The following is a 288,358-nucleotide window of genomic DNA, read 5'->3' on the forward strand; positions in this document are numbered from 1 at the left end:
TAAGGCATTAAGAAAAACATTCTGCAAACAATGAGTGCTCGTGGTAATTGTCCCTCCCCTGTGCCCCAGTTCTTGCCAAAAGCAACATTTCAATGGCTATGGGGGGTGGAGGTTGAAAGCAAATGAGTGAGCAAGCAAATGCTGGCTTTCACACATCAGTGACTGGCTACGCCCTGACCACATCCAAGGAGGTTCAAGGTGAGGGAGTCAAGCTCTCAGGCTGCTCCTCACTGAGTTTTACAGTTGCAGTGTCTGAAATATTGCGGTTCAAGTATGGAAATCTGTGTCGGAAGCATTCAGAATGTCCAGTCAAAGGGTAAGAAAAAGGGTCATACAGCCTTAAAGTGAAGTATAATTTAGATCAGCAGCTCTTCCATCGGCTGTTGAATTCCACCTTCGTGTCACGTGCCGCATCTACTCATTCCTCAGCCTGTCCTAGTGTTAGGGAGAGGCCTGTGTGAAAACAATTTCGTGTTAGGAAAAAGAAAAAAAAAAAAAAAAAAAAAGAAAAGGTGTGTTTTTTACATGAGAAAAGCCTTCTTGTACCATTTATCTCCATTGTTTTCCAGCACTAGGTCCTGCAGTGGATCCTGCTGTGACATGTTTCCAGCTGCAAAAGGAATCAAAAGATTTAGGGTTGAGTTCCCTCCTGATTCTGGAACATGTTCCACTGTGCAATCTTTTGTAATATCTCTCTTCAATAAAAGCACTAATGCTCTCCAAGAGGCCTCCCCCTTTCACTTTCCTCATAAGAGGTGATGACAGGCTCCCAGCCCAATTGTCTGCACACATCCTTAACTGCATGAGCCAGAGATTTAGCTACCTTTCCTGGTTCTGACACTAACCTGTACACTGGTCCAGGGCAAACCATTTAATCTTTACCCCACCCAGGCAAAATGTCCATAGAAAACCCTTCTTGCTAGTACTGGACAAGCAGCATTAGTGCTGCTGGGAGATGGCTGTAAACTGAGGGGCTTTCAGCTGCCTTTGGGACTCTGCTCCTAGGAAAGGAGACCTGCCTAAGCCAAAGCTCATTTTGCTAATTCTGAGGCAGCTGAATCCATTCTGTAAAAGCACACTTGGTAGTGTCAAGGTCCTGCCTTTGAACGTGTTTCTCCAGCTGTAAAATGTGGATAGAAACACTGAGCAAGCTCAGTAAAGGTCTGCTGAGATTTAAGTTATGTTGGCATTCGCCTCCTCAGTGTTAGTAGAACTGGCAAACACTAGGAGAAAGCAGGAGGGTTTCTACTTTTCTTTGAATCGTATGGTAAATCTCCACAGCCCTGAGAACAGAGCTTGTCATTTCCAACAAGCACACAAGTGGGTTTAGGTGCTGGTCCGGGGGGGTGGTGGTCAGGTGGGGGTCGGGGGCTGTGTGTGTGATGACATGGTAAATAAGCAGTGCATCCAGAATCTCTTTGCCACCCTCCAGATTTTCTTCTCCTCTTCAGTAGTGGTTTGTACAGCAAAGAACAATTTTGTGGCTCTTCTTCAAGACCATTAACTCAATATAAAAATATCAGCACTGTTTTTATTATCAGAAAAAAAGACCTCAGAGCTGAGTTTTTGTGAGCAATGCTTGGTTCATTATACAATGACTCAGACTAGGTTTTGTGGTGGAGGATTCAGCTTTTCCTTAGTGGTAGGATCAAGATGTTCTGTTTCCATGATAATCTACCTTTCATCTCTCTCATGTTGCAAAATTCATTTCTACCTTGATCCTACACAAATGTCTTAGTTTCTTGCCTTTGTTATTGTAAATTATTTACTTTAGAAATGCTGAATCATGACACTGAGGTTAGAGAAAATTGCACTTGTATTTAAAGTCAGAATTGTTCCCACAACTTCAGAAGATCCCTGGACTATTATTTTTGTGTGTCCTTACATTTTATGGTTCAAAAAAGTTCAAGTGGCACTCAGTTTGGCCCCCCTCATAGAGGTCCAAACCTGAACCTTTTACCCTGGAGATATTTAATTTTAGCAAATGATGCCTCCCCAACGCTATGCGGGGGGAATCATGCCTGTGTATCAGCAGGAGAGCTGCATGCCCAGTGACAGGACTGCCTTCCTTCCTTCAGCTCTCTTCAAAGCCTGGGTGGTAGAGCACTGGTGGGTCCTGGGGGCAGCTGTGTGGGCTCCCGTTTCTGTGAATGGTGTGGCACCTGAACAGAGGCAGCCTGCAATTCAGAGAAGTGCTCCAGAGTTTGTGTGAACACCTGAAGATTATGTTAACACCTTGGGTCTGCAGAGACTGGGCTAGAATTCTTCTGAAGAAAAAGATGATCGTAGTTCCTGGTTTTAATTTGAACAGAAATACAGGGAAAAGGAGCCAGAGCTCCAGCCCCAGGCATGCACTGCAGCCCATCAAGCAGCCTGAAAATACATCCCAGTGTGATGCCATGGCTTGGTTATTACCCAGCTGCAACCTGGCCCACAAGTGCCAGGGCCACATCTTGCCTCTCCATAGGCTGCGTTCCACTGGCTGAATCACAGCTGCTGTGAGCAGACATGCACTGCTTGCCCATCCTCGAGCAGCACACAGCTACCAAGGCTCCCTCCACAGTGGTCACAAATTGCACTGGACTTGTTTGTGTGTCACTGGGCTGCAGTGGATGTGAGTGCTGGGACAGGCTGCTGTGTGGTGTGTGGTGTGTGCTGCCTGCCGTACTGCACTGAGTGGCTGCCAGCAGCTAAGAACCAGTCTGACCCAGTATCCCTTTTCCCCCCATTTTTAATAGGTTTTTATGAATGCAAGGAGGAGATGCAGGAGAGTGGGTAGAAGACAGTGTGCATAATTTTCAATTTTCTTTTCATTATTCTTTAAAGCTATAATTCACACATTCCTGCGTTACATACACTCACAGGTGTCTTGTTTTACCACCCTGTGCATTTTCTATAGGGTTACTGCAACACCAGCACCACTTGGAGAGTAAACTCTGATGGGATACAACCAGTGGGGTGGGGTCAGTGGCCTGGGGCTGGCATGCAGGGCTCCTGCCCTCTCTTTTCCCAGTCTGTTGGTCACCCACTGCCTCTACCAGCGGCCGCCACCTCCGCTCCACTGAGCACCGGCCGGCATGCCGAGAGCCGGACAGGGGCCACCTCGTTAGTTATTTAATGAGTAAACAAACCATTCCTCCAGCGTTCTCCAGCATCATTCAGCCTGAGCCAGAAAGCCAGCCTGGCAGAAAAGCATCTCTTGTTCTGGCTCCCCTCTGCAGCAGCTGATGAGGGGCTTCTCTCTCCTTGCTGCCACACAAGCAAACCCACTGTGTACATAGCACACGGGACCACCCGTGCCAATGACTTTTTCCAGAGGCCAGCTCAATCTGCATCAGTTAATCCGTGTTTTCTGTGCATTAGACCTCAAGTTCTTTTATATTCCCACTGATAATTGAATTCTCCATTTTAATGGCTCTCATCTTCTGTAGATGTCAGCAGTGCTCTGTAACTGTGGATTATTTAAGCCTCAGCACATCTTTAAGGCAGGTTTAATACCCTCTATTTACAGAAGGGCTGGGTGAGGCCAGGCAGCAGTCAGAGGGTACGTGCCAAACTGCACCATGGCCAGGGATAAAGCCCCATTTTCCTCTGTTTCTGAAATGGGATGTTGTCTGTTTAATCTAGGCAACTCTGTCAAAGGATAGGGTTTCCCATCAGGAGGGTGTGATGGTTTCTGTGCATGTGAGAGCCCAAGCCAAAGTCCAAACTGAAGTGCTTTTGGCTTTTCCAGTGTCAAAGTAACTATTTTACCTGTTGTTGCCCTGCATTTTACAACCCTTCACATCCTGTGTGACCTCACAGCTTCATGGATGGACTCAGGAAGTGCTAGCCTGCTTACAGGCACAGGTATAGGGCAGCCACTATTTCAGTTCAGGCTGGGAGGAAAGGTGGTGGAGTAGAGAGCTGTGGGGGGTTGTAGGACAGCAGGAACATCACTCATTTTCTTTTCTCCCAGGCTTTATCAGGATGCCACGAAGGCACTTGATGCTTGCTCCTGCTTCATGCGTGAGGCTCTGCCACCCTGTGCAGGAGTCACATGGGTGCTGTCCCCGCCAGCTCAGAGGCAGCGCTGCAGGCAGGCAGACCTCCCTTGCCCTGCCACCCACTCTCCGGAGGGGTGGAGAGGGCAGAATTGTGTGCTGGAGAGTGGAAACAATGCAGGACTTGGGGGAGAGCACAGGACGCATGAAGCAGGAACGTTTGGGTCGCGTGTTAGCATTAGAAACCTGCCAGAAATGGGACAAATGCAGGAGTGCAATTAGTGACCTGTATTCCTGGCTGTTTCCAGGGAGCGTTCATTCCCCCTTCCCAGCTGTGCTGGGGTGGAGGTGAATTTGCAGTGCAGCGGGAGCACTAACAAGTTAATGTTTAACATTATTATTACCTCATCTTCCAGAGGCTCCTTCTAAACATAACAATTGACGACAGGCTCCTGATAGTTCGGAGAAGACCGACCTCAGCCCTAAGACTATGATGAATATGATTTCCCTTCCCCCTCTGTTTTGATTTTCTGCTCTGTTACTCCAGAGCATTGGCTGGCCATGACCCCTGGCTGCTTTTTCTGTAATTACCAGCTCCTGCCAGATTTACTGTGGAAGTTAATGTCTGTTCCAGCCAAGTCAGCCTCACTGTTATATTGTACGAGACAGTAACCCCTTCAGTACAGGCAGAGCTCTGGTGAAGCAAAACAAAGAGTCAGAAACCAGGCTTCTTGAGGCTCTGGGGAAAGTTTCATGAGCTTGACAAGGGTGCTGCATTAACAGGAGCACTTTCATTGTGCAATCTTCCTCGGGGTCTTTCAAGTCCTTTGGAGCACGAGGGGTGCTCGGTGTGGAAACAAGAAGAAAGCAACTGGTACAAGAGTTTACTCTGACAAACTCTCAGGATTTGCTCTCAGTCCGCTATGCGCCTCTGGGCCATTTCTTCAGAGCCTGTGCATGGTCTGGTGGGACTTGCTTTAATAAATTACCATTCTGGACATTTACCCTTAAAACTGGAAGGATTTCTTTCAGATGTTGTTTTTGTAAGCATTTTTTTACATGCTCAAACAAAGCACGCTAAAAAGGGCAAGATTCAGGCTCAGATGGCTGTCCAGCAGATGCACAGGTCTCAGCTTTGGTCCAGCCATCAGAAACAGCTGGTTCTGCACCGACACGTTCTGCCTGGCTGATCAGAGCAGCTCCCAGGCTGCACTCACTGCAACGGTGTGCAAGTGCAAGAGCATTTTATATGTCTGTGGAAGGTGAAACAAAATTGAAACACAGTCAGGGGCTAAATGTGGTTAAAATACAGTCGAGATTCTGATAGAAATTATATTCAGCTATGTCTGGAATAATTCCATCTAAGCCATTGGAGCTGTGGAGTGCAAATCCTGTGCCATGAGGTCATGGGGAAATTAGATGAGTAGCCTTCATACAGGGTGCACCGCAGGAACAAGAAGTGGCCACCACAGTAGTGAGCAACATCAGAAACTTCTGCTCCAGACACAGCTGGGAGATAATAATGAGGAATCAAAGAGATCACAAGTACCAGTCTGTAAACATGACCTGTTACTGTGGAGGGGAACACGCTAAGAATAGACCAAGTAGACTCGAGTAATGCGTTTGCAACAAATTCTGCTCTAGGGCTCCCATATTTTTGTTTAAGACTTTGCAGACAGATGCACAGCATGTGTGTGTCCTGTTATTCTTTGCATTTTAAACTGACATTTAGATATTGGGGCAGTATGCACATATTAGGTCTATGTATTGGACTTACTGGGGTGACTCCTGGACACCTGTCTGCAACCCTGAGATATGCTGCAGCACAGCAAGGGGCCTTTGACCTGCTGGTCCAACCAAATATTCAGAAAACCATGAGAAATCTATGAAGCTTAAAGAAAACTATCCTAAAATATCCAACTGGAGATATTTATCCATAGAAAAAGAGAACACATCTGAAAATGTGTATGTATGGGCATCCCTAGTCTTCACCACAATTTGAATCTGTGGTTCATGGCAGATAGCCCGTTCTTGAGGGCAAAACAGCACTCTCTTCTTCACCAACACCATCAGAGCCAGCTTTTGGGTTTGTGGGGCTCTGAGTGGGACTGGGCACGAGAGCTGCTTGGAAGGAGAGGCTCTCTGCTTATTCCCACTGTGGAAGCCAGGACTGGAGCCATGCCAGGACAGTGGGGCTGGAAGTAGCAGTTTGATATGTGGGGACTCACAGAACCCAGCTTTCGGGTAAAAGACCAGCGGTGACTACAGACACAGCTGAGGTACAAAGGGCCACTGGCTATCTGCATCCAGAATTGACAGGAGCTCACCTGCACTGCTGTCCCGATGGCTGGGTCAGTGTGGGTCCTGGGCTCTCCTGGGCTGGCTGCCTTGCTGCACTGATGGAGAACAGGAAGGGAAGGTCTACACCCTGGTGATGCTGGCAAAACACAAACAAGAGTAAATGCAGAGAATCCCCGTCAGAAACATTGGGGAGATGAAAGTCATCTGCAGCACCCTGGCCACGAATTCTTAACCAGAACCAGGAGGAGGCTCACTCACCAACCCCCCAGGCTTAGTGAGGACAGTGAAGGGGACCCTGCACGGGCCTCTCAGTGATGAAACAGACCTTCTCAAATCTTTTCTAGCCTGTGAAACAACCCAGTGGCCTGTCACGCGACGAGGGGACGTGTCTGGCAGGCTGGCCCTGCGAGATGCAGGGTCTGTGGCAGGAGGCCACGGCGTCCTGGCTGCCCGCCAGCCCGTGAGGCTCTCCTCCTCCAGCAACCTGCCAATCTGCCGCCCCTGGACGTGCTGTTGGGGAGCGGAGAGCAGCCTGGCCCCATGCTGTGCTCAGGCGTGAGGTATTTATTATCCCAGCAGTGAGAAGGTGGGAGTTGGATCTGTGAGCAAGGCAGGGATTGGCTCTGCCCTTGGCACAGAGGATGCCTGAACTGGGGACAGGACGGTGCTGCAGGAGCCATGGATAGCACTGCGGATGGAGGTATCTGTCTTCTCAAAGTACTCCAATGTGCACAGGTGACCGTTGTGAGTTGGCTAAAATAACCTTAGTAATCCAATCTACTGTACTGACAGCATTGCCCTCTCCCTTCGCTGCTTGAGGACATCTCAGCTTAGTTCCCAGGAGATTGCCCCACAGCTCCTGCCCTTGTGCCCCAGGCTGGCAAGATCTGTAGCACTGCCTGCACCATGCTACATGCTGTGTGCTGGACACACTCAGGCACATTTGCCTGCCCTCTGGATGCCACCAGAGGTTTTGGGGAGCACCCCAGGCTGCCACTGTGGGAGGCTGTGCAGGCACAAAGAGAGGCCATCAGTGTCTCTGGATGAATTGTGAATGGGGTCGTCCTCCCTCCCGTCTCCCAGCTGATGCAGAAGCCCTGCATAGATGTGTATTGCACCGAGTTGTTTCGAGGCACACTTGTGAAGCACCCCACAGGGTGTCAGGGGACACCAGGGCAGGGCTCACATCACGTCTGGTGCAGCTCGCTGGGTACCTGCCCTTGGCTGCGCTTGTACCCACACTGCTGAGAGGAAGGAAGATCTTGTTCCTGCATCAGGGACTGCTGTGCTGTGCTGTGCTGGACTTTGAAGGCAGGGAGCACTGCAGGGTGCTGTCCACCTTGTGAGGGAAAGGGGCTATTGCTTCTGTCCTTCATCCCTTCACCCTTTGGTATGAGGTACATTGCTGGAATGTACACGTGGGAATCTTTCAGGTATTTCCATGTGAGGAATAGCACAGGATAGATAAACTTGTTACAGGCCATTTGCAACATCTTCACTTTACCAGTGCAGAGTTTGAGTCTCCAACAGCTGCAGCCTGGCATCCTCTTGGGTACTCAATTTCAAACCTTCAGCTTCACAATACTGAGAGAGCTGGATTGGCAAAAAAATGAGTTAGACTTTCTTGATCTTATATCACTCTCTATCTGATTTTTAAAATATATTTTCAACCAATATTGAATTGTGAAATATATTGTCTTCTTAAGTGCATCTTCTTAAATGTCTTCAGGTGCAAGTAAACATGACAGGAAGCCCTTGAACAAGGCCAGGAGTGGGAGGTGGTTCTGTCAGCTCCATTTATGATGTTGACTGGGATTTTCTTAATTTGTTGAGTTTGATTGCAGTTTTCTTCCCATTTTGGGATGGGTACATGTTTTGTTTGAGTAACTATTTACAGCCTAGGATAAGAGCTTTCTGTGTCTGTAAATTAATGGTATAGATGGGCAATTTGTCAGTTTGAAGCACTGAAGAATTACACCTACACTGCTGCGCTGATACATACAAATACCTATATGCAGACTGTTTATTGTTTATTATTGGCAATTACACATACTGGAAAGCCTGTGTTGCAAAACCCTCCCTGTCATAAACACACTCGACTATCTGGTCATCAAACTGGGGTTTTTTTCTTGTCGGGTTGGAGGCTGACACCAAACTCAGCAACAGAACAAAAGCCTGGTCAGAGGAAAGAGGGTTTGCTGTGTACGAAGTGAGTTTTGATTCATTCCCAAGCTCAGATGTTGCTTTGGGAAATATATTCTCTTCAGGCCTCTCGCTGTGACTCTATAAACAGAGGCAGCAACGGGCATTTGGAGGCACTAAAAGTGATTTAAATGATCCAGCCTGGGACTTTTGCCAAGCAGCACCTCCTTCTGTTTGCTGCGGGGGCTTTTCTGCTCTCCCCCTTGCTGGTGGGTTGGTTGTTGTTTTTTGGTTGTGTTTTTTTTCCTTCTTCCGTGCAAAATTTTTTGAGGCTATCCTTTGAGACAATCTCTTTCTCCTAAAAGAAGAAGAAGAAAAAAAGCTTGCTTCTCCAGATGGACAGCTGCTCCCTGCTCCTTTTGATGTTGCTTTTATCTGCCAGGCCAGTGCTCTCTCACCCTCTCCCCTCCCCCGGAGGCAGTTTCCATGGGGGTCTCAGGGGAGCTTTGTCTCTCACATGTGTTTAAAGAGAAATGTGGAGCTGACACAAAGGCTCCACAGCTCGACCTTTCGCCCTCTGGAGTTATGAGGGCCATAAAGCTCGAGTCCCTGGTAACAGCGCCGATGACCAGGGCAGTTCTGGACGCAGACAGAGCTTTTTTGGCAGAAAATTGTTTAACTAAAAATAGTTCTAGGAAGGAAAATAAAAGGTTGTGCAAACTAAGCAATGTCTTTTATTGCCTTATTTGGTGTCGCTGGTAATAACATGAATTTCTTTGGTATGGCCAGAGGCAGATGGCTTCACTGCATTTAGTGCCAATTTTGAAATGCATGGGGCACAGATAAAAAGTGACACTTGCCGGGCTGCTGGGGACCAAGCCTGTGCTCGCTGGCCTGCAGATGCAAGGGGTGAATGAAGGCTGCTCTGCCGCAGCACCTGATGCCCAGCAGAGCTCAGTGGAGGCCCTGGCTGAGCCCAAACCTCCAAGCATCGAGGCTTTCTCTACCAGGTAATGGGAGTCCTGCGGGAGAGGAGGAACCTCAGAGTCCAGCCAAGGGCTGAGGAGCTGCCAAGCCAGTCAACGAGCAACTTTAGCCTCAAGTGTCACTTGAAAGTATTTGAAGGCCTTGGCTCCAGAGCAGATGAAGGGACTGATTTTCCCTTACTGCTCACTCCAGGTGTGCAGCCTGGGAGGCTCCCACCATGATCTGAGTCATTAGTAGTGCCATCTTGCTCTTGTTTTTACTTCCTATTTGGCCTGGCTAGCAGCACATGTTGGATCCAGGTGCTCCAGAGTTGATGCAAAAGGTTCACTAGTATTTGCTTTCCTGCTGAAGCTCTTGCCTTTGCCTAAAATGGGCCAGATATGGAATGAATGGGAGAAAAAGTCCCTATGCATGAGTTATATCAAGTGGAGAAGCTTGGAAGCTCACAGGTGAATGACTTGCTCAGGACAGCTGGAGCCTAATGACAAAGCTGCTCTTCTCAGAGTTGCTGAACACCAGGAGAGAAATTCAGAGGTGGATCCTTAATCCCTTAAGGGAAATTCTAATGCTTGAATGTGAAAAAGGGTTTGTGACAATGAAGTCCCATTGCCCCAGTTTTCTCTCCTCAAAGTCAAACTTGCTGCAGTGTGGCCTTTTAGGCAGGGGCTTGACAGTGTGCATGAAGATGGAGAAGGAGTTTCAAAATGTTTATGGAATCTAAATATTCTGAGAAAATGCCTCATTCTCTTTTGGTAGCAGGTTGTTTGGGAGCAGCGGCCACCTGCTACATATGCATGTGTGGGGTGTATCAGCTTGATGGAGTCCTTATCAAGACTTAGGGCTATGGCAGTAATAAGACATTTCCCAGGAATCTTTCCTAAAACTTTTGTTCCTCTAAACCAGATAAAGTGGGCGTCACTTGCTGTGCAACAGAGGGATAGGCTTTTCCTACCCACAAAAAATTCAAGAGGCTTTTATTTTAGGTTAAATAAAACAAAGCCAAGAAAGAGGGGGGAAGGAGGGAAACCAAGTCTCCAAAAGAAGGAAAAACTTCAGTGATTTATGCAGAGACATTTTGTGTTTTTAACCTAAATACAGCTACTGTTAGAGCAGATAGGGAGAATTTTTCCACCTAAAGGTACACACAAAAAACAAAGACAGCATCTCTTCCACTTGCATGATCTCTCACCCTTGTAGTTTTTTGCTTGAAATGAGTAGCTTTGTGTGTCAACATAAGTAAAACTCCCTGTGCAACCATGCACCAACAACTACATGCAGTAATTCTTCATGTAGCTACATTTGTCTGCCTGTCTTGTATGATAAGGTGCACATAGGCACTATCATATTTCTACCTATAAATCTCCTTTTCTTTTCAGAAAGTTGTAAACCTAAAGATAACAGCACACACTCTCTTAAAAGCAAGGTTGACATTGAAATCCTTGGCTTAAAAATGTTGCCTGCGGGAAAAAAAGTCTCCATCAGTCCAAAGGCAGCAGATTTGGCTCATGTGCCAATTGTCACCCTCCCACCACACCACGGGGAGCATGCTGGGGGAAGGAATGGTGCAGAAAAGGAGTGTGAAGGGCAAGCAGTCCTTCGACTCTGGCAATCCTTCAGTGGTATACGAGCCTTGAGGGGATCACATGATGGGAACAGAGCAAAACAACCATCTAGCTCCTCTAAATCACATCACCTTGTGGAATCAGTGAACACAATCTCTTCCCTCCCATATATCACCCTCACACCAGACAGATCTCAAACGCAGAGGAGAATTTGGAGCACTTCTGCTCCAAAGCATGCGTCTGTGGTTAATAACAGATGATCCTAATCACTGCTTCTAGAGCCCAGGGCTGGCTGATAACTCTCTCTTCTGACTACTGACCCCCATAATCATCTCATTCCTGAGAGGGAGCAGATATTGTGAATGATGGGTTTTAGCAATTGGGACAAAAATAGTCCTCCTTTTGCTCAAGGAATTCAGATAGCAAACTAAGGGAGAAGCAAAGAGGCTGAACAGCCTCGCTACAGGGCAGGGAAAGATCTTCATCATGTATCTGGATCTGTCACAGGTTTGCTCTCAGTGACCTTAGGCAAATTAGTCTCACAGCCTCATCTTCTTCCTCTGGAAAAATCAAGATAATAATAGACAGCAACTCCAGAATGGCACTATGAGGATACATCATTAATTGGTATATTTATAATAAGTGTTGAATTTTTCCAGAGATATTATATTAATAGCTGAGAAACACACTTTGCTGAACTCACTTCTTCCTTCAGAGCGTGGTTTCAGTGCTTCTGCAGCAGTCCTTGAGGCTGCAGTGCCACTGAAGGGCAGCTTTACCAGCTCTCCACTTACTCTTTAAAACCTCTGTGCAGGCAGCAGCAGTCACAGATGCAGCTGCAAGAAGAAACCACACACCACACTTGTGCAGGTGCATGTGGGCCCCAGTGGGGAAGAATATTAACTATTTCCTGGTAATAGGGACACAGAGGTCCTTCACATGGCTCAAATAATCTCAGCAAAGCTCCAGGACACGGCCCATGTGGGAAGCTGCTATCCAAATGAATACACGACTGTGCTTAACAGATCCTAGCTTACTTAACTGCTGAATGTATTCTGGATTCTCTTTCAAATTCAGCTATGTTTGTGCACTGTGCCCCGTATCTTCAATGTGGCAGGGAAAGCTTTCATCCTATGACTTCCATTAGTGTTAGTTTAAAGCTCAATTTCTGGAAGGTTTAGTTGATATTTACCCCAGTATTTCAAAACCAGATCCATTTTGTGCAGCAAGCTAATCAGGTTATTTGCATCTCTCCTTGACAAAAAGTTGCAGCAGGATCATTCTTCGTTACCACTAGGTACCTGGGAACTAGAAGAAAAGATTATAATTGATGCTTTTTAAGAATAGTTTTCTCTCTTTGGATGAAAATTGTTTAGTTATATTCTTCTAATATGCTCTTTAATTCTAATTATTGTATAAAATGGAAACTGCATGCTTATTTGCAAAAGTAACTAGGCAAGTTTCCCTTTTCTGAAAAGACTGAAGTGAGGATGAGGCCTCCACTATGAATGTAAGCAGCTACATTTTAAAATAATTTTTCTATGAAATTGCTTCCAGTTATCTGGTTTGCTAGAATATTAAGATGCAAATCTAGGCAAAGTAGATTTTTTATATACACGAAATATCTGTGAACCTATTAGGATAGGCTGAGCTGAAGCTGCTAGAGGAGATAATGATGTTCTGCTGAAACACAGCAATGCTTCAGCGAACCCTGATGATGACAATACATCGAAACAACAACATGTGGCGTTGCAATCCACCCACACATCATCATGCATCACATCAAAAATGTCACAACATGCTGATGGTAAAGTTTCTTTTCTAAAATCTAAAAGCTGTCAGTTCTACCTGCAATGCTCACAACAATCTGTCCCTTTTCATTTCATGTCTTGCTGGTTTCAAGTGTACCCAGGATCTTTCTAGAGATAGCGATGGTGGATGTCTCACAGCATTTAAAAATGGGATTCAGAAAAATACTTAGCTATCCAATTTTCTGCTCTTACAGAGCCCCACCTGAACAGCAGGAGGCTGTAAAATGAGGCAGGAAGTTTAGCAAGAAAGAAGTCTGGCACCAGATTTCCATGCCATCTTGCTTTCAAGCCAGTGGTCTCTGTCTTTCAATTCTACTTGAAATACAGCTTCTTCAGGTGTTTAAGTGCAAATGCCTTTGCACTTAAAAATGTTTGAAAGCTGAGATTTGGCATGAATTTCAGAAAAGGATTTAGGGGTGTAATCATTGCTATTATGGCAGAAATGGGATTGTATCTTCCATCTATGCCATCATAACAAAATAGTTTAATTTTTTTTATTTTATTTTATATTTTTTTTTTAATTTGCTTCCTTGTCTGTTTGTCTCCTTATCTGATAAATAAGACAGCACATTTTTCACAACCACCTTCTACCAACATTCACATTCCACAACTGGTGGAGCTAAAGATGAAAGATTTTAGGAAAAAAGATGCTGGAATGGATCAGGCTAAATCCAAAGAGGGCCTGCCTGCATTAAGGTTGGGATCTGGATGGAGTTTTGGTTTCTATACCCTAAATTTTGATAGGGTGTAGATAACATTGATAACCTCAGTTATGCTTAACTCTGCAATAACTGCTTTCAACAGGTGTTTCAACTCATAACATCCATAGAAAAATCCTATTTAAGCACTCTTACTGTGCTTACTTGCACTTCAGTGTTTGCAGGCCAGAGAACTGTGACTTCTACTCCATACTGACAGTAATGGAAGTCCAGACACAAAACATTTCTTTTCTCTGCCATTCCCTCCTTTTCCCTGTTGGGCTGGATGATGATGCTTGCTGGTTTTTGTTGGGGATTTTCCCTCCCCAAAGCAACACATGATTGATGATGATGATGATGATGATAAACCTGTGTTTTCACACCAAAGCTTGGCAGTTGTGAGCCATCCCAGAATATACATTAGATACCACAAAGGAATTGACAGTCTTAAACATGGTTGAGTCCATTGGGACTTCTTCCATCCTAACCAAGGAGAGAGCTCTCATTTCATATTTTTAAGCTATTGCGGAGCTGGACATAATTCCCTTCTGAAGGTTTAAAATTCACATTTCCCAGCTCCCTAGAAAGTGTGACAATGATCAGAGGAGGGACTGGGGTGGGACATTTCTTCTCTTGGAGGTCTTCAGCTTGGAAGGGGAAGAAAATTGGATATGTCAGAGAGAAAAAGGGTGGTTATGGTTATGATGCCTACTGGCCAGGACACACACTAGCCAGAGCCTTGGCCTCCCTGCCCCGCTCAGGGTTGCTTGTGCATTTTGCATTTTGCACTAGGCAGCTATTGTATGAAGTTCCTAAACATCCCTGAGATCAGCATGTGCAGCCCAGGATGTCCCTTGCCATCTGACAGCTATACTCTTTCCTTTTGGCCCAACTAATATCTAATCCTTTCCTAAAGCTGGCTTTCCCACAAGAGAGTTCAGTAGTCCTCCAGATTTCCTGTCTGGTGGCCAGAGTACTGTAAGCAGCTGTGGCATTGTGGAGGGTAGGAAAGGGCAATAGCAAGGCTCCACTGCATTTCACACCTCTGGCCAGTCACACCTGCAGAGATACCACGCACATGCACTACACGATGTGACAGTGGCCATGTAACTGACTGTGTCCTACATATTTCCCACTGCACTTCGATCTGAGTTGTGTCTGTCCCTGCCTCCTAGAAGGTATGAACCTCCTCCGGGTCCTGGTTTCTGCTCAATGGGACTGAAAATTAGGTATCACACAGCCTAGCCCTGCAGTGACAAAGTTTCTCTTTTTGGACTCGGAAAGTATAGTGTGTGAGTGAAGCCCAATCATATTTTAGTGCCATTCAGCCCTCAGTTTTTTAGGTGATACTGTTTGCAATGATTTGCAGTGATTTAGTTAGGGCAGTGATATTTTGTTATGGGCACTCCCACCCACTGGCCCCTGAGCTGAGCATGCAGGTTTTACGCTGCAAAGGAAAGAAGCAGTTCCTCAGCAGAAAGGGCTTTGGATGGCTATTGTGTACAGACAGATTTAGAAAAAGGGAAGAGTCTTATTGACCCCTTTACTGATCAATAGAGCCACTGTTTCCTGAAGAATGGCATGGCATACATATGAAAAACAAAACAAAACAAACCCCATAGCGTATTAAAAACGTATAAAAATAGATGTGACGCAGTGTATGGACTTCTTAGCAAAAGGACTTTGGGTTTGGGAACTTCCTGTGCAGACACATGCTGCATCTTCTCCTTGTTCATACAGCAGGGGAAATGAAAGACGAGAACCACTAAGGGTGGGAATTAAGACTATTTTCATTTCCTCTTTCTTGTTTGTTACTTGGTCTTTCTCTAGAAAAAGAAAAAAAGGCCAAAAACAACCTGACAACAAAAAACCCAGCTGCACCTGGGGTTTTACATAAATGTTCTCTTGCACTTCACCTCCTGGCAGCACTGAACTCCAGCAAAATGCGGTGCGCTCTCTCTTTAAGAGAGATTGCTCCCTGCCCAGCTGTTGACTTGCCTGAAGGTGAGACCTCTGCTTAAATTCATGGCTCCAGCTGTCAAAAGCAAAGAAAAGCAGCTTTTCCTTGGCGGCTCTCTGCTTTGGGTAGAATTTGACATCTTCCTCAGTCAGCAGAATTTAATCAGCATCAAGTGCCCACAGCCACTCAGCTCCACCACTGCTGGGGCTGGGACTGGGGAACCAGACCTGCGAAGGAGAAGAGGGGGAGAGTCCTCAACACAGCAGGCAAAGACACAGGCACAATCACACATTTCTATGGGAAATCCAAAGCTTGCCACTGTCTAGGGAGAGCCTCATTATCCTATTTGACTTAAGAGTTGCTGTTATCATGCAGTAGCCTTACCCTGCTCAGAGTCTGCTGTGTCCTCTTGAGCAGTTGAGAGCAGTAAATGGAGTGAGTTATTGACAGCTAACAATGATACTGATTTCCAAAGTAAAGCTGGTGAAATGGGCTTAGGGATATGGTTTCCCAGACCTGAGTGGACAAGTAAAGCCAAGGGAGCAACTCCTGATATCGTTATGCCTTGCTTGCCTTCCTCCTGGTGAAAAGACCACCTTAAGTTATTGTCATATAGATGCCAACAAACTAAATGACCCAGCACATGTCAGAAAACTGTCAGGCTGAGTGCCTAACCTATAAAGCCCAGCATCTGATTCATTCAAGAACCTCAGATGATCAGATCAGACCGGTGTGTGCACACATAGGCGCACTCAGACTTGCCCGACGCACTACAGCAGGAGGGCATTTGCTTTTTCTTGCCACTGTCACCTGCTTGCTGCAACCAAGGCCCCAAATCCTGCAGAGAGAAACACAGTGAGGACAGATCAGAATAAGGTGAGGGGAGGGCATGGCTGCTCCCAGTCCAGGCCCTGTGCTGATGTGTGTTTTGGGACTACATTGCATTGTTAATGGGAGCCAGCCTGGCTGCCCTAACTCTCATTCCTCCCACCTGGAATACTGCATCCAGCTCTGCATCTTCAGCACTAGAAGGATACAGACCTGTTGAAATGGATCCAGAGGAGGGTTCTGAAAATGTTCAGAGGGCTGAAGCACCTCCCCTGTGAGGAAAGGCTGAGAGAGTTGGGATTGTTCAGCCTGCAGAAGGCTCTGGGGAGAGCTTACTGTGGCTTTCCAGTAACTAAAGGGAGCTCCAGGAGACATGGAGAGGGACTTTGAACAAGAGCATGTAGTGATAGAACAAGGGGGATTTGCTTTAAGCTGAAAGAGGGTAGGTTTAGGTTATATATGAAGAAGAAACTCTAAGCTGTGAGGGTGTTGAGAGACTGGAATAGATTGCCCAGAGAAATTGTTCATGCCGCATCTCTGGAAGTGTTCAAGGCCAGGTTAAATGGCACTTGGAGCAACTTGATCTAGTGGAAGGCGTCCCTGCCCATGGCAGAAGGCTTGGGACAAGATGGTCTTTAAGGCCCCTTCCAAAACAAACCACTCTATGATGCTGGGGGACTCGCTTAGAGCAAGACAATAGCTGTTACAGCCAAAGTGTGCATGGGGTGCTTTGTCAAGGGGACCTTGCATTAGAGCTTACCTATTTAGAATAACCAATTCACAGTAAAAGTTGTCTGTGTATTTTCAACATTCAAATTCCAGGCATCCTTATACATGTAGTTAATTTTCTAGCACCTGCAGCTATTACCCATTTCCTGTCAATATCATCATGCCCATTGAGGAGAGGAAGGACATGGGTTGTTCAGAGGTTCGTGTTTTTTTAATGTTTACCCCTTCCACCTGTTTGATATTAGCCTGCAAAATGGCCCGGAGTTAAAGCAAAGGAGGCGGCTGCCGGGAGCAAACAGGAAATGAAGCAATACCCAAGGTAAGGCAGGCAAAGGCAGCAGAGAAACAAGCCTTGGGGATATTAACTGGTGAATATCCACATGCCCCTAAGCAGAGGGGTGACTTAGCTCTCCTCAGACCCAACTTGTGTATCAGAGGGACACTAGAGACTGGGATGGCCTTAGCTAGGAAAGCAGTGAGAAAGAAGAGGATGGGTGAGGGGGGACATGCTGTGAATGCAGGTGGGAGTGCAGGTAAAGGCTTGCTGCTCAGGGAGTGGGGGAGAGCTCGCAGGTGCATTGCAGGCCAGCAGCTTGACAGTGATCAATGCAGAGCTCCGCCTGTGAACTGTGTACTCTTGCAGCCCGTAGCCATGAATGTGGTGGGGTTTTTTCCCCCTCTTCCTTTGTATTTGGGGAATGAACTTCATAAAACCTGCATTCATCGTTTCTGCTCAGCCACATGACAAACTTCTACTGAACTGTGTCCTGGAGGGGTGATGCAGCCACAATAACAAGATCCCTCCTGCTCCAGTCATTAAGAACACTGCATTTCTCATGTCACAGAGCTGGGGGAGGGGGCCGAGAGCAGCGAGGCAGCGAATAAGGCTGAGGATACTGTTTCAATATGAAAGAGACCATTAACCCAGTGCATTTACCTACAGAACTCACCGTATGCCCTATCAAAAGACATACTTTTAATCTTATCATAATATCCCTCATCTTTCTCAACCTTTGCTTTGCAAAAAACATGTTGCTGATAAGCAAACTTACAATCTTGGTCCCCCTTCTTAAACCTCTTTAAAACTTTGCAGTGCTAAAAGGCACAGTGCTGTTCTTGTGTAGTGTCTGGAGCCTCTTCTTCTCCTCAAATGATATTGCTTGTATAGAGCAGCTAACTAAACACATCTGTTGAATGTAATTTGAATGCTGCATGTTTGCTCTATATGTATAATCTCCTATATTACTTGGAAAAAATGTGCCTAATTATTTTTTTCTTGGGGACAATGATATTATTTGTGAAGGTGGTTTCCTAGTGTCAGCAAAGTTCATTAAGCGGTCAAATACTGTTTGTAATTTTTTTAGTAAAATTTTGTTATTGATTAATGATGTAGATGTGTATGATTAATTTTTTTAATAGTTCTTCCCTGCCTCCTGTAACTAGAAGAGGTGATATGCTCATTCACAAGTAGATCCTCAGTTATCATTCACTATAATGCAGTTTCTGGAAGGAGATGAACTGTGACAAGCTTTGTGTCTGTAGGATTAGCTGCTGTACAGCACTCTGCTTGTGGGAAATAGGCCAACTAATAACGCTGAATTACAGAATAGATGGAAATGACTGAAACATATTTTCTTTTGGGATCAGAAATATTTTGCTAGAAGTCTTAGAACTTTCATTAAATTTAGTGACAGCAACTGGCATGGACTATTTTAAAAAGTACATATTCAGCAAATGTCTGCTGAGAACTTTTCTCTACCAGCTCCATTTTATCTGTTTTCTAAAAAAAGGTTCTATAGACTCTGACACAGCCAAATTACTGCGGCATGCAAAAATACCAGTGTTAGCTGAACCCTGGTAATTGTACAAACATGTGCTTTTAGCTGGGGCAAACACAGGATAAATGACATTAACACTTCTCTTGGGTATAGACTAAACATACTTCTCCTCTCAGGAGGAGGCCTGATTGAAGGTCCAGCAGAGCAGCCTGGCTAATGGGCAGTAACTATCAAAGCTTAGCCCGAAGATGTGTCCCTGATGTGAAGCCCAGCTCCAAGGACCTTCCCTCCTGCCACCTGACCTGGTGAGTAGAGAGGGAAAGTGTATTATAAGTGTTATTTAATTTGCGTTACTGTGATACTTAAGAGCTCTGGTTTGAATTAAGGACTTTGTTGTGTTAGGCTCTGTTTGAACACACATACAAACATGACACTGTCCTCAAGGGCTGCCGGCCTTACACAAACACACGTGAAAGTCAGGTATGGTTTCCTGCTGAGGTTGAGCTTTGTCTTCCTTAACGCCTTGTGCTGTGCCAAGCATGCTGTCAGTTGTTGCAGGCCCTCCATATCTCAGAGCCCACACCTCAGCCTGCTCCTGGCTGAATTGCTAACTGGATGGGTGCCTGTGTTTGTGTAGTATGCAGTAGGGTACCCAGAGAGACATTTGAGGCCAAATGGGACAGACCTCCTGTTTTAAGGGTAGCTGCAAAAAAAGGCCTCAAGTACTGCAGTTCTGAGTGGGAAGAGCTTGAACTGGCTGAGCATGGAAAACAAGCACCTAGCTTGTTTGCCAGGAGCAGGCAGAGCTGATCTGGCGTGGGCAATACTACGAGACCTCTTGGGAGTGCTGCATGCTTGATACATGCAGGATGACTAAAGGGCTGCAGGGCTTGTCGTCCCATGGGAAGTATCTCTCCATCAACTCTGAGGCAATCTGTTAAAAATCAACAAAACTGTCTTTGGCAGCAGCAATTAAAGCAGGACCAGTGAGAAGCAGTTAGTTTACCCTGTGAGAAATGTGTATTTACTTTGCCTGTAGGATGTTCATAGGACTTCTGGCTTTAGTGGAAGTATCATAGAATGTTAAGGGTTGGAAGTGACCTTAAAGATCATCTAGTCCCAACCCCCACCTTCCATGGGTAGGGACACCTCTCACTAGACCAGGATGCTCAAGGCCTTAGAAATCCTACCTCGTTCCCTAAAACTTTCTCAATAAAGGTGAGTTATAAGGAACATGTGTCTGTCAAAGCAGCGATCATTCCTCTACCCTATGAAGAAGGAGTTCCTGAGAAGGAACTGGATAAAAACATGTTTGGGTAATACCCAGTGTTCAGTGGCCTATAGTGACAGACTCAGAGTGGTGTGCATCCAAATGGTTCTTGGATTTATCATTTTCTAAAAGTAAGCAAAGACCTCTCTGTGCAGTCATCTTGTAATTTCCCCTCTTTCTCTCAACATTAAAGATCTGACTAGATTACTCCTCAAAAATCTAGACTCATAGAATATGCTGAGTTAAAAGGGACCCACTAGAATCATCAAAGTTCAATTCCTGGACCTGTGCATGGCACTCTAAGAGTCACACCATGTGCCTGAGGGCATTATCCAAATGCCTCTTGAACTCTGTCAGGCTGGTGCCGTGACCACTTCTCTGGGGAGCCCGTTTCAGTGGCCAAACACCCTCTGGGTGAAGCACCTTTTCCTAATATCCAACCTAAACGTCCCCTGACACAGTTTCAGGCCACTCCCTTGTGTCCTGTCACTGGTCCCCAGAGGGAAGAGATCAGTGTCTGCCCCTCCAATTCTCCTGATGAGAAAGCTGCAGGCAGCTATTAAGTCTCCCCTCAGTCTCCTGCTGGATGCAGACCAAAGGATCCCACCCACTACTTTTCTGGTTTCCCCCTCTAGACTCTTAACCATCTTTGTCCAAAGCCCTCCTCCGGATATTCTCTAAGAGCTTTATATCTTTTTCATACTGTGGCTCTCAGAACTGCCCCCAGCACTCGAGGTGAGGCTGCCCCAGTGCAGCGCACAGCAGGACGATCCCCTCCCTTGCCCGGCTGTGATGCTGTGCCTGATGTCCCCCAGGACAGGGCTGGCCCTCCTGGCTGCCAGGGCACTGCTGACTCAAGTTCAACTTGCCCTTGACCAGGAGCCCCAGGTCCCTTTCCACAGCATTGCTCTCAAGTGTCTTGTTACCCAGTATGTATGTGCACCCAGGTTTGTCCTGTAACAGCTGCGGAATCTGGCACCTGTCTTTGTTGAACTTAATTAGAAAACCTATTTAGAAAAGCTATATTGCTTTTTAGAGATAGCCAGTCAATTTGGTTGTGTTCAAGATCTGCAGAGTGCCCATCTGGACAAAGTTCATCAATATGGCTACAGCATCATTTACATGTAAGTTGTATGTGATGTGCTGCTTGCATCTACTGTGCCTTGTGGGTTAAACAAGTTATGTGGGCAGACTGATTCCAGGAAAGTATTTACATATCAAAAGAGGTAAGAATTCTCAAAACTGGTATAAGCTTAATAAACAAGCATCCTCAGCTGTTGTTCAAGATGGTTTGGTTTTGCTCAGGAGGAAGGATGCAATGCAGTCAAGGTGTTGTGGTCTGACTGATAAACCAGTTCTGGTCAAGATGGGGCACAGAGCCTACACCACTTAGCTAACCACACAGAAGTGAAGCAACTTGCCTTTTCTTTAATGTATTGCACTCTAGCTCACTCCTGTGATCAGTCACTCCCCAATAAAAATACACATTTTTAGTCTTGTAGACAAAATGTATAAACGTTTGACCCCTGGAAATATGATATACAGCTAGACACAGCCCTTGAAAAACCTGGAGTATGTATGTGCATTATAAATTTCCCCTATCTCACAGGACCAGCATGGTAGAAAAGAAGATAATCAGTTGTCTCTGTTCGTCTCCCTCTCCACCCCGCTCCCTCACGCCCTTGCACTCCCCCTCCCTTTTACTGCGGGATGTGCCAGCACTTGTCTTGGCAAAAGCCAGGATCTTAAAACTGAAGAAAACGCCAGTGTGTTTGTGACTAGCTCAGCCTTTACCAGGCCTCTTGTCCTCCTGCCCCACAAGCAGAGTATGTGGTGGTGGGTGATGGGAGATGCAAGAGAGGAGCACAGGATCCCCTTGCAAGCACACGGTTAATGCTTTCATAAATCAGGGAATGGGAAGTGTGTGTAAATGCATGTGTCCCGCTGGCAGAGCATGGCAGCTGCCACAAGCTATGGGAGAGTTAGGAGGATACTACCATCCAGCTTGATCTTGGTCTGTAGTTTCAGTGGTGAAGTCAAATGAACAAGAGCTTTATGGGCAGTGATAAGGACCTGGGTCCTTCTCTGGACTCAGGGCAGGTAACATCAGCTGGTGGCTGTGTGATTTCCACCCTCCACTACATTGCACACAGCTACCAGTTGTTTGTTCTCCCAGTCCAGGAAATCTTTGGCATTGCTAGAAAGATTGCCTGCAAATCTTACCACCATCACCACTTTTGGTAGTGGCCATTTTGTGACATAGACAACTTCCCATTTGGAGTTGCAAAGCAGCTCATTTTCCAGAGAAGCTACCAACAAAAAGTTGGGTGTTGCTCCTTCAGCCATATTCAGTCTGGTCTGAATTTCAACCAGGAACCAAGATATGACAGCTTCCCGTTCTCAGCAGTACCTCATAGTGTCCTGCCCTGATCATTAAAGATTAAATCACCCTGTGAGTAAAGATGCATGTTCATCTTAATTTATATGCATGTGCAAAGTGCATGCCAGGACCTGGGATGCAAAAGGTCTGGTGGGACCTTATGTATCGTAATATGTTAATAAGTTGTGAAGCTCCATCCTAAACTTCCTCTCTCTACTTCTCCCTTCTTAAATTTAATAGAAATTTTTCATCTAAGCTTGTTCCCCCAAGATGGTCATTATTTCATATACCATCTTGTTCTTGTGTTACGGTCATGATTTAGTATAAATGACTAATTCTCTCTCCCCATTGTTTTCTTTCTGACATATTTAAGTAATCCTGTCCCTGCTCATCCATTCTTGTTTTGTTTCTTTCAGATCAGTTTCTTTTACAGTCTTCTAGGACAGTTTTCATTTTCCTGATCATCGGGGGTTGTGGTTTATTCTTTTCGTAAATATGGGTGACAAGGGCTGTGTGCATTGTTCTGGAGGAAGTATTGATACTGCCTTACACAATGGTGGTAAATGTTTTTCTAATCAACTGAAGTATCTTGTCTAATATATCCTCTGACTGTGTTTACCTCTTCCATGGCTGTGTCACACTGGTGGCTCAGTTATCCTTTAATGGATGAATAAATTTTGGTCTCTGTTCACTACTGTTTCTTACAAATACTTTGTCCCTGTCTTTGCAGCAGGAGCTCCTGCTGCCTAGGTGTGTGACCTTCTATGCTGTGAATTTCTGAAGTCATCACATTTTTTCCTGGTATTCTACTTGTCCTCTCTGTTGATACGCCATCTCACCTTCAGTAAATTTCAGTAGCACACTGTTATTATTAATTTAATGTCTCCGGCAGCCCTGCTCAAGACAAATAATAAATAACATCTCCTTAACTTTTGTCTTATGCTGTTCCTGCTGGGAATCTCATCCTTAAAGTTATAACACAAAACCTCTGTTGCAACTCCTTTTCATCAATGGCAGAAACTAAGCATGTGCCTTTGCCCATCTATTTCTGCTCTTCTCCAATGTGAGAAAGGCAGGAGGAAAGCAGGCCTCTTAACCATGCAGCAGAGAACAGAAGTCTGCCACGATATGATCAGCCCTGAGCAGACCTGGGGGTGGGATCCCTAGAAGTATTTGGCAAAGCAGTGGCATACCTATGGAGGGGGACAGAAAAGGATTTCTGCTACTTGTACAGTTTTCCCAAATATGCTTTGGGAGCCACTGTGGAGGCACATTTTACTGGGGTTCTGCAACACATAGCTATGGCCTTTACTCCACGCACAGAGAGGCTAGAAGAAAACAAAAACTGTCTCGAGTTTGTGTGGCAGTTCGTCTTCAGTCTGGTCAGTTCCATGGGGGAAGTCTCAGGCCTTTGAGTGCAGCCTTTCCAAACACTGAGAACAAACCCTAAGCATCTGTAAAAACCACAGAGTGTACAGTTAATACACCCAGATGTACTGTCAGCTCCACAGCACTGCACTGGAGTGGATAGAGTGTGTAAATCTTGGAAAGGTTAAAGCTGAGAGACCAGTGATATGCATAAAGACTCATGTTCCTTCCAGGAGAAGGAGGAGGGGGGTGAGGTGTTATCATTCTCCATTAATCACTTACATCTCCAACCTGCCTAAATCCTCTGAAAAGAACCAGCAAAGAAAACACCAGCTGCTGTAGCTCCTACTTTTTCCTCTGTAACCACCAGTCTCCCTCCCTCCTCCCTGCCTTCCCCAGACTGTTTATTTTTACTGCTCGTGAATCAGCCAGGAACTTGCTCCCTGCAACAGGATCAGCTGAGAACAAGCTGCAGATTGAATGTTCCCTGAAATCCTGGGTTTGTTTTGTAGCTTAGGACCAGGAGCAAAACAGTGGAGAAAAGGAGAGAAAGTGATACCTGTCTTCTTCCTCACCCAGAGACTTTCATTCTGCAGAGAGTGGGACTTTCCCAACTTGCTCTTCGAATGCACCACAGCTTTCATTAGAGATTCTGAGCTTGCTAAGTTTATGAAAGTCACTTAAACTGTGGGGGCATTGGGTAGGAACCATTGTTTTATACAGGTGTGCCTAAGTCCTACAGCAGCCCGCTGCACCGGAACACCCCACCACACCACAAGCAGCCAACAGCCAACACTCTCTTTGGACACGGCTGTGCTGGGATGTGAGACCTGCCCTGTATTGCGTAGCAAAAAGATTCACCTTCCAAGCTTGACTGCACCATGACTACCCCAGCTCTGACATTAGTGCCTCAGCTTGCACCAGAGGCAGGGAAGTCCCTATGTTAGTGAGGTCACTGCCCTGCTTAGTGAAAGCCATCCTGGGTGACAGCCAGGTACATGACTGGGGTAGCGAAGAATGGCAAGTGCTGATAAAGAAGTGACTGATAGGGAGGAAAGAGCTGAGACAGAGGGAAACAAGAGCAGAAAATTGAAGGAAAAAAGGAACTGAAACACCCCCCCTAAAAAAATTTTTGTGGGAAAGGAGAAAAAGAAAAGGTAAAATCATTCTTGGCAGAATGAGTGTCTTCCTTAGCCAGGACGCGGTTGTGTCTCTGGTGCCTCTCTGAACCCACACTGTCTAACCACACACCCATGAGTGTAAGACCTGTATTCTCCTGCCACACTGCAGTCCTGGTCCCTAGGAGGATCACACTACTGATCTACAAGCCGATGAATTTGGGGAATCAGTTTGGAGTCCCGTCCTCCACAGAGCAAAAAAACAAGGAAATGCTTATTTACAGAGCTCCCCAAAATATTAGCTTTCTCCAGACTCTTGTGTTCAAACAGTCCAAAGGCCACCCTGACATTTACCATCCAACAAATCATGTCATCGTATTTAAATCCAGCATTTCAATTTGTACACCTCTGAAAGGCACGAAGGCATTCCCTTGTCACCACGTGGAATGGAAACGCACTCGACTTGTGCCAAGGGATGCGTCCCCCCCATGCAGCACCACCACGGCATGCACCAGAGGTTGAGCTGTCACTTGGGCTCTGGCCTGGTGCAGAGCTGCTAATCTCACACTGAAGAGGCTGTTTGCTGGCCAAGACTCCTCTGCCAAAAGATAACTTTATAATACTGATAATCAGGTGCCCTGTGATGATAAAATGTCTGTTGCTTGCCCCTGTATGAGGAGTTTCTTGCTGATATGCTGCTTATTACAGCAAACTATGTTAATTACGGAAAAGGCAGTCTTTTTCTGAAAAGAAGCAACAAAATCTTGGCCTAGAAGTGGAGAAAGTGCAATTAATTAATTTGTTTCTGAGTTTAACCTCTAGACATAATAGATTTTATAGCGTGGCAATATATTGTAATTACAGGATGGAGCAAGCCTATACTGTAGCTTGTATTTGAGTGTGTAATGAGGAGTGAAAGATTGATGTTCAGTGTGGTCAGATGACTAATATACTGTTAAGAGCTGAACTGGTCGAGCAGGCGTAACAGGCACCCGAGATAGCATTTGACGTCTTGCTGAATAATGACGTTGTTTCCTATGTTAATTATCTTCCTCTAACCTGATAATTAACTTGTCCTAAGAGTACTGAGTGCAATGCAACATGGAAGACAGTGTTGCTCCATGGGTAGCTGGTGTCATGCCACTGCTCATCCCTGTGGTCTTTATTCTCCCTCAAGAACACTAGGGGATTTTCCCGGACTGCACACATGGATATATATAAACACATGTGACAGATGACAGATGCCTTCTGAGAAATTGCGTTAATGATACTCTTCGGTCTTGCCTGGGAAAACAATGAAAGGAAAGACGAAGGTGAGAGAACACCTTACCTTGATTGCAAAATAACATTAGGTAAACCTTTAGCATAGACAAAGTCACTTTCATCCTAGGATTTGTCGGGGCTTATTTTTGTGTCAAACATATCCTTTTTGTAATGTTATTCATAAAGACCTGGAGTACTCTTCTTCCAATGGAGTTCAGTGGGGTTTTAGCTCTCCTGCTGTCTTCAGATGATGATATAATAATGTTGGGTCATTATAAGGTTTAAGCATGATAGGTGCCCTGCATTTACTGTGTCTCACTGGCTGAGTTCTCTGTAAAACTTCTCTGTGTGCTTGGCAGATTAAGTCCTGGAGATTTTATTGCCTTTTTACTGGCTTTATAACCCAATCATAACTTCTCTGGAAAAAAAAAAAAAAAAAAAAAAAAAAAAAAAAAAAAAAAAAAAAAAAAAAAATCCCTCACCAAAACCAACAGGTGGGGTTGAGGTTTCACTGCAAAAACAAACAGATAAACAAAAGTTTCAACAAAATTAATTCTTTGGTAAGGAGGTTTCTGGCACAGTATTCTGTAAACTTAGCGCAGTACTTGCACGCTGTATCTTCAAGCGATGTCACTCCTGAGCTTTGAAAGCTGTAGGGCTCAGTTGTCACAGAATTGTTTAAGGCTACAGGCAATAACAAAGGAAGTGCATTTGTAATATCTGCATGGCTTCTGATAATTTCCTTGTCAGGACTGCATTTAATGCTCTGTGAGCTTGATTGGCAATGTCTAGGTTACCTGCTCCTGCAAGCAGGCGTGACTCACCTAGGATTTCTATAGCCTGAGCACTAACAAAGAGCCTGTGACTTCCAGTCTGCCTGGGGCTCCTCTCTGCTGCCCTGTGTGCCTTTGAAGAAAACATGTATTCAGAAACAGAAGGCGAGGCAGAAATAAAGGGACAGGAGAGCAACAAACCCTGGTTACGGTTTGGGCACCTGTGCTTCCTGTTTCTGAGTGGCTCCACTCACAGTTACAATGCCTAGATTCTGCTTTACAGAGGTACCCCCTGCAACCCTTAATCTCAGAAGAAGCCAGTAAGTGAGGCAGGATTTGGATATGGAGAGACATCACCAGAACCAAACTATGTCAGGGTAGCCAGGGATGTTGCATGAGTGTGTAGGTAGTAGGAGGCAAGTAGGAGAGTAAAAGCACTCCATGAGCTGATAAGAGTGGATTAAAGATTTGGCACTGAGCAAACACTAGAGAAGAAGGACATGTTTCAGAAAGGCAGAATGAGAAATCACAGCCAGTGCTGTTTCTGCCCTAATGAACTGACCACTGCTGGAAATGGTTATCTCAGGATGGTGTTGAAAACCATCTGCTATGATGGACGAGATGTTTTAGGTGTTGTAAGAAGGCACGAGTGACGCTTGCTGACACTGAAGCTCCAGAAGCACTGCACATGATTCTCATTTTCTCTCTCACAGGCGGCAGAAAAAAAGGCACAAATTAGTAATATCCAGCCTGCTGTTTCAGACTCACCTACATGGGATCCAGGCTGTTTATATGGCAGAGGTACCTTCAAGCCCTTGTCACCTCAGCCTCGAGCATCTCTGCCTCCTCTCCTGCGCTGCCATCCACCAGCTGGGGTTGGGTGTGTGAGGTGGGGGTGTCCGGAGCAGAGGGGGAAGACAGGCGGACAGCTCATGTAGAAAATAGCTCTGCAATGCCTAGATCCTGCAGTTTTTTTCTTTCCCCCTATTGTTAAGTGGCATTGAGCACCAGCAAAACAGGAAACTACTTCCTCCAGCCGCTGACCCAGCGAACCCAGGGCAGCTGCTGGCTGTGCAGAGTGGCCTCCCCACGCCACCGTGTTCCTAGAAAGTGTCGGGACATTTGGAGGAGTGTTTAAGGAAGAGCAAAATGTACCACTAAGTCTTGAATAAGTAGGTATGCTTGGAAGCTCTTACAAGAAGGGAATCATATTGGAAATATCTGGTGGTAACAGTTAAAATGCTGTTTTTCCAAAATTAGGGCTTAAGGAAGTGAGAGCTATGATGTCTAAGCCAGTCTCTGTCACCTCACTCATCTGGTAACTAACTTGACTGGGGGGTTTTTTGTGATGTGCAGATCTTGTATCGGACATCATTACTTGAGCTATGAAGAAACTATTGTTTTACAGGCACCGCAGTTTTTGTTGTGATCCCTAAGCCTCAGAAGTCCAGCCAAGTCTCGCTTTGCTGAGCATCCTCAACAGAGGCAGGAAATAGTGCTGGTGAGGTGGTAGGTGACCCTTTTCTTCCTGAGAGAGCAACACCCCATGGTATCAAGAGAATACATGCTGCTGAGGTTTCTGTCCTTCTGATGAGACTGCAAATGGAGGATAGCAATGACATTGTGACTTCCTTTCTCATTACACATCCCCAGGTGATCTCTGATATCAAGGACAATGTTATCCTCCCTGGTGATGTTCTGCTGACCTAAAACTCCCATTAATTTGTTTTGGTTTAGTTTTTCAATATGTTGTGATATTCTTCATTTGATCTTTTAAAAACTCACATAGTTAAAAAAATTCCTGTAACGTCACTGGGAATGTCTGGTGGAAATTTTTCACAAGTGCATTTCTGTCTTTCTGAAAGTAGGACACATCGATGTGAAAGAAATGATGCTCAACCTAATCTCTGTCACCTCATTACTCTTGAGCTCCAACTTAATTACCTCCCTGATGCTTTGTACAGCTCTTAACCAGACATTTTGTGTCTACTTAAAAATCTGCCATACTAAATGAAGTGATGACTAGATATACTCTTACGGCTGGAAAGAGGAGATGTGAGGTTTGGTAAACATGATTTCTAGAGCACCCAGAAGGTGCATCATATTATACAGGCTTGATCCTGCACTTGTGGAGTTCACAGATGACTTACAAAGACCCACTGAAACTGTGCTGAGAACTTATGCCACAAATGGTGCCACACTCACGGCCACGCAGTCCCTAGCTGATGTCTGTGTGTGCAGTGCAGTGTCACTCACCAGCAGTGGTGGCAGCAGCCACAGGCAGAGGACTGAGAGGAGGGGACAAGTGGGACCGCTCACCTCGCAGGTGCACTCCTTCAGAACAGACTGTTCTTACACTTTGCTCTGCTCTACTCACAGCTGAAAGTCACTGGGACCAATCAAAACACAGGGTGGATGTTCAAATTGCATCTCTCTCCTTTTTTATCTGACCATTTTTCTCCAGTGTTTTGCATTGGATTTGGAGGTATGTGAGATTGTCTTTTGCTTGCTCCATCCTTCAAGCTAAACACATGATGACATGTTGCTTCTTGTCCCTAGGCCCTTCCTCACACCTTGGGAGTTAAATGAATTGGCTCTTTAATTTCATGTCCTCAGAAGCGTGTCAGGCACTACAGCATTATTCATGGAATCAGTACATACATGTCATTCCAAGGTCTCCTTAGAGAGCACAGGTGACACCATCATTTGTACAGGTGAACAACTCTGCATCTTTTCTTCCAGCCGTTTCCCCCCCCTTTTTTTGTGAGATGGGGGCTTGTCACAAAACCACTTCAAACATGTGTGAGACACTTAATAATATGGTAAATACACATCCCTTATCTTCCTTGACAGGGAAACTTTCTAAAGTCTGGATGGTACTTCAAAACCATGCAGGCCTTTTCCAACAAACAATCTTTTTGTGTCTCACTCAGATAGGCTTCGATTTGCACTACAATAGTAATGTGGTGCATTAGAGTTTTAAGAAATGTATCCACATCTCTTTCCTGTCTCCCTCACAAAATACAAATCACCGTTAACATCACTATTACCCAATCAAAGTCAATGTCTGTTGAACTCAACTTACACTTAACCTATCTTGAAACTCATTATGTGTAAATATGACATGACACTAAATAGAACAGGAGAGATTCACTAAAATGAACAGAAATGCTTAGGGAGGAGCTCAGGGTAAATGAATTTGTCCCTATGACATAAAGAACCTCTTTCTTGAGGAGATCTTCTCTTTGGAAGTTTGCCTTCTCATCAGGAGAAGATTCTCACTCAGCAGCTTTCTGGTGGCATGTGGTCTCAGAAAGACCTTTCTAAAATGCCTCATTTAATTCTCTGTTGGAATCTATAAGGTATTCAGAATCTTTCTCTTTTTCACAGTTACCAGCTGATGAGGTGAATAACACTGCTTTGTGCCTCTGTATCTATCTTGATCAACAGGTCTCTGATCACTGTCCTCTTGCATGTCCTTTATTTCTTTTCACAAGGGCCACTTACAAAGAAGGTTAAGACCCAAAATCAGGACTGACATTCACCTGTACAAATGTAACCAACTGATTGCTTTGTTGGAAATCCACCCAATAACAGAAAAAAAGAATAACTGTTCCTTCCTCTTGTAAAGACTTTTCTTCTTTACTCCCCTGGCACAGGGCTTAGGGATGTTTTGGTAGCTATTCCAGGGTTAATAGTCCATCTGCCCAACCAGCCTCTGTTAAATGTTGGCTCTAGAAGGCTTTTCCTTTGCCTATTAATCTCAGATCTGGTGAGACCAGTAAGGCTACGAGGTGTGCATCTCTGTTTATACAGTGCTAATGATAGACTTGTAAAGGGGGGAGGCTGTTACTAGGCCTTTCCTCTAACACTGACTCTTTTTCCTGGGCATAGTTATACTTTGACGTGATATTCTTGAGCTTACAGATCAAAGAGAATTACCAGAATGATCCACTTGTGAAATGTGGGCCATTATGTTATTAACTCATCTTGAGCACTGTGGTGAGCAAACAGTAATTTACAGTATGTTATTGCATTTCTGCTCACTGTAGTGTGCAGCAGCTGAATATGTGTGTGTGCTAGTCCATAACGAGTAGTAATTTTTGCTGGCTAATTCAAATAGATCTTTGCCAACCTCTACTAAGGTTGATCAAGAATTTAATTTACTTCTAATAGTTTTGTTTTTCTGCTTCCTGCTCCTCCCACCACATTTAGGAGAGACAATTTCACCTTCTCCTTTTCTCTTCAGTACATGCTTGCTTCCAGGAAAACTTCGAAGCTCAGCAACAGCCTCCTCCCGTTCTCTGCCAGATTTCCTTCAGGATTTAATGATTCAGGTGGCTTCATTTGCTAAATTTTTGCCAAAAAAAAAAAAAAAAAAAAAAAAAAAAAAAGAAAGAAAAAAAAGTACTAGTTCTCCACTGACACCATATAATAAAGTTGAGCAAACAGGAGGGCTGGTAGGAGACTTATTTTTATTGCATGGCCCTGGTCACATGACAGATCAGGTTACAAAATACTAATACCCCTGCCAACTCTCAGGATCCACCAATTCCTCTTGCTACTGTTTTAATCCAACCTGCCTTTTCTTTTCTTTTCTTTCCTTTTTTTTTTTTTTTTTTTTTTTTTGAGGGCATGGGGTGAGGGGAAAGACATCTGACTGGGGCAGGAGATATACTCGCTTTTCACTCTATCATGATTGGGAGTATCCCTTTAGCTCCTTCAGTGTTTGTTCAGCACTTTTTCGCCAGCTGAATAGCTTATTCCCTCGGAGTGTTGGCAGCCTTTGGCAAAAGTAAAGCAATGTCAGCATTCCCCTGTTCCATTTATTTTTTGGAAAGGAATCGTTAAAAATGTTCCATTTTCACCTTGTTTGCAAGATGTGATTAAGGCTTCTCCCCCAATTAAATTGTGACATTCTGGCTTGAAAAACAACTTCAAGATTGGGAAGATAAGCTAACACACATGCACAGATTTAAAAAAAAAAAAAAAAAAAAAAAAAAAAAAAAAAAAAAAAAATCCTCCTTCTTTCTTGTGGAAAGAAATTCAGCGGTTCAGTGGAGCCACTTCTTTTATTAGCAGTGAGACAAATATATTTTCCAAAAAATTGCTGATAAAACAACAGATTTGAAAAACAAAAAATTCATACAATTCTCTGGAGTTCTTCACGGCAGTTTCCTCTTTGTCCCTTCTTCCAGCATACAGCAGAACCAGAGCTTTAGTGTCACAGATTTCTGCAAGGAATCTCTCTGGGGAGGTGGATGCCCGTATCTTTGTGCAGTCTCTGATGTGGCACCTACACTGCTACTGACACCTCAGCTACACCAAGATGGGCACCACTACGGCCGTGGTGTCCTGAAGGTACACCTCGGTGAGAGGCAGCGCCTAAGAGAGCAGGAGATTAAGGGGAAAAAAACCTCTGTGGTGTCCCTTCCCACAGGCATTGATGCTTTTTGTTGTGTCAAAGGTTTAAGAGGATAACTACACATAACGTTTCTCCACTTTTATAATGAAGAGCTGTGGCACAGAGAAGTTAGGAGAGCGGTTCATGGCAACACAAGACTTCTCCACTGAAGTCAACAGTCAGAATTCAGGTGAGAGTTGTAGTCCCTGTGTTTCAGCTACAGGACCACCCATCTTCTCTTTTGGCAAGCATGAGTGGAAATGTACTTCTGCCTTCCAGTGCCTGTGACCGTGGGAGTTTCCAAGGGGGAGTATGTTGCAATTGTTTTAGTTTTTCCATTTCTGCTCTTCTTTCACAAGTTGCCTATAAAAACCTGCAACACTCTTACATTGTCCACGTTCAGGGCTCTCTTGAAAACACAACCCTACTCTTGATTTCCGACAAAATTACCTCTTGTAGTCAGGAGTATGTTATGACTTCACCAGCCACCAGGCAGGGGTAGAAAAAGTACGTGTCAGCAATGACTCCATGCATCCACCCATCTTCGTTTGCTGTGCCCACTGACTGCAAGCTGGGAGGGGCAGGGGCCATCACTTACTACACTTCTACAGGCCTGTCAGTACTTCCAGCCACAGCACTGATGGAGTCCCCTTAGAATTCCTGTTTTCAGGACGCTTCAATAACACGTATTCCTCCTCTTTTATGAGATTTTTAATGCCATGAGAAACAATGGAATTTATTTCACTGGAGTCTGCAAACAGTACAAGTGCAAAAGCATCAGGAGGATGATACCATCCACGATGTGGGAAAAGTAGTGCCGAATCTTTACACTTCCCTTGACTCGAACATAATAGAGTTACCTTAATTACCTGGTAGATTTTCATAAACCATGGCCGTGTTGCAATGACCTGGTTCTTGGGTATTTGTTTCCTTGTTCTTTCGGCAGCTTCATTTCTGTGTGTGCAATCACAGCACCCTCTACTGCTTCCCGCTGAACCTGCAAAAGGACCACGGGTAATCGTGGACTCTAAGGACTTTTGGAGTGACTATAGGCTTTCTCATCGTCACGTGTTGCTTCATATACGAAACAACACCCCACTATGAGAATAATAATGCAAGACGGTATTTCAGTTTTGTCTAGAACGTAGACCAGAGCCCATAAATGAGCAGTATGAATTCCTCAAGGACTCAAGCACCTATCAGCCCGAGAGCAGTTTTTCCTTTTAATCTGTAAGGCGTTATCTTCCACTTTTGTTAAGTCCGTGGAGGAAAAAATAGATCTATTTTCCCAGTGATAAGCACGAAAAGGCACTAGGCCATGCGCTACTTCTGTGTGCTCCTGCACCGACTGTCACGGGCCTGACAGAAAACTCCCGCACCCCTCAGGAGCTTCAAGTGTCAGCACCCCGCCAGGCGCAGGTTTCCTTCGGCTGTTTTTGCACAAATCCAGGGGTCGGGTTCCTTCAGTCTCAAATCCTGCCCTTCACCGCCAGCCACGCTCAGCGGGGCCCTTTGAACCAGAGCCGCCACTGGGGGCGACGGGCCGGTCCCAGGTGAAGCCCGTGAGCGACTCCCGGTAGCCGGGCACGGACACCACGGCACCCGGGCCAGGGAACGCGGTCTCCAGGCCCCGGGTCCGGGCGGGGCCCTGGAATCGCGCGGGGCCGGGCTCGGAGCGGGCGGGGCCCTGGAATCGCGCGGGGCCGGGCTCGGAGCGGGCGGGGCCCTGGAATCGCGCAGGGCCGGGCTCGGGGAGGGCGGGGCCCTGGAATCGCGCAGGGCCGGGCTCGGGGAGGGCGGGGCCCTGGAATCGCGCAGGGCCGGGCTCGGTGCGGGCGGGGCCCTGGAATCGCGCAGGGCCGGGCTCGGGGAGGGCGGGGCCCTGGAATCGCGCAGGGCCGGGCTCGGTGCGGGCGGGGCCCTGGAATCGCGCAGGGCCGGGCGCGGAGCGGGCGGGGCCCTGGAATCGCGCAGGGCCGGGCGCGGAGCGGGCGGGGCCCTGGAATCGCGCAGGGCCGGGCGAGGAGAGGGCGGGGCCGCCGCGGCCCCTCCCACCCCGGGGCGCTGACGTGGCGCTGTCCCCGCGCTGCGCGTGCGCACGCGGCCCTTCCGGAGCGGAGCAGGATGGTGCTGCTGGAGAGCGAGCAGGTACGGGGCCGCGGCCCGCCGGGAATGAAGCGAGCCCCGTGTGCCGCCGCGGAGGGAGCGAGAGGGGGAAAGAGGAAGAGAGAGGGGCCCGCAAATACCCGCGGCGACGCTGGGCCCGCGCCGGCCCCGGCGGCGTGGGAGCCACTGCGGGGGAGGGCAGCGGGGCGGGCGCCGCGGTCCCCGGGGGCTCTGTCTCGGCGAGGCAGAAGCGCCACGGGAGGTCCGGGGGGCTCAGAGCTCGTGTTCGCAGTCAGAACCGCGGGCCGGGCCGCCCCCCGCTGGGACTCGGTGTCCTGCAGCTTGAGCCGAGTTCCTCTTTCCTCGGTGCTGCCTTCCGCGGGTGGGAGAGCCCGGGCCGGGCCGGGGAGAAGAGCTCGGAGCTCGTGTGGCGGCTGCCAGCCACGGGCGCGTCTCTTTCTCTTGCAGTTCCTGACGGAGCTTACCAGGCTCTTCCAAAAGTGCAGGACTTCCGGGAGCGTTTTCATAACGCTGAAGAAATGTAAGTTTTGAGTCTGTTACTGGATTAAAGAGGTGTACTGACCTTTGTCACCAGGTATTTTAAGCGATACGGTTGTAATCCAGGGTATCTGAAGACAGGAGCGGCCATAGGGACAAACCCTATGGAGCATTGGTGGTACCACTATTACTATTAGTTCCACAACTATTAGCTATAGGACTAATAGTCGTAGTACTATTATTACTAATAACCTTTGGGTAAGACTGAATTTCAAAGTGCAGGAAATACTGTGACTTTCTGATTGGTAAAGAGTGAGTGAAACTGGTTAGTTTTCTGTAAAAGGAGAGTTCTGATGTTTTTGTTCACGTTCCTCTGGTTCCCGGCTAGCTGACACTACTGAAGAGACCATGTATCGAGGCAGGAGGCGGCAGGGTGATGAGCATTTAAAGCATGCTACTGCTTGAGCAGGCGGGGCATACAGCACCTTTGGGGGAGGATTTACTTCATTTTTTCTGACAGATATAGTTCACAGAACAGATCCTTCTGGGGTTCTAGAGTAAGAGCAATTTGGCAGCAGTGTTAGTTTAGTTGGCCTGAAATTCCAAGGTGTTTTACAGATAAACATATCTGTAACATGATAAAAACATGAGCAGTTTTTAACATTCCATATAAGAAGGCATCTGTTGATTTTAATGAAATAAGAATAAAAGTTCGTTTTCAATACAGATGATGGCCGAACAAAACCAGTTCCACGTAAAGGCCACGTAGAAAGTTTTGAACCAGCAGACAATAAGTGTCTCCTGAGAGCAACTGATGGAAAGAAGAAGATTAGCACAGTGGTAAGTGACAACTTTTAAGTTAGAAAGGTTAGTGGCTCTGTGTATTTTTGATTTAATGCTCCATATTTTAAGTGAAACTTGAGAAAATGTTAACTGAAAGTTGAAAACCTGATGTGTTTACTTTGAATGGCGGAGTGGAAAGGGCTGTAGCTGACTTTAGCTCTGCTCTGTGATATGACACAAGGGAAAATGTTACTTCGAGAAATAATTGAGAATCCGAGCTGCAGGATTTTTATGGCCCCACAAGTGACCAAACCTTTCTTTGAGTGCTCTCTTCACATTCTTCCCATTTTTAAATGTGTGACTTAGGGATGAATGGCCTGCAGAGGGTTTTGTTAATCAAGGAGTGTTTTCAGTTTTCTAAATCAGTTAAGTCCTATGACATACCAGTACAGTACACTGACCACTGAGCATGGCAAGTTGATCCAACTGCTGCTAAAAAAGACCAGATGGTAACAACTGGTGGGTAACCGTGTACTGATACTTGGTCTGTAATAGAATCCAGAGTTTTCATGGTTAACCTCCAGTATTACTTTTGTAGGTGAGCTCAAAGGAAGTGAATAAATTCCAGATGGTAAGTTTTGTATGTCTTTTATCCTTATTTTCTATAAGTTGTAGAAGTGGTCTGTTGGAAGCATTGGACAGCTGTGAACAGGTTGATTCTGAGCTGAACTGCCACAGAAACTAACTCAGACTACCCATTTATCTTAATCTGTTTTTTAAAAATTCTGTTTTTATCTAACCTGGTACATTGGTTCAGAAACAGTATTTTCCTGGTGCAGGGTGTAAGAACATGATTCTCTGGGAAAAGGCAGATAATTGGCCGTTATTAATACATAAAATGTTGCCTCTTGCTATTGTCATTTAAGTATTTGGGGTTCTTTTAAACGGTTCTGATTGTTCTTTCAGGCATATTCAAATTTGCTAAGAGCCAACATGGATGGCTTGAAGAAGAAAGACAAGAAAAGCAAGGCCAAGAAGAGTAAAGCAACACAGTGATGGGACAGTGTGCTACCATCACTATAATAGACTTGACCCTTGCTCAAAGCAAAGTCCATTTCTTTTTGAGTTACCACTTGTCTTTGGCTTTCCTTCCAGCAGGATACTGGGATGTGATCAGTTCTTTTGTTAAAACTGAGAGCAGAGGTGCTTTCTTTGGGTTATTGTGTGGCAGGAGTATGTACAGTATTATACTGAAATAGCTTTATACTCAGCTATTTTGTACTTACACCACTGTTTACTCTGCAGTGTAAAACCTGTCTGGGGGCTTGTACAGGGTGAAGAGAAATGCACCGTGCCAGAAGCAAAACAGGACTGGAGCAGGAGCCTCAGTAGTTACAGGGAAAGCAGGTGCCAACATATTATCAGGAACAGCTGCTTTCCTGTTTCTGTCTGAGAGTCATGTCTACATGATGCAGTGCAGATATCCCCAAGGCAACCAGCACAGTGCTCGAGTTCTTGCAGAGCCTTCACTCTTCACTCACAGCCTCCAGCTGTTCTGACCTGGGCTCAGCTCAGGGTGCGGAGGGTAGGACTGCATCATGTTCCCTTCAGACATGGCTTAAAAATGCTTATGTCACCTAAGCTTTTTTTTTTTTTTTTTTTTAAAAACATCATCCTTCAGTATATTCAGGGATCTGAATTTTCCTTCCTTCATATGAGCAGATGTAAAAAGTAAATATGTAATTTCTCCTATTAAACATAATGAGAAATGGATTGGGTGTAATGACTGATGTGACTTGTCTTGGTGAATTGCTAGGAATGGCAGTGTTACCTATGCCTTTAGGATTGTCTGATGCTGCTGCTTTGGGCATTGCTGTTAGAACCTTCATAGTTCTCAGAAGTTTTTTGGTTTGTCTTTCAAGTTACCTCTACCTGTTTTAACTTTGCCACCTTTTCTAGGAGAAAGGGTAGAAAAAGTAGGTGTTTATTAATGTAATGAGCCTGCAAATGGCAATCATTTGAGTTAGAAAAAGAAAGAGGTGTAAGTTATTTAGACAAAAGGTACCAAGTGGGGAGGGAGGGTAAACACCAGTGTATTTCCAGAACTCCTTAACATTTCTATGTATTCATCCAGTGTCTTAATGTGAAATATAATCCATAGTTAACTATGGCTGCTGTTAATCATAGTTTCTCAGTTTCATTCTTCCTGATGGGGTTGTGTTACAGTCTAGCTTCAAGAAGGTAATTATAATACTTCCATTATTACTATGACTTTAACTTCAAACTTCATCTGACAACTTGGGTAAAGAAAGTTAGTTCAAAACTTTGGTAATGCCTCAGGCACATGCAGGTTACTATTTCTCTTTAAAGTCTTTGGTTTAAGTTCTGCATGTCTGAAACAAGTGTTTTCTTTTATCAGGTCTTCATCTTGCCAAAGCTGCTGCTTGATTCCAATGCAAAAATACAGACAGGAAAAGCACATGCAGCCAGGCTTGTAACAACTCTCACCCTGAAATCTACTGTTATTTTATACATAAATTAAAACAGCAGGTTAAAAAACCCAACCAAAAATGACACACAAAAGGCTTGTAAGGAGTATTTCAATAAGGCTCAGCAGTTTTTATTACATAAAAACTCCTCAGAAATGTTTAGCAAATTGTTTTAAAGGTAATTCGTTCTTTCATAATTCTAGAACTGACATTTCTTGTTCCAGAACTACTCTTGCATAAAAGGCAATCTGAAAATATTTTTAAAAAAAATTTACATCTGTACAGCTGATTTGTGTAGCATAAGGGGCAAGAACTACATGATACCTATCTGTGGCTATAGTCAGACTTGCTCCTTAATTGCCTATAAAACAATTACTTCCACATTTTGAAAGCATTTCATTTTGTATTTGTCATGGTTTAGGAATGTCATTCTCCACTTTAGTGCTCCAGTTGAATCCATGTGCCACTCAGTACCCCCTCCCCCTGCCAGTGGCTGGAGAGGAGAACTGAGAAGCACAGAAGTTAAAGAGCACATGTTGAGGTAAGAATTCGCTGTAATCAGCAATGGGATAAGAAAACAGGGTACAGGAAAGGTGAACGTGTCCACAGAAACAACACGACCCAACTGCTCCCTCTGCTACACTGTGCCCACCTGGAAGGGACCTGGAAGAGCCCCAGCAGTGGTGTGAGGTGGTGCAGATCAACCTCTGCATCCTGGCCATGCCTCCTCCTAGCTACAGCAAATACTAACCCTGTCCTGGCCTGAACCAGGACAATATTATACATGAAATGCAATCTGGACAGAGTAAAAGGCAGTAGTTGCCTGTGTTGCATTATTACAGGTTTTTGAAGTTCCTTTTGACAAAACACTGTTGTCCATCTCTCCATCCCATAAACGATGCTTAAAGTACTAAAACAAAACCTTGTATTCATCTCGGTAACTGTACAGGATAAGTGCAGGAACCCTGCAGAGGGAAGGAAAAAAAGAATTTTAAAAATCTGAAACTGTAGGTTTGAATGCTACAATTCCTGTGACAAATCCTCACAATAAGATAACAGCAAAGTTTAAGTAGAAAATCAGTAAGTTTTTGTTTATTTGACTGTGATTAGAATTTTCCCCTCATCCTTTTCCCATTCATCTTGCCTGTTCAGTTTTCACTTCAGTGATCTGAAGGTTTATGGCTAAGTAGTGCTCAGGCCCCAAATGCAATAGAAGGATAGTCAGGCACTGTACTACGTTCATACCCAGCACTGTATGGAGTATTGGGTTCTGTCACTCACAGCCTTCCAAGCCCCATGAAAAAAAAAAAAAATCTTCACTTGCTATGTAGCTGTTTTATTAAACAAATTTTGGTGCATCTAAGAAAAATGCATCAAAGAGTAGTACCTTCAAGTGGAACAAAGGTTTTAAGAAAAGGAAAATTAAATTAAACCCATAATTAGGCATAAATACCCAGGTCTCAAGTGGACCAGTACATACAACATTTGACAATTTGAGGTTTAAAACTGGACATACTGGATATGTCCAGACTATCTGTATCAGACTTGCCAGCATCCAACAGGGAGGCTATGAGTTGAACATAAAACATTTTTATGCTTACAAAACAGAAACTGTATCTGTTGGGAGAGCATCAGTCATGTTTGCACAAAATGGGGCACTCGCCTCCCTGTGCCTGACTGCCATCATATTATTTCAAAGCAGGAGGAATTAAATGTGCTCATGTGTTACCCTGGTTTTTCTGAGTTTCTTTATTAGCCTTTTGATTTTCATAAATGGAGTCAGATCTTTTAGTTACTGTAGAATATTAGAGCAGTTTTTCTACCTTTCCCACGGAAGTAATATAGACAAATCCTTTGTTTTTCATTCTCTGTCCTTTGTTTGCATATTTCTAACCTGAAAACAATTGTAACTGACAATTGGTCTGGCCACTGAAGCTGAGGGGTGGAAACCCCAAAAAGCCAATCTTCTGCTAGACCCACAAATGTATAAAAAGCAAAAGAATAAAAAAAGGGGCTCTCTCCTCTCCGCTCTTTCAGCTGGGAGCTGGATCAGAAGAACCTCTGCGAAAATCTCTTGTCTGCGTGTGATTGCTTTGTGTGTCTTGGTGACACTCACGGAGTTTTAAAAGACAATCCCTCCCATTAGAAAAGAGAGCATTTATGTAGCAGTATAGATGTGTATATTATACATGTATATTTACATATATAGAAGTATATGTACTATGTATAGCAGGGTGCCTGACTGTACAGAGTTGTCTGCTATTCATTTTTCTTAATACAGCAGCGAGATAAAAGTGGCAATACATTCTAGAGCTTCTTGAAAAGACTTAGAAAAATGAAGAATTTTCATAGCCAAGAATTTACATTTTATCAGTAAATGAGGGTTAGTGACCAGTCCTATAGGTTTGAAGGAACTGTACACATTTCCTGAGTTTCCTTTTGACTCAGAGCGAGGGGAAAGTGGAAGACAGGAGCATCTTATCTTCTAGTTTGAATACAGAAAAAATTGAGGCAACTTATGTGTAAGAGCTTAACAAATTTACCTCTTTTCCATTTTGAGACTGTAAATTTCATCACAAATTGCTTGTAAATATGACGATCTCTGCTTGGGCCATCGTGACATCAGCTGTCTCACAGTAGCATCAAAGGCTTGTCTATCTCCATCAAGCTAAGAAAAAAAATTGTCAAGGAACTATGGTAGTCTTACATTCTTTGTGAAGGAAATACTTCTCCCAGTAGGATGCAGCCTTCTGAATACTGTGTAATGTCAATGGGCTTTAATTAAACAGCTTTCAAACATGATGAATATCAACAACATGTGCAACTTATTTTTTTAAGAAAATATGTTAATATAGTGATCAGTTTCTTAACACATTTCAGTGCTAAAAAGACATAAGCAATGGAAAGGGCTGTTGTCAGCTTGGCAGTGCTGGAGAGAATACAGTAACTGTGATGTAATGGTGATCAAAAGTGAATTATGCAAGTGTGCACATGAATTCAATTTTTTTTTAAAGTAAAAGGTGATAAACTGCCTCCATAATTTGTACAGACTAGATGAGCTAAGTATTTTGAAAATATTTTGAAATGTTTCACTGGGTTTTGATTACCAGACAAGCACTACTTCAGAGCAGAAGGTAAAAGGTTGCAAAGTACTAAATGCACTTCCAGTAGGATGCCATTCTTGAGTTTGGGTTTTTTAGGGGATGGAGAGGCATCCATCTCTCTCTTAAGCTAGTGCTGTCATTGGAACAAAGAAGAAAGCTTTGTCTTTGGTGTTGTCATCTTTCATACACTATTAACCAGTTCCTGAGTTGTTAAAGGTGTTGATATAATATGCATCCCCTTTATATCTTGGCTTCACTAAGGGATGTTTCAGCTACTGTACTTGAAACAATTGCCTCTGTATTTTGGGTTCTCCTTCATTAGGAGCTTCAAGGAACACCTTTGTTGAAAATGCTATTAATACTTATTGGTTTCTGGAAAAGAGCAGTTAAGATTTAATTTTAGGTAAGTATTCTTGGGGGAAAAACCTCAGAGCTCTGGATTAGGACTTCCTAATGCTGTCTTGTGTAACCTGGACATTTGTCAGAAAGTTTTTTCTCAGTCAAGCTCCCTGGGTAAGAAATTCCTTTTAAGTTTTAAACCTAATTCAAACTTGAAAGAGAAATCTAGAATGGGTGAATTTTACACTTCATTTCATTTGGAACAGAATTTATCATCTATTGTGTTCAGATACAGTTCTAACAACAATACTTAATTGCTTACCTCTAATGATAAGAAGTGTATCACAGTTGCTTTTGGCAGATCAACCTATAAAAATACCAAGAAATCATAACTTAACAGTTCTCTGTTACCAGTTTGCCAACTAGAGATGAGCTATACTGAAGGGAGTCAGACTCTTTGATTTCCAGAGAAGCACTTATGCTGCTAAAACTGGCAACTTAGTTTAAAATGATTGGAACCTTTTTAACTATTCATGACAGATTCCATTATGGAAAGTTGCACGTAGGTGCAGGCAAATAGGCAGTTTTGTTTCCTGAAAAGCATACACCATTTTAAAGTCCTTTATGACATGGTCAGTGAAGTCTAAAAGCTATATACAAACAAGAGCTATAGTGGCTTAAATGGAAGTGCAAATCTAGCAGGAACAAGATTGGCTTAAATTGAAGTGCAAATCTAGCAGGAACAAGTTATTACATCTCCCACATCAGTTGGTGTAATTACAGCTTAAGAGCTTACAACTAAAGGCTTGTTAAATTTTATTCCATGCAACTGTCCCATACACACAATTTGAGATACTTTGCAAGTATCAGAGAAACAGACCAGGGGTCTTATTTAACCAGAAGTTTGATTCATTTGGGTATCACTGAAGTGAAGCAATTGGCAGTAGTTTGTTCCAGACAGGAACGGCATCATCCACTGCAATTAAGAATTTCAAATTAATTTAGGCTTTTGCCAAATACTTACTGCTAAAATCTCAATCTCGCTTGTTTTCTGTTGCAGGCTAGAAATAAATGTCTGAAGTCTTGTTTGTACCTGGGAACAAAATACGGGCAAAAGTAAAATACACTGCTTGTGTGACACACGTCGGGAACACCAATTTCATATTGCATAAATGAGAACAAAAGAGGCTGCTTCTAATAAGACGTAGAAGTACATCATATTTAAACAAATGTTTAATACAATTTTCAGTAAAAAAATTCACAATAATCCTCAATGAGCAGAGAAGAAGGAGAGTGGGGCTGAGACATGCTAAAGCAGACAGAACAGTGTGGATGAAAACTGCCCTCTGTTTCTGGGTGTTAGATGACTTTCAGAGGAATGTAAGAATCTATGACTAGATGCAGTGAATCACCTCCAGCTAAAGGAGGATGGCTTTTGAAAGCCAAGCCAAAATATGGGCCATGCCTTATACCACCTTTTTTCAGAGCAAGCCAGTGGTCCTGCAAAGGCAGCAATTTACAAATGTAGTTGCAGACTTGCATGATTGTTGTCTTTTGTACTTTGGAGATATTACATATTCAAAACCTGAAAACAGTAAGTTTGTTTAGCTCAGAGAGTAACATCCACTTCTTTCTTTGGGTTCTGAGAACTGTTAATTGGGAATATTTTTTTGTTGCACATCCAAGTTTGGACTAAAAAGGGGATAAGATTACAGTTCTGTTTTACCCTGTATTCTAAATATCTTGAGGCTGATAATGCTAAACAAGAACACTCTGACATTTGTTTCTAGCATTACTGAATGTTTTCTACATTATTATAGTATCATGTTTTAGGCAAGATTGTAGGGGTCTTTGGTTACTGTTTCGGTTTGGGGTTTTTTGTGTGTTTTTTAAAATCCACAGTTTTTTCTTAGGCCTTTAGTTTGAGACAATGTAAGGAAATAAAATACATAAAGTATCTTTTACAAACATAGTACAAGTTAAAAGTATGATGAACTTGCACCTTTGTGCTGGTTTTGTCTGGGATAGAGTTAGCTTTCCTCACAGTGGCTGGTATGGGGCAATACTTCAGATTTTTGCTGAACACAGGATTGATAAAAGATGTTTTTGTTACTGCTGAGCAGTTAATCACTGATCAAGGTAAGTAAGGAAGCAATAGCTGGTACAGGACTATTAGCCACAGATGTAGGGATCAAACACTATTGTACTGAAGCTGAAAGAATTCTGCAACATCTTCCCCCACTGCTGCATAGACTACTTTAAAAAATATGTAACTTGTTTGATAACACACAGGGCCAAGGCCTTTTCTGCTTTTCCTGTGGCCACACTGGTGAGGAAGCTGGGGGTGCACGGGAGGCTGGGAGGGGACACAGCCAGGGCAGGTGACCCCAACCGACCAAAGGGACATTCCAGCCCATGGGACATCATGCTCAGTGTATAAAGTTGGGGGAAGAAGGAGGAATGGGGGGATATTTGGAGTGATGGTGTTTGTCTTCTCAAATCACCATTACAGATGATGGGGCCCTGCTCTCCTGGTGATGGCTGAACACCTGCCTGCCCATGGGAAGCACTGAATTCATTCCTTGTTTTGCTTTGCTGGTGTGCACAGCTTTTGCTTTCCCTGTTAAACTGTCTTTGTCTCAGTCCAGGGGTTTTCTGGATTTTTCCCTTTGCATTCTCTCCCTGATCCACTGGTGGGGGAGTGAACGAGCAGCTGCACGGGGCTTGGCTGATGGCTGGGATTAAACCACGACAACCTTTAACACACTTCAATATTTAGGGAGGATTAAAATGGAAAGGGAAGTTCCAGAACCACAGTTCCTAGAAAAATAAGATTTCTAATATGAATACACAATGATAGCTGAGCCACGATGTCACAGATAATCCCTAACATCCAAACTGTTAAAATGGGTGGTCTTTGCCTTCAACCATTTGTTTTGTTCCTAGTCTATTTTATGACTAAAGAACAAAGAGGATTAAGTCAGGTGATAATGGAAGTATGAATTCTACCATTCCTTAACTTCTAAGGATCACTTCTGAATACTTATTTGATGTGTGTGTACCTGAATTTCTTGACGACGCCTGGCACTGGCAGATAATTTTTCAGGAGCTATAACACTAACGTTAGGCACTGCAAGAGTTCCATGTGATTCAAACACACCTAAAATGCAAACACATAATTTTTGTTTATAGTATTTCTTTATAGAACAAGTATCAAGAAACAGAAAATTCACAAATATTAATAAGGTAAATCAGTGTGGTACAGGGATTAAAGAGCTGCTGAAAACCTCCAAAATCTGACAGGATAATGAGACATGCCCATAAACTCTCAAACACTCACGACTTTGAAGGACAGGTTGTTAAGACTAAGAAATTTGGTATTTTACATCACCATTCTCTGAAACTCAGCAAAAGTTCCAAGTGACTTGCATAATTTTACAAAGGAATGCTGTGTGCCCAAGATCAAAAAAAAAGAAAAGCCATTACAAATATGAGGTGACTATTTAATGCTCCGTCCCACAGCAGAATCACTGACAAAATGAATAAACCACAGCTTCCCCAAATAACAATAATTAAAATATGAAATGGCTTATTTAGAAATCCAAATTTCCACTTCTGGTAGTCACACACACACACAAATCCCCCAAAGTTAAACATGGCCTCTCTCCCTTCCTATTATGCAAAATTGTGTGTGTGTGTGTGTGTGTGTGAAGTATTTCTTTAAAAATTACCACCACCACCCACTGTATCAGTGCTCAATAAAACAAGTATCAAAAATGCCAAACTTTAGCCACACAGTAAGCACTTAATATTATTCTTTATATACAAACTTATTAGAATAAGGAATGCAAATTCATAGCAAGAAATGTAAAGGCATTTTCATTTGGGAAAAAATGTTGATTTTTTTGGTAAGTCAATGTAAACAGGTCTCAATACTCCATCGCAGGACAAGTTATTTTTCATCACGATGACATTTAAATTTCTCCTCAGCTAAGAGAAAATTGTGCTTTTTGGCCTTCCCAGCCTCTTGGATTACTGCATGAATGAATGCTCATATGGAGAATATTCTGTCCATTGGTCTGAGCACTTAGCTTGGAGAAAAAATTAGCTTTAAATCACTTGGAACAATATCTGCAATTAAGAGGCCGTGCCTCTAATCAGAGCTCTGCTATAAAATATTTTCTTACTTTGCCTTTGGTATTATTTTCCTACAAAAGAGATTCTGAGCAGAAAGAGGAACAGTTTGTATGTTCTGTAACTAGATATTAAATACCTGAAAGATTAGTAAATGATCCTTTTTGATTTGGTATTGAAAGATTATCTGTGGTTTCTCTGAAAATATACAAAGACAGTTAAGGACTTAACAGATACACAATTATAAAGAAATACTGTAATAAGACAGTAGTTTCAGATTATCATAGATACTTAAACTTAGTTCCAACAGATAAAGAAGTCTGCAGATACTCCCCAGCACACATTTATTATTCATGAAGCAATTCTATTCAGGAATTGACAGGAAACCATAGAAAATTACATTAAAAGATCAGGTCTAGAAGCAGTGCTCCCTATGGATACAAAAAATGTCCTCCCTATCTTGCAAGAGTGATTTATATCCTAATACAAAAAAAACATTGTGAGAGTATTCTCTCTAAATTATTAATTTAATCTGTTTCTCACAGGTTTCTGTGACATAATACTAAAGTATAAAAGCAGTATTTATACTTAAGAGCACACATATTCAAAGAAGTCTTCAATAATTATTTTGGATACCTTTACTTTCCACATTCAGGAATTCATTAAAAGAGAAATTTGCCAGCGCTATTACAATCAGCTATTGCATTTCTCTGTTTAGTGGTACCATGCAAGGGTCTTTCTATTCTGTTTTCAGGATTTAGAAAAAGGGTAACTTTTGAAAGAATGATTTTCCTTCACATCTTCTAGCAGCTCTGTCACAAAGAATCAGGTTAGTTGCAAAGTTAAATATTAATACTGGCTGAGGCCAGAAAAAGGACAATAAGAGGTGAGTAGCAGTAAACATCAACTGTTTTCATAAACAGTTTGATTTCAGCATTTCTGAGCTTAATTATTTCCTTTATTGTTAAGCCTGGTCAGAAAAACTGGATGGCAAATCTGTTAAGTTTCTGAATTCTGCTTTGTGTGACTAATGCATGTCTATTCCTGCTGTCAATGCACACATACATATGTACACACATATATCTAGAAGCATGTATAATCACAGACTTACAGGGGGCTGTATGTAAGTAACAGCAGTACTGCATGAGCACACAGGAATGACTAGCCTCTCCTGTAGTTTCTGTACTGACTTCCACTGGTGACAATAAATAGTAATTTCAATGAAGACAGGATGAAGGGGTTTTCCTGTGAACCCCAAGTCTTTGCCAGATGTTACTTGTGCCACCAGAGCATACAGAAATGCAAACAGTTACACCTTCATTTCACGGTCCCAGTACTGCCTCAGAATGAAAGGGATTTGCTGCTTTAATTCTTTGATTACACAGTACACAAATGCAATGGACTTCTGCTCAGTAACAGGGACTTGCAGGCAGGCAGCCAAACACCACTGCTGATCTAGCAGCTTTGAGAAAAAGCTGTGTGGCCTTTTAATTCATGACGCACTATGGATGTGTGAATGTAGCAGCAGCTAGGGAAATCAGTTTCTTTCCTAATCTCTATACAATTCGACAACAAAGCCTTTTGCTTTCTTTTCCCCTCAAAAGAAATTCAGCAATTTCTTTACCAAATAAAATTAAGGTTTAACTGAGCATATGCAAACATACAGTAGTCACTTCAGATTTTGACTATTCACGTTATTGACACATTATGCTACTTACCTACTACATCTTTCATCACCAATTTTCATTTTCAGTTTCTGGACCAGGTGGTCTACTAAGTCGGATTCTAAAATCCTTTTCTCCGTCTGCCTGTCTTTCTCAAAGGATTTCACCTATGATGTAGTTCAATGGTTCTTAACACTGTTGATTCTTAAAATGGCATACAAATAAAACTTATCAAACTTAATCAAAACCAAACTGTTTCACCCATTAAAGGTGAAAGAGTCAAAGGTAGGAAGCTATTACCATTACCAATCAATCACTGCCAATTAAATCTTCGATTAGAAATTTTTTCACCCAACTACTAATTTATTTGGCATTCCCAAAGCATAAACTAGCTCGACTCCCTGCATTTAATATGTGATAATTAAGTTCTAAACAGAATGGTTTATAATTGTAAATACCATATTATTAATATTTTTAGTTAAGCAATTATATTAGAATAAGGCTTGCCTTTCAATTTGCAGGAGTTAAATCAAACATTCAAAACTTAGGAATCTGCACCATCTTTATTGCAAGAGCTTAATCAGTCACAACACCATTCACCTCACTAACATCTTTCTTGGTTTTGCTTCAATAAAGCCGTATTTAAAAGAACCCTCTATAATAGGCTTGTGGAAGACTGAAATATCACATTGTCATCATCAAGACGTACTTATTCTTGTGATTGCTGTTACAGTAACAGAGTGAATAAGAAGTGAAAAATACATATTTTAGTAAGGCACAGTGGCTGTCCTTGCCATATGCTGTCAAATGGTTAGTATTTTTTTCGGTCAAAGAATAAATCTTAATTCAAAAAATAATGATCTTTTCTCTCATGATCCAGAGTATTTTAAAACTTTTAACTTCAAAAAACCAAAGGTACCAGAACCACAAGCTGCAGGGTACAGAAGAAGTACAGAGTGCATTCATGTGGTGACACAGTCCAGTCTTTGCATCCTAATCTGAGTTTACAGAGGTGAAGAGTGTGGTTCTGACTGTCTGTTGCAACTACACAATTATTTTTAGATTTACATTTTAGTTGTATTCGTTTTGTAACATGAAAAGGTACCAACTGCAAAGATCACTAAGTCACTTAAATAATTTTGTAGATTTAAAGAAATCAGAGACAAGAGAAACCTTTTTCCATGTTAAACCATCGATGGCACTGTCAAGCAGTGTTTGCACTAGTTTTTGGACTTTCCTAGAGGGAAGGAGGTCTGTGAATGAGAGTGTTATGCAGGGATAAAAAAATGTTTAAAATGTTGAAATTCTTCAGTATAACATTTCTACAACTTAACAACCAAAACTGTATTGACCTCAACTCCACTTAAGTATAATTTATATTGTATTAATATTGACCTTAAAAAAAACCAACCTAGAACAAGAGAGTACAAATCTGAAACACCATAAAGTGTCCTCTGGTCCCATGCTTACCTTCACATGACTTCCTTCTTTCTCTGACACCAGAGCCACATACGTAATCCCAGAGCATCTGCAGTATTCCTGCAGCTCTTCCTGTGACTAAAGTGTGAACAAAAGAAGGGGAATGAGACATTAATTTGACAATTATAAAATGACCAATTAAGTTATCAGAGTCGCCTGTCTGTAATTAGAGTAACTTGACATGCAACAGTCACATGGCTTCAGAGAGAGAAAAGCTTTATTAACAACTTGAGCAGATGAAACTTCATTATGCATATATTTATCCACCCAATGCTGGCTAAAATTGAAATCAATGTCTACTCTTAGGTAGAGAGAATGCCTAGGCCCTGCAGCCCAAGTTCCCACATAGACGGGCTACCTGTACCTGGAAGTGCAGAGTATAAGGAACTGTAAAAATGCACAATGTCAATGCAGTCACACCACCCTGCTGCCTGCAGCTTTCAGTCCTGCACTGCTGGAGGTCTGCCACAAAAGCTGACTCCAGCTGGGTGCCCGTAAAACCAAGGCTATGCTGACTTACTCAGCACTGGACTGCAGGACAGCATTAGACAGAGGCAAGAACTACCCAAATCTTCATTCCTTATGAAACAAACAAACCCGAACTAAGAAACTCCAGCCTAGGTGATCGCAGGAAAAGTATACAACCTGGATTTTTTTTTCAGTTCCAAGGGATTGAAACTTGGAAACGTTATGGCAAAAAATTACAAAAAAGTCAGACAATGAACTGAATGAGCCTTAACCTTCCTGCCCTGAAGCACATGATATGGAAGGGGCAACTGCAGAGTCTCTCTTGTTAGTCATGAACTGGGACACTTGAAGGTGGAACAGACTCAAGATCATTAAGTAAGTGCCACCACCTCTAAAAGGGACTTCAGTGTTGCCATGTAGCTCACTACAATCCAGTGAAGCAGCTCTGTTTGGTTTCAGCTGGACATAAAAGGGCACAACTCAGCTTGCCACTCTCTCTTCCCCTCCTACTACACATCTCTTCAAGGACTATATAGGGACCCATCTAGTAGCTTGGTTTGCTAAATTGTATTTCTAACAGTAGAATAATTTCAATATTCCCTCTGTACCTGAGTGTCTTCGGCCATCTGGCTATTTAAAAATTGATGCTACTGTTCTGTACTTGATGTACCCCCTATTAAGTATTAAATTTATTAATAGGATGGATCTTTTGTCACACTTGAAAATACTCAGGAAGAATGCTGCACAGCCAGTGAGACTTTCTTGACATTATTGTATCTGAATAGCACCCCACATGCTCAGTATTATGATTCTGTACCCCCATAAAAAGAGAAAGACACCCCCCAAAAATATGGTTTCAGTCTGCACTAATCTCAGAGAACAATACACTTAACACATGGAAATAAAACTTCTACCTGGGACCAGTCATACATTATTTCGGCTGGAATTCCTGCAGTCCAGAATTTCTGAACAATGTTGATAGCTCTACCCATTGACATCTGACCAGCACTTACAACCAGCAGGTCACACGAGCTGACAGAAACCTGAAGGGAAAGTAAAATCAAGGAGACAATATTAGTCACAAGACCACCTTTCCCCCTTCATAAGGCAGTTAAAGTAACAAAGATGGACAAACATTTGTCAAAATGCATCAAGCTAAAAACCAAAAAAGGGGTTAGATCCACCTCTTTTGAGAGTTATAATCCACCTAAGCCTGTCTGAAAGTCACTGAAGCTCTAGCTTCGATTCAAAGCACCTCCACAGCCTCAGCTTGCCAAGTATCCCTGCCTACTCTGTTCCTGCCTTCCCACTCTCCTTGGCAATGTTAATTTATTGTTATGGAGAAAAGATAATAAAATACTCATTTCACAACCAAGTGAACATGTGTGACGCTGTACAAAGTAGTCAATATTTTTAAAGTTTCTTTTCAGCTCTATCTTCTATACTTTGATAAAGGGAGAAGTAGTTGGGGAAAAAACCCACTAAATACCTACAGTTGTACTTTTCCCTCTGAAAGAATACACAGGCTGAGAAAAATATCCCATTTAAATTGAAAATAAAATGGTGAAACAAAAGAAAAAAAGAAGCCTGAAAATCCTGTCTTCCCTTAATTTTCATTTAAAAAATAGTTCTATGTAGAGAAACATAAAAGGAAACAGGTTATTTTGATGTCTGCCTTCTATTTCAGTATGGCATTATTTTGGAACACATCTGAACATCTTATTTTTTGTCCATCTCTAGCTACAATTAGGTTATTGAACTGTCAGAAGTAAGCAAATTCCCCACTTCCCACAAAAAGTGACTTACAGAATCCTCCACACTGGAAACAGCAGCAGTTATTTTATCTATAGCTATGCTGACTCCAACAGCTGAAGGAACTGGTCCTACTGTCTGTGGCCCTCTAAACTGAGGAATCTCAAAACAAGAAAAAAACAAAATGGAAGATCAGACAGTTATCTTAGCAAAATGTCATTTTTATCATGGGTTAAAAAAAATTTCCAAATTTACTAGAAGAGATGAGCACATACCAGATGATCATATCTGCCTCCTGCAGCAAGAATTTCAGGCACAGTTCTTTGTCTTCTTTTTATGTATGCTATAAACTGAAAGATAATACCGTTGTGCTGCTGTATTTTGTAAACTAGTCCCAGATTTATAGAGATCTGTAAAATAAAAATGAAGTTGTGCACATATATAATTAATTTCCTGTTAGCGACATGAATTTAAAACACTGTTTTCACATAAGGAAGCCATATGGAAACATTCCTTATCTCCAAAAATTTAAAATACAGTGAAAAATAAGAAAATGGTGCTTTAATCTTACATTTAAACATACCAAGAAAGCTGTAGCACCAAACCCAAAGAGCAAGCTCCAGGGAAGGTGGAGGCCTTTAGCAGTCATTAGATTTCTAAATTTTTTAAATAATTACAGTTTGTTTCAAAATTCATTAAAACCCCTCTTTTGTGCCCTAAGTAATACCTCCAGTCTTGGTTGGGGAAAGAAAAAAAGTCTGAGCATCATTAGACAGAAGCTAAGCCAGAGAGTCCTGACTGGATGAGGTCTTATTTTTAAAATGCATCTTCAATTTAAAAAAAAAAAAAAAAAAAAAAAAAGGAAGAAGTAACAATGCCAGTACTATTATTGCCACCAAAAGACACTTGCATGTGCTTTTTCTATTGTAAAATATCTTTATTTCCTGGCATATTACAAGGCCCAGCAGTCTGTAATTCCATTAATTTATTAGCACAGCATTTTACAAACCTGAAGTTTTATTCCCAGTTGCTTTAATAGCCCAATGATTTCCTCTAAATCCTTCATGCCATGCTTCATCAGCTGAGTGACACCTGGCTTTTGTTTTATCATTGTGTTTAGAAATGGAAATACATTACTTGCTTCGCCCTTCTGCTCAATGAATTTGTAGAGTCGAGAAAGCTAAAAACAACAACAACAAAATTATAGCCATACATAGCAACACAGAAAACATTCATAATAGGTCACATCTAAAAAAAAAGAAAAATATCTGACTTTATATTTATGGGAGAAGGACATCTGCCTTTTTAGTTGGTTTTGTTTAGCAGGCTGTTTTTACCTGTGGTGGAGTTGAAGAAAAGAAGAGACAGACGCAAGTCTCAAACTATCCAGAAGTTAAATTCACATATGCACATTCAACATTTACAGAGAAGTGGTTTTTTAAGCTTCTCACAGTTTTCTTTATTAAATATCTCTCTAAAGTATTCCATTTACCCTTTATTAGTTTCCACAGCCTGCAAAACATGTTTAAAGAGCAGGCCGCAATAGTGACTCCCAGAGAAAAAGAGTACAAAGCCAGACCACTTGCAAACAGATGGACCATTCTGAACAGCACATATAACAGGTTATTTTTCTTACTCTGATTAATTAAATTACAAAGAAAATATTACTGACTTATGGCAAATTACAGGGAAACTAGCACTGAATTAAGATCACTTACACTAGCTGATGTGAGAGAAAGATTACAGAACTTGGCTTCTACTTCTCTTTTAGTTAGCTTTTCAGTCTACAAGAAAAACAGATTAAAACAGCATTTGGTTGTGTTTAATGCACTACTGTAATTATTCAAATTAATTTCACCTATATTCTGTGCTTATAAAATAGAAAAGACCTAACTTTTAAAATATTAAATATTTTAAATTACATTTAGATATTAAAATACATTTTAAATTTAATTTATAAAATGTTTTTATTGACTAGCCTTGTCAAGACCAGTTCTTTATTATACAGGTGAATAATTCTCTCATAAATACACATTCAAGAATCATCTTGAATCGTCCCAATCCATAAGTACCAAAAAAGTAATTAATCTACATTTACAGCCCAAAGATAACCAGCCTTTTTACGTATCAAGGGTACACTCCTGGTCATTTTCAGAGACAGCTCCACGAAATAGAATACTCTACAGTGATGATTACAGAGGTTAGGTTAATAACTAATACCTTACCACAGCATCATAGAGAATGATGTAGACTTGATTGAGTTTGTCCTCTGGAATCCCACAGTGCAGAAGTATAGCTTTCAGTAAGGCAGTGTGGTTCAGATAAATGCTGTAATTTCTTTCCTAGCAAAGCATTAAAAATAAGAAGAATGAAAAAAACAAGTTTTACTTGAATTCTGTTTTCTTAAAAAAACCCCCAATGCCCATAAAACAAAGAAACTTCCTAAACATTTAATAATAGCTCAAAATTAACTTCAAACCTCTTCCTTCACTACCTTACCTTTCATCTCTAACTAAAGAATGGCAAGTCTTGTCCCATTCTACGGTAATCACTTGTCTGACAGAAGAAAGACATTATTACAGTGGTACTGTAATGGATTCAGTTAATATTTCCTTTGCACATAAACCTATGCTTCGTTTTAAGTTTACCTAAGAAACACATTTTTTATGACAGTGTTCTATAAGTTACTATAGATTAGATGTGAAAATAGTTCTGTACTGATTAAAGTTAAAGGAAGTATCCTTTTACAACACATCAAAATAAATAATTAGTTAAAATACAATTTTAGGTGAAAAAGATAGAAAAGGGATGCTTAGAGAATCTACCTGTAGCACTGAAAACTCTTGAATGATTTCTGAAATTGCATAAATTGCTTCTGCTATAGGCAAAAAGCTATTTCCAGTAGATGTAATGATGTCAAATGCACATTCTAGGAGTTCTTTGGGATGACAGCGGTCTAACTTCCGAGGTCTGAAAACTCGCTCTATACAGTATCTAAAGGAAACATTGAAGAATGAATCAGCCTCTTCAAAAGTCACTGTCAAAGCATGGTATCAGTGCAAAGCATCACCTCTATCTCTCTTACCTTTTCAAGTTTGCTATGTTATTTCTAGCTACAAATCTTGCAAAAGGAATCTGAAAAACAGAATACATGAAAATTGTTGAAACAAAACAGTCGGTCTGACTGAGCTCTGCAACTAGAGATGAATTACACTGTGTAGTTATACTTTTACGTGTAATATAATGCCTAAAACACCTGACATAGCCATTAAACTAACCATCCTTGCTGTAAGTTTTAAATAAAACCATTATTTTCACCTATGTTTAAAAAAAAATAAACGCTGTCTCTTCAACATGCAGTCAGGGCTCCAGCTGTCAGGAGTTCAGAACTCAGGAGAACAAGAACAGACACTGAAAGACACACTACTTCAGCAGTCAAAAGAGGTGTAAGCCTAAACCAAATTCCACCACAGCACCCTCCAAACCCTCTGCAAGCTTTGCCTGCAGAGATGATGCTACTTACTCTGAGGTCGTAAGGAAGCATTACCAGCATCCCACTGTGATCCATGAAATATGAGGCTTCATTATGTTCATACAGTTTTTTATTTCTGGGCATTAGCAGTGGTGTATGCAGCTTGATAGCTCCTACACAAAACCAGAAAGCTCTATTATGCCTCATTTCAGATGTTAACATCTGTTTTTTACAGGTTTATAAACAACCTTGCAGGCCATAAGTTTAAAAATTTACATTAAATGTCCTTAATAGACTTGCCTCTTCCATATTTAAAGAAAGAATTTCAAAGTTTGTTTTATGCCTATGTTGCATGCTTCTTGGGCTCAGTAGGGAGGCCACAGAAGAGAGAACTGCCAATTCCACAGCCCAGCAGAATCCTGACCTTGCCCTCTCTCTTTAAACGGCACTTTTTACAAAAGCAGGCGTACAAAACAGATAAACTGCAGTTACCAGCAGCAAGTACTGCTTTGGTCTAGAGGCACTTCCATATAGAACAAATTTTGTTCAGACATGTTGTATCCTCTGTCTCAAAAACATACTTGAAGTGTTTTTGTTTCATTTTAAAACCTCATGAATACCTTTTTTTTTTCCTGGCTATATTTTGCAACCATCTACCTGCATGATTCCAATCTTCATTGAAACCTTCCTATTAATAATACCACTTATTACTGAAAAATAGTTTCCTGTTTTAGTATTTGATTGAGATTCACTAGAGAATTTATAGAAGATTAACTGAATTAGATTTCAACATAAATTTTTAAATGAGGAAAAAAGTGCCCCAGATAGAAAGAAATTTTTCTAGCCATTACAGATGTCAGACACAATTTAATGGAAAAAAATAAATATCCAATCCCCATTTTTTTTCCAAAAGCAAGAAAACATGTCAGTCTCTAGAATGCTGACACACACTTTCCCAAATCTGCCAAGCTTTAAGGACTAGGGGGAAGGTAGTAAGACTGTCCTTGATTTTGCATTTCTCAGTTTCTCACTCTTTTGCATTGCCAGATTTTGACCATGCTTAATCAGATTATGATTTACTTGGAAAACTCAATTTCTATTTCAAAATTCTCTATTTTTATATAAAATAGTATAATGAACACATTAAGACAGCACAACTTGTAACATTTCAAGTGTGACAGTGACTGCATAAATTTTCTTCTCAAAATATAATTTTAAGTGAACACTATTATTAATGACTGGATAGATTCCTGGAAAGGAAAACAAAAGACTATTAAATATCATGGCATCAGCTTTGGCCCAGGAAGTTCCTGACCAGCAAAGCATTGCCAAGAATACATCACCGGAAGTACCACTACGTGCTTGCCTTGTTTCCATGCTCTCCCTTATGCTTTTCCCATTCTGACTCTTCAGAGAGAGGTTACTGTGCTACATGCTGATCTCCCACTACAGAGCTACCCTTCTATTCAGATCCAGATTTTGCGTAACAGTCTCTGCCTCTAAAACCTCATACAGATTTATCAGAACAACCATGTACATTCAAAGATATAATTAAGATTTTCACTCTTCTTTCTGTAGAAAATGTAAATCATTCAGATTTGATGTTAGTAGCTCTTACTGGAATGACAAAACAACAGAAGAAAATATCATAACTTTAAATGATCAACTACTGAACATGTTTTCTGATTTCTCTTATAGCAGTAAATCCATTCTTTTAAATCCATTCAATCACAAAAAAGGAAATTAATTACTTTTGTAAACACACCCACCGTGTCTTTTAAATATCCGGCTGACAATCTCACATACATGCTGCTGTATCTTGGCTGCCCAAATAGAAAAACTACCCTGAAACCATCACAAATAAAAAGTACATATATAATTCACGTGTGATGAACACTCCATGTAGGCAATCATTCCATGTAATATAGGCAATAAACATTCTGCTATCTCATCCCACTACAAAAAACGGCAATGCTTACATAATAAAAAAGTAACTACAGCTCTGAGAAGCGTTATTGTGCTGTGTCACCTTGAATTCCTTTAGATTTAGAAAGATTCAAGAGCTGATAAACTAAGAACAATCACACCAATTAGAAACAGAAGAAAATATCCAGGGGCAACACTTTCTGCTGACAACCAGTCAACCATTAATTTGACAGGAATTCAGAGTAAAGAAAGTAATCATCTGAACATAAGCTTAACACTTTAGCTGCTACAATCAAACACTGCTGGTTTCTTCACTGAAGAATGAATAAAAGGCTCAAATGGCTATTCAAACCCACACAGCAGACACAGCACTTTTAAATAGGAACCAGTGTGAAGGTGAATCATGAGATAATGCAATTCACTCAGGACTGCTACAGGTTTACCCACAGAAGCACATTTTTAAAAACTTCAACACAGGGAAAGCCAAACCCACACGTCCCCTGAACAGCTACAAACCTTCAGCATATCACTGTCATAAGTATAGTCAATTGCTGGAGAGATACGCTGTGCAAATATCTGACTCATCATAGTGCGGTAGGCCTTTCCATCCACGTTTGCTAAGGTATGGTGGAGGACTTCATGGAGTTCAGACTCTTCCATCTGCGGTGGTGGAAGATGTTCACTTTTTAACAGCTCCACAGCTGTCGGTCGTGCTGCAGGATCATGGTTCAGGAGCCACGTAATAACCAGTCTCTACAAATTAAATCAACATTTTACAGATTAGAAACATTTTCTAAGTTAACAGCATTTGCAACAAACTTGGCAGTCATATCAATTCAATAACAAACTATGAGGCTCTACAGGGGAAAAACCAGCAGAATCTGAATCTTTTGGATGGACATTATTTGCTTACCAAATTATGAATATCTTTTATTATCATCTGAAAAAGTTTACTAAACCACACAAATTATGAGAAATGTGCCTCCTGGGATGACAAAATATGTAGTATCCTTTTTCTTTGTTGTTCCATGGTGTGCTAGCTCTGGAATCTCTTTTTTAACAAAGTGAAGGTAAAGCAGAACTGCATGCATGAAATCAAAGATTTGAGAGGCACAAGTATTAGAGCGGGGGAATCCTCCTGGCACATTTCAGCAAAATGCACAAGACAGAAATGTTTTTATGGTACTAGTAATGTACAGATTACTGTTTTACAAGCATAACACACTGAAATTTAATACTAATGTTCAACAAAAGAGTTGATTAGCACAAGGAGAAAGCCACCTAGATGGTCCAGAAAAGATTACACTCTTCCTTATCACTTCATTACCCCACCATGGAGGCTTCCAGAAGAACTCTTGGCAGCTCTGTCAAGTTTGGAGCAGCCAACTGAGCTTGCACATCTCTTTCTATTGTGCAACACATATTTCCTTCAAAAAGTTTAAGTAAAACGTTAAACAACTGAGCTGCCATTTCTCTGAGCATAAAAACTCAAAACTGTCTCTCAGAGCTTAAAAGATGTGCCAGTGAACTCTAAATTTCTTTATGACTGTGCTCTGAGAACTTTGTCGGTAAATATATTTCCATGTCAAGTTAGAGCATTATTTTGAGATTTTCTTACTTTGTTCTGATATCATGTAACAAGAACTTGGCAGAGAATACTAGATGGGGAATTAAGTGGGAAATTAAGGGGCAAAACCAATAATCAATGTTTTCTGAGAAGGAATACCTAATAGTTAAAATATCTTCAAATTACCTGCTTTGCATGCTTGACTTCATCAAAGTCCTTAGGAAATACAATCGCAGGCTAACAAAACAAAAAAATAAATCCACATTTGAATTTTAGTAAGCAGTCCAGATTGCTCAGATTACTCTAATTTTTAAGTTCTACATATTAAACAGAGAAACTAAGCCTTTCCATTGCCCATGAAAAAAATAAACAAAAAAAACCTCCAAACAAACAAACCAAACCTCCACATGGCATGTTTAATTTGAAGAGCTAAAAGGGAAAAGAATGCTTTGATGTTGTTTTGTACAACAGAAGTACAACCCATAATCACAAGCATTTACCAAATACAAATATAAACTGATCCTGAGAAAGGCCCAACAGGCCTAAACACAGGTATCCTGAAGAGATGATTCCTTTATCTGACATGTAAAAAATCAATTTCACAGACAGCACACTGACTGGTATTGATGGCAATACCATTAGAATACATGGTGCATTAAAAGAATATCAGTGCACCAGCTCCAATTGTATTTTTCACTTTTTGTACGTTTTATAAACCTTGTTTTTAAGCACTCCCTATGGCAACATTTTTTGCTATATTTTGCACCCTTTTGCTTCTCTTAACAAACGATTCGATGCATAGAATTAGTATGTTTCATATCTGTGTACTTACCAGCCTTAGCTGACCGAGAACAAAGATCCTTTCTGATGCAGTATTCATAGGATGGTAGCACATTTCAAAGAATATTATACCTAAGCTGAACAGGTCCACTTTCTAAAGAAGAAAAAAATGAAAACTTGAGTGTGGTACCTATCAATTCTCTGAAGATGAAAATAGCAGAGGAAAAGAAGGAAAAAAAAAAAAAAATCAAACCCACAACAAATATTTATGTTAAATATCACAGTATCAAAGCTGGAGAGAAAGCTGTTGGTTTTCTTTTTTCTTCTGTGTCTTTTTGTGCATTTTTATTATTATTTGTTCTTTAAGGTTTTTTTTGTTAGAAGACACAATCCATTAAGATTTGGTAGACTTCAAAGCCCTTCTATCATCACAGCACTGCTATGACATAAATGGTGGTTTGCACTTGAGTTGTGGTCAGCAGCTTATCACTGAAGTGAGGAGTGGATGTTCACGAGGGGTCGGTGCTGGGACTGGCACTGTTGAACATCTTTGTCGGTGACACGGACATTGGGACTGAGAGCAGCCTCAGCAAGTTTGCTGGTGGCACTGAGCTCTGTGGTGCAGCTGACACGCCGGAGGGAAGGGATGCCATCAAAAGGGATCTTGACAGGGTGGACAGGAGAGACTGTGTGAACCTCATGAAGTTCAACGAGGCCAAGTGCAAGGTCCTGCACAACGGTTGCGGTAATCCCAAGCACAAATACAGGCCGGGCGGAGAATACATTGAGAGCAGCCCTGAGAAGAACCTGGAGGTGCTGGGTGACAAGATTCTCAAAATGATCAGCGCACTCACAGCCCAGAGAGCCAAGCATCCTGTGCTGCATCAAAAGCAATGTGACCAACAGGTTGAGAGAGGTGATTCTCCCAATCTACTCCACTCTCATGATATTCCACCTGGAGTGCTGCATCCAGCTCAGGGGCCCCCAACACAAGGAGAACACGGATCTGCTAGAGCAAGTCCACAGAGCAAGTCCAGAGGAGGGCCACAAAGATCACTGAAGGAATGAAGCACCTCTAACACAAGGAAAGGCTGAGAGAGTTGGAATTGTTTCGCCTGGAGAGAAGACTCCATGGAGACCTTAGATCAGCCTTTCAGTACCTCAAGGGGGCTACAAGAATGCCAGAGAGGGAGTTTTTACAAGGCAAATGAGTGACAGGGCAAGGGATAATGGCTTTAAAATAAAAGAGGCTAGGTTTAGACTGGATACTAGAAAGAAATTCTTTACTGTGAGGGTGGTACAGGTTGCCTGGAGAAATTGTGAATTCCTGGAAGTGTTCAAGGCCAGGCTGGATGGGGCTTGAAGCAGCCTGGTCTAGTGGAAGGCGTCCCTGTCCATGGCAAGATGCTGGAACTGGATAAGCCCTGCAGTCCCTTTCAACCTAAAACATTGTCTAATTCTATGACTCCCACTTTGAAAACGTTTCATTGCTTTAAAATTCAGTTTGTCTCTGCATATAAACAGGATTCTCTTTGATGGAAAAACTATACCCTCACAGTCTAGAAATCCAGAACAGCAATATACACTATATTACCTTAACTAAAAGCTGTAAGATTTCTATCCTATTCTGTTACAAAGGTCCTCCACGATTACATGCTTTCAACTTGAAGTTGGTTGCTTCTAGTCATGATCAAGCAGGCAGAAAAATTGACTTGCCCACATCCTTCTAACCCTTGGTTTCCTCTTGAAGCAATGTTTAATTCCCCTGATTAGCACAGGAGTCAACCACATTCTGTTCCACACTGAATTCATCTTTGTCAAGGAGGAATGACCCTGGTCCATCTTAGATTCCATGCTACCTTTTCATCAAGTCTACTCCAATCATACCTGATTGTATGTAGATTTAGTGCTTCCTTGGACCTCTGGGCTGACGTACAGTGCAGTGCCAACCATCCCTGTCAAGTTACCTATGTGGCAAAAGGTGAGAACACCAGTTTCAAGAAAGCGGGAGAGAAATGCAGCATTCACTTCAAGAAAAAACTCATTCACATTCTCTTTCTTCTAGGTGGGAGTGCAGTCCTTACTGAGAGAGACCCAGCCAAGAATACTTTGACAAACAGACAGTTCTTACCTGCACGTGTCAAGTATCTGTGTCCATCTGTAGCAGCTAAACCTATCTATTGCTTTGCAGATTTGTAGTAGGTCAGCACACAAGTAAATTGCACTGCCATTACATTTGTCTTTAAACATACCATGTACTAAAGTTCCCTCAGAACACCATATTGAGACTAACAAAACCCAAACTGACCAACCAAGGACACTGAAGTCTTGAAATTGTCCTACATAGGTAAGAGAACACAAGAGCAGATGGAACAGATATAGAGGCTCTCTACACACCTCACCATGAGGAAAGCACTGATTTATGGCAGAAGGCTAGCAGAGGAAGCAAATTAATTCTTAGGTAAGAGGCAAAAGTGCCAGATTATAACATAGCTACCCAACTTCATGGCTGGGGGAGTCCCACCCCTGGCCTTAATAAAGAGAAATTTTATTGTCAAAGAACAAATGGAAGTTCTAACAGCGTATAGAAGAGCACAGAATATAAATGCTTGCTTAAGATAATTTAGAACAAGTTGCAATGTAAACTAACCTGATGGGTCAGACACAGCAGAACCATCCGAGAGATTTTCCTCTTGTTTAGAGACTACCTGAAATCAGCAAAACAGTCATATTGTAAATGACACATGAAATGCTTCTGTTAGCTGTTCTTGTCACATGGGTTGACAGTGCATGGTTTAATTTTAGAACCTTAGAAATTTAAAGTAAGTCTTTTCAATATATAAACATTGTGGTCATTTAACTTATGTTTTATTTTTATTTTTCAAGTAATTATATCACTAGATTCAAGGGTTTTTTTCATTCACTTCAAGCTGTACTTACTGCATTTGCTGGATAATCTGTAGCTAAACCAAAATCACCAATTTTGACGTGATCATCTGAATCTAAAAAAATGTTCACAGGTTTCAAGTCTCTGTGGATCATTCCCTGTTACAGGAGCAGAATTAAAAAAAAAAAAAAAAAGACCCACAGAATATTAAACAATAAACACATTTCAAAATAGAAGTCTTTATAATAGACTGAAAAATTGTATTACATACTTTACAGTGGGAAATCTACTGCATTAAGTCATTGAAGATCAGTCTTGAAGACAAACTATAGTTGGTAGCCCAGAAGCTAGAAACAAGTTTCAGTGCTACCAGATACCTAACAGAATGTTTTAAAAAGACAGTCAAATTTTTATGACTAATGCATAAAATCTGCAGTGGTTCATTATAAAATTCATATCCATATGAATTTTTATGATAAAGAACAATGAACCCAAGAACAGACTAATAATGGAAAGGGCAAAGAGAGGAAACTTGCTAACAAATGTCCCAAAATGAATATGAAGAAACCCAAAGAGAAAGAGGTGAGACACAAATATTATGTACAGGTCATAACTATCATATTTACTAACCTTTTCATGGATGTAAGCTAACCCATCCAAAATTTCTCGGAAAAGCCTCCAAAGCCGACTGGTATCTTCATATAACCCCTGGTCAATAGTGTCCCTTAATGTGCTCTTTTCACAATACTCCATCTTCAGTTGTGCATACACAAGGGACAGAGGGAAGAATGAACGGTTTTGTTAAGAGAAGAGACTATCAGAAACTTGTATCTGTACACATATTACTGCCCAGGCTCAGAAGCAAACAGTATCACCAAAAAATTCAGCTGTCTGGAATTCTCCTGAGACCTGTCTTTTAGCTACAAACATGCATTCACTTCTGGGTCCTACCTCATTTTCTGGGACAACGGTATGAGCCTGCAGAGCAGGATATTCTCTAACACAAACATTAACAAAGTGAAACCAGCCAAGCCATAATATGTGATAAAGCCAAACCACAAAGAATGTCTGGCTTTATTGCACTTGGCATCTTAGCTGCTTTTGTTATGAATATATACAACACGTACAAACAAGCTTATTAAAATCTAATTCCATCTACCTGTAACTTCCTTCCAGACAAGCTCTAGCATTAAGTGCATTATAAAAAATTGCACATCACCACAGAATAGTTAGCTATGATAATACAGCAATAAATAGTTTCTGGGAGAAGTTGACTAACTCCTAACACAAAGGAGGTGTCAGTAGAATGGCCTGAAGTTGCAACTCTTGCAGAGTTTCATTGTGTGCCTACTGTTAGAGCCATACAATGGATTTACAGATTGCTGAATTCTATGAAAATAAAGTGCATATACAATACTGTGCTTTTGAAGAGAATGAGGAAGTTTTCACATCTGTGAAAGACAACTTCCCCTCTGGAATTTAGCATGGTAGACTTCAACTCCACATTGGGAATTAACACCATAACCAAACTGAGGAACACCAGCTACAGTGTTGGGGACTGGGATGGATATTCACAACAAATAAGCAAAAGGCAAAAGAATGCTTTGAAAGCCATGGACTCAAAGGTTGGCTGGTTGGGTTGTTCTATGATTAGATCAGGAATTGCCAACTTCTACTTCTACATGAGCAACACCAGTTATCCCATTACACACTGTGTTCTCTCCAGGCACAAATACAGAGCCTTGGAAGGCATAACAAACCTGCACTGTGCCCTCCACCAGCCAAGCCTTCAGAAAACCAGTCTGTTGCAAAAACTGCACCAAACTTACTTGTTTGCATTTTTAAAGGTCATTACTTCTCTCGTGAAAACCAGCAACTAGTCTCTGCAGGCTGAATTAAACAGCACCCTTTTATGTGAACACACAATATTTGTACCTGAATATACAGATAATGCACTGTCTGAATGACTGGTGTCCTGTCTTCTCCTCCATGGCTATTCTTTTCATTGTCTTCTTCATTCTTTATTACAATAAAAGTACAGAACAGTTAGCTATGGGAAGCTGTGCAGACCTTTTAATTATATATACAACTACTTTTTAATGGCTGGAATATATTGGTGAGAACTCAGCGTCTCTGGATAGGTTTGAAAAATAGCAAGATAATACAATGACATTTTTGTAATACCATTGTGTCTAATAAACTAGAAAAACAGGTGAGACCAACTCTCAAAGTGAAACTAAGCACCATTTTGTCATCAATAGACACTGAAGGAAAATAATTCTGGGAGAACTGGATGAATCCTAAATCTCAACATTTGAAAACTAGAAGATAGAAAGCTTGATTGATAAATAATGCAACCCCCACCTTCCACAACAATTTTGGTAGGGTGTGCATACATATGTAGATGTATAATGAGAAAAGAATGCATTACCATATTATTAAATTATATACTGAAAACTTTTTCATGCCAATGTACATTATAACCGAAATAAGAAGGAGCTGCAGCTTTAAATAAAAACATGTTACAGATCATCAGGATTGGCAATGACACACTGTAGATGCTGTAGAAGAGTGTGCATCAGCTTTCCAGTGACACAGTGCACTGACTGTCCACAGCAAATGCTAGGCCACAATCTTAAAATCAACTAAAACCATAGTCATTATACTGACTTTCCCTCTCTTTCAGACTGGGAGCAATATGTATCTTGTCTGCTTTAAAAGGTGGCTATGAGCAGATATATTAGTTAAAAGCATCTAAAGGCAGTATAGAATTTCAACGCTGAGAGGTGTAAGGCCATATAATCCACTGACTAACTGTTAAATCATAAACACACTGAAGTGTTAAGCCTGCAATAACCTGGGTCATGACTAAAAAAATCCTCATATTTAGCTCAATAAACACTTTAGGAAACAGAATCCAGATTAGCTGCATCATACTGATTTCTACAGGATGCAGGTCACAATGGCACAACACTCACTCTAACAGATGTATAAGGTTATGTTTCTGTACTTACAGCAGAAGCAAAATAAAACTTCCCAACTGACCTGTTTACTTGTCAAAGACTATTTTATTATATTTTCATTTTCACTAACTTTATCTTTACACTTACTGGAGAATGACCTTTACTATTTTCATCTTCATTATCAAAAATTATTTCGCTTTCAGAATCTGTGGTTGGCCTGTTTAAAAACACAGAAAGAAAAAAAATCTCAAAAGTTCTGCATACCAAGAAATATTTACTAAAGAATTTGGAGATTATTTTTGGGGAGGAAAAAAAAAAATCTAACCTTCTGCTGAAGACTTCCTACATACTTTAAACAAAAAAAGCAAAACAAAACAATATCCAGAAAAGCATCCTGCTTGCAAAGAAACACTTCTTTTGATAGTCCAGTTGTAAAAGGGAAGTTATATATTCACATCAATAAAATTCAGTATATAGCTAATAAACAAAACTGAGATCATTTTATTTACTTGCTTATATAAAAAAAAAAAAATCACAGAGAACCACACCATACACAGAGGAAGGTATGGAATACACTGATAAAAACCAAAACAAAAAAGGGTAAGTTTGATTTTTTTCAAGACTTGTAGTATTTTTGTTATTTATTAAAAAACTTTACTCTCAAGGCTGGAAAAGACAAACACATGGTAAACAGTCATACATTCTGGCACAAATAAGCAGCCTTAAGAAGCCTACACCAAAAAATTTTCCATGCAGATTAACAATCCTTAGCTAGAAAATTTCCTCTTCCTGACTATCTGACTGCTGGAAAATACACTGGTTGTCAATAAGGGGACAGAATAAAAATGCAGTGGACTACTTCTGACAAAAGAAACAAGAACGATAAGACACAGACTCGGAAAAACGAACTCTTGCTCACAACCCCTACAGTGCCAATACTGAAGCCTACTTACAAAATCGAATGCGAGAACACGCCATCACCATCGTCATCGTCATCACTGGACTCCTGATCAGCTCCACTGAATTTGTTGCTGGAGGATCTTTCACATGAAGTACTCCACTCAACTGAACTTGTCAAACATGGAGGAGGAGCATTAGTTTCCACATCACTTGTCTCCTCAGTGGAAAGGATGAGGAGACCAGCTTTGGGGGGCATTCTCCTCTCTTCAGTTGTTTCAGATGTTGACACAATGGGAACAGGACTTTCATGTTTTTCTATCCAAGCATTGTAATATCTCACAATATTCTCATGGTTCAAGCGGGAAAGTAACGTTACTTCCCCCTTAATCCTCCGAAATTGCTTGCTGGTAGGGTTTATGCGAATACGTTTCACAGCATAATAGCAACCATCAAGCTTATTTCTCACCTGCAAAATTCAAATTAATCTAAAGTGAAACGCTTACAAATGTCTTACCGAGCAGAGCCAGAAAAATAATTTCACGAAACAGGAAGTCTTCCTTTCACCTGGAAAATTACTACAATTCAAATGCAAGGTTCCCCATACTGATAGGCTTTCTCCTCAATCTCCCAGCAACCTCTTGCAAAAAAACTTTTCAGACTATTCAGTTAGAGATAAAAACCTCAACACAGGCACAGCACACTAGCAGACAGTAAATGAAACCAAGCAAACATTGAATATATTGTTCTGCTTCAGAGAAAACAAACATATCCTCAAAAAGGTTTCCGCAGAGGAAACAATTTTTATACCGTACCTTGATGACTGCTCCAAAGGCCCCTTTACCAAGTAATTTTAGCTCTTCAAACTCATTGTAGTATCGTGAAAATTGTCTCTGTGTTTCTGTGAAGAACGAAGCACTGGATATCCGACTGCTGGGTACAACTGTCTCCATGCAATCTAAACCTGTTGAATCTGCAATGAAGACAAAGTTTCCATCACTGGCAATATGGGGATAAGGCACTAGGGACTGTCAAATAAGGAGCAAGACAGAGATAAAACCTAAAAAACTTCAAGTGCAACTAAATCCTAAAATAGAAAAGTGCTCTGCTGTGTAAAGTTCTAGCACAAGCATAAATCTTAATACAGTTTTTAATTACTAATGTGAATTATGCTGGACAAAGGAATGATTTTAACAAGAACATAAGAAGGAAAGAAGTCTCATTGGAACACCATTTTCCACGCACAAAGTTAAGTCTACATTTACACCATGCAGGAGGTGGATGAGTTTACAGCTTTCTTTAAAAGCATAAGCTGCTTCTACAGAACAAAAAACAGTAGTCAGTCCACCCCAGCCAGTCTTGGACACAGAAATTAAAGATCACACTACCTTTTAAGTCAGTTAATGTAACACACTTGTACAGTCTTGTGAAGCTGTAGCATAGTTCAGTTTTTCTAAGTTCAGGCATGTAGTCCACTTACTTAGCAGAATACAGGAAGAACCAAGTTCCTTACCATCTAGATTTTCTTCAGCTACAGGTATTTTTATTCGTGGAACGTTTATAAAACTGTGTTGTAGCAACTGCTGAGGAGTCCACCTTTCTTTATCTTCCAAGCAAACACACCTGTTAGCAAACCAGAGAGAACTATTTCAACTATTCTGACATAAATATTACAATCTTATTCTTACCATATTCAGAAATAATTACCTCCATCATTCAGATGGTAATCAGAAGCAAAGAGACTAAATGGCTTATTCACAGTGATATATACAGTTGGTGGCAGAGGAAAGAAAAAGAGAGCACCCAACCTGCTCTCCCAAATCCCAGATTAGCAGTCTTGAGCCATGATATCAACCTCTTCTATAAAAATTACAACTAGCAACACAGGAGGACTTATCTACTCTTTAAAAAACTGTTAAAATCTTAAAAAAAAAAAAAAAATCAAAGACAAAAATATACAGGAATGTGACAAACATACTTTTCTAGAAAGTCTTGAAAGTCAGCAGGTAAATTGGTAGGAACAACAACTGGGAATTCCTTGGTTACTTGGCCCTGGCTGAGTGAAAGCAGAAGCAAGCCCAGACGCCATACATCTCCTTTTTTTCCAGGTTTGTTGGGAAGACCATCCTCACTAAAACGAACCTTGGTTTGCTCAAAAACATCAGCTTTGCAGATGTCAGCTAAGCGCTTGGAAATGCTGTAGTCTGTGACCTTGATGTTTCCTTCAGCGTCTAGCAGGATGCTGGAAGCACAAAGGACCTTGTGCACTACTGAATTATTGTGCAGGTAGTCGAGAGCTGACAAGATCTGGATCACATAATGGCGCAACTGCTCAACTGGAACTGGAGTCTCTTTGTGTAAGTATGCAGAAAGGCTGCAACCACTTATGTGCTCCACTAAAATATCCACCACAATTGAGTCGTCCCGTTCTTTGAGGTTCATACATTTGTAATGTACTATGTTTGGATGACTTAGCTTCGTCAGTGAGCTGAACTCTGTTTCTGCTCCCTGAAGCTGGTAGAAAAACACAACAAAACATGCATTTTGTCGTATCTTGGAACACACTACTAATAAAATATGTAACACAAACAAAATTCTTATAAAATATGCGACATCCTCATATTTTTCTAAAAAGGAATTATTGCGCACTGGGGAAAGTACAGCTTTGATTTTTAACAGGTAAGCTTGATTGCCTCTTTCTTCAGATTTTCAGTATTTTATTAGTTTATTTATGCATACTTGCAAACACACTTTCTTGCATTTGTATTATTGTAAAGGAATTCCTGAATACCCCAATACACTCATCTTCTTTCATGCAGATACTCTAAAAGATTAGCATTTTCAAGTTCATTACTACCCTCTCAAGTTTAATATTAACTAGCAGCTTAAAGAAAAACACTGAACCTCACTAAAACAAATTGAACCTCACCTAATCTTCATTAAGCCAAATGCAAAATATAGGCATTACCTGTTTCTTAGACTTCTCAATCTTTTCTATTTCTTGAGTTGTAAGAAACCTTCCCATCTTTTTTTGCCAGTGGAGAACCCACTCATATATTAGAACAAAGTCTCCACTGTGAACTTCCAAGGCATTGTAGACAGATTTACCAAGCTGTTCATCCTTGCCTACACACAGAGGGAGAGAAGAGGAACATGGCTTCTTTTGTTTCTAAGGATTTGACAAAAGCTCCTGCAAATGCTAAATAAATACCAGTAGGCCTATTTTCTACAGTCAGAAACATTAACCTACTTACTACTAGACAAGACACGTATCTATTATCATAAGTATGGAAAATATCAGGCTTGATGAGAATGAATGCTATATTACAATGCTCAAATGAAAACAATTACATATTGACAAAAAACTGCTGCACATTTTCAAGAATTTTAAGTTTTAATAAATGAACAACTTTCTTGCTTAGCAAATGCCAAGCTCTACACATAGAGAACACAATTGTTCATCCTCAAACTGCAAAATAATAAAATTTTCCTTTCTTGAGAGACTTTCAAGCTGTTCATCAATCCACTGAGGAAATGCTATGTTGAAAACAAACAATGAAAACATTTGATGGTCTGTCCATGTGAAAACAAACAATGAAAACATTTGATGGTCTGTCCATGTGGGCACTCCATGGAGGTTTTCCAGCTCAGTTTCCTGTCATGTCCTGTATTAATGTTTTTGCTAAACCTGCTGCTTTTATGCCATGGCTATCAGCAGCAATGGAAGGAGAGTAACTATGCATTTCAGCCCCACGCTTATCAGTGGTTTGACATGTTACTGAAAGCATCCCAAACCCCAGCATTTCGAGTTGCAATTGTAATTTTGCTTACCTAAACATTTTCCTTTATGGACAGTAAGCTGTCCAGCACCACTTGTGCTGAAGTTCAGAACTTCATGATTTGCAGGGGACTCTTCATTATTACTAACAGAAAGCTGGCGTTCTCGTCTGCAATGTGAAGAGAACATTTTTCTCCAACTCAGAAAGTCAGTATATTTAAAGTCTTTAAAGGAGTTGAATATAAACCTTCAAAACTGGAAAGTTCCCACATTATCCACAGCACACGTTAAAATTGGAAAGTTTTCAAGTTATCCACAGCTTAGTTAAACCATGAAAAATGAAGACGGGAGGAAGGTGGCAGGGAAGAGACCAAAATGAACAGGTCAACAACATGACACACTATTTTCTTGCCTTCAAATTTCACTTTGTAATCTACTGTTTGCAACAAAACAAACAAATAAATCTAAAAAATCCACATGCAAACTGCCATACTTTGAACGTCCAGCTGAATTTGGTCGGTGTTTATTATTCACTCCATGTTCCAAACAGTTCCCATTTACGCGTGAAGGAACTCTACGTCCTGCAGTATCTCTCCTGTGAGAATCTTCTTGATTGGTCAGAGCAGCTATTTCCAAACGTTCCTATAAATCAGGAAAAACACCAAGTAAGTACAGAAGCCACTCCTATCATCAAAATGCAAGTACTTAGTTACTATTCTATGAAGTCATGCAGATCACAGAAGAAATATGTTTTCATAATAAATGTATGCACAAGGCCAAAGAAATCTGAAATCTCAGAAAGTATCTTTCAGCACTGTCCATGGCAAGAATGTAAAGAAACTGGAAACATTAATATACCAGCTTTTTTCTATGTCTGTTTGAAAATATCCACCCTGGTACACTCAAGATGCTAGTATATTCCAGAAATAACCCCCTGAAGAAACCAAGAACCCATTTTAATTTAGATTTACTAGAAGGCCTGAATAAGAAAAGATGTCCAAGAAAATTTCAAATTTTTACAAGTACTGTTACAGTACCGGGAAGAACTTGCTGCAATGCTTTTTTGCATGCCAGCTTAGAAAGAATACCTGTTTAGCAATCTCTTTCTTTTTTCTTTCTTCCCTTTTCTCTTCCTCCCTTCTCTGAATCTCATTAAGGATTTCACGTTGCTGAAATAAATTTCAGTTGTTAGAGACGCAACAGTACATGCAATGCAACTGCTAAAACCTTACCCTGACTTAAAAGTAAAAAAGCTATGATGCTGATTTTTCAGAAGTGTTGGAATAGGACTTAGAGGATGTCACAAGTAAAAAAAAACCAGAAGTCAAAATAGCTCTCCTGAGGAACTTAACAGCATCAATTTTATGATATAGGAGAATGGAACTGCAAATTACTTCTACTGCCAGACCCAGCAATAAAGTTTCACACACGCTAAAAAAAAGACAGGGAGGTAAATCCAAATGATCTTTTAAAAAACAGAGCTATTCTCTCCATATTCCCCACAGAGTGGAGACTTCACACTACTGGCTCCCGTGAGACTTTGAGGAATCCCCTTATTTCTAATGAACAGTGTTGGTGGTCTGACACCTCCTTAGATTAAATTTGCTGCTCTCTAGAGGTGCCTGTCAGAACCAATGTTCCAGTCACCCCAGGAGTGAAAGAGGGTATCATTACCTGTCTGCCTGGCTAACACTTCCTAGTTTAAGATGGAATTAACTTAATATGTACATTTACTTACACTTTTGCATAAGGTCCTCTTGATAAGTGATTTTTATAGGATCAGGAATCAACATTTAGGTTTGTTTCAGGCATAAATATTTCTCCAGGTTAAAACCACATCATTAAAATATTACAATTACAGCAGCAGATAGTTCATAAAATACATATTGATCAGCTCATACTGGCAGGTCTGACAAGTTAATAATTCAGTGAAACTCACCATTATGGAGAGTGATTTTAAAATCATGATCATGTTATTTTAAGAACATATGGTTATTCATACTTTGATTTCTCTTACCTCCTGCTCCTCTCTTCTCTTAACTTCTTGTGCCCTACGCAATTCCTCCTGAGCCAATCTTTCCTGTTCTTTCTGATGATTTTTCAGCATTTCTTCATGAAAAGACTTGGAAGGTGGTTTATTATGCTCACTGAGAAATGACTGTACATGGTCAGCAAGTTCAAATATCATCACCTGAAAGAAAATAAGTATGAACAACATGCAGAGTCAAATGACAGCCAAATGATACCCACCCCAAAAAGAAACACAGCAGAAGCATGACTGTCAATTTTGATATTTATCAGGGAGAATTTATCAGAATTTGCCAGAATTATTTATTAATAAATTGCAACAGGAAAAATCCCTGACCACAGTGGTGAAAATGGCGGAGATTACTGAAAGACAGACAATCTAAGCCATCTTATTTTTGTAACAGAAAAGTGCAATTTAAAAATCATTTTCTCATATTCTTTTAGGCATAATCTTTCTACTTCCAAAGATATAGGTTTATGACACGAGCTACAACAGAACAAATCCTTTGCACTTACCAGTACAGAACCTACTGCTATGAAAGAGTTATTATTTCACTGCTGACTGCAAATCCAACCCTTCCTCTGCAAAGCAGTCTCCCAGTTAGAACTGTAAAGTCACACAAGGCATTCAATATCCATCTAACCACAACTACTAAAATAAGAACTGCACTGAAAACTGCTCAGCTGAATTCTGCTACATGGTTTGCCCGGTTGGAATCAATTATCATTACTGTTTACTTGAACTGTGAATGTATTGATGATCTATTGACCTGTCAGGGCTTAAGCTTTCAGCAGTTTAGTAGCATCCCCTTATTAATTCAAGCAATCCACAGCACTAAAGAGACCATTTTAGCTCTAAAATTAAAGAATAGTACAGGACAAAGGTGCAGTCAGCAGCACCACTGGGCAGGATTTGCATGTGCAGATGGGAGATCAGCCAAATTAAATTGTCCCATCTGCCGGTAACAGGGTGACGTTTAAAAGATTCTCAAACACTGAATCCCCTGCTTGAAAGCAAGAATGAAGCCAGAAAGCAATTCAAAATAGAAAGTACAGCACAATATGCATAAATCTGACACGTGCAGCTAAAATATCTTTCCCAGGTTACTCTTCAGAAGGCAAGGCAATCATTGCATGTACCCATGTGTCAAAAAGAACCCAAAACAAAAACAAGAGAAAACTCAGTGATTAAAAAAACACTGACAGTTTGCTGTTCAGTTGGAACTGGTGACTGAGGTATTGTCAAACCTTCTATATCACAGAATACAATTTAATAAGGAATACCTGTCAAGACAGAGAGAAAAGTTATCTCCCTTTTGCTGCAGATAAAGTTCTTCAGGACAGCACTGCACATGCTATTCATTCAAAATGTGCGCCATACGTGTAACTCACAACCACTTCTACACATTGCTGGAGCAAGCATCACTCTCTTTTTGTAAAATCAACATTAGGAAAATGTATGACATATTTTTAGATCCTTTCCATGAGATCAGAAATCAAACTGGGACTTGAAAGCTCTAGAGTCTAACTATTCTTGTGGTCAGTTGTGAGCAGACCAAGTATATATTGCATGGTTTTGTGGTAACTTAGAGAATTTAACCCTTGTACTTCCTATGAATTGTCCATAGCACTGTCATTAGGAAAAAAAGCAAACAGTAACAACAAACAAACCCCACCCCCTAAATTCCAGAATACATTACTAAACTGCTAATTTCCAAAGATACTGAAAAATTTGAGGACGTTCCTGTTTATTGAACAGAACATACCTGGCTAAAACAGTTATTTTGAAACTATCTGCAGAAAAATTTGCAATCAAAATACAAGTATGGTATTCAACTAGAAAAAAGGCTTGATGTGGTCATGATTGACAGCTCTTGCTAAAACTGTAAAGTTGACAGGCTTGGGGAACTGAAAGCAAAATATTTTCCCACTTCAGGCTATCATAATGTCCGCAGCTGTGTAATTCTCACTTTTAAAAAGACAAATAGAGCTATTCAAATGTGTTCACCTGCAACATTTCCAAACAGTGACAAGAAACATGCCAAAACCCCCGCTTTCACCAAGAATTCTTTGTTTACTCGTAATTCTTTGAATCATTTCAGTCCGCAACAACAACAGAAAGGTATCATTACTACTAATCACACCCAAGGATGTATTGAATCCCTTAAAATAGATAAAAAGTCTAAGCTTCCCATGTTTTTCCACCTTTCCCTTTTTAACCAGTTCCAGGGAAACTCAAGTGTCACCACTCCTAAACACAGAAACAAAAAAGGCACAGCGGCATGGAGTGACTGTGCTACAAAGTGTTGAGCTGATGTTTGAATGAAGGTCTCTTGCCTTTCAGTTCAGCCCTAGGTGAACAAGATCTCATGGAAAAACTCCCCAGGTAACCACTGTTTGCTTAAACAGATATGGCCTCCTACAATAGTCAAATGAATCTGGAAAGTGCAGAAAGCTCTCAGTTTTACAGTTAGCATTACTTTTCATACTGCCAAATAACTCAGAATCTTTAAACCAATAATGATGTGAACCTTTTCACAGGAATAAAGCTTGCAGAATTTATACATGCACTGGATTTTGAGAGCATCCATAGTCTGAATTTTAATTAAAAACATTCCTAAGAAAGACAGTCCCTCCTTCCTTAAAAGCAATGCAACTTACACTTCCAATGTGGAGGTATTCCACTATATACCATACATCTTTAGAACTATTTAGGTCCAGAGTGTATTTCTCAAGGAAGTGAAAAGCTCTTACCTCTCCACGACGCTCTTTTGCCAGTTCAGCTAGTCTGGATTTTAATTCATTTATTTTCTCATTTGACAAGCCTTTTGAATTTTTTAGTTGTATTTCAGGAACTCTGAGGGACAGCAACAAAACATTAAAAAGTACTCATTAGAAAAACTGAGTGTAAAAAGCAACAAATTTTTGATAAAAACTTTGTGAGGGAAAAGGAATGGAGTTCATAGTCACTTGGCAATTAGTCAATGCTCAAATAAGCAGTACATAAGTATTACATATACAAGATAAAGACAGAGATAATGTATTATCCTCCCTATCATCAAATTTTCTGGTTGCAGGTGACCTGTTGGTAACACTTAACAGCAGAACTACCAAAGAAATGCTGCAGACTCTAATAATTTAGCTCTTCACCACTAACTTACTGAACAAGCCATTTAAAACATTACTAGCACTACATTCAGATGTTTAAAATTTATTTATCACCACTGTACAGGTGACACAAACCCCAAGAAACAAATGCAATAAATAAATACATACTAGCTAGATTTAAAAAATATTTAAAATAAAGTAAACAAGAAAAATGTCTGTAGGTGTGTTATTTTAAACTAAAACAACCAAAAAAAAAGAGTAGCTGTTACCTCCTTGTTATAGGGTATAACTGAGCTATCACTTAATAAGGAATAGCATTTCCCTTCTACAGCACTCATGCCACAGCACAAATGGATGGGCTGAAGGGAGTTATGTTTTGGACTATCAGTGGTATAAGGACTGAACAGAGTAGGAGCAACACTTAACCCAGAAATCACTTGCCACCACAAAATGCAGGGGTAGGCTGCTCACCTGCAACTCTCTATGGCTAATCCAACAGAAAACAGAACAACAGATGGCTTTAAATAAAAAGGAGATTCAGTCTGTCTCAGGTGAAAGAGTCAGGAGCTGAGGAAGTTTAACAAGGGCACTAAGATGGTGGCAGGTACACCTGTGTTTATGTTTCTCCAAGCTACAAACTGGGGCTGCAGTTTTGCACTGATAAACTCATCCCTATTATTCCCCATTGCACAAAAGACTAAATCCGATTCAGGTGCCAAAGTTTGGAGCTGTATATTGTAAAGTACCCCAGGCTTAATAAATACTGACATGCAGAAAGCAAGACTGAGAGTGATGAATAAAACGACATGTCTTTTCAACTTACACTTTACTAAGAAAGCGGAGAAAAAAGGTTTTATTTTAATGTTTACTTACGTATCAGGGTAAGTATGTGGACACTTGACCCACAGGTCAACTTTGGCATATACTTCATTAGCACCAGTCAATCCCTGAGGACGCAGAGCTAAATTAATTTCAGGAGGTTGTCGTACCTAAGACGCAAAACAAAACTTCTGATTGATAAGGGTTGTTTGGTTTTGTTTTAATGAAAACATTCAACTCTTGATCTATATTATAGTAGAATACAAATCAGACCATCCAAAACATGAAAAAAATACATTAATATGATGACATTGCTCAATAGGAGTGAATTGGTCCACTGACTATTGTGCTTTATCCAGGATATTTTTACAACTCCTTCAGATAAGTGTAGTTACAGACATTAGAAAGATGATTCAAAAATGAGGTTCTACAATAAAACTTCTGTATTCTGCTTACTATAAGATAGCAGTAGAAAAATTAAATACACTTAACACAGGTTATTTGTATCACAAATCAATGCATTCATTATAAAAACAGCATTTTTCTTTGGTGCTCAGATTAGTAACCCAGGCATTATTTCGTTTTCCAACATGGCAACAGACCATAATGTCACACTGATGCACACCTTACACGGCCAAACAAATAGACAGTATATTTTCTGTAGCTGTATTTTGTGTTTTGCCATAAACCAGAATTTTAACAAGCATTGCCTTCCCCATCCCCACCCTGTTCAAATCACCTACTCAAAATCAGAATGAAGTAAAATACACCCATTTAAGCATTCCCAACTTCTTCTTTTCAATTAGGTTTAAAAACAAACAACAAAAAACAACAACAAAACAACCCAGCCCTTAGTAACATGAAAAACAAGGAGGGAAGTAACAGAGAAACAGATGGTAATGATCCCCTTTGCCTTTCTAGCAAGGAGGAGAACACATCAAGTGAAGAGGATGTCAGATACAACCTTCAATATGGAGTGAACATTTCTGGAAACCCAACAAATTACTAATTACCAAACTTCATAGGAAGATAAAACAGTCGTTAAGTTGCGGCAAAAAAATTTAAGTTCAAGTCTCTGGCACAAAAGAAAGCAGAGAATACACTGTAGACATTTCAAGACAAAATGCAAAAAGAAACAACAGCAAAAGTGGACTTGTGGAACAGAACAGAGCGACCATTATCTCCAGATACAGGAAACCAGTATTATGGACACAGATGGAAAGGAAACATCAATTTAATGTGGACACGAAAGACAAGTGGAAGAGAGTAGTGAGTACCAGACCTGAGCATTAACGAGTTGTAATTAAAAAAACCCCCAAACCTATAAAAATGAAAGCAAAATTATTATCATGAAATAGGTGCACTGTGACAAAACCATAGCATATAATAACTAAGTAAATATCATCCCGTATACCCGCAAGATGAATTAATTGAGCAGGTATGTAATTAGTAGGCTAAGGAATGAATTAAGAGGCAATTTTTTAAAAGCCTGACAATTAATTAAACTGCAATTTATAAGCACAGCACTGATTATAGAGCGAGCGCTTCCATCTCGAGAAGCGCAAAGGCGTCCGGTTGCGTGGCTGGGGGAAGGAGCACGGGCACGCAGCGAGAGCCGCGACACATCAGACAAGGCGGTCCAGGACCGGCCCAGCGCGGCAGCGCCAGCCGCGTCCCCGCCGCCGTCCAGCCCGCTCCTCACCGGGACCCGGCCCGGCCCCGCCCTATGCGCGGCCCCCCCTCGCTACCTTCCAGGCTTGGCTCTGCCGCAGGTCCTGGAAGTCCTGCCCGTAAATGGACTCCAGCACCTGGAGTTCGTTCTCCTGCCGCAGCTGGTAGCTCTCCGGCGGCTCGGCGGCGAGCTCCGCCGGCAGCTGCCGCCCGCCGCTGGCCCGGGCCATGTCAGCGGCGCCGGCGGGGGCGCGCAGCGGCCATGGCGGGCCCGCGCTGCCGGCCTGGGACTGGGGCCGGAGCGCGGCCCGGCACCGCCTCCGCCGCGGCGGCGGGAGGAGGAGCCGGGACCCGCTGGTTCGCCCGCTGGAACGCCTCGAGTTGGAAGGGTACCGTAAGGATCGCGGAGTGCAACCCCCTGCTCCTCACTCCCTAAAACCAGTGTGACTAAGGGCACTGTCCAACCTCTGGGAGGCTTGGTGCGATGGCCACTTCCCTGGGAACCTGTTGCTGTGACCAACCACCCTCGGGGTGAAGAACCTTTTCTAATGTTCAGTGTGAACTCCCTCAAGACACGCCTCAAGGTATATCTGCATTACAGAGATACACAGCAACGACAGTTGGATACTCTGTAGATTTTTTTAAACTGACCTTGAGAAAGATTCACAAGAGTGAAAAAACAACTAGAATTTCAGAATAGATTTGATGTAGAGCTGGGGCAGGATACACTAGTGATCAGTTTCTATAGCCCTCAATTTGTCCTGAAATTGAAAGCTTGTTCCTTTCACACTTTATCTTTCAGTTGCACATCGTTAGTATCAAACAAAAACCGAGTGTTAAATTGTATCACTGCTGTGATGCTGGTCTCTGTTCCTCACAATTCCTAGAATGTGTCTTTAGCGGCAGGGTCTTTCTATCTCTTCTGCTTTTTGGTGGAAAATGCATGACCAAAGCTGTTTAATGTTTATCTAGCAACAACAGAGACGTCCTCTTGCTCAGTCAGCTGTGACCTGGGGCACTGTAACTGATCACTGGAGTTTCCTCTGGTGCAGAAGGGTATGCTCATTATCAATTTGTATATAATAAATAAAAAGTTTCCCTGTGATAAAGACTGCAAATAAAAGCATCTAGGCCACAGATTCATCTTCTCTACAACACAAAGACACAGCAAGAATGGCCAATTAGAAGACGTGATGCAGTAAGTAATTATGAAATGTCAGCAAAATTTCTTTTAACAGCAGTTATGGGTTTATACTTGCCAAGCACATGCTGTGGGGCACACAGCCCAGCAAAAGGGAAATTTCTCCCCTCTTAGACTGTACAGCAGTGGTGGGCCAGATAACAGTATGCCTTTTAAAGCTGCCCAACTTTCCCCTACTTTGTGACTTGGCAAAATTTTAACCAGTTAAAATTAAATGCTCTAGACCAGATGTCTGCCTCAAGTTATTTTTTTCCCTTAATTACTTCTATAATGATTCATTGTTTCCAAGAAGAAAACCAGAGTAAAATAACAAAATCATAAAAACATTCTGAGAATTTATTTTTAAAGTCTTGTACTCCAGCAGGAGTGCGAAAGTATGATGAGGAGGAAGAGACCACCTTTTTTCAGTGCTGTGGCTTTGCTAGCTAACTTTGTGAAAACCTGCATGAACTAAACCAAATTACATTACTACAGGGAGTATTCACATGCTCAGATTTACTGGAATACAGTGAACATCCACCTGCCTCAAACATGTTCCAGACTGCATCTGGACAGAAGCTTCCCTTCTAAAATTGAAGACAAAATTTAAAACTCTGTCGTACAACATTAAAATTTAATTCTAGCCAATAAAATTTAGTTGAGTTGTGAGTATGTGCTTTCACTTCCTCATGTGCATGATGAGGGGAAGTCAGTCTTCCTATGTGAAATGCAGAAGGGAGGGAAAAGGTTCTGAGTGTTAAGAGTAAGAAATTTGGCAGAAAATAAAAGCTCTTAAATTCCAGCTGGTCTCCAGAGATCAGAGGGGCAGTGAGCAGCTGGGCTTATTCTGATTATAACCAAATTGGCATTACATGTCTGGTTGTATTCAATGGGGACTTCCATGAACAGATTCACAAATAATGTGATTTATTGAAGCAACAGAAATACAAAGTCAGAATAAATACACTAGCTGTGATAGAGCTCTAATGATAACATTGTATTTACAGGTAATAATAATAATAGCAGGTAGACGCTTACCAAGACAGCAACTCCACTTGGAAAGAGGGAGAGGAGAGTAGCCTGAGAAATGTATCTAAGGTTTTTTAGGGTCTTTCTCCTGACAGGTCTACCCTCCTTACATACAGCGCAATCTGATCCCCCTCCTTATACATTACCTATAGCATGGTCTAAGAAGAGAGTTAAGTAATACAGTCATTTATGTGGTAACATGTACTTCATTAAGCTTATTAGCATATACAGGCATAAGCATTTTAATATTTAAATGACTTTTAATCAGGCAGACATTTCTTTCTTGGCCATGGTGTTCTTTAAAGTTCTAGTTGTACAACTTCTGTTCCGTTCCATTCCTAAGTCAAACCCTGACCATCCTATGTCCACAGGACCACTTTCTTTAGCCAACTCAGTCTTTCTTGACTATGCAGATCTATGCAAAGACAATGCAGAGGGTACACAGTGTAGGCTGTAGATAGTAAGCATTAGCTCTTGCCTGGCTCCTTGGTCATTGTTCCATACCGATAGAGGAACTGAAGAAAGGGACGGCTGTGTGAGGAAAAGCACCTTGCAGGTGGCTGGGAGGCGAAGGGACTGAGGTCAGACTCTGGTTACAGACGTTAGCCACAAGAATGCTGAAGGCCAAAAGGAAGAAGAAGTTCAGTGCCTCAGGAAAGGAAAGGTGAGGGGAAAACATGGTGAAGGCTGCTGATTATTGCCTGTGAAAGTGGGGAAAAATGGGACTGGGTGGACAAAGTTAATGAGTTATGGGTGAGAGGAAAAGGTAGGAGGGTGAGTGAGTCTGAGGCCACAGAGTGAGTCAAAGACATGAATTTCTAGAAAAGAGGCTGGAGCAATAAGCTCCCAGAGGAATGAGAGGGGGCTGCAAATGGCTGGGGCCGAACACATGGAGGTATAAGCAGAGGCTTGGCCAACAGCCTCCAGGACCCATGGTGGGATGGGACAATGCCAGTACCCTATCCCTATTGTCAGCAAATGCCTTTGAACCCACGGCACAGCACCTAGCTCTGTCCTGGATCACATCGCAGGAGACTGGGCCAATGTCACTGGAACACATCTCATGGGGGTGTGAGGAAGCCTTGCAGTGCCAGGGCTGAGCACGTGGATAGCTCCTCTTCCCGGGGCACTTCCAGACTGGCGGCCAGTGGCTGAAAATACCTATTGGGCCTAATTTTCAACAAGCTTAAGTCTCCAAATTAAAGGCAAATGTGTACACACCGTAAGGATGCGCATCATCTGTAAAATCAATGCCCGAACTTATTACATCCACTGAAGAGCTTTTCTGGAAAATTACGCAATTAGAAAAATATCTATTTTAACAAGTAACATGCGTATCTAGAACCCAGCGCCGTCTTCTGAAAGTCTGTCATCAGCATTAGGGACCTGTTTTAAAACGCCGGCTCAAATCGCGCCCGCCCGCTCCCACAGCCCCCGAGCGAAATGGCGGCGCCGCCTTGCGCCGCGGTTACGTGATGGCGGCGCTCCCGCCCTGGGCAGCGCGGCGGGCAGCGCCTCCTGCCCGCGCCCGGCCCGGGATCGCCGCGGGCTTTGGCAGTGCGCGGCGGCGGCGGCTCGGAGCCCGCGCCGGGCTGTGGGAGCACGAAAGGAGCCGCGGTGTCGCTGCCGGCCGCGCTCAGTGCGGGGCGCGCAGGGATCGTTCGGAGCCGCCTCGGTTCGTTCGAGCGCCCCCCGGCTTGCGATTCAAACCCCGGTTCATTTGCCCCGAGAAATTGCGGGAGAGCAGGGGCAGCCGCTGAGCAGTGGCTGGCCTCTCTGGACGCGGTGTAAGGGTCCTGGCGGCGTCCAGCGCCGCGCAGAGCCAGGAGGGAGACGGGAGGGAGCCGTGTCTCACCACGGGCGGAGGGGGCAGGAGCAGAGGAGAGAGCGGGAACAGATGTGCCACGGGGAAAGCCGTGCTTTCCCTCTCTCAGGGCTGTGGGGCACAGCCAGAGCCATCGCTGAGAGTGGAGTGAGGGGACAGAGTTCGTGGCCCCCCACTTTTGCAGGGCGGTTTTGCTGTGCAGTGAGCCCGTGGCCGTGCCAGCGCGACCCTCGGCCGCGGTGGGAAGATGAGCCGCGGTGCGGGGTGCGATTCTGGGGACCGTGATTCCTTCCCTCTCGCTTATTGCGATAAAACATGCTGAGGAGATCTGTGGCGGTGTGAAGCAAAAAACTATGGGACAGCTGATCGGAAGGAGAAGCTTGGCTTGTTTTCTGCTTTTGTTTACTGGCTGTCATGACTTACAAGGTGGAAAAGCAAACAGCCAGCCCTGCCTCTCGGGACACAGGAATGTGGTGAAGATGCCTCCGAGAGGCAGAGACCGGGCTTTATCCTCAGAAGCGGCTTTTTGCCTGTGGGCTCCATTCATTCACTAAAGGCAAGGGCTGGACAACCTCTGTGGCACCGAGGAAGGCGGGAACTTCGCCATGGGGTACGACAGAAGCTGGGTGTTGATGAATAAAAGCGACCATGCCCCGTCCCAGGCTGTCACCAGAGCTCTGGAGCTGGGGAACGCCTCGGCCGGGCAGATGGTGTGGCAGGGCGCGAATGTCAGCGAGGCGGGCGCCGCGGAGAGCGAGGAGCACGGCGAGGAGCAGAGCTACCGGCACTTCACCACCACCGTGCAGGTTGTCATCTTCGTGGGCTCTTTGCTGGGTGAGTGAGAGCTGCTGGAGTTCTTTGTCGATTTTTTTTTTTTTTTTTTTTTTAAATCCTTGCGGTCAGCGAGTGCAGACCAAAAGGTAAACGGCATCACTGGCGGCCTTCGTGACTCTTCTTACGGCATTTCTGGTCCTCAGGTGTATGATTTCAAGTTCCTGGTAGGTTTTGATGTGTAAAAGCTGTTGCTATAAACTGTATTCCTCACGGATTGGAACTTATACATTAGATGTGTATATTACTTAGTAAGCATTTCTGCCAGAATTTAAACGGGCAAAAATTAAATGGGTTGATGACATGCTTATTTTCAGTTGCAATGGGATCTGTCCTCTTTAACATAAAAAAGGGTGTGGAGTGTTTTAAACAAGTTTTGCTGAATTTCTGTTTCACTCTGCAGTGATTTGGCATTTGTGTCCCGCAGATTTTAAACAAATCATTTAGAAGTACTTTATACTGTAAAAATGTATAACCATGTGCAATCTTGCCTACTTACTACTCTTACAGTAGGAATAATAGATTAGATATGTGGTAGTAAGGTATTGCTATATAATTTTACGAATCTGTTACATTTGCTTTCTAGATGCTTATACCAAATTGTTTTGTTAGGAATATGCGTGAATTTCTTAGTGAAAAGAAACCAAACCAAACCAAAACAAGGCCAAATAAGCTTTATGGGGAGTTAAGTTAGCCCTGTTTGGGAGATAAGTAAGCTGGATTTCAGTAAAATGTCACTACTATCTCAGTCATTCAAGACTTTACACACAGGCCTTGACTAAGAAAACATCCAGCTTTCTTAAGGGAGTTCAGCAGAAATTTGCTGATGGTCATTGTCTCATTTTATCAAGGTTTTGTTTTGGATTTTCCTAATCTTGAGTAATGATAAAGTCCATTTTTGTGGTCATGGTAATAAATTCTAGTATCTACTTTTGGTAATATTTAATATCGCTTAAATAATTTTTAAGAAGATGGTAAGAATAGCCATGGAACTGTTGAGTCCCAGTCAACAATGCATTTACTGGTTGTTACTGTAAATCACTGAGTCTTTTGGCATCAATTGTTCCTCTGTGCAGTAGGGACAATCCTCACGGTTCTTGCTTTTTTTTCCATTTAGCACGTAGCATGGGGAAAGGATGCTATTAACATCATAGGTACTCTTTTTCTGTATGTTGGATAGTACCTGGCACAAAACAATAGCCAGCAAACAGTGTCCAAAAATAACAAGACAGGATGAGAAAAGTCAGATTTTTAATGCTTTTTTATTTGGGTTTTGAACTTTACAGAGAAGAAATTTGAGTCATATGTCCAGATTTAGTTTCATGAGCATGGATCCTCCAAATTTATTTGAAGAAGAAAACAGACATTATCACATAATCATTCCTTCAGCAGCTAGGAGTTTTTAAAAAACAACCAACCAACCAAAAACTACCATAGGTACAAAATTTTCAAGACTAATTTAAGTTATGGTTTGGTGCTCCTGCAATTGATTTTCAAGAGGTACACCGAGAAAATATTTTAGCATGTCATGAGGGGTTTATTTGCTGATTGGATGGCTGGAAGGCTGGTGAAAATTTCAAATCAATAACTTTTCCAGGCCTATCAAAGAGCTAAACAGGGGAGGAAATATATTTCTTAAATGATGAAAGCGTGCTAGTCCAGTGACATATGTTAGCAGTGGGCCTCATGCATTTACAGTGATGGAAACCAAATTTAACTTTTTTTTTTTTTTTTTAAACAGCCTTTCCTTCTAGTCTCCCCACGTCCTTGAAATGCTAATTTAAAGCATTTATGATATGCACTGTCATAACAGCTGAAAACTTTGGAGTCTTCAAAAATGTCTTTCCCTATGAACCCAATTAATGTTCTACTATTTCTTCTTTATTGTATGGAAAGAAAGCCACAGCTCCAGGTCTCAGGGCTTTGGTGCCTGTGTGCTCAACTCTCCTATGTGTCAGAAGTTTTGCATGTGCACATGCTGGACAATATCTCTGCATCAGCAAGGGATAATGACTGGATATTTACCACACACTTAATGCTTGCACAAACGCTGTTGATTAAGTTATCATTTATTCTCTGCCATGGTCCTTAGAGCGTGAGTGGCATCCAGCTCTTTTCTCCATCAGCTGAGCCCCTCAGTTAAGCTGCAGAGTGGCAGTCCTTTGTTCTAGTGAGGCCCAGGTTCCTCCATGCAGAGGAGCAGCCCTTCAGTAGGTGGACAGGACTATCCTTCTCCCTAAAGCCTGAGAAGGGGGGCACTCCCCTCAGGGGTAGGATGTGTGGGTTTGAATTGTTTCTGGTTTGGATGGATGTGCAACTTGTGCATTTCACATCATCAGTCTGTGCCCAAGGTACTTTGCTGTTGATAAAATAATATTACCCTTTTAAAGAAATAAATTCTTTTGCGTTTCAGCTTGAAATGGAACAAACCAATGTGACTCAGTCTTGATAATGATTACAGGGGTCTTACATTAGCAGGACCATACAGCGTGGAGAGGTCCAGGCCCTGCAAGAAGGAAGAATCACAGTTGGTGTTGTGAATTTAATTTAGGTACCTGCTGCACAGAAGAATGTTGGCAGCTGTGGAAAGATGCATGTTATAGTTTTATTTTCTCCCGTTTAAGACCTCTATTTGAGACCTGTGGGAAGACTTGGAACACTAGGATAAATTCTTGTGTTCTCATTGTGATGTGACAAAACATTGCTGTGCTGAGTGTTTCATTACACCTGCTGAAGGCGAGGAAGAGTTCAAACTTTTTTTTTTCTTTAAGCTTGGGATGACATAGGGCTCCTTTTCCAAGTGAGTAAATTTTTAATAGCTTTCTTTTTATCAAAGAAGATTCTTGAGATCAGTTTTGCGGTGAATACAGGAGTACAGCTATACTGACCTGCAAGGTGTATTTTCCTCTTCATTGGAAGGAATGAGTGTGCAGAGACTAATTACTACTTCAGCTTTGAAAGAAGAAAGAGAATGTATCACTTCTGAGTTTTGGTGGGGAGAGTGGCTGCAACTGCTTTCAGTTGAGTGCGAGCAGTGGGATGAGATCTTGGAAATGAAGAGGGTCTCCAAAGAGCTCTTGGAACCAGTATGCACAGTGGGCTTAGTCTGAAAGGCAGATAAAGCTGATGGGTGAAATGCGCTGCATAATAGCACCTTCTCAGGAGAAGGGAAAGGAAGACCAGAAATCGTAGTTTTGAGGCAGATGATGTAGGCTCTCTCACTCTGAACATGGGCTTTCCTGCAGTTCACTTATCTGCATGTAAGTCACAGCAGTTAAATGGAGGAGCTTATGAGATGTGCTTTTACTGACAGGTGTAACTGAACGCTCGTGTCATGGTTAGGTAAGGTTATATCCCATTGTGGAATTGTAGGATAGAATTACAGAAGCATTTGGGTTGGAAGGGACCTTAAAGATCATCTTGTTCCAACACCTGTGCCATGGGCAGGGACACCTTTCACCAGACCAGGCTGCTCAGTGCCCCATCCCGCTTGGCCCTGAACACTTCCACAGATGGGGCATCCACAACTTCCCTGGGCAACCTGCTCCAGTGTCTCACCACCCTCACAGTTTATTCTTCCATTTATCTATGGATAAAATGTCCCCTTTTCCTGGTTTGTGGTTTCTGTTCTTTTCGTATTTCCAAGGTCTGAGAATCAGCATTTGTTCCTGTGGCTATTTGAGTATGTTCACAATTTTCATGTTAGATAAAACTGAATTTCTTCTTTAAAAAAAGAATTATTGTCAGTTGTTAAGGAAAAAAAAATCCACATGCACAAAATTGATGCAAATTGTAATGAGAAAGATATGTCCTAATGTCTACTCCCCAGATTGAATATGCATCTTACTTTATATGCATTTTTTACTAACTGTATCCCACATAATCCCAAATCCAGGAAACTTTTAGAGACCTTTTAGATCAGTGCCTTATTTGAGGTTTGGGGAGCTAGGCTCTATGTTAACTTGCTCTTTTGTCTTCCTAAATCTGTCCTGTACAGAGGGAAATTTAACTGGAAAGGCTGAGGATGCTCTGCTGAAGTTTTAACTCTGTTTCAGTGGTTTTAGCACTTTTTGGAAAGCCATGGGTTAGACTGGTTATCTTCTGGTTTCTAGCCACGCTTTGAAGGAAAAAATGATGTGCTTTAAAAGAGGTGTTCAACATCACGGTGCAAAGTGAACCCCTGCTGCCTTCCCAGTGTCCTGCAGGACAGGCTTGTCCCTTTTCATGAGGATTTCCCAGTCTCTGCCCCTGAAACTGATCTTGTCTTGATGTCTGTGCAGAGATGTAAAATGGTATTGTTGCAGCAAGTAATTTTTAAAGGGATAGGTCCCTTATGGGGTACGAACCTGAAGTAAGGCAGCCTAGGTAAAATGCAAAGGCAAATGTATGTTAGCATAAGGAATAAATATCTATCTTTGAATAACTACCAGTAAAGCTTGCCATAGGCATCTTCTGTAAAGAGTGGAGCAGGAAATCGCAGATATATGACTCAAGGCTAGACTGAAAGAATTTTTAAAGAATGAGGGTCATGTCTGCAAGAGCTCCAGCCTAAATTTGTAGCCGTGCCCACAGAAAAGATAGAGTCATCTGAGGGGAAGAAAGAAAAAGGTTTGGGGATGGGAATGATAATGTTTTGTTTCACTGGTATCACACTTATAAGGAGTGTCTTAGATGAAATCTTCTAAACCAGGCACTTTGCATAGATTACTTTAGTGGCTGATTAGCTGAAATAAAGTTTGCCAAAGCAAAAGGTGACTGAAAATCAAGTCCAAAAGGAAGTGTCAGGCAGATGATGATATGAGTGATGGTTCCATGTAATAATAACTGCATAGCAATAAGATATTGCAGTATCATACCACTGTAGTAATAATTTTTGCCTGTGGTTTTGTATGGGTGGTTCTAAGCCTCAGGAGTCATGGACTGTGCAGCAGTTAAGCTCAGTTCAGGATGCACCTTGGTAAAGCCTGCCTGGAACAGATGTTATGCTTTGGTTTTTTTATGTGTGTTCTGTTGAACTACTAGGCAATTCTCTTTGGAAGAAAAATTGAGTTTGAGGAAAAGATGAAGAAGAGGGGTTGTGAGAGTGCTGGGGCCCCTGTTGCCATGGAGACCTCTCGTCTCCCCCGAGCTTCAGCAGACGCGCCTTGTCTGGCTTTGGCTGAGGGGCCCTTCAGGTAGCACTGCTGCTGCCTGTTAAAAGAGAGGCTTTGGGAAAACAGCCCTTTACTTAGCCTGGAAATGTGAGATGCAGTGATTTATACCTGAAATGCACGTGCCTGATACTGTGGGGATAGCACACTGTGTGATGAAGAGTTCCTCAGACATATGTTGGGGATGTTAACCAATGTCTCTAAAGATGATGTGTGTCAGGGATGTTGAACCGATCCCTATTTATCCTAGAATCACAGAATATCCTGACTTGGAAGAGACCCACAAGGATCATTGAGTCTGACTCCTGGTCCTACACATGACAGCCCCAAGAATTACACCATGTGCCCGAGAGTATTGTCCAAATGCTTCTTGAACTCTGCTGCTGTGTCCACTTCCCTGGGGAGCCTGTTCCAGTGCCCAGCCACCTTCTGGGTGAAGAACCTTTTCTTGATATCCAACCTACACCTTCCCAGACACAGCTTCAGGTCATTCCCTCAGATCCTGTCACTGGTGATCACAGAGAAGAGATCAGTGCCTGCCTCTCTCTCTGCCTCCCCTCATGAGGAAGTTTGTAGACTGCTACTATTCAGGGAGAAACTGATTCATACCAGTTATTTTACTGTCTGTACTCCCCATGTGAACACTTTAATGAGAGCTATGAACCACAGCTCTTTAAGTAGGTGACTGCATGTCATGTTTTGCTTTTTATTGTGAGTTACAGCTGCTGAAATGCCTGCTGGTGTGTATCACAGACTGTTTTGAACTTTAGTGAAAATCTACATACAAGAATTTGTATTGTTGGTGTGGGCAGTAAGTTAGTGTTTCAGGCATGAATGAACCCACGCACTTAGCAAGAATTTAAAATACTGTTAGTTCTGTTACAGATTTCATTTCTTTATTCATTTCATTTCATGGCTTGCTATTAGGCAGGCGTCATGAGCTCTTAAATGAAGGTTTTTATTCTATTCTGTTGATCTTTAATTAATTTCCTCTTTGTGTGATGTTGGAAAAAGTAAGTTTGCCACTTAGGAACATTTTTCAAGATATAGGAAATTGTATACATCTCCACAAAAGGTGCTGGCAGTGCTGCTGAATCCTGTAGACCGGTAGAGGTGTTCCTGCTGCAGCTCCTGTCCTCAGAATGAGCAATAGCACGGCTGAGCATGCATTCCCAAGAGGCACACGTGCACACAATACATCTATACTGATTATCCATGAGCAGCCACACAGACTGACACAGAAAGAAAATGCAGCATTCAGGCAGACAGAAGGAGTATCAAGGGCCTCATCCTGTTCCCCTCTCTGGCTGCTCAGGATGAAAGCCCATTAGTATAAAATATATAAGTATACAGATATATAAGCCAATATGAATCACTCTGTGATGGATTAGATTAGGACCATATAGCAGCTGGTCCTAGACTCCCAGTCTAACCAGTAGCTGGCCTGGGATCCTCTTGTCTCCCAGCTGCCTCACACACAGACACAGATGTAGATGGCTCTCTCCAACTTTCAGGGCCCTCTTGTCCCCTGTGGTTACCTGGACCACACCTATGGCCCCACCAACACTTGCCTCCTGAGCATCTTCTGCTTGCTGGCTTGGTGTTCAGTCGTGATCACACACTGACACACACCCACACAAATGCTCACTCTCTGTCTCTTCAGGCATTGCCAGCCGTCCTGATGCATAAGCCCTGATGTCCCATGGTCTTTCCCCAGTTACTGCACTTGGATTTCTGTGTGCTCCCAGGTCCACGGAGGAGAGAGCCCCTCACCCATGAGAAGAGTTGGAAATGGAGTTTAATAGGAAGGTGGGACAGGCTGTGCTGATCAGGTGCAGGGTGTGGCCAGACCAGTGTATGAACCGAATGCCAATTTATAGATGCCTTTTATCTCATTTTCTCTCTGGTCCTGAACTTGTTCCTGCCCAGACCACCATGGCTGGATACCTGGAGCTTGGGCTGTTAGATAAGCCACCACAGTGGGAACTTGAGATAAGATGGAAGGAATACTATTTTCCAGGTGTTACCTTAGACCTTGGGGCATGTTAAGAAAGCTCAGGGAGAAGAATATCATTGGTAATGAACACAAATTGTGCCGGATTTACAAGCCATGAGGAAAGCCAACTTGGCAGCTGTGCTGAAATCAGCTCGGATTCCCTAAAAGGTAATTCTGGCAGAGGCAGTTTGCAACCACCGACTCACAGCCCACCAGCTCAAAAGAAGAGAAGGAATGAGCATGTGGACCTTTTAGCCTTAGAGGTGAGGAAATAATTTAGCCAACAGAATAAGAGAACTGTGTAGTCGATGAGCATTAATTCCTTTGCTTCTAGGATGTATAAATAGTGAAAAGTTTTTAATGACCTTGGGACCCCCACCACTGAGAAGCCCAGGGCGAAGAAGGACCAAGAGAATATCAGTGGATCCATAGCTGGTGATTGCTTTCTACCTGATCCCTCCACTGCCTCTTCTCACTTTTCTATTTCTTTCTACCTCACATTGACCATTAAATAAAATCCATGTTATCTACTTTGGCATATGATCTCATTTTCTGGGGAGGGTTTGGGGCAGGGAATTCTTTCTCTCAGTAGGATTTCGAGGTTCCCATGCTTGCTGTCTCTCTTCTCCTTCATCTTCATAGAGGTGAGCCTGTACTCATATTTCCTGATAGGCTACAAAAAACTTCTTTTTGCTGTTTAGTGAAGTTGAGGCTGTGCAATCATATAGGAGATGTATATGAGTGGGAATATCAATGTGAAGTGCTTTGTTGAGAAAAAACCCATGGATTTTATATGCATCACATATATATTTAAGGAAAAATTTCCATATTACTGAAGTAATGTTTTGTTTTCCTGTTGTACTTGTATTTGATCCCTGCACCCAACCAGCCCATCCCAGAATTTGTAAATTACGGTAAATAGTCATAATGTCCAGTATGGGTGGTCAATGGGGCAAAAAACTGGGTGCACAAAGACTTGGGATTTCTCCATGTTATGTTTCCTATACTTGCTGTCTCAATATCCAACGAGGAAAGAATTGTCAAAATGTTTTGATAGTAGGGTAGGTACTGCTAGAAAGTTTGTAAACAGCAGAAAATGGCAGAAATACTAGTGAAACAATTACTGTATTGTACCTTCCTTCATCTCACTGCTGATTAAATGCTCTCCCTGCAGGAAATACAGCCTCTTGTTTTCTGAACGGGACTGTTACATGTAAGCCTTTTTTATTTTTAGCATCTTTAAATTAGATTTAGCAGCTGGAAGCAGGGAGAAGAACTGGTGCCTTGTAGTCAGCCAGCTTCCATAGAAACATTGCAGTAAGGAAAATATCCTGGACTGGAAGGCTGGCTGAATAAGAAATTGTGTAACCTGTCATGGTAAAGCACGAGTTTAGCCAAGCAATGCAAATGGCAATTATGGTAGTAACGAAAGCAGTAGTGAAGCTGAAATGGTGATGGCAGGGAGAGGTCTAATTGTTTTATTCTCTGCTCGTGGTCTTGCTGTCATTGGCGATTGCTGGGAGATTGCTGTGGACTGCTGCCTTTTAAAATGGTTTATTAGTTATGACATTCAGTGCTGTAATTGACATTCCATCATGAATAGTCTGGCATCCTAGCAAATACAGTCCTTCTGTTCTGCCAGTTCTCTTGGGAGGGGAAAAGACCCTGTAGCTGTTTGGGAGACAGAGGCTATTTTTAGTCTGCTTTTTTCTACCACCTTTGACTTATTTTCTTGTCTGTCAAAGCAATTCCATACAAAAATTCATTAGTTTCTTCCAGAAGACTGATACAATACAAAATGATCTTGCTTCTCATGTAACCTGTTGTATCTTTGTCCACAAATCTTGTGTCACTTGGCATGTTTCCAGACTCCAGCAGGTCTTAACTTTCTGTTGTACCTATATTTTATGTGGCACAACTAGATAATTTCTTTGATACCAAAGAACAAACAAAAAAAGTCAGTCATAGAAGGGACTAAAATACATTTTCTTCTGTTGTTTCCTGACTTAATTGGAACAAGTGGAAAACACTGAGGTGGGGTGGCGTTTTTTTTGGTTGTTGTTGTTGTTTTTGTTTGTTTGTTTGTTTCATTTTATTACCTGTAATTTTTAGGAGTATCTAGAGCAAAAAGAGTGGTCTGATTTGCCTTTTCCATTTGTCATATTAGGCTGTTTATTTCCCATTTCCTTTTCAGAGGAGTATTAGCTACAACCCATTTGGATTGTGCCAGTCTGAATTAGGAACTTCTCTGCCCCTGAGCAGGTAATCACATATGTTGTGCTCAGGCCAGTAGCATTGTTTCTTTCCGGAATTTGGCTGGCACATTGAGCTTAACGTGTCAGTTTTTAAAGTTTTATTAGTTTAGCTTGTCTTTTGCTTCAGTGACTAAGATTGCTGTCCCCCTACTGTACTCTAGGATGGTGCCTTTGTAAGTGTTAGGAAAATTAATCCATGAACACCAGAGGTTTATGTCCAAAAAGGAGACAGAGGAGTCCTTTTACTTTATTCGAATAAAGGGAGAGGCCATGGGGCATTTCCCCTGGGGTCTCTCAGTTTTTCGGAGGACGCAGCCTCGTTTTTATCCTAATTTCCCAGCTGCATTTCCCTGTCTCTTTCCCCATTGGCTGTGGTACTTGAGAGGTACAGACTTCCCAAAATGCCTAAGACCTAAGAGTCCCCTTTTAATGTATAACGCCCCCCAATTTTTAATTTTATGGGATTTATGGGTTTTCCCCATTGTTGCTTTCATCTTTCAATATTCAATTTCATTTACAAACAAACTTATGGTTTGTTTGTAAAGGCAAGTATCTTCTTTTCCATTCATCAATCAGTAGAATCCTTCCCATTGTTTCTCTTATCTCTCAATGCTAGTTTTATCTACTAGCAGACTCAGGGCTTGTTTGTAAAGACAAATTTCGTTCCTCTCATAAGGTGCTTAGCAGTGAAGTAAGATGTAGTTGCTTGGCAAACACTCGGAGTAGCCTCCCCGAACTCCCACTTACCCAAAGCACATGGGCACCAAAGGAAGCAGGCCAGTCCCAAACTCCAGTCTTGCTTGGCCTTTCCCTGCTCCTGTCTTTCCTGGGCAAAACAGCTCTGCCACCTGCCCTGTTAGGTTGCCCTTTGTTTGCTACATGTACTCCCTCCACTGAGCGATAAGCATGAGAGATAATCCATGAACACCAGAGGTTTATGTCCAAAAAGGAGACAGAGGAGTCCTTTTACTTTATTTGAATAAAGGGAGAGGCCGTTGTTTTGTATGGCGTGCACAGATACCCTGTGATGGCTGGACGCAGCATCCATCCTTTTTTTTTTTTTTATTGATACGTTGTGTCTCCATCTTGCTTAAGTCTGAGGAACTACCTATATGTGTACAGTAACACTGTATATGATGCTAATCATAGGGGGATGTTGCCACATACACTCTTCTCTGACATGTCCATGTTTTTTTTGAGCCCATATTTTAAAAGAGGCTTATTTTGTCTACTCGACACAAACATTGATGCATTCATAGAAAATGAGGACATTGCAAGGAACATCATGTACAGGTCAGCAGAATTACAATTATACTTACAGAAAAAGCTGCAGAACTCAAAAAAGTGTTTTACAGAATGTTCTTTTACTTCACTTATAAAAATTGTTACCTGTTATCCTTATTTTCATCCACTGCAGTTCTCTAGTGTTCATGTGAGATTTGGCTAAGTATTCTATTAAGTATTCAGTATTCTATGTCTGCAGTTTAATTTGAAAAAAAGAATAAATTGCCACCACACTAAATTTTTTTCTGACTGTAACAAGCCTCTGTAACAGAACAGCAAAGATATCCTTTTGTTTTATTTGTTTTTTAAAGCACAGTCAGTAGAATAAAAGAGATGCGAAAGTCCGGACAGCAAAGGAAAGAGAAAAGAGGCTAGAATATATGAAGGTAGCAGAAGGAGCGATGGTTGTCATGTGCGTAGAGATTCATACAGCTGAAATAGTTCAAAATTATGGGTGAATTTTGCTGTCTGTGCTGAGAAGCCATACAGATGGATGGTTACTGCCTGCTGAGTATCAGGTTTGGGATGTCACCCAAGGAATCATTTTCTGCTTTTGCGAAATTGGGCCATAGTGATTTCCAAGGTACCACGGTACCATGGCTTCTTAGGAATACTGTGATCTTATCTCAATACTCCTCCTATTTGTGGTCTCTTATGTAGACAATGGCCAGGTTGTACCTTTGGAAACAGTAGAAATAAAATAGTCATATACTTTGAGTTTAGAAACGCCCCCCCTCCCCCCACCCACATTCCCCCCTCTCCCTCCTACACACTTCTATTATGTTTCAGTCAGGTTATTTTTATAATAAGTTTTTATTTGAAAAATTATTAACTGCACTGGAAGAGTCTTAATTAGAAAATCCCTGCTGGTTGTTGAGTGCTTTCAGTTATTCTGATTAATCAGGTACTACCACTGTGTGGAATAATTCTGCCATGACATGAAAAGTCTTTCAAACAATTTACTGCTGCTTAGGAGTTCCCTAAGATGGGTTATAAACTGAGATCATTGCAGGAGCATGCAATAAAAAAACCCCAATTCTGTGCTTTTTAAAACTTGGTTTCAAAGCCTGTAAAGAACTGGAATAGAGACTGAAATCTGACTGTAGATACGAAAGTGAGGTGCACAAAATTACCTTGGTCTTTGGAGAAGACAGCAGGCAGATCAAAGAGTTTTCTTACACGTTGTTTTTCCTGTAGCCTTTTGACTGTTTTGCTGCTAAACCTACTGAGTGCAATCAGAGATTCAGAGATTGTTGTGGTGTGGGGTTGGTTTTTTTTTTTTTTTTTTGAGAGTTATTGTTTTTGGCATGGTAACTACTGTGACAGCAGCATTTAATAGAGTCTCAGACTAGTAGCATGTTAGGTAGTTATTGGGGAGCGTGCTTTGGTTTTCCTTGCACAAAGGAGTACTTGTCAGGAAGCTCAGTGCCAGTCTGCATCAGTGACTGCTCTAGAACTGCTCTGTCCCATCTGTGTGGACTCAAAATAGAGTGGAAATACGCTCAAGTGCTTATCATCCTTTGCATTCAAAAGTGTGAAGTCACAAATGAGATTTGTGTGTAAGAAATAAGCATTCAGACTCCTCATGGCTGTTTATTGCTAAATCAGATCTTCGTGGCGTGTTGCAGGTATGAGAGGGCTCATTTTGTAATGTTTTTTCGTTGAAACAGATTAGCAAAGTTTGGGGTGCCTCTTGGTCTGCTGTTCTGGAACTGTTAAAATATCTTTCTGCATTTTATATATGTTTTTTATGATAACTGAAATTTTGTTCCTTAGAAAACATGGTAAAAGCTGTAAATTTATAAACTTTCAACTTTGCCTGTGCAGAAAGAGGTTGCCTTTAATCAAGTTAGTTTATTTTCAGCGTCTTATCCTTAATTTAGTTAACATGATTAGAACTAAACCTCTCTTGGCCTAGTAAATAATGCAAGATTCTATTTTGTAAGGTGCTGCAGAGTGAGAAATATGAGAGATTTCTGTAGCATGTTTGATTTTTGTATGTTCCTCTGAATTTTTTAATGTTGTTTTTATTTTTTGCTAAAGATCACAAAAGTCAGTTTTGTCCACAGAAAGCAAAATAGAGAACTCTTGATGATCCTGCCGTTGGTACCAAAAAAAAGCAATTACTCTGGAGTGTTACGTCCACTCTGATTGCTGGCTGTGTGTTTATGCGTGCACTGACAATCCAAACAGATAAAATTAAGTTTAAAGGCACATAAATAAAAGTTCTTCAGAAAATATGCTGAAAAGTGTCTATGAAAAAAGCTAGGTACTGTTACTACATCCATGTGATCAGCCGAGCTGTATACACATTGCAGTGTTAATGCAATATTTGCCTCAATGACAGCATCATAGTCACAAAGCTTAGCTTTGAAGATTACTTAGTATTCACATGTGTCATAAATCTGCTGTATTTTACATTTTGTTTGTTTGCATTTCAGTAAATGTAAGAAATACCCTATTAAGTTTGTGCTAACTCATAAAAAAGAGCTTGTGTAAAAAACAATACAAATCAAAGAGTACTGAACAAGTCACATGTCCAAGAGTGGTGTCTCTTCAGCCTGAAAGATTTTCTTTCTCTCTCCCCTCAACTTTTGCAGCTGGTTTAATAAGATTGCCTCACATACCATCTTTACCTCTTCTTACTTGGCAGAGCCGTGGTTCTTGTTGTTTGTTGAACTGAAATGGTAACTTGAGATTCGTTTTCTTCTGCTTCATCCTCTGAAAAGATGTAAAGACTTCACCTGAAGAGCACTTCCATATAGCTTTAGTAATAGAAATTGAAAATGTATTTTAAAAACCTAAACAGCCATGAACAATTCAAATAGGGTGAAAGTGTAAAATTAATAGCTAATCTGAATTAATAATGTTCCCAAACATAACACTCAGCAGAAAGTGGATTTAGAGAAAAGAATTACCTGCTAGGATCTTTTGTAGCCAACCAACACAGCATGAAAGCAGTCTTTGTAAATCTTCATGTTTTAAAATGTCATAAAGTCTGCTTAGAAATAAAAAAAAACCCCTAACTAAAATTACCCTATATATGCGGACAAAGAGGCAGAGCCGCACATTTCTTTTTCAACGTCTGTTCTGTTTCTCAGCAATTTAGAATAGGTTAAAAAAATCAGTTAACATAAGTTAGAATAGAGGAAGGGAATATTTTCAGTGCCAGTTGCATTGAATTACAGTTATATTTTTTTCGGAGCAGTAGAAATCTGGTAATTGTACTATCAATGTACATCATTCATCTAAATGTGATGTTTGAAGGAAATGGATTTTAACCAGACAAGGCCTTCTGATTCCTCTGGTAGGCAGTGGAGAGGAACACTGGGGTTTGTCAATCAGTTGATCACACTGGGGTCACGTTAATCTGATGTAAGGAATGAGCTGTTGACACAAGAAGCATCTGCTAGCAGCTTGGCTTTAGGTCCTTTGTTGCAGAGAGAGTTAAAAATGATGATCAGAATAATACAGATCAGTCTCTGTCTTTGTGTCTCTGGGAGGCTAACACTCTTTTATACTCCCTACAGAATTTGGACTTGGCATGTGTGATATGCATAGAGGGGGAAGTCTCTTCTCCCTCCCTTTCCCCCTCCATTTTGTATTCCAAAGAAAAACACCTGCCTCCCTCCTTTATGGGTTGCATTACTTTGATTTATTTACCTGATGGAAGAGTAGATGAAAACTGTCCATCTTCTCTTCATTCTGTTGTCTGTAGCAGGGAGAATCAGATGACCTGCAAGCCCTGCTTTCCTGTCAGGACTTGTGTCCCAGGCTCAGCATGGCTGAGAGGGCAGTAAGGTGTAGCTTTATGATCACGTTCCTCTAAGTAAGTACTGGGACAGCCAAATTCATTCACAGTGCCTTACTTCAAGCAGCAAAAGTGGTTTCAGGTCTCAGTTTTGCATTTTGTGATGGTTTTATCTTTTCTAAGATAAATGTAAATTTATAATGTAAACCTTCTTGCATTTCCTATAGAGACACTATCATCTCAGCAAAGGAAAGCTAGTTATGAAATGTTTTACAACTGAAATATTTTTTCATATATCAGGCAGCCTGGGACCAGTGGGATGGCAAAAATAGGATATATAAAAATGCTTCCCAATTAAATCTGTTCATTTCCAAAAAATGAAAATAGTCCATTGGTTCATTCCCCAATTCTCTCAGTGTAGGGCAATATAAAATTTACTTTTAATTTCCATTTCCTTTGTAGAATATCATTATCAAGTCACATTAAAAACATGCAGCCTTGAGAGAGTAGTGGCTTCTACTAATGCCTGTAAGGGAGCTTTCTGTACCCAGGCAGGTACATCTGTGGTCTGTGGTCTCAAAACATTGCAAAAGAAAATAAAGCTAAATGACTGTCATCATACTGTAATGCTCCCTGTGGTAGAGTTCACTAGCCAAGTGTTTGATCTGGAAGAGCTAATTTTCTTAAAAAAAACCCCAACCAAACCATAAACCAAACCCAAAACCCACAAACAAAAAACCTAAACCCTCAGACATGTTGTGTGTTTGATGTGAAATAATGGATGCATTGTTTAGTTTAACCACTCTGTACAGTCAGATCAAGACTATTATAAGTAGGCTATTAATCAGAAATTTGAAACCAGTAATATTTATACAACTCAAAGATTAATAGTTCAATACATTTTTTGATTGATGCATACACTGGATGCTTTCTGAAAAATTAATATAACCATTGTTGTTGTAAGTTCTGTCCCTATTAGCATATTTTGCCAATAAAGTTTTAAATGGTAAATTAACTTCTCTGTCCTTGAAATACCAGTAGTTTTTGATTGATTACCGTTGGAACAGTGAGGCATGAACAAAGAAATTAATAATCCCCACTAAAAATAATTTTAGAGGAATGAGGGAAGTCATGTAAATTCTGCTTGAGGATGCAGGTTGGGATGCCTTGCCGTGTGCAGGTTCCAGTGTGTTCTGTTGGGTAGCTCAGACAAGCGATGGTTGAACGAGTCAGGGTTTAACAATGCCTTTAAGTTCTGATGCAGTGATTTTTTTTTGCAGCGTTTCAGTGCTAATTTTGGAGTTAATTTTTAATTGAGTAGGCTCTGGAGGCAATTGTAGGCTCTCACTAGAATGCTGTGGGCTGTTAGCTTTTCCTTTCTTTCAGTCTATATCACATACTGTTTAAATTTCAAGTTTGTTACTTGATGCTGAAGTCTTCCGTAGCTGTGCTCTTAGAAAAGAGGTTGCTTCCGAATGCAATTCGCATAAATTAAAGCTTTTAAAGCGCATTACAGTTTGTGTCTCTCTTACAGTATTAGTACAAGGATCCAAATGGATCATCGATATGGAGCATTCACAGGTTTCTCCGTACATAGGAGTGGGTTGTCAGAACAGGGCAAAGGGTTGTCATACGATTTCTTGTGCAGAATATTTTTCTGGGAAAGCACTCTTGGTAATAAATATCTTGTTAAATTGGAGAAAAAAAAAACCACTTCCACAGAATCTGAAAGAAATCCATATGCTAGTTTGCTAAAATGAAAGCATCTTACTGAAGACCTTTTGGAACACAGGTGGCTATTTTTCCTGCTGTATTTATATAATTTTCAAAATACAAGTGATTGTTACAATTATGCAATCTAAAGTTACTATCACAGCAAAGCTTTCTGTTTGCCTGTATTAAACTTACTTTTGAAGTTTTACACAGTGATTCTCATGTCATTTTCCCCAGTACACATCTGGAAGCAAATTGTTTTGAACTGTTACTGACCAGGGGCTGTCTCCCACTGGAAAATCAGAGTTGAGGTAACCTCTGACAGTGGCTTGTGCTGTTCTTTGAGTGCCTCCTCATTAAGCAGTACTGATGCTTGTATTGACACTTCAATAACTGAATGGTTTATTACAATGTCTCTTAGGTGAAGAGAATTTCTGGAAGGCCTTTTCCTTAATAAGTTTTTTTTGAATTAAACATCCTATTCAGATTGAATTAACATGAGAGAAACAACTCAGATACATATTCACTTGTTTGCATTTAGGATTCTTTGATAGTATATTCTGAGTGTAAGCATGCTGATGGTTCGCTTTTGGAACTTCAATGACAGTTTGATAACAAAAGTGGGAGTAATTTTGTTACATGGCATTGTTCACCATATACACTACTGTTTGTTGGGTTTTTTAAACAATTCTACTTTTTTCAATTAATTTATCCTATGTTTTTTATGAGATTTGCTTATTTCCGGTGCTGGTTTTATGCCTAGTAACTTACTCTACTAAAACAACCCAAACACATTCCAAATCCAAACAATAGGACTGTGTTGTTTTTATTATGGGGTGATTTTGCATTTGTATTTGTGAATGTATTTATTAAGTTGTTTTTGTGGTCATTGTTGATACAAATGAGTATAATGGTGAAATAAAAGTAATCTAAAGATTCAAGTAATCTTCCTCACAAATGAATCAAGAAGATACGTTTTATCAATGCATATAAATATCTTAAGGGCGGATGTCAAGAGGATGGGGCCAGACTCTTTTTAGTGGTGCCCAGTGACAGGACAAGGGGCACAAATTGAAACACAGGAAATGACATCTGAATATGTGGCAAAACTCCTTTACTTCAAGGATGACAGAGCCCTGGAACATTCTGCCATGAGAGTGTGTGGAGTCTCCTTCTCTGGAGATATTCAAAACCTGTCTGGATGTGATCCTCTGCAACCTGCTCTGGGTGAACCTGCCTTACCAGGGGGTTGGACTGGATGATCTCCAGAGGTCTCTTCCAACTCCAACCATTCTGTGAAACAACTGAAATGTTGTCCATATCAAAAATAATGTATTGTTAAGAAAAACGAAATCTTTGATTACTTCTGAAAGATTTAATCTGAGAATTATCAAAACCAGTTCGGTAAGGAAGAATTAATCTTTCATGTGCAACAGCTTAAATTGACCAAGGCCAAGAAAAAAAGCAGAACTGGTCTGTACTGCCTCTACCTGATGTAATATTGTTACTGTGGTCTAAGAATTGCTGTCAGTGGTGTCCTTGTTTTATCCATACATGACATTCTTTTAACATTCTTTTAACATTCTTTTAATGAGGCATTCTTGTTTTATTGTTTCTGCTGATGCTTTCACACATATTTGATTCTGTTTGCATTTCATTCAAACTGATCTTGGTATTTCTGTTGCAGGTCTCCACAGACAAATCCCTAAATGGCTCAGGAAAGGATCCACTACTATTTCTTGTATTGAGGTCACAAGTTGAAGTTTGCCAAAACCCCTGTAGTTAAATAAGAGATTTTTCTTTGTCTCTGCTATCTTGGAAGACCTTTTGGGTTTGCCACAGTGGTTTTTGAGGGACTATTAAAATATACAATCTTTATCTTGCTCCACATATTCCCCCTGAAGGTACAAAGTATGTCCATGTTTGTTTTTAAGGTAACAAGACTAATTATATAGTTATTAGTGAAAATATTGCATCCAGGCAATGGAGGTACAACTTGGAGAGTTTTCATGTGTTAATGACACATTTTAGTCGCTGAATGGAAGAGCTGAAATCACTGTAGATATTTGGCATATGTTTTTGTTGCTACTTCATCTGCTGAAGTAAAGAGAAATTGCTGGATTGTTTTTACTTTCTGCTTGTTTCCATGTGGCATAGAGAGATACGGAACATTTTCACCTGCTGACAGTGGATGACTCAGTACAAGAGAGGAGCAATTACATAAATGTCTCATCCAAGCATTCCCAACCAGTGTGACATGGTAGTTTTTGTAGGAAAGCGAAAGGGAAAAAGTGTGTGAAAAATGTAAAAATACAAAAGATGAAGTTTAAGTAATACATGCCTTGGTTTGTAGCAGTAAATGGGTTAAATGTTTAATAAGCAGAGGTCAATGATACGGCAGCTAACATCTTGGTTATTTGTGGATTTACTGCCTGTGTCACAAGAAGAAATGTTTTAGAGATGGCTGCAGAGAACAGATGCAAGAACAGTGGAAAACTTTGCTATTGAGCATGTATTTGTATATGTGTGTAGGAAAACATCAAGCTGTAAGTGATTTGATGCACCCACTTGCTGATTTGCCCCAATCAAACAAGTCACTCACTGCCTGTGTGCTGTGTATCCTCTTTGGTGGAAGAGGTAGGACATGCACATATGGAGCCTCTCTCTCATTTCAGCTGGAGGCTGCTGTCCTTTTCAGGGTTAGCTGTATGCTGCACGTGTCTTAGGTTCATTTAAGTTTTACATGCATATGGCTAATACATGATTTAACGCATCAGGTCGTACAAATATATATATGAACACAATGAAATATTTTTTAGTTTCAGAAAATAAAACTAGAAGCTAATTTTATGTTACATTATTCCATTTTTTTAATAATTTTTTTCATACTGAAATTGGTTTGATTTTAATATGCTAAGAGGCCCAAAAATTCCATTTGCCAGCAAAGAGATTCTGTTCAGCTGCATCTATCAGCAAAACACAAGTTTAGAATTATGTACTGCATGCAGGTGATTGGTGAGGGAGTTTGTGTCATCAGTACATGAGAGGCAACAAAGTACTGGCAGTGTTATGGCAGGTTTCAGGGTACATTATCTTGCTGTGTCCAGCAATTTATGGAGTTCAAATATAGATGTCTACTTGTATTTCTAACACTGGGGAAGAAAAGGAGATTTAAAGCAAAAATGACCGTGTTCTCTTCCTTTGCCAGTATGGCACTCATCTGGATTATTGGAAGCTTAAAGAAAAGTTAAAAACTCTTTCCACACATCAGGGGTGTATTTGGGATGACTCTTAGGCAGTTCTACAGCTTACCAGAACTATTTTGCTGCTAAACAGTGTCCAGACCTAGAATTTTTTTAAAAAATCATATTCTTAAGGTCAAGAAAAATTTCAGTGTTTCTCCATCTTTTGTATCTTAATCTGGTTCCATTTACTGCAGTCAATCTTGGCCACTTGCATGTTGCTCTAAGCCATCAGTCCTAATGAGCTGTATTCCTGGCTTTTTTAAATTGAATGGAAATGTTAAGTACTAATACTAATTTTTTCCAGTGTTTCCTGTGAAGGCATTTGAGGATTGAAAAGTTGGGGCCCATTTCACTGAGCCCGGTGTTATTCTGGGTTTAACAGTGCTGTTTTACAGAAAATGGATCGATGAACTGTGTTGCTGGGAGGATTTTGAGCAAAGAAAAGGGAATTCAATTATAAAAATAGTAAAAGAAAGCAGATTGGGAGTGGACAATACGGAAGTCCAAGAGTTGAGTTCTGTGACAGACTGTAAAAAAATAAGGGAGAAGAAATCTGGGGAGAGTCCCCGTCAACAATTGATTCTGTAAGTGAAATGCTTGATCAAAAAGACCTAGAATTATACTTCACACCTATATATATTTTAAGAAGAAACCAAATCAAACCAAACGCCACTTCTTGCATTCTGTCAGGCCAGAAATGCCACCATCATCTTAACAGTGAAGCACTTCACCTGCCCAGAGTTATCCCATGGGAACGCTTCTCTTTGACAGATGGGATAAATCTGATTTGCTTCCATAAATGCATATTTCTTCAGAGAAATTCCCCACTTTTGTAACTAGATAGAATATTTTTCCATGTGATTTTTTAATAGTATTTGATTTAGGATTTTGTTTATAACTCCTGGTTTTTCAGATGTGTGTCAGAGTCCCCAGATCTACTTTCTTATTCCTTCTGAGCATTACTTGAGTACATTTACAGGGCTGGGAGGAGTGGAGAGAACCATTCATTACAGTCAGCTGGCAGGGAGGGAAAAAAGCTTGTTTCTAAATATAATGTAAATTAATCCCACTGCACAGGATGTATTAAGCATATGTAATTCCTGTGTGAAGACATCTGTGTTTGAAAAGTGAAGAACAAACATGCCCAGCTGGTGACCTGGTGAATGGCTGCATGGCAAAACTATATAAAAAATATTTTTTTTTCCTAGTAAACTGGCACTTGGAGAAAGGGAAGCACTGGTAAACTAATGCAGTAATGACAGCAGATCTTTCTTGGTTGTATAGAGCAAAAAAAGTCACAGGACTGTGGGGTAGGTCCAGAAATAATTTCTGCTCCGTGAAATATCTGTTAGTGTGGTATGCTACAAAATCCCTAGTTTCAGCTGTAATGGGGGATGAAAATTGGTGCTAACGGGTAGGAATTTTTTTTAATCAAGAGTGCAAGATAGCCTCAATTTCCAAAGATAAAGTCTATTTTCCAGCAACTAGTAATTACCACAGGCTTTTAAAACTTTGCTCTCTGTTAAGTGTCATTCATTTTATATTGCATATATGTCTCTTTTTTTCATCAATAAGCAAGCCAGGGAAAAACAGCTACCAAGAAATTTAGTAAAATTAAAACTGTCCAGTTGGTTGTATAGGCTGCATAGAGGTCACATATCCACTATACTACAATATGGCACAACTAATTTCTTTTATAAGTTTTGTCTGAAAATCTTGAGTGAACAACTAGAAAAGTACTGGATGCAAAAAAAAAAAAAAATTGCATGAGCATGATTTTGTTGGACAGTATCTGCATTGCATTCTGTTTTGGTAGCATTTTGTATAAGGGTGGATATAAGGGTGAAGGCAGGATAGAATAAGGTTCTGAACAGCACAGGAGGTCATCAGGTTGAGTGTGGAAGGTGAGAAGTTGCTCCTGTTCATCGTAGAGCAGCTTACAGCCCAGGCCAAATGCTGGAGTTGCTTTAAAACTAGATACGATCCTTTGTTGGCAAAAGAGATTCAGGATCCCAGACTTGTGCTAATGATTCCACATATGCTGATGATGTGGGCATCCAATATTTTTACCTCTTCTGTATCTGTTCCTTTTATTTCCTTTCTCTGTAGAATTGGTCAAAACACTGGTCCCCATGTCTTGGGGAACTCTCGTAGAGATATGTAAAATCATTGGTTTAAAAAATTGGTTACATTTTTGTACTAAGGCTGGTCCCTTAGTCCCCCTGTGACTCAAAAAGTTACTAACTTTTAAGAGTCTTTATATTCCTGTTATGGTTAGAGCAGCACATCTGGAGATTCTTTTTTCAGTTTTTCAATTTCCTAGCTTAGGTTTGAAAGGGACTGCTACAATTTGCTGCCATATTTTCCTGACATGGGAACAATCCCTGTTCTGAAGCTGTAGATGCAATATTCTCTAAACTTTTCCTCCCAAGGATCTTGAAGAGTTTCAGCTTCTTTGAGGAGATTGGTTTTAAAATAGAGGCCAGGAATTCAGGCCTGGAAGTCAAGTGTACTTAAGCAAAGTAAATGAGTTTGGGTGTTTTCTTGATTGGCTGAAATGATCTTGATGGTTGTTGAAGGATCGTAGTTTATCAAAAGGGAGAAAAACATTGTTCCTGTCAAAAAATTCTTTCCATTTAGTAGGATAGCAAATACAAAAGGTGAGGCAGAAAAAAGTGGCAGGGGGTGTGAAGAACTGGAAGATTACCAGTGCAGTGCTTTTTTAGCTTCCTTCAAATAGGCATATCTGAAAGAAATACAAGTGGGAATACAAGACCATTAGCAGGATGCAGTTACTTTAGAATCTCTACAGACAGTAAACATATCATATACTAAGGACAATAGCAAAAAATAAGTCACAATGGAAATATAATAATGGTAATTTTACATAGTGATTTTGACATTAAAAATACCATCATATCACATAAATTACACTTGCTGTAAGTATAATTTAAAATTCCCTCATATGTTTTCTATCTTTGCTGCACCTTCAGAGCAAGTCAGAGTAGCAGCTGCCAGTGGATTACATAGGCATGTTGTGGCCTTGGACTAATTTTAAGTGTTGCTGCAACAAAAGCCAGTGACATACCCGTTCCCTGCAAGGAAATCTTTGTTCACTTTCTGAGACTAAGCTGCTATGAACTAGCTCCTTCCAGAAAATCTTTCCTACCATGTATCTGTACATTGCTGGGAACAGAAACCACATAGACAAGTATCACACTTTGAATGAAAGGGCTTCCAATATAATTTAAATATATGCTAAAACAGTCTGCAGGGAACTACTCTGTGCTGGGCAAATTCCTGCTTTGTGTAGTTCATTTGACTTGCTAAATCTCTTACATAATTATACTTCTGAATCAATAGTTACGATGAAAGTAGGAATGTGTGAATGAAAATTCTAAGAACAGGAGTGAGAAATATCATAAAATTAGGGAGAGGAAAAGAAGGTTTGGCATACAGCAAATCTTGTTCCAAGGTAGTTCATTTGCAAGCAGACATTTCACTTTGAATATAAAACATTAGGTTGCACATATGCACAAGCTAAAATTGAAAGAAACATACTAAAATGACAAATATTTTCCCACTATTTTAAGTGGACTGCAATTGTTATTTTATTAGTGAATTTTGAAGTTGGTAGCAAAAATGTTAGAAAAGGTTGGATTGGGTTTCAGGAGGTTTACTTTTTGTTTTAATTTTATGGTCTTCTTTCCTCTATAAAGCTTATTTCATCACTCTCATAGCTAAACTTTTTCTAACTAATATAAAAATAATTAGAAAGAATTGCAAAAACTTATCCAAGCTTGAGCAGGGTTTGGCCGACATGATCTTCAGAGGTCCCTTCCAGCCTCACCATTCCGTGATTCTGTGATAAATTTGCACATTTCTTCTGTGTAAGCCAAAATATATCCTGATATATCCATATTGTTTCCGGAAATGAATACATAAACATACATATTAATAAGAAGAGTATTTGATAGCTACCTATCATGGGTGCCGGAAATGTTTCCAATTAACCACTTTTTTGAAGTATGGTTTGTCAGAGTAAGTCCTGTGAAAAATACCTTCCTCAAAATAATTTGAAAAACAATAATAAATAGGATTGTAGAGTTGGAAATTTAATCACTCTGGTGTTTCAACACAAGAATTTTTCCCGTTAATCATGTTCACAGAAACTGTGACTTTTTTAGTTAGTTTTTAATAAACTATTTTAATGGCTAAGCCTAGTTTCTAACCTTTTCTGTGGCTTCTTGATTTGTTTTTTTCATAAAGAAGGCTGCCAGCTCCTTCCCTGTGACAATGCAGGGAGTGTGGGTGGGGTACACAGAGGCTCTCTGCTGGGAAGGATGGCTGGATTCCTGGAACCCTGATCTTGAGGGAAGTGAGCAAGCAGAGGACGGCAGGTTGTGAGGAGGAGGATTTTGCTGGAGTGTGGATTTTGTTTTGATTTAGTTGTGTGCTGATTAAAGTTAACAAAAATGTAAGATGGAGGTCATACCCAGCTAATGGATTGAGTTCCATGAATTAATCGAGAAAGTGCGGTTTTGTTCTGTGGTTTGTTTTGTTGTTTTTTTTTTTTTTTTTTTTTTTTTTTTTTTTTTTTTTTTTTTTTTTTTGATGATTGCATGGGAAATGCATTTCTTCAGATAACCATCTCTGGTTTCCATGGTGATCTTACTTCTGCTTGTTAAAGGTATTTTTAAGACTCTTCCACATTATTTGAAGCATTGCTAAAAGCTGGTACTTCAGGACTATCTCAGCTGTTGATGCCTGCATCAACATACTGTGTCTGGCAGTGAAATTCGAGGAGTACAAATTGGAAGAGGAGCGAAAGTAATTTTTGCTGCTCTGAATCAGACTAATGTACTCTGATAACATTTCATGGTCAAAGGGTGTTACTGTTTGCAGATTCAGTGAACTTGAACCACAATAAAGGCTATAAGGACTTCTGGGCAGCATGCTGTGGTGAGCCATTGCATTTACTTTCTCAGTACTTCTGTGCAATTTAATACACAGTGTGGCTGCTTATCTGTGATGTTTCTCAATTAAAAAGAAAGTAGGGGATGACTGGAAACAACAGTCTTTTCAATCTCATACCACAGAGTTGGTATATAGTACATGGAGATTTATTGAACATTGATAGTTAGGATAATAACAGGATAAAATGAACTCTGATTTGGCAGGCTTTAAACATGTTTCTAATGTGAAAAGAGCTGCTTCTTATGCAGTGGTTACCTTTAATATTTCACATTTCTTTTTTACTTGGAGAAATGGTCAAAGGCACAGATGAGCTCCTTATGGGGAGCAGCTGAGTTCGCTTGGTTTGTTCAGCTTGGAGGGGAGAAGGTGGAGGGGTGACCTCATTTCAGTCTACACCTTCCTCAAGGGAGGCAGCAGAATGGGAGGTGCTGATCTCCTCTCTCTGGTGACCAGCAATGGGACATGAGGAAATGGAATCAAGCTGCATCAGGGGAAGCTCAGATGGGACATGAGGAAGAGGTTCTTCACCGAGAGGGTGATTGGTCACTGGAACAGGCTCCCCAGAGAAGTGGTCACAGCACCAACCTTGACAGGGTTCAGGGAATATCTGGATGATGCTCTTAGTCATTCGGTTTAGTTGTAGGCAGTCTTGAGGGAGTCAATGAACTTCACTGTGCCCTCTCCAACTTCAGCTATTCTGTTCTAAGCTTGAGTTTTATGGCCTGCTTAGTCAGTCTGTGTACTGAGAAGGTTGTCAGAAATGTCCGGTGTTGTAGGGGTTTTATGCAGACACAGCTCACTCTCTGAAAAGACCAAAGGTATGCTTTTCCTTTTTAAAATAAAAACACTTCATCTTTCTCCGTTAGTGGAGGAACATGGCTCTATGTAGACCAGTTATCCAGCAGAAACCCTTCTGAAACTAACCTACGGTAGAAGATGACAGCTTTGCCCACTGTGAGGATGTACAACAACCCAGTACAATTGTAACCTAATGAGAATAAATTTTTCCCAGGTTCATCAGTGAAGGACTAATACATGGAGAGTGGAAAAGAGCCTCTAGACATTGTGAAAAGATTCAGAGCACAATTGGTATTCAGAGCACAATTGCTTGTTGAATTGCCTTGTTGCCTGGAACAGTGTTATCCTCTTCCATGGAAAGGAGTTGCTGGGGAAAATTGAGGACAGTGAGATGGGAAGTGTTTGCAGTTTTGTTCCAAAGCTTCTTGTATTTAATGCCATGCAAAGTTTCTGGTGTAATTTTTCCTCTGCTTTGGGATGCATGAAGGGAAATACTTGATTTGAAGGCATCAACACAAAGATCTACCAGTCTAAACTAAAACTGATCTGGCTCATTAGAGCAGTTTATTAATAGATAAATCAGAGTTGCAAATGAAAAAATGATGTTTGCCTGAGGCATTTTCACTGACTAATATTCCAATGTCCCAAGTAGACACTTCTGTCTGCTTATCCTTTTTTGCCTTTCAGGCTCTGATTTTATTTTATCTGTTTAAAGAGTTCCTCCTCATCTTTGAACCAGTACTTTTCTTTACACTTCATTCTCCCCATTTAGGATCAGTCAGAACCAGAGCTAATTTAATTTCCTTGTGACTCTCTGCTGTATATAAATGACAATATGACATTATTTCTAGAAACAATTTAACAGCTGAGAATATGGAGTCTTGAATGAAGTTCCTCTGCAAGACCTTGAAGAGTAGCTCAGTAGTTCTCTATAAGCTTCTGAAGGATTAGTGAAAACACTTCTGATTTCTTTTGGTTTTCTGTTCTTCATTAATATTAATTCTAACAAAGGTGAAACTTGCTTGGGAATTTATGTTATAAAATCAGTGCAATTGAAACTAGATGACAGAGCTAAATTCATTCAAAGCAAACAAAACCACACAAAAAAGCGTAGTTTTCTCCCCTCTCCAGGGCACTGTAAAAATATAATATAGAATGTAGAATATAGAATATCATAGATAGGATATAATATATAGAATAAATATGTTAGAAGTACTTTCTAATAGCTGTAGAGTTGGAGATATATTTGAAAGCAAGTGGTTTGATTAACTGAGTATCTCCTAGCAACTTAGAAAGTTTTAAATACAACTGATTGAATACTACCTGAGGAATACACTGTTGAGCCCAAAGCACCTGCCAAAACCAGGTGATGTTTCTTTAAATTACATCAGGTAGTAGAGATGTAACTCAATATTTTGTCAGTATCAAAAAGGAATTTGCATAAGACACATGACATAATATATAGAAAATTGAATCCCAAATGACATTCAGGTACTGCAGACTGAAATAGGAGATCTGTGAGGTAGATTTTAAAGTTAATAATGCATGCCTCTGTTGAAATAGCACTGTTTTATCAAGAAGCAGAGATAGACTTTTTGCGAGTGCTTGGTACTTGCCACTTGGTATACACATTGGCCATGTGAACAAGAATATGATTTTGCTGGTATTTTACATGGACAGCCATAGGAAAACTCTACTTGGCACATAAAAACTTGGGGTTTTTTATTTATTGGAGGAGGAATCAAGGCAAAGAATGACAGTGTCAACAGAGAGAAGCGTTGGGGGTCTGCAGCTGCTTTTTCATATATCAAACAGCAGCTTAAGATGCTGTTTTCTCTCATTATGTCCATTTGTAGGTAACCTACAAAAACGCTAACAAATCTGCCACATAAATCAATTACACTTCAACTCAAAAGAACTTCTGGTAAGTGTCAGCAACATAGAGTATTCACAACGTGGCTGTAGATACGGTCTGCAGTAAGAATAGTTTAACATTGCTTGGAGGTGGGAAGCTAAACTCTACTTTACATGCTGTCCAGCTGCAGAGAATAAATGGAGTTGTCTTGTCGAGCAGTATTTGTATGCTGGTAGCTATGCTTTGACTGATCTGGTGGTACTGCACAGTATGGCTTTGGGAGAAATAAAATAGACGAGAAAAATAATGTCTGTGAAGTCAGGATTGTAAAGCTGGGACCAGGTTACATGATGTTGTTAGATGATGTTACATGAGTGTGCCCCACTCAGCTGTCCTAGAAGAGATCTTTGCCTCCACAGATCAGAGGGCTGAAGCACTTTATCTAGACAGGCTAAAGAAGTTGGGGTTGTTAACCTGTAGCAGAAAAGGCTCCAGGGAGATGTCATTGCAGCCTTCAGGTTCCTCAAGGGGGCTACAAGAGAGCTGGCTGGAAAGGGATTTTTTTACTAGGGTATGTAGTGGTAGGACGAGGGCAAATGGCTTTAAGCTGAAAGAGAGCAGGTTTAATTTAGATATTAGCAAGAAATTCTTTACTTGTGAGGGTGGTGAGGCACTGGGATAGGTTGCTCACAGACATTTGTGGATGCTTCATCCCTGGATATGTTCAAAGACAGGTTAAATGGGACTTTGAGCAACTTGGTCTAGTGGAAATTGTCCCTGCCCATGGCAGGGGGGTTGGAATGAGATGATCTTTAAGGTCCCTTCCAACCCAAACTATTCTATGATTCTGTGATCTTTCTAAAGACAGGTTTTGAAAGGAGAGAAAATTCTGTGAGTTTTATGTATCTTGATATGCATTAGAAAAGGCCCGTGCTGTAAGAACAGATCACTTAATTTACTTTTGTGCTGTTGCTGTGTAAGATAGAATCATAGGGAATTTTGTGATGGAGAACTTGTGTCTATCATACGATATTTCTTTCTGAGATTTGGATGGAATGCAATGATAAGGGAAAAATAGTGTCATAGCTTATCCTGTTTTTTCTTCTGTACTTCTGTTTTACTGCTATCCATCCACCCTATTGGAAACAAGTGTGTAGAGCCTGAATATCTGAATCAGCAGGTTGCATTCTATGTATACTCCTGTAAAGTTATGTGCATCAAGTCTTTCTCTTTTTCTGTTCTGCTTGTCCTATTTGTTTTGTTATTATGTACATAGAGAATGTCTTGGGGGAGGGGGGAAGGTTGATTTCTTCTGGATGCAGCTTTACACAGGCCTATCTGTGCCATTGAAGTGGTCAGTGAAAAGAAAAGCAAGCTGCTGTGATCCACCTACAAACAGATTAAAACTACATACTTATATTTATATTTTAATTGTATCTGTATTAGTGATTTTTTATATTTAAAAAAGAATTCTGTACTATTTATTAAATATTAATATATAAAAATATAATATGAACACTTTTGCCAGTTTCTGTATTTGAATACTCAGGATGGACCACTTAATACAGGAATCATTGTAACTAAAAATATGGTTTGGATAGTTTTCTTAGGCATTTGCCTCTGAAATCCCCTAATTCATTCATTACTAGAAGCTGGGAAGGGATAGCTGGGGTGTAATTGTTTTTAGCCTTCTGCTTTATAAAGCCACTAGCTCTTACAGACTTCCTAATTTGAGCAGGATCAGGATCCAAATCAGTGATATCTGGCAAACTCCAAATAATTATTTTCATTTGCAGTACTAGGGAACATTCAAATCTGTTAAGATTATTGCTTTTGGGACCTGGGGTTAGTTTTTTGTTTGTCTGTTTGTTTTCCTTTTTTTATGCTTCCTGTCTCTACTCGCAGGTAACATCATGGTGCTGTGGTCAACTTGCAGAACAACGCTACTTAAATCTGTAACAAACCGCTTCATTAAGAATTTGGCCTGCTCGGGGATCTGTGCCAGCCTAGTCTGTGTGCCTTTTGACATTGCTCTTAGTGCCAGTCCACACTGCTGCTGGTGGATCTATACGATGCTCTTCTGCAGAATTGCCAAGTTTCTGCACAAAGTCTTCTGCTCAGTGACCATCCTTAGTTTTCCAGCCATTGCACTTGACAGGTAATGGGGAAAATTTGCCATGATCCTGGATTTTTCTTTCTTCCTTCTACCTTTATCTTGATAAATGTGGTATTGCTATCTGTAATGCACACCCACCGATGTTGCCTCTAGAACAGCATATTAGTTACCCTTCTCCAAGAAAACTTGTGATATGCCTCACAAAAAGCCCAAACTCCTACCACTTCCAAAGATAAGGGTGAAAAGTTAAGTCTGTCACGAAAACTCTGTGAGCTTCAAAGTCCACAGCAGTACTCCATTAGTAAGCAAACAATCAACATTTGAAATTTGAAGCCCATTTTTTGTTTTTTTCAAAATGCACGCAGAATGTTCAGCAATGCTTTTGCTCAGGGCTTGCCAACCACAGCTTGTGCAAAGCAAAACACAATTGTACTTCCAATAGATGGATACGTGTAATTTGTGACGAACAGCTTTTTCCAAATATCCAGAAAAAAATCTGTTACAAAACAATTTTTAAAACTATGTGTCTGGACTTTGAATGTGACATGTGCCTCCATCATGTCTTTTGAAATTTTGAGTGTGTGCAATGTACTGTCTAGTTTAAAAGTAAGTAAATAGTGAAATCTTCAAAGTAATACGTATATGCATCAGCCAAAGTGATGTACTGAAAGAAATTTTCACCACCAAAAAAGTGATCTTGACATTTAAATACTCATTTTTTTTCTACAGACAGACCTGCAAATGCAGACCTTTGGGGGCTGAGCTGATTTGTGTTGATTTTGGTTGTTTTTTTTTTTTTTCTTTTATAAACAGGTAGTCAGTTAGCAACCCAGTTAGGGATTTGGAGTGTTCTGCTCAGGTGGCTCCGGTGAGGTTTCTCAAAAGCAGCATGCGCACGAAAATAATTATAATTTTTTTTTTTTTTTTTTTTTTTTTTTTTTTTTGACAGATACTACTCTGTTTTATACCCCCTGGAAAGAAAAATATCTGATGCAAAATCCCGAGACCTGGTTATCTATATCTGGGCCCATGCAATAGTGGCCAGCATTCCAGTATTTGCTATGACAAATGTGTCTGATATTTATGCCATGTCCACTTGCTCTGAATCTTGGAGTTACTCCCTTGGCCACTTGATATATGTCATCATCTATAATATCACCACTGTGATTGTACCGGTGGCTGTGGTATTTCTCTTTATGATTCTTATTCGCAGAGCGCTGAGTGCCAGCCAGAAGAAAAAAGTTATCATAGCTGCATTAAGGACCCCTCAGAATACAGTTTCTATCCCATATGCCTCCCAGCGAGAAGCTGAGCTCCACATCATGCTGCTCTCCATGGTTATGATATTTATCTTCTGCAGTGTCCCCTATGTGACTTTGGTGATTTACCGCACCATACTCAATATTTCAGATATTTCGGTCTTCTTGCTCCTCACTGCTATTTGGTTACCCAAGGTCTCTTTGCTGGCCAATCCTTTGTTATTTTTAACTGTTAACAAATCAGTACGGAAGTGCTTAGTGGCGACAATAGTACAGCTGCACCGAAGGTTTAGCAGGAGAAACATTGTCAGCTCGGGCGGTATTGCAGATGATAATCTGGAGCCCAGTGTCCATTCAGGAAGCCAACTTCTGGAGATGTTTCACATAGGGCAACAACAAATCTTCAAGCCGATGGAAGATGAGGAGAATGAGACCAAATCCATTGGCTCTGGTGACTTTCAGCGGAAAAAAATTCCTACCGCCAGTTTAGAGCTAGAAGAGACTTCAGTTCACAGGTTAATACCACAGACGATTGCAGACTCTGCAGCTCAGGTGGCCCCAGCTGTGCCCACAGAAGGTGATACAGTAAATGACAAGTATTCCATGCAGTTTGGTTTTGGACCCTTTGAGCTGCCTCCACAGTGGCTCTCTGAAAACCGAAACAATAAGAAGCGACTCCTGCCTCCTTTGGGGAATACCCCCGAGGAGCTAATCCAGACAAAACAGCCTAAGTGTAAAGCAGAAAGAAAAGTCAGCAGAAACAATAAAGTCAGTATCTTTCCCAAGGTGGATTCTTAGTAAGAGCAAGAGCTTTAAGTGACAGAGAAAGGTCACTTTCTATTACATGTTTGATCCCATGGATCTTGATTATGTTGAAATTTGTTACAGCCTGATTTTTTTTGCCAGATATAAGTTAAATGAACAAAAAAAAAGGAAAAACATATATACAAGTGTTCCTTATTAATACGAAATACTTAATGAAAATAATATATCCAATATATATGGAAATTTGTAGTTTGATCTCTGAAATCCTTATGATGATACCTTGTTACTAACTTTCAAAAGTACGTATGAATTTGGGAACTCTTTTTACGGCTGAATTATGGAAATATGGCAATTGGTTTTCTGGGAGATGTTATGTTGTATTGAAATGGACTGGGCATCAAAGTAACTTAACAGGAAAGGCCGTAGAGAGCAGAAGACATGCAGCATGGTAAGTCCTACTCTCCCACAAATAGACACAGCAAGATTCTGCACATTTCATTAATGAAGTAGGATGGACTATTAAGTGCATTTGTTTTCTGTTACGTGCATTTGATCAGTGTTAAAACTTGTTGAATTTTTTTGCACAAATTAGTTACCAAGCATCTTCCAAACATCTAAAGTATTTTAAAACTTAACCCGTTGTTTTTTAGCCTAAAACCTCCACAAATCCAAGAATACCCAAATCATCATGTGTGTTAAACGTGAAAAAGACCTGAAAAAGAACCTTTTATAAAGATCCCACTTATATTCTTGTAGTTTGAGTAAAAACTGGATTGGAGACCATGCAGGACAAATCCTGACTCCAATAAACAAATATGTATGTGGTAAGAATCCTGTGATAAAGGGCATATACAAACGTCCCTAAAGTGTAACGTATGTATTAGGTAAGCAATTAAGGCGTAAGCCTTGAAATAAACTTAGCTGCTGGTGCACTCTGCTGTTTTCTTAGGGGAAAGCTAGCAAATGAAAGAAATAGGTGTGAAATGCTAGTGGCCTCTCTCTGAGCACGACAGTCTCAGTTTCTGAATCTCTCACTCTCACACACACAGAGACTCACAGAGAGGGATTCTGAGTGTTTCAGTGACAACTGAACAGTTGGGTGAAGAAGCTGGCAACAGACCTCAAAAGGCAGAGGCTTATTAATGCTGTTGCTCAATATTGCCAGAGGTAGAGAAGTTTTCCTTCCATCTTCACAGACAGATACCAACCCTCCTGCTCCACTCGTCTCGAAGAGCAGATCACCCAGTGTATGAACACAAGACTTTCAAATCTGGTGCCTAATTCCTGAGTGAGTCAGTCATGCCAACCCTGGTATCAGCTCAGCAGCCTTTCTGTGAGAGTTCAGGCATTTTGCTGCAGCTTGCCTCTCTGCACAGTCACAGGCATAATGTCTCATTTATACTGAATGTGAACTTTAAACTGTGTCTTGTTAGGTGACCTAAAACTATTGCAGCTGTGGCATTTTAGTTCTTGTTCAGTTTCAGGTAGTCTGTCATCTGCAGTCAGTGTTGTCTCTGTTGTCTCTGCTTCTTAAAAGCACAATCTTGTACCACCTGTTTGCTCCTTGTGGTTTTCCTGTACTTCAGCCTTTTGCTGCATGCTGAACCTTTATCTGTGATTACTGCCTGTTTATGAAAGTAGTTTTCTTTAAAGCATACTTTAAAAGGGACAAGGTGAAGAATCTTGACAAGTTCACGGTAACTTACTAAATCCAACCAGCTAATCTTAAAAGTGAGAAAAAAATTCTGCTAAAGCAGAATGTACTTTTTCTTCCTTTGACATGGTTGAAGGAAGTCACCAGCTTCTGATGGCTCCAAGGTTGTGGATTTCTACAAGTCATTAAAAGCAAATGTTTTAATAAAAGTGTATTTAAAGAAAAGTGTATAAATAGTGTGTAAAATATGTTTTTCTCCATTTCCTCTTTGGTTTCAGTGCATTTAATTTCTTGCTAGTTAAAGAGCTTCTCAGCTTGGGAGTGAGAAAAAGTCTTCAAGGGGTCCAGGTGGGTGGTGGAAGCCTGAGCTGCCCTTCTTAGATACAGAGATGAGAAGACAAACATAGGTTGCCTGAAATCAGACAGAAGAAAGACTCCAGAAAAAAAATTGGTCTTTCTGTGGCAGAGGTGGAGAAGTACTACAGCATGTATTTTTTTAAGTGCCAATAAAAAGTAATTTAATGGAGTGTTTGTTTTTCCAAAGTAAGTGAAAGAACAGATGCCATTGAGAAAATCTTGAAAACCTAAAAATCAAAGTAGGAGTTGCAGTTTCCTTATGAATTTTGGCTAAGTTTAACATTCATGTCCTGCTTACATATAGGTACTGCTCAAAATCTCTGATTACTGATTGGGGATAAATGTTTACTCAGATCTGAATTCCTTTGAAGAAAGCAAACTTGGTTCTGTCCTTTTCAACTCTCATGCTGAATGAAACACCAGTGAAAAAATTTAGAGTTAAATTGTATATAATCTTGTGTTATATCTGGAAGGCGAAGGGTTTGTGATGGGTTTTTACTGTTGAGACAAAAATACCTATTTTTTTTTTTTTAAAAAGTAAACACTTGATTGTATTTTTTTTAGCAGATTATATCCAAAGACATTGAAATCCTTCAGCAAGAAATTAACTACAGTGGTTTTCCATACCTCAGGAACTGAGGATGTTTTTAGTCCATCTTTCAGCAATTTATTCATGTGGAAAAGATTAACAAAAGCACATCTTTTTATAGAAAAAAAAAATATTTATAAAACCCAGCCTGTTTAATCTGTGTAAAATTCACAAACCATTCTCTATGCTAGAACTGCCATCAGGAAACACTATGCAAGATGGAGTATTTGACTTTCATTTTTAATTCCGTGTAAGACAGTGGTAGCCTTGAGTCATTATGGCTGTCTCTTGGATTATTGTTCAAATTATTCACCTGGAAAAACTGTTTTCCAGTTCCAGCATGGGAAAAAAAAAAAAATCAAGTCCTGTTATACCATCACATTAAAGTTACACAGAAGTAACTTATGGGGTTTTTTTTAGTCTTTTTGGTTTTTTTGTGGTTCCTTTTAACCACCACAGGTTAAAGTTTGGTAAGATAAATGTTTATTTCTAGATTATTGAAGAACAAAAGGGAAATACAAAGCAAAGCCATGGGAATTTAAAAAGAAAAAGCTGGGGTAATTTGGCCAGTGCAAAATGATTCAAAGGCTAAATCTTACTACTGGAGAATAAACTTGAAGGTAGGAAATAGTTAAACCCCATTCTAGCACTTAAGGGAGGAAAATAGAGCACATATTAAACAAAGGAGGAAATAATTTTAAAAGGATGAAAAGACTACAAGAACAATGTCAATTTATTGTTCTGAGATAACCTTAAAAAATACTGTTAAATTCAAACAAACATCACGTAAAAATAATAATAATAATAATAATAATAATAATAAAAAAAATAATAATAATACAAACAAAAAAAACCCCAAACCTGAATGAAATGAAAAACCAAAACAATCTTTTAGTACCAAATAATACTATGTTGGTGGAATACTTTAAAAAGTGTATTTTGCTCTTCTCTGTAAGGAGAAAGTGGACTGTTTTTAAAAGGAAGCATAAGAAATACCAAGTGAGATCCAGTTCCTGAATATACATTTGTTAATGCAACCCAGGGTTTCTCCAGCAGCAGCTCTGTATCCTGAGGTTCCCTATGGCTAAGCATACTGCACTGGGATGGTGATTTCCTCCAGAAACTCCTTTGTGCACACTACTTGACTAAGCAGTATTACAACTTCTTGGCCTCCATTTCTGTGAAACTAAACCCTCTGCATTTTGCTTGGATCACTTCCTAAGCTACAGAAGGTCCTGAGAAACTTGCAGGATCAAATTTTTTGGGTTGCCTTGCACCCGTTTGGTGCAAACTCCCACCGCAGCACTGAGAGATTTCAGCATGACACAGTCCACCTTGAGCTGCTGCTTCCCGCACTCTGCTCTTGTCCTGCAGCAGAAGGTGTCACAACACGGAAAGCAGTTTTGTCAACGCTTGCATTTATTCCAATTCAAGTCAAAGGTATAATAAACAATGGAAGTTTTATCATTGAGTCTGGACTTAGCGTTTTAGTTTGGCCTGTCTCCCTCAGCTGGCAGGTTACTGTGCTGTATCACTGTTGCAGATGGCGCACATGGCAGAACTCATCCTCACCAAGGGTTTCTGGAAAAATTTGAATATGGCCCAGAATTCATGGCTCTTTGCCCTTGACTTGGCACATATCAGTCAGAATATACTAACACATAATCACTTGTCGTTTGCAAGAAAAGAGTCTGTTTACTGCCCTAACCTTTAGAGGAATTGATACAGTGAATATTATCTGTGCTTGTCCTAACCTGAATACTGGAACTGCTACAGTCCGCCTTAGAAATACTGCCTATGGTAAATAAAAGGTACTTCAGGTGAGTACATAGAAATATATAAAAACTAATCAAAGGTAAATAACTAATGAGCATTCAAAAAGAGTTCTGATTACCTATTTCTCTATTAAAAGGCTTTTCTGAAGTGGAGTATGAAAGTAAGCAGTAGTAATTGGGAGCAAGTTCCCTGTATGTCCCATGTTGTTTGTATTTTTTTTTTTTTTTTAATTGGATCAGGAAGAAAAGCATAAATAAATTCTGTTACTATGACAACTGTGTTCTGAGCATCAAGACAGCTTGTCTAAATGTGATTTCATCATGTTATAACCTATCTTTTAGGATGAAAAACACATCTTGGAGTGCTTTTCTTGCTGTCCACTTCCTAGACACAAAGAGTTTTTTTCATTCCAACCTTTTTTTTTTTTTTTTTTTTTTTTTTTTTTTTTTAATTGTCATACTTCAAAGAACTATCTAGTTTATCTTGGAACAAAATTGACCTGTTCCTGGAAAGGCAAAAAAAAGAAAGCACACCCTTGATTCAGCTTTTCTTGTTCAAGCTTCAGTATAAGTACACCTGCCACCCATAACAGTATTTGAGATTATGTAATATTTAATGTTATTTAAAAAGTTCAGTCCTTATTGGAGAGGAAGACTCTTAGGACCTGATTTACAGGATTTGAGAGGAACTCTACGAACCTCTTCTTTGGGTCTTCCAGGACATATAGCAGATGGTAAGATCAACTGTGGTTTGAGATATCCTTGCTAAGCCATTATTACTCAATCTCAGATGTGACAGCCTCATTGGAAAAAATTTTGGGGCAGTTACACCTAGCTGCTTGCCATACCTCATTATGCATAGTTAATGTAATTCCTAATACACAAACCCCATATTTTAGTTTAGGCAATTTGGAATGATATTGTCCATTCTATTGCTTTCTCATTGTCATTGCTGGCCTTAGATACTCAACTTGCACATGTAAATGTGCATTCTTCTATTTTTTCCTTCCAATCATCATCTGCACCATCTGGCAAGCAGCACAGGATCCAAACACCGCTATGGTATTGCATTAGGAATCACTAGACGTGTTATAATTTTAACGTACCAGAGCTCAGCACGCTTAGGGAGGAGGCAAAACCACACAGGGTTTGTTAGTGCATCTTCTCTGTCTTCAGTTCTTAACTGTGAACTACATTGCATTGCTACTACAGTAAATAACCAGGAAAAATTATTCACTGGCACATGTGACAGTAAAACGCCACATACTCTAGGCATCAATAAAAGCTCTACTGCAGACCGCAGTACATAACACCACTAGCTAAGTGAGGTTTATTTTGGCACAAAAAATTGTCAGTCAAAATCTTAATTTGAACGAGATGCATGTTGTTTCTTCAGAAAAAACCTGTTTCTTGTGAATTTGTACTGCCAATGAAAACCTGATTTGGACACACTTGGGTGTCAAAGGAAGCAGTAGAAGCCCGGAGTTGTCTTTTTTTTTTTTTTTTTTTTTTTTTTTTTAAAGTTAGTCGAACATTAACGTTTTTAATGTTAGTCCTCACATTTTGTTTAAATGCAGGAGAGATAAAAAGGGATGGGATTAGGAAGGCAGTTGCGCTCCCCTTATTAATTCCTTATTAACAGTGAATATTCACGTAAAAAGTGACCACAGTAATAATTTCAAGTTTTAACGGGATTATTTAAAAGTGATTCAACTATCCTTGTGTGCGAGCATGACACAATTAATGCAGAAGCCCGGATGCGCAGAGAACACCAGTAATTCACAGCACCGGCACCGTTCCCGAGGGGCAGCGCGGTGACTTTTCTTTCCCGCCGCTCGAACGGGTGCGGCACGGGGGGGCTCGGAGAAGGAGGCGCCCTGCAGGCAGCGCTGCTCTCTCCCGGGACAGAGAGGGCAGAGCCGCAGCGGGGCCCAGGGAGAGCTCGGTCACGTCCGGAGCCCTGGCAACGGAGCGGGAACGGAGCGGGAGCCACCGCCAGCACCGCGCCGCCACAGCCCGCACCTATCGCGAGACCTCGCCGGCCTGGGCGTCAAGGCAACGGCGGCGGCGCCCGCTGCTGCTGCTGCTGCTGCTGCTGCTGCCCTCCCGCGGTAAGGCCGGGGCTCCTGCCTGCCTGCCTGCCATCCTCCCTGCCTTCCTCCCTGCCTGCCTGCCATCCTCCCTGCCTGCCTGCCTTCCTCCCTGCCTGCCTTCCTCCCTGCCTGCCTGCCTTCCTCCCTGCCTGCCTGCCATCCTCCCTGCCTGCCTGCCTTCCTCCCTGCCTGCCTGCCATCCTCCCTGCCTGCCTTCCTCCCTCCCTGCCTGCCTTCCTCCCTGCCTGCCTGCCTTCCTCCCTGCCTGCCTGCCTCCCTCCCTGCCTGCCTGCCATCCTCCCTGCCTGCCTGCCATCCTCCCTTGCCTGCCATCCTCCCTCCCTCCCTGCCATCCTCCCTGCCTGCCTGCCTTCCTCCCTGCCTGCCTGCCATCCTCCCTCCCTGCCTGCCTGCCTTCCTCCCTGCCTGCCTGCCTCCCTCCCTGCCTGCCTGCCATCCTCCCTGCCTGCCTGCCTTCCTCCTTGCCTGCCTGCCTGCCTTCCTCCCTCCCTGCCTGCCTTCCTCCCTGCCTGCCTGCCTTCCTCCTTGCCTGCCTGCCTTCCTCCCTGCCTGCCTGCCATCCTCCCTCCCTGCCTGCCTGCCTGCCTTCCTCCCTGCCTGCCTGCCATCCTCCTTGCCTGCCTGCCTTCCTCCCTGCCTGCCTGCCTTCCTCCTTGCCTGCCTGCCTTCCTCCCTGCCTGCCTGCCTTCCTCCCTGCCTGCCTGCCATCCTCCCTGCCTGCCTGCCATCCTCCCTGCCTGCCTGCCATCCTCCCTGCCTGCCTGCCTTCCTCCCTGCCTGCCTGCCATCCTCCCTGCCTGCCTTCCTCCCTCCCTGCCTGCCTTCCTCCCTGCCTGCCTGCCTTCCTCCCTGCCTGCCTGCCTCCCTCCCTGCCTGCCTGCCATCCTCCCTGCCTGCCTGCCATCCTCCCTTGCCTGCCATCCTCCCTCCCTCCCTGCCATCCTCCCTGCCTGCCTGCCTTCCTCCCTGCCTGCCTGCCATCCTCCCTCCCTGCCTGCCTGCCTTCCTCCCTGCCTGCCTGCCTCCCTCCCTGCCTGCCTGCCTTCCTCCTTGCCTGCCTGCCTGCCTTCCTCCCTCCCTGCCTGCCTTCCTCCCTGCCTGCCTGCCTTCCTCCTTGCCTGCCTGCCTTCCTCCCTGCCTGCCTGCCATCCTCCCTCCCTGCCTGCCTGCCTGCCTTCCTCCCTGCCTGCCTGCCATCCTCCTTGCCTGCCTGCCTTCCTCCCTGCCTGCCTGCCTTCCTCCTTGCCTGCCTGCCTTCCTCCCTGCCTGCCTGCCTTCCTCCCTGCCTGCCTGCCTTCCTCCCTGCCTGCCTGCCATCCTCCCTGCCTGCCTGCCTTCCTCCCTCCCTGCCTGCCTGCCGGCCATCCTCCCTCCCTGCCTGCCTTCCTCCCTGCCTGCCTGCCATCCTCCCTGCCTGCCTGCCATCCTCCCTGCCTGCCTGCCATCCTCCCTGCCTGCCTGCCATCCTCCCTGCCTGCCGGCCATCCTCCCTGCCTGCCTGCCTGCCGGCCATCCTCCCTCCCTGCCTGCCTTCCTCCCTCCCTGCCTGCCTTCCTCCCTGCCTGCCGGCCATCCTCCCTGCTTGCCTGCCTTCCTCCCTGCCTGCCTTCCTCCCTGCCTTCGTTTCTGCTTTCCTCCCTATCTTCCTGCCTTCCTGCCTTCTTCCCTGCCTTCGTCTCTGCTTTCCTCCCTGCCTTCCTTTCTGCCTTCCTCCCTGCCTGCCCGCCCGCTTTTTTTCCTCCTTGCCTCGCTTATATTGAACTAAAGACTTGTATTCACTTGAGCCTTCTGAGAATTGCCAGTGCGTGTCATAATGCACTTAGAGGTCTAATTCCTGGGAATTCACACAGGAGTGGTGTTGGTGGTTTTTTTGTTTGTTTGTTTGTTTGTTTGTTTGTTTTTTAAGAGAAACGTGCATGTCTGTGGTTTAAACTCAAAACTGAACAGAGGTTGGGAATGTGAATGTTTAGGTTTAGGAACTTCCTATATGAACATAAGTGGCATTTCGCTGTTTTAGTTGTGTACAAGATGTGTCTAAAATGCCTCATTCTTTTGTTGGTGCCTTGTCGGTCCAATGATTAAAAAAAAAAAAAAAAAAAAAAAAAAAAGGAAAAGAAGAGCTATGATGATTCCCTTGCTGTGAGATTACTTGATGTCATTCAAAGTGTCTTTGATAGTAAGCATGCTTGAATACTTTGGTTGGCTTGATGATATAAATAGATATTTGTATGTATATTAAAAAGCACGTGCTTGAGTGGCAAGCTAAACCGGAAAAACCTCGCAACATGGAGTTGCTAGAAAGCATTTGAAACTTACATGATCTATATCTGAAATATTGCAGGGCTTGTAGTGCTTTTATTATGAAACCGTTCATTTGAAATGTTGATTTTTCTCTCTTTTTCCCAATTTTAGGTTAACAGTGGATATTACAAGTGGGAGCTTGGAGGAAATTTCAAGGCTTACACCTAGCTCAAGACCTAATTGGAGATCTTTAAATACATCTATGGAGTCATTAACACCAGAAACATATTTGCAAAAGGTAATTTTTCACTCCTTCAGCAGGTTAAAACCTCTATGCCTAATTCTTCATAGTAGAATGCTACAGAAGTAATATTCAGCTTTTTTAGTTTCATATGTACCCTAGCCTGGCAATCCCAAATCTGACAGTCTCGAGAATGATGAGCTTGAGAATCAATGTGAAATCTAAGAAAGAGAACTCTTTCTTAGTATCAGTATCAGGCCTGGAAATGGTCCTTTTCTTTAAGAAGTACACTGCAGTATTGTACAGAATTGTTGTTGTCCTTTGTGATAGTATGTGAGAATTGTGGTTATCTTCTTCAGCCAAAACATTCCTGTTTTCATGGTGGCAATAATTTACATTTCATAGGTTGATTCACCTGTCAGTTTGGCTGATGGTTATCAGAGAGGCAGTCTAGAAGATTGCTGTGCAGCAGAAAACAAAGGCGATGACAGAGATAAATCTGATGTCCAGGAAGTAAGAACAGATCAGCAAACAGCGGAGAGTACGACCATGTCTCTTCTGAAGTGTCTGTGGAATCCTGACACATTGTCAGGTGGGAATGACTAAAACTCTCTTGTGTTGTGACTACGCCAAATATCAAGTTTTTAGAGTTTGGGAACAACTCTACTGATGGAGGGAATAGAGGTTGCAAATAGGCAAAATTCATTCTGGAAAAGAAGATGTCAAAATCCATGCTTTCACTTCTCTTCACTATTTGAAATCCACCTTTGAAATAAATGTGTTATTACTGTCAGTACAGTACAGTAAATTTTTGTGGCAGCGTAAGCTGTGCTCTGGCTTAAATAAGATCAGGAAAACCCATTTGTGTGTGTTCCATGGAATCATGTTAGAAAGTGTTTTCATGAAGATGTTTTTATCAAACTTTTCCAAGTAATCAGAATAACTTGTTAGAAGCATTGTATCCTAATAAACCCCTGGAATTTGTGATTACAAGTTACTGTATTTAACAACTGAACAATGTTAATACTAATAAAATACTTTAAATATGAGTATGCAGTGTATAACTTTAATTGAAGCTCTTGCAGCAGTGTTTCATGGCACTTTTCTGTCATTCTGTAAATGGTAATGTATTAATGCTCTTGGGTGTCCGACTGTTTACCAGTGGATGCAAAGGTCAGTAAGTGAAGCAGATGTTTGGAGACCATCTTGAAATTTAGTTAAGATTTCCTGACACAACTGGGGTCAAAAGAAATCTCTTGGTTCCTGCTCCTGCTTTTAACATGAATTCTGGTGTACTAGGACATACTATTTTTTAAACTAACCCACTGCAAGGGCTCTGTGGTGATCCCTAATTGGCAAAAATGTATCTGGTTTATTGTGAAAGGCTTTTCCTTGTTTTTTTCAGGATGTAGCTCTAATTCAGATTCTGGTGATGAAAGCACTGAAACACAGATGTCAAAATTCTGTGAACCTTCCCCACGACAACCAAGTAATGCAAAATCAGATATTAGTTTACAGACTTTGAAATCCTGTGAACCTTCCCCAGGAAAACCAGGTAATGCAAAATCAGATAGTAGCTTTCAGGTGTATAAGATGAGCAGTGCAATAAAGCCTCTTCCTTTTCTTATTGTTGCTTCTAAGAGGATTTGTAATGGTTGTGTATTTGTGTGTATATTATATAGTTATAAAAGAATGCTGCAAATTGAACATGTGTATGAATTATGCTATTCAAGAGATATTGGATGAATGCTTTATTTAGAGATTGCTTTATTAATGGATATTCATTTTCATTTTTGCTATAATAGAATTTGAGTTTTCTGTAGATTCAATCAGTCTAATAAGGCAGAATTCAGTAGTTATCCTATCCAGTGCAGCAATGCTGGCCACCAAACATGATATTAATATCTACAGAACAGAAATTGGATAGAACTCAAAGCTTCACTCAGTAGTTTAAGGTTTATAGCAATCTGCTGAGTTCAGGCCAGTTGAAATAAGTACCTTTTTTTACCATCTGTCCTTGGGTCCGTCTGTCCTCTGTAGGTCACTTAGATTTTTATAGCTCTCCCCTTGTTGTATTCCTCATCTTTATATGGCATAAAGTAGACCAATGCATCACAATAATCCTTGGATCAATGGCTATATAAAGCATTTGACCTCAACAGATTAGAAAATGAAATAGAGTGTTGCAGGAGTCCAAAACTTGTAAGTCTGTGGGATTAAGGACAGTGCTACAAGTGTTTCCTCTACTCTTAATGTGGAGGCTGTAAATGAGGACAGAGCATGAGGATGCTAGAGGAAAGGGAAAAGCTAAAAGTTATAACTATAATCTGCATATTTAGGGAAAAGGAGACAATAGAGAAATCTACTTTAAGCAAGGGTAGTTTTCATCATGTTTCACAGTTTTTAATTTTTATACCGACATTTTTCTAGAACCAGTATCAGAATCTGGTCTGGCTAAGACATACAACTGAAACTTCTCTAATATTTAAAGGCAGAGATATTACAGAGTCTCTCTTAACCCCAGAATTATTAATTTCGAAATGTATTCTACTAGTCAGGCTGAAAAAAATATTTTATATTTTTAAACACAATGATTTTTGCTGATACTGTGGAGATGTTGTGACTCTTCCATTATAAATTTGAATCAAATCACTTGCCCAAAATAGGTGACTTTTCCTCTCCCACACCTCCATATCCAACTGCTACAGCTCAAAGTTTGATTCAGCACTCTGTTGCAAAGACTTCTGTATTTTTCCCTGCTACAAACAGGTTTAGAAATTAACATATATTGGAGAATGTTGTACTCTTATCTATGGGTATTGCCAAATTACTTGAACTGCTTTTTAGTATTTGGTTTTTTTTGGCATGCTTCAAGCTAACATTAATTTTCAATGTATTCTCCAGCAGACTCTTCTGACTTGGAATGTTCTGAAGACACAGATATAGATGCTCAGATTCAAGCGGCTATAAAGAAAATGAATGAACTTGACATAATACTTGAAAAACAGTGTTTTAAGGAAAAAGCAGTTAAAATGCGAGGCAAAGAAATGAGGGCAATGCTCTGGGAGGAACTTCAGGTTAGAAGTGTTCTTCTTATTTTGTGACTGATGTATCTTAGAGTACTGTCTTACAGAATTACCATGTTTCACAGAAGCCTTATTATTAGATAACTCACAGTTGACTAACTAAAATAAAGAAAAGGATCTTAAAAAGAAGTATTGAATAGTTTTTAATACATATTGGCTGCGTAAGCTTTGAAAGAAGGACATGGTCCTTAAAAATTGATAAGAAAAATTGCCAAATATACAAGCATCTGGCTGTGGTTTCCTAGCATAGTATCATGCTTGAGTTCACCATTTGCAGGGAGGGTAAGGTGTGTCAAGGGGTAATGGCTGTGAACCCAGACTGAAAAGCGTTTATTCTGCTCAAGTGGGATCCTTCTTAGGCCCAGCTATTTCAGTACTGTCTGTTGTTGAAGAAATCAGAGATGCTGCCTGAGGAAGGCATAAGAATGCTACAGCACAAATTCCTTTACCCTATACTTATCCTGGCCTCTAGCAGTTGAATGCCTTCAAAAAAATTAGTGTTTCCTCTGTTTTACATGAATAGAAATGTGAGTTGCTAAAAACATGATCGGTTTGATTGCATTTAATAATTTCATTGGATTTGGAACCACATAGACATTACAGAACTTTCTTGTCTGGTGAAGTGGGTCTCCACATAAAAAACATTATGTAACAGAGGCTTTAAAGTTTCACCATACTTTTGTCATAACCTCAGGAGATACTCAGATAGCCTCAAGAAGAAAATAAAGTGAGAAGAGAATTTTTTAATAGGATTTGAAGTTCATTAGATCTGATAAGCAGACAATGTATTTCACTTTAAAGAATTTACTTTAAATACATGGGTGTATCTATACATAAACAGTTTATTTCTTTTAAATAGTCTATCAGAACCACAGGAAGCCACGAGGAAATAGAAAACACAAATCAGTTTTTAGCTTTGTTCTCATCGTGGCATGATACAGCTGGTAAGTAAAGAGAAACACAATTGTGTGACAGCCTATCTTTTTTCTTTTTGGGGAGAGAATAAGGATTTGAGGTCTGATGGTTATTGCTGACCAAAAAATCTGGACTTGAATGTTGGAAATACATGCATAATAATGGTAGCAGTGTGTAGTTAAAATATTTCAACAAAACTTACTATTAACAATGTAACCTGCATTTATTTCTGTGCTAAAGTTTGGGTTACTAAGGGAAGAAAACAATTTTCTACGGGTGATGTTTAGACAGTCTCCAGTAGATGTCAGGATATGTTAAAATAACAGTAGACAAGTAAGACCATATGACTGCCAACTCCTTTATTTCAAAAGTACCTCCTGTAGAGACTGTGTGCATCATGTGGTTTCTGGTGTACTGTGCTGACAAAACTGCATAGTTTAGATTTATAGTTTTCCCCCAGCTTGATCTTCATCTTTTCTGTATCATGCTAGTGCCTTACTTTTCAGGTCGTATTTATATCAGTATTTATTTGATTAAACTAATGTCTTGATGGATGCCCTGGTTGATACTGAAATGGAATACATTTCATATGTTCTGCTTTTCAGAACTTGAATTTGATAGAGCTTTATTAAGTAAATTATAGATTAGAACTATTATAGCTTTTAATGTAGCTGTGAAATCAAGCACAAGTTCAGGTACAAAATCATTAATAACTTAAGTGTTCCAAGCCTTTCAGGCACATCAGGACCTTCTGACACACTCATAGCAGAAATGTAAATCAGGAGTTGATTAAACAGCCCTAAATTCCTTACCTTGTGCTCTGTTTAATAAAATCATTTGTTCGGTTGAAGTCCATCACACCTCATTGTTACTGGTTATTGTATGTTTTTTTCATTGTGAAAATCACATGTAATTCATATGGTTCTTTGTAATATGAGTCCTTTTCTGTAAGTGCTAAGTGTATAGACTGCAACTTACTGCTCTAACTTATATTTCCAGTTGACACATATGAATACTTTAATTGATTTATTTTTTTCTTTGAGTAACAGAAACAACTAGGATGCTTGAACACTGTTTTTCTAGACTATGCCCTTGACCTAAGTCGCTTGGAAGTCTAATAATTCATGCACAGGCAGACACCAGCTGTGAAAACCTGAATGCTTTATTCTCATTCAGAGTTTTAGATGAGTTGCCACATGGTGTGGCAGACGCATTTGAACTTTAGGGCCTTGGATTATATATTTGAGAATGTGATGAATTGTCTTCTATGGGCAGTAGTTGTTAAAAACAAGAACAGAGCCATAAGAAACGACATACATATGACTCACACTTTACACTTTCCCCCTTCTTTATTTCTTGAGAAATACAGTGCCTATGTCATTTATCCAAGTGAATTTATTTACTTTCCAAGTGTGAGGTCTTATAGTATAATACACATGATGCTAGATCTTTAAATACATTTCAATTGAATTTTACTGGAAAAAAATCCTTACAGATCCTTCCCATGCTAAAGGAGATGAACTATATACTTCAGTATTTCACACACAAATGAATCCTGAAGATTATGATCGCCATAAAGCCCAAGAAAACCAGGGTAAGCTTTATTAATGGTAGAGTTTGTATTTTTAGAAATGGCAAAACAACATGTACAATGGGTGGGTAATGAAGACTCAGCCTTTGTGGCAAGGGCAGTGAAATGGGAAAAAGCAGGGTTCCTTACTGAACAGTGACAGTTCTTTAACCTTCTTGCAAATGAAAGAAGAGAACATCTTTGTGACTTATCTAAAACCTTTACTCAACATGCTAAGAAAATTTTTACTTTTGGGTTTATAAAACCATTTTCCTTTCATTTCAAAAGGAAGAGGTGTGTAACTGTAAAATGTATCATTGATTCTTAATGGCAGTTCTTTAAAAACTTATCTTTGCTATTCCTCTAAGGTATTGTAGCTTTTATTAATAGGCTTATATTCCAGAAGCCATCCAGAAATTACAAGTGGTGCTGATTGCAACTGCAGCTGTTCTGTATTTTATTTGTTTTCAGCAGAAATTGTTTGGATTTGTGTCAAACATAAATCTTGAGACAGCTTATTTTTTATTTTGCTATGCTGATTATTGTAAAGTCTGCACTGATTTTATGAAATAAGTACTTTCTGGCAAAACTCTAACACCTGCTGATTCTTTTAGAGACCATGTGTTATCATGCACTTTATAGACGTTTCAAATGCTGTTAGTGGTGCAGAGTGTCCAACATGTCAGAATAAATGGAATTGTGTTTGTATGCCTCTGTTCTTTCCCTATTTGAAATTCAAATTTTTGGTTAGTTGTGGTTAGTAACTTTTCACATGTGTTGTGATATAAGAATAATAGCTTCAACTGCCATTGCTATCAGCTGCACTCGTTATTTCGTTGTCAACTACCATGCTGTGTAAACAGAAGGAATTAGTCTTCCTGGTGACTGGCTAAGATGACAAAGACATAATATAAGTGCATTCCTCAAGGCTGAAGCATTGATGGCAGCAATATCTCTGCAGTTTGTAGAATGTGACTGCATGTTTTAATTTTTAACATGGAACTCAGCTTCTTTATCATTTTATCACTTATCTTAGTTCCCTAGTATGTGACCTTAACTTTGTGGGCTGGAGCTTTTAATTTCTCTGCCTTTCTTCCACGTGTTTTTATTCCTCCCTTAAAATAAAACTTGACCCTCAACTTCCTTCTTCAAAATTTCTGAGTTGTGCTAGAGTGCTCTTAAATGATGATGGCAGGTTTCATTACCAGTATTCAGTACAGCACTGACTTCTGGAGCTTTCAGTACAGGCATGGTTGGGAGTTGCTATCAGTTGCACTATTTTGGGATGTTCTGCATGTTCCTACTTTGGGGAATGCAGGAAGTAGAGATCACTTACAGCCTGTGAGCAATATATTGCTTTAAATGACTTTTACTATTTCTGCTGGAGGCTTTTGAAATAGTTAAGAATTAGTGTTTTGGTTGCTTTTGGATTTCTGTGTCGCAGCTGTCATAAAGGCAGACCCTGAAGCAAGAGGAGCTTGTGAAGAAGAATGTATGCACTAGTTTTATGCTATTACTTCATCAATCTCATCAAGATTTATGCTAAATCTTTGAAATACGTGCCTAATCTACCAAAATTTGCATATGCTAAATTTGTTTAGCTGCAATCTCTTTAAATTTTCCATGGTCATATAGTCATATTTATATTGATTGTTAAAGTCCTATATGATCCATTTCCTTGACACGTGATGTTGCCTGGTAAATGGTAAAGAAAGCTCAGGATGCTTTCAGAGAACAGTTGTGCATTTGAATTGTGAGGGGGTTTCTTGGTCAGATGCAATACCTCAGTTCTTTAAGGTTTGTGTGTGAAGGATACATGGAATTTCTTAATTCATATCTCAGGGAGTTTGCTTTCATTCTATTCACTCTGAAAAAGAGTTATTTCCATATAGCTTGTCTTCTATTATCTCACATGTCAAATTCATTTTTTTCAGGGGAATAACCCACCCATTTTTCAAATTTCTGCTTTCCAGAAAAGAAAAAGTACCATGCCTACTTTTGAAGTAGTTCTTGAGATTTAGAAGTTGATTGTGTTTGCTCAGACTTGTTATTTAATGTGACAAATATTTGCTGTTCGTAAAGGAATTGTTATTTTAAGCATGGTAAAAGTCTGTGAAAAACAGAATCATGCCCATTTTTTTTGTCATGGATAGCAACCTATTGTTATTAGAATATCATGTGTCTGTTTAATAGATTTACAGCTCTATGATGAGTTTTATTTTTTTAACAAAATTTGTTTTATAAGCTGTTATAATAATATCAATCATATCATCTGTTTTTCAGCTGTTTTATTTAGAAAAATGTACTTGATATGTCTCCAGATAATTCTGTGGTTTGCAAAAAAATTATTGTCTGGTTTTGTAATGATGAGAAAACTGCAACGATGATAGGGTTTGAAGGAATGCCGTGGCTTTTAAGGCCACCATGTTTAACATTTTTGAGGTCGGAAATCCAAAAGTATTTTAGCCTTTGTAACACTGAGTGATCTCATATAATAAAAAGTTGAAAATTAAATTAGATTTTGGCAATAGTATGTTTTAAATATAACAATATTATTTACATAAATAATGAAAACATAATACAAAAAGTTTGTCTTTTGACTCTATATGTTTGCTAAAGATTTGAATGGGATTGATGTTATTACAGTTTGTGTTGAATCAGAATAGGAATGATTATAATGTAGCAACTTTTCTTCTTCAAACATCAGATTATCCAAGTGAATTAGAAACAGAAAAATCAGCAGAAAAAGCACATAGCAAAAATAAAACCAGCCAGCATTTCATTAAAAAGAACATTGAGGTAAGCATTAAAGCATAAAATCAATAACATTTATTTAAATGTTGGCTAGAATTTAGTCTATAAGTACTTCTGAAGACAGTTTTCTTTTAAAGTCAGAAACTTTTGAAGCTAATTAGGCATAAATGAAAAAAATTACCTTTCTGTGAAAACTGCTATTTATGGCAGAGTACTATATTAGGCAGTTCTCGGCTTGGATGCTCATATTGGTTAGGATAATATTGCTTCTATGCATTTGATAAAGAGTACTGGAAGCTGAATTGTGTGTGCCTGGACATAGCTTTTTTTAAGACTTAAAAAAAAATTATTTACTGTTAAGATAAAGAACGATGTCCTGATGCATAAATAAGGGATAGATATACAGATTGTTCGTGTGTAGCCTGGATGAGACCACTCTGTCAAAAAATACATACCTAGATTTTCCTGCTTTTTTTTCTCCTGTGAGGACCTAGTAGGTATGATGATCTTTCATCCAGTGAAAAATATTTGCCTTCCTGCTGTCAAAGACTAAGATAAGATTATAAATTTATTATATGTAGGCTACTATATTTTCCTGTCAGAGTGATAATTTGTATTATGTAAATAAACAAGATTTGGCTGTTAATTTAATAGAATTTAAAAACTTTGTTTTGGAGGTGTTTGAGTTAGTGGAGTTCTAAAGTATGGGGTTTTTTCTTTTTGTAAATATTTCAGCTAGCAAAGGACTCAGGAAACCATTTTGTTATGCTTGAGGGAGAAAAGGAAAGACTAACTGAACTCTTGAAAGATACAGAAGATGGAATTGAATTGCAGGATCTTGAGGTATGACAAATTTCATCTGTACTGTTATGTTATTTTTACAGTAAATCTAAATTTGATCTTAGTCCTACCATGAAGTACCCTACTGAGATATGAGAGAAAAGATGGAGAAATTCTGTTGAATTTGTCTCCAAAAATGAATTCTCATTGGTTTCTTTGTTAATTTTGCTAACAGCTGAACCTAAAAAAATTAGGCACGGGTGGAAGGAACCTCAGAACTGCACTTGGAGACAATGACTTATTTTTTTGCATAAAACGTGTAGTTGTGGAATATCAGTCTGAGTGGTTAGTGCTGTAGTCTCAGGGAGAAAGGCCAGCAACTACTTGCAAAAAACTCGCAACAACAGTTTCTTGACGACTGATAAATGGACTTCTGTTGCTGTAGGACACGAAAGAAAGACTAAAGACTCCAAGTATTTTTCAGAAGGCAAAGAGTATGGAAGGCTTTATTGTCTAATTCTTACCACCTTTTATAAGGTGTTCCAATACAGATTTAACATGATCGGAGAATAGGAACGACACCTCTCCAATCCCACTGGTGAAACTAGAGAAACAGCAAAACACCACCTGGAGAAAGATCGTTTTGAGAAAGGATAGTTGTTTTGCCAAGACTGTTTTGAGAAGAAGCTTTCTTGAGAACCTTTCCCTTGTGAAACAGTTAGCACTGCTAGCAAGCTAAAATCCCTTCAGACTTAGAAATGTCAGGCCCACAGACTTCAAAATGCAACACTTGGGGAAAAAACATTTATGAAGCTGGTCCATTTAGAGAGATAGTTTAACATCTTTCTGTGGCTTCCAACTCTGTCTTAAAAATATATAAAGTCTGCTTAAGCATTAGATATCCGTGCTTTAGCATAATATTGTTAAACAGTGTACAGTCTGCATACTTCAGTGAATAGCAGGAGTGAAGTGAGTAAAAACAATCCTCATGGAGAGTAACGAAGAGTATTTGATTGTCCCATCAGTCACTGTTTCTAGGAGATGGTCTTTAGTTTAATAAATGTCATCATTTAAAGATCTGAAGATATTTTAAACAACATTCTGTTAGTAAACATAGCTCTCTGACCTAGGGAATAGTGGCTTTTTAAAAAAAAAATATTTTACTGATTGCAAAAGTATTCTCTCAAAATGTGTAGTTACTAGGTTTTCTTTCTCTTTTCGTTAGTGTCTGTCCTAGAATTTAGAGGCGTTTATGCAGAGTAGCTAATGCAAATTCCAACTGACTTGCAGTACTTTTTTTTGCATCAGTTCTCAAGGCATCAAGGCAATGGAAAAGTGCACCATCCTCATTTTTTACTTGACACATGTCACTGTCATGTATCTATAGAGATTTTACTGTTAATATTAGATATGAAGTAGACCATCTCACAGGACGTGTGTTGTTGTATGCTCTTGATACCATGGACAAGAATGGTAGTTTGTGGACTACTCTAGTCTGTACTAGATCATTTCTTTAAAGAAAAAAGCTTCTTAATCTCCTATCAAAGTAGAGGAAAAGAAAAGATAATAGTTACTTAGACCTGTCTAGTCTAGTGATGGATTCTTCTGTCACCCTGGTTTTTCAAAAGGCTTTAAAAAACTCAGAAAAACCAGGGTGACATCCTTCCTCTCCCACATTTGAATTTTATTACGGGTGAGGGATTTTCTGTGGCTACTTCATAACAAAAATCATGAGGAAATTATCAGCTATGAGTAATCTAGTCAGCTTCAAGCTGGATAGGTAACTATCCAGCTGATGGCCTCTTTCATCTTACTTTAGTCTAACTTTTAAAAAGCAAGAGCAATCACATTGGCTGAAGTAATGTTTTGGAAGCTGTCAATCAAGACAGACCTGGTCATGTTGTATTGAATTCCTCTGTATGGTGTAATGTGGATTACATAACTTCATTTGACTTGTACTACTATATATGCCAAGTATCCAAATGGCACTTCTCACTCTTTGAAAGAATGTTTTATGAGTATTAAAATATTTTAGAAGTACACATATTCATGCTACTCTAATTGTCAAAGCTGAAGCTGCAGGGGCATAATTTGTTTCAGATGTTCCACCAAAAGCACTGGCTGTGCTGTTATAAAAGTATTGTTCTGAGTTAACACACAGGAAACATTGACAGGACAGAGGCTTATTTTCCAAGCAAAGCTATCCTGAAAATACAAAAGAGAATGTGTGAGTCTATTTCATCCTGGAGTAAAATGACTAGTGGGGTAATTTGGATATGTGGAGTATGGGATGCAGACACTGAGCTGAAGCTAATGAGCCCAGTTACATTTACTGGGCTCCTGTAAAATAATTTCTGTGGTTTTGCACTGTGATCTTCATTCTCTGATTAGGGGTTGGTTAACATGACACAAGTGTAATACCATGCAGGATACTTATGTTTTGGTGGCCACTGTCACCTGAACAGATGTTTCCACAAAGCTGGCTTGCATCTAAAACATTTGTGAGTGGCTGTTTTGGAGTCAGCTCAGGTCTGATCACGCTCATTAATTGTGTCCCATCATACTTGTATGAGAAAGCATTAGAACTGATTTTGTTTCACAAAAAGGATCACACCCTCTTGACTCTGTTTTTTGTGTGGTGGTATTTTTTTTGTTGTTGTTGTTGTTGTGTTTTTTTTTTTTTTTTTTCCATTTATTATGAAGATAATTTATGACAGGTGTTTGGGATATGCTTCGTTTTCTTTTTGCAACTAGTGTGTTTTAGGGTAATGGGGATGAACCATGAATGACTTTTTTGCAGTGGTATTGTAATTGGAAGCTGATATTTCCTCCTCTTGTATGGATGCAATTGCTTGAATATCCAGATGACTAATCTGGAAGCAGGAAACAAATGATGGACATGAATTTCTTGTAAGAAAGATGTTAGAGTCTTAGGGCAAGGTGCTGGTCCTATCCTGGTAGGAAAAAGAAAGGAAACCAGCAATGCACTCATGTCCTTCCACATATCCTTGCTCTTCTAAGGTCCTATCTAGTGTTTCATTGTGGTCAGGAGAGAGATGTAATCTGCTACTCTGATACCCAGTGAACGGGGGTTGTGCAGACTTGCTTCCCTGAGTGTGAGCTAGGGAGTGACAAGTTGTTGTGGAGAACCTGCATCTGTCTGTGGGTACGAGCTCATTTGCTTGGGTTAAGTGGCCTAGCTGACTCCAATATGCAACTGTATGTAGTACGAGTATATATTCATATGTGTTATTCAGGTGTTAACTGCTATCAAGAGGAAAATGTCGTGTAAATCATGATCAGGAAAAGAACTTCCTGCTTTCTGTCTCTCCCAGAATTTCTGTGATAACATATAGGGGCTCTAGAAGGATGGCAGCTACTGACCTCAGAGCAGTTCCTTTGGTTTCCTATGAGTGCCTCGTTTTTTCCTTTGGTGCAAGCGTCACATTACATCTCATACCCTCTGTTTGAGATTTGGCTCCAGGTGGTTTCTGCCATAGTGTCAACCTCTGCAGTTTCATTCCAAGCCAAGTTTTGGTCCGGCTTTCTCACCTTTTGACTCCTTTATCAGATGGAAAATGGTTGTCCATTCAAGTTGCTCTTTGGTTAAGCAATGAATATATGAATGTCTCTACTTGTTCTCTCTATAGCTGCTCTTGAGTGTGCTAGGGACATGAATATTTGGGAGATTTTAGCTGTATACTGAGATGGATGAAAGTGTACATTTCATTATTAAGTACAGTTTATCTGAAAGATAAATACACTTGATATGCAACTGCCCTTAAAATCCATTTCCTTTGTGAATGAGACTTAAGTATTTTCTGTACTTCAAACAGGAGAATGTGTCTGTCTGGCAGGCACCAGGAGAAGGGTACACACCTGAACCGATGGAATTTCATCTCCTGAAAGAGATAGAACATAAGCTTCAGCTACTACAATCTGATGAGGAGTTTCCTGCTCTTTCCAGCTCTAGCTCAAAATGTCCAAGCCAGATATGTCAGGTAGGTTACAGATCAGAGCTCATCTGCAGATATTTTATTTGTAGTGTGTGTTGAGATCAATACCACATGTGTCTGTATTTGTATATTTTCCATTTTTCTTTAGGATTCTCGATTTATTCGTAAAATCTATGTGTTAAGGAATGAAGTGAGAAACTTTAGCTATAGAAAACAATGGAAGATAATTTGTTGCTATTTTGACTCATATTTAGTTTGAGAACTGTTTTAACAGTTGATTCCACACTTCCAAGATCCTTCATGTTCAGATATCAGTAACTCATACATTTTTAACTGCATGAGGGTGGTTTTTTCAGCATAGAAACAAATTATCCATGATAGTTTACCCTTGGGAATTAGAATCAGCTTTGTTCTTATCTCAGGATACCAAAATCCTGTTCACTTATGATCTGAAGGATAAGGTAATGACCGATAAGCAGTGCTAAAGAGTGTAGAAGATAGATTGAAATTGTATGTCCCTTGTTTTTAATGGCCTTTGTTTTTTTGCCTTGCCAGCAATATTGGGATTTGAAGATTAAGAGTCAAGGTCTCAGCCTTGAGAGACGATTGTTTGAATTTTGTACTCAGAAGGCTCCAATTTATCCCATGCCCTGGTACTGTTGCCTCTACTGTAATGGGGTTTAAAATAAAAACCCCTAATTCTTATTTTGCATGTATTTGCTCAGAGCTTATTTACTGCTGTAATATTTTCATTTTATGGATATATCAGAACTGATATATCAGAGAATATCCCTAAAAATGTTCATTTGCAAAACTGTTTTCAGTTACCAGTGTATGAGAAACATCTCTTTAAAAGGCTAAAATACCTGTGGGTCTGTTTTTTTCCTCCTTTTTTAAGGGCATTTTAATGTCATTTTTTAATTGGCTACTTCCTGAATGTCAGGCTTTGTTTTACCTCTAGTGGTATTTTCTGTAGTGCAGTTCCCAAGGAATCACATTTTGATGTTGATCATTCACCAGCTGGGATCTAATGTGTGAAAAAGCACCTCCCCCTCGTTGGTAATCAGGTTACAAATGTCTTGTTACCCTGAGCTTGCCAATGGTTGCCTGATCTTGTGTTCAGTGTTGCAAGGCATTGACTTGAAGTTAATATGACTTGTCTGTGATAATGAATGCTCTGCTTGGGAATGTTTGTCCAAGTTATTGTTGTTGTTTCCTTTCAGGTAATAGCCCAGAAGTATTTGAATAGAAACTTGTATTTGGGTGTAGGCTAATTAAAGCATAATGTATTACCTTTTTTAGTAGTATTATACCTAACAACCAAAAAAGAGGTAGTTAATTCTTTGTTACCTTTCATTAGTGAAAAGCAGTTGCCTTCCAGTTTTGTTTTGTAGCATGTAAAAGGCTTTCAGACATTTTAGTTCTATGATTTTAATTTAGAATTAGCTTAGAGTTGCATATTGTGAAGCTGCATATTCTTTTCTTCCAAGAATTACATTAGATTTAGCTTTCAAGATGCAGACAATCACTCTTGCCTCAGAGGGAGATGTCCTTTTTGTCATGGATGGATACTTTGACAGGATACAGGAACTATTCTCACACTCTGAAATCTTTACTAATGGGCTTTAATTATCCTGCAATAACGTAGGTGAGTTGTAACAGAGGAGCAGACGTGTTCATCTTCTTGTGCAAGGAGTCCAGCTGGATTAAGAATGCTTTTGCATAACTAATGTTCTCTTTTACATGGAAATGTTTCTCATCAGAACTGCATTTCTCCCTGAAATTTCTTTCTTTGCTCTGGTGCCAAATTAACTAAATTTAAAAATGTTTCTGTCTTACTTAATATTTTTGGGGAGCAATAAATTAAGTTGAATGTAATCCTGAAAGAAACAGGAAAATGATAGGCTGAAGAATATGAAGTGTAGACTGTGTGTGATGAGTACAGTTACCAGCTTGAAAAACTGGGAAACTACCTGAAAACTAAAGCAAATGAAGATGGTATTCAAAGAAACAATAATATCTGTAGGCTTGCTGGTCTTAAAAGTTAATTAATGTGTATTACCATGAGGAGTTCTTTCGTAACTGATTGGGTTTTTTAATCAGGAAAATATTCCCTTTTTCTGTTATAGAAGTGAATTACAGTTAACCATTTAATACTAAATAAATACTCAAAATTCAGAAGATACACTAATTTTTCAGTTAATGAACTCCTTAATCACCTATTCTCTATGCCTGTGCTTTGCCAAAAGAGATGACTTTCACAGATGATATCTGTTTCAGAGCATGGTTAGAAGCAGGTTAATAAACTGATCTGTCAGTTTTATGCCTCAAGATGATTGTATGACACTAATATACTTCATTGGGTGGGATTTTGTTATTATTTATTTATAAAATTTGGAGAAAAGGGAGTGCAACAAATAATGACAGATATTTCAAATACTGCATATTTCTCTTTGGTATTATGTTTGTTACAACTTTGGCTCTTGCTAAGCATTTGTATTTTCTCTTACGTAAAATGTTTAACAGTTTTATTTTCTACAGATCTAAAAATGTGAAAGATGAAGTGATCTCAAATGAACTTCTACTATATACATGTGCTATGTAATTGAAACAAAACATATTTTGTAGTATGTGAAACTTTGACAATAAAATGTTTTCCTTGATATAATACTTCTTACATTTATTTCATGATAGCTTGAGAAGAATGTTAAAAAATTAGTAAGTGGGGAAAAGCCTTGCCTTTACTCATATTGTGTGAGTTTGTATCAGTTACTATTCAGGGATGAGAGAAGTGAGGCTGTAAGAACTACTTATGAGAAAGCAGCATCTTAATGCTCCAGCATGGTCAAGTATCAAATATATTATTATTAATGATTTCAAAAGCAATACAGAATGAAGCAGGAAATATGTCTGTTACAGGAACATTTACTGTCATTGTGGTACTGCCAACTATTACTGGTTGTAAATATATATTCAAACTTTATTAGTGTATTAAAATAATACACTAAAATAATATTTTCAGGCAACTAATAGTTTGATTTAAATGTCAGAACTCATAGATTTGGTTGATGTTTAGAAAAAGTTGTTTACTGGTACAGTTTTTTGTATGTTGTAGCCTAGGAATTTACAGTTGAATTGCGAAGGTTGTTTTTCTTTCCAATTAGGCATGCTACTTGGAATTATTTTTCCTGTGTGTCTATTAAAATTTCTTGAGCTGCTTTTGAAAGTAAGAATGAATAGAGTATTTTTTTTAGTCTATGGCTGCTCATGTGTCTTTGGGTTGAATTGATTATCAAGATGGGGAAAGGTTTTTTTCTTCGGCTTTTTTACCTCTGTCACTATTGGATTTTTCTATAGAATCTATAATTTGCAAGTAAAAGCTCTGCTTTTTTTGATTACAACATAACTTTGCAGTTTTGCCAATACTTTTCATTCTCAAGGAACTGAATTACTTGTACGTACAGTATTACGTGTAATACTGAAACCTGAATACTGAATATATTTAGGACTGATACACACCTCAGAATCTCCAAACAGAGAATATTCCAAAAAATAATCCAAAACTATTGAAGGATGTGAGAATGTGTAACCCAAATCTTTAATTTGGGCAACTAACTCCAACTTACAGAGAGAGAGTTATTCCTCATTTTCCATGACACCTAGTAAACAAAAGCTGTTGCCATTTTGGCTCAGCTTTTCCTTTTCCTTCTGGCTTAATTCTGATCCCAGTATGGTTAATGGGAGCAAACTTTGAACCAGTCATTCAGACACCCCTATTCTCAGAGCGCTTTTATTATTGTAGTGGAAATTAAGCATCCAAGTGTTAGATCTGGAGACTGAGAAATTCCTCTTAAAATGCAAAGGGTAAGAATTCTTTTATTGAAATATGTCTTGCCTGATATTTAGCTATTGTATTTGAAAATATACATAATGCAAATTTGCAGAATTTGACATTGTTGTATTACTCTAAGCATTTCACTTTTTTCTTAGTAGAAATCAAAAGAACCCTCATGTGTCTGTGAAGCAGTTTAAAGTTTTGTGGTTAACTTCTATCAATTATTTTCTCAGGAGTCTCTGGTTTATGCAAACAGAAGCCTAGAAACAGTTCCAGGTGAAAAGGTTCTGCGGGACAATAAGGAAAAACGTTATCAAGAGAATCGTCTGAAGGAAATAGACAATCAGCTGGAATCCCTAGAGAGAAGTCTTGTAAGTTTCCTATTTTTGTCGTATTTTTCTTCCCTCAGTCTGGAAACGTTGGAGTTTATCATTCCATAAATGTCTTAAAACAAAAACAAGTTTTTTAACCTTATGTAAATTTCTGAAAGGTATCCCCAAATAAATATGCAGGCAAAAGTCTCAAATTCTTAATTTATTCTTAATCTTGTTGAAAATCCTTTTTTTTCAGTTGTAATACATACTTACCTTTAGTATAGGGTCTTTCAAGGCCAAAGACATTATCCTCCTCTCTTCTTCCCCAGAAGGGCATAGCATAAACAGAAATATATAAATACATCCTAAAAGGATTTTTTAATGGCTCATGTACTTCAGTGTTCTTCAAAGGACCAAGTCTGATGGGAAGGTTGTATACGCTAAGTTATTGTGGTAATCTTTATTATCACTACATTGAAAGAAAAGTGACATTTTTATGTCCGTGCGTTGTAGAAATTTGTTTCTTGTGTGTAGCTGATTTTAAATTTTTTCACTTAGTAAGAAAAACATAAATATATAAGTTTATTGTGACAGACCAAAAATCCATATAGTCTACCTTTATCTCTTGGAGGTCTTTGTTCAGCAGTAGGCTTACTCTCCACAGGAATCAGACTTAGGAAAAGTATTGTTCCTGTTATCTTTTATCACCCTCAGAAAGGGATCTCCAGTGTAAATCAAAAGCTTTGTGATTCAGGTAGCAGCATAACCGCAGTGGGATAATCTCAATTATTCATAGCACTGTTGCTATATTTGCAAAAGCTTCAGCCATTCTACATACTCAAGGTTTATTCTGGCAGTACTGAAGTACATATGAAGTATGGGGACAAAGACTTTGGACAGGGATTGTTTTAGAGGCTGTTCACTTGTGTGTGTGACTACAGTAAGGAAGCATATTTAATTCTTATTTATTCACAGTACCAAAACAATAGTAGAACTTAATTTTAATGCACTATTCTGTTATATTAAACAGTTAAAAGAGAGAGACAAATAGGGGAAATCTGTGAACTTCTGTATATTGAGTACGTTAATGGGTAATCAGATAAAATAAGTCTGCATATTGTCATATTTTTCTACTCATTGACCTTTATATCACTACTGACCTTGGTCATGAGGCAAGCACAATCTGAGGAAGTGTGTCTGGGGATTCTATGGTAGTCTACAACAGGCCTGGGAAATGCTGTGGGCTGCTGACTCATTCAAATATTTGTGTATAAATGGGTCAGTTCCAAATCTTGGTTGGTTTTAGCAGTTTTGTTTGGTATCAGATTACATGCAGACTCTTGCAATATACCACTCATTTTCCCCTGACTAGATTGTGTGTATTTAAAACTCTAAATCGATAGACTGTAATGGCAATTTACACTGTTTATAAATACAGAATGTCACCTGGCAGGGCTTCTTTAAGGGGACTCACTTGTCTTCTGCTCAGTTGCTATTCTCTAGCATGACTGAGATCATGGCATGTGGATTTGAAATATGTGAGTCCTTTGTGAGATACTTCAGTTGTCAGTGAAGGCAAAGATGTGTTCAGGTCTGAATGCAAGTAGATTTACTTTTACTTTCTTGTGTGGAAAAAAGAAGAGCCTTAAAAAAAGAGTGGTGTGGTGGTTTTTTGTTTGTGGTTTTTTTTTTTTTTTTTTTTTTTTCCCCCTTTTAATGCCACACATATAATTGATTTTTTTTTTTCTTAAATCATATAACATAGGCAGTTTTGTTAGGACCTTGTTTCTGTACCAAAGTACTGTGGAGTTCTGGCAAATCTGGTCTCTGCCAAGACACGGCTTTCTGAAAAACTAAACTGAAAGCTTGGGTTGAGGAAGAGAGTACATAGACTGCGTGTTTCCAGAATAATTTACTGGTTTCTAGAAATACTGTTTTTTATTCAATAGGTGGCACTCTTCACTGTATGTGGAATTCTGAGGCATGGATCTGGGGGATATTTTGAGTGGTAATAAAGTTGTCATTTCTGCTTTATAAAATGCAGGTTGTGAGAGATTTGCCTCTTACTTGTGGCAAGAGTCCATGTGTGCAGCTTTTAGAACTGATATTTTTCTAGCTTTTTTTAAAATTGTGTATTTAAAACGCACATTTTTAAAATTCCCATTGCATTTCAGTTTCTCCTTTACACTTTCCCAAACCACTGTAATTTACTATGTAAAATAATAAATAAATTCCTCTGCTCTGAGTAGAGGAGGTGATTTGCCAGCAGTTAGGAGTGTTACTTCTGAATGCATGATCATATCTGATAGCTGTAAAATACAGTATTTTACGAACTCAGTATCTGAGAGAACTTATGTTAAAATGTATTTTGAAAAGTCCCTTGGACAAAATATTTTTTGTTTTTGATTCCTAGGTGGAAATTTTGAATAGTTTAACTAAGCATAATTTAGCTCCATGTGTTAGGGCATTACTTGCAATAGGTATGAAGATAACTATTAACTTTTTTTGTGTGTGTATGGTAGAATGCTGTATTATTTCACTACTTTAAAATGGATTATCTAAATTTATCTATGTAATGGTAATGACCTTCTCTTCAAGGAGAACGAATACATTAATCATATTTCTGGAGGAGGCTATTTAATAGGTGCTGGCTTCTAAAATTATGAAATTTATGGATTCCTCCACTAAAGTTAAACTCATATATGCTGTAAGACTTCATGATCTCAGCTAAATCTGGGAGTGAACTCACAAAACAAAGCCAGAAGATAAAACTTTAATCTAATCTAAATTTAATCTATTTTGATATAAACACATAAAATCTGCTGATTTTATACTTGAATTAGTGTAATTGAATATTACACTTGAATTAGTGAAACTAAGGGCTTTGGAATCTGAGTTTTTCCTTTACTTTGAACAAAAATGTCCCTAGTGAATTCATATACCAAAGAATGTATTGTATGCATTGTTGAAATCCATTGTGAAATTTCAATCCAACTGAAATGTATCTGTACCGTGGTATCTGGACCCTTGCTGAATTTCTTTTAGGTTTCAGTTTGACCTTAGTTCACTTGTTCTTCATTTGAAACCATGTCTGACTCTCTCCGCATTCTTTCATCTTTCAGTTTCCTGGAAACCACTGAGCTTATCTTTGTTTTGTGGATTGCATTGTTAACTGCTGCTTCAAAAAAATACCCAGTTCAGCTGCCAAATGCGTGTTGCTGAGCATTAATGAAAAGAATTTTATATAGGAAGAATAATAAATGTAGTTATTTTTCAATTGTGGCTTTGTCTCATTGGCTGTTTGTGATAATCCATTGGCACGTTTGATGATGTGTTGAATTTCTTCACGGCAGACAGTAGGTTTAAATGCGCATCAAAGCAAGCTATTATGTAAGATAGCTCCACCTTTGCTGGCTATACATGTGTTGATTTCTAATGTAGTACACTGGAAGCTGATTAATTCCTGCCAAAAGTCTACCTACACAGGTCTCTTTTGGGATTTTGGTTAAATATATTAAATCAAAAATATACGCATGTAATAGTGTGTATACACAGATATAAGTATAAATGCCAATTACCTCTCAGCACGACCGAGATACTGATACCTACTTGAAAAAAAAGGTGTCCTCTTACTTCTGGTAAATGCTTTTTAAGAGAAGCTAGTTAGCATTAAGACCTTAGTCTTAAATGTAAATTTATCAGATGTCTGTACACCTCTAGGAATCATTTTTTTTCCCCCAAGTTCATACAATCTCGCGGCCAAATGCATTGTGTGATTTTTAGATATTAAGGGGTTTTTAATATCAGGTAGTATTAGGAAAATATACATTTCGTTATTGGAATAGCTGAAGTTTGTGGAAAGGTGAGCAGTTGGTGAGGATGATGAAGAACAAAAATAATAAATGTGACAATGCTGTCAGGAGCTTTGATTACCTTCAGGAACTTACTCTAAAAAGCATAAATCTTTTCTTTTTGATGCAAAATAAAGTTTATCTGTGGGGACATCTCAGGATAAAATTAATTATTGTTTGGTCCTGGAGAAAGTCTTACATCACTTAGATCATCTGCTGTTCATCAAGGTGATGATGGAGTTTGTTGTTACACATAGTCTTGTTCCAGTTTTTGCCCTGATACTGATTGAATTCAGTGTACCTGATCCTGAGTCTGTATTAGGCGACTTCCAGAATAGAAGAGTAATTTCTTCCTGGCCTCTGCCATAGTTCCTTTCTTCCCTTTTAAAGGGAAGAGGAGACTAACATAAAGCCCTACCACATATCTGGAAAGTAATTTGTCAACCAGACAATACTGTAATAGGTTATTGTATCACAGGCTCTCCAGAAATTAACTAATAATTTTGAACACAGAAACACAGCCATATTTTTAGGTAGTCTGTGCATTGGTAGTCCTTGTAGACTATAGCAGATAAATAGCAAAGATCTTTATTTTAATTCTATGGTATTATGTGGTGTTTAGTTTCTAAATAAGCATGTGTTTTTCCATAAAAGTAAAAATTTTTTTAATAAAACATTTTCATAACACATAGCACCAAATAAAGGGAAAAAGGACAGCATATCTAAAAAAAGTTGAGATATGCCACTTTCTATGTTATTTCTTCAAAAAGTACCTACCAGGTGCTAAAGTTTCTTGTCAAGCTGTTGTCAAGCTTCAAACAGATCTTGTTTATTCATATTTTACAAGACTTCATTCTAATTATGTGGTTGTACAGAATTGTTTCAGAATGAAATGTGGTAACATTTCCACCTGGGAAAATATCAGTGTGAAAATCTTATTTTCTTCATTTAGCAGCTACTACACATGAGAAGAGAGCAGTGAGATTAATAGTAGACTGACAAAATGTGTATCTGTTGCTCGTGATTTAAGTAAATTTACTGTGTGTTCATTGTTTTTTGCTGTACTGTGGATAAGAATGAAGTGGCTGCTAGAAGTATTTATAAAAATATTTTAAAACTACATGTTGCATTAACATTCAATAAAATGAAATAATTTTTGTACATGTGTTAAATTTTAAAAACTAAATTATATAAAAATATTGATCAATATTAAACTCTTGATGGTGATGCTAGTTCATATGGAAAATTAGGATAATATTTCTGTAAATGGCTATTAAGTTGAACTGCATCCATATGATGGTGATAAGTAATATTGCCGGTTGCATCATAAGTGTTAGCTATTTATTGATACTGTATATGAGAAATCATTGCTGCAATTTGATCCCTGTAATGTGACCTGTTTTAAATATAATGGATTTCTAGAATGATCAGATTTTCTGTCAATTCAGTGTACTGATCGTCCTTCTCCCAAAATGTAATTTCCAGTTAGGGCAACAATTCTGCTGGTTTACAACTCTGCAATATTGTGGTGTTTGCCGTCATAAAATAACAAAGTATCTTTGACTGCTCACCTATCTCTAAATTCATGTAGTGCTACTTAGAGTCATCATTTGATCTCCTCCCATTTTGTGTCTCTAACATGGCTTAAGTGTAACTGCACTTCTTTCTTAATTTTATTTATAAATGGCATTTAACGCCATCAAACATATGATTATTTTAAATGTGCTTCTTCTTAGGTGCTGAAAGAGTCCATGAAAACTGACTTGCTTCTGTTCTCTTGTGTTATTTGTTCAGTATATCTTTGTCACATTGCTGTCCTCTCTGACCTCAACAGTAATATTTGCCTATTACTTTTTTTTACTGTCATCCATTTTTCTGTCTCCTGACCTCTCTCATCATCTCCAACCTGCCTTCCATGTATCTACTCATAATGCTCTTTTTCATTCCTTCTGAACTCTGGCTGAGATAAATACATGGCTTCAAAGCAGGATGGTGCCCTTCATCCAGTGGTTATATTTTTAAACAATTGCTCATTGCTCTGCTCATGCCTGAAGCCTTCTGGTTAAAGATAGTCAAGTGAATTGAGCAGTGGAATTCTGTTGTTTTCCAGGTGCTTGACTATCTGTGTACATGTACCTTTAGTATGGATAGACTTATAACAGGTTTATTTAGGCCTTTAATTTCTGCTTTCTCTTCCCTGTTTGTACAACATGTAGCATCACATTTCAATGCAATAACTCTGGTTTCTAGCTGTGGTAATATTGAAGTAATGCTTAAAAATTCTCTGGTTAGGAGGTGTCAACACCATAATGTTTTCATCATTGAAGTGTGCATATCTCTCTGAGGCAAGGAGAAAGTATTTACCTGTTGTCACACATCTCTACTGGCAAATGCAGGACTTCTCGTTCCTTGCTGCAAGTTAGCACTGTTCTTTAATTTCTGTAGGAAAGTGATTAATGTGCTACAACAGGAAAGAAATATTATTTTTATTGGCCCACTTGTGCTCTGTACTCCCAAGTTAAATAGTCAGGAAAAAGCCCCTGTTTCTCTGCAAATGTTGTTGGGGAAAGCTGTCTCTGCTTTGCCCTAGGATGTCCCATTCAAAATGAGAAATGAAAAACAACAAGGGCTGCTGTGAAGTAAACCTTCTGCAATGTGTACTTAGGTGTAACTTATCCTTTGTGGATGAGAATCTTTTGATAAGTAGCATATAAACGCATCTCTACATCTTATAGTTGGTGGCTGTGTGATTTTGAGTCTGTGATAAATGTCAACATAGAAAATTTTAGCTGTAAATTTATCTTATACCTGTGTGTGTCTGTATGTCTGCATGTACAAACTGTGTAGTAGAGCTTTGGGTTTTTTCTTGAGACACTTTGGCTTACTAAGCCAGGATGCAAGTGTAACCATACAGCATCTCTAAGAGGGAACGATAGAAAACACATAGCAGGTACACAGGTTGGAGACACACCTGTAAACTACATCAAACATCGGGTTCCTAGGCCAAAACATTCGTAAATGTCCTAGCAATATGTGACTTCTGTAACTATTTGTAGTATTGCTGTTGGCATGTTATTTCAGTTTAAGCTATATAATATTTATATATATATATATAAAAATGTATATTTTCACCTATGAAAGGCAGTAGTGGTAAACAAAAAGTTATTTTCAGTATGATTTGTAAGAATATAAAAATACCATTGAATTTATAGATAAGAGGGATTCTGCAATTAATGTTTTAAAGCAAACTGATAGCATACTCTGATAAATTTGATAGTCAGAGTTTTGTGACAAAGCTTAGTTGAAAGCTTGAAGTATTTCTAATGGAATTTTGGCTTCTAGGAACAGTTTCCTGAGATGACAACAGCAATATTTCTAGCATGAATGTAGTAATTTTATCTTCAGAAACAGGGTAATCCTGTTTACAGAGTCAAACAAAGTTGGTTGGAGAAAAGCCTTGAAAGTTTTTTTCTCATAAATCTAAACGGTCTCATTATACATCATATTTTTTAGTTGTGCTGCACAGCGCAGGTCAGTATCAAAAAATACTTAGAAGGCTGGGATGTCCTCTTTCTAGAAAAACTTCACTTAAAATATTCTCTCTTATTAGAGCTGAGGGCATATAAACTTGTGATGGAAAAAATACATAAATGCCCAAGATTCTGCTACTGAGTATTTGTACTGGTTGCCAGTTTGGCAGGGTCGGGCACCTCGTGGCTTGTCTCATGCTTAAGTCTGTTTTTTGATGCTGGACTGAGCATTCCTTTGTCTATGGCCTCTGTTTGCTAGGCATGCTCAGAGCATGCCAATAGACCCCAGTAGCCATAGGTACAAAACATGTTATCAGGCATGATCAAAATTATGCCTCTTTTCTCTCAGAAACACAGCCTGTCTCAGGGGGTGCCCCCACTTTATTCAACCTCAACAATTTCATCTCTGTAGCTTTATCTCCATTTTACTTCTGGCAAGAGAGTGACCTAACCCTATATAATTCCTTTTCTAAGATTCAGAGGAGGAAGGACATCATCTTTCCCATGGTGCTATTACGGTATTCATCCAGGAGCAAAGTATTCAGGGGCAAACCAGCATAGATTAGAAGAATGTTATTTCTCTGGCCTGATGATGGGTGGAATATTGAGCACTGGTTGTATCTCTCATGCAAAATGCATGAACAGATTGTTTTGTGGGGACTAGGAACTTCCTTATTCTGGTAGCAGTCTCATCATTGATCTAGATTAATGGTTTCTAGTATCATGTTGGTTTTTGTTTTTTGGTTTTTTTTCCCCTAATAGTTAGTTTTGGGACTGTGATGAAAATTTTTCAGACTCGCCTGTGTCCTAGCCATTGAGGCCTCCTCTTATAAAAAGGGGAATTAGGCTGAGACTTAGAAATTGCTTAATTGCTTTCTGGGCTTGTACTTTGTAACTATGCAGGGCAAGTGTAATTGTCATCACACAAATTGATTGCGTCCGAGTACGAAGCATGGCCTCATGCTTTGCGATAAATCCTAACCTTCAACACAGTCCTCCAGTTCTTAAAGGAGCAGGGTTGTAGGATCTTTCCTTTGGGTCTTTTTTCTCTCATCTGGTTTGGTTTTGGATTTGATTTCCCCTTAGAGCAAGGTGCTAATACCACCAAGGGTGGGGGTTCGATCCCTGTACAGGCCATTCACTTCAGAGCTGGACTTGATCATCCTTATGGGTCCCTTCCAATTCAGAATATTCTGTGTAATTCACCTCCTTATTTCTTCATTTTGGCACTGATCTGTTTAGAGATACTGAGAAGTGTACATTGGTACATAATACAGCATGATAATGACCACTTTTTATATGTTCTGTACTACTTAGTTATGGAGAAATGCTTTCTGTATAGGATGTTACCTTTAGTTTCAGCTATTCAGGTAGTACCAAAAAAAGAAGCCCATTATAATAAGTTGACATTGGAAAACAGAAGATACTGACTGTGCTGTGTAAGAAGTGCTTCTTAATATGACACATTTTTATTTTTCTATTCGGCCAATTATGTTTAGGAGTGAATAGGTTTATTTGAATTCCTTCTGTCGAAGAAGTTTCACATTTGTAAATTATTCCTTCAAGAGTATTTGCACTATATCTTCAAAGGCTGTTTTTTCCTCCCTCTTCATTATAATTTAAAGAGTAAACTAACTGTGTACTTAGTTATATTTCCCAAATGCAAAACCCAGTCAAAATTAAACACACCTCCTTACTAATAATCTCCCATTGTATGTGCTCTGCTACAGCCATTTTTTTAGAACACCTCCCTATTCCTTATGTGGTTGTCCTAATTTTCTGACATGTAGAGAACTCTCCATTCCAGTCTGGTGGGATCTAGTAATTATTCATGTCATATAGTCTTTTCTGCCTGGACTATTGGTGTTCTTTGTTTAAAACGATATATTTTGCTTTTGATTGCATTTATCTTCTCTAGTGCCTCAATACAAAATATAATTGTACTGTGGTATGTATATGTGTTGAACACTAAACAGTATTTGTTGCTAAGAAGAGTATTTAAATGTTCTGAATGGTTTCACTTTTTGAGATGTTCATGGAAAAGAAGATTAAAACTGAATAACTGCTTCTGCAAACATGAACACGTGGTTGTAGCAGTTCTTTTTTTCTTCCTAGCTGCTTTTCTTTCTGTAAATCAAAGCCTTCCTTCAAAGAAATATCAAGGAAGAGTGGTGTCTCTCAGCAGGGAGTCTTCATTCTACAGGAAACAAACATTTTGTGCTTGTCCTCTGCTATTGGCTTAAATGTAATAGAAGCCTATTAAGAGTGTGCTGGAAGCCTGTGGTTTGTGAGGAGCAATCTACAGAGGGTTTTTTGTTGAAGCCACGTATATTTCTCAGTGTAATTGCATATAAATATAACACACTGCTACAGTTTTTTTGATTTGTTATATATTTAACAGGTATATGTTATATATTTAACAGGTATATGTTATATATTTAACAGGTGTATATATAACAGGTGTAACTGGGAAAGTAATTAGAGCTGTTTATGGTTAGAATTGTCACTCATATACAGTATCTTGTACTTTTTTTTTTTTTTTTTTTTTTTAATTTAGGATCCTTGACTGAGGAAATAAATTCCATTATAAGTACCAACAAGTGTTTTTATTACTAGTATTTTTAGAGGCAAAGCTAGAAAGCAGTAATGAGGTGACTTCAAAGTGATAACAGTAACCAGCTAAGAATTTTTAATTTAGTAAAGGAGCAAAAGAATGGTAATCTTTTTGGTATTGTATGCAAAGGAAGGCATTGTAGCCTATATTTCTGAGAGAAATTTCAAGTGTAGTATGATGATGGTCCTTCTCAGAAAGGCATGTCTTTAACCTGAACTTATATAACAATAAACTTGAATTATGTTAATTCAAGAAATGACAGAAGTAAGAACTGTATAGAATGTAGAGAGTATGGACTTACTTGTGAAGAAACATTAGAAATGGTCATGCATACATTATTCAGACTCTTTATGAATGACACACTTAGACTGTAACCTGTAAATATTATAGGTGTGAAGCGTGGAGATAAATTAGGGGTGCATATGAATTCATGCCAACAATCATTATGCAAACAAATGCCTTTCCAACTTAATGCTACAAAACCCTAAATTATCAGTGTTTCAAATTACTGTATAAGTAACTTTGGTTTTTCAGTCTCTGTCTTGTTACCAACTGACTTCAGTCACTGTGTAGTTTTCTCAGGGTGTAACAGTGTTTCTCCCTTTTTAATCAATCCACCTGTCAAACACTTTTTGATTGGAGAAGTGCGAACACTATCCTGTAATACAAGTTCCAATATAGAAATGGCCTTTTAACTTGTCATTGTATTCTTTGTTTTCAATTTTCTGAACTTCCTTATCTGACACTTTGCTTTTTAAACGTTTATGGCACAATAGTTTTAGTTCTTTAATGAAACTTTTGTACTGTCAATACAAGTTTCAGGCACAATATATGAAAGCTGAAAAAGCATAGTTTTGGGAACAGAATTGGTAATGTAAGCAGGAAAATCAGCTGCAAATTTAGATTCCTTATGTTAATGACATGCTTTTATTGTCATAAATATGAATAAAGGCAAATTAGACTAAATCTGTTTTATTGTTGCATGCTAAAGAAATTGCGTTTTTTAAAATTCGAAATGCAAGTGTTGCTTAATAAGGGTATGATCATAGTAGGAAAAGTAATATCTGTATCTTGCTTGTTTTTATAACATCATTTAGCTACAGAGTCAAGTGAGTGGACAAATCTTTTAATTAACCTCTGTCATTATACCTCATGCCCTCTTCATTAAATAGATGTAACAGGGAGAAAAGCCAGTTGTTTCTAATAATTTTCTAGTGCTTTTGTGGTTTGTATACTTCGGTGTTCTGAAGGTCGGATAGAACTACCAGACCATAAAATCCAGCCAGCGAGAGATCTGGAGCTAAGAGAGCTCAAGGATTTATTAAGTGATGTGAAACTCTATTGTTTTGTGCATGTGTTACATAATTGCTGTCAGTGCAAGGCTGTTAAAATTCCCTGCTAGTAATAACACGAATACCATTTTATAGCTTCAAGAGGAGATAAAAGAAGTTTCTTAGTCAGCACTTCAACAATATCACAGCACATGTCAGTTTTATTATTCTGGGGCCTTCAGTTTTGGCAGATGCTCTCCATTCTGGCTGTGGTGTGGTAATTACCATATAAATTAAGCGGTGAAATAAGCTGAGTGCAGCCTTATCCCTGCTGCCTGTAACCAGGTTGCAAGTATCACAGTGTGAAACAGGCATAATTCAGGCTGATTATTTTTAGAAGGCCACATTTTGAAGTCCTGGACCTTTATCCCAATTCGAGTCAATTTTAAAAGTAAATTGAAGCCGTTTAGTTGCTGTGCAAACAGAAGGATCATTCTTTCTCCACAAGGTACTCTCCATAATAGCATTCCAGGAATTAGTTCAATCCATCCTGGTTTGATTCATAGCCACTAATTATATTTCAGCATGCGTTCTAATGCTTCAAATTATATGTGTCCCTACTTTAATGAGTTGTAACTAGTCCTTAAATGGGGAGCTTTGCACTTTTCTTTTATACCTAACAGGCTTTACTTTGGATTTTATGGGATTAAGCTGCTATGGAAAATCTAGGAAAGTAAACCGAAATTAGTGGTTTTGTTTTATTTTGTTTTCTGCTTCTTCCCCCCCCCCCCTCCATACAGTTAATTCTGCTCATTTGGGGAGCTTTGGAAATTGTTAAATCAAGAGTCCAAATGCAAATTTCTCAGATAGTGGTAAACCAGATATTTTTCTCCATGTGATAAGTAACTGCAGGTGTCAAGACTTGGCAAAGAAAATATAAATTATGTGGGCGACTGATGCTTTTTAAAATCAGAAAAAATGTGTTGGAAAATAAAAGCCTGAAAAGAAAAATAGTCTATTACATAATTTTTTTTTTTTTTTTTCTTCTTGGTGTTGCATTACAGAAGTCAAAGCATTTTAGAGAACTGAATATGTTATGAATGGTGTAGTGGACACAAAAAAATCTGGCCAGGATTTCAGTGGGCAAGTGACAAAGCTGATGATGTAACTGCAATCTTTTGATTTAAATTCTTCTTTTAAATTCAGTGTCATGGAAAGAACAAGAGCAGAAATTCGTGCCATCAGTGTTAGGCTACAGTTAATTGTCTTTTGCTTTACTAGATTATTTTTTCTATATTAAAATGTAAATCCACAAAAATGCTGCCTTAGAGAGAACCTCTGATCTTTTATTAAGATGGAAAGTAAAGTTTTCTTACTTTTCATCTCTGAGGGGTAATGTGCAAAATATTTAAGTTATTAAATTCATAAGAAATATCTTTGCACTCAAAAGACTACAGTTCCTATCTTCTCAATTTACAAGTACTTTCAGAATAAAAACTGTTTTCCCTCTTTTGTTGATTTTCTTTCATTCCTGACATGAAACTGACCTATTAACTGGCAGTGTAAACACAGAAACAAAACTGAAATAATGGGAATTTTAATCTTTAAATATCAGAATTGTATTTAACTATTGTAGAAATAAATACTAGTGTCACAACCAATTCCAGCTCAGCTAATTTTATTGTTCCTACTTCAACTCTTTTTTGGTATAAGGTGTTTCTTTTTTCTGGTCTGGTATGCTGTTTGATTGGGATCCTTTTCCACATTTCCTGTGTCCTTCAGGAAGCTTTTCTCAACAGCTGATTGACTTATTTTTCTAACTGACAATTTAGGTAGTTTCATGCGGCACTTCAGTGGCCTTTAGGAGCAAAGGTGGTACATAAAAATAAGCTCTTATTTGGATAGCTTGATTTTGAATGACTAAAGACTTGTGCAGCTAATACTGGGGGAATCTTTCTATGAACATATGGAATACATTTGGATATAGCTAGAGAAGAGACATCTCCAATCTACCAGATGGATGGTACATGACATTAAATGACTTCTTCTCTTTTGAAGAATCCTATTTTTTTCCCAGTTTTGTAAACCTTTTCTGAAGATAGTATTAGATAAACCATTTAAATAAACCCCACCCCTATATAATTAGCTTCATTAGGGCTCTTCTGCATGCATTTTCTTAAAAGATTACATAAATCAAGACCAGCCATAATCCCACAGAATTTTTTGAGAAGTCACAAAGCAGTATGACTGACTGTAGAGAACTGTTTGGGCAGAATAATTTTAATACTGAGTGCTGAAGTTACTACTTGATTTTGATACTCACACCTTTCAGTAACTGCTTAGCTTGGTAAGATCTTCATGAGAGTATTTTCTGTGCTTGACAGATACCATCTGAGAACAGAGGTAACAGTGGATAAAACCAGTAATTGGTGCTGAGAGTATGGGAAGGAAAGATCTTGGTTAATCAGTAGAGTTGTGTTACAGTTAAAGTTTGATAAACTGTTGAGCTTGCTTCATAAGCAAATACATACAGCAAAACAACTCCAAGCTACTAATTATATTATACTACATGACTTATTATCTGGATTTTTGCCAGGTAGAAAATGATTATGCCAAATCTTACTTGTACTTTCACAGTTGACCTCCCACTAATCCTGCAGAGGAGGAAAGAAACCCAAAAAAACAAACCCAAAACTCAACCAGAACTCAAGGGAAGTAATATTTTGTGGGGGGAGATGTGCTTGACTGTTGTCAAACTTAATATTACTTGTTGAAAAATTTAATTCCGCTTACATCCTTTACTCTTTAAGTTATTCGTTCACAACTTTGCTTGTTATTCCACTACAAAAATTACTTCTAAATAAAAGGAAAATATTTCTTTTATGTAAGTATCTAAGACATTGGCAGAACCTATCACAGAAACTCCACATACTGGATTATGTATTTGGATGGAGCTCTTGACTTTTTAGCTTTTCCTTCTCTACTGTCTCTCAGGCTTCTTGTTTGTATTCTGTTTGCTATTATTTGTAGTGTTTTGCTTTGAGTTTCATAGTGTGTGAGTGGACTAACCATATCAAGCAGGGCAATGTAGATCACAGCTGTTCCTCTTATGTTTAGTTAATTTTGAATGTGGAGTTTACTTTTATAAATTCTCTTGAGCAGGCACTGTGAGGACAACGGATTTTAATGTGCAATTAAAATTTTAAAATTTTTATCCTGATTTATAATTTTCTCTCATTTTTGGAACACGGCATGTAGCAAACACTTTCTAATTCAATTTGTTCTTAATCTTCTCAATTTAAAACCATTTCTGTGGTTTGCCTCACAATTATGTATTTGAAACTATGAACTGCCAGGTGTTGTGCAGATTTGCTAACTGCAAATAAATATAAAGTATAAGTAAGGTTAAATTAAATAGTGTTGATGTGTAGTTTTGGTACAGGATACCAGAATCTCATGCAGAAATATTATTTATGTTCTGGTGAAATCTAGAGAGAACAGTCAAGTTGTCTTAATTAATCTCCATGTATCATTAGGCATTACTAGGTTGTTTTTTTCACTAAAAGGGAAAAATTGTTGCCTGAATAAAGCCTACACTCTTCTTCTAAAGGTGTCCAATGTGTGATGTAGACAAAAGGAAACAAATGAAACAAGGTAAAGATGGGAATGACTTTCAGCTCTTTGATACAACAAAACTGTTAATGTCTTTAACAGAAGTTTTAGAAGAGTGTAAAAGCTATAAAGTAATATAGTATAAGAACAATATAATGTGCAAGATTGAAATATCCCATTTTTGAGGGATTTACGGTATAGCAAGCTAAATTTTGAATTTGGTGACTTTAACAATCTGTCTGGCTTGAACTAGCTAAATATTCTCTATAGGAGAACATTTAAACTACAGTCTGATTAATCATTAATACAATTTTGTGAAATGAATGCCCCCTGCAATGAGTTTGCTTTATCTGCATAGCAGCCAGTTGTCAGCCACAGCTGAAAATTGCAAATGCTTTCTGCTCTGAAGAAAAGCATTCAGATTTTGGATACTTGTTATTGCAAGGAAAAAAAAGTAAAGGTACACTTGATTTGAAGTAAATTGTATGAATGCACTCTGAATCATTCTTGTATAGCTGTTTAGTTCAAAATCCCTGAAGACAATTAACATTCAACTTGATGGACTAGTAACTATTACTTTGGCTCCCAAAAATGCAGTCTTCAAATAATTAAACAATAATTAAAAATATGCTCTATTTCTCTTAGTACTGACATAAAATTTTGGAAGCTGGTGTTCTTTCAGCCCTTTGAATTTCTTTTTGTTAAGAAAGGGAGACTCTGCTCAAAATTCTGTGTGCTGCCAGATCCTTCACAAACTGCTTGTGTACAAAAAGCAAAGTGGCTTATGCAGATTGCTCTATTCTGAAGGTTTTAACTGTAGATGAAGTTAAGCAGGTGTCAGGTAAATTCAAAGAGAGAGGTTACTTGTAAGTTAATTTATAAGTCCAATATTGTATTAGATCACTGCATCTCTTTCAGATAAGATACATAAAAGTGCTTAAATCGTTGCAAGACATTCACTTTAGGAACTCTTGATATATAGATGAGTGTACACTGCAAGAAAGGCTATATTCAACTAAATGAAATCCACTTAGTCCTGCATGTTCATTCATATGCTCTCTGTGAATGCTGTTTGTACTTGGATTCAGGATGCCTAAAACATTAAAAGCCCCTCGTGTAGTTTCTTAGTTTAACATTTAAACTTGAAATGTTTAAGGAGTCTGCTGAAGTCTTAAGTCAGTTTTAAGGTTCTAAGCTAAAGCTAGTTGCCTTTAGGCTCATAATTGCCTTTAGTAAAATTGAAAAGTGTTAGACTGACTTTTTACTAGTTTACCTTCTGAAAAACTAGAAAGTAGACAGATGTTCTTTCATTTTGAGCAGAATACTATTATTCTGTATTTTGAGTACAGGATGAATGTTATAACTTGGATAAAATAAGAAGTCTTTCATTCTCAGGCCCATCTAGTTTCAAGGAATGTCATTTATGCAGTAATTTCCTTCAGCGTTTATTTCCTGTCCTAAATCTTGAATGAATCAAATGGAATATATTACCTGTGGCGTAGATTTTAAAATACTATCATTTTGATTATCTCTGCAAAGAGGGAGAATAGCCTGATACTGTGCTGCTTCTTAGGCTTTTGTACAACTCTGTAAATTAGTCACTCAGAATTATTGCTTCTTTTGAACATTTTATTTAGCTATGAATATACATGCATAATAGTCTTGACAGGTAAACTAAGCAGTTGTTTAATGAGCCATAACATTTATGGCTTTTGCAACAGAGCTTATCAGAAATGTTCAAGAGCCACATTCTTTGTTATGTCTTTGTAATTGTGACAGAGAAAGAGCAGAATACATATTTAAAGAAGAATATTCCAAATGGAATTAATTTTCTTTCAAACATTACTCTTCTTCCTCTTTGTAGTTATTTTGTGTTTGAGCACAGTAGCGTTAGCAAAGAATTCTGGAATAGGAAACTACTGATAATAGTGGTCTTGTATCTCAGATTTCTGTAGTGTACAAGTTGTTTAAAACATTTGTCTAAACATCGCAAATATTTTCACTTAATGTCGAAAATATTGGATAAATTATTCTGAAATAAATTTAAAATTTTTTTCTGCCATATGTAGTATAGTTTTGATCAAGAAGGTTTGCATCGAATCATTTAGGTTAGAAAAGATCTTTAATGTCATTGAGTCCAATCCAGCACTTCCAAGTCTACCCCTAAACCATGTCCCTGAAGTGCCACACCTACACATCATTTAAATACCTCCGGGGGTGATGACTTGAGCACTTCCTGGGCAGCCTGTTCCAATGCCTGACCACCCTTTCCCTGAAGAAATATCCAATCTAATCCTCCTGTGGTGCAACTTGAGGCCATTCCCTCTGTCCTGTCTCTCATTACATGGAATAATGTCCATCTGCCTGCAGTCTTCTTTCGGGTAGTTGTAGAGAGCAATGAAGCTCTCAGTTAAGCCCCCCTGAGCCTCCTCTTCTCCAGGCTAAACAAGCCCAGCTCCCCCAGCAGCTCCACGTAGGACTTGTGCTCCAGATCCTTCTCCCCCTTCATTATCCTTCTTTGATTCTGAATTACTTTTGTTAATTAGTAGAGTTATCAGTAACAAAAGTCAAAAGGTGTATTTAGTGTTTGAACATTAGTAATACATAAGTTGTGCAAAGCGGTAAGAAAAGGGAACTAACCATTCAAAATACAATACTTCGGCTGAAACAGCAGTACAAGACAGAACACAATGAATGACATCTTTAGCTCAGTACAGTATCTGTTTTCTATCTTTTCATTTTTTCAGAATTAAAACTTAGGTTACTAGAAACTTAAGCTGAAAAAGTTACTAAACCCTTTGTTGGGAAAAGGGAATATTGGTCAAAGAACTGTTAAAGCTATTACTATATAGACAATGTTAGAAATAGCTTTCATCTTGAGTTACAATATTTATTTATTAGGATTTATCAGTACCATTCATATAGAAAATGAAACAGTAGGAAATGTCTTAGGTATATTTCCTGTGGAAGCAGAATGTATGCACATAACAAATATGTTACTCTTACGTTATTGTTTATAACAGCAGGGTGGTAGTTTGGCACAGGGTGATAGTTTGGCTTAGGGTGTCCAGAATGTCAGTAGCTTATCTCTAGGTTTTGGCATCCTTTGATTATGATTATGCTTTATTGGCATATCCCTGCAAAACAATCTTTAATAAAAGGGGAAACCTTGCTATAAGTGAGGTTTTGTTAGTGTGACAAGTAGACTAAACAGTAAAGGTGATTAAGTGTCAAGAATGCATATAGGATTTCAAAGTGCCTTACTTCAGAGACATGCTATTGAGTTCTCTTTCATAGCACACATGAAAGATATGTAATATTTCTAGACATAATCATCTCCTCACTTTTGTTTTCAGTCATTTTCCCTCTCCAGAACCAACATAATAGTTCTGTTTAAAATAGGGTCAGTATTTCTGTATTTAGATGCTTCTATGGTGGTGAAATTTCATAGATGTTTTAATGATATACTTGCGTTTACTGTGAAGGGGTAAATTGAGTGGCTTTGTCATAATTAGATGTATGTGCTTAAGGTTGTTCAAGTACAAAAAGAAGAGTCTACTTATTTAATATTTTATGATCTTTACTTCATTACTTCACTACATATAATATTTTATGTCTTCACTACTTAAATTCATACTGTAAAGTCTGATCCTGCAGGTCCATGCTTGTAATGTGAATTAAAAGAAATATCCATAATTTATTTTTTTCCTGTGTTTATTTAGGATGAGGCCTGTAATTTGCAATACTGGAAATTATGAAAATGGCAGAAAAGTAACATAACTCATTATTGTGGCCTATGCCTATGAAATCGTTTTAAAAAATAATTCAACAAAATGTCTAGGCCATTTCAGAGATCCCTTAGCATAGCAAAAGTGCATGCTTCTAGGATAAAAGTGCAATTTTCTGCTAAGTGGAATACTTTTTTGCATTTTCTTTATGGCAATAACTATGAACTTCCTCCACTAAAAGGTGGGCAGAAATATTACGATAATCCTGTCTGTGAAGTTTGACTTCTATGTGATTTTTGAATTCTTGTTAGATGAGGTTTATACTTGTGTATTCAGTTGTGTATACTTGCTTAGGTGCTGTCTTGCAAAATCAGGCCATAGAAACCAGGGCTAAATTTTCAAAACACTGTGGCATCAGTAAACTCTGCGTAGTGCACATTGGCTGTGTGCAGAGTCATTTTCTCATGCAAATTATTCTTTGCACGTCTAGTTACTGCTTTTACCATAGTAACGTGGAGATTTGCTTTCACAATAGGAAAGTGCCCATTGTGTGCACATAATAAATTAGATGCATAACTCTAATCATGTGAAAAAAGTTTTTGCATGACCAGAGGAGACATTGCAAGGTAGCTATTACGCCTTGATATGGCTGGCTGTTTTCACAGCCAGTGAAAAAGGATAGATATCCCTTTTTTCCATTTTGGTAGTTGTCTCTTATATTTAATAATTTTGTAGAATTGGGATCTTTTTACTAGTCAGGAAATATTTTTCTTCTGATATGTAAATAATACAATTGTTTAAGCAATGGTTCATATGCATGAATTTTGTATAAAGGAAAAAAACTTTTTGCTATGGTGCATTGTTTGGCTGGATGTGGTTCCTACCTATACTCTTTAAATATATTATTACTGATCTGCTTAAAGACCAACTATTTTCTACTTTTATGGGAAACAGACGGAATGTCTGGAATTCCACTTACAAAAAGGAATCTGTATCCTGCTGAGTAATAGCAAGACGGTTGTCTTTTTTTCCTAGCTGCAGATGTAAAATTCAATACCCAAAGGCATGCAAAATATTGAAGGTGATTTACTGTTAAGATTTTAATATTGTTCCTTAAATTTCATAGCTGTAAGGAGTATATCTGGCTGCAGGATTAATTTCAAGAGAGGTAGCTTAATCTTTTGTTGGAGAAATATATTTCTTAAAGAAAAAATAAAGGTAATAGATTAAAATGTTTCAATTGTTCATATTATTAGTATTTTTTATTTCAAGTATTTGTTACTGTTTGTAAGCATTTTTTACATGCATCTATACTTCCTATGACTGTACCAAGTTTAAATACATAGGGCAACTAAAATTGCAATACATTGTTGAATGTGTTTTGCTTATGTTGATGACAGCAGAAACTGGAGATGCTCTGAAACTTGAAAGATATAGCTCTATATATTATGAAGAAATTTAAATACATTATTCTTAAGACTTAAATGTCAGCCACTTCTGACAACAACAATAAACCAAAATGTTGCTTCACTTCCATCAATAACTGTAATACAGATAAACAGTGCATATATAATCTTCCTTTATGGGCTGGACATGTATCATTATTTTAAGAAGATGATAATTTGTATTTACCCAGAAAAATTCCTGACTTTTCTTTCATTGATAACATTTTGTAATTATTTCCTAGTTTTCAGCCTTCTTTCTGAGGAAAAGTATTGTAATCAGATGAAGACGTTAGAAATAATAAATGTAAAGAACCTTAAGCCATTACTCAGTTTGAAGCAGATATGTGGGGATTAAATAACAATTACCCTGTTTTTTTTACTTGTGTGGATTTTGAATAATATGAACTATGTGATTATATTTCCCAGATTTGAAGATTTTAGCAAATCATTGTTATTTTTATAATAAATCAACTCTTGATTTTCTTCTTCAATATAAAATACTTGGGTAGATAGTTGAAGAAATGTGACCATTTTTTAAACATTAAAAATATTTAATTGAACATCATTTTTATGTTAACAGATACCCAATTTTAAATTTGAAGTCCTGCATTAAGGCATTTGAGCACTTGTTTGAGCAAATATGGCAAAAAAAAAAAAAATACTGGAAAGTTGTCTTGTTGACCACTCTTCAGATGTGCACCATATAAATATAAAATTAAATATAAAGGTTGGGTTTTTTTAATTTAGAAGGAAATCATCAAAAATTGCTTAGAATTTGGATAAGCACAAGAATCTCCACTCTCATTTTTACTGCAACCCTCTGGCTGTTGAAGTCACAGTGTTTATTTTTTATGGACATCTAGTAATTACAAAAAATCCACATGACTAGGAAATGGAATTAACAGCTCCCTTTATTTTTTTTCCATTGTTTTTTCATTTTTTTCATTTCATGTTGGGGGAACTAATTTTTACAAACAACCAGAGTATAAGTATTGGAGAACAATATTTAAGATGTGCCAGTTGTATGTCTAAAGTCAAACACTTCATGCCTCTAAAGAAGTAGCAGTGAGATGTATGCACTGTTTCAAAAGGGGAAATATGATTTTGGGGGCTGGAGATTTTTTTGGTGTAATGAAAGCACAGAGCTCATGCTGAAGTAATTGGAATTCATTCTCCTAATTAGGTTTTATAAATCTCATTATATAGGGTTAAAATACTTGGTTTCTTGGCCTATTTCTTTGTGTAATTGATAGTGATAATTCTATTGGATCTGACTGAGTAATTTAGACCCCTATGTACAGATCAGAACATGACTGTTTACCAGTTTGCCTCCCTTTTCTAGTTTGATTTACCAACTCTTTCAATCGCTTCCATAGATTTTGAGGTTTGGCTTTTTTGACTAATTCAAGGAAGTAAGTTTATTTCACTATTTTATTTCTTCTTTTAAACAATTAGTATATTACCATGTCCATAAATTGTGCTCAGTAAATTACTGTGCTTTAATTCCAGAAAGAGGAGTACTTTGTAGGTTCCCTTAAATAAAGGACAAGACTTTTGGAGAGAATGCTGTCATATTATGGGGTTGGGGGGGGGCGGGGGGTGGAACTGCAAAACATATTTTCCTCTGGCAAGTTTTCTGTGCCTGAGGACACACTCTTACCGAACATTTTAGAAGTCATTCTAAGTATGAAATGTCTATGAAGATGTTGTGATGAGAAGTCACCCAAGAAACAATGTACCGTAAAGGAAGAAATAACAAACATAGTTATACTAGTGACTCTGCTTATAAAATATAACTTTATCCTGTTAAAAGCTTTGTAATACTAGCCAGAGTGAAAGGGAATATGAGTACGTCTCTATCCACTTGTCACATTCTTGTTCTCTATAGAGCACACCAGTAACAAGAGGCTCAAAGCATATATTTGGAGGAGAGGAACTTTTAAGGAAACACTCAGCATTCATACTGTTTTCTGAAAATTTGGGTTTTGCTTTTTGTTTTTAGCATGAGTTGCCTTTTTAATGCATGGTGGTTTCATGTGTGCTTTTTTCCCCTAGGTGATTACAGTTGGTAATGTAGCAGGGCAGTTGATAAGGTGTTTGGAGGTGTGGCTGATTCATTGCTCTTGATAGAATTTTGAGTCCAATAAACTGTTTGGATTAAGCAGAAAATTGTCTTTTTTCCTTGGTCCTTGTTTCTCAAATTTTGGTTGTGTTATATTTACCACATCAACTTCTGTTTGCCTTTTCTGGTATCGTATTTGTTTCCTTCTCCTTTCTTTCCCTGTTTTCCCCATAATAGAGATGGTCCCTTTTGAGTTGTTGTCGAACAATTATGATCATTGAAACCCACTTATCTCTTAATTTCTTACAAAATCTTTCCGTCATTAGTGCTGTCTCATGCTTTGTGTTTTCTCCTTTAGTTTATGTAGCTTCATTCTTTGACCCCTGTGTGTTCCTTCTGTTTTGTGTCTCCTGCAAGAAATTTCTGATTTTTAGTCACTGTAGAAAATACTCTTAGTCGAGAAAATAGAGAGAGGAGGATAAGAATCTCTTTTAAGATATTTTTCTCCTTTTGTTGAAGAGAAGAAGTAGAAAGGAAAATTCTTTTCCCTACTCTCAGTACCTTCTTAGAAGCAGTTTTTTCCCCTAGTAGGGAAAATATGTAAAGCTTTTAAATTCAGGAAGCTTTTAGTTGCCATAAGTAAGACTGGAGTCAAAACCAGGTGGCAGACAATGTCCCTTAACAGTGCTGTGTTGAATTCTACATCACAATACATACCCTGATGGGATTCTTTTCTTCATACTGAAATAAGAATTTAAGTAGTGCACAGTGGATCACTGAATAATGCTTTAAGAAATATTAAAAAATAAAAGTAAAGCTATTGTTTTGGTATCTTTGTCTCTTTCTTTGTTGTCTAAATTCAAACTGTTTTTAATCCTTCAACCCCTGTTGTTTCTTGCATTATTGCTCTCAATGCACCACACATTGTTATTTCTGCCCAAGTTCCCTTCAATGAGAAAGGCTTGATCCATTGTTCCTTCTAGCCTCATATTAAGAGGAAGTGCTGAGAGTGTGAACTACAGAGATATATTTTTGTATTTGGAGTACCACTATGATTATTAATATAGCTATATTTTTTCTTGTTCTCTTCAGTCTTTATTGCCATGAACATGTAATTGGGTACTGAATTTGGTATTTGTCCTGAATGCTTGCATTTCTAGAATCTGTGACTCCAGGGGAGGAAAATTCTTCTACTGTGACATCAATTAATGGTATTGTGTTGTATAGTAGGCATGAATGGCAGAAATCCAGCCAGTCAGAGGAGGCATGTAACTTCAGGTTCTTTTGTTGTAATATTCAGAGTTGGTTTAAGCTGGATACAAAGCTTTGATTAGTGCATAAAATCCTGTCACTTTGAAAAAACATACTTTAGCTACTGACTGAAGATGGAAGGGGATATGGATGATTTCTTGAGATTTTACTTAGTCATGGGATTCACAGCTTGGATAATGATTTCTGTAGGATAAGGTGAAAATGGGAAGCATTATTTACAGAGGTGTTTATAAAGTGCAGGTGTGTACAAAGTACTGTTCTTGTTGAAATTTGGAGGTGATGCCACACAGGGGGACAGCAGAGAGGGTGATGCAACTCTCAGCTCAGTACACTTGAGAGCAGAGCTGCTGTCCGGAGAAACTTCAGCAAGCTGGGGGAATGGGCCAACAGAAACTTTATGAAATTCAGCCAGGATAAAAGCAAAACCCTTTACCTGGGAAAGAGGAACTGCCAACAACAGTTCTGGGGACCTGCAAGGCTGGGAAGCAGTTCCACTGAAAAGTACCTGGGCTTCCTAGTGTATGTGGGGGTCTAGCTGCATGGGAGCCAGCAATGTGCCTTGTCAGCAGGGCAGGACAACAGCCTCTTGGACAGTATTTACAGGAGCAGAGGATCCATGTGACTACTTAATATTCTTTTGTTTAATATTATATATCCTAATTTCCTATCACGTTTTTGTATTTATAAACAATGATCCCATTGTCTGCTACCATTTCTGTTACTGTCCATTTTACAGATTTTAGCTTTAACTTTGGAAAAATTTCCTTCTTTTTGAGGGCAAACTTGTATATATGTGAAATGTCTTGCTTCATCTCAGCATCTTGACTGGAAGTTGGAAATTCTTCACATGAAATTATTGCTCTTCTCACAGAAATAATTCCTATTATTCTAAAAGTCTGTATCTTAAATGAAAGGAAAAAGATGTGTTTACATGATGTTAGTCCATTGTGGTGGATGTTTTGTGTTTTGAAAAGAAAAAGCTTTGTGTTGGGATGCTTGTCCATCTCTTAATAAGTAATTGTGGAGGAATGCTGCAAGGCTTTGCCAGTGTTTTTTATAACCATGAAGGATTGTACAGATACTTAAAATCTTTAGTGGGTGCTCTTCAATTACAATCAATTCCTACTTTATTTAAACTCAAATCAAGCTTCCTAGTTGACCAGTTAATGAGTATCAGACTGGAGCATTATGAAGGTGAAAACATATCTAGCAAATGGGAGCAAAGTTATAGGCAGGCTTTCCTCTCATCACTGCATTTGTATGTTTATCAATGTCTTTTAAATAGAAGGATTTACCCCTTCCTTTCAAATTTTTAATACTGATAAGCCCTAGTGTCCTCTATCTTGCTTAGGCTTAATGCCTGGAACTTTTATATCACTTTGACTGTCACTTATGACATTAAAAAAAAAATCCAAACCAACCAGCAAATGTAACCCTTCACAGATGTTAGCAGGGTTATAGCACAGTTGTTTTAATAAAGCACAGTAAAAGCTTTGTTGCAGGAAATGAGGGCAAATATCTCTTCCAGTGGAAAATATGGGAAGAATTTAAAGAAAAAGAATATTTGGGCACTTTAGGTGGTAAATTAAAAAACTATGTGCTTAAAGTGCTGAGGGATCTCTCTAGCGCAGTTATTAAACCCCCCAGTTTTAGACCTAATTCCTTATGAGGCTGGTTGTGTTATAGAGAAAAGTAGGGCTTTTTTATTTGAAAAGCCACCTGAGTTGTGAAATAGAAGTAAATCAGATCTCTCTTGTACAAATTCTGAGTGGAATCTGGTTCTGCTTTTATAGCATGCAAGGTTGGTGCCCAACAAGGCTATGGAGCAAATCACATTCATTGTGATCACACAGCACATGCAGGACAATCAAGGTATCAGAGCCTGCCAGCAGGGGTTTAGGGAAGGCAGATTCTGCCTGACCAACTTGATTGCCTTTTGTGACCAGGTGACCCCCCCTGGTGGATGAGGGAAAGGCTGTGGATTTGCCTATCTGACTTCAGTAAAGCTTTTGACACTGTATCCCATGGTCTTCTCCTGGAAAAGCTGGCAGCCCACAACTTGGATAGGAGCACTCTTTGCTGGGTTGAGAACTGGCTGGATAGTCAGGCCCAGAGAGTGGTGGTGAATGGTGCTGCATCCAGTTGGTGGCCAGTCATCAGTCATGCACCCTAATGATCAGTGTTGGTATGAGACCAGTTTAATATCTTTATTGATGATCTGGATGAGGGGATTGAGTCTACTATTAGCAAATTTGCAGATAACACCAAGTTTAGTTGAAGTATTGGTCTATGGAGGGTAGTAGTTCTCTGCAGAGGAACAGGTGTGCTGAGACCAACAGCATGAGGTTCAACAAAACCAAGTGCCAGGTCCTGCAGTTTGGCCACAATAACCCATGCAGTGTTGCAGGCTGGGGGAAGAGTGGCTGGAAAGCTGCCCAGAGGAAAAGAATCTGGGGAGGTTGGTCAACAGCCGGCTGAACGTTATCCAGCATGTGCCCAGGTGGCCAAGGCGGCCAGCAGCATTCTGGCCTATATCAAGAATAGTGTAGCCAGCAGGACCAGGGAAATGATTCTCCCACTTCTACTCAGTACTGGTGAGGGCACACCTTGGGTGCTATGTCTGGTTCTGGGTCCTTCAGTTCAGGAGGGACATTGAGGTGCTGGAGTGTGTCCAAGGAAGGGCAGCAAAGAGATGGCGTACTATAAATGGGGTATATCCTTTTCCAAGTCAGGCCAAAGAATCAGAAGAAAAACATATCATATATGTATCAAAAATTTAGAAAAATCTAGAGTTATTGAATGAATTATTGAGGTCTGAGGAGAAAGTAAGGTGAAGTCAAAATAGCAGATAACCACAGAAGATAAATAAATGTATGCAGAATTTTATAAGCAGTTAAAAAAGCAATTCGGGATTTTGTGGTGCAACAAAATGTTTAATTACCCAGATATCCTTTGAGAAAGGTATAATAGGGTAAGTTTAACAAGCATTCACCGGTGACGTTTTTCCTTTTAGTAATGTCATAGTGTTTTGGCTTTTCTTTCTTTAGGAGGAAAATGAAAGCAACTTGCTGGAAAGTTTCTATAGATGTAGTTTTAAATACTGAGAAACCAGCTAGAAATGGCTAAGTGAAAGGCAACTTGATTGATGTGACAGTGAAATGATGGCACTCACAATGTTTAGTAAAGAAAACAAAATAGAAACAGTGGATGTCAAGAAGCAGACTCTGAGAACTAATAGGACTAAACTTCTCAAGGGAATAAGGATTGAAAGGAAAGCTTTTTAAAAAACAACAAACCTCCCCCCCCCCTCCGCTTTCAAACTAATTTTAAAAGTGAAAGGTCAGAAGTGAAGGTAGTCCAATTGCAAAAGAAGGCTTGGAACTAATTTGTTGATTTCAAACACTAATTTGTTGATTTCAAGTATATGAATCTTGCATTTGTAAGGTAATATGGATAAATATAAAAGAAAATTCTCAGGCTAGAGAATTTCTTAAAGCCTTATAGGCTCTGAAATGAGCAAAGTATGTCAAAGAAAGAAACATTCTATGTTAGAAAATCCTTTTGCTAAAAGGAGGACCAAACCTGTTTTATGTCATGCTAGAGACAAAGTTCTTAATTTTTAAATTTGCTTTTTACATAGCTAAAAAATTGGATACAAGTGCTAACCTCACTATTTCTAGTATCAGCGAACTAGCATCTCTATCCATAGCAAAAAATCCCCCTAAAAGTAAGATAGATTTCTCTGCATAGGCTGAGTGTTTTCAAATTATCTGGTTAATGGGCTTTATCAGACTTAAATTACTGCAAGAAGAAAATCTCAGAAATGTTCTTAGTCAAAATGAAAAATGGCCACAAGAGTGGGTACTGAGAGACTGCAAATGGGAAAAAAGTGCTTATTTTTTAAAAATGAGGAAAAAATAACAAGGATGAAACAGCAAACAGATTCGTCAAGAAAAATAGTGTCACAAAAAAGGACTTCTTCTTATGCCAGAATAATAGAGGCCATTTAGATAGAAGCAGAAGATTGAAGTTGGGTTCAAATCAATTTACATGTGCAGGCTAGAAACATTAAATGTTCCTTGTGGAAAAGTCAGTGAAGCATGACTGTGACAGGATTTTTCTTTGGCTCAGTTTTATCCTGAATTTTCATATGATCTGGAAATTGAACATAGGGTATGCTTATTAATTTTTTGGTAGCATGAAGTTGACAGATATGTCAGTATCTTAAAAAGAATGGGTATTGTATAAAAATGGTCTTGTCTAAAAAGAGAGGACGCAGTTCATCAAGGTACTGTGATTAGAAATAACACATATTACAAATACAAAGGACAAAACCTGTTTAGGCAGATGGTTTCTCAGGTTTATGGCAGATCCTGAACTGCCTGAGTCATGTTACAAAAACTGTGACCAATCATACTGTGATGTCTAAAAAAAATACATTTCTGTTCTGTGCAGGTTATTAGATCCCAGTTAGAATCCCATATTCTGTTATGCAAACCTTAGTAAAAGAGCAGTGGACTATTTGGTAAGAGAGCAAAGGAGAGCATCAAACCATGTCAAGATGCCTAGATCACAGACCTTGAAAATAACTACACAAATATGGCAAGACCTGGGGTGAGTAGGAATGAATGAGAGAACTCTTGGGAGGATGTGGTATGCAGTCTTCAAGTATGCACTTCTGCAGTGTGGAATGAAGTGGTCTCCATAGTGAAAAGACAAAATAGAAATTTTGCTTCATTTGAAGAGGGAAAAAAAAAAATCCAGATTAGATATTAAGAAAACAACAAATAGCTTGTTTTTTTAAGTAACCTGTATCCATTAGGGGTGTGAAAAGAGATTAGACAAAAGCTGAATTGGAAATGGCATGAGGATAGTTAAATATTTCTAGAGGGCTTGGAATGGGAGATTTTTCAAAGTCTCTTCTAGGTGATTTTTCATGTTTCTTTTCAAAATGTCTAATTTTCTATATAGGCAAGAGGAGATGTCACAGAATTTCATAAAAGAGCTAGATGCAGTGACAGACAGCAGTAATAGGGAAACTGCAGTCCTGAAAATAATTGGTTATTGCAGGACCTAGAGTGGATATGTAGAATAAGACATCATGGGAAGGGTGCAGTTTCTGTAGATTATCAATACATCTCTACCTGTGAAATATTGAATACAAACTGTTTTGTCTGAAGGCAGTCCAGTAACAGTCATCTGTGAAATGCCTGTAAAACATCCTCAGTTAGTAGAGAAGAGACTTGAGCTAAGCATTCAGTTATGAAAAGAAGGTAAATCAACAGGTACTGTGCAGTATATATTTTTTTTCACTGTATTAACAGTGTATATAACATTGCCAAGTAAATGTTTTCTTTGATATATTTTATCTTTTATTCCATTTTAATTCTGTTTATTTGAAAGCATTAATTATGGATTTGATTCTTTGAGCAGCCATGAAGCCTCAATAAAAATCAAAAATTCTTTGCATCTCGGGTTATGCAGTATTAACTTAACCTGAGACCTGGAACTGTTTTTGTAATGTGAACACCTTATTATTATAGAGTGAATCATTTAGGAAGATTGTAACTCTGGCACAGAAGAGTATTTCTCCAGTCATTATACCCAATTTTAAATTCAATTGTTAGTCTGCTAAGACACATCTAGTAAATTTCTCATAGTCAAAGAACACTCATAGACTTATTAATCAGTGAAGCAAACTTCTCATTTTTTGTACTAATATTTGAAAAAAGAGGAAGAAAAGCAAAAGAGACAATGAAGAAGTTGATTGAGTATTAGTATTAATTTACAGTTTCATGAATAAAGTAAGAGTTTTTAGCTGACTGACAGGCCTTAAATAATCTTTGGGCTCTGTGATTCACTTGGATTTTGTGATGGGATATAGCAAGCATTAATTTAGTTTTATTACGCAGATGTATGTCTAGACTCTCATACTAAAAAACTCTGGAAGTTTTCCTAGCTTGCAGTTTGGGGTTTGTTCTTTGTTGTTGAAGAAAGAAACACAGTGAACTGGAGGAGGTTGTGGCTCTTAAGTCACTTGCTGTGGGAACAGACATGATACTTAACACAAATCCAGTTAGTGCTTGGTGAATTAGCTGCCTCTAAAACAATATGGAAAAAAAAAGTGTATTTGAGAGTAGTGATCAGCAAGACTGGCAGAGAGGACTCCTTGTCCCAAGAGGGTGGGGAGATAAAGCAGAAGTATGCAATTTCTTGTAGGGGTTAATACAATGTTAAGAATTCAAGTATCGTATTCAAGTATGGTGAGACTCCGCCATCTCTCATACGACATTAGGAATATGACCGTGGCAGTGGTGCAAGTACTAATAATGGAGCTGTCATTAGAATGGATTCACCTTGAACTGCACATGCTCTCTGGAGATCATGAGTAGATTCCACAATAGCTGGCCTATGCTGAGTTCTCTGTTGCCATGGTTTTCCTTCTAACAGCTGTTTTCAAGGTAGTTTGTGGATGGTTTCACAAACAACAGCCATAACATTGGATGGCAAGCCATGCACAGCTTTAGACTGTGCAAGGCTTGCCATCCAATGGCACTTATTTTATATATTTGACAAAGGATGGCTGTGTACTAAAAAGTTCTTGGTAAATGGCTGACTGGACAACAAATTCCAGTGTAAAACTCAGATGAATTTCATCCATTCTTTCATGTTTGTCTGAATCTTTGTGTTGTTAGCCATCGTATGAAACCCAGCAACTGGCTGATGATTTTAGCTTTTTTAGAACTGTCGAGTTAACAGTGACTTTAGCAAGCCCAGAAGATGATGTTCATGAACAATGTGTTGTTAAACTGTTATGATGATTTACTGAGACTGTTAAAAGAAAATTAATTAACTTGGCGTTAGAAGATGAAATGTGAGATAGTCTTCCTTATACTTCTTGATGGTGGCACATATTGTTTGAGTTTTCTAAGAAAGAGCGTTAAAATCTTGTGTTGGTTAAGGGTATTAAATTCCTGGCATTGTGTGAATGTTTTTCAGACACGCCTTTTTAAGTATTTCAGGGTTATTGAAGTTTAACTAGACTCAGAATGCAGTTGGTGGAAACTAGCTCGCAAATCATGCTTCATAAGCATTATTTTCATATATTTTCATTTAAAAAAAAAAAAAAAAAAAGATGCATACAAACTGAAATAGAAAAATAGAAAATATTCCCTGAAACATAAGGGGAAAAACCCCAAACCTTTGAGAGTGATTGAACACTAGTACAGGTGACTAAGAGGTTGTGGGGTCTTCAACCTCAAAGAGAGTTGGAACCTGAATGGACACAGCCTGATCAACCTACTATAACTGATTCTGCTTTAAGCAGAGTATTTGGACTAGGCAATCTCCAGAGCTCCCTTCCAACTTCAGTTATGCTATGATCCTGTGATTCTATATTTGATAAAATGAGTTTGTGTCTGAAGAAATCTGACTAAGTATTTGATACCTACTCATACTAGCTTCTTTCATCCAAATGATTTTTCTATTTCTTTTTTATTATTTTGTTGGATTGACTGTTGGTTGACTGTTTAATACTGAACAAAATCAGACAAAACCAGTAACTACCAATGACTATGAATTACATGATAGTAGCCCTTGACTTTTGGCAAGGCAGGGGTAAGATACATGTCTGAAATTTAAAGAGTGGAATTTTTGTGTTAGAAGATATAGATGAACTCTAAAGGTCCTGTGATTTACAGGAAGAAAATCCTCTGAAGTAGGGAAATACAAACAAGTATTTAATACTGCTTTACAAGAATTTCTCTTATATTTAGATGCCAAGGAGAGTGATGAGCAGGAGAATTAAACTACAGTGGACCACCCTGAAGTGGTTTTGAAGCACCTTGCCCCTGAGCAACCCTTTGAACAAGCCAAAATTAAAAAGGAAAAGAATTTTTTTGAATCCTTTTGCCCTTTACCTTCTGTAGTCTGTGAGTTCCTTGGTACTATTAAAAGATGCATCAGATAATCTCACATCTGGATACTGTCTGTGGCTTTACTCAAACTCCTTGTAGTTCTATGACAGGAACACTGAAATATGCAGGTGCAAAGAGCATATCAGTATGCCTTGGCTTTACCTTGTCATATTTTCTATTGTCTGAAATGTTTGTACGCTTGAAATGTAACATTCTCATCAGGTAGTGCTGTAGAATGTCCGAGCTAATCCCCTTCAGAAAGCTACCTTTGGCACTCATCTTTAGCAATGATTTTAGTATGTTTAGTAATGCTGTAATTTTAATTACAGTTCACTACTTTTATAGTGCCAGACATAATGTGCAGTAGGTGCTGTGTAGATAGTTGGCAATTGTAGGATATATAGCAGTCAGGATTAAATAGCGATAAAGGAGTCGCTGAACTGCACTAATAAATCAGGCGTGATTACAGTCTGTGTCAATGCATAGGCAGAGATTAGAAGATGTCTGCTGATGAATAGACCATAGACTTTCTGCTTATGTTATTTTTCTTTGTGTGAGGTAAGTGAAGAGAAAATGGTAGTATAAGAGTATGGTCCTAAATTACGCAGGCAGTAATAATTGAAGAGGTTGAATTAAACATTTCTTCAGTTTTGTGAGGTATGTCACCTCTTGTTTTTAGTTCTGTTCATCAATGTTTTCCCTCTTTTCAATATTTTATAGTCATCTTACTATTACGTGGTTGTCAATAAAATACTTTGCTTTTCAAATAATGTAAAATTTAATCACTTGAGATGTCGTGCTGTGTCTAATTTCAGAAGAAATATGGAATGCAATTTTCTCTTCACTGTTGGACTTTTTTTGTGCTTACCTTTCTCAAATTCTAATTCTTTTTGCTGTAATCTCAGTTTTGTGATCACTTGTATGAACAAAAACACAGCATTGTTCTAAAAGATTTGTAGGTCTGATTTCTCATTTTAGCATATACAATATTGCATAATTTGCCCATATTAGTATTCTTTCCTGCATCATATATTTTATTCATGGAATTCATTGTTCTCCAGTCAAGCTTTTGACTGAACCATTTTGTCCCTTAATAGTAATTTTTTCAAATAGATTAAAGTGAGATACAGTAAGTGGCTGAACAGAAAAAGTTAATATAGTCAAACCAGGAATCTAAATTGGATTGTAAACAAAATTTATCCTTTTATGGGTACAGTATCTTTGGTCTTTATTTCCTTCATGATAGAAACTATACATAGAACTTCTAGTAGCACTTGAAGTTTAGCAGGTTACACTCCTCTGGTTTACAGTAGCTTCAGAATAGCCACAGGTGTTTCTTAAATTTAGGATCAGGTTCACTTTTGGTATTAGGATGAGAGATTGAATAAGATGTATCATTAGTTCCTTGACTGCACAACTCTTCGTGTCTCAGGATCTGTTGGCACCTTTTCTGCAGTGCTCTAACTTCAGACAGGTGTGTCTTTATACTGTAGCTGTAACCACATTTAAGCATGAGGAGCGTGGCAAGGCTTTCACTCTTCCTCTTTGTCACACTATTCCCCTTTTTGCGTGGGCAATACAGTACTTGCCCCTCACAGCTGTCCAAAACCCAGAAGATTCCCTCCAGGTAAAACTCTCAACAAAGAGGCCTCATTTGGAGAAGGAAAGCTGTCTTTTTACTTCCTATCTCATTGTATTTGTTTTTATTACCAAATATTCACCACTTCTTGTTTTCTTTTTCTCCCAGAGTAGCCTTTTAAAGATTTCAGCATGAACTTTTTTTCTGTGTCATGAGAAGGATAAATCTTAAGTTTCTCATCATAGAAATTATTAGAATTTTTTGATGAGTCTTGTTAAAAATATTCATGAATATTTTTAAAAGATTTTTTTTTCCCCCATATGGTTTGTTTCATGAGCATATGGGTCTGGTTTGTGGTTTTGGAAGATACAGTGATCCAGATTTTTTTTTTTTTTTTTTTTTTTTTTTTTTTTTTTGCATGTCCTAGAGTCAAATATTGGGATTTTACAAAATTTTTTAATTACATACTGCAGAGTAGGAATTTTCAATCTACACATTCACTTCACTTACTAATTTATTCTTAATACTTTATTACTTTGTACTGGTTTCATTTGCAGCCTTTTCCTGTGCCCATCCCAATATTTCTGGTTTTGCGAATAAGCCAGTAAATGATTTAATTAACTCATTAGGGTGCATAGTGGGTATGTGCATACATACTTGCACACCCTTACCCCATTCCATGTACAGAGATATAAATTGAGAGAGAGAGAGAGACAGAGACACTCAGATAATGGATTCCTTTTCATTACTGAGGCTTTCTTTTTTATTTTTTTTCAACAAGATGTTAATATCTATCCTAGGAGCATTGTGAAAGCCATGTAGGTACTGTGGCTTAGCACATTCTGCCCTCCCACCTTGGGCAAGTCAGTTAAAGCTGTATTGAGTGAATGTATGTTAATTCCTGGGCTTTCTCTGCAGTTCAGGGGGAGGATTATGTGGGTTTAGAATAATATTCAGAGCAGCCAGTTTACTGAGCTGGGAACAGCCTAAGGCTAACTTATAAGAGGGAAAAAAAAAAAAACCAAACTCAAACTCCAAATGTCTGTAGACTCACCCTTTCTGGAGTCTGGGTTTTTTTAATGTGGTTTCCAGTCAGGTGCCTTTGTCTTCTTAAGATCTAAAACCTAGAGGAATTTTGTAAAGCTAGGCACTTTTAAAACATTTTTATTTCAAACATGGAAGGGCTCTTCTAATTACTCAATTTATCTCATGGTTCAAACATTCACTTGGCAATGGCGGAGCTAAATTTAGTTCTTTGTAAGCCCACTCTTTCAAACTAAAAGTGTGGTCTTTTAAGAGAAACCTACCCATCCTCAACAGAATGCTCTAGAACAGATTTGGTGCATTACTGTTCATGGCTATCGGTGAAACTGCTCTGTCATGTGGAGAAAGCCAAGCCAAAGAGAGCGTGCCTAAAAAGGTGCAAGATGTGCCACAGTGCTTAGCACTTCCAGCTCTGAGCAGGGAGACTGAAGTGCCTTAATCCTCTTTCCCAAGACTGACTTGAGGATAAAATACAGAAGTACCTATGTCATGTCCCTCGCCTTATTTTCTCCGTGTACCTATAACTCCCAGTAGCCAATATTAAACTGGCTCACGTAAAGCTACAAATGACTCACTCTGTAAGGAATATTCTTCCAATAATACATAAAATAAAACATAGACTGTGTCAAATGCATCAAGTGCATTTAAATAATTCCTGTATGAAGTGGTGCTTAGTACAGTAAGGGGATACATGTGTGAATAGGTTCCATAAGGCAAGAACAAGCTGATGGTGTCTCCTGCTAGGCAGACCAGTGAGGTCCACAACAATTCATTCTTAAAATTCCAGAAGGAATGAATTTCTGATGTCTCTGGAAAGGATACAATATCATTGTGTGGCTCAGATTGCTTATGTGTCTTTCTTAATTAAAACTCATTCATTTTAGGAATTAAATATAACTCTCGAATTCTGCCAACCAGGCTGGTATACATACACGTAGTCCCATTGTAAAGGCTATACTAATACACAGCATCATTCTTCCAGATTGTAGCTGTATCCAACCCTGATATTTACGTACACTTTTATGTCTGAAACAACAGATTAGATGTTTATAGATGATTTTATTCTTGCGATTAGTATAAAAAAATCAGACATAGGGAACTTCCATTTCTTCTAATTTCCTTTTATTGTGCCTTATGCAGCATAATAGTGCTGGAAACTGCAGCTGCTCTGTGTGTTTTCAGAGATGTATATCTTTCTATGAACATATGTTATTTGTCTTAGTTTGATATATACACTGTTTTTCAATCTGGTCCTTGGTATATTTCATTTGAATAATTTGCCCGTCGATTCTGGAAGTCTTTTAAGAGTTTGAAATTTTAAGAAGCCTAATGGAAAATCATGTTAACCTAAGCAGTGAGTGTCCTTGGTTAAAGAAGTTATGATTTTTAAATATTTGTCATTCACCCTAAGCTCCTATGTTTTGTTTCAAAAAATATGATCAGTTCTTTTCTCAATGTTTTTCAAAATAAACTCTCTATCTGAATTAACCTAATGAAAAAGTACGTTTCTCCTAACAGCCTGGGTGAAGCACATAAAACACTTGACTCTGTCACTGCCTAGTGATTCAGTAGCTGCGATTCCACATAACTGAGAGTAGTATAGTGTCCTCTAAAACCAACAATGTCATCATTAATTCATCAGAAACACAGCTGTGAGCTTTGGTTGTTCTTTTTTTACCAAAGCAACTGGGCAAAAACATTCCAATGTGCAGTAAAGAAAGTTCCAAGCAACTGGGGTGCACAGTGCTTTGTGTTTAAGCCATTGACCTTGTAATGTGATCACACAGACTTTTTGTAAATTAATCTTTCAGATCCTATGAGTGACATGTGAACTTTGACTTCATGGGCAAAAGACAGACTCCAGCTTCAGCAGAGTCACCTGTATCCCAAATGCATGATAAATTTACATAACTTTCTTTTGAAAAACATGAGCCTTTTGGTGCTTTCATGTCTTTTACTAGGGGAAATAAACTTTTTTCTTCCTTTTTGAGCTGTGGTGTAGATCACTGAGTGTAAGTGGGATTGTCACAAGCTTCATTTAAACATGTATTTTAGCTATTCCTATTGCAAGTATGCATTTCAAACTGCAAAATACTGACTTTTCTCTGAGTTACATGCAGCTGTATCATTTTACATTTTTGTAATTTGTTTGTTGCTTCTAGAATTCTTTTAATTTCTCTAAAAGCAAAATTTCTTAGAATCAATATTTACTCAGCTGTTTTGAATTGCATTTTACATATGAGCACATTCTGCAGAAAATGGTTGAAAAATTCAAACACTAAAATATTCTCCTATCATAAAGTCATTATTTTTTACACCATCAGTCTTTTTATTATAAAGCCTTCTACATGAGTGTATTTATTTTGTGTCCCTGATGGAGGAAAGCTGGTATGCTTATGCTTAGTATATGCTGTTTGGGCTATCTGATTTCCTGTACCTCTGTCACTTGGCTTGTGGCATGCTTCTTGGTGATGAGGAAGAAATACAGGAACCTGCCCAGTGATTGTGTGACCTGTTGAATGCTGTTGTTGCTTGTAGTTACAGGCATGCAGCCATCTCTTATCTATCAGGCATGGATTTACCAGGAAAAGTGAGTGGAGACAAGGAAAAGTGTACTACAGCGATGTGTTGTGTACCTTTTGGTCTGTGGCTGCCTCTCTAAACTGAGTAAAGGTTTCTTGTTTTTTATCTGTATGCAGATACCTGTGCTTCTGATTACATGAGCCAGGATAATAACACTAAGGAACTGCAACACTTGGAATGCATGTACTTTTCCAGTACTGTTGCTACAGGACATGAGGAAAAGAACAACCGAAGATGCTGAAAGTGGTTTTTATTGCTAAGGCCTAGGAAATTGAAAACTATTAAAAAGTTAGTGGCAGAAAGTAGCTGAGGTTTTCCTTCATTGCCTCAGAAGAAAAATAGAGAGGTTTTCTCTCTCACCTGTTCTTAAAATGTTTATGCTGTTTCTAGTTTGGCAAAGACATAAAATACATGGGTTTTGGTTATAATAATGTATGAAATTTATCATGCCAGCAGGAATGTAAAAATTAGTACTGTTTCACATTTACTTTGTTAGACAAGCCTGAGGAAAAAGTGTGTTTTAATAAATAATCAAAACTGAAGTTTAACAACTAGATTTTCTGTGCAGTGCCTTTTGTCATTAGAAAAAAAGAGAAATAATGTTATAATTTTGCTTTTTTATGTGTTTTCAGAAAAACAGCTGCCAAACATTAAGTAGTAACAATAGATTAGCACTCGTATTCTTAGTCTCAGCTTTTTTAATGTTAATGTTACGTGGTAAATGAGAATTTTCTGGTGATATGTATTTGAATGTTTCAAGCTTTAACTCCTGTTCTCATACTTCCTGAAAGGTTTTCTGCCCCTCCCCCCATCCAAAATCAAGAACAGGTGCAGGAAGGCTTGAAACTCCAAATAAAATGTTTTGCTTGGGGCAGTATTGTTCATCACATTCTTCCTAAAGGCTTTTGGGTTTTCCTTTTGAATGGAAATACAAGACCCAGATGCAGTTACCTCATTTCAAAATACCCTTCCATTCTTCAGGAAAGAAAAAGCTTCCTATCGTTCTCTTCCTTTTTAAAAGATGGTCTTTCAGTGCTCCATAAAATATATGCCCATACTGAAAAACAGCCACAACCTGATGTTCCTTGTAGAAACTTTGCACTTGCCTTGTATCTACAGGCCCCACCAAACAGAACTAGTAAAGAATTTTCTTTCTCGGGCTTCTCACAAGCAGAGACAGAGATGTGGCGCAACTATCCATACCCTTATTCATTTATCTATACTTAAGTATAGTATGTACATGTACTTTATATATATACAGTACTTATGTACAGGGAACTTTCCCTTAAAGACAGTAACAGTTTCATAGATTTTAGATGGGATCTTCCTTTACACCTTTTAATTGGTGTAATTATCCATGCCATGAAGTACAGAAACATTTCAGAAGCAGTGAATGGGAACTTGATTATTTTCTTTTTTTAAGGACTTCATAGTCCTGAGACTGTGAGGTAGGATTCCATATTTGCAATTCACACAGCTACAAATATTGACAGCTTCTCTTTTTTATTCCCATAAGTTGTGTAATTTTTGGTACTGTTAATGTTCTAGATTTTAGCAGTGCCATAATTGCACTAGAATCTTTGCTCCTTATAAAAAAAGAGACAAACACAAGCCTTTCTTTAAAACTGTATCAATTAAAAGACCAAAACAAGAAAAAAAAAATAGATTCAAATGTACTAGACCTCATATTTTTGGAGAGCAATGCTGTTTCTCAGTGTTTGAATTCTTGCATTTGCCAATACATGGCAATACTGTACATGCTGTTATATTAAGCTTGTGGGAGCAAGACAATGAAATGCTAAACCAATGTGATACATTACAGGTCTTGTTATTTAAAGCTAGCTAATAGATTTGCAATTCTATATTTCAGCATATTTCTTCACAACAGATTTCTGAAAACTAGTATATTTTACTGCTTTTTCTGTGACTTGCTGAATTTTTATTCTAACACTGATTTCTACTTCTTCCAACGTATTCTCTTTTGGTTGAATAGCCTTTTAAATGTGTTGTCAGAAATGCTTCAATTTTAAAACAGTAATTAGTAAGCAAAATTCTGAATGTTCTGTCTTTAAATTTTAGCTGGGTTGAATTACAATTCCCAGTGCTGGTGTCTCTCTACTGCCTGTGAGGACATTGGGAACTACAGCTGACATTAGCACTTGGCTGAGGCTCTTCATTTAGGTGGTGAGAGATGAGAAACATTTAGGTGGATGTAATGGTTTTAATTTAATAAAACCAGGCAGAAACACTAATTAATGTAGTGGTATTATATTCGCTAAATTTTGGTTGCTAAAATTAGTGCAGTGGTTTTAGTGTTTATTCTCTTTTTATGGGAGAAAGATTAGGAGAAAAGTGCAGCAGCAGGCTTAAACTTAAAAATAAACAAATAGTTTTAATAACACACACTAAAAGGATGGTAAAAAGAAAGTGTGGAAAAAACCCTAAAACAAAACAGAATGAAACTCTGAAACACTCTTCCCTCCCCCTGAAAAGTGTTAACTTTCTTACAAAACAACATAGAGAGGCACAACCTGTGATTTTCAGTCACTTTCACTATTTAAACATAGTATTTCATGACTATGCGAGAGGAGTCTCTTTAGAGTACCGTGGAGACACCTGCCACAAGACTGTGACAATCTAGTGGCCCCCAATGTCACAAATCTGCAACCGCCCGGAATTTTTGCAGATTATGCTGTTCTGCCTATTAGCAGCCTTCCCCTGGCTACTCATGGGCCTCTCAGTGTATCTGGGGTACTGTTTGAGAATGCTTCTTCTAGTACAAAACAAGGATTCTCTTCTTCTATCTCAAAAAATCATCTCTATCTCAAAAGAAATAGAGACCTCCTATTACCCCAGGAGCCAAGGGCTTCAAATCACTTTCTCTCTAAAATCATCTTTGTCTCAAAGGCTGAGACCTCCTTTTACCCCAGGAGCAAGGGGCTTGGGGCTTACTCTGTTCAAGATTCTCACTTAAATCTCAATCATATCAATCCCCAACTTTGACTAGAACCAGCATTCCCCCAAACAACATTAAGACATTACAAGGAACAGTCCATTTCTCCACAGTTTAGTCCAGAGAAATCCAGTTAAAAATGTCCACTTCCTTGATCGCGTTGTCCAATAATATTATCAGTTCTTTCACTCTTGATCCACTGACTTCATGCGGTGTCTTTTCTACATCCACTCTGTCTCTTTCTTCTTTTTCTCTGGAAAGGGTTAGCCCTTGGAAGCTTCACTTGCCGGGAAAGGGTTGAATCTGCCCAGGCCTGCAGTGGCCATGTGCTCTCCGCCATGGGCTGCAGGGCTGCAGAGACACAGAGCTGTGCTGATGGGGGAGGCTGGTGGATGCTCTCCTTTGCACCCCTCGCTCTCACCCAGGGTGGCCTGGCTCGGAGCTGCCAGCAGCCACTAAGCCGGGCCATGGCTTGGCCCCCTCCTCCGCCAGCAGCCGAGGAAAGGGGGCTCAGCCGGGGAAAGGGGGCTCAGCCGGGGGAAAGGGGGCTCAGCTGGGAAAAGGGGGCTCAGCCGGGAAAAGGGGGCTCAGCCGGGGAAAGGGGGCTCAGCCGGGGGAAAGGGGGCTCAGCCGGGAAAAGGGGGCTCAGCCGGGGAAAGGGGGCTCAGCCGGGAAAAGGGGGCTCAGCTGGGAAAAGGGGGCTCAGCCAGGGGAAAGGGGGCTCAGCTGGGAAAAAGGGGCTCAGCCGGGGAAAGGGGGCTCAGTTGGGGCAAGGGGGCTCAGCTGGGGAAAGGGGGCTCAGCCAGGGGAAAGGGGGCTCAGCTGGGGAAAGGGGGCTCAGCTGGGGAAAGGGGGCTCAGCCGGGGAAAGGGGGCTCAGCCGGGGAAAGGGGGCTCAGCTGGGAAAAGGGGGCTCAGCCGGGGAAAGGGGGCTCAGCTGGGAAAAGGGGGGCTCAGCTGGGGAAAGGGGGCTCAGCCGGGGAAAGGGGGCTCAGTTGGGAAAAGGGGGCTCAGCCGGGGAAAGGGGGCTCAGCTGGGAAAAGGGGGCTCAGCTGGGGAAAGGGGGCTCAGCCGGGGAAAGGGGGCTCAGCCGGGGAAAGGGGGCTCAGTTGGGGCAAGGGGGCTCAGCTGGGGAAAGGGGGCTCAGCCAGGGGAAAGGGGGCTCAGCCGGGGAAAGGGGGCTCAGCTGGGAAAAGGGGGCTCAGCTGGGGAAAGGGGGCTCAGCCGGGGAAAGGGGGCTCAGCCGGGGAAAGGGGGCTCAGCCAGGAGAAAGGGGGCTCAGCCAGGGGAAAGGGGGCTCAGCCAGGGGAAAGGGGGCTCAGCCAGGGGAAAGGGGGCTCCCCCAGCCCGGGCTGTTCCCCGTGTGGGCAGCGGCTCCCGAAGGCCTGGCTGGGCCCAGCCTGGCCGCCCAAGGGCAGCGGGGCCTGAGCCGAGCCCTCCTCTGCTGCCCACGATGTTACCTGGTGACTGACCCGAAAGCAAGAGAGCGACCTGCACGGAATTAGGTTTTTTATATGGGTACTTCCCAAAGTCACATTTGACATTCTCAGTGGTCAAAACAGATGCCAATATCCTAAACTAGCCTCTTGATACGTCCCTGTCCTTTCTAAAGCAATTCCAAAGTCCTGACAGGGAAATACATTCCACATTTCTCCGTAACTAAAAACCTGTGCCAACCCATGACAGTGGTGATGAGAAACAAAGAGAGGATGTCGAAAACATTTTAAGAAAACCGCGTTCATAAAAGAGACTTTGATCTACCTTAACTTGGATAACTGAGATTGTACGCTACCTGTATTACTTCACTGGAGAACCCTGTAGATTTCTATATCTTCTTATGCTACATATAGCAGATTTTCCTTCATGTAATACTTCTGCTATCAGAAGAGAATATTTACACCTTCAAAATATGTGCTGCAGGTCAGGCTTACCATATACATTAATGTGTTTTTTACAAAAAGTCAATATTTAAAGATGCCTGTTGCTATTGATACGCAAGGCCTACCAGTTGTCACTTTAAAAGATATCTCTAAAGAGTATCAGAAAATCAAATATGAAGCTTCTGTCTGTAGTTGCTTTAGATGAGACTTTATGGACTTTATGGCCTACTGCTCCTTGGGCCAGTCCTTTCCGTATTTAGTAAGGCTAAAGTGCTCTTAATTGCATAGGTCACCTAGATTGTGTGTTTGTGGCTTCTCTGATAGAATGGTTTGGCTTGGAAGGGGTTTTAACCTGCCATGGCTAGGGACACCTTCCACTAGACCAGGTTGCTCAGAGTCACATTTAACCTGGCCTTGAGCACTTCTGTTGTTGAACATTTTCTGTTCCTCCAGTAGTTTATAGCTCTGTAAGCATTCTTAAAATCTCTGGATAGTTCATTGCAGTTTCAAAAATGCTGTATGTGAGGGTGATCCCATTATGCTACACTATTTTTCGGAAAAAAATATTAAGCCAATATGACAAAAAGAAAAAAAAAAAAAAAAAGGCTTTGTAACAGAAAACAGCTGCGACCACATCAAGGCATTTTTGTCTACTCTACTGGCTTTGCTGAAAATTAAAGCCACAACTTAATATTCAAGGAAGAGATTTCTGTGGAATGAAATCTGTTAAATGCTTAATAACAAACAGTTAAAAACACAAAATAGGATGTTTAGGAAACTGGTTTTGAATGCTAAATAGTCTAGATTGCAGAAGTTCTGCTTCTTCAGTAGAGGCTAGAAAAGGAGAGTCTTATTCTGAGAAATGAATTGTAAATACCAGTTCAGGTGTTTGAGTCATGTTTTCACACACCGTAAGTGTGTTCAGTTAAAACAAGCTTGCTAGATTCTAATATAAGAACTCTTGAAACTATATGAAATCAAGTGCTCTAAAAACACAGAGCTATCCATTTGTTGAAGAAGATTTTAGAAATGAGAATTTTTACCATGGCTCAAAAAGTACAGAAAAGGCTCAGTATACAGAAAAGTACTCTAGATTTTTTTTTTTATCTACAAACACAGTAGATTAAAAAAGCTAGTAATCTGGGGTTAGAAGAGCTGAATTCTTGCAAAACATCTGTTGACAGCCTTGGAGTAGATGGATTTTCAAATTCAAAGTGATTTAAATCAGAGACTTTTCTCATAGTTTAGTTTAAATGAAGGAGTATTTACGTCATGATTTATGCAGCTTTTAAAATTCATAAACTTTGAAATTACATTCTCTAAGGAACACTCAACTCTTATTGTTTTAGTGTCTAGTAGAATATCCAGCTAATCAGGCTCTTTATATGGAGTCAGTACCTCTTTGCCCTAGCCAGGAAAATGTACTCTATAAACATTTAATTACACAATTTAATACATATCTATTTAGAATTTTACTACTTATCTTTTGTTCAATTAAAGATGCTGAATAAAATTGCTTCCTTTGTTAATTCCTGCTTACTTGAAATTTGTGCCCTGCTGCCAATGATGGAACCTGGAGTAAAACAGAGTAACAGGACAATGTTGAAACTTGACTAAAATTTTTTTTTATTATACTGTATATACAAAAGTCAAATATGCTATACAACTGGTGTTTGGACCTTAGGGGAAATGGTACAATATAACATAATGCCTAAGTTCTATATTGTATTAACTCCAATATGACAAAAAAAGCCATTATGCTGATGGAAATACATATTTTAATGATTTATAAGTGATATTTTAACTGTTTAGGTTGAATCCAATACTGCTTAGGGTCTAAAGGTTAAAAATACCTTATTAGTTCAGATAATGAAAATGGAGCTTCAAAGTCATGTATATATACTTAGTTGAGGAAAATGATGATGCAGTGTAATTTTCAGTTACTTGAAAAATGCTTATTTTTTTTATTACAATACATGCCTGATAAAAATGTTAAAGGCTTTAAGCCTGCATGACATTTTCAGTTTCTGTTTCCTAAAGTTACCTTCTTAAAACTTGGTGAGGACATACAAATTTAGATTTTAGTGCCCATGGGTGAGAACTTGCTAATATGTAAGTACATAGAAAATGTTATGCAAGCTGTAGATCAAAAGCTACCATGAAATGAAGTTAAAATTGAAAGTTAGGGTAAAAAGTACAACTTTTAGCAATTCAGAAATACAGCTTTTTGTGTCTTTAAAAATGATGGAATTATTTCCATAGGGTTCCAATAAATAATTTCCATTTACAGCCATTCCACTTACTAACCTCTTAATTATATCCTGGTATAGTAAACTCTGCAGCTGTGAGCAATGTAGCTTAGTCTCTATAGTGTCAAATGAAAAGTAAATCATTGCAAAAGATCTTTTAGCTTCCTCTTTTTTTTTTTTTTTTTTTTTTTTTTTTTTCCCCTCCAGCTTCTGTTACCTCTAGCAACCAGTTGCTTTCTTTTTTTACAGACTGTGGCATAGCTGATGAAACACACTTTTAATTTATTGGCACATTCAAGCCACAAGCAATTGACTTGATATTTTTGAGAAAGGTAAAATTAAAATAAGTGTTATGCCTCTGTAATGACTAAAATAGGCATGTTTATGACAAGTTCTTGGAGGCAAAACGGATTTTTTTTTACCTGTATAATCTATAGGCTACCTTTAAAAAACTGGTTTATCATGTCTTGTCTTCACAGTTTTAATGTACTTTGATACTCTAAATAAGATCAAAATTGTATAAATTCATGTCTTCTTTTGATTTCTGTGAAAAATTTCTCTTTGTCAGAGAAAGAAGGGGAAAAAATAATCTAGGTTTTTTAATTTTCAATTTCTTAATAAAGTTCATTTTCTCTTCTGAAATTCTTAAATTATTTTTTTAGTGGAGATTTTATATTATTCCATGAGGCTGATAATCAGTTTGATGTTGGGGTTCTGATGGCTCATAATATTACAAGTTGAATTTTCTTTTCAGACAGTAAAATTACCAGATGCCTAAGGATCTCCTTCTCTTTTTGTCTGGTGCTTCTGGTTTTTTTTTTGCCAAGATACTTCTGTCCTTTCTGTGTTTTGGCTTTTAGCAGCAGCAGCTACCAAAAATTGACTAGTAGACCTTTTCATTTTGGTGTTACACAAAGAGAAACAGTGGAAAAAATAAGAGAAGGGAAACTTTAGCTAACAGAAGGAAAGACAGCAGAAGGAGGGAAAAACAGAAGCAGATTTTCTTCTATGGTTTAGGAATCCTGTTTACTCTTGAAGATATATGTCATTGCTGAAACACTACAGAAGACCCTAAGCCCTCTAGACATAAGCACAGAACCACCAAATGGTAAATCATGATTGTAAGGAGCTCTTAATTTCTGAATCCATTACTCAGCTTTCAGTCGCAATTTTTAACAGTGTCAAATCCATACACATTACTGGCCTCTCCAAAAACCTGCTCATTGAGTTGCGAGCATGTTTCTGGTCTACTCCCTTTAATATTTTCTGTCATTACATTCTGAACTAACCCTCCTGAAGCAGCCATACAGGAGAAAGATTTTTTTTTTGCTTTCATTAAGCTTTTTCTCTTAAAATAGTGTTTGTAAAACAACCACTAGAAGCAGTAAAATGACATGCTGAACACTTAATTTCTTTGTGAAAGCAGTTGTGTGGGTCTCTGTACTGGGCTTGCCCGGGATGTTAATGTTTTCATAGCAGCTTATGGGGTGCTGTGTTTTGAATTTGTGACCAAAGAGTGCCAATATCTCACCACTGTTTTAGCTACTTGTCTTAGGTTATGTAACCTAAAAAAAAAGTGTATTCTATTTAATCCGTTGAAAGCTGTTTTCTGGGAGATGTGTTATCCTTCTCTTGTAACTCCAGGGAGGAGTGGGGTGGATGCCTTCAGATAATGGCCAGCTATTAAATCCAGGTGGGGCAGTGTTTCTTGTCTCTTTCACCACCCCTCTATCCTCCAGGGGGACATCTTCTGATAATGGGCCATTAGGGCCCACCAATGACATGACACATTGCATCATCCCATTGTAAGATGCTCCACACAGTGGGGGAGGAGCCAACTGTTCCTAGCTAGATAAAAACTGGGACACAAGAGCACCAGGTATTCCAGTTTTTCCATTGGATTCCCAGATGAAGACTGGACACATTTCATCACCACTAGACTTTCTACAGGACCACCTCTACTCCACAGAACCACATCTGTTACCCCAGGAGAACTTATTTGGACTGCTTCCAACACCCTGACCACCAAGGTGCCAGGTTGTATCCCTGACTGTCAGGATTTTTATTTGCTTCCTTGGCTTGTTTTTTTCGTACTACTACATTTGTATTTGCCCTTTTTTTCTTTTTTTTTTAAATATTTTAAATATTTTAAATATTCCTAGTAAAGAACTGTTACTCCTATTCCCATATCTTTGCCTGAAAGCCCCTAATTGCAAAATTATAATAATTTGGAGGGAAGGGGGTTTACATTCTCCATTCCAAGGGAGGCTCTAGCTTTCCTTGGCAGACAACTGTCTTTCAAAACCAAGACACTACTGCTGAGCAGTATTTGCACAGCATCAGGGCCTCCTCTGGTTCTCTGGTTTTGCCCTCCCAGTGAGTAGAATGGGGATGTGCAGCAGGCTGGGACTGAGATAGATGACCCAAACTAACTAAAGAGATATTCCATGCCAATGCATATAACCTTATGCACAGTAACAAAAAGGGAAAAGGGAGGGTTCTACAAAGTTAGCCATTATTAGCTTGGAACTGGCTGGGTGTTGGTCAGCCCATGTGAGATGCTGAGCGATTGTCTTTGCATAGCTTGTTTTGTTATCTTTCTCTCTCTTTGCTTATTAAACAATTTTTATCACGATCCACAAGTTTTATTGCTTTTACTTTTCCTTTCCCTTACTCTTTTTGCTCTTCCTTTCCTCTTACCCTTCCCCACCGGGGTGAGAGGATGGGGAGTAAGCAAGCATCTGTGTGGTGCTTAGCTACCTGCTGGGGTTAATCCACAGTGGACATATTAAATTAATTTAAATCAGTTTACAAGTTATGGACACCAAACTGACTTCTGTGGTGCAAAAGAACTTTGGGCTTTTAGCATTTCTGGAAATTGTAAGAAGCCCTTCCATAATGACATGATATGTGTGGTTTGTATGCAGCATATTAATGACATGACACCGTTGCACTGACCAGTACTCTTCATAGACAAGTACATGATTCTTGGGTGTGATGCAGAAAGGTGAGACCTTGGAGTTGATGGTGCGCATTTAAACGAGTAATGTGGAGATAGAAGGCAAGGATTGCCTTTTCAAAGCAGCATAGAGCTGTTTGAGAAAATGTCAATAAGTTATTTAATAACTAACACTTAAAAAATTTCCCTGGGCTGACCTGTCAGAATTCTGAACTTTGTCTCAATAGATCTGTGTTCTCTTAAAATTGATTAGTTTTATCAAGAAGAAAGCAGTTACCTTAGAATTGACTGTTGCAGTCTCGCACACCAGTAAAAATGTCAGCAAATTAAGCATCAAAGTAAATTATTTCAAACAAATAAATTATCATGAGAACTATTGGTTGTAGCGCTTTCTGACTAAGGAACAAAATTTCTGTGTTTATAGATGTGCCAGCTACATGAGTCCTTAAATATCCTGACTTTGTTGTGCTTACTCATTTTCTGTGTGTTGTTTTTTTAATATTTACCATAATTAGAAATAATCCTGACGTATTAGCTTTCTCTGAATGGTAAAATCTGATAAGGGCTTTCAGTGTTAACCTGTTTTTGTTACAGTATAGATGTAGAAAGAAAGCTTAAAGATTTGAACTTGAAAACTTGTAGTCACAGCAGGGCTGTCCACAGCGGACTACAAGTTTGCATTCCTACCACATGCAGTAAGGTTTTCTCTATAGACTCCTGTCACGGAGGAATTCAGCAAGGAACAAGAAATCTTCAGTCAGAGGAGGGCCACAAGTGTGTGAAAAGCTAACCACACATAAACAGTAAAGGTCATTAGCAGGCTCCTATACTCCTGGCTAGGAATTAGTTTTTTGGATCATTAAAGGTAAAAAAAAAAAAAAAAAGCCTAGGAAATGAATAGGACTCAGTGTCCTATTAAAAATTAGCCAGAACAATTAAAAGGTTTTCTAGTTTTTAATGGGAACCAGACCTGATACTTCATTTTCCCTTGTTTAGTGGGCTGTTTCTGCATTTTGAATGACACTCATTTTATGTCCTTGTATTTTTAAAGAAATGTCTTGAAGTATTTATTCTGTATAGGAGTTAAATCATTTACAATGAGGGGAATGAAAGCCTGGGAGATGTAGAATCCAGTGTCTCCCTAAGACTGTATTACCAATTCCAAGTAATGACTCTGAACTATTACAGTTGGTGGTGACTGGATTGCTTCTGATGTGTGCAAATACATACTCTGCAGACTCCTAATACAGTCGTTGTATTATGCAATTCCATGAGTTCAAATGCTCATTTGGTTGCAAATGCACAGCCTTCTTTTTGCTGTGAGATGTCTTTCTCTACAGTGTTCCCCTAAACCCTGTTTCCTGATTTTAACAGAGCCTTTTTGCTTTCATTTCAATGTAAATTCCTGGCTGCTGAGTGGATGACTGATGGCTATTTATCTTCTCCTCCACTGTGTATTTTTCCTTAAGCCTATAGTCATCTCTTGAGTTTGGCAAAAGAAAATAAGTGTGCCTTTAGTATTTTAAAATGTATTTTTTGAAGAGGTTTATTAAATACTTTCCTTATATTTACATGCATGTCTTACAAAAAATCCAAAGGGAGAGAAAGAGAGAGAAAGAAAAAGGAAGGAACAATGAAATATTTTGCACTGTCTGCTCTGGCTGCAGGCCTGCCGCTCTGGAGAAAAACAAGCCCACTATTTCCCAAGCTTTTAACTCTATAGTTGTTATATTAATTTCCCTCCCCACATGCCTTAGGCTCTAAATCTTACCACTTACCCCTCTGGTAATAATCAAGGTAATCTATGAATACCAGCCATATGATTTTCCTGAAAGGAAAGAAAAAAAAAAAAAAAGAAAAAAAATTGTGATGAGTGAAAATGGACTGCAGATAAATGGGGTGGGGTTATAGGGGAAAAAAAAGGACCAAAGGAAGGCAGGACAAGATGATCTTCCTCACAATGTTAATTTTGTGCTGATCATTTATTTGATTCATATACATAATTCCTTTCTGCTGTGAGTGAATTGCCCTGCTAACATAAAATTAGCTCCAAATACTCTTGGCCAAGAACTTTGAAATGTGTTAGTATAGAACCACACACTCAAAACCATGTGGGAATCCATGTGGGTTTCCAGATGTGAGAATCTTCTGTGTTACAAATATAGTTATGTTTACACAGTATAATCTGCTCTGTGAATATACTCTCGATGCAGCTGTGCTTCCAGTAGTGATCTCTTATGTTATGCTTTTCTTGTGCAAATGCATTTTGTTTCTTAACAGTGAGTCCATGCTGATAGACACTGCTTGGAAAAAATTGTTATCCTGCAAATTATAATACTTTTTCAAGAAATTGAAGGACTTCAGCATGGTCTAGTAGATCAGACTAAAAGTGAAAATTTGAAAAATTTCATGTTTCATTTTTGATTCATCATAGTGTTCTGCTACTAATTATTTTTTCCTGTATGAGTTATTTTTTACCAGTGAGTACTTTTCACACTAGGATTAAAACTTAGAAGAGTAAATATTAAAGTTTGAAGATGTAATATTTTGCATATTTTCTGTGTAAGCACTTAAGCTTGTGGCTTGATTTCAGTAAATATTATAAAAAAATACATAGATTGATACCAAGATTATTTGAATCTCAGTATAATTACCTAAATAAAGAGCTCTACCCATAATGATAGTCGGTGGATGTTGTTCTTCTTTCTTTCTTTCCTTCTTTCTTTTTTTTTTTTTTTTTTTTTTTTATGTTTAAAAGCCCTTAACATGTTGATTTCTTTAATGCAGTTGCCTTCTGTTTTATGTGTAAGAAAGATACTTGAGTATTTTCAGGCAGGAAATTGATTCTGCAGGAAAAGGCTAATGGGTTAAATAACTCTATAGAGCTAAGTTTATGCATGTAAGTTAGTGTCTGAACTGTACAGTATTAGATCTGTAGCAGTGATTATTAGCTATTATTAATGTTTGAATATAATGTTTGAATACTTGAATCTAAGTACAGAATGGTGACTGAAGGTGACTTAAAATGTCATTCTTGTTCACTTTTTAGTGTCATGTTGTAATTTTTAATAGCCACAAGTTTTTCAAAGGAATATTCTTTCCTTCCTGACTGAAAACTGTCCCAGTTGATGCACATGAATAGTCAGTTTCCATACACCCTTTGGTACCTTGGCTGTAGCCAATTCATGTCATATATATCAAACAGGATAATATGACTGCTGTAGTTGGATTAGAAACCTTCAGGGAAAAAAATATCAGCTAAACATCTGATATCAATCTGTCCTCTGAAGTGACAGTAGCTCCATGCTATAGCACAATGTAAGTTCTCTGTAGAAGTCATTACATAATGAATAGAATTTTTGTTTTACATAAATCACTGTAGCCTAAGGGTTCATTAGTGTGTCAGCTGATCCTTTGTGTCTTGGAGGTTGGATAAAACTCAGATTTTGATTGTAGAAAGCATTTTTCTCTATTAAATGTTGCATAGCATTTCCAACATTTTTAATATATATTATGATATCTCCTGTAGCCCTTATTACATGGACAAATGTATTACACATGTCTAAATATAGTTTTTCTCTTATCATTATAATCTTGAAATTGTCAGGGAATATTGTGCTTCTCTGTTTTCAAGAGCATTAAGGATTGCAAAAGCTGGAAGTAACTGCCTATTACTAACCTCTTTAAGCAAAATATTCTTTGCTATTCTTCACCATGACCTGCTAATATCAGTCATTATCTGTAATATCAAATTTTAAGAAATGTCCAATAAAGGAGACCTGGGTGATAAAAATTATAGGAGTGTGCCAATCACTGAATAAGAAATTAACTGAAAAGATACATTCTGCGAGCTGTGCAAGCAGCTTGAAGAAAGCACTAAAACTGTCCTACAGAAGCTACAAAGCTTTCTTCTGTCACATGCCATGGGTCAGGCTTGCCATGGTAGGTAACTGATGTGCTTTGTGTCACGTGGTTGAGAGAGGCTATATGCATTTCTACCGTGAGAGGCTGGGAATATTTCAGTCAGTATGTGACAGTCTTTGTGGGCTGGTACTGTCCAAAACCATTTCTGACCCCAGCTGCATTGCCCCGACAGTCTTTTAGCAAAGTGCTATTTTGCTTTCAGTAACTAAAATCCTAAAGAGTGTGTGTGTGTGTGGGCATATATTCACAGCAAACCAAGAAATATGAAAAAGTACATGCTCTGTTAATTAAAATCCAATCAGAGCTCATGCAAAATTATAGGCCTCTCAGTGCCTTGTGGATATCAGGCTTCTTTCCTAACTTTCATCACAGAATCTATCTAGAACCTAGTGAGGATGCTGCATAAATTTTATGATTATGGAAATATATATTTAAATTCAGTTTGAATTGAAAAACACTGATATTTGTTTAAGGATTCTGCCAGTGTGTCTCTCAAGCTGTTTTATGCCACGGCTTTTCATTAACTATGTTTTGACAGAAGAAATTCTCGCTTGCTTTTTTTTTTTTTTTTTTTTTTTTTTCAGACTGAAGAACAAACGACCCTCTCTGAAGAGCAGCTTAAGACCCTTCTGGAAGAATGTATGCAGCCTCAGAGAACAATGAGTAACGTTACCATGCCACAGTCTCAGGAATCTCTTTCTTTTGGATTAAGTCCCCCTTCTTACACAAGTCAAGACTCCACTCTTCACTCCACATCTAGTCTTTCCAAAATGTTAGTTGAAGACCATATTATGGGGATGTTAATGGCTCAGGAAAAGGCTGGACTTGAAGACAAAAGCTTATGTGTTAATGCAGAGAGCGAAGTCCTTGGCTACTATATCAGCAAAGCATTGGCTGGTAGTCACTTACCAAAGGATTCACTGGCCCAAACAGAGGAACCTGATGACCTAGAAGGTTTACAGAAGATGGAAGATAAGAGTATTACTGCAGGTTACTTTATGTCAAGAGCACTCAACACAAAAAGATTGAAGAAACCGTCTTTCTTGGGTGAACCATTATATTGCATCAGTATGAACAATGAGCTATCCACAGAGGCTGACATTCTCAGCATACCACTGCAAACCAAAGGAGGTGAGACTCTTAACAACCCTTTAGAATAGGCTTTTGATTATAATGAAAAACCCAAGCAGGTTCTCACCAAAGGTATGCACCAATACACACTGATTATTATGGTGGGACAAGAACGTTCTTTTAGAAAACATAAAACTGTGCCAAAAGTAATACACACAAAAAGTAACAGAATGTTTATTAAAATCCGTACCCTGAAATAATTGACTAGGAGTTTTATGAAATGTATCACTGATGTTGATTAATTCTGTCAGCTGGAAAACAGTGTTGAAAATACATATGAATTACCTTTTTGGTAGAAGAAAGTCATGTTCACTGTTCTGTGGAGAGCAAATATTCTCACAGTAACTGGTGCAAAAATTCACGTGAAAATCCAAGTGTTTTATGAAGGATTTTGATGAGGTAAACTTGGTCGTATAGAAACAAACATGACCTGGCTATATTAAAGTAATAAAGTGCTTTTAGGGAGTTCAAATTTAAACAAAATTAATAATACTGAACAATTTCTATAAATTACTTTTAGTTTGGTAAAAGAAAGAATAGACTTTAACCAGCAAAAACTTAAATGTTCTCTCTTCCTGGTATTATAAAAAGATTGTGGAAATGTCTCTTGTTTTTATGTTCTTTACTTATATGTAATTATATAGTGATATTGTAACCTAAATCTTTATATTTAGATTTTTAATCTAAGGCTAGTTCTCTTCCTGGAAGGCCAACTGTTCAAATAAGCTAGATTTTAGGCTGGTAAACCTTTCAATTTTTCATAGAAGTTTTTTATAGTGCTATAATCTAATCTTACTAGAAATCAATACATTTTGCTATGTTTATCGATTGATCTTTGTTATATTGGTAATCTGTTCTGGAATTAGAGACACTGCTTTTTTCACATACATCAGTAATTTAGAAGAACATTCTAATATCCCTCTGCTATGTTATAATTTCATAATTACGATCACAACATTTTCTTTGATTGTTTGTACTTAATCTTTCTACAGTGAGGGGAATGTTAATATTTTTGCAAAGTAATTCTGCCTGTCGGAATGCAGGAAGTCTTGTTATTGCTGTTTTTACCCTGCCACACAAAGCTGATATCCCTACTTACCTGCACAGTTTTCCCCTTATGAGATTTAAGTGATAGCTTCTACACGAAGAAAATAGAAATAGTAACTGTGAAGGCTGGGTGGTTTTGGTGCTTTTTTTTCCTGGTAGATTACTTATCAGCTACCTGCAGGAGTTGTCTTTGCTCTTCATGTAGATGCAGGCATCAGAGGAGCAGAGCGAGGGAAGAGAGTGATGTGCCCAGAGGAGGGCAGGGTGTCAGTGGTGGTCATGGGGAATATCACAGAGATCACCTCTGCCAGGGGCATCCTGATCTTATGCACGAGTAACATGATTACATACTACACCACCAGGCTTCTTTGGCAACCAACAGTGAGAAAAACTCAGTACCTTGCTGCCTTCACTCGAGCTAAAATTCTCCTGTAGTCTGAACAGATGTAGCACGGTCAGAGCCAAGTGTGTCCGAGCCCCAACTACCACCTCCCATTATGAATGTGTCTTAAGAGGGGATGTGTTAAACCGAGGAGAGCACTGTGCACTGGGACCACTGGGTAGTGAAGTGAGCAGGTAACTGTAGATGTGGTCATTGTGAGGTAATTTTTATTGCACAAGAGAGGAAGGAGATTTTCACTATTAAGTGAATTTCCATATGGGACATCTCACTATAGAAGTCTACGAGGTGGATGTTTTAACAGTTATCACATAATAATTTAAATATCTTTGAGTCAAAATCATGTGTGTCAGGGTAATGTAATGGGGTATTTTGATTATCTGTTTTCAATAGTGACTGAAACAGATGATGAGTAATATTTAGTCATGCAGAACTCAAATCCGTATGGTTACTAAGCGTCTCAGTTTTGTGATATTATTGCTTACCAGTTCTTTTTTTGAGAGGGAAAGTATTCTGAATTTTCAGTCCCTGTTTTTTTTTTTTTTAATTATTTTTTACTAAGAAGCTAATTAATTTAGCTACAAAGGTGACTCAGTTCTGTCTGAAGCAATTAGTCCTGGACATAGGCCAAAGGGTGTTTTATTAATCAAATTTGTAAACTTACTTAACATATTCTGGAAAGAATTTTCTTGTTAGTTCAGACATTATTAAATGTGCTAATTGTATTGAGAAATGGAGATCCCAGTGCACTCCACTTTAAGGCAAATACATCTGTATATGAACGTATGAGAAGTGTCAGGTGTTACTTGTTAGAAAAAATTACATAGTTGAGTTTTGTTATTGTCTTAATCCTGAGGGACATTTAAATATGTAGTAGTAGTAGTAGTAGTAGTAGTAGTAGTTTGATTTTCTTTCCCACTCTACATGTGGTTTAAATTCATTGTAGTGCTGGTTAAGCAAATAAAATAATGTGACTCTGGTTTAACACAATTTCAGTTTTGCATTCCTTATGGTACTGTATAGTCTGTGATACAGATGTATTGTAATACATTATATATATTTTAAGGAAAGCATAATTATTATCATTATGCATATATATATATATATATATATATATAAAGGAAACTCTCATGTGCCTTCAAAGATAAATAATGCCCATTTCTTGAAAGAAGCACTGATCTATACCCAGCTCATATGTATGTAAACATTGATGATGTTTACTGAGGTTAACAGAATCCAGACTTGCCCACATGCAGATATGAAAAGGCTGTTATTTCTCATACTTGCATGAACCAGTAAATAATTATTTCCTGCTCTATTTTGAAGGGCAATATTAAGTTTTAAATAGAAGTCGTATCACAAACTGTTTTCCTCTTGCAAATAATTTTGTGCTTACAGAAGCTCAGCACCTTTTTCTTTTCTTTTTTTCAGATCATATGAACACTGAAATTTGAGGGGAGAGTGACTATATGCTTCTCTGCGCAGCTGTTTTGTGAAAGTGTAGCTAAACCTCTGATAGTGTTATTACACTGATACAGTGTAATATAAAACAACCTGATGGGAATAAATTATCATAATTGAAAATGTTCCATTTGTTGATTTTTTCTGTAGAGAATTATTATCGTCATTATCATATATTTTTGCAGTTTGATTTCAAATAAACTCTTGCATTTCATTAAATTTCTTGGGAGAGTTCTGCCTAGTAAAGAAATGTACACGGGTATTGTGTAGCTGTGTGTCTGATAAGACATGTGTGTCTTTGTAAAAGAAAGGCAAACAAAAACCCAACCAAATTTGAAAAGTTTAGTATTTACTGATGGGGCTTTATTAGAGATGGTGTAAAAAATATATATAATAATTTTTCTTTACACACACACACACTGAGTCTAGCTTTTTCATAAAGTTAGCTAAATCATGGCTTGTGTTATCTCACTGCAGTTTGCTGGAGCTTGCAGCCTGTCTGACTCAGAGTCCTGACTCAGTGAAGCATCCCATAACTCAGTTTTTCGCCCCGGGGCTGTCTGTTGGCTGCACCCCTGGTTTGGTGGAAGGCTCAAATTGCCCAAGTGCTCTGCTGGATCAGAACATCAGCACTAGTCTGCTCAGGTCTGCTTGATTCTTGTCTGGAAAAACGGTAACCACACAGCAAACATTCATATCTTCTAGTTCAGAAATGTAATTGAATGAGGAAGGATGGCAGCCCCTGGTGAAGGTCTGGTGGGAGTAAAAGTGGAGGCATTCAGAAGTTTTCCCTAGCAGCTACTAGATTGTGAAACCTTATAGTGGTGGGGGAGGGTAATGCAGCTGGTTTGGGTTTGAGGGAATAGTTACAATTCATTACAGGTTTTTGATTGTCTAGTTTTTGACTAGTATTTTTTCCTGATTTTTGCCTTATTTACTCAGCTGATGGTCAGGTTTCCATTTCATGTGCTGCAATGTCAGAATAAGAAAACATTATTAGGAACATGGCTATTTTTTAAAAGGTTTTTTTAAGTGGGGAGAGGTACTCTAACAAAGAAGATTCAACAGATTATCCCACTAAGTTCTCGTGTGACTCGACCTAAAAGGACAAATTATTTCCTCAGATCCTATACCTATAGTCATTTAGCATTCACCAAGAAAAGATGTATGGATAGAATATTACCTATGCCTGGGCTGTTATTGCGTAGGGTTTACTTGATCAAATATGAATGTTTAAGTTAATGCATATATTGGCCCAGATTTTAATCTAATTTACAGAGCTGCCAGTAGGAGCGGATGCACACTTCAGGGGAAATTGTAATTGTGTGGATATAACAGAGATCAGAATCTAAACAACTTGCTTTTAGTTAAAAATCTGAATGGGACATTATATTTGAAACAAGCCATTGCTATTTTTTTTTTTTTTTTTACTTTCTGATATTTTTACTTGTTTTTCTACAGCAATAACAAACTTTTGGATAGTGGATGTTCTGCATAGGATTGCTGTAAGCACATTTCATGGATCTTTTCAAATCTCACCTACCTGTATTTCTTACTGTAAGAATATTAAACCTGTGTCATAATTTTGTTAGTGTAAATATAATTAAAACAATACTGATGAATGTTTTTAAAGAGTATTTTCTGTGCCTTTATGATATTCATTCAGGATTGTCTACTAGCTCTAATCTTTCCACAGTCCAGTTATTTTCACATGGAACATGTGTTTTATAGAGACCTTCTCAAAAACAGCGTTTCAAGTGCATGAGCAGTTTTTGAAAAAAATCTAAATTATGTTTAAAGATTATATGCATAATATCTAGAGACATTAAGAAAAATACAAAATAATTCTTAATTTTTCTGTTTTATTTTCTTATCTTGATTCTCTCGCTGCTATAAAAAAAGCTTGTGCTAGCACCCTCAAGGAAGGGTTGCTATTGATAACAAAGACTTACAACATTCCTGAAGCCATACAACTTCTTATTTGCATCTGACATTTCAGGGATGAGCAGGTAAGTTTGGATGGCTGTTGACTTGAAGTGTATATTCCAACAGAAGGCCGGCAACTTAACTTTTAGTCTCAGGAAGTGCTGAGCACCTTGCACCACTTGTAGTCTCTGCAGACCTTTGGGACCCAGCATTCATGACTTGCTGTTCCAGAGGTGTGTTGAGTCAGTACCCAAAGCTCAGAGACTGCAAAAAATTAGTGACCTAACATTTATCTGTGCTTGGATTCTACTGCATTATATTAAACAGCAGGTTGTTTGGGAATATTTTATTTCTTGTTTTATGTTACAGGTGAAATATCAATTCAAGCCCTCCTTTCTTTTTGTATTCTCGGTTTTAAGTAAAAAATAAATATTGGAAATAAAATTACTTGGAAAAATATGGTACTGGTGAGAGGTGGTCAATAACAGATATTATATAAAATATAGTGACAAGGTCATTTGCTAAAACATCACCAATACAAGGGTAAAAAGAAAGTTGAGCCCAGGAGGATTCATGGGTTTTTCTTTGTTTTTCCAGTGACTGTGTTGTGACCTGCAATAACCCCTCCATTGGGGCCACCACTTGAATTCCAGCTGCACTGGAATGTGGCAGCTTCTCCTCAGGGAGTGATGCAGCAGTGATGATTAAGACATTTAAATTCATTCTCTTTTGCAGCCTAACTTGGGATTTGGAAACATGTTTTTTGAAATACATACCTTCATTCAGCATAAGTTATATTTTGCAAAAGATAACTAACTTTTTTTACTTTCCTCTCTAGCTCCTTTAATCCAAAACATAGCAGAGCACAGGAGACTGATTTTTAAAATTATCCTTCTGATTTTTGGCCTTTGAGATGTTTGAGGAACAAGAAATTTCATGCGTGCATATAAATTTATGCTGTTCGTTATCTTTTTTCACACAATGATTTTACAGCACAGATAGGTGCTTTGTTCCAAACATTTAGTATTGGTGTAAATAACATAACCATGAAGAAAAAGTTCTGATGTGCTCGCATCTAATTGCTGAGCAATACATGACAAAATTATTCTGTCTTTTGTCGCTGAGACCCCTCAGGGATACACATAACAGTGCTGGTGTTTGTGGTGGCCAGTGCTCAGCTGTTGATAGTGATTTTCTCCAGTGCATACTGCATATTGTTTTCCTCTGAAAGTGGAAAATTAAGGTGGTTCAATAATTTTCATGAACATTATGTGTGTGTGTGTGTATATATATGTGCATATATAAATGGTATGTATTTGAATATATAATACAGAAAATATACATTTGAGTGGGATATTTTAAAGGATTGATTTCAATATACTGTAACGGTGTCAGAAGTTCACTCCAGCTTTACAGTTATTGTGCAGACTTAGAGTGATTGAGGGATTTTCATTTCATAGAGGAGTGACAATCTAAATATTAAAAAAAAAAAAAGTTAAAAAGCTTCTTGAATCTAGATAATAATAAAATGATTGAAATTATTCATGCCTGTCCAGAATTCTAAAATCAAAGTAGTTCTACCAAGGGGTGAAAAAACTTCCAGTTTCATCATTTAAAAAAAAAAAAAAAAAAAAAAAAAAGGAAAATGCCCCACAAAAATCCTCAGCCTAATGCCTTTTTCCAAGGCAGACGTGGACTGCTGTCTGCTTAGTGGATCTGTAGTGCATGCTTTCCTTCTCACTTCGCGAGCAGAACTCCTGCAGAGCCAGTGCGCATGCTGAGCGCAGAGTGAAAACAGGCTGTACAAAAATTATCTGCTGCATAGATCAGAGAGCAAAGTGCTGCTTAAACGTGTCATCAGAGTAACAAGGACTTGTCTAGAAATGTGAAAAAGCATGCCAGTAAATTCATGTGCTGGAAAGGGTGCCTTTTTACCTCCACGTCAGGGATGGAGAAATGAGAGGCAGTTGTTTGCAGCTCAATTTCTGTGATTTCAGTAACTACAAGAATTTTTATATTTTATTACAACCCCCTACTTGCTGGATAAAATTTCAGCAAATAATACAAGAATGCACCTTTTTGTTATGCTTCTTTAAAAGGTTTTCTAAGCACAGCTTTGAAAAAGATGCCCTCTCTTGCTTTTTACATGAAAAATTTGCCAGAGTTTACACTTCCAAGTGTGCTTCCTCCCCCACTTATGAAGAGAGAGCTTCACCTCTGGGAGTCTCACAATGTGAAGGATAGACACAAGACAAGGTGGTTTGGCAGTTCCTCAGGAAACTGACAAGTTAGGAGGGTTTATGAAAGCTAGGAAAAATAGTAACTGATTTTTCATTTAATTTAATTTTCAACAGATGCACTTATTGAGAAATAATTGCTCCTTTATTTGTAGTGAGATTTAAAGGTCAGAAAAACTGTTTCCTTTTCAAATAGAATAGAGGCACTTGAATACTACTAATGCCATAACCTACATTTATCCAATTATACGTTTCATTGAGGGATTGGCTAGAATCCAGATGCAGTAGTTAGAATAAAAAGCTCCCTGTCATTTATGTCTATTTGAAATAATTCACTACTTACAATTGAATCTGCAATACTTCTTATGCTTAAGCCCCCCCTCCCCTCCCCCAGTAAACTGGAGTATTCTGGTGTGTGCAGTAACTTGCAGAGTGTTAAAGTGCATGAACAATTTTGCTTTGTAGGAAGGTATTCTGTATTCAGAACATTTTTTCCCTTAAAAATCTGCTGTTTTCTTGTGGAAATGCTGATCTGTGCCATTGTTTTCTCATTGTTTGCTTTGTGTATTTGGTATGCATAGTTTTGGTGGGAAGGGCATTGCCAGAGGCATTCTACCCTAATTTTACAATAACACTAAAATGGTCTGTCCATACACATTTTATGAGCAGAGCCGTCGAGGGACATGGACACAGAGTCTAAGCAGCCCTCAGTTTAGCCTTGCATGTTTTGCCTAGGCTAGCAGTTCTTCACTTTGAAAGCAGCTGAAAAATAAAAGACAAATGATGTCTAGGCTTCCTGGGATTTGTTTAAATTTGAAAATCCAAGTTTCTCTATGATACTTGTCTAATTTTATGTATTTCCTGTGGAAGATTTTATCTTTAAGACTTCTGCTTGCCAAGCATTTTTTTTTAATGAGTTCTCTTCCTCTTGTATCTCGGCTTAAATATTCGTACAACTTTGTGCACCTGTTTTTTCTCTTTGGAAAAGGTGAGAAATAAGAACTAGAACTCCCCTTGCAGATACTTTAAGATGCATATTTCTGCAATCACAACAGTCCTTTCCAAAATGAATTTATGTTGAAACTCTACCAATTACTGTGGGCTTCCCTGCAAAAAATCATGCCAGTACCACTAAAAATTGCACTATTATCATTAAGATGCAGATCTTTCTGCACTTATCTCAGTCTTTATCTCCATGGCTTAAAACTACTTACTGGTTAAACTACACCACCTGTTGAATATAGGTTTGGTGCAGATGACCACTTTAAAACTTAAGGTGCTGCATTTGTTTGCATGGGCTCTGAGAAGACCATGTTGTGGAAGGAAAACATTGTGTTCTCTACAGTAGCATGAAATTAAAAGATTTCTTATGCAAAAATTGTTGGCCAATACCAAGTAATTCTAGAAATGGCATGCATTGGTTGGTACACTTACATGTTCCACTGATCAGTCTCCAGGGAATTCTTCTCATTGCCATTGTAATAGTTAATCACATAATTGTGTAGATAGGCTATTTAAATAATTTATCATGAAATGCTACCTGTAGAGTTAGTATTTCTATTTTTAGAATTCTAGAAATTCTAGAAATTCTAGAAATGGCGTGCATTGGTTGGTACACTTACATGTTCCACTGATCAGTCTCCAGGGAGGTTGGGAAGGGCAAATTTCCCACAGGCTTCTCTGCCCTGTGAAGTGTGGCCATCTTTCATGTCCTTCCTGTTTAGTTTTTCTTTAGTAGATTTTTCTTTGGACAAGTGAAGGCCTAACTTACCTTGACTATAGCTCTTTCTTGTGTCCTACTGTATTCACACCCACCAAGCAAAAACTGGGTGGACTTAAGCTGTGGGTTAACACAAAGCATACCCCTTACCTTTTTTATTCTAATCATAAGAAAAGCTATGTAAATGCATGCAATAAATTGGCATGAAAATTTGGCATGGCTCAGACAAGATCATTGGAATGGGCTGCCAAGGCTGTCTACCCCACAGCAGCAGCAGTTCTCTGTTTCAAACTTTTGGTTACACCTACTTATATCCATATACATAGATATGTTCAGATATATGGTCAAAAAAACCTGGTTGGCTTTAAGGTATCTCCTTCTTCCTACAATTAAATGGAGAAATTCCTCCAGGTTGGAACCATCTTTGTTTTCTGTAGTTCTCAGTCTTCTTGGTGTCCTTTGGAGGCCAGAAGAGACCAAACCTGCAGGACATATGGTACTGCAGGCCCAGGTAAGATCAGACAGGTTACACTGACAGAGCACTCCCATTACCCCATCTAATTCCAGAGAAGTCAAGCAGACAGTCCTGTAACTGATGAGGGCAGAAATTCCTGGCCCTTCATAACAGGCCAGGAGTTCTTTGCTCTCCTTGTTCTCTGTGGGAAAATATCACATACACAGGACTGCCCTCAAAAATGTAGTGATATAGGAGTCTTCATCCTCAGGAAAAGAAGATGTAAAGATTAATTTTCTACACCTGCAGAACTCCCTAACGACACTTCTCATGTGGGTACCTAACACTCCTATTAGAGCACCTGCCTTTGCTAAGGTATGCAGAAGACAAGCTGCTCCTGCAAGTAGAGATCAAAGAACCAGTCCTGACTTCTTCGTTTTAGCAGCAGTCTTCTTATGTTCTAGAAGTTGACTGAGTACCCTGGCATCAGCTCTTTCATCCCACTGGCAGTTCCAGTCTTGAGAGTCTAATGCACCAGCCCCTGCAAATCTGCTGCCTGTTTTCATGTGAAAGGGCAGGGTAACAGCTCAGGTGCACCCCCTCAGCACAGCTGGATTGTAGAGTGCAGTGAAAATCTTGCATCAAAGCCAAATTTGACACAAATTTGATCACAACACATCAGTGAGACAGAGATGTATTAACAGAACATTAATAAAACCAGAACACAAAGGTATAAATATAAATGTCCTTGGTGGTTTATTGTTCTTTGTACGTAAGAAGCTTTATTGTACAACTTACACAACTTTAGAATGGAAAAATGGTTAAAAATGTTTACAAAAAAAAAGCATGTTCTTAGAAAATTATGCTAGCAAAAACATCGGGAGGAGGGAAGCAAAAAAATCTTCAGTGTGCAAACTTTTTATAAAAATAGAAATACTAACTCTACAGGTAGCATTTCATGATAAATTATTTAAATAGCCTATCTACACAATTATGTGATTAACTATTACAATGGCAATGAGAAAAATAATTTATAAAAATACAAGCAATGGTATACAAAATGACAGGAAAAAATATAATACAACATTAGAAATTGTATTTGACTTTTTTTTTTCCAATGCCATTTCCTTTCTGGGAATACATTTTCTGCAAAGAACTTTTGACTATGTACAGCATTAACGTTTTAGTACTACAGTAGCTTTAAAGTTTGTTAGACATTTGAACTCTGCTTGCTCCAAAGGTTTTTCTCAGTCACACAACAATGAGGTAATATTTGTACGTAAAACTTTCACCACGTTTGTTTTTCGTTTTTTGAAAAGACAAGGAAATATTATAGGTATAAGGATGCTGCCCCTTCTGTTGGGGATAACAGTCTTTTAATGTACATCAAGGTCTCTCCCTCTTTTGCAAGGAGCTCCTGAAATTGTCTAGTCTGTGATGAATTCCTTCTTTTGTAGCTGCACATCGCTAGTTACAAACTGAGACTGCAGTGGCCCAAAGAGCCTGTTGAATGGTCATTGAGGGCTGTTCTTGTGCCTCTCACTGCAATCTCCTCAGGGCAGCTATCCTGGCTCTGGGTTAAGCCCACTGGCCAGCGGTAAAGCATCACAGACGTGTCCCAGCACGAGAGAACACTAAGAGGGTGAACGGCTTTCCCTCACCTCTAGCGCTATGGATGGGACAGAAACTGCTACCATCTAAAGGGACTTGAATTTTAGCACTGCAGAGCAGTTGCCTGTCAGGCTACTAACTGCCTTGCACAAAGAAAGGAAAAGCCACCATTGAGCTCAGACTGAGAAAAACAAACATCCCATTGCCCACACCCTCACTTTCCTTGCGCCTCAAAGCCTTTATGGGAAAACTGCTCTTTGTAACAAATACATCACCACTATCTGCTCCAGACAAGATTTTTTTTCTCAACTAAACCCTCTCTAGTTTCAGTATAGAACAGAGATAATAAATAATCTGTATTTACAATCTTACAGTCATGAAGACTTGTAACAATGATTAGGTGGATAGTCTTGACGCATTTCTTGTTGTTTCAATCAATAATCCCTCCGTCATTATAACATCAAGAACAGGCAAAAATAAATATTTTACAATTTTATCTACAGGCCCCTTTTCCTCCCCTCTAAAGAAGCGAGGGGTTTAAAATATCTATGGCATGTAGAAAAGGAATGTTTTCATTACATTATTTTTGTGCCTCTTTAACCATAAAAAGTGAAGCATGTGCTGGTTTCCTGAAGGACAGCACAGTGCTAGCTGAGATGGTGGTGCTTTCTGGCACCATATCTGAAAGAACACATTTGAGGGTAAGCAAGATCTGCATCTAAATGAGGAAAAAACAGAATCGAATAATATATCCCAGTTCTTCCAAAGCAGGTGTGATCCAGTGTAGCAGTTTTTATCCTCTTTCCTCCCCTGCCATGACAGAAATCAGTTTTAGGATATCTGTTTTGTCCTGTGTAGTACAGCAGCTGATCTAGCTCACCACAAATAGAATAAGGTTATGTTCTTATCTGAAAGGTATGACCTAGAAAATGATAATTTCTCCAAGTTAAATGGATGTAAACCAAATTAGCACAGCCCTCCTTAAAAAAAATTCTCTACCCCATAAAGAAAAAAGAAAGACCTAGAGTTCCCCCTCCCACCCAAACACCCTCCTCCCCACACAATGAAAGGTCTTCAGTGTAAGTAGTCCACGGCACATCCAAAGATGTTCTTTTACAAAATGCTACTCCATGGGACCTCCAGTTAGAGAGGCAGTGACACTGCACTGTGATAAACAGCAAAAAAAAAAAGTCTTTCCTACTGAAAGAAGTGTGCTTGTTCAGTGACGACAATTCTCATTTGCAAGACACATTTGTTTCCTTCCACTTCAGCAGAGGTCAGATACCAAGTATGTTCTCACTTTCATTCTCTCAAAAGCATTCTCTTGAGGCAGGTCATGTGTTTCGAGTCCACATTTATGCAGAAAGAAGAAAGGAAGGAATAATATAATGGTCCCAGGATTTGTAAGGCTAAACGTTTCAAAAGGTGCAATTACCAGCATTTTAAATAGTCTCTGAATCCAACAATCTTGCGATTATGAATCTGTGAAAAAAGAAAAGATATATTTAAATATTTCTGTGTGTTATGCATGATTATGTCCAAGTCATTAATGCCCAGAGACATTTGTAGAGAAAACTGAAAGTACTTTCAATTGGGCACTTCCTTGAGTTAGACTTCAGAATCCAATCTATGTAACCATTACATAACAAAGTGACAATTTCAGAAGACTAAGACAGCTGAAACTAGTTGTATGCACTTACCTCCACTGAACTTCAAGATTGCAATATATGGACAACCTTCTACTTTGCTTAGTTTTAAGCAAATCAAATTTGCTAAAGTAAATTTATTGCATTTCTATCTTAGATTTTGTAAGATGTGCTCATTCATTCTAGTCAGCACTTCAATGAAGATTCAAGATGTATTTTATTTCTGGAACTCAACATGGATTTCTGATAACTTTGACATAACATAATAGATATATACTTAGATTTTATATATTTAAATTTATATATTTAAATTTTTCAGTGTGAAGAGTTTAACCTGAACCATGGAAAATCACAGTTGAACTTTCCCTCTTGGCTCTTATGTATTGAGCTTTTTGGAACCAGTTCATTTATATAGGATCTCTCAAATGCAATGTCATCCTTACCTCTGCATTCATATTTAAGGTCTGAGAAGAACACCATTTCTTGAGAGAAGACAAATAATCCCAGCCGACCACCAGCATAGGTTTTATCGTAGATTGGTCCTGAGTCTGCCATGATTTTCTTCCCTTCGTACATTACAACCCTACAAAGAGACAATAGCTCAGCCATCTTTGACAAGGTCCTGTGAGGTTCATCTTCACAGACATCCACTTTTCCTGTGGTATTTACTTCAGATAAAAGGATGATGCTCACCTGATGTAGCCGGTCTTGGGTCTATGGCTAAGTCGCCATCTGTATGCTGTGAAGTCCTTCCAGCCTATGTGACGAGGATCATGCCACAAAGTTCTCACCTATAAAAGAGTATTTTTTATAATCAAAGGCCAGAGATAACACAGCAGTTATTTTGACTTGAAGGTTCCTTATTATTAAAGGCTGCAAGTAAGTCATTAGGCTCTGTAAGAGCCTAAAGATAGAAATAATAAAAAATCAACTGTATTTAAATTCACTTTTTGAATGTAAATTGGAAGCTACAGCACAATTTCAGAAACAATGGATTCACTGCTGCTAGAAAGCCTGTCTGCAGCAGGGAATCCTGTTAATTGTACACAATATTATGCTTGATTAGGAAAAATTACAAAGTTACTGGTCTTTGCCAAGAAGCCTACATGATCAGCATGTGCAGGCCCCTGTTAGTGTCTAATGTGCTGGAAAAACAGCCTGTCTTATGCAGAAGAGCATGTTATCACACTGGAGTACTCGTGTTATCACATTAAGAGTATTTCAGCATGTAGTAAATGCCACTCTTACCTGGCCAGGAGTGTTTCCTGTGTGCCACAGAGCATTACGAAGGTGTTCTCCTGGACCAGTGGTGGAATTCACAACTTTGATGGAGAGACCTGAGTAGCCTTGAGCTTTGGTTGGTGTGGAGTCCCAGTAAGACTGGGTGATCTGCTTCCACATGACAACATAGAAACGACTGCTAGACTGGTAGCCAAACACAAAGCCAGCATAATCATCATCCCTTTCTGTATTGATAAAGAAGGTACCACTGAAGTCCACAGCATTGAATTCATCAAAACCTATGGGGACATTAAAGAATAAAGTTTTAGGTGCTACTTTTCTACAATTCTTAAAAAACTCCTTAATAGTTATTTAGGTTCTCTTCCTCTCCCCCACCCCAATTAGAAAAACCCAACAAAACAACCTCCCACCCCCACCAACAAACAAACAAATCAAAAACCAGTCCAAACAACAGTGCCTATTAATTTTTCCCCTTACCAACTGCAAGGCCAGGGTCACAGTTGACTGTCTGAACCAGTTCTTTACCCTGGTGACGAACAACCCAGTTTGGATCATTTTGGGATGTTCCTTTGGGATCCAGGGGAATCATCTGAAATTTTCGGAAATCAGTCTCACTGATTTCCACATTTTCAGGGCAGATATCATCAATGTCTGGCACACTGTCTTGGTCAAAGTCATCTTTGCAAGCATCTCCACGTCCATCACCTGTAAGATAAAAGCAGTTTTACCATTTGATTACCATCGCTGTTTGCTTACAGCTTGGGAGTTGAAGTCTGAATTGCAGATCTCTGCCCAGGCAGACACAGGACAGAAGCCACAGCAGCTACTGTATAAATGCCCTTTCACTCCAGCCTGATAGTGACTTAGGAGTCAGTTGGATATGTGGTCATTTTTACATTGATCATTACTCCTGAGAAGCACTGTAACAACATTCCGGTTTTTTTGCTGGTAGAGGCATTCTGGTTTCTTATTACTTAATTTTGTCCAACATTAAATAGTGTGAAAAAACTAGCATCAAACTATTGGAAGATACTTTTAAAATGTCATTATGATACTGGCTATCTTACCATCAGAATCAGCTTGATCTGGGTTGGCAACCAATCTGCAGTTATCTTTGTCATCAGGGATACCATCATTGTCATCATCATGGTCACAGGCATCACCTTTTCCATCCTTGTCATGGTCAGCTTGATTGGCATTGGGTACATAGGGGCAGTTATCAAGATTATTTTGATGTCCATCTTCATCTATGTCCTGGTTGTTGTCACACTGATCACCTATGAGATCAGAATCAGTGTCTTCCTATCAGAGGAGAAAAAAACCGCACATTTTAAAAAGCCACTTAAAGAAGGCTGAGAGATTAATCTCTGAAATAGGAGTCTTAATATATAGAATTAATTGGGATTTCTGCTTGCTTTATCAAGAGCTAAAATGGATATAGTAGGTGGATTAATAAACACTTAAAACTGCTTGTGCTAACGGGCTTTATGCTACTTTAATCTTAATCTTGCTCTGGTTTTAATTTGAATTCACAACATCAGGAAGCAGTGTGATCATCGGCTATCTTGTACCTTGGTGACATGCCTCTCTTTTTAATAGTGTACCCTACTCGACACAGGACACTTTATCTTCTACCGTTCCTGGCAGCAATGTGGTTTCAAGGGCCAAATCAGGGCTGGACTACTCTGTACCTAGTCATTAGAGACTGTGACATTAAAACAATCTACCTACGCGTGGTGTTACATCTTCTACAGCACAGCTCCATCTTCTCAATCATAAATGCTCTTCGTGCCCCGATTCATCAGTCAAGACAATTGTTCCCATGGCGGTCACAGACTGCATTAACTAACTAGTGTGCTTGCTGATCACATATTTTAGCCAATTATTTGCATAATCAGCTTCTGAACTAAGAAAAACAATCCCATCATCCCTAAGGTTGCCTCACATTTAGCCTAGTAGTCTTGTGAACATGGGTGGATGACTCTGGTGTAGACAGAAGGCATACCATACACTGTTGGATTAGCTACTAATTCTGGCACTTGAAATTTAATAGCTCCACTTCTAGATCTTGATTAGGATAGTGTTTGGAAAGCCATTAGAGCTTATACTAAGATTTCAATGTCAGAAGAGAAGGGATCTTCCTGAAAGGAACTACCTCAAAGGATCTTCGGGTGATTTCCTCCATCAGCTGGGGAAGTAGTACAGCAAGTGACAGTGACTAAGATATTTTACATTACCTATTTAAATTCTTCAACTAACACTGCTTTTAGGCTACATGGCCACAGTACGCTACATTCCACTGATTTGCAACACTCAAACCTGTTTCTCACCCTTCAAACATTCCAATTATGTTCCTGAAGCTATTAACCTTAGTCTTTTATCTGACAGGATGTCACAGGCTTTATCTGCTCCTGCCTTGAGTTTTTGAATCCAGAGATTCTGGATCCCCCTGGATTTTTATGAAGGTGAATTTTAAGTGTCAGAATATGCCTTTTTCTTAGGGAAAAGAAACTTGTGCTGCCTTCTGCTTTATTGCTGGAAAAGTTATCTTCTGAAATGCAGTTGGCTTCAAGATTAGGGACAAAGTTTAAAGAACAACTTTGTGTCTAAGTGAACACAGCACTACAGGTTATGAAGAGAGCCATTCCACTACCCACATTTTACACAATGCTCCCAAAGTTTTTAATATTCTTACTGTGAGGATCATCACAACTGAGGAACCTAAGAAAGTGACAAGTACATGCAATAGTCTCACAGATCTTCACTACATCTACTTTTCAGAAAATACCTAGCAGCTGTTCAAACTCTCATAGTATTTGATAAAGGCACCATTTGGGAACGTAGTAAGAATGATTTGTGGCAAGTCAAATTTCAGGTGTAACCTGTTCAAACATTTTCTACAACACACTATATCTTTTAGCACACCAATCCTTCACTTACGTAATTCAAATCCCTTACCTGGTCAGGGTTGTGCTCCAGTGGACAGTTATCACACTGATCTCCAACACCATCCAAGTCGGTATCCCTCTGGTCTACATTGTAGACATACTGGCAGTTGTCTCTTTCATTAAGCACCCCTGTCAAAGTTAATGAATGAAAGTCAGACATCTAAATACTGCAAAGGACTGCATAAAGCCACCACACCCTTCTTCACACCCTTTTTAAAGCATTTTGAGCAGCATTTAAAAGTTTTGAAACATGTTATCACTAGCTCTGCCACACACTTTTGCTCCTACTGCCTTGTGAGAGTGGAGCTAGAATTAACTGTGCCAAAACATATATATGCCAAAGTGAATTTCCATTAGCCTTAACTGTTCCTTCAGTAGCTTTCACATCCTGAAACCACCACAAGGGAACTTTTGTGTGTTCAGGGATGAAATTTTGGTAGGAAATCAGGATTACATTGCATTCATTTGATTAATGGCTGATTACAAAACCAAGTAAAGGAGTGATTAGAGGCCACCTACCATCTCCATCAATATCTATTGCACATGCATCTCCCTCTCCATTGTTGTCAGTGTCAGTTTGATCAGGGTTGTGATTGTAGGGACAGTTGTCACAGCGGTCACCAACATCATCCCTGTCGTAGTCATACTGCTGTGGGTTGTAGATGAATGGACAGTTGTCCTGCAAAAGTGAGAAGAGTCAAGTTTTAAAAAGAATCAAATTAAAGCTTTAACCAGATTCTGCTTATGCTTGTACTGGTATACGAAAGAAGAAATGAAAGGTGGGGAAACAGTTAAAACTTAGTTGTTACTATCTCAAAACAGCCCATTGCTGGCATGAATGTACGAATGGCTGAATGAAAAATGAAAATTCACTTCCAAAACTCAAACGGCTGCAGAAAGTTCATCTGCATAGTTAAGCGTATCTAAGGTTTCTAGGAGAGCTGCCAGTGTCAGCAGTTTCCTATGGTCCTCTCTTAAGATTAAGGTTAGAAGCTAGATCCCAGCTTTGGGGAGGGGAATGGGAAAGCCACATTCTCAAAAGCTGTTCTTTTGTGTTTCCTTACCCGGTCATCAGGAATGCCATCATCATCATCATCACTGTCACAGGCATCACCAATCCCATCCTTATCATAGTCTTCCTGCCCTGAGTTAGGCAGATTAGGGCAGTTATCCTACAAAGAAAGAAGTACACAGAGATGTTCACTCCTGGTATTATTACAATATAGATTTTACCTGCTCAAATCCAATCATTAGGCAAAATCGTAACACCTCAATCAGGTGTTACCTTACTGTAATTCTCTCCATTTAAACTAGTCATAAGCAGTGATAGGTCTTAGAAATCCACAGTTAAACAATTTGTAAAATAAAGATTGGGCTGCTTTTGAGAATCTTACCCTGCTTTTCTTCCCTTGGAGATTGCTACCATAACAAAGCTGATATAGGTATGGCCTAAACTGGAATCTTCCTAGAACACTTACAACAAGCAGGCTTCATTATTTCTCATATCTCAAGAATACAAAAAGCAATACAGCAGCAGCAAGAGGTTTCCTAGAAATGCCTTGACAATGGTATCCCTACACCTGCTCTATCCCTAGAAGGTTATCTGTGGAGAGAACAGTTTAATAGCTTAGGCTGTTCTAATGGCAGATGGTAAAAGACAATAAACTTACCTTTTTACAGTGGTAAGTAGCATTGGCAACACAAACCAGGTTCTCATTTGGCCATCCATCCAAGTCAGTATCTTCTCCACAGATTATGCCATTGCCAGCATAGCCTGGTTTACATTCACAGCGATACATGGGGTCACTAAAGTGGCCAAGGTAATTGCATTTGGCATTCTTGTTGCAGTCATGTGTTCCATCTGTGCATGGATTACGTGGCTTGCAGACCTAGAGGATGATACAGAAATTAAACCCACTGGAAACATTGTTTTATCCCTCACTTTTTCCCCCAGAGATTCAAATACACTCTAATCAACCAGGAAAAAAAAGCCTCATACATAGCATTCTTCTGGTCCTCAACTCTAGTACCAGCCTTAGCACTAATTATTTTTCTCGTTCAAACCCTATGTATTATCAAATGGAACCAAGCACTAAGATATCTGAGGCACATAGTGTTGTATCATGAATGAATACTGATTTACTCCTGAATTGCTCCTAAAATTATGTGTAACTCCTAAAATTATGCGGCTGAGGAGGACAATGATATTTAAAAGTCATTTTGGTCTTCCAAAGAAACTTGTTAATGCTTCTTCTGTTCTGAATCACAGATTTTCTTTTTTTAATGCTCCAAGTCTTTTTTGCCTAAAACACAGAAGTGTTTTCTGTTTTTCAGAAAATTTGTGACATTTTGTAATCCAGAACAATTCTCAAATTGACAATACCTGTTTGTTAGTCATGGCATCCTCAACACTGCGGCCAAATGGCTGTGTTCCAGTGAAACGTGGTGGACAAGGCAGACAGTTGTACCCAGGTTCAGTATTCTCACACCTGTGCACTCCGTTGAAGACAAAGCAGGCATCAGGAACCTCTTTGCACTGAAATATAGGAATTTGAGATAAAGGAGAACCACAGTCAGCATTATAAAATAGTGATTTTATTCTCCCTTTCCATTTTCTTTCATTTCCTTTCAAGGAGAAAACTATAGTCATCATACCTCATCAATATCTTGGCAGTGAATACCATCACCATGGTAGCCAGCAGGACAGGCACCACACTTCCAGGAACCATCAGGGGCACTGGTGCACGTAGCCCCCGCAAAGCAGGGATTAGACAAACACCCATCTGTGAAACAAGCAAGGAAATGTTATGATAAAGGATGCTTTGCCATGCTGCTACAGTACTGACTGGCTGATATCCTGGCTTAAAATTCTAGCACTTGAGGTTTGCAGACTTTACATTGGTATTTTCAAGATTATCAAGAGCCTTCTGATGTTCCTGGGCAAACGGGCACTCACCAATTGGACAGTCCTGTTTGTTGCAGACCTGAGTCCCTCTAGCTTCACCTACGCAAGTCTTCCCACCATACTGAGGCTCGGGATTATTGCAGAGACGGCTCCGTTTCTGAAGTCCTCCTCCACATGTCACTGTGCACGCATCCCATGGAGACCATGGTCCCCAGTTGCCATTAACTAAAGAGAGAAGGAGTTAGAAAACATGTATAGCTTCAAATTCAGTGCTACAACTAGTTTCTACCTGATACCTGATTTCTAAGGGCTTTACTTTTGTAGTGAGAGCAGTTCAGACATTGCTCTGACATAAATGACAGAATTAATGGACTCCATGGAAGAGGCATAAAAACAGTTTCATCTGAAACTAACCTGTGAGGTTTTACACATCCCACCTCTAAATTTAAAGAGAGAGGAATACTAGAACAAGCTTATTTACAAGCTTACTACTCAGGACGTTCACTGTTTAAGCTACCAATTACTTGTTACCATCAGGACATACTTACTTGGGCAAGGATCTTTCTGGCAGGCTTTGTTTTCTCTTGCTTCACCCTCACAAGGTTTGCCATTCAGCTGTGGTACTGGAGAATTGCAAAGACGAATTCTAGTGATGATGCCCGTGCCACAAGTGACAGAACATGATGACCACGGCGACCAGTGACTCCAGCCACCATCCTGTTTAACTGCAAGAGAGATTTGTTATTCTTTGTTTCTGTAGGCTTCAGCTGTACAGCACCTAGGACACAGCCAGTACCAGGACTGTACCAATGTGTAATGGATAGCCTCCTGACTGTCACAGATCAAGTTTTGCAACTAGGGAAATTTCATACCTAAACTGGCATCACATTTTGTCCTGGGAGCAGTGCCCAAACATGCCTGTTTACTGCATTAACTATCTGCTCCCCTCTACCTTGTTAATAAAAGTCCTTAAAGCGAGAAGCCAAAAATCCATGCCAGTGACAGAGCTATATGGTTATCTTTGCTTTTAACATTCAGCCAATAAAAGCAGCCGCTGTTTCACCACCAGCATGAGTAGATTAAGTACTTACATCTCTTATCGCACTCCTGAAGGTGGCAAGTCCGAGTCTGCACAGAGGAGCCCTCACAGCGGTTATTGAGACTGTCACAGGAACGGCCTCTCTGCTGAATCCCATTACCACAGGTCACAGAACACGAGGTCCATTCAGACCAAGGAGACCATCCATCATCTGCGTAGTCGCTAGCTGCAGAGGGATACAGCTCTGAGTAAGACTCCAGGGGCATGCTTTTCCATCTTTTCTCCCACCACTCTCTCCACAAAAAAGGACACAACTGCCCTCAGAAGTCACAAGCATTTTCCTTCTTTGTATGAGATAAAGCCCATGAACTCAAACATTTCAGTATTTTGCATATTGTAGAAAATATTTGAACATGTATCACATAAGTGATTAGCCTCAACGACACGTCAGATTAACCTGCTTCAGAAGTACAAGGTTACCCTTGAATATCCAGCTCTGGTATACTGGGGAGCAGCACGTGTCAGTTAGATGTGTCCAACTGCTACAGAACTGTGAAAGTATTAAGTACTTACGCCAGCACCGAGGGCAGCACTCCCCATCAGGCACAGTGGCATTGGAACAAGGCATGAGAGGACAGGACACTTTCCGGCATATAGTGGCAGAGTTCTATAAAGAGTTGTGAGAATTACAGTTACCAAGTGGAATATAAACAATGTCTGGAGTCTGGGTAAATAAACCTTTTCTGCAGAACTTTAAGACTCAGTAGCATGTCTTAAGCAGAGACCCTTGTATTTAGAGCTAATACAACCCTGGAATAGTCCCAGGTATTTTCAGTCAAACTTCATCTCGTTTCCATTCTCACCCATTATTTTTTAGTCCAAGGCAGAAATATTTTGGTTTTGCAAAAGTTTATCAGTAGTAGCTAGCAGATGCTGGCTCGAGTAAATGGCTATCATGTGACACCCAAAGTACAAGGTCAGATTTCAAAGAAATGAAACAAGAATGAGAAGACAACTTTCTTTTCAGCTAATATGGATTTAAGCTGATTATATGGTAAAGATAAAATGAGTTTAGTGGACTCTGCTCAAGCGCCGTGCAATCTATGACTGATACTTTAGAGGTTTATGATCTGTAAGCTAAACAGACAGGGTAAGAACACCCACCTCCAATCTCAGTAAGAGCTAAAGTGCACTCTGTAGTTTTGCTTCTTGAAGGTAGCAGCTTGGTCAGAAGAATGCTCTCATGATTACTATTCTAATCTCCCCAAGCACATTACTAGATTAAGGCAATTACAGCTAACATTGAGTAAGCAGGTTGGTAGGAACGAGGCAAATACAAAAGTCACAGTATCACTTGCTGACTACAAGACAAAAGATGTAGAGAGCTAAAGAAGCAGATACAGAATTTGAGTTGCCTCGTATTGCACATACACAAACACTTGACTTTTAGTTTCTAAAGAGTGGCATGCTAATTAACCCACTCTTTGATAGACTGGTACTCCAAAATGCTTTGGCTAAGGTATACTTAAATGGAAAAAGTGAATAGTTTAAAGAAACCCTGAAGCTGTACATTTTGTGTACATTTGCAACATTCAGCAGAAGTGAAGCACAAAACTTAAGTATCTTGCCAGGTGATTCTGGGATTTAAACAGCTAAAATGAAATCCAAATGGGATTGCTGTTCCATATAATCTTTAAAAGCTATCAGGATCCACCCAGAAACATATTTTAGGTAAAGAAAAACACCAAAAGTTTAAGGGCCTTTACTGAGTACTAGAATGTCTTTTTCTACTAAGTCAGCAGAATGTTCAGTGAGGACAGAAGGTAGATCTAGCAAAGTTGACAGTATTATACATTTGTTCTGTTGATGCTGACTTTTAGTTTACTGATGGACTTATGTAAAGAATACAGGCATTCCCCAAATTAAGGAACTGGAAGTGTTAATAGCGATATCAAAGTGATGTGTCATATAATTTTCTAGAATATTGCTGTTGACACAAGGTATGGAAGCTGCCTTTATAGCAGAGATCTAGTAGAATGAAATAAACTGAGTAATTCTATGGCTTCTCTAGTATGCCAAGTTCTGTGTATGATTCACTCTTTCTAACAAACAAGACCGCTTAGAAATACCTGTTCATTCCAACTAATGAGTTTATATTCAGGTGATTTGTGAGTGTGAGGAATCTTACCTGGCAAGTACATTCAGTGCAGCTGTCAATAGTCCACTCTTCTTTATTTTTGTGCAAGACACCATTATGAATGCACGCTCCAGGAGTGATCTGCACTACTTTGGCAATGATTTCATTTTCTTCAGTCTTGGGGGTAAGAAGCAAAAAGAAGATATTTAGAATTTAATCCAGAAATACCCTTTTTCACAAAAGTCAAAGTAAATTTTTTGCTGTTTACATAGGCTCTCAAAAGTCAGGTTATAATTAATTCACTAAGTGCTAGTTAATGAAAGGTACCATGAAGTTAACCATCACTCACCACTTTGCGAACTCTGTCTTGAAGTGTTGTAACCATGGACCGGAGCCCTTGCAGTTCCACAAACATATTTGTCAGCTCATCACAGGAAAATCCACAGACTGCTTGGATGTCCTTTGTTTTATGGCCGATGTAATTAGTGCGGATAGCTGGGCTGGAACCATTGATGGGGTTGTCCAAAGTAATGATTGCACTAGTGGCTAAGAGAAAAAACCAGACGTGAAGTAAATGAATTTTATTCCACATGCGTTCATCATTCCAGGCTAACACCTGCTAAACAGCTGCCATGAGATTCATCCGGGTGCCTGCAGAAATATAATCTTATTTCTTATGCAATGCGGATTTGCATGTCAGCATACTTCTGAGTTCTGTTCCAACTTGTCTTTCTAACGTAATGAGAAATCTTATTTTTAATAGGTCACTGGATTCAGAAGATTGTAAACTTACAGCTGGAGCAGCCTTTGTTCCGCAGGATAGTTTCCAGAGTTGTTCCAAACACAAACCGCACATTCTGCAGCAGACCCTGTGGACAGAGAAAGAATTACAGCTACTTGCAGCAACCACAAGGCAAAGGAGTACCACTTGCACGGAGAGACTGAAGGTGATCCAAGATCTTACGGAGCAATTTCATGACAGACAGACGGAAAAGTGAAACACATTGCTCTATTCTCCTTAATGAAAAGCAGCCCTGCTTCCTAACAGTCTTATCCTTGAGCATAAGGACTTGGAGGCTCTCCAGGCAGGAAGGAAAAAAACCATGGATTTCTGAATCTCATATAAGAAGCTGAGTAATGAAGCTGCAACTACCTGTCTGGAAGCTTCGGTGCCTTCTTACTGCTGCAGAAAGTTCCATCTCTGTAAATCTAATGCTTTATGCTTCAAACTCCATTAGCAAAGTTTAGTAGATTTAGAGGTCTTTGACGCTGTTTAGGCTCATTGAGTAGCTAGTGCACCTTCAAAACAGATTACTGAAAATTCTAGGTAAAAACGTGAAAGTCTTACCTGGAAGTTGTCGTTGACTCCCCCTTTGGCAATACGGAGCCTGGCACTGCTGGCCAGGTCCCTAGTGAAGATGTTCTGGATGGGCATGTCCAGTTCAGCGTTCTCCATTTTCTCACACCCCACATAGAGCTGAGCTCGGTCCTCCTGCACAAACAGGGTGATATTCTTCCAGTGTCCAGTAGCCAGCAAGACATCCTCTACTGACACTAACTGCTGCTTGCCATCAACAGAAAGGCTCAGGTCCAGGGAGCCTGCCTTGCCGTTTGATACTAGGCTGAAGACATGACCAGAGCCATCTTTCTGTTCCACGGAGAGCAGTGTGCCTCTGCTTTTCTTGGCTTGCCGGAGAGTGGCCAGGAGAATGAAGCCCTTCTCAGCATGAATGGCATCTAATAAGTCTTGGAACTTCGAGTCAGGGACAGCAGGGATGCGACTGGCATCTTCAATGCGGTAAGCAGGGCTGGAGGATTCCGGTCCCTTCACCAGGTACACCCCGGGGGCCCGGCGCCCGGCTCCCTTCCGCATGAAGCCAATGAGTTCAAAGAGATCGAAGACACTGTTATCATCATTCCTGGACTCTGCAGAGAGAGATCAGGAAAAGCATCATGAGAAAAGCACAAGAAGCTGAGTAGGTGCAAATCTCCCGGGACTGCTTAACATTTTGGCTCCTGGTGCACATCGTGCAAGGCACAGTGCCTCCCATCAGGGCACAGACAGTAGCACTGATGCTGCAGCAGTCCCACCAGGAGCTGCTGAGCAGCAGCACATGTGCATTCTTGTACAGGAGCCAGTCGGCACAGGAGCGCCAGGTACCCGCTGACTGACACACAAAGGTAGCAGCCATTCCGGCACCCCGTTACACTCCAGCGGCACAGAAATAGACAGCAAAACCCAGACTGCAATATTCCTATGCTAGGACATGGCAAAGTGAGTTTGCATAATCCAGCTGAACGACAACAGCACAGTAGCAGCTTCTCTACGGCACCAAGGCGGCAGCCTACTACCCCATTCCTTCTTCAGCCAGTTCCTACATCATGTTCCTCCTTTCCTCTGCTCAGCACAGTGGCAGACAAGCTACATGCTCAAGTTCTGGAAACTCTGCGTTCCTGTTTCTGAAGGTTACACAAATTCCACACCAGAGAGAAGTTTCCTGTTCCCAGCTGATGCTCAGGTTAAAACGTTTTTGTTCACTGAGACCTTTGGAGCTCTTTACTACCGAGCACAACTTCATCTGCCTACACGGGCACCAAAGTTTTTTATTTTTGTTCCCCCCCTTCCCCTGATGGCCCCGGGTACCAGCACAGAGCCGGCCTTACCTGCAGTGCGCTTGGCGTCTGAGCTGCCGAGCACGACGAGAAGGAGGCAGAGAGCAGTCGCTGGCCTCATGGCAAAGGTCTGTCTCTGAACCAGCCTGGGGACACACACGAGGAAGGTCACCGCGCTGCCGTCGCACCCACGACCGGCGCCAGCGAGGCTCCCGCAGGCAGAGAGGCTGCGCAGCGGCGACGGTGCAGGTGCCCCCGGCCGCCCTTGGACGGGACAGCGAGCGCGGCGGGAGCCGCTTCAGCACTTACCTGCGGGAAGAGCGATCGGGGCGGTCAGCGGCGGCCTCTGGGTACCGGCGACCGATATCCGCGGGCGGCCCCGAGTGTCCCGGCGCGGGAGGGCGAGCGGCGGCGGGCAGCGGCGGCGGCGCTGCCGAGACTCTGCGGGCGCCGGCCGCCGCGCGCGGCTATAAAGGCATGGCTCGCATTCCTGGGCGCACGGCGGGCCAATCGGCGGCGGCGGGGCAGGAAGCGGGAGGCGGGAGCCGGGTGGCTCCGGGGCCCGGGACAACTTTCCGCAGGGGCCGGGGGGCGGGGGCGGGAGCGCCCCGCGGGCCGGGGGAGCGGGCGGACGCGGAGCCGCTCCCGCCCGGCCGCGCCGCGAGGGGGCGCTGGTCCCTCGGGGCCCCCCGCGCCGCCCGGCTCCCATCGCCTTCCCCGCCGGCAGCGGCAGCGCCGGCGCCGCCGGGAGCCCTCGCTCCCCCAGCCGGCCGTGAACCCCGCCTGGCAGCCGCTCCCGCCTGTCCCGCCGCCCGCTCCGCGTCCCGGCCCTGCCGTCCGGCCCCGGGGCCGGCTGCCCGCACCGGCGCTGGGGGCGCGTCCCGCCGCCGACACCTGGCGGGGCCCTGGAGGAGAGGTGCGCCCAGACACCACTGCCTCCGGCCGGCCTGAGGCGCTGGTGAAAGCATCCTTCGCTTAATTAACCCAATTCACTTAATGAGACCTTCTCTGCCTGCCCGCTGGTTCCAATACACAGCACACAAGGACACTGGGTTCACAAAAGGGAAATAACGTGAATTCCCGTTAGCCCTTCCCTTAGAAGTGCCGGGCCCTGTGGGGGAAGTGAGGAGAGAGGACGGCAGGCTGGAGGAGCGGGGAGCTGCTGTCTCCACCTCTCCTTGTCACCGGAGAAAGGTGTGTGGGGATGACCCTCAAACAGCTTGGCCTTAGGAATGAAGTGGCTCGCTGTACTGCCGCTGACACTCTCCCATAGCAGCTTTGTTTAATGAACAAAATGACTAATGCTACTTCAGCTAAGAATTTCCCATGTAATATGAATTACAGGTAACAGGAAATCTAAAGGTTAAAAGGTAGCTTCCTTACATCATGTCATATTCTGAATGACTTAAAGTGACTTGAGCGTGTGAAACAGCTTTGAAGTAATTGAATTCCAAAAATGGTTAATTCCTCTGCGTTCCCTGGCCTTTGTATGCTTGGCATGTGCTCCTGTGGAAAGTGGAGTGTCAGTGAGCGAGAAGGACCTAGTCAGGCAATTGCGTGTGTGGTGGGGGAAAATTGGAGTGAGCAGTGGCTGAGTTGGACTCTGAACGGTGTAAAATGCATCAGACAGTTGTGCTGGCTGATGTATGAAGAGGAATTGCTGCACTATGGATTATCCTAGGAAATGCTCTGGGAAATTCTTGACCCAAAGAATGAGATAGCTGCAGAATTGTGTATATTAGGGCAAAGCTAAAATTACTGTCTGCCCTTCTAATTTAGAAGATAGAGTATACCATCTGAAGTAGGGCTCTTTACATTGATTAATAGAAGAAAAACCTCAAGCATCTCAAGATAAAGAACTGAGAGAGAAGAGAAATAATGGTGATGATGAGAGCCCTGTCAGTAAAAAAACCGTAAAAGATAAGCAAGAGATAGAATATGAAAGATACATGCTGCTCTAACCTAGACAGATTTTACATTTTATGCTAGTTGAGATAATTTTTCTCCTTTCTTGCAGTCAGTATTCTCAGCACAAAGCTGAAGAGCATAAGGAATCCAATATCATATATCACAGAGTATTTTGCTTCTATAAGTATAATGGCACAAAAAACAACAGCTTATCTGTTCACTGTTTGCTGGTTAAAGAATTGGTTGGACAGTCACATCCAGTGGGTGGTGGTCCACAGCTCAGAGTCCTGATGGACATGAGTCCCTCAAGGACCTGTACTGGGACCTGTTCTATTCAATGTCTTTCTCACTTAGATGAAGGGATCATCAAGTTTGCAGAAGGCACCAAGCTGAGTGGTAGAGTTGACATGCCCGAAGGATGGAATACAATCCACATGGATGAGGACAAGCTCCAGAACCACCAGTCCATGGAAATCTCATGAAATTTAACGAGGCCAAGTGCTGGTGCTGCACCCAGGTTGGGCAACCCCCAGTATCAGCACAAGCTGGGGATGAACAGATGGAGAGTAGCCCTGCCAAGAAGGATTTGGGGGTGCTGCTTGCAAGGCTGGACATGACCCAGCCATGGGCACTCCCAGCCCAGAGATCCAAATGTGTCCTGGGCTGCATCCAGAGCAGCAGGGGAGGGAGGGGATTCTGCCTCTCTGCTCGGCTCTGCTCTGCTGAGACCCCAGCTGCAGGGCTGCATCCAGCTCTGGGTGCCAGCACAGGAAGGACAAGGACCTGCTGGAGCGAGTCCAGAGGAGGGCCATCAAGTTGATAAGAGGGATGGAACACCTCTCCTACAAGGAAAGGCTTAAAGAATTGTGATTGTTTGGCCTTGTAGAAGGCTGTGGATTGACTTTACTGTGACCTTTCACTACCTGAAGGGAGCCTACAAGAGAGCTGGAGAGGAACTTTTTACAAGGACATGTAGGGGTAAGAAAAGGGGTAATGCCTTCACACTGAAAGAGAGTAGATTTAGATTAGATACTAGGATGAAAGTCTTTATTTCATTTCTGGAAGGCCAGGCTGGATAGGGCTCTGAGCAACTTGGTCTAATGGAAGGTATACCTGCCCATGAAAGAGGGAAAGTAAAGCAATTCCAGAGCATTTTGCCCACAATTTCTCCTTCTGATGGGAATCCAGTCCCTGGAAATTGATGTGAGATGGTACTGAATAACATTAGGGCCTGGCCACTCCCCCTTCCTGGCTACTGTAAAAAATTAGCCCTGTCCTGGCTGAAACTAGGGCAGTGGCTAAACTCAGATGAGAAGGATCTCATCATTTATGAATTTCTGTGGCTTGTCCTCTGTTAGTGTTTATTGTCCTGACAGTAAGGAAGCTAATGGTTGCCTCCCAAGGGGAAGTAGATAACTCTTAGAACTAAGAGTGCAGATTTCCAAGCAGGGCATAACCTTTCCCCTTTGGGGGGGAATCCAGGACATTGCTGTTTGGCAAATCTGTGTCATGTCTGTGAAAGAGTCATTCTACATAATTTGGAGTAAAAAAAATGTATTGGCACATATGTTCTTCACAAGAGTACCTTGCTTATCAGTGTTCTTTTTTTTGCAGGCATATTCTGTGTGCTCATCACAGTTGTAATGTGTCTGCATGCACAAGTCAGATTGGATATTTTTTGATTTTGAGTTTCTTCCATCAAAAGTAGACTTTTTCCCATACCAAAAAAAGTGTGGGAAGTTGCAGTATCTGATTAATGGATAGCTCACTGAGTTGAGCCCTTAACCCTTAAAAAAACATAAAAGGTTTTAATTTCATCTAAATTTTAGTGGGTGTGCAGCACATTTGTTCATTAAGAGTCATATTTTGAGGTTTGCAAAATGTACTACAATTTAAAGAGAACAATATACTTTAAAGGGATTAACTGAGTGATAAAATTTTCTTGCAGGGTTGCATATAGTTTTGTACCAATGTAATGTCAGTGGCATTTTTTTCACCAGAAAAAGCGAAGCCATTCAGTAATTTTTAAGCCTTTTTTTTTTTTTTCCCAAGAAGAAGAAAGCATTTCTTTTAAAGAAATATTGAGAATTTGCATCATGAATCAAAAAACACTCCCAAACTCTATTCCTGAAACAAAAAACATTTACTGAACTTCAGAGTTCAAGTTGATTTCTTTTGTCTGTGAAGGCATAAAGAGGAAAACCTTAGTAATCTCTATCAAAAGGCTTTTTCATGTACTTCTTTTGTAAGTAGCAGATCAAAAGTAACTGTAGATATAGGCATCTAGTCTCTGCCTCAGTGAAGTATTTCTAGTCAGTGAATCATTAGAGCATGTATTCAAATTCAAGCACATGGTAGAGTTTCCTTGGTTTTCATTAGAATTCTTGTGGACATACTTGTGGACATGTGTTTTCAGATGTTTTATTCAGCAGAGGTGACCATAAGTACGTTCGTGCATTTATATACTGGGACCTTTGATCCTATGAAGTGAAAGAAAGCTGTTCATTTACATCCGTTAGCAATCTGTGTCCCGGTGTGTTTTTGTGAGTTGTAAACAAGCAGCTGCAGAGCTCATATTCCTCACAACATAATCACAGGTGAAGTGAAAAAGAGATTTAACTTTTTGTTCACCTATCAGAGCATCTCTTGTCTCCGTTAACTTTATATTACACAATCAGGCAGGATTGATTATGAGCAAGACAGAACATACACAATTTGCCACAGCATGAAACCACAGTTGAGCAAAATACCGTATCATATGCAAATCTTTACCCCATATTTTCTTCTTTTAATTAGGCAGAAGCAATCAATTATTCACAGATCCTATAGAACACTCTTAAAAATGTGATTAATTACTTAATATTGCATAATATCTTCCAATCGTCAGGAAAAAAGGCATTGAAAGATCTGTGCAATACATAGCTGGGTGTTGCTGGCAGTCATGTGGTAGAAAAACCGAATAACTTGTATATTAAAAAAGGACTGTTCTGTCATTACACAACTTGAAAGATATGTGTTTAAAATAACTAAGAGAATTGATGAATAAACAGTAATGTGCTCGTGAGAGGGAAGATGAACTTTGTGCTAGGAAGTGATGTGCCTGGATTTTCTTAAAGGGCAGTTGCTTAAAATGGAGTGTCCAGAAGGGACAGAAATATAAAATAAAAAGCCTGATTTGTAATTTCCAATGTCCTCTCTGTTATCACAATATGTGTAGCTCTATGCTTTTTTCTATTTATCTGCCCATATTACCGTCTGTCTTATGAACTTGATCTAGAGTTGACAAGATTAGACAAAGGATGAACTTCACAACTGAACTGTAAAATAAAAAATACTGGCATTTAGTCATTCCCTTATTCTGGACAAGCTTCTGCACAGTTTGATGCAGCAGCAGTTGCACATCATGCACATAACAGAGTAAGAATAACCACATTAGGAAGAACACAGACTGGAAGAGATTCCATTTCATGTTGAAGAAGGAGACTGAATAACAAAATTTCCTGGTACAGTTATTTTCAGGGTTTTATTACAAACAATGCCTTGGGGGCAGGGAAGTAAGATGTCGTGCCAAGAGATTATTTTGAGCAAATAAAATGGTCTATGAAATTTATGACTAAGAATCCTTGACACACCCCAGCTGAAGCTCCCAAGCAGTCTGCTACTTAGTGGAACTGCAAGCCCCATAATGTATATACATGAGGTGAAAAGTGCATAGAAAATATGGGTACATATTATGTCTAGCCTTTTCTATATCCCAGAGGTCACAATAGTTGTGTTGAATACTGCAAAGCCTTTCCCGTTCCTTTAGATTTTAGATTCATCATTAGCCCTGTTGACCTGCTTACACACAAAGTCAAAAATTGCTCAGAATCAGGTTCTTACATGGTTTTATTAGAAGCAATGCTGATTTTGTCTGGGATAGAGTTAGTTTTCTTCCTATTAGCTGGTACAGCACTGTGTTTTGGACTTAGGATGAGAATAGCGTTGATAACACAACTGCTGTTTAAGTTATTGTTAGGTAGTGTTTATATTGAGCCAAGTTTCTCACCCCACTCCACCAACGAGTAGTCTGGGGGGCACGAGAAGCTGGAAGGGGATACAGCCAGGACAGCTGACACTAACTGGCCAGAGGAAAGTTCCATACTGTATGGCATCATGCTGTACAATAAAGTTGGGGAATTGGCATGGGAATGGTGGCTCACTGCTCAGAAACTTGCTGGGCATTGGTCAGTGAATGGTGAGCAACGACATTGGGCATCACTCGTACATTTTAATTCTTATAACAGTAATAACCAATAGCAGTATTGTTGTTATTACTTTTCTTTTCTTTTTCTGTCCTTTTAATCTTTATCTTAACTCACAGATTTTATTTGTTTTTCTTCTGATTCTCTACCCTGACCCACAGATGTGGAGAGTGGTGAGTGGCTGTGTGGTGTTAAGGTGCCTGCTGGGTTAATCCATGACAGAAGAGCAGCCTGCTGTTACTCATGCTTTCTAAATTCAAGTCACATATAGCATTGTATCTATATCAATTGCAGTTGTCTCCCAAGCTGCGTCACTTTAATTACTTTAATTGTTGGGAATGGGGGGAAATTTCGAGAAAGTTGTCTTAGCAGTTTGCTTGATACTGTAGCATTGCTAAGTTGCACAGAACGTGGAAGAGAGTAAGCAGTACTGCAAAGAGTCATGCAGGTGCTAAAAAAGTCTGATGTGTAGCACCCTCTTTCCCCTGAAAAAATAAAACTAATATTTTCCACTATCCAGACACCTCTCCATTCTCTGAAATAAAACCTTTTATAATACCTGAAATAGGACAGTATGAAACTCCAGTAACATTAGAGACATCAAATAATTTGATCCTTAGTGAGGAATAATTCTTATGGCCCTTTTGAGGCTCCAGACTTGGCCTGCAAAATACAGCAAAAGCACAAGCAGTGCTCTGCAACAGTTCATCCTAGGGATGCTTTCACTCAATATTAGGAGGTTCTGTAGGAATTACTAGGGATACATGGGCCTTGAAGTTACAGCCTAGCATATTCTTTTAGTAGCCTCACTTCAATCTAACAAACATGACAGTGAAAATACTTCCTAGGAACTGAAAATGTATACGGCAAAATTACTTTGTCTATGATTTAAATGGGGGTAGATTTTTTTTTAGCCAGATTTTGTAAGCAGATGAGACATCTGTGATCATGTTCTGTGTCTGTTTGGATATGCCTGTGTAACAAATTGCACTCTTCCTACTCCCATAATAACTTTAAAACTGGTTTCAAGCAAAGTCAAACACAAATTCAGCAGAGGAGCAGCATTTTCAAGGAATTTCTAACAGGTCCTATGAAAATTGGCATCTGAGTAAAGAAAGACAGTCCAATTGGGATGCTACTCAGACAGATCTTGACAAACTTGGGAGGTTGACCTATGCAACCCTCATGAAGTTCAACAAGGCCAAGTACAAGGTCGTGCACCAGTTTTAGGGCAATCCCAAGCATGAATGCAGGTTGGGCAGAGAACAGATTGAAAGCAGCCCTGGAGGAGAACCACTGGGGGGTGTTGATGGTTGAGAAGCTCAGCATGACTCAGCAATGTGCACTTGCAGCCCAGAGAGCCATCCCTGTCCTGGGCTGCGTCAAAGGAAAGATGGTAAGCAGATTGAGGGAGGGTTTCTTTGTCTCTACTCTGCCCTTGTGAGACCCCACCAAAGTACTGCATCCAGCTCTGGGACTTCCATTATAAGTAGTTTGTGGACCTGCTGGAGCAAGCCCAGAGGAAGGCCATGAAGATGATCCAAGGGCTGGAGCGCCTATCCTGTGTAAACAGGCTGAGAGTTGACATGTTTATTCTACAGAAGAGAAAGCTCCAAGGAGACCTTATAACACCTTCCAGTACTTTAAGAGAGCTTAAAGAGGAGACTCAAGTACAGCAAACCATTTCCAGTTGTCCAACCTGTTGTTGTAAACTTTTTGTTCAACTTAGTTCCACAGCTTCCCCATGCAGCTTGCTTACACATCGCTTCTTGTAGAGTTGTTTTCACAGTACACTTTTCTGTAGAGGAAATTACTCTGATTTCTTCTTGTTCTTCTTTCAGTAGACATAGAGATTGGTTGCCATCCCCTTACAAGCAGTCTTATATGTATGAAAGTCTCCTATCATGTCTTTCCTCAGTCTTCTAGACTAAACAAAGCTAATTTCTTCAACCTCTCTTCATAGTTCATATTTTCTGAACCTTTTCATCTCCACTTTGGACTTTTTCCAGCTTTTCTTTAGCTTTTTTGAAAAACATGGTTATAAAAACTCTTTTGCAATGCAATTCTCCGTCTAAAGCCTTAATAAGACTTAGGGAAAAAATTAGTTTCATGTCTAGAATATTTCTGGTAGTGTGTGCATGATAATGGTCTCCTCTTTCTTTCTTCAAATTTTAGTTTTGCTAAGTGTCATTTCATTAATTTTTATGCTGCCTGTGGTTTAATACAGACCTTCAGTCCTGTCAATGTTTTTTGTTCTCTTGCCAGTTATTTTTGCATTGTATTTAATTTCTTGTTCATATATACAGGAGTTGATCTTCACTATGATGAATTTCAATTTAGTTTTTTGTATACAAGATTGCTTATAAGGTAGAGCAGTTTGCATCTCAATATGGTTTTAGCCAACTTTGCTAAGGTAAGTGAAGAACAAGAATCTGATATAAGTGCACAGAGCAAGCCAACAAGTCTTGGGAGTTACTGTTAGTATTAGAGCACTTATTACAGAAGTACTCAAGAATATTCTTTAAATATTTGTAGACTTATTCAGTTGCAGGCATGGAAAATGGAGGCAATGAAGGAGGGTGTTGACAATAAGATTTGTAAAAACTGCCAGCACAAAACTGGTGTCCCTGCAGAACAGCCTTGGATGTATTGGCCAAATGTAAACGATTTGCTTCCTAAGAATAAGCCTTATTTCCTGCTATGGTAAAGGCAGGAAACTTGAAGGCCATTTGGAAAATTTTGTCCGAAGAACCTATCTGAAAACATCCAGCCAAGGCATAAATAAGGTGTAAGATGCAATGTAATTTGAGTTTCTGTCTAGGAGTACATACTATCTTATGTCATGGCAACAGGTCTGAAGTAAAATATACAGCCTTGCAGCTATGCTTATTAACTCCGGCGCAGCACTAACGGGCAGCGTCTCTGTACCACAGCTGTGCATGTCTAGCTGGCTCAGTCTGTGAGCAGAGTTAATACAAGACTATCTCCATTGTTCATTTAGACAAAAACTGAATCTTTGTTTACTGCCTTTTTCTCAACAGGTAGACAAAATACTACACTGCCTCACATTGGCAGCCTAACATTTTTTGCAAATGTTAAAAGTTAAAATTTGAGGATACCAGCTGCAATTTTCTCTCAGAAATTTTTAACCACCTGTAGTTTTCCAGTGCAGAGTGGGGCCAAATGTACTTATTAGAAGTGTAATTCATCAGTGCAGAATCTCTAGATTGCTGACTGCTGCATGCAATTTTGCACATCCAGTATCTTTGCGCACATTCTCAAGCCTGTAAAGATTTAAAAGATACCATTGTAAATCCAAAGTGCCTGTACTTTCTAGACACTGTGGATTCTACCTTTCTGCTTTTCTCTTTAATTGCTAAATTACTGATTGAGAAACAACACTCAAACTTTACAAAGTTTCTCTCTGAGAAACTGTGAATTTCAGTATATGTATTCTCCTCTTATGGCCCTTTCTACAAACATACCCCATGTGGCAAAGAGGCCTAAAACCCCCAAATGCTGGCTTTCTAGCTCTGAACAATTTTTTTAATCATGCTAAAGACAGGATAGTATTCAACATATGAATGCAAGAAAACTGAAAATGCTAAAACATGTTTCAGAGTATGAGCAAGAGTCACAAGCCAGGGAAAAAGTACAGCCTCCAATTTATAGCAGTGTCCTCTCACACCACTACACCAATTCATTTGCAGAAACATAAGTGGATAAAGTATGTGTATATTACATTTAATAATGTATATATCCTCAGGGAGAGATAAACAGTATTTTTGCTTTTGGATAAAAATAGATAAAAAAACCCCAAGAAGATGATTAGTTTCTTGGGTTCATAACTCTGCATGTAACTTTTCAGTTCATCGTCTGGTAGAAACTGCTGCTGTGTTACTGAATAAATCACTTTGTGTTGCTTTGTGTTAGAGGTTTTATTTCTGAGCCAGTGATACTCCACACAAAATAGCCATTCTAAGAACAAGTAGGAAGACATGTTTAATCAGAGCTTTCAGGAGTTAGAAACTAAAAGGGCTCTGGAATGTGGTATGTGGATTGGCATGAAAAAGTTAAGCGACTTCCTTTTTGTTGTTGTTATTGAAAGGTATTATTTGAGGTCAGGTAGCCCATGTAGGCTGAAGGGGAAAAAAAGCATAAATGCAAACCCTGTTGTCTATAATATGTTAAGGAATGGGATGTTTGTGGAGAAGCTCTCCGGGCAGCTGAGGTCTTGATTTTGGAAGCAGGCATCTAAATATATGAACTTAAACTGGAAACAGGAAATTCTGCATGGTTTTCTATACCTCAACATGCCTGACCATAATGTTGTGAGAGAGAGTTAGCTTTTACAGATTGGAACGTGCCAGTTGTCAGAGGCTGCTACCCCAGTTATGACTGCAATTTTGGGACCTAGCCCTGAATGAGGTAGCTGCTGTTGACTGCATTACGATCCACGTGTTTTTCACATGTAGTAGATTATCAGTCAAAACACTCTTGCTCTTCTTTAAGTTCATCCTCAATTAGGGGAATATACTGGTAGCCACATCATGTTTTGATGGAGAGGAAACACAAGTTTTCTTCATTCAAAAGAGACATTCTATGTCTTGTACTTCTTCATATATTAACAAGATACTAGTATATTAATAGGTTAAAGAGGACTCTGTAACTGAATAAATAAAAACAAAATGCAGAAGGTATGTATATAAAGGTTATGGGGTTTTTAGTTGGCATATCAATTCTAACCACAAGTGAAATTCTGACAGGGTTTAAAATACATGTATTGATATGTTTATGGAGGGAATGCGGTAAGCCTACTGCTTTTAGATTTTGTTGTCTTATTTTTTTCTCCTGTAAATGATGCTTTAAGGACACTGCTTGCAGTTGTTTCATCATGCTAGGATGTTAGCGACACCATGAGTATTTTCATTTATTTCCTTTTTATAGCTAAAGCAATTTCATAATTGCAAAACTCCTTTTTAATTACCATTGTTATTTCTACAGCTGGAAGCTCACCCTGTTGTGGAATGTTGGTTTTGTTCTTGATTCTTTGCATTCCCAGCTTGTATAATTCTGCATAAGCAATTATTAAAATGTAAACTTGTGTAGCATTTAAACAACCGCAGAGATTTCCACATAAAGATGAGTAACTGTAGAGCCAAGTAGGAAGTGAAAAATTTGAACTTGGAAGGGAAAGAGGAAAGGAAGAGAGCATTTATAAGTACACTTGGTGGGAGTAAAAGGAGGAGCAGCCTACCTATCTGGGCCTTGCCCGTTACTTGCTTTGGTTGCCATGTAGGAGTCAAATCAATTTTTTATTCCTCAGATCACTCATCAATGAGGACCATAGCACAAATGGTAGGATTGCCATGGAATACATACGACATATCAAAGGTACAGTACTGTTATGAATTCAGAGCATCTAAAAAAATTCTGTGTCAAATAATTAATTGCTTAGATAGATTCAATTGATGATAGACTTTCAGTCAGAAGCCAGCAGGAAATAGGTGGTAATGTTTTGTACTAGTTCACTAGAAAACTGTTTCAAAAATAATTTAAGGAAATGCACAAGGAAAATGTGAATTTTTTCTGATGGATAGGTTTTGTCCTGCTGTTAGAGCTATATTATTGCCCTTTTCTGATCCATTCATGCCAACAGCCATAGACTCAATTTATTGAAACTATGACGAAATAAGTTTTCTTAGAATTCGTAACCAAACAGAATGCATTCCCAAGAATTACAAAGAGGTATCATATCTAAAATGTTCAAATAAATCTCCAATGATAAGAATGCATAACCAAAATACCATAAAGGTCATTTTACTAAGGGAAAAAATCTAAACTAAAGTTTTATGTAGTGGAGTTTCTTCACAGTGATGACAGTTGGCACATGCAATGGTATCAGGAAAGGAAAATAAGCATGCACAGTATAAAATATTTAGAATGACTAGGCTTTTAATTTTGTTTGTAATTTCAAAGATTAGCTAATTTTCACGTAGAGTGGGAAAGAAAAGAAGAGCCTTTTTTTTTTATTAAATTGTTTTGGGAAAAACAACTACTTTAATATTTCTTCCTTTCTGTACCTGGATACAAATAAATGCCTGGCTGTATAGGTAGTCTGGGAATGGTACAAGTATAGCATGTGCTTATATGGTGTGCATGGTAAAAATGCACTTTATAAACTGTCTATAGGCACAAGATTAATTTAATTAATACTATCAGCTAGAGTGTTAAATGCAGTCTGCTTACTGAAACATTTGGAATCTGCACTGCTGAGAATGTGACCTAAAAATGTTGCCTTTAAACTTTTATATAACCTCATCTTGACCTGGCTGCATTTCAGCTGAAGTTTTCAACAGTCAGTAACTTACACTGTTTCATGTGAGCAGCAGGGAAGACTTCAGACTGAGGGACAGCAAGTTGAGAAATTAATTGTCTAAAAAGAGAGGAGGAAAAGGATGGAATGAGGAAAACATGAGAACAGAATTGCTGTGAAACTTGGTGACTTGTTTTTACTGTGTACTGTGCCCCATAAAACTTTAATCCAGTCATGTGGGGAAAGGAAAGTAGATTATTATACAAATTATTCATGCAAAAGAACATACACTAGAACACACTTATTCTAGCAAAAGAGTTTGGGATCAGCACTCAGGATGTGCAGAATGGCAACAAATATTTGGTTTGTAAAAGACCTCAGAAAGAAATATTAAATAATTCTCTTGAGATGGGAGGAGAATAACTGTTAGTATGAGTGTGTCATATCATCTGAGAAGTAGTGGTTACTTGTGTGTTGCAATGGCCAGAAAAATGAACAGTTGCTCTGTTGCTGGAGAACAATACTGGTAATTTTTCCTCTGAGGGTGGTCTTTTAATTTTTTTTTTTTTTCTCCTGTCTGGTTTAGAATATGGTTCTGTCTCTGATAATTTGTTTGAGGGGTAAGTGTATCTGCGAAGATCAAGACTCTGCAGTCATATGAAATCATTAACAGGTTTTTCTACAAAAACCGTCAACCAAAAACCAACCCAGATTTTCATTTTGGCACAAATTCAATCATTAATTGGGTTTTGTTGCTGTTAGTAAATTGAGCAAGATAGCATTATGCTTTTTGAGGCAGGCAGGGTTATTGTTCCAAATAGAAGTCTGTTTTGAAGTTTGATTTGGGTCAGAAGTTGGTAACCATTCAAAGGAGATGGGAACACATGAAATGAGGAAAGATTGTAAGAGTAAAAATCTCTAAAATGATTAAAGCATCTTAGGTTGACAAGGGGTTTGTCTAAGAGAAACTTTCTCTAATTTTTTTCACCTGTACCTTTTGGTAAAAGAAGACTTCAAACATTGGTCAACCTTGGGTTTTTGAGGGCATTTTGCTGTAGCATTGATGGTCTAATGTGATTTACAGCTGTAAAATCCAGTGACTTTCAAAAGCATAGAGAAACTGAAGGTCAGCATATTTTCTGGAGATGAAAATTTTGGCTCCAGAGTCTTCTAGGTAATTTTGGCAAATGTTCTCTGTGGTCTAGAGTGCCACACTTTTCTATATGTTGTTTTTATGTTCTGGATAGCAGAGGTAGACCTTTGCTGTGTCTTTTAAAATGTCATGGACCTTGGTTAGCCAGAAATAAACTGAAAAATACACACTGACACTCATTATTATTTCAAATATTATGATTTATTACTCCATATGAAAAGATAAATGGTCTTTTATTTTTTTCTTCAGTGAGCAGTTTTTGATAGCCTTGTGATGGGATAATGAATGGGTAAAATGCCATCTTTAAGTTAAGTTATCTTATTGCCACTGGAAAATCTCCTTGCAGTAAAACCCCTTCCTAGTTGCTGCTTACTTAGGAATTTCTAAATGTGTTAACACTAGCAAATGCTTCTTGTGAGTATCTTCTGTATGTGAATTGAGACAAGGTATCTTGATCTCTTTCCTAGACTGGATTTTAGAGCAGAGGCCCAGTGTGACAGTATGAACCTGCTGAACATCTATGCTTTAAGTGTGTGACAATTACATGTGGCTTTTGATGTTGGACAGTAAGGAAACTTGTCTTTTATCCCTATTAAAGAAAGTGATATAATCTGATGACAGACAACTAGGTATTTAGACAGGCAAGGAAGACTGGTACAGGATCTTACCGTGGTCAAAATTAAGTTTAAATAATTAAGATCACAAAATGCCATGTAAAGCAGCGGTTTTCTTGGTGAGGTGGCGAAGATACCATTGCTAAGATTTCCAGGTGAACTTCAGTCCTGTGACGCCTTTGACGCTTTTTTTTTTTTTTTTTTTTTTTTTTTTTTTTTTTTTTTTTTTTTTCCTTTCCCCACTGTATATATAATTAAAGTGAAATTTCTGGAGCCATAAGGTTTCTGTATTCCAGAATTCTTCAGGATGTGTGTGTTCTCAAACACACACGTATGTACAACTGCCTACTCACCCTCCAGAAGAATCAACACAGCATGTCACATCAGTCTGGCAGGATTATGTTCATTAGATGTTCATTTTTGCTCCTGACCTTTACCTACCTCCTCTCCTTTAATTTTCATTGTGAAGAAACAGCTTTAATAGTGGGATTATTTCTGGATTAGTTGCACTCTTTAGCATATTGTCTATGGACCTGTTTACCTAGCAAGAATCAATGAGCCTGATCTGAGTCTCATAACAATGTCACAGAGCACAATGGCCTGGAAAGAGCAGTAGGCACAGAAACTCAGGACTGTTAGCCTGGCATGGGGAATGGCAATGGTCAAAGGCTTCTGGCAGGTTATTTGAGCTGGCAAGAGATTGAGAGCTGCTGCCAAAAAACCCCACAGAGACCAATTTCTGAAAAAAATCAGAATGGCCTGCCTGAGGAAACTACTGTGTCCATCTGTCCTGTGCTAGATACTGGGAGCAGTCTACTTACTCCAAGTGGTATAGAAAAGCAGAAGAAAATTGCTTTCCAAGATGTCCAATTGTTGAACCCGGATGATGGGAGATATGGTCAGTGCAACTGAAATCGATGTAAAACTCTTAGACAAATCCCCTCCTGATCTGCCAGAGCCCAGCTCCTGGACCTGGAGGGCCTCGCTGGAAATTTATATAATGGATAGTTTTCAATATGGAGACCTCAATATGGAGAGGGGTTTATTTTAAGTTTTGATAGCAACTGCAGAAATATATATGTTTATTTGGCACATTTATCTCATTTCTTTTCTGGGCTGCTGTTTAAATGTTTAGGCTGAATAATTTCCTGTATTCATTGTTTGGATCTTTTTTCCTTTTATTTTATTTTATTTTTTCTGGGAAATGTGCAAAAGGCCTACTGCTCAGTCAGGAACTTGCACTTTTCCTCCTTTCTGTCTTTGAATGCTTACTCTGAGTGTTGTGATTTGTCAGCTAATTTAAAGTTAGATTCTAATGTTTAAACTCAGAACCAGCTTCCCTCTCAAAATAGTCACTTGCAGCCATGAGTAAGAACCTCATATCAAGCTATTGTTTTTTATCTTGGGAAGTGAAAATACCAATTTCTAGCATGGCAGATGGCAATTGTTAGTTATGCACTGAATTTTCTTCAGCTTTTTTCTGTCCAAATGTCCAAAAACCCAAACTGACTTAGTTTTTTTCCCCATGTGGATTTTTTCAGAGAGGCTATTTGGACTTGCCTTTGACCACAGTACTCTTGGCAGGCTTATAATAGATCTATAAACTCTCCAGTTGTGAGCAGCTGTTGGGTGAAAGCATTTAGTTTAAAGAATAGTTTCACGGTATTTGTAGTCAATTCTGAAAGTCTTCTAACTGAGTAGATTTTCACACAGTGGGTTTTGTATCGCTGTCACATTCTCTCCCATGATTTCCCTATTTAGTCCATTTGAGTATGAATCTTATTAACATATCTTTGTTTATAATTGTCTTCAAGGCAAGAATGTGGAATTACAATTCCAGAATGTTTTAAATCCAAATTACACTAACAAAGAAAAATCTGGAAAACAAGAAGGAAAATCAACACTGAGGAAGAAAGGAAAACTGCTCAAAAGATGGGGAAGAGGACTGAGAGGACTCAGAGAGCTTTTGCTGATCCCTTCCAGTCCCACTTCCTCAACATGACTGCTGATATGCCGGTGTGGAAGAAGGATGAGGAGTATTTAAAGCACAGAGTGGAATTCATCTGGATTCAAATGACTCCCAGCCACTTGAAATCTCCCACCTATTATTATGAGCTTTTAATCAGGATCCTGCTCTATTGGAGGCTCCTGAGTGAACTTCCACTTCTGAACAGAGTAGGAGGCTTTGTTTTAGGCCAGCACATTGTAGTGAATCACTCTTCCATTTTTTGCAGCATGCACAGCAGAACTATTTGTTCTAGAAATGAGCCTAAACACTGAATGCCAGATTCAAATTCAGCCTTTCCTAGGCTTCAGTGGTGTTCTCTGATGGATGCACCAAGTCCCTTCCCTTATGCCACAACTAGTATTTGTCCCTCTCTGTCTCTGGAAAAGTGATGCTCTTGACTAGCACTGCCATTGTGCCTATCACAGAGAAAGCTAACAAATTTAAGTCAAATTTTAAAAAGCCTTCATTTTCCCCAAGGAAATGAAAACCACACTTTACCCCTTCCTTCCCTGGCTAAAAAAATCTAATTATGAACTCTGTCTTAAATTGATTTCAATCCTGTATGAGGGACATTATCAGGCAGGACTCTGGGGCGTTTTCATTTTGTAGGCTAGTTGTTTACTAAATTTTACAGTGTTTGCCTTTTCTTTGAGAACAAGCTAAAGCTAGGAATGTGAGTGTGCTGGAAATTTATTGCATCTGGCAGCTGCAAAGCAGTGATTCTCAGCCAATGTGTTTATGAAAGAAGGAGGAGAAGAAAAAGTTACCAAGTGTATAGTAATGAATAGCATGACTCCAGTGTTGTCCTTTGTCAAGCAACTGCTGCAGTATGTGGCATATGTGAGCAAGCCGTAGGTTGGTATTAAACTTTTGCAAAAGGTTTGACAGACCTGTCTGTTCTTGCACTTTTCTGACTTTACATGTAGCTGTCTTGTTAATTTGTGATTTTGCACTAGCAACTAGATCATGTATTTTATTTCAGTGAATCTGCTAATTTTGCTTCATGGCAAAGTAACAGGAAATTTGCCTCCAAATTTGTGAAGAGATGAAAGAGAGAACATTTTTTTGTGAAAGGATCAGGGCACATTGTCCCTTTGAGCCAAGTCTACTAGTGGCAGAAGTATAGTCTGGCCCATCTGCACCAACATGTCTCCTTTGCCGATTTCGTGTGCAGGTACCAAAATCAAAGCAAGAGCTTGATTTCCAAGCAAAACTAAAGAAAACTTTCTACAGACAGCATCTCATAAACCTTTAGTGAGCCCCTGGCATTTTTAAGGCACTTCAGTCAGACTCAGAAGAGAACCAGCGCATCTCACTTCAGGCATTTCTTTTTCTCCTTGCTTATCAATTTATCAGACTTCATTGATCTTTCAAAAAGTCTTGACTCGCACATTCCTTGAAAGTGGGGCCGGGAGAAAGCATTTGCACAGTATGACTGTCCGGGTTCCGTCCAGGACAGGGTTAATTTTTGCTGTAGCCAGGAGGGACACGGCCAGGTCCTAGAGGTGATTCTGTACCACCTCTGGGTACATCACTGCCAGGGTGGGGAGTCTCTTATGAAGACAAGGGGTTTGTTCCAGTCAAGTGAACGTGGCCGAGGGAACAGTTGGGTAGTGCCATTCTGAGCTGGAGGAAGAGGTCAGGGTGGTGTGGCTGTGATCAGGTTGGGCTCCACAGGGAGAATTTTGTGTATGAATCCCTCTCTCACTTTTGTAAGATTTTATTATTAATATTGCTCCTCTTACCATTCATTTTCTTATCCCATTGCTATTTCCAGTAAGTTATTCTTATCTCAACCTGTGATCTTCACCTTTTGTGCCTCTAACTCTCCTCTCCATCCTGCCAAAGAGCAGAGGAGGAGGGGGAGTGAGCGAGCAGCAGCAGCAGCAGCATAGTTTGGAGAGGCTCAGTGGGAGCATTAAACTGGGGAGTACCATGACAATAATCCATTCATAACTTAGTTGCTGAGATGGTATAGGGAGAGGAAATGTTTGAATTGAAAATAGCATGTGATAAAATATGCTTTTTCATTTCCTTTCATTTATGCAATATGCAATATATACAGGAGAAATCCTTTGCAAATCATCAGTAACCTAATGTCTACAGCAAACATGGGCTGAAGGTTTAAATAAATAAACACATTGCTCTGAAATATTGCTTATCGTGTCTTTCTTTCTTTCACAGTTTTGTGGTAACTTTCAGGTTAGATTACCCACTCAAGATATTTTTTTTCTGTTTCCCAATCTATGGTATGTGTCTGCTTACTTTTAAACAAATGCTAAAGCTGTTAATGATCAGTCAGACACCAGTGCAAAAGTTCAAGTCCTGAAATGTTAATTTCTTTTTCTCTGTCTATTGTCACTTTAAGTGGACTGAGGAAGTCTATAGTTTGTTACTGCTGTTTCTCAGAGAAACTTTAAAAGCCTAAACGCATTCAGCTGTGTTGAGTGAGGCTCAGAAGAAATGGTATCCTGACAGGGTTTTAGATGAAAGCTATTTTAAAGTTAATTGGCTCTTTGGCTTGTTAAATGTGTATATATTGACATATACGAAATGGGATTGTTGCTTCCAGAACTGAAATGATCATATGCTTCATTGTAGCAGAAAGGAATATTGGGAAATGATGAACTCATTGCAAAATCTCTGCAATTATAAAAAGTAGAAGAAATTTATAAAATATAATTAAAGATTAATTAATGTTATTCCATTCTGATATATAAAATCTAACTAACATTTTTAATATTCTGGAGGAAAGAATGTTTTTATTTTTGTGTCATTCAAAAGGGCTCCTAGAATGTATTAATGCAAATTTTTAGAATGGAATAATACAAGTCTTCAATATGTATTCATGAATATTTGCTACTCCAAGAGCCAATAATCCTATATCCTGATTACGTGCTGTCTGTATGACAGCAACATTGGAATTTCGTGGTACAAAATAATCTTTCAACATCACCATTATGCTAAGATTATGAATTTTCTCTGTTTTAGGATACTGCATTATATATCCATAAAAAAATCAGGCAATGAATTCCCTAAAGCTCAACAGGTGTTCCTGAATTCTGGTACTTCCTTGAATAGGGAAAAGCCTTTGGAAAACCAAATGAACACCACAAAACTGATCTTTCTGAAAACAGGAATTTTTCAGCAAGTCTGATGACTAAAAGGACTTTTCTTAAACTCCCCCAAATCCTTCTGCCTGCCAAAAATCCTCCCACCTCAGATTCCCACAAACTTAAAGTAGGAAAAAATTTCAAATTTTTTAGCTGTAAGAAACTTTTCTGATTTACTTAAATGTTGTAGAACCAAATAGTCTTTCAATACAAATGAAGGGACATGTAAGAATGTTTTCTATTAAAATCCACACTAAATGGATTGTTGTGCCTGTTTCCCAGCATGATGCAAAGCCTTACTTCCTTATGGTTTTACTTTTAAACTTCCTAATCCTCTGAAAGATGAAAATTCAAGTCAAATTTTTGTTATATGACTGAAACTGAAAATGCATAGATGTCACTTTACCTTTTTATACAACGTGGTTAAAGCAAATGTTCTAAAAATAATTTGCTTTGAAATTTGCTTTGAAAATCAGTAATGACCTATGAGATGACTGATTCACTTAATAACTTTGGAGACCACAGGTATGAAACTAAAATGGAGTAGGAATCCAGTGGGTGCTGCCCTGTCCTTCAATACTGCCTTAAAACAGTGATTTTTGTGCAGCTAACACATATTTTTCCCTTGGAGTTAAAGGAATTTTTCTTCTGATTTTAAACAAAAGCATGATCTCAATTATTTGGCAAGTCCTTAAAGATGTTATTCTGCACTTAGGAAGAAGGGAATAGTGATTCTGGTGGCTTTTTGGTTTGTTTTTTTTTCCACAGTTTACCATGACTAACTCATGAACACAATCCCTGCATGAAATGTTAGGATTCAGTAAAATGCAGTATTTAATAAGAGTGTATAATGGAAAATGCCCTTACTGTGCAATGATAGACAGTGCTACCAACTTCCATACCATCTGTCTGCCTCCCCCAGCTTAATGAATCAATTTCTGAATGATTCAAAGATACTTTATAGAAAAGCCTGAGACATCTTAGAAGAAATGTAAATTGATAACATCAGAGGTTATTTTATCTTAATTAGTTGATATACGCTCAAAATTACTTTTAGAAAATTGAAATAAACCCCCCAACTTTGGATTTTCCTTACTAGTCAGGTCACATATAATTTCTAAAAGTGATCCAGAATAATTCTGAACAAACAAAGAATCACTAAAATCAGTATGATAAGGGATACTGGAAAACTTTTCCCATCTAAAGGAGAGAAAAAACCCAGTGCAAGAAAGCTATGCTTTTTGCCTGCTTAGCATCCCATCATCTGCAGAGCATGTCAGTAATCCGTGGAGCAGCTGACCCTGTCCCATGGTACACTATAGAGCTTGGTGGAACTGCAGTCCAAGGCTCTGCTCTTTGCTCCTAGGCTGGCTTTGTGCTCGGTCTCTTGGTGCTCTGCATTACATCCTTGGCCAAATCAGCAGCAATATTACACATGCTCATATGGGATCCTCTGTGCAGCCTTTCTTGCTCGGAAGGATAAGCTGCCTCATGTGGGACCTTGCATGTGGGAGGAGTACACCAAAGATTCGGATGATTCAGAGTCCTTAGAGAAGCAAAATGTAGCAGCTGACTGACTATGGAGGCCCTGTCTGGGCAAACTGGGTTTGATTCCTAATGTGGCAGTGCAAAACTGCAGCCAGCACATTGATGATCTTCCCATCAGACTTGCATTTTACTTCCAGCCTTTACAGTGCTAAGAGGCTGCCAGGCTGTTTTTGTTGGAGGGCAGAAGATAAGAAAAAACAAACCAAAGCCAAATTTTGGTGCAGTCCAATTACCATAGTAGCTGCTTGTTTTTATGGTAAAAGGTTTGGGTTAGTTGTGTCTTCTTTTTTGGAAGAATATTTTTAAAATAAAAACATCTATATATTTTTAATAAAAATAAGTACTAATAGGGCATGTAAATCTTTCCATATATTATTTTGACGTTTGCAGTTCAACCTCAACCCTGTGTCGTCTTACACTTCTGAGACACGAATATCTATACTATCATGAAAAAGTAGGTAAAGTTACAGATTTTCTTGAGGACATTCAATGTCACAAAGCTAATTTAAAGTTCAGACAGAAATTTCAAGAAAACCCAACTCTTTTCTGGCCCAGTAAATTCCTATTTGCCCTTGAGTCAACCCAATCTTTTGTAAGGCCTTATATTTCTGAAAATTTATCAATGAACAATGTCTGCTTGCACCAGTGCTCATTTTCTGTAAAGAACTTCTGTTTGTTGCTTTATGGCCTCCCCATATACATCCTATGTCTAAAGCAGAAGGATGACTGGAGGTCTCTCAGTGCCTTTCCCACAGTGTATTAACACCAGAAAGCTACATGGCTCCAGCTGAGATGTAGGATCTTTAGATTCACTTTTAACTGCAGTAACCACTTCGGATGTTATAATTTTTTTCATTGATGCATAGAAAAAAAAGTGCAGATATATTTTCCTATACTTGTCACCATTTCCTCCATTAAATCAGGCTATAACAGCAGGTCGGTCAACATTTTCATCATTATTTTGATCAGAAGATGTTCATATAAGCCATTAAGGCAAAACAGTCTTTTCCTTGCAGTGGATCTAGGCTACTGCAGTTTTCACTGAGACACCCCTTTAATCAGCTGAGAGTAAAACATATACTGCAAATACTACAATTTTGCACATGGATTTAATTTTTAGGCTTAATATAGAAAATGTGTGATGTAACTATTAAGTCTTTTCTGAATTGGTAAATTAAGGCAGGAGCTACCTTTTGTCTTCCTTGAAATAGTAATTGTAGGACCGAACCAGCACACTATGATTCTCAAGTTCTTCAACATTTAAGCAGTTTAAAAATTAATATTAGGTTACGCTAGAGCCTCTTAGTTTTATCTTCATATTCCATGAATGTTACTCATAGTTATGCTAGATGTTTTAAGGGGTCTAATGAGATCTAGTGGTCTGGCTCTATATTAATTAAATACTTCCACTCACAAACTAAAATCTGTAAAAAAGCTATACAAATAATTTAGAAAATAAAAGAGTGACAACCTAGACAATGGTAGAAACAACATTGGTTTTAGCATGTGATTAAATACTTGATGAAGGAAAATTCCACTGCATTTGTTCTCATTGATTTATTTTGCCTGTTTTAAGCCAAAAACTTGGAGTCCAGAAGTTTTGATGTTTGCTGTATCACAGATCTCAGCATTACTAATTCCTTGAGGCCGTGGGAATGTACCTGCCTGTCAGAGGTGCAATTTTACCTGATGGTGTGAGAGTATTCAGGGTACACATTCTGGGCTCCCTAAGGAATCCTCACTCAACTCTTTTTCTTGTCCCGAGGCAAGTAGTTTATGCCAGAAGGGAAAGCATCTGGAGAAAAAGAAATATTTTAACTTTTTAGAAAACTTTTTACGTTTTCTAAAATACTGGATTTCACTCAAGAAGGAGCTTTCAGACCCTTCAGTAACATCAGCATCATCACAACATGAGCAGTCAGAATTCTAGTTTGTGAACCAGATGTAGCACAAGGTCAAGAAGGAAAAGCACAGGGCAGGAGTTGTGTTGTGTGGTGTCAATGAGTTTATTTGTCAACTCAATTGATGGCTAAGGAGTTCTGCAGGGAAGTCTGCTTGTTCCTGCCTTCTGCCCCAGAGGTTTACTTGCAAGGCATATGGTCAGCTTTGCATGTTCTTAGACACATTAGGAACTTGGAGAGACATTAAGGTTGTGAATTTGAACTCACTGCATTGTTGTGTTTTTCTGGCAAGACTTTTTTCAACAGCCTAAATGATTTCCATCTACAGCAGAATTTAATCCAGACCAGAACAGAGGATCTCAGTCTGCTCATTCTGTGGGAGGGTGCAGATTGGGATGTGGTTCCAGTCTCTCTGGCTTAAGCCCATTTCTTGTCTCTGTTGTGGTTTTATGAGTTGATATAGCAAATATGTGACATTTGCTCTCCTTTTTTCTTCTCTTGGAGTTTTTAGAGGCATAAGAGTTCCTGCTGTATTGTAAGGCAGAAAACAGCAGCAGAAGTCTGAATAATAATGGTATTCTGTGCAGAAATCTCCATGCCTGGAGAACGGCAATTATTTGGAGCCTCCTAAAGGTTAAGGACATGTTGGATGTGTAGACATTTGTGGATCATGAAAAAGTCCCTTTTGAGGAAGAGCAGAGACACAAACATCATTATCTCTAGCAGATGCAACCAAATTATGAAGTCCCTCTCTATATCTCAGGAATTTCTAAAGGAATAGCATTACAAGGACAAAGATGCAGTCTTATTAAAGATTCTCAGTACAGTAATCTGAAAGTTCAGACTTCAGAGTTCTTTCTGATAGTTATTTGGAATCTAATCTAGCTGCCATCTTTTCTATTGAGTAGAGAGAAATGGACACTTCCAACAAGTGTTGCATCTCTGAAATTATAGCGCCTAAAATAGCTGGAGAAATGCACTTTCTGTGTGGTTCTGTCACTTTCCAGTGGTAATATGGAGGTAACATGGGATAGACACCTAGATTTTAGATGACCTGAATCCTTTCCTGTATTTCTTCCCATTGTGGTGTGAAGAGCCAGTGCCTCAATAATGATGCTGTGGAAGGTATTAAGTTGACGCACGTCAGTCAAGAGTGGTAGCTAAATGTTTGTGCAACGAAGTCTCTAACAATGTATGTTCCACTTCAAAAGTCACGACAGGTAAGCAAACAGTGCCACAGTATGAAACACACAGCTCTCTGAGCAACAGGGACTTTATCTGAACACTAAAAATTCTTCAGAGCTGTGCAGCCATTACAAGTGTGATTTTTAAAAGCTATGTAATTGAAGACTAACAAACAGCTTTAGATATCCTAATTTTTAAACCTACCTGCAATACTTGTATGTTTTGCTTTTGATATTTGGAAGTTTTCCTCTTAAATATGTAGTATTTTCACCTATGTCCCCTTGGTGGACACTCGTAAGTCACAACTTTAGGGCCTATCCACAATGTTGTCCCAATAAACAGGGCATTAGTGTAGAGCTCAGGCCTTTGTGCTGGGCTTTTGTGCAGCTTTGGACTGTAAAGAACAAGAAAGATGGCTACTGAAGAGACTGATTTTTTTGACCTCTTTGTGTGTCTTGGTAGTAAGTAACAAGGCAGAATTCATCCCTTCCTTTCTCCCCAGGGAATCTGAAATGTAAACAGATTCAACTTTTTCTCTTTTTAATTTTTTTCCAGAATGCTTTTCTCTGTTTTTCTATTTCCTTCATGACATGTCAGAAGCAATTAAAAAGAAGAGAGATTGGAACAGTTCCTTTTTGGCCAGAGCCAACTGTGCTCATGCTACAGTGACCTGGCTCTAATTGATACTTCCTTTGCTGCCAAATATTCTAGATAACCCTCTAAATTCAGCAAAGGAATGCTATGGTATGTATTATAGGCTCTTATAGGTTTCTGGTTTCATATTTTACGTTAAGTTTAAGCTGAGGAAACCATCCCCCCCCCGCCCCCCCAATTGATTGTGTCCATTTTTACAATAGGGTTTGAAAGTGGATAAATATGCACTGATAATTTTGCATTTAGATTTCTATATACAGAATTCTGGCCACACATTCTGCTGCCTCTGGCATAGAATAGTCTTTGCTCTGTTTAGGCAGGTAAAGTTTCCTGCTGGCGAAGGCAGGAATTTGAGGTAGAAAGTAAAATTTCTCAGTTAAAACCAAGGGCAACTGTGAATGTTTTAAAGTCCCTTTGCAAGCACTGCAAGAGATACCTCACATACAGAGCTTGTTATAACCAGATGGCCAGTATTAAGATTGAGGTAAATATGTCCTGATCTAAAAGGAATAGATTATTCTAAGTGCAATTAGATAGTTCACCAGTGTCAAGGAAAAGTTTCCAGATGCAAAATATCCAGTTGGGAATAGTAGGAAATTACAGTGACACATGGTTTTGTTACCATTTTTCCCCTAGAAAATATTTTGCTTTTCCTTCTGTCAAGATAGGAGGCCAATAGCTTGGCCTTCATCAAGGAGGTTGCTTTTGTACACCAGTTTTGTGTGTATGTAGAAAATACTGATATGGCAGAGTCATCAGACTGGACCTAACCAAATTTTCCCCTATTAATATATTCAGCATGCTCTAGCTGACCTCATCAGGGGTCGTAACAACAGCAGGTGTGGGCTATTCTTTAGAATGTCCTTTAGTTCAACTTGTTTTTATCCAGAAGCCGAAATGCTGGATCAATATGTTGTAAATTATCTAAAGAGCTCTTGCATTTCAGGTACAATACAGAACTTTCTGTTTATCACTCAGCACTTTACTATAGAGTAGTGAAGAGGAAGATAAACTTGTATGAGTTTTGTGCACTTCCCCCTCAAACAATTTCTTATTGTTTTTCCTGCAAAGACCAGAACTTGGTAAATACTAGCATGTGGGATGTTCTGTAGCTGGATCTGGACTGCCTCTTCAGCAATACATCTCTGTACATGTCACAAATGTTACATCTTAGCTATGTGATAGGTGTGAAGGATTTCAAGGCAGAAGGAGTCACACGCTAATGTCTAAGGAAAGACAGTAATGCTGTGCTTGCTGTTACTAGATATTTCTCAATCTTACATACATATTTCAGAGGTAGCTATTTCCCTTTAGAGAATTTCCAGTAGGAAAGCAAAAAAAAAAAAACCAAAACCCAACCCCCTCCCCCAAAAAACAAAAACAAAAACACCACCCCCCAAACAAAACAAAAACCAACCAACCAAACAAAAAAACACCAAAAAAACCACCCCCCAAAAAACCACAAACAAACAACCCCCCCAAAAAACAATAAAAAAGAACCACCCCCCAACCAAACAAAAAACCCCACACCAAGCCTGCAATTATTTCTGTTTAGCTTTAGTATTTACTCAAGTGTTTCTGATGCAGATGCAATTTCTCAGTCTATAATTTATTATTTCACCTGCCTTTAAATAAGAATGCCAGCACTTTGCCACTCTGAGCAGAGAGGTGCTTTGTTTCATTTTACCTTGTACAACATGCTAGCTGTGGTAGCCTCCAGTGAAATTTTTTTGGCTTTCTGCAGTAATATTTTGCCACACCTACCAGACAGATACACCTATGTCTCCTTTAGGAGCTAAAATTCAGAAAAAGCAGTACTTTTCCCTTTAGTGGCATGGATGGTACAGGCAGCTGTTTCTGTCTACACTGAATTTTTTACATTTGGTGCTGAAACAAAGTGCTTCTTCATGCCCATTTGTCCTTTAAAATAAGGCTTATGATAAAGATTTCCGTGATGGCAAAATGAGGGAAGGATGTAAGTGATTTATTTTCATGTCTGTAAGAACACGGCTCATCCATAGGTTAGCTGATTTTTGTGTATAACTCCTTTTTGTCCATATGTTGACATTGTTAGATTTATAAAATTGAATACCTGTTGGGAAACCCCAGAGCTTAGGAGGATCTCTAGTCTTAATACCTGCTTATCTGCTTTTTCTTGGCACATACATTTCCAAACTTTTCCAAAATTTATAATTATCCTTCAGTTTTACAGCTAAAAAAATAATAGATAAAAAGTACTTGAATAATATTGCAAAGGAGAAAATAACCACTGTTGTTTCTGACACAAATGTAAACAGTGTATACTTTTCCAGTAGTTGGTAAAGAAAGGAATTTTAGTCCTTTCTGTAATGCAAAACATCTGAATTTAGTCAGAGCTAGTTTTTATTTTTGTATTAAAAACATTATTAAATAAAATTTTATAAAAAAAAAAGTTCTGATTTTGATTTAGTGGGAAACATTTTTTTCTTAATTTAGTTTGTACTTTTTAGCTTTCACAGTAGAAAATATTTCCTTAGTTTCTCCCATAATTTTGAGGAAGATTATCTTTTCCAGACATGTTTTGAGGGCTCCAAAGAGATTCAAATATGACCAGAATGTCTATTAAAGTGTTTGGATTCCAGAATGGTGCTATACCATTACTATGCTAGTGCCACTTCACAAAAAGATAATATTTGCTGAAAGTCGCTCCTATGTAGTGTTTCCAAGCCACTAGATTTGAGGCTTTATTATAATATTAAAGATATATCTACATATGTTACTTAATCTGCAGGAGGGAATTAACACGGTTGCATAAGTATATAACAAAGTAAAAGTAGCATCTGAAGTAATTTAGAAAAGAGATCAGGACTTTCTTGTCCACCCTTGAAAGAGAATAGCCAAAGGACAGGAACACAGTAAAATAATATTTATGTGTCAAAATACTCATGGCATCTGTTTTTTATTGATGAGGATGATATTTATTGCCATCTGGATTTCCTAAGTATTTTTTTTTGATATTGCTTATCTGGGGTTGCCATAGGACACAAACAGCTGGATTAAATTCCATCACGTTGCATCACTCTGACTCATTTATTTTTTCTTATCTATGAAAATTTCTTGTTGTAAATAACATCTCACCCTTTCCCTTTCCGAAATGCTTTCTCTCTTGTAGAATATATGTGGTCTCTTTCAGTGTTTCTTTCTTCCCTTCCTCTTCTCTACTCCTGCTTTTTATTTTTATCTCTTGTCTCTTTCAGATTCTCTCTCCCTTTTCTTGTTTTTCTATCACGTTTCTTAGCTCGACAAATGCTAAGTAGCTCTATAGATATGTTTCAGCCTCATCTATGGGATCTAAATACAAGTTTAATGTTGCTTGAATACTGTTAGGTGTTAGTTGAAGTTCATTTAATCTTCCCAACTGAGACTTCAGTCTACCTAATTCAGAAATCCCTGATGTCATAGGGACAGGGCCTTATGACTGATTCCCTGGAACTGTTTAGCTGCTTTACAATATGTGGTGTGGAGCTTTTTATAGTTATGAAAACACCTAATATATTGGCTGTCTTCAAGCTTTTGTAGAGTGTCTGAAGCCCACTAGTTCTGTATAAGATTGTAACAGCTATATGCGAAAGAAATAATTGTAAAAATATGATTTATCAATTTACACCACACTTCTTTGGGAACTGTGGTATTTTCTTTCACAGATCAGACATTTTAGGAGTATCAATTCAGATGTAGCTGCAAGTCTTTCAAAAATGAAGATTAAAATCTGCCCCAGATTTTGGGTAAAAACACAGTGCGGCCATTTGGTGCATATTTATTTGGAAAATGCTATTTTTTCATTTCCAGTGGCCAAAGCTAAAAAGAGATTCCTTATTTGTTTTGTGAGAAGGGACTTCTGATGATGAAAATGTTCATTGTTCTTCTTTGGAATCTTAGCGTTGCACGGATATTTTTCTTTCAAAGTTTTAGTCAAATTTTTGTATTTTTGATTTTTTTAGAGCAGCATACAGCATATTACTGCAAACATAACAGTTTTTTTTTTTTTTTTGTAACAAATCAGGACTAATTTCCTAATATAACTTTGAGCAAAGAGACATTCCTTTAGGTTAGTACGTAGCACGTAGCGCTTGCCTTGGCGGGTTTGGGGAAGGGTTATGTAGTCAATCTGCCAGGCTTCCCCGTACTTATACTTGGACCATCGCCCGCCATACCATAGGGGCTTCACCCGCTTGGCCTGCTTGATGGCAGCACACGTCTCACAGTCATGGATAACCTGAGAAATACTGTCCATGGTTAGATCCACCCCTCGGTCTCGGGCCCACTTATAGGTGGCATCTCTGCCCTGATGGCCTGAGGCATCATGGGCCCATCGAGCTAGAAACAACTCTCCTTTGTGTTGCCAATCTAAGTCTATCTTTGACACCTCTATCTTAGCAGCCTGATCTACCTGCTCGTTGTTTCGGTGCTCCTCATTAGCCCGACTCTTGGGGACATGGGCATCTACATGACGGACTTTGACAGGTAGCTTCTCTACCTGAGTGGCAATGTCCTTCCACTCATCTGCAGCCCAGATTGGCTTTCCCCTACGCTGCCAGTTGGCCTTTTTCCACTTCTCCAGCCATCCCCACAGAGCATTGGCTACCATCCACGAATCAGTGTAGAGGTAGAGCTTTGGCCATTTCTCTCTTTCAGCAATGTCCAGAGCCAGTTGAACAGCTTTGAGCTCAGCGAGTTGGCTTGACCCACCTTCTCCTTCAGTGGCTTGTGCAACCTGTCTTGTGGGGCTCCATACAGCTGCTTTCCACTTCCGGTTCATCCCTACGATGCGGCAGGAACCGTCAGTGAAAAGAGCATAGCGTGTTTCTTCTGCTGGCAGTTGGTTGTAGGGTGGAGCTTCTTCAGCACGTGTCACTTGTTCCTGCTCCTCTTCATCCATGAGACCAAAGTTTTCACCTTCCGGCCAGTTTGTAATTATCTCCAAAATCCCAGGGCGATTTGGGTTTCCAATGCGGGCGCGCTGAGTGATGAGGGCAATCCATTTGCTCCATGTGGCATTGGTGGCATGGTGGATAGAGGGAACTTCTGCTTTGAACATCCATCCCAGCACTGGTAGTCGAGGTGCCAGCAGGAGTTGTGTTTCAGTCCCTACTACTTCTGAGGCAGCTTGAACTCCTTCATAGGCAGCCAAGATTTCCTTCTCTGTTGGAGTGTAGTTGGCTTCGGACCCTCTGTAACTTCGGCTCCAGAATCCCAGTGGTTGGCCTCGAGTCTCCCCAGGCCCCTTCTGCCAAAGGCTCCAGGACAGGCCATTGTTCCCGGCTGCTGAGTAGAGCACATTCTTCACATCTGGTCCCGTCCTCACTGGGCCAAGGGCCACTGCATGAGCGATCTCCTGCTTGATCTGGGCAAAGGCTTGTTGCTGTTCAGGGCCCTAGTGGAAATCGTTCTTCTTGCGGGTGACCAGGTAGAGAGGGCTCACAATCTGGCTGTACTCAGGAATGTGCATTCTCCAGAAACCTATGGCGCCTAGGAAAGCTTGTGTTTCCCTTTTGTTGGTTGGTGGGCACATTGCTGTGATCTTGTTGATGACTTCAGTGGGAATCTGACGCCTTCCATCGTGCCACTTTACTCCCAGAAACTGGATCTCTCGAGCAGGTCCCTTAACTTTGCTCTTCTTGATAGCAAAGCCAGCCTTCAGGAGAATCTGGATGATCTTCTCTCCTTTCTCAAACACTTCCATTGCTGTGTTTCCCCACACAATGATATCATCGATGTACTGTAGATTTCCGGAGCCTCACCCTTTTCCAGTGCAGCCTGGATCAGTCCATGGCAGATGGTGGGGCTGTGTTTCCACCCCTGGGGCAGTCGGTTCCAGGTGTACTGCACGCCCCTCCAGGTGAAAGCAAACTGAGGCCTGCATTCTGCAGCCAGAGGGATGGAGAAAAATGCATTAGCAATGTCAATTGTGGCGTACCACTTTGCTGCCTTGGACTCCAGCTCGTACTGGAGTTCCAGCATGTCCGGCACAGCAGCGCTCAATGGTGGAGTCACTTCGTTCAAGGCACGGTAGTCCACAGTCAATCTCCATTCTCCGTCAGGCTTGCGCACAGGCCAGATGGGGCTATTGAAGGGTGAGTGGGTTTTGCTGACCACCCCTTGTGTCTCCAGCTCACGGATCATCTTGTGGATGGGGATCACAGCATCTCGAGTTGTTCTGTACTGTCGGCGATGCACTATTGAAGTGGCAATTGGCACTTGTTGCTCTTCCACCTTCAGAAGACCTACAGCAGATGGGTTCTCTGATAGTCCAGGCAAGGTATTCAACTGCTTAACACCCTCTGTCTCTACAGCTGCTATCCCGAATGCCCACCTAAATCCCTTTGGGTCTTTGAAATACCCATTTCGGAGGAAGTCTATGCCCAAAATGCATGGAGCTTCTGGGCCAGTCACAATAGGGTGTCTCTTCCACTCATTTCCAGTCAGGCTCACATCAGCTTCCACCAAAGTAAAATCTTGTGAACCCCCTGTCACCCCAGCAATGGAAACAGATTCTTCCCCCACATGTCTTGATGGGAGTAATGTGCACTGTGCACCAGTGTCAACTAAGGCCTCATATTTTTGTGGTTCTGACGTGCCAGGCCAACGAATCCACACAGTCCAAAAAACACGGTTTTCCCTAGCCTCTACCTGGCTAGAGGCAGGGCCCCTCTAAGCCTGATTATCCTTATTTCTCTGGGTAACCGGGGCTGCTTCCTTCTTGCTGGAACTTCCTCTCATAGTCTTGCCATCCAACAATTCATGCAGCCGTTGCGTCATAGCATCAGTAGATTCTCCATCCCATCTTTTCATGTTTTCTCCACAATCACGCAGGAAGGACCACAGCTTAGCCCGTGGGATGCCTTTTCCCTCTCTATCTAGGGAACGTTTGCGTGTGGTGCCAGAGCCCCTAACTTGTACTGCAGAGATCTGGAGAATGTCCTGCTTGAGTTCTTTGTGATTCTCCTCCATCTTGTCTGCTAATCCCCGCACCTGTGTTTCCAGAGCTGCAATTCTTGCATGTGTTGGAACATGCACAGCATCTGCATATGTTCGTAGCTTCTTCGCCATATCAAGCACGGTCTCCTCTGTCTCATCCCGCTTCATTATTGCTAAAGCAGAGGAGTATTCTTGTGGCCCAAGTCGTACAAGTTTTCGCCACATCACAGGTGTACATGGTACCAAGTCGGGGTTCCTAGTGTTTATGTCCTCTGAGAAGACAATCTCTGCCACTGCCATTTCCCTCAAGCGCTGGATCCCTTGTTCAATGGTTTTCCACTGGGTTTGCTGCATATAGAGATCGTCGGCACACAGATATCTTTGTGCCACACTTCCCAGGACCCGTTCCCAGAGACTGCAAGGACTAGCCTCCCTCATCATTTCTTGGTCAATAACTGGATCATGTGACAGGGATCCCAGATGTCTCGCTTCAGTGCCATCCAGTATTGTAGCCTCGCCTGCAGCATCCCAAAGACGGACTAACCAACTAATTATAGATTCATCAGGTCGTCGAGTATAATCCTTTCTTAGGCCACGAAGATCCTTCAGGGAAAAGGACTCAATAGTATCTCCTGCTCTTGCAGCAGTTGGTCGGGCTCCTGCTCTTGCAGCAGTTGGTTGGGCTCCCGATCTTGTGCCAGTTGATTTGGCTTCCGATTTTGTATCAGTTGGTTCGGCTTCTGACTGTGTATCATCAGTTGCTTCAGCTTCTGATTGTGTGTCAGGTGGTTTGACTCCTGACTGGGTGTCAGGAGGCATTGAGGATCCTTCACCTGAATCATCGTCTACTGGTCGATCGGTTTTGTCCGTGTGCTTCTTTCCCTTCTTTACTGCAGCAACTGCCGGTGTCTTAGCCTCACTGTCTGGTTTAGCTGCAGCCTGAATAGCTGTGGGGTTGGCTGCAGCCTGAGTATCTGATTTATCTCCCTGCTCCCTTGCCTCTATCTGCTGCCCTACAGTGTTTAGCAGTGCGTGACTCATTCTAGAAAAGCTATAAACCATATAGAGGAAAGTCACCAGGTGAAATACCAGGGAGGTGGGGTCTTTAACATTCAGGAGACGCTGAACCTTCTCCAAAAGTGATGTAACTGACTCAAAAGAGAAGAAGGAAAGAAGAGGCTGAAGAGCCTCATCCCCTACTCCTCCTCTAACAAACTGGGTGCAATTGTTGATAAATCCCCAAAACATGCTGCTGGAACTAGGACGCAGGGTAGGACGAAAAAACCATAAACTGAACATACCCAGAACAAACTCCAGTATCTTTATAAGCTTCTTGTAAACCATAATCACCGAACCCAGCAAAATAGCTATTCTAATTTGTGCATCCCTAATGTAAAAGCTGTATGTTAGGGACAATATTGGAGCTATTTCTGGGTAAGAAAACAAACCTAGGGACCAGAAAGGTATTAAAACCTCAAAAAAGCCTAGGGAACAGAAATGCAGAAAAGACTCCATTCTAAGAGACATTAGGAATTCAAGAAGCAACATGGCCACTGACTGTTTAATCCCCACCCAAAGGACAACCAAAAAAATGCAGTTAATAATAATCAATATAAGTTTTTTCCACTCTCTCGTGCCCCGCAGTGGGCGCCAGTTAAAAAATATGTCCTGGTTTGGGACAAATTTGGGAGAAAACCCCTGTATAGGATCCCTCTAAGGAAGCAAACCCACGTGGCCCCTCCCTCCAACCGGTCCGGAAAAAAACCAAAACCCTCTTTGGAGAAAAGTGGAAAAAACTATTTTACTAAACAAATGAAGTGCATACAAGTATAAAGAATGAATAGTATGAAACAATAAAACCTCTCCTTCTGAAGTGAGATGGCAAACTGAGAAAGTCCTTGCCGTGGGTGTAGCTCGGCTCTCTCTCAGCGTCTCCAGTCCCAGTCCCTCCGGCGCTGCTGGAAAATGCCGAGCTCCAGGCCCCGGTGGGCCGCAGGTGCAGCCCCCAGTGCTCCCCTGGGTTTTCAGTCCAGAGCAGGTTTAAACAGTTCCAAGAAAAAGGAAAAAAAACCAGTCCAGGGAAATTCTCTGCCCTAGCTAGCTGAAACTAACTAAAAGCAAAGAAAAAAAAAATCTCTGTCCTGCAGTCTCTCCAAGCCTCCACCGAACACCCCGTCCATAGAAGAATGTGGAGGAGTCAGTCTCAAAACAAACTCCGCGCTTCTCCTTGCTCTTAGAACCAGTCTTAAAGGCACAGGACTCAATATACAGCACAAACAGAACAGACGATTGGGGATACAGGCATCATAAAGTTACCCTAGGACAGTTAGCTACAAAACAAAGAGAAAGAATCTGAATTCAGGGCAGAAAACATAGTTTATCTGTCATCCACACCTGAAGAGGTGCAGCCTCTTCTGTGATCTCTAAAATCCATCTGAAGCCCATCTAACCTTCCCTGTACCGCTCCTGAAGCTTATGTCTCTGGAAGTGGCCCACATAGGCAGAAGTGCACTTATTGCACATCCAGTAGCTCTGCAAGGCGTTCCTCCACAGGCTGGGATGGGATCTGGGTGTTCCCACAGCGTTGTAAGGGCAGTGAGTGAAATTTGCGAACACAGAGGGAGAGCAGGGTGCAGGAGCAGCTCTGCTGCTGTTCGAGGAGCTCAAAGCTGAGCCACTCAGGATGTGGGCTAATTCTGGGCAAAGACAGCCTGACTCTGTCTAAGTTTCTAGAGAATACATGAAGGAACAGACTGAGGTGACAAACAGATCTGGGAAGATAAAACTTGTCATTAGGTCCATGAGAACAGATGGCATTTATGTATGCCATTGTAAAGGGATGAACAACTGGATGGGGTGACAGAATCGTTATTGCATCCTAGGAGCAAGCCAGGAAGGAATTCTCTTGGGAACAAATAAACATAAGCTTGCTTTCAGGTATCTATAGTAGTAGTCTACTGCATGTATAGAAACCTGGTATCAGAGCTTAAAACTAAATTTTGTCATCAGCTGTAGAATAGGAGATGAAAACAAGAGGACTTGTGAAAATTCATGCGCATTGGTGTGCTGAATCTTAGGCACTGAGGTGCCTTCAGCAAAAGATATCACTGGCCTAGGAAATATCTTCTGCATGAGTTGTGACAATATTTGGTGAACTTGCAAAGTCTATTGAAAATATTGGTCCAGCATCTGGCTACCACGGTTGAAAAATGGGAAGGAGTGTTACAAAGACAAGTCAGTGGTGGTTCTATGCAGCCTGGTTGAGCACCCTGTTTATACTGGCCTGAATTTTACTCCACTTTGCAGTAATGGTGCTAGAAAACATCTCATGAAGCAGGAACTTGAATCACTCTGTCAGATTTCTCACCAGTTCAGATTTCCCCTTTGTCAAGCTTTTGCTGGTTGCTTACTATCTTGTTCAGTTGTTAATCCCTAGAACTTGCAAGATGATTAAGTGTAGAATGATGCTTTCATATGGGCCATTTTGTTCTGCTTGGCTCTGTGACAGGTGGTGTTGCATGAGAAAAATCTGGAAATGGAAAATCTACATATTAATAATTAGTCCTTCATTAGTGAAAAACTGGATAGAAGTTAGGTTGTTAAATGATATAAGCTGAGCTACAATCTATGGTATACAGTTTTCTCTTGTGTAGACAATCTACAGTGTACAAGACCTTTTCTGTTTTGCTCTTTCACTTGGATGTTAATGATACATATCTCACTAAGCATAGACATGGATTCATTTCGAGAACCCAAGAACCATGCTGACTTGATTTTTCAAGTTGGTTTTGTGTGTGTGCGCGTCTGTGTGCGCGTCTGTGTGTGTTGAGGTTTGGGGTTTTTTTAGAGTGGTTTTGTGCTAATTGAAAGGTATTTTTCTTACTAAAATCTACTAATTTCTAGACTAGAGGAAAACATTTACTGACAATTGTTAATACATGGAGCTGCCCAGATTCTTTCAAAAATATTACCTTTCCTCAAAAGATACGTTCACATAAACAGTGAAAGGAGCAGTGACTGGCAAAACCAGGTGTGCTTACATGTTTTTTATCTTTATAGTATATTCTAAAACTAACTGAAATATGTGCTCATTACTGTGGTTACCGTGATGAAAGGATGGTTGCTTATTGGTTAGAGTTACTGTTGGCTGTTTTTGAGAGCCATGAAAGTAAACAGAAAGGGCAATTAATATATGCTCATTTAATAAGTTTACTGTGTAAGGCTACAGCAAAGTTTCAATAATTTCTTAGGACAGATGTACCTTGTAAGCTGAGCAATGGCTATTCAATACGTTATTCAATGAAGGGTGTTCTTTATATTTCTCTGACATCCATCCCCACCAAGTAGTTTTACTTTGTAACCCTGCCAGTGGTTGTTCTTGATTTTTTTGAGCTTTTTATGTGTTTATACTGATCCTTGTATTTTTGGTGCTGCTTAGTGAACACCTCTATGAAAAATATCACAAAGAAAGGAAGGAAGGACTTATTTTCCTGTAGTATCATTACAGAAGCAGACCTGGATGGAGGCTGTTTTTCTTGCAGTCTCTTGTGAAGCCTGGGACAAAGCTACTGTGAGAATTCCATGCTGGAGACACAGCTGGGATATTGAGGGGAGCACTCTGCTGTCGCTACAACATGTCATGCCTGACATGAGAAGAAACAAGATTTTTACTCAGGAGATTCAGAGACCTGTAATTAACATGTGCTGAGGGGTACCTGTCCGCTTAAGGAATAGAAACAAAGCACCATAGCATTTACTCAGTTTGGAAGCCAGTAGAAGGAAACATAATGTCTTACTTCTTTAATTTCAAAAAGAGAGAAACATTCTGAAGTATTCTAAGCCCTACATTCTGCTACATTTAAACTCTGCATTCAGTTTTGAATGCTGCTTGTCTTTACAGCCTGAGTACAACCCCTAAACTGGGCTTGAAGGCATTCTTCTCTAAGCATCAGGTGCAACAGACAGCAGAAAAGAAGGAAATGCCCCTGATATTATGTTTCTTTTAAACCTTAATTCATGAGAAAATCTGTTTCACAAATTAAGCTTAAGGGAAATTAAGAATTAAGCCTTTTTAAAGATCTTTCTAGCAAACTTAGTAAAATAAGCACAAAAGCAAGTTATCAGTTGTCTTAACATTTCTCTTTTTTTTACTTATAAAGGCATAATTTTCCGTTCAATATCATGTCACAAAACAAAGACAAATTCAGATGTGGAGTTATTATACACTGATTTTTTCCTCTTAATAAAATTTGAGCAGAATTAATTGAAAGGGACTTTCCATAATGATAGGATAAGGACATCACTCATTGTGTGGGATCTTGACAGAGACTTTTCAGGAGTATTTCTGTGAACTAGTTCTGTTCTTTCACAAAAGTATGTAGGATGAAGAAAGGAAATATACAGGAATCAATTGTGTACAAAAATAGCAGTAGAGGATGTTGCAAGTAAGATTTCTTTTCTAGTCTTTATGTATTATAACTACATATGATGTGCCAGATTTATTGCTGCTGGAACTGAATTGCAGTATTCTGTCAGATCCCTTTAGTGTCAAGTCACATTGGATTTTAGTATCAAATCCTAAAGTGCTTGAAAGAAGGTAGTGTATCTTCTAAATACCAACTAGTTGTAGTATTTTGAGTTTATTTCAGAAGTTTTTGTTAGGATCTTAGGGATGAAAAGCTCACCTTGACACCATGTTCTACTTTTATGATGACACCAGCAACAGTGGCAGCAGCAGTACTTTCTAGTGGATGAGCAGGGCCACATGACAAATAATTTAACATAAGAATTGACAGCCCTTCCAGCACTCTTTCTCCTCTGCATTTCCCTCCCCCCCACCCCCCCAAAAAAACCCCAAACAAACAAAAAAACAAACATACCAACTGCTGCTGCAACCTTTTTTTTTTTTTTTTTTTTTTTTTTTTTTTTTTTTTTTTTTTTTTTTTTTTTTTTAATTTTATCTTTTTTTCTTATGGAACTGTTGGAAATATTGAGCTAGCCTGAAAACATTACTTTTAACATTATTTCTAGCTTGGCTTTGCAAGGTTCCTGTTTCAAGAAAGTGTGTTATTATCACACTGGAGTTGTTAGGCTCTGCTTGGAACTCCTAGCCATGAACCAAACACAAAGCTATTACAATGTAGTCCAAACATTAGCAAATAGAAGAAGACAAAAATGACTCTAGCCTTGGGTAGCAAAAATTACTTTTGGAGTTCAAAGCGGCACTATGATTTTCTGTCTGTTTATTGCAGTCCAGACATTCCCCTTCCACCAGGGTATCTGCAATGTGTGACTGTGATCATAACTGTTGCTCCCGCTTGCCCTGTGTCTGCTTGTTTTGGCAGTTTCGATGGCAGAGAGCGCCGGGCCTCTTTCATGTGGTTTGTGTCACATGTGCTGCTGTGCAAGACACGCGCAGCTCTTTGCGAGCGCTTGCTGCTTGCTGCTTTGCCTGCTCTTGTGTGCTTCCTCTGCAGATGGCTTTCCTGGCTCCCATGGACCATTTGTTTGTTCAGTTTCTTTTATGGTGTGTACACCCACCCCATGCAGTTCCAGTGAAGTATGTGTTGTTTATTTCCTCTGCTGTCCAGCTCTGAAGGTTCAGATCTAAGGACGCAATCACTGACACTAAGTCCAACAACAGTCATTAACACAACCTGTCTTCTCCTGGGATGCTTAATCTTTTCCCTCTTGGAAATGTGGAAGTCTCCACTTGTCCTTTTTTTTTTAAACACTGTAGTGGTTAAAAACTAATTTTAGCTCTCTTGCCACCAGGCACCCACTGTGGATGAGATACCTTCCTAAGGCAGGCCAAAAATAGGTGGATGGATCGGTGTCTCTCAGACGACTTTTGTTGCTCTCATCATTGAGAAGGAGGAAGTCTAGATGACAAACATGGGCTAATTGGCTCACTTTGAGATAGCAATGTCTGTGTGAGATACATCCCCCTTCAGGGACCCCGTCTTTGTGGTGGTAGGCATGAATGCTCTATGCTTGCAAACTGATCTCTGGCATTTTTACATCAGCTAATCCTCTTATCAGCACTTTCCATACTGCTTTACTCATGAGGACAGAGTGGAGAGCCGGTGTCAGTGGAGGGGCATGTGAGTGTGAAAGATAAGGGCTAAGAGCCTCCTTTCAAGTGGGTCAGTTCCAGACTCACAGGAGTTATTTATTCACTATATAAAACAGTAAAAGAGTAGCATAGGTAAGGCTGGCAGGGAGAAAGGTGAGAAAGTATTGGTGAGAAAGAAGGGCAAAACCCCAGAACCCAATAAACAGAAACCCCCTGGAACGGTAGGAGGACAAACCTCCTACTGCGGAATGTTGCAAATGCAGGTGGAAGATTTAGCAAATCCTTACAGTCTGAACTAGAAGTGCAAGCTGAGAAAGGCCAGGCTTTCCATAATGTTAATGGTCCCATTGACATACGTCTTGAAAAAGCTGAATGTGTGCCATATACTTTATTTATACCAAGAGCTCTTTATTCCATGATCAAGACTGATGTTTTCATTAACTCTGCTGGTTTTGTTCAAGAGTAAACTGTCAGAACCCAGGTAGCAATGGTAAGTTTAAAGCATTTCTTCTGATCCATCATTTTTCAGCAGCAATTTTCAGAATTTTTATCACTTCTATATTTAAAGTTGTGCATTAGATAAAGTAACCAGTCATATCTGTGAAAAATAAGGCTTTCTCACATCAGAAGCAAAAGCTTGCTTATTGGCAAAGCTGTTAATATAATCAAGTTTTTACATTCATATCCTGAAATAGTATTGAAAAAAATCGAAAGAATCATTATCAGCAGCGATATTTTTATTTTAGTTGTTGTCCAACAGTAGGAAAAATCTTATAGGTATGGATTTCTTCATGTTTGCCTTATGATTAGCAAACTGATCTTGCATGTGAACTACGTGTGAGAGTGCCTTTGACTACTTGCCACTTGCAAGTGGCAGCTCTGCTCATGGTTGACATGCACAATCTGTTCCCACATGCAGTCTGTAATATCTGTAGTGAAGGAGATTTTAAACCAGCAAGGCTATTACCTGGAGAAAAACTGGCGTTGTGCTAACTCTGCACATCAGTGTTACTGTTGCACCTTAAGGCAAAGATCAAAAGGCAATAAATGTGAATTTGTGAGACCTGGGAGAAATGACAGGGTTCAAAAGGGGTTAATTGCTCTCTTATTATGTGTATTATTATATGTACGGGCAGACTTCTACTGCTTCATTTCTAGTTTGGTCTCTATCCATCCCTCAGGAGTTTCCTGAAGAAAGTTGTTGGAAAAAGTCCTCTGTAGTGTGAATTATAGGTCAGGTTTCAGCCCTATACTCATGAGGCATCCTATTGTAGTCACTGGAAGTCAAGCCTGTAAAGAAGGAAAAAAGTGTGTGTAATCTGTCTTTTAAGAATGTTATTTTTTTCCCCCTGAAAATTGATTAAAAGTAAAATGAAAAATAATGTTCTCTGCCACTGGCATCAGTTTTACAAGGCATCAAAGCAATAGGCTGCTCATAATCTCTAGACATTTCCTGACTGACTGCAAAGGTCATCTTGGAGTGACTGGGGAAAACTGAAAAAGAGTTATCTGAAGGCTACATAAGGTGAAGGTTGCTGTGGCTAAAGTTCAAGTTTATTTATACAGAATAAAAAAGAGAAGTGAAAAGTTTACTGACTTATTGTCTAAAGCTTTGGACCAGTTCATGTAAAAGACAATGAAAATTAAAATAAAAGGAGCAGAATGTCCAGTGACATAATAGAAATAGCAGTTAATGATTGTCCCTGACAACTTGACTTTTTCCTTATTTATCTTATTCTAACCCAGATGGTGATATCTGTGATATTGCTGTTACTTTCTAGCTTGGGAAATCTTTGAAGCTGAGACCTTATATTTTTTCCCATCTGGAAAAATTGCACTTGTCTTGCCACCATGGAAGGAACATAAAATTCATACAAGCAGTGGAAATAAGGAAGAACAGGTTTACATAGTTGTATACGTTCTAGTTTTGTTTATAACATAATCCTTAACAACAAAATAATGTGTGATTCTTCTGCATTCCTTACAGCATTCCAGAGGCTAGTGACAGCACATTGTAGTGACTAGATGCCAGGTGCCCCCTCAAAGCCATTTGATTACCACCCTCCTCAAGGGGATGGGGGAGAGGAAATACAATGAAAGTCTCATGATTTGAGATAAGGACAGAAGAGATCACTCACTGATTATCATTGTGGACAAAACAGACATGACTTGGAGAAATTAATTGAAATTATTACCAAGGAAAATCAGAGCAGGATAACGAGAAGTAAATCAAATCTTAAAAACACCTTCCTCCCAACCCTCTCCCCTTCCCAGGTGTAATTTCATTCCCAATTCTCTACCTTCTCCCACCCAGTGGTGTAGGGAGACAGGAAATGGGAGGTTGCAGTCAGTTTATGTGTTGAGGGTCCTTCCTTCCTTCCTTCCTTCATTCCTTCCTTCCTTCCTTCCTTCCTTTCCTTCCTTTCCTTCCTTTCCTTCCTTTCCTTCCTTCCTTCCTTCCTTTCCTTCCTTTCCTTTCCTTCCTTCCTTTCCTTCCTTCCTTCCTTTCCTTCCTTTCCTTCCTTTCCTTCCTTCCTTTCCTTCCTTTCCTTCCTTCCTTTCCTTCCTTCCTTCCTTTCCTTCCTTTCCTTCCTTTTCTTTATAGAAAAAATGCCAAATATCTGGGCTAGGATGAAGGAAAGTGTTTGGGAATATACTTCAGGAGGAAGTATAAATGGAAGGAAACCCTTGATCTTATTTCTTATTTATCTTATTGATAAAGAACAAACCCTTTATCTGAACTGTATAAAAATGACAAAAAACATGGTAGTAAGTACAAAAAATGAATGTGCTCTTCTATTGAGCTTGCTAAGATCTAATATTTCTTCAAAGTTAAATTTAGACGTGAACAGCAGTGGGGATTTTTCTTTCTGTGTAGTTCAATGAATTAGTAAGAGAAGGATCAGTGATGTCGCTGTCATCCAGGATTCTCATCTGGTGTCACTTTTCACTGGCATGCAGCTATTAGGAAAGAGAAGGCTATGAAAAACCAGTGAACAAGAGAATGGGGAGAGAAATAAGGAGAAAGACTCAAAAATTATTGATGAGGTAATTAAAATGTAGTTGAAAAGGGAAAAAAGTGATAGATCAAATGGAGAAAAAACCCCCCACAATTAAAAAGATGGAGGCCCAACAACACTGGTCTGCCAAAGCACCCATGTTTTGTAAAGATATTTTCATCAGCATGCTGAACTTGCATCTTTATCTTGGTAATCCTAGCTTTTTTGGAATTGGCACAGCAAGGCTTTCTGACATTACAACTACTGATTTTTCCAGTTTCTCCACAGTTGGACCTCCCTAGAGAGTTTCATCAGATTTGTTCTTAAAATCCTGTAGACATGGGATTTGTCCTTACAAGTCCCTGTTGCTGAATTGTTTTTTGGGGGCCTAGAGGCTTTCTATAAAGCTCAGTGGAGCCATCTGTGGGATCGACACTAGCTGAAGTCCCCTCCACATTCTCAAATTCTGATCCCTAGGATTTATTTCTGAGAGGTGATTATGACATGAAACTGTGTGCTTTGGGGTCCCCTGGTTCCACACAGGAAACTTACTGAAATATTATGTACATGGGCAGAACTTAAGACAGAAACAGGTCAGATATGTAAGAGGTCTTTATTTCTGTATGTCCTTGCTTCAACATGTCATGTGCTATTGCAAAATCATAGCATAGAATCACAGAATATTCCGAGTTGGAAGGGACCCACGAGGATTACTGAGTCCAACTCCTGGCCCTACACAGGACACCCCAAGCATCACACCCTGTTCCTGAGAGCATTGACCAGGTGTTTGTGAGCTCTGTCAGGCTGGTGCTGTGACCACTCCCCTGGGGAGCCTGTTCCAGTGCCTAAACACCCTCTGGGTGAAGAACCTTGTTCTAAAACCCAGCCTAAACTTTCTCTGACACTGCTTCCTGCCATTTCCTCAGAATCACATATAACATGGTGACAAAGCCCATTTCACTGAAGTGCACATAGTAACAGCAGGCCAGCAAACAAAATAAAAAATCTAGGTGACAAAGCCCCACCTTAAGTGATAGTTACACAGTAGCCAAGAATAACTAAATGTCATATCTCCTGTTTCTAACTAAATTTCAGTGGTTGGCTGTCGCACACGCGCTATGTGTACAGTGAGAAGCAAGAGAAGGGCTAAGTGGGGAGCCTTGAGAGTTTCCTTAGCTGGCTACTGTGATTGCTGGGGCTCAGGAGGGAGGTGAGCCTGGCTGTTGTGAGCTGTTGTGGCTGGGCTTTGAGTGATGAGTTACTGCCTTCTCCAGCAGGGAGGACAGCCAGTGCTCAGCATAGCCTCTCTGCAGGTATGCTGAAGTGGGACCTTGTTTCCAGGGCAAAGAAGAAACTTAGCCACACTTAGAAGTCTCCAAGAACATCTGTGTCTTCTGAGGCTCTACCCCACAGCAGAAATTCAGTAGAAAAGCTGCAGTGATGTTTTCACTAGGCCACTGCAGCAGCTTTGCTTGTCCCTTTGTGTTTCCTATTTGTGAAAAAGTTAAATTTGCTATGTGACTGTCATGATGGGAGGGAGGTAGATTTTTATGTAAAAGCAAGTTGCAGTCAGCCCAAATAGTTGAACAGATGAGGAAGGTCATGGGACTTTTATGTCTGGTACCACGCTGAAGCAGGGCTATGTGTCTCACTACAGTAATCAGGGAGTGGCTGTCTGACCTGTAGTAGCTTGTAGGTACAACTGCTTCAAGCTCTGCCACATATCCTGCTAGGAGCTCGGCAGAGATGAAAACAACTGCTATCTGCTTTTCAGATAGGTGTTTGGGGCAAGAAGTCCCTGTCCTGCTTTGAACTTGGACTCTGGGAGGGACAGGAACAGAAACCACCTTAGAAGAAAAAGAGAAAATTCTGGTGATAAACTTTAAAGTCTAATGTTGTTTGAGGGTGGACTCCTGTGCATATTTAGCCATGAATCCACAGATACATAGCACATTGTTAGGAGTGGGTACTTGGAATATGAAGAACGAGTGTGGCTCCCTGTATGCATCCTTCCCAATATGTATCTTAATTGCTGACGATTTTTCATTTGGGTGTTTTTACCATTATCCTTTATAGGCTTGAATTCACAGGAAATAAGCCCACAGAGTGTTACCCAGTAGAGCTGTTATTCCAAGATGCTCTTGTGTGATTTGTGGTCCTAGATATTGTGCCTCAGCCATGGAGCAGAGAGCAGAATGGCTGCCATACAGCAGAGAAACATTGCTGCCCCTGGAGAGAGATGGTTGTTCTCTCACTTTTGCTCCAGATGTGTTTCTGTATCTTCCTTCCCTGACAGGCTGCTCAAGTGCTCCTCACTGGTCAAGTGCTCCAGCCCCCAACCATCTTGCTACTACTCTGCTGAACTTCATGAACTTTATTAGTGTCTTTCATGTACTGAGAACTGAATGCAGCATCTAGATATGATAGTAAATGTGATATGAAAGTACTGAGTAGAGAGGGTTTTCTCTTCTTCCCTTGCTGTTCTAGCTCTGCACCTGTGAATGCAGCCCAGTGTGCTTTAGGCCTTTGCTGCCATCAGGAGACACTGCTGGCTCACATGCTGCTTGACTCCCGCTCTGTCCACCAGGTCCTTCTCAACATCTCTGGTTCTCACTCAGTCTCTACCCCCAGCAGTGCAAGAGTATTTTCTTTCCCAGCTGGAGGTCTTGCCATTTGTTCTCACTGAATTTTATGAAGTTTCAGCCCTTTCCTCCAGCCTGCTGAGTTCGCTGTAAGTGGCAGTCCTGCTCTCAAGTCTGTTAACTGGTTTCTACCAGTTTAATGCCATCTGCCAACATGACTAACCTTCATTCTGTTGTGTCCTCCAGATTGCCAGAGGAAGATGTTAAACAGGATGACCCCAGGGCAGAGTCCTGCAATTCACCCAGCTAAGCCACTGACTTGGCCAATAATGTTCCTTCTTGTGCACAAGACTATTGTAAGAGAAAGTGCTTGAAAGCCTTGCTAAAGTTGAGGAAACTGCTTTCCCTTATCCACAAATTTAGTCATTTTGTCATAGAACACAATCAGATGGGTCAGACATTATTCACCATTAGACAATCCATGCCTTTGCCAGTTCACAGGTAGAAGTAGTTATTACCTGCATGGAACACCTACTTCAAGTACCTGAAAGGAGAGTATGTCAGTTTTGTGAGAGGAAAAAACCCTGCTTTTTATGTATTTTAAACTGCTCAGTCTCTTCAGTGGTACAATTGTCCTGTGATGATTTGTTCCTAAAGTTATAAATACCATGTAGAGAGTTGTTTCAGGCTTATTCCAGATTCAGGCAGACAATAATGAATTGGTTACCTGCATTCATAGCAGTAAGCTGTTAAAATAACCTTAAAGAAAGTTTGAACAATGTTTTTACAGCCTGCTTTTCCCTTTTTTTTTTTTTTTTTTTTTTTTTTTTTTTTTTTTTGCAAGTGGAAGTAGCTCCTCTTTAACATGTAAAAGATAGTTTCTGTATTTTCAGGGAAGTGGTATGTAAGTGCATGCAAGAGAAAGAGAGGTTTCTTTATACTATTGCATAACCTGAGAAGCTTTGTAGTTAGATACCCTATTTCTGTTCATAATTAGACTGGAATGTGATGCGCTAACCAGAAAGTAATTATCTCCTACCCAAAGGGTTTTCTGGGAGTTTGAACTGTGCCGATTTACTATGTCCAGGGTTCTCATGATTCAGGTATCTGTGTACTAAATGAAGGAAAGAGACACTTCACAGTTTTTTTGGAGGTCCTCTTGTCACTCCACTGCAGGCTTTGAAAGTGAAATTCACTAAATGTAAGGGAGAATGCACTGAGAATCACTGAATGGTATCCAGACCAGGTGGCTCTTGCTTCACAGAAAATGCACAAACAGAGTGTAATATCTTTCAGGCCCCATAAATCATGCCATGGGAATGCTAAATAGCTGAAACTTTTGGGTTGTGTATGCTAAATAATCTGTGACATGCTTAAAGGAGCACAACAGTGTTTATTTTTTCCCTTTAACTAGTGCTTTATTGAAATCTTCCTTTACTTTAGTACTGCCACCTTGTCTCTTCTTTCCAACCATCAGACTCGAGCTGCTTTAGTTTTTCTGTGCAATGCTGCAGCAATTTTGATTCCACTTTCCCAAACGAATGCTACCATCTCAAATGGTCCCTTCAGTATCCAGCCTGAAGGAGCTTATAGAGAAACAGGCATAATAACCAGTGGTATTACTTTTAAAAATCCTTTCCAGGAATGTTCTTCCTCTCATGTTTTCTGTAATTAACATGGCTTCTCTAGATCATGTTGTATGATCTTTTTCTCCCCCTCCCAGTTCTTTCTTTCCTACTAAGAGTGAAGTACTCTGTCATGATTTTTTCTGTTACTAGACTTGTTTACACCTCTCTCTGTAGATACAGAGAAGGAAGAAAGACAAAGAAACAGGGATTGGAAGGACAAACCCCGTGTTTACAAGGTTGTAAGAACAAATCTGATGAAACTCCCTAGTGAGCTCCAGCTGTGGAGAAACTGCAAAAATCCAGTAGCTGCAGTGTCAGGAAGCCTTGCTGTGTCAATTCCAGTCTGTCAAGCTGGAGTTCTCTCTGATGCAAATTGCCTTCATTTTTTTTGTTAGCACCCCTTTAAGTCAAAATACAGGATTAGGTAGAGCTCCACCTGCCAGTCTTCAGTGGCTGAGTGTTGTTTACAGGACAGCCTTTTAGAAATAAAATGGTTTTGGTCAAAATTGAAAGTCCAAGGAAGGATTTCTTTAAAAAATGAACTCTGAAAACTTTTCATAATATGATTTATATTTTCATTATTTTAAAAGTGTCTAATTAAAAGCAATAAAAGGAAAAGTTTTGATCTTGGATTTTCTTATGAAAACAGTGAAAAATAAGTTAAAAATGTTATAAATTATTGACTTTTTATCACTGGCTTTCCTCAGGCCTGCTTAAAAATCACCTTTATGAAATCAGCTGTGGAAATTAGTCCTAGATTTGAAGACAAAGACAGTCTTGGCTTTGGATTGATGCTACTTGAATCTGAAGGTAGTAGTGCGAGTCCAAAGAATGTGGACACATTGTCGTTGGAATACTCGTTAGTTGGAGCACTCATTAGTGCTGAACAAAACTCTAACATTTATCTTGAATATACAGCATTTGCAAAAGATGATATATTGTAATGTTATGAACAACAATCTTAATGTTGTTCAGACACACATAGAGATGAGCAAAAGAATGCAATCAGGTATTCATTTTAAATAATCACAAATTTTTCTACTCCATAGCTTATTTGTTACCTTTTGTTTCTGAGTTCATTTGTGGTTGTGGCTTTTTCATAACGTGGTATTCATATCTGTTTAAACTGGAGAGCAAAATTTTATATTATTTAATTACAAAAGCTTCAGTAAACATAATTTATACCTTAATAATTGCTACTCTTTGATGTCCTATTCTTGTAGTAGGTATTTAAAACAAACTAATGCTATCCTTATAAATAATGAGGCCAGATCTCTGAAATGCTGGTGGCCGTATTATTAGGTTAAGCCTGTGACAGCTGTTTTCTCTCTATGTGAAGTTACTTGGTAAGCTGAACTAGCCTTCACCCTGAGATTCTTTCATCTCTGAAATGCAACCAGGAAGAGAGGCATTTGGGATGGAAACAATTGTGACAATAAATAATAACTATTCATTATTACTTGATAATAATTATTACTTAACAAAATAATCACATGTGTAGTAAAACTGTATATGTTTCGATACTTGGACGTTTTTTTACTTTTCCTCCATTGCATTTGACAAATGACTGAGGATCAGATAGAGAGGTTGGGTTATTGCATTGGTTGTGCCTTCCTCACAAGCAGAAAATAATCAAAGCTGTATTTTCTTTCTTATTTCACCTGTTTGTGATCAGAGGGACTGTCTTCCTGTAATCTGCTTAATGAAGTTGTTGTAAATCTTCATTCACATTCACAGGTCATTCTGAGTACTTGGGAGGCTGCAGTACTTTGTCCTTTTTAGAATAACAAAGATGCTATGAAAGTTTATAATTTTTTTGGTTTATCTTGCTAATGTGGTAAAAAGTAATCTGTAGGAGTCAGCAATGATTAGAAAGTCAGATTATAGAAGAGTGATTTAACAAAGTACAGAAGTCAAAGGGCTGAACGGTGAAAAATTGTTAGCTTAACATATTCATGCAAGAGTTGCAGTATCATGCACTAGGATTTGAATTGAACCTGCAGTCTGGACATAGCTGTCTGGAAATGAAAACAGGTAATTAGCAGACAAATGGAGAACAGGTAAGAATTTTGTCTGGAGAGGAAAAATTGAGTATTGATTTGAGAAACTAACAGTGTGAACAACCAGTGGTGAAATTACTTTTGTGTGTGTTCTGTTGTCCAGTGCACTTGTGGAGTTTGTCGTACCTTGTTTCTCACATGTGAATATCTCTTTTGCAGGTTCAGATTTCCTGTAGGATTTTAATTGGCGCAGCACAATTCCAGTGCAGTAGCAGCTTTAAAGTCTGTAATTTCTCAGCACTGTTCACTCCTGCTGTGTTGAACAGCTGAGATGTCATACTGTAATAAATTTTTATATAGGTTACTTATTTAATTTCCTTGTCTTTTGAAGTAGGTAACAGTTTCATAGAGGATGAATGTTCGGTGTGGGTTGACTGTTTCTTCATTGCATAGACAGAGCAAACCACTGCAATATGTTATTAGAATGTCCTTAACATTTATCAAAGTAGAATAGAATGAAATATTGCATTTATGATTATAATGATCTGAGTGAAAATTGTGTACTATATTATAGACTTTCTTTGTTACAAATTTCAAAGTCTTGATTTTATTTTTAAGAGTTTTTATAACTTGTTCCCTTCTGAAATTTGATCTTCCTGATAGAAGTATCCTAAGCTTCCTTGCATAATAATTTTAAGTATAACATAGTCAAGAAGAATCATTCAGAGGCACATACTCTGGGACAGTGGATTGAAAAGTATAGTTAAGACATTAAAAAAAAAAAAAAAAAGAAGAAGCTCTTAGAAGCAAAAACCAAAACCAAGAACAACAGAAGTAGGAAAAAAAGAGAAAAATCTTTCTCTTGGCCCCAGATCCATGATAATATTTGCCCAGAGTACACAGTGAAGTGTTAGCCTTTGTACGTAAAATTTGGTGACGTCTTGAGCACTGGAAATCATTAGTGTAGTACTGCATGGTGACATTCCTTGGCTGTTCACATCCGAGAGTGAGTAGCAGCCTGGGACACTTGATGAGTTAAGGGGAAAGCATTTATGGTAACATGCTGCACGTCATAGGAAGTTACAGCCCAGGTTTCTACATATAAGGCCATTGTACCGGTGGAAGCAGAGTGTCTGCAGAAAAACGTCACAAAAAAAAAAAAACAAACCGATCTTTGAGCATTCCCAGACTACATCTGTACATTTTCTAGCAAACAATTGGCCTACATGTTCCCCTGAAATATGGAGATTCTTTGGTTGTGCAGTCATGCATTGGCTGATAGAAGATTTCCTGTGAAATCTGTAAATCATCAGTAGTGAGATAACAAAAATAAAACCTAAAAAGATTATTTAAGTTAGTGTTCTCTCAAACAGCGTATCTCCCTAGAGCATTAATGCATTTATATACAATGTTACAGCTGTTGTACTGGATCAGTAATTGTTAGTGACTGAAGAACTGGCAAGAAAAAAAATACAACTGTAATGGTTTGATGACTGCTTGTAAGTAGCAGCTGCATTTCCTTTTCCTTCACTTTTGTGTTGCTTTCCAGATGAATTAGTTAAACCCCGTCTTACTGCAGTCTGATCACCTTAGAGGTTTTTTTCTCTAAAGCTGAGCTACTATAAACTGGTGATCTAGCTCTCAGTCTGTTCTCAGCTGGAAGAAATTGCTGCTCTTCACATACGGATGGATAGCAGAAGAAAGAATCAGGAGATGACCAAGCAGTTGTTGAACGCTGCTCTTACCCCAGAGGCAAAAGCTGCCTGCTTAGAGATGATAAATGCAAGTAGGTGCCATGGGGAAACCTTGGATGTGGCTTGCAATATTGCCTCTAGAGAGGATTTCATTCTGTGGCATTGGTATTCAAGAACCTTTAATTAGCAATCAATTAAGAGATTAATCACTTAAAACAGAAGAAAATATTAGTTGTGGAGACCTTTGGATTCAAGTGTTTTTAGCTGGAGCCAAATGAATGTACTAGCAGTAGAAATAGACTGCGGTAAGTTCTTGGCCACCACATTTGTCACTCCAAATGTCACAGGAATAACTGTGTTGACAGAAGAACTGGTCAGAAATCTTGCTTGTTGGCTTGAAGCATTAAAACCAATGTGCTCCTATTGTCTCCTGTAAGCTGATCTTTCCGTAATAGGTTTAGTGGGAGAGAATGATCTAGTTCTGCAGCTTGGAGGAAAGAGTCAGACTTCATACAGGGAAGACTGGAGCGTGTGCTCCTGTTCTGACCCACTGCTTGGTGTGGGAAAAGAGTGGCTGTGAGGCTGGAGCTCCGTTGGACAGTGTTCATGTACTAAGACTAAGAAACCCTTGCTGTGGTTAATGTGGATGTCATTCTGTGTTAACGTCTGATCCAGAAAAGCGCTCCAGATTAAGACAGTACCCCGACTAGTACCCTATCCTCATTGAATCAGTTTGGGTGGTATTGTGTATTTAATCAAAGTCATGCTTAATTGCTTTTCTTACACAGAGCCTAAAATTTACCATTATATGACAGTAATATTAGTGACTAAATAAAGTAAAATTATCCTCTGGGTAGCACAGCTGCATTTGTTAAGAATCTCATGGATGTCTTACAATACAACTTTGCTGGGAAATTTCCCTCTTAAGACAGAAATCTTACCAAAGATACTAAAAATATAATTCAGTTGGCTGAACACGACTTCAAAGACTTCCAGTGTATAAATGTGCAGCAACTCAGGGTATAGTGTGACCTCAAGCAGTAAAAATTTTGACTGACCTTTTTAAGTTTTAAAATATTCCTCTATATCAACCTTGATTTGAGCAAAACATGCTTCTGTCTTATAGTTGTGACATGATGAAGAGCTACTTCTCTACTGAAAATCATAATCTTCAGCCTGTATTTATCTTTCGTTCTCTCATACGCTATTCCTACAATTTCTGGTCTTCAGAACAGTAGCAATTGAACAGAATCTGCTAATTTGTTCAATAAGTATCTTTGTTTTTTGCATAGTCTTGCTAATGTGGAGTTGCTTGATGAAAAGGTTCAGAGCAGTTTATTGTAATATGGCTTTATAGTAGTAAATAAGGTCTTTTTCTTGCAGCTTTCTTTAATAGAGTATTTGCTTTATTTAACTGATAACATGATCTAGTGAATTCCGGGGACTGGATTATTACAGCTGTGATTTTAAAGAAGTACAAAACAAAATCTCAAAAAATCTTGTAGCTATGGCTAAAGTAACATGCAGACAACATGAGTCATGAAACCTTTGCTTAATAAATAAATAAAATTATAAGACAGTGAATTTTTGTAAACATGTTTGCCTTGGTTCTGCTTATCAGGACTGACTAATGTTAGTCATTGGTGAACAGGAAGAACTTTCCCCATGTGTGCCTTAAGCTGTTGAATATATTGACTCATATGTTTAGAATGCATCATACCGTGACTTTTCCATGTTATATATAGATGTATATTTGGGATTCCTCATGCATGAGTAGGCATCGATGAACCTCTTGTAACTGAAGGTTGTAGCTATGAAAGGGAATATCCCAATTATTACAGAACCACACACAGCCACAGAATCACCTATCAATCTATTGTCTGTTGGACCTGGACTTGACCTGTGAATCATAGAAATTTGGGAATAGATAATAAAGCTATTTTTGGTTACTTTGCTTTTTTTTTTATCAAAGACAGCCCTTGAATAAAAAGATTCCTTTTCACACCAAGGTTCTTAAAACCATTCCTTTCCTTCCACTGCCTCCTTGCTCCAGGATGGCTTAGTTCCAACTCATATAGTGAGTAGACTGCAGTTATCTTTTTTATTCCAGTGAGTTTAACTGCTATCAGAGTGCACAAGGATCATCATCTTTCTGCCTATGAAAAGCATTTGTGAGACTTTGAGGAGTTAACAGTGGTTTTTGTACTTCAGAAAGACCTTGCGTGGTAATATGGGCGTTAAGAATGGCTGACTTGCTCCACAGCCAGGTATGTCTATAGATCTTCTGCATTATGCCGTAACAGATGCTGTGTTCAGTTTCCTGCTCTGAGGTACTTCACATGATGGCTTACAGCACACAGCTTGGTTACAGGTGACTTCTCCCTCCACTGATTGTACCAACCTTCTTTGGCCTGACATCATGGCAGATGGCTGTAATGACATCTGAGGTGACTGTTGCTTTTGAATGGCTGTTCTTGGCTTTGCATGTTTAGTTTTAGTATGTGGATTAGTTATCTATAAAATTGAATGAAAAAAATTCTGAAGGTGTAGACAAATGCCAAAATTCTTGAAGGATATTTGCTATACGGAAAAGTCTTTTTTTATCACAAAGGAAATCAGCGTTTTTAACCAGGGAGGGGATTGATAAAACCACTCATTCTTTTGTCTGTGACCTGTAGAAACTGAGGATATGATAAATAGGTCAAGCTCTTTTCAATATCCAACTCCTCCTTTTTTCTTGCCCAATAGAAGAGTAAAATAGCTGTTTCCCAGAAGTGAAATGTTCTATAATCATTGCATGAACGACATTATGACTTCATTGCCTTTTTTTAAAAAAAAAAAATTCCATAAGCAACTGATTAAAGAAGGTAATTAGAAGAACAGTGCCTTAGCACACTCGCTGGAGAACTTGCAACCCTTCCCTGCTTGTGGTTCATAGCGATCAGTGGAATCTGGCACGCAGATGGCATGGCATGGAGCTTTGTCAGACAGATAGCGAGAAGGCCGAGGGAGTCTAGGAAGAATGACAAAGCAGGATGAGCAGACCAGACATCTTAAAGATGCCTCACACATGCTCTCACCACAGGGGAGTGTGTCAAATGTTCTCGCATGTGCCTTTACAAAAAAAATTTAGTGGAATGGATTATTTGGTGAGACTTTAGGGGAAAATGTTACTCTACAAAAGGATTCTGGAACTTCAATCCTAACTCTCTTTCATTATTCTTTTTCTCTTCTATGAGTTTAATTTTTCCATGTCATTTTAATTCTTCTGTGTTAAGGGCTTTGACTAAAGGTGATGTGAATACGATTCTTGCGAAAGAGTTCAGTCTTTTGAAAAGTAATGAAAGTCACATTTGCTGCGGTGGCAACAGGCCCGGGCTGTGTTTAGTTGTAGTGTTTCTCGTTTTGCAATGTGAGGGAGAAGTTTTCATTTTGCCAGAATTGTTACTAAAACTACATCGATAATGAGGATATATATTGCCTACTATCTAAGGGGGCTTAAAAATGTATAAAAATTTTGGACTTGTAGGAAACCACTGTGGTCTTTTTTTTTTTTTTTTTTTTTTTTTTTGGTAGGCTCATGAATTTTGTGAAATTGGCATTTGAAATGCATAAAATGGGAAGAAGGAAGGTTTAGGTATCTGAGGAAAGCAGAAAGACACGCTTTTGCTGTACTGCATTTTGTATTTAGAAGAAATGACAATATATCTGTTTCCCTTCAACCTCCCATCAATCTGATGACCTAAATGCAAATTTAAGAGATTTTAACTTCATCAAGAGAATTTGTCTCTCTAAATTCAGTGGTAGTAAATGTCATAGTGATAGTCATCATAGTAATAGTCGTCTGGAGAAAATGTCACTGTCTTCCCTTTTTGGAAAGCAAACCCAACTATCTTCATATGCTTGATACATATTTGGGCAATACTGAATGTGTTTCTGGTGCAGTGTGACAACAGCCAAAAATGCAGTTTATTTCTTGTGAAGATCAGTTATGGTATACTGGAAAATCAGTCAGTTGATGCAATAAACTGTTTTCTAGTAAAATGTCCTTTATACTTTCTTTTGTGTTGCATCCCATAGATGGGATGAGTCCAAGGTTACCTTCAATTCTCTCCACAAGACTGTTTTTCCATGAAACCCTCGAGTTCTCTACCCTTCCCCATCCCACCACAATGACCTTCCAGCTTCTGGTTTGATGAGATTAATTTCTTTCACCTCTACTAGTCTTATTGCCTTATTGTATTCCTAGTATTTCCCTTGTGTTGTAGCCATGCTCTATAGCAATGTTTAAAATATATATCTAGCAATTATTTAAAATATATCTTTTGATAAGAAACCTCGATGAGTGACTAACATGTGGGAAGGAAAGCATTTAATTCCACTCCTTTCCATAACTTTTGTGTTTCCCTTTGATTTTCCTTCAGGAGATATTAAAATGATACTTTAGCAAAAGCGCTTCAGGATGGGATTCCTCTGAGTGTTGTCATGTCATGCAGATCATATGAAGAGCAAATACCACTGTAAATCCACGAAAGTGGCTCTCCGCTTCTAAACTAGAAGGGCATTTATTTATTTATTTATTTGAGTTTATATACTTGCAATATCATCACAAAGCACAGTTGAAGTAAAAAGGCAGTCATTGTCACAGTTTACATGATCTTTTCTAAACAGTTACCTCAGGCAGTAAAGAACAAGTCTACTGCATTGTGTTTAGGTCTTTCTGTTTTCCTGCTTTTTTTTCTCTCTTTTGGGGTAAATATGAGATCTCCCTGACTGCACTGACGATCTGAGTCTTTTAACAAAACTTAGTTTAGCAGATTATTTAAAGGGTGCCTCTTTTAATAATGAAATTGCATTAATTCCTTGAAATTAGTTAAACATCTTTGAATCGGTGTCTTTCAAATTTGTTAGTCTTACTAACACAAGCACTTTGTCAAAATTTTTAATATTAATTAATACACACTTTGAGTAGTATTTGTGCAGAAGGTACTTGAAGTCTTGTGGGTAGGCAGGGTATTACTGCTGTCAAATGAATTGATTGTAGTCTAAGAACATCTATTTTAAATAGCTTAAGAATTGTGCTTGTGAGTCAAGAGAGCCGCACAGAGAATGTAAACTGTCATTATTTCATTGCCATTAGTGATTCTCTGCCAGTTATGCACAATGTTTTTCAGCTATATCTGTCTATACTGTCACTCACTAGCTAAACAAGTAAGGACATTACTTGTAAATTTTCATACAAAAGAAGAGATGAAAGGAAACAGGTCAGTGTAGATAATAATTTATGTTGCATTTAATAAGTTGTCAGAACAATCACCAAATAAGATCTATGGCTTCTGTTTACTCAGTTGTCAGTATGCAGTAAATTTTTGGAGTAGCCAAGTGCTGCAGAAATCTTCCTCAAGTAATCAATCTAAGAGGAACTCCAACACATTCAAGTAAGAACAGCAGCCAGCTCCAGTGGATATAAAGCCAAATATGTCAGTTGTTGTTTGGCTTTCCTTGGTGTTACAGATCTAAGATTGCTGTCTAACAATCCATATCAGGTAGATTGCAATTTTTATTCCTATTTTACATATTTTACAAGGTACAGCAGTAAACTGATTCACTACAGGCCATATTTTAAAAGCCCATGCTAATTTCCAGTTTGAGTGGTCCCATTGTGACAGTGTTTGCAGGATCAAATATTCAGCCTCTGTAAGGTGGATATAATTTTGACAAACCCTCAGAAACTTCAGAACTGTATACTATGCAACTAATTTTCCAGAAATGTAAAGCTTCAGCACAGCTTGGTTGAGGCCTTAGTTGTTGTTTCTCCTCCATTTAGGATGATAACTTTGCTTTTATATTCAAGGTCACGTCATGCTCCTGACAGTAAATTGAAATGATTAGAGTAGTGAAGTTGACAAGCCCCTCTCCCTTGTCTGTTCCTTCCAAAATTAACAACCACACTGCATACATAGCACCTAGCTGCTTTATCTGTTTTGTAGCATCTGTCTAGTTGCTCTGTTTTGAGAAACTTCAGGAAAACAAAAAGCCCTCACAGGTAATCTGAAATAAAGGAAGAAAGTTTTGTTTTTAATATTATAGGGTTTTTATACTTTCCTTATAGAAGCCGTTCCATTAATCTTCCTAACAAATCTTTAAACTTGTGGCTTCTTGTTTGCATCCCACTCTGCCAAAGGAATGTAATCTGTTTATATCCTACTTATTTTTAGAGATGTGAATCTCGACCAGCAACTGCTTTATTTTTTCCTTTTATTTTCTTCCTTTTTATTTTTTTTTTCAGTGAGATTTGACCTAAAATGCAAGTAAACTTTATGCTTATTTTGTATCAAAGCCTCTATAAAACAAATCTGCTCTGTGTGTGGGTGGATGGGAGGAAATGCACTGAAGGAAGTTGCAGTCCAGTGTGGGAGTTAGACAACTCGGGAGTTAGACAACTTGGCTAGATGACCAATTACCCCTTCTCCTTCTCGTCTCATTCCCATATAGGGAATTTTGAATGCCCCATATAAAGCTGGAGCTTTGGCCATTCTCTCCTTTGGCTACCATTTGCTGCTTATTGGTTTCTGAGGGCAAATATCTTTCTAATTAATATATTTATTCCAAAGACGTCTGGGAAGGTAGGTTCTGATGTGAAGGGAAGCTAATGGGTGATAAGAAAACAGTCTCCTGTGCTGCTTGTCTAATTTGTTTCACTCTTCCTACGTTAGTATCTGAAGCCAGCTGCTATCATAGGTCTAAGGGAAAACTTGACTAAATTTCACCTTTTTGCAGCTTGAGTTCCATCCACATACTCAACAGCACTTTGATAAGCAAAGCCTCAAAACAGCATGGAGACTTTTGGTTTTTTCATGGAAAGAAGTTTCAGTCTGTTGGAGGACTAGTACTTAGAGGGACTGTTTGAATCCAGATTGAGTAGCAATACAAGAAGAAGGTAGTACGTAGATTTAGGAAGAGACCTTCTATAACAGCAGAGGGCAAGTAGATATTACAGAAATGTGATAGTAATATAGAATATTTGAATAAGAATACTTATTATTTTAGGTGTTTATTTAAACATAATCACTTAAGAATTTGCTTCTTTAACATGGCTATGTGTTGTGTGTAGAAGTTCAAGGTTTAATCATGCACAGTTATGTTAAAAATACATAAAAATGCAGCTAAGTGTTATAAGAATCTGTAGGAAATTTCAGGTTGGAAAGGATCACAGGTTGTCTCTAGTCCAATCTCTTGCTCAAAGCAGAGTTAACCATGACGTCAGTAACCAAGTAGCCCAGAGCTCTGTCCAGCTGCCCAATTGTCCTCATGGTAAGGATGATCTTCCTTTTATCCCGTTGGGACCTCTCTTACTTGAAATGATGCTTCTTGTCTCTTGTCCTTCCTCCATGTGCCACTATGAAGAGGCAGGCTCTGTCTTGCTAATACCTGTCTCCCCACTGCAGGTACTGGCAGGCTGCTGTTAGTTCTCCCCGAAAACCTTGTGCAGGCTGAGCAGGTCTCATTTCCCCAGCCTTTCCTCACTGGCAAGTGCTCCAGCCCCCAGCCATCCTAGTGGCTCTGCTGAACTCGCTGCCATTCATGTCTTTCCTGCATTGGAAGCTCAAAATTTGTTACCATGAGGAGAGCAGAAAATATGACTACCCTTTATCAGTTCCTTGCTTATATTTGAATTGTGCTTCTTACTTCTTCTTTTCTACTGACACAGAATATAAACTTTTCCTTTTATGATTTTTGTAAGCTTTCTTTGTTTTGATGGCTGTTTAGGTTCTGTCTTCCATTAGTCAATTTGTTCTGACTAACGAATTGACTAATGGAAGAGCTTTTAGAATTTGAGATGCTGTGCATTCTTTTCCCCTCTACAGTAGATGTATTAAGAGGAGGGCTGGGCATCAGATCTGTTATTACCCAATACTTGGTTTAGAGATGCCAGTGTTCTGTAACAATGTCCATGACGATAAATAAACAGCTATATTCATTTCAGTGTTCTCCCATTGCCAGAAATAGTTTCAGAGCACTCCATAAAGATTTCACTTCTTTCTCTCAATCTGTCCTTTGCTTTCAAGTTTTTAAGAGTAAGGGCATCTTATTGATGTTCTGCATGTCTTGGATACTCAAGTGACCACCATTAATGTGAAAACCTTTGTGGGAATTGAGTAATGTCTCAAATTTTTAGCCTGTGGATAAGCCTGTCCTGATTTTTTTTTTTTTTTTTTTTTTATGTGGATCATGCATGGGATGGTCTATATTAAAACCTAACTGTGGAACTTGGACCAGCTTTCTGATCCTACTTGGAGCAGGAGACAGCCGTTCAAAGTTGGCTCATTGAATCCACTTGTGCTCTAGGGAATATTCCTCTAAAGCCTGAGGTTAGCTTCCTTAGGATGTGTAACACTAAGGTTGTCTCTACCTCACATTTCCCCACACCAACTTTTTTCTACTTTCCATCATGTCGCATCTACGTCCAGGTCCATATCATTTCTGGTTTGCTGCATTTTCTAAGCTTTATTTCATTTCGCCAAACTAAACACTTCTGCACTAGACAGAACTGTGATACTTCAATGACAGAAAAACTGTTAAAATCTGGGCCAGCTGTGGAGTATCTAGGAGTATCTATTGTCTCTAGGAGTATCCCATCCTCAGAACAACAGTGTGTTCATAGCTGGAGTTCACAAGTTAGCAGTGCCACTTTCCTCTGCTTAGAATTTTCATTATTTTAGCATTATTACGTGATGTCACATGCACCTTCCCAAAAGTCTGGAGAACACAGAGCATTAACTCCTGTCTCATAAAATGAGGAGCTTCATCGGTATGAGCATCAGCTCATGTGGCTGACCTGCCTAACACTGGATGAATCCTTGTCTTTATCTTCATGCTGCAAGAGCTTTGTTTAGTTAGTGAGTTTGCTTAGCTGCTGTTAGAAGGCTTAAATTTACTTTAACAGTAAACTTTTCTCCTTTGCTGAAAAAAGTTGAAGTGTCTAAAACTTAAAAGATTTTGGAGCAAAAGAAGTATAGTATATTGATATAAAAGTGTACTTACAAAATCATGCAGGCTCAGATTTCATAAGAGACTTGGCCTAGAAGAAATTGTTTCCTCAGATTAAATGTAAGCTAGTAACTGAGTGTTTTGCTGCTGCTATGACCTTGCTTGACTTGAGCAAATATGCTATATTTTAGCTGGGGGGTTTTGTGATGTAAAAAGGGTATGAATATTTCAGTAATGCTGTCATTCAGAAACCTTATGCCTTTACAAGCTATTCCTATTTTTTGCTAAGGGTATTGTGGAGGGTGGGTGACACATCAGAACTTGATGATCTACCCAGTACATTCTGTTCTTTGAACAAAAACTGCAAAACCCCTTTCACTGAGATCGGTTTGAACCATTTCAAGAAGCTATCAACATAGATTAAATAGTAGTAAGGGTATTCCCTTCTGAACGATCTACACGTGTTAAACTTTGAACTAACGGATTTTAAGCAAACATTGCACAATGCAGAAGATATGGAAAGGCTTTTGACTTGGAATCCCCAGATGCTCAACATACTTTTGTACATGAATACAATCTTTAAGATTCTGGAAGTGTTCCTTATAGTGTACTCCATTTTTTTTTTTTTTGGTGGTGGGGAGATGTTGACTGAGTTAACTGAGATGCTGAAATGACCTGAATTCCATCTGAAATGGTTAATCTGATAGTCTCTGTCCACACCTTGAGCAACACAGTCTACCATACTAAATTCCAGCATTTCATCTGACATTCTTGATAAACGTCATGGGTAAGAACAAAGACGGTAGACTGCTTTCCCCTAGAGAAGGTCTTTTTTGCCTTGCACCAGTCCTGTAGGAGGTTAGCAATAGCCTGTCATACTAATAGTTTAAATGATACCTTAAGGAGGCTTGCTCTTCTACTGCCTGTGAAATATGTTTTTTCTGGGAAAAAAAAAGGGTTTTCTACATACATTTCTTATTTTTATTGTGTGTTAACATGCTTCTCTAGGAAGTTTAATAATGCTTGTGATTTAATTGCGCTTCAAAGTTACAGCATGAATGTCAGCCTTTAGAAACAAATTGGAGAAGTAATTCCTGGCTGTTCTCCAGCATAAAACCAAAACAATTTCTGAGAAACTCTTGTTACTATCAGCTAGACTGTCTGGAGTGCTTTCACCCTCAGCTACTGAGGGCAAAATACAGGAAATTTGGTCCAGATACAGCAGAGGAAAAAAGGAGCACATGCCCAAGAAATGAAGCAAAGTTTTCTTGAGGATCTTATCCCTGTGCATTGAAAAAATGAGACTCACAGTTGGTCCATTGAACTAATGAACTAATAGAAGCACTAGGTTCCCATGACTTGTGTAAAGCCCTCTGAGGCTTTAGTTCTTCTTTCTGAGGACCCATTGTTGAACATCTCAGTAAAAAGATAAAAACAGCACTAACAAAAACTGAAAAAGGAAGATACTAATAGTAAATAGGAGACAAAAGTACAAGTCAACAGAGAGGTCTTGTGATTCCTTGCAAAATATGTACATGGTGTGCATTTATAAATTTAATTTACATTTCTGATGCCAACAATACTGAACTGACTTTTAACGTGGATTTGACAAAATCCTTGAACAATGGCTACAGAATACATAGTACCACACTGTGAAAGAGGAGAGAAAAGAAAGGCATTTTCAGAGAGTTGTAAACAGAAACTTAAAAAGAGCTGATTTAACACACCTGGAGATAGAGAGAGCTAATACTAAGCATGCAACAGTCAAAGTAAGGAATAGTTTATACCCACTTACCTATACCAGTCATGGAATGGGGTAAGGAATAAGATTTCATAAAGATAGTGAAAACGCCTTCCTTACATGTTTAGGTTTTCTGGGACCTAATCTTGCAAGTATGATTGTGCAAGGCTACTGATGTAGAATTCGCTCATAATTTTCATCTTGCTTTGTAGTTATGGATAAGAAAAATTGACTCAATAGGTTATTTATATGACTTGGGAAAAACTTGAGACCAAATCTAGATGGAGGTCTTATAAGATCTAAAGACTGACTGAAAATATAAATTAAAGTTCTTCACTAAATATTGAAGAATCTTGTGCTCAGCTGCTTTTGAGTGGGCAATGTTTAACAGAAGTACTTAAAATATGATTCTATTTTTCCCTTGAAATCAAAAGTATCTTTGACTCAATCAGACATAGCTAAGGCAGCATTAAATGCCTTCTGACATTGTACAAGGATTTTTCAGGAATTAATTTTCTAAAGGATACATTGTGCTTATTTTTTATCCCACAAATGGAAAACGTTCATCTTAGGAGAACAACCTTTTTATTTCCTTTGTGAGTTATGGTTTTGGAAACATCCATGTCACCTTGGCATTCAACATTTTTTGTAAAAGATTTCACTCTGCAGTTGAGAAAATTAGCTAAATATTTTCCTAGTGTAAAGACTGGTATTTGAATTAAGGACTGGCCCAATGAACAGCACACTAGTTAACTGTCTTGTTAGTTTACTATTTTTTCAGGATGTTGCATTGAGACTGGAATGGATTCTGTTGGTGAAAGGCAGATATCACTGAGCATGCTAAAATTAAGACTATCTTAAAAACTCTCCATTCTACATCCCAAACCTGTACATAAATCATGGTTCAAAAATGAAAAATTGTGTCTGAAGACCATGAATTTAATAATTTGCCAATTTTTTCTTGTTTGCTGAAATTTTAAAATATATATTTTTAGCAATGAAAAAATTTGTTGTGGAATATGTGTCTAATGTAATTCCCCAAACTCTCTGACAGAAGTTGTGGCTACTGAGCTTGAGCTGAGGTGACCCAGCCTGTGTTATCGTTCCATTGTGCTTGCTTCCATTGAGATTTTTGTCCTGGCTCTCCACACATACAAACTGATGCAGGTTAGAACAGCCTTGGGGAGTAGGAGAGTATGGGAGAGGTTGATTTTCCCTCAGGAAAACAATAGGTGCAGTAATCTAAATGCCCATACTCATGCTGAGGAGGTGATCATTATACAGATCAGGGTTTAGCCAGACTGCTAAAACAAGTAGCAATTTGTAGGAGGATGGTCTGTGATTTTGTGGAAACCTGTTACCTAATGTTTCTATGCCTTCTCCCATCTTGACATCAGTTACTGGACTGTCTTCCTGTTTCTTAACAGAAGTTAACTTCTACTAGAATTCTCCCCTGAACAGCCTTTAGCTTTGGGAACTCCTGGGGCCCCTGGTATGACTCTCAGATTAGGAGAAGGATAGTGCTTTGAGAAAGCCAAAGGTTCCAGTAAAAGGAACTCACCCCTGTGTGTTGAAACTCAGGCCATGGAATCACCAGGACATCCGGCACAGATTCAGACTCTAAAGTGATGAGCCAGATAAAGGAATATGTCGATATTATTGACCTCTGACAACAGTGGAAAAATCCCTGCAAAACAAAGGAATGTGTGTAATGCTGAATGTACATCAAAAAATTATCACGTTAAATTATGTCTGACAGCAGGGAACAAATGAGAAAAATTCTCCACAGATGATGAAATCTACAGTTAGTGGTCTAAATTGCAATAGCTCCACTGACTTCACTCCACATTATACTAGCCAGCTTTTCAAACAACTGTGTTAAAAAATGTTAATAGCATAATTAAAATCAAAGCACATTGCCAAGAGAAAACCATAACAGCTTTTTTTGTTTTCTTCTCTCTCTTTCTCTTCCTCAAAAATGCTGGAATCTGAAATCTGATGAAAAATTGAACACCGTATTTAATTTTAGCATTCTCTGTGGATAAGGTTTGATTAAAACCATCAATTAAATGTATACAGCAATCTAGAGGCCCTGAAATCAGTAGGAGTCAGGAACTGCAGCTTCAGAGATGGTATTCTGAGGAGCTCTTCAGCTCTGTCTTCAGAGATGGCCGTTTCTACCCATATCAGCCCTTTGTTGTAAATACTGGCATATACCTCAGTGCTCTCAGTGCTCTGCAGTTCTCAGAGCTGGAGCTGTCTCAAAAGCATTGCTTCAAGTACAAACAGATCTCACAGCGTATTAAGTGTTCTTAGACGTGGCTGTATTCTCAACCTTTCAATGACTTACCAGGATGTTATACCCAAATCAGGCATGGCGCCTGCCTAGTCCTGGAGAAAGGACATTGCGGAAGTTCCTGATAATGGTTTTTAGAGGGATTTTACTGAAATGTTTTCATAACTTCTTTGTAAAATTAGCCCAAGTAGAATAAAATTTAAAACAGTCTTTCCTTACCACTTTTAAACAATCTCTCTTCTCGGTGTTTCTGGAAATGGTGCAATAGCATTGAGATAGGTCAGGTATTATGATGTTCCCAGCAATAATTTTTATACAAAAAAGTGCTTTCCCAATGTTCACTGGCATGGAGAACTAAAAAGTAAAGAGTCCTTGTTTTATTATCAGTACGTGCTACACACTGTAAACTGACTTTTTCTTATTACACAAAGAAATTTAATCTAAATAATACAAACAATAATAATAAAAATTAAAAAATGCATGGAGTGTTTCATGAACCAGCCAGTGAAGTTAATGTAGAAAAATTCCAGATAGCCAAAGAGCAGTTAGCAGCTAATTATACAATAGCTAAAATTGTACTGAGACTCCCTGCTCTTTTTATAAATTTATGCCTGATCGAACTGTAAAGTACACTATGAGATGCATAATGTGTGCACATTTAAACCACTGTGATCAGATGAAAAATTGAAGGACAAAATGGTGTTGATTGACATTTTATGAATAGGATAGCCCCAAGCCCTGATTCAAACACACGTGCCTGCAAAAGTGGTAGCCTTGCTTCTTTTTGAGGGCTTTCAAGTATGATTTATACAGTTGCAATCTAAGCAACCATATACATGTTGCTCCTTTGTGCCCCAATGCATCCAGTACATGACTGGGCGTGTATCCCTGGCTGCACTTCAGCGTAAAAGAATCACCAATAAATCAAAACAAGCAGCATTTCCTAATTATCTTTCCTAGGTGACAAACTGAATTGGCGGTACATACTGCAGATTTGCTGTATACAAGAAAATACCTCAGAAACTGAAAGCAGTCTAGAGCCACCAAAATGCTTTCTCTCCACACCAAAAATAATTTGTTACCTGTTACAATAGCAGCGATCTGCTCTAATCTTCTTGACTGGCTACTCTTGGTATTGAATTTTTTAAACAGATTTTTCTAATTTCTCTGTCAAGGAGGGGTGCTAACATTAATAGAATAATAAGTATATTTTTGTATACAATTCAGACTGGTTCAAAAGTCAGTCCAAATGAGCCTGACCAGTCTTATGCTTTGGGAGTTTACATTCTTCAACAGAATTTAGCAAGAATAATTGTAGGTGCATCCATGATACTGGTAAATGTAATTTAGCTTTTCGAAAATATTTTGGAGCAGTAGAATTTAAAAAGTACAATGCAGACAGAGGGTTTTCTTTTTTGTAGTCAAGAAGTCATTTACGTCAGTAACATTTGAATTAGGTATTACCATTTTCTCAATAAAGACTTTTTGAGGGACATTTTTCTCTGTGTATGTGGACTAAAAAATTCCAGACACCACCTAGGGTGAATGGTAGTAAGGAAAAGAGTCAGATCGAAGTCACAGAACCAGTAAATGGATTAGAGTATTTGATTTTGGTTATTGCGCTCACCGGCTGTAAAAATGATTGAAAAGAGCTATATAATACACTTCATGGTTTGTTTTCTTCTTTCCGTAAAAGCACTGAAAGCAAAATATAAACTCAAATGATTGCTCAGACACTGAAAAAGAGTTAGACTTTTTCCTGGAAATAGGCATCTCCTGATGTGGCTGTTACAGGTGACTTCTCCCACTGCACCCTTAAAGGTTGTCTCAAAGATCCCTTTATGAAGGAGACCACAAGTAATACTGTGAAACATTCCTGCTCTCCAGCTCTCCTGCTTTACAGTCTCTGTAAACAAACATTAGCTTAGATCAGAGAGTGTGGATACAAGATAACCCCTTCTGCAAACAGTGCATGACTGCTAAAGCTAACACTGCAAGTATGTTGTCCCTCTCCCTGGACCCTTTGCTCGGGCGAAGGGAGTCTCCTCATAACCCAGCAGTCAAAGGATTCTTTGATATGTTTGAGCCTCCGTGCTGAGATCCCTGCTCAGTGACATGGGGGTGTTTGGGAGCTCCAGCTTTGTGAGGCTGAAGTGTCGGGTCAGGCTGAGGCATGATTTGCAAAGTTTGCCAAGACTGTGTCTGATCTCAGAGTGCCTGTGGAACAACCAAAATAGTGCATCTGATATACTGACGCGCACACAACACTGGAATGGTGAGTGTCTTTGATTGCATAAAGGGGTACTTTGCAGACTCCTGTGCCTGTGACTCAGAGCAGATACTTTCCAAATGTCTGGGGCTTATTCTGTTAGAAGATTTTAAAAAAGGCAAACATTTTCCTTTTATAAGTCCAAAGGAACATTTCACAATAAAAAAACCAAAACAAAACAAAAAACCAAACCAACAACACTTTTTTTTTTTTTTTTAAACCAACTCACATTAGTATTTTTAATGTGTCTCTGAGCTCCTGATTTAAGAGCCTAATCCAACTTTTTCAGGAGGGGAATGGTCTTTGACTGTTTTGAAAATATTTCTCGCTCAGAAAATGCAAAATTTTTGAATGTGGTATATTCTTAAAAGAATCCTTATGATTTATTTATGTATATCCTTGGGTTTTACTTCACATAAGTTCTTGCTGCTTGTCTTTTATACAAGAATCCTTTAGGTGCTGGTTCTTTTCTGTTTACTGTTTACATTCTTAACTGGGATTTTAAATTACAAGGGGATTAAACTAGGAAAAAACTAGTCCTTAAGTAAGAATCTAAAATTTGGTGCTTTTATCCATGTATAAGTCACTTATATTAAAAAGGAATTACCTTATTTTCCCTATAATGCCAGCATTGCAGACAACAAATGAAATTACAGAGAGAAATGGAGATTTAACCCAAATAAAAACAAAAAAAATCAATTTGTCTAAATAGAAAGTAAGGAAACAATTACTTGTGGGTGAGTCTTTTTAAAGGCACTGTGAAGAGAGGATATTTTGGAGTGACACAAGTAGATCTTTAGGTTGTTGTTAGTGGTGTCATCTTAGTTCTTGACCTCTGTTTTAGTCCAGTCTGTAGAACTGAGGCTTCATTACAATTTTCTACTAACTATACCCTAAGTTCATCAGAGCTTGGGAACTCCAGTCCAGAGACTCCATCATCTAATACTGGCAGTTTTAAAGATGAAAGTGAGTAAGCTGTTCTTTTAAATTGAGTGCAAGTGGTTGATGTCTGTGAAATTACTATGTCAAAGATTATTTTCCCTCACGTAACCACCTATTTCTATCCAAGTGCTCTGATATTCCGTCCCAAGTATTCTATTTTTGTTAAACAGTAAGATTTTGATAAAACCAGAAAGTATATTTTCCTAAGAAGGATCCATGAACTTGCAGTGTTGAAAATAGAGCATTCCATACATGACCGCTTCTGTCACTGGATTTGAACCTTCCTGGATTTAGGATTCCTAAACCTGTGTTAATACAGTTCTTGCAGTACATTGCTTTGGAGTATAAGTCCATGATCATATTATCCTCATTGGCTTGTCCCTGGCAAGGTCTGTAGGACACCTGTTGAGGTAGCTGGAGATTTTTCAAAGCTGCCACTCAGAGCAACCTTGAAAACGTCAAGGCAGTGCTCAGAGCCTTCCTGCTGCAAAAGCTGTCAGTCCTGTGAAAGTGAAACCATACTTAGTAGGTGGTATTAAATGTGTTTATTTCCCAGAGCCAAAAATCTTCTTAACCTCCAAATCGTATAAAATCTGAGATTAAATCAATGCAATCTCCTCACATAAACACTCTGAAACGCACCAGGCTGCAACAATCTACTGAAACTAAGCTATGTAGCTCTGATATTTTTATTTAGAAAGTTGCACAAAGCTTCCTTTTTTTTTCCTTTCACTTGGCAAATCTTCCTGGTGAGTTGAACTTATTTACTTCATTTCTGTGCAGCAGGTGAGAGAATGCTTAAACATCTTGTGAATTGCTACATAAATCTGCTTTATCTTAATTTCCTTCATCTCAATTCCAGCTAAAAGAAAAATGTAAGAAGTTATACACAAGGGCAATTTCAGGATATATACCCAACATCTGCAGTTATTTCTGCAAAGGCATTTAGTTATACACACTATTGTCTAGACAAACAAAAGTTTGCTTTCTCTTTATATAAAAACAAACTCTTAAATTTTAAAAAACATTATGGAGTCTGACCAAAACTAACAAAAGCTAAGTAATTTCAAGATAAGTGTGATTGAATGAGTGCAACTTTGCTCAGTTCATGCTGGTCAAAAGAACACAAGTGTATCATAAGGCAGACAGAATTGACTTTTATGTCAAAGTTTTAGACCTTTGCTTTTCACTTAAGGTCTCCTTTTTATTTTTCAGAGCTTTTGATATTTTGGGGTAAAGGTGTTGTGATTAATGGGAAGTAGTTCACATGCAATCCACAGAAGGAAGGAGTTAGCTTCAGTGATTCTAAGAGCTAGTGAGTCTCTGTATATATCCATTATAAAGTATTTCAAATGTCTTCCCTCGGAATTTCCTATATCATTTAGGTGTTCTATAATTATACGATTCTTAAATTTGACAATATACCACCACCAAATGTTTATAACTTTGTGTTATATTCTGTTCAATTTTATCAATTTTTTTCTATGGACCCATGCAGTTCATGAAAGAGAAAAAAAGGGACAATATCTTAGACATGGGGAGGGGGGAAACTGAAGTGCTCTAGATGACATAACACCTCTTTATATCTGAAAAAAATTAGTGTGTAATGGTGGTGACTTCATTACCTTCTGATCCAAACTAACACATTCAATGTGGAGAATCTGGCTCCAGTATTAGCTAATCCTAGCTTTTGTCAGTTTTCTTTAAATGGGAATATTCTCCAAATACTTTATAGAGCTGACCCACAAAAACTTATATGGACTGTGGTGTGGGAATTCTCTCACAGGTGAAAAATTCTAAATATAGAATAACCATATCCAGCACTCGCATAGTGGAATTACAACCTTGGTGTTGATAATCTATTTTTTTATCCAAGGGTGCTCCCACTGCAGACCTGACTGTGGTTATGACCCAAAGATTCCTTCAAGCATTAGCTTTGTCCTTATGTAACCACTCATATATATCTAGCAGGAATAAGCTGGAATTCCATTTGGAAACAAAGGATATTAGCTGCTCAGGCTGCCCATTTGCCTTGGAACAGTTTGCCCGCTCTAACACCATCATGAAGCATACCTCAAGTGAAATTCTGCTGCGTGACTTCTCTTACCAAGTTTACATTAATAGTAAAATTGAGTCATGTTTTCAGGGAAGAAATATGTGCAACTTTCCTGGTTAATTTTTATTTAGGTTTCCTCTTTACCTGGCTTCCATTCACAGAGGAACTTTCCTCTTCCCCAGATAGAATGGTGTTTTAAACTTGGACTGGCTGGCCTGGTTTGGGATCTAAATTAGAGTTTAGCTACTAATTTCATAGAACATAATAACTTTCAGTGAAAAAACTGATTGGGACATATAGGTGTCCACAGTGACCTCTCTGCCTTCCTGCTGCTGTTTTCTCTGAATAATCATAAAATAGTTGAGTTTGGAATGGACCTTTGGAGATCATCTAGCCCGAAGTCCTCTGTGCAGCTCAAGGTCAACTAGTGAAAGTTATTCAGGGTTGCGTTCATTTTGGTCTCAATATTTTCAAAGTCAGAGGTTTCAATTTGTGGCCATTGCTTTAAGTCCTTTCACTGTGGCTCTGTTACCTTCACTACCACCATCAGGTATTTGCATGCACTGTGACAGACTCTCTCCTAGTTCTGCTCCTTTCCAGACTGAACAGTCCCAGCACTCTCAACCACTCCTTGTATGATGAGAAGCTGCATGAGAGATTCTCTCAGTCCTTGGTGATATTTATGGCCCTTTGTGGTACTCGCTTCATGTCCCTTTTGTACTGGATTCAGCTCACGTGATGTGGTCTCACCAGTGCTGCTTAGAGGGGAAGGATCACTTCCCTCAGGCTGCTGGAGATGCTACTCCTACTGCAGCCTGGGAGGGTGTTTGCATTCTTCACTTCAAGGATGCACTGTGGGCTTATATTAAAAAAAAATACTGAACATGAGAAAGATTGAAATCTTTGCTAAGCAAATACATTAGAAATTTTATAGCCACTTGTTTTGCTGTAGAATAAAATGATGTTTCCAGAAGTTTTACCAGTATCATGTGGATTTCAAGAGCATTAATGTATGATCTTTTTGCAACATAATTATTCATTCCTTAGTTTGGCTACTTTGGTGGTTATCTGTCTAACAATCCAACCCTGGAATCATCAGGATATCTTATATACTGATGCGTATAAAAGAAGAGGAGGAGCACCTGGACTCCATGTTGCAGTTTTTTACAAAAACAAAAAAACAGAAAAACCCCAAACAAACCAAAGAAATGATAAATTTGCTCTTTGTCACTATATGGTGCTTCTCCTTTGATCTTCTCAGAGACGAGGCCGTGGAAGTAAGCTTGGTCCCATGTGTGTGTAAGGTTCACAACCATTTAGCAGTAAATCATGTAGAGCCAGATTTTAATATTATTTACATGCCAGCCTGAGTTTTTAATACCTAACTAGTGTCAAACAACTGTTGTTTTTTGGGGTTTTTTTTGTCTCTTTTGTTTTAACTCCCATTTTCCACCTGAAAAATTTGATGTCGTTACTAAAGGAAAGCAAATCAGAAACTTGGAATGCAACTTTGAACAACGTAGAGAATCTTTTCTGTTTGCACTTTTTGGACTCCATCTTGTTCTGAAACAAAAACTTTGTTCAAATACTGCTTCACTCTAGTGCCAGGATTTAATCTTATTACTTAAAATCTCTGTTGGATTTTACAGAATTTTGTAATTAAAACTGTTCAAAGTTTTCCCTCAGGACAAACTGAAAAGGATCTTTAAGGTTTAATCCATTAGTTTTTATTGATATTCCTTAAATCTCTTGAGGGTACCTTGCTTTTAAGTGCATGTTTGTTTTCATACACAGATACCACAGAAGGGCTTATATTTAATGATATTTTTATTAGTATGTGTGTTTTATAGTTTTTAATATTTAATACATCTAGGTAATTTTTAGAATGGTAACCCTTTAACCCATTTTCTCTAGTCACTATGTGTGATAAAGACAGGACTTTAGCAGGAAGGAATTAAACGCATTCTTCCCCTACTAATTTTCATTGTGAGGATCACTCCTCAGCTCTGGAAAGTCAGGCCCTTTGGACATTCTTTCAGGTTATGTGAAGTCCACACATTATGGAGCCCTGAAACTGGAGGTCTAAGTGCTTATCCAGCAGCAATTAAAGAGAAATCAGCCTATCCCATATGCTGTGGTCTCTATTAACTATTTATCTTTCTGATTTTGAGTTTTTAAAATTTGTGTGTGTTTTTGATTTGACTGATATTTACATTGCTTTTCAGAGTGATCTTTGTCAGAAATGTGAGAAAAAAAATCTCATTATTTTAATTTCTGTGTATTGTGAACTTTCTTCCTAGCTCTTTTGACTCTGTCTCTTCCCACTGCAGTACTTCCTACAGAGTGTGACATTTTTAGAGTATTTTACATCTACTTTTCTTGTTTGTGGACCTGTCTTGGATTAAATACCTAAAAATGTGTATTTTATTTCATCTGTTGAAAGCTGGTTTTGGGAGATGCGTTATCCTTCTTACTGCAGTTGCGAGGGGGCCGATGCCTTCTGATAATGGCCCAGCCATTAAAACCAGGTGGGGCAGTGTTTCTTTCTCTTTCACCCCCCCTCTGTTCTCCATGGGGACATCTTCTGATAATGGGCCATTAGGGCCCACCAATGACATGACACATTCCATCATCCCATTGTGAGATGCTCCACCCAGTGGGGGAGGAGCCAACAGTTCCTAGCTAGATAAAAACTGAGAGCGAAGGACACAAGGGATCCTGTTTTTCCAGTGGATTCCTGGAGGAAGACTGGTCCCATCTCATTGCCACTGGACTTTCTACAGGACCATCTCTACTCCACAGAACCACATCTGTTACTCCAGGAGGATTTATTTGGACTGCTTCCAACACCCTGACCAACAGGTTGCCAGGTCATATCCCTGACACTGTCAGGGTTTTTCCAGGTTTTTTTTTTTCTTTTTTTTTTTTTTTTTTTTTTTTTTTTTTTAATATTCCTAGTAAAGGACTGTTACTCCTATTCCCATATCTTTGCCTGAAAGCCCCTAATTGCAAAATTATAATAATTTGGAGGGAAGGGGTTTACTTTCCCCATTCCAAGGGAGGCTCTAGCATTCCCGGGCAGACAACTGTCTTTCAAAACCAAGACAGGACCAATGAATAGCCTCACGCTGTGCTGCCTTCGCACTCTGCTATGCTGAACGATCAATTTTTCAGGGGCATTCTCCCCTCAGTAGAAATTGCTATAAAAGCATGGCCATTTTGCACTATGTTTGCTTGGATTGATGGCATATCTTGAAAGAAAGTTCCTTCTTTTTGCTGTTACTGAAATGAATATTTTTTTATTCTTAAAACTTTGGAAGAAATAAATGTTAACCTGGCCATGTTATTAAATAATTATTTTCATGGTCACACTCTAATTTGTCAATTTCCATTACATTAAGCAAACTGAAAGTCTAACATTGCTGAGTTTTGCATGTCTCTTTCAGGGCAAAAAAATTAATTCAAAGTACTTTGCTTCACCTTAGGCTATTTTTCTTAGGGTATATATGGTTGTAAAATTCCTGACATTGAGGAATCATTCTGTTCAATACTCCAAATGTGACTGTTTTTGGAAATTGGAACAAAAAGACTAATAGAGTAATTAATGTTTTTAATGTATCTATCCCTATTAGTATACAAGTAGCAATCCTATAAGATATTTGCTGCTTCATTGCTGATTGTTTTAATGAATACTGCTCCATACCTGCAAGGAAAAATCCATTTTTTAATTTCTCATGGTCCTTAATCTTTCTCTTTTTCTCATGATGCTGTGTTGTAGAGCTCTTCAAGGATCCAGATATTGTAAAAATGCTTTAAAACTTACTCATTTACCCTAGCTGCTCTTTCCTTGTTCCATAGTCTGCAATTTTACATTTAAAACTGCATTAAAACTGGTAGAAATTAATTTCATAATTATGGTATCTCATTTCTATGAGATATCAAACCTTCCCATGAGATTAAAAAAAAAAAAAAAAAAAGAGTGGTAGACCTTATCTGTTTCATTCTCCATCTAGATAAGTAGATTTGCTGTATAACATTTTCTGTATGTGCCTAAAATAGATGGCAGTGATACTTTCAACAAGACTGAGTGAGCCTAGCACTACAGGCTATTAAGTAAGGAAATGTTAACTCATTAAATAATTCAGTAGAGAAGACCTCACAAGTAGTTGTCACATCCTCTGTAAGTTCAGACTGCGTCAAAGGTTTATAATTTAAAGGT

General features: G+C 39.4%; 5 protein-coding genes and 1 long non-coding RNA gene across 10 annotated transcripts; 4 read left to right on the plus strand and 2 right to left on the minus strand.

Moving 5' to 3' along the window:
• Positions 1 to 17,302: 17,302 nt before the first annotated feature.
• Positions 17,303 to 21,173, plus strand: LOC120754785 (uncharacterized). The gene is made up of 3 exons (XR_005701551.1): positions 17,303 to 17,320; positions 18,956 to 19,084; positions 21,086 to 21,173. It is a non-coding gene; the product is annotated as an uncharacterized LOC120754785 (long non-coding RNA).
• A 13,225-nt stretch (positions 21,174 to 34,398) lies between these two features.
• Positions 34,399 to 37,515, plus strand: SRP14 (signal recognition particle 14). Its single transcript, XM_040068782.1, has 5 exons — positions 34,399 to 34,503; positions 34,930 to 35,002; positions 35,687 to 35,799; positions 36,341 to 36,373; positions 36,709 to 37,515. The coding sequence occupies exons 1-5, from the start codon at positions 34,480 to 34,482 to the stop codon at positions 36,796 to 36,798; spliced, it is 333 nt and encodes a 110-aa protein (XP_039924716.1). The 5' UTR covers positions 34,399 to 34,479; the 3' UTR covers positions 36,799 to 37,515.
• A 610-nt stretch (positions 37,516 to 38,125) lies between these two features.
• On the minus strand, positions 38,126 to 77,322 carry EIF2AK4 (eukaryotic translation initiation factor 2 alpha kinase 4). Its single transcript, XM_040068780.2, has 39 exons — positions 77,145 to 77,322; positions 75,451 to 75,566; positions 74,224 to 74,326; positions 71,459 to 71,632; positions 70,530 to 70,610; positions 69,935 to 70,083; positions 69,495 to 69,610; positions 68,632 to 68,789; positions 67,642 to 68,177; positions 67,177 to 67,286; positions 66,479 to 66,636; positions 65,720 to 66,132; positions 64,914 to 64,983; positions 63,739 to 63,822; positions 62,434 to 62,556; positions 61,857 to 61,961; positions 61,567 to 61,624; positions 60,804 to 60,883; positions 58,969 to 59,070; positions 58,323 to 58,373; positions 57,086 to 57,322; positions 56,413 to 56,488; positions 54,695 to 54,816; positions 54,257 to 54,306; positions 53,997 to 54,165; positions 53,397 to 53,513; positions 52,890 to 52,955; positions 52,181 to 52,351; positions 51,447 to 51,581; positions 51,226 to 51,333; positions 50,334 to 50,462; positions 48,943 to 49,029; positions 47,527 to 47,639; positions 45,948 to 46,006; positions 44,737 to 44,834; positions 42,699 to 42,767; positions 41,997 to 42,041; positions 40,775 to 40,899; positions 38,126 to 39,196 (listed from the first exon to the last, which is right to left on the minus strand). Exons 1-39 carry the CDS (start codon positions 77,295 to 77,297, stop codon positions 39,142 to 39,144), a joined length of 4,971 nt encoding a protein of 1,656 aa, XP_039924714.1. The 5' UTR covers positions 77,298 to 77,322; the 3' UTR covers positions 38,126 to 39,141.
• Positions 77,323 to 81,003: 3,681 nt separating this feature from the next.
• On the plus strand, positions 81,004 to 114,954 carry GPR176 (G protein-coupled receptor 176). Its single transcript, XM_040067486.2, has 3 exons — positions 81,004 to 81,935; positions 110,862 to 111,114; positions 112,022 to 114,954. The coding sequence occupies exons 1-3, from the start codon at positions 81,707 to 81,709 to the stop codon at positions 113,127 to 113,129; spliced, it is 1,590 nt and encodes a 529-aa protein (XP_039923420.1). The 5' UTR covers positions 81,004 to 81,706; the 3' UTR covers positions 113,130 to 114,954.
• Positions 114,955 to 119,494: 4,540 nt separating this feature from the next.
• FSIP1 (fibrous sheath interacting protein 1) lies at positions 119,495 to 194,794 on the plus strand. Of its 5 annotated transcripts, none has more exons than XM_040067716.2 (13): positions 119,495 to 119,582; positions 121,998 to 122,124; positions 122,473 to 122,659; positions 123,473 to 123,622; positions 124,972 to 125,144; positions 126,013 to 126,097; positions 127,564 to 127,662; positions 130,346 to 130,437; positions 131,128 to 131,235; positions 135,009 to 135,173; positions 139,197 to 139,334; positions 190,333 to 190,879; positions 193,758 to 194,794. In XM_040067716.2, exons 2-13 carry the CDS (start codon positions 122,089 to 122,091, stop codon positions 193,778 to 193,780), a joined length of 1,803 nt encoding a protein of 600 aa, XP_039923650.1. In that variant the 5' UTR covers positions 119,495 to 119,582; positions 121,998 to 122,088; the 3' UTR covers positions 193,781 to 194,794. The 5 variants fall into 5 exon arrangements, with proteins under 5 accessions (XP_039923650.1, XP_058277051.1, XP_039923647.1 ...); XM_058421068.1 differs by lacking the exon at positions 119,495 to 119,582 and adding an exon at positions 121,068 to 121,442 and having other exon boundaries at positions 124,975 to 125,144; XM_040067713.2 differs by lacking the exon at positions 119,495 to 119,582 and adding an exon at positions 121,068 to 121,446 and having other exon boundaries at positions 193,758 to 194,792.
• Positions 194,795 to 200,857: 6,063 nt separating this feature from the next.
• On the minus strand, positions 200,858 to 216,690 carry THBS1 (thrombospondin 1). Its single transcript, XM_040067102.1, has 22 exons — positions 216,575 to 216,690; positions 216,317 to 216,411; positions 215,001 to 215,578; positions 214,446 to 214,521; positions 214,002 to 214,198; positions 213,704 to 213,829; positions 212,089 to 212,182; positions 211,568 to 211,741; positions 211,025 to 211,201; positions 210,528 to 210,701; positions 210,227 to 210,354; positions 209,955 to 210,107; positions 209,242 to 209,460; positions 208,636 to 208,743; positions 208,091 to 208,250; positions 207,582 to 207,700; positions 205,691 to 205,925; positions 205,101 to 205,328; positions 204,630 to 204,901; positions 204,075 to 204,172; positions 203,825 to 203,964; positions 200,858 to 203,217 (listed from the first exon to the last, which is right to left on the minus strand). Exons 2-22 carry the CDS (start codon positions 216,384 to 216,386, stop codon positions 203,210 to 203,212), a joined length of 3,534 nt encoding a protein of 1,177 aa, XP_039923036.1. The 5' UTR covers positions 216,387 to 216,411; positions 216,575 to 216,690; the 3' UTR covers positions 200,858 to 203,209.
• Positions 216,691 to 288,358: the final 71,668 nt, after the last annotated feature.

This window comes from Hirundo rustica, chromosome 6 (genome assembly GCF_015227805.2).
Source record: "Hirundo rustica isolate bHirRus1 chromosome 6, bHirRus1.pri.v3, whole genome shotgun sequence".
Classification (NCBI taxonomy): Eukaryota; Metazoa; Chordata; class Aves; order Passeriformes; family Hirundinidae; genus Hirundo; species Hirundo rustica.

What these genes read in the sequence shown, in the direction of transcription:
- EIF2AK4 (XM_040068780.2), bottom strand. Translation starts at nt 77,297, where the DNA reads ATGGCCCGGGCCAGCGGCGGGCGGCAGCTGCCGGCGGAGCTCGCCGCC. An exon ending in CCATAAAGGAAAATGTTTAG is followed by an intron (nt 68,790 to 69,494) that starts GTAAGCAAAATT and finishes CTCTGTGTGTAG; the next exon opens with GCAAGGATGAACAGCTTGGT. An exon ending in ATGACAGTGATATGCTGAAG is followed by an intron (nt 56,489 to 57,085) that starts GTTTGTAGCTGT and finishes TGATGGTTTCAG; the next exon opens with GGTAGTTTTTCTATTTGGGC.
- FSIP1 (XM_040067716.2), top strand. Translation starts at nt 122,089, where the DNA reads ATGGAGTCATTAACACCAGAAACATATTTGCAAAAG. An exon ending in TTGAATTGCAGGATCTTGAG is followed by an intron (nt 131,236 to 135,008) that starts GTATGACAAATT and finishes TACTTCAAACAG; the next exon opens with GAGAATGTGTCTGTCTGGCA. An exon ending in GTCCAAGCCAGATATGTCAG is followed by an intron (nt 135,174 to 139,196) that starts GTAGGTTACAGA and finishes TTATTTTCTCAG; the next exon opens with GAGTCTCTGGTTTATGCAAA.
- THBS1 (XM_040067102.1), bottom strand. Translation starts at nt 216,386, where the DNA reads ATGAGGCCAGCGACTGCTCTCTGCCTCCTTCTCGTCGTGCTCGGCAGC. An exon ending in GAGTCAACGACAACTTCCAG is followed by an intron (nt 214,522 to 215,000) that starts GTAAGACTTTCA and finishes CTCTGTCCACAG; the next exon opens with GGTCTGCTGCAGAATGTGCG. An exon ending in GCACTGAATGTACTTGCCAG is followed by an intron (nt 212,183 to 213,703) that starts GTAAGATTCCTC and finishes AACTCTTTATAG; the next exon opens with AACTCTGCCACTATATGCCG.
- GPR176 (XM_040067486.2), top strand. Translation starts at nt 81,707, where the DNA reads ATGGGGTACGACAGAAGCTGGGTGTTGATGAATAAAAGCGACCATGCC. An exon ending in CTTCGTGGGCTCTTTGCTGG is followed by an intron (nt 81,936 to 110,861) that starts GTGAGTGAGAGC and finishes CTCTACTCGCAG; the next exon opens with GTAACATCATGGTGCTGTGG. An exon ending in CCAGCCATTGCACTTGACAG is followed by an intron (nt 111,115 to 112,021) that starts GTAATGGGGAAA and finishes TTTTTTTGACAG; the next exon opens with ATACTACTCTGTTTTATACC.
- SRP14 (XM_040068782.1), top strand. Translation starts at nt 34,480, where the DNA reads ATGGTGCTGCTGGAGAGCGAGCAG. An exon ending in AGAAGAAGATTAGCACAGTG is followed by an intron (nt 35,800 to 36,340) that starts GTAAGTGACAAC and finishes TTACTTTTGTAG; the next exon opens with GTGAGCTCAAAGGAAGTGAA. An exon ending in AAGTGAATAAATTCCAGATG is followed by an intron (nt 36,374 to 36,708) that starts GTAAGTTTTGTA and finishes TTGTTCTTTCAG; the next exon opens with GCATATTCAAATTTGCTAAG.